The sequence below is a fragment of the Scomber scombrus genome, chromosome 6, assembly GCF_963691925.1.
Source record: "Scomber scombrus chromosome 6, fScoSco1.1, whole genome shotgun sequence".
NCBI lineage: Eukaryota > Metazoa > Chordata > Actinopteri > Scombriformes > Scombridae > Scomber > Scomber scombrus.
The window spans coordinates 22,296,983-22,585,340 of NC_084975.1; the positions used below are offsets into that span (position 1 = coordinate 22,296,983).

General features: G+C 40.2%; 14 protein-coding genes and 1 non-coding gene across 23 annotated transcripts; 10 read left to right on the plus strand and 5 right to left on the minus strand.

The window, feature by feature from the left end:
• The first annotated feature begins 579 nt into the window (after positions 1-579).
• hal (histidine ammonia-lyase) lies at positions 580-6,823 on the plus strand. The gene is made up of 20 exons (XM_062420303.1): positions 580-865; positions 1,064-1,124; positions 1,358-1,385; positions 1,480-1,554; positions 1,663-1,735; positions 1,885-1,951; positions 2,083-2,120; positions 2,247-2,372; positions 2,523-2,662; positions 2,849-2,896; positions 3,149-3,296; positions 3,403-3,498; positions 3,804-3,862; positions 4,077-4,157; positions 4,307-4,372; positions 4,448-4,613; positions 4,700-4,834; positions 5,907-6,015; positions 6,144-6,213; positions 6,352-6,823. The coding sequence occupies exons 1-20, from the start codon at positions 619-621 to the stop codon at positions 6,490-6,492; spliced, it is 1,974 nt and encodes a 657-aa protein (XP_062276287.1). The 5' UTR covers positions 580-618; the 3' UTR covers positions 6,493-6,823.
• A 3,074-nt stretch (positions 6,824-9,897) lies between these two features.
• Positions 9,898-9,985, minus strand: trnay-gua (transfer RNA tyrosine (anticodon GUA)). Its single transcript is given in 2 exon segments — positions 9,898-9,933; positions 9,949-9,985. It is a non-coding gene; the product is annotated as a tRNA-Tyr (tRNA).
• A 6,436-nt stretch (positions 9,986-16,421) lies between these two features.
• On the plus strand, positions 16,422-28,135 carry LOC133982006 (netrin-4-like). Of its 2 annotated transcripts, none has more exons than XM_062420896.1 (10): positions 16,422-16,733; positions 18,019-18,575; positions 22,052-22,324; positions 23,218-23,344; positions 23,557-23,745; positions 24,623-24,830; positions 24,975-25,087; positions 25,221-25,289; positions 26,110-26,283; positions 26,611-28,135. In XM_062420896.1, exons 2-10 carry the CDS (start codon positions 18,084-18,086, stop codon positions 26,751-26,753), a joined length of 1,788 nt encoding a protein of 595 aa, XP_062276880.1. In that variant the 5' UTR covers positions 16,422-16,733; positions 18,019-18,083; the 3' UTR covers positions 26,754-28,135. The 2 variants fall into 2 exon arrangements, with proteins under 2 accessions (XP_062276880.1, XP_062276879.1); XM_062420895.1 differs by lacking the exon at positions 16,422-16,733 and adding an exon at positions 17,458-17,807.
• Positions 28,136-28,448: 313 nt separating this feature from the next.
• LOC133982007 (methionine aminopeptidase 2-like) lies at positions 28,449-36,264 on the minus strand. The gene is made up of 11 exons (XM_062420897.1): positions 36,050-36,264; positions 35,160-35,273; positions 34,895-34,957; positions 34,131-34,233; positions 33,692-33,853; positions 33,287-33,468; positions 32,688-32,782; positions 30,761-30,857; positions 30,565-30,668; positions 29,342-29,457; positions 28,449-29,108 (listed from the first exon to the last, which is right to left on the minus strand). Exons 1-11 carry the CDS (start codon positions 36,222-36,224, stop codon positions 28,856-28,858), a joined length of 1,464 nt encoding a protein of 487 aa, XP_062276881.1. The 5' UTR covers positions 36,225-36,264; the 3' UTR covers positions 28,449-28,855.
• A 10,734-nt stretch (positions 36,265-46,998) lies between these two features.
• On the plus strand, positions 46,999-61,422 carry LOC133982478 (FYVE, RhoGEF and PH domain-containing protein 6-like). Its single transcript, XM_062421531.1, has 21 exons — positions 46,999-47,090; positions 48,191-50,197; positions 52,338-52,501; positions 53,046-53,113; positions 53,593-53,623; positions 56,126-56,277; positions 57,097-57,253; positions 57,397-57,484; positions 57,993-58,043; positions 58,142-58,200; positions 58,295-58,366; positions 59,028-59,096; positions 59,511-59,594; positions 59,687-59,766; positions 59,905-60,007; positions 60,139-60,285; positions 60,392-60,494; positions 60,661-60,755; positions 60,840-60,968; positions 61,059-61,198; positions 61,288-61,422. The coding sequence occupies exons 1-21, from the start codon at positions 47,078-47,080 to the stop codon at positions 61,322-61,324; spliced, it is 3,849 nt and encodes a 1,282-aa protein (XP_062277515.1). The 5' UTR covers positions 46,999-47,077; the 3' UTR covers positions 61,325-61,422.
• Positions 61,423-62,765: 1,343 nt separating this feature from the next.
• On the plus strand, positions 62,766-73,326 carry nr2c1 (nuclear receptor subfamily 2, group C, member 1). 2 transcript variants are annotated; one of them, XM_062421169.1, is made up of 14 exons: positions 62,766-63,864; positions 65,752-65,886; positions 66,811-67,044; positions 67,213-67,291; positions 67,390-67,569; positions 67,662-67,812; positions 68,024-68,120; positions 68,286-68,473; positions 68,836-68,989; positions 69,124-69,245; positions 69,396-69,538; positions 69,770-69,907; positions 72,244-72,349; positions 72,446-73,326. In XM_062421169.1, the coding sequence occupies exons 2-14, from the start codon at positions 65,815-65,817 to the stop codon at positions 72,615-72,617; spliced, it is 1,836 nt and encodes a 611-aa protein (XP_062277153.1). In that variant the 5' UTR covers positions 62,766-63,864; positions 65,752-65,814; the 3' UTR covers positions 72,618-73,326. The 2 variants fall into 2 exon arrangements, with proteins under 2 accessions (XP_062277153.1, XP_062277154.1); XM_062421170.1 differs by lacking the exon at positions 62,766-63,864 and adding an exon at positions 63,873-64,053.
• A 3,606-nt stretch (positions 73,327-76,932) lies between these two features.
• LOC133982273 (transmembrane and coiled-coil domain protein 3-like) lies at positions 76,933-92,475 on the plus strand. Its single transcript, XM_062421245.1, has 4 exons — positions 76,933-77,157; positions 88,374-89,359; positions 89,573-89,708; positions 90,184-92,475. Exons 1-4 carry the CDS (start codon positions 77,092-77,094, stop codon positions 90,487-90,489), a joined length of 1,494 nt encoding a protein of 497 aa, XP_062277229.1. The 5' UTR covers positions 76,933-77,091; the 3' UTR covers positions 90,490-92,475.
• A 6,722-nt stretch (positions 92,476-99,197) lies between these two features.
• Positions 99,198-120,002, plus strand: LOC133981533 (coiled-coil domain-containing protein 136-like). Its single transcript, XM_062420280.1, has 10 exons — positions 99,198-99,252; positions 99,431-99,494; positions 106,871-107,197; positions 109,761-109,835; positions 111,120-111,422; positions 112,282-112,399; positions 113,631-113,907; positions 114,039-114,170; positions 115,779-115,891; positions 117,651-120,002. Exons 2-10 carry the CDS (start codon positions 99,443-99,445, stop codon positions 117,661-117,663), a joined length of 1,410 nt encoding a protein of 469 aa, XP_062276264.1. The 5' UTR covers positions 99,198-99,252; positions 99,431-99,442; the 3' UTR covers positions 117,664-120,002.
• Positions 120,003-122,747: 2,745 nt separating this feature from the next.
• Positions 122,748-145,107, plus strand: LOC133981530 (filamin-C-like). 3 transcript variants are annotated; one of them, XM_062420277.1, is made up of 46 exons: positions 122,748-123,123; positions 125,441-125,689; positions 127,298-127,395; positions 128,534-128,684; positions 128,944-129,062; positions 129,228-129,305; positions 129,436-129,598; positions 129,791-129,991; positions 130,881-131,018; positions 131,174-131,300; positions 131,395-131,531; positions 131,624-131,817; positions 131,930-132,043; positions 132,153-132,296; positions 132,402-132,525; positions 132,785-132,945; positions 133,056-133,146; positions 133,251-133,420; positions 133,530-133,647; positions 133,797-134,059; positions 134,176-134,773; positions 135,182-135,355; positions 136,176-136,338; positions 136,418-136,746; positions 136,841-136,964; positions 137,125-137,281; positions 137,368-137,557; positions 137,666-137,693; positions 137,815-138,052; positions 138,169-138,268; positions 138,395-138,535; positions 138,754-138,882; positions 139,001-139,174; positions 139,267-139,431; positions 139,578-139,781; positions 139,873-140,025; positions 140,109-140,231; positions 140,320-140,568; positions 140,724-140,993; positions 141,089-141,226; positions 141,372-141,487; positions 142,322-142,454; positions 142,555-142,731; positions 142,851-143,069; positions 143,537-143,761; positions 144,438-145,107. In XM_062420277.1, exons 1-46 carry the CDS (start codon positions 122,748-122,750, stop codon positions 144,623-144,625), a joined length of 8,121 nt encoding a protein of 2,706 aa, XP_062276261.1. In that variant the 3' UTR covers positions 144,626-145,107. The 3 variants fall into 3 exon arrangements, with proteins under 3 accessions (XP_062276261.1, XP_062276263.1, XP_062276262.1); XM_062420279.1 differs by lacking the exon at positions 140,320-140,568 and having other exon boundaries at positions 137,666-137,689; positions 137,811-138,052; positions 140,109-140,235; positions 140,731-140,993; XM_062420278.1 differs by lacking the exons at positions 137,666-137,693; positions 140,320-140,568 and having other exon boundaries at positions 137,368-137,574; positions 137,822-138,052; positions 140,109-140,235; positions 140,731-140,993.
• A 26,700-nt stretch (positions 145,108-171,807) lies between these two features.
• Positions 171,808-200,183, plus strand: kcnd2 (potassium voltage-gated channel, Shal-related subfamily, member 2). The gene is made up of 6 exons (XM_062421059.1): positions 171,808-172,919; positions 195,587-195,749; positions 196,217-196,315; positions 197,241-197,339; positions 198,394-198,614; positions 200,006-200,183. The coding sequence occupies exons 1-6, from the start codon at positions 171,808-171,810 to the stop codon at positions 200,181-200,183; spliced, it is 1,872 nt and encodes a 623-aa protein (XP_062277043.1).
• Positions 200,184-202,108: 1,925 nt separating this feature from the next.
• LOC133982479 (dopamine D2-like receptor) lies at positions 202,109-204,093 on the minus strand. The gene is made up of 2 exons (XM_062421533.1): positions 202,561-204,093; positions 202,109-202,264 (listed from the first exon to the last, which is right to left on the minus strand). The coding sequence occupies exons 1-2, from the start codon at positions 204,091-204,093 to the stop codon at positions 202,109-202,111; spliced, it is 1,689 nt and encodes a 562-aa protein (XP_062277517.1).
• A 3,100-nt stretch (positions 204,094-207,193) lies between these two features.
• LOC133982419 (parapinopsin-like) lies at positions 207,194-208,967 on the minus strand. Its single transcript, XM_062421467.1, has 4 exons — positions 208,616-208,967; positions 207,882-208,210; positions 207,501-207,746; positions 207,194-207,349 (listed from the first exon to the last, which is right to left on the minus strand). The coding sequence occupies exons 1-4, from the start codon at positions 208,965-208,967 to the stop codon at positions 207,194-207,196; spliced, it is 1,083 nt and encodes a 360-aa protein (XP_062277451.1).
• A 1,472-nt stretch (positions 208,968-210,439) lies between these two features.
• Positions 210,440-218,365, minus strand: nt5dc3 (5'-nucleotidase domain containing 3). The gene is made up of 14 exons (XM_062420690.1): positions 218,020-218,365; positions 216,895-217,079; positions 216,439-216,513; positions 216,262-216,317; positions 215,956-216,046; positions 215,727-215,864; positions 214,856-214,916; positions 214,536-214,638; positions 213,999-214,100; positions 213,697-213,778; positions 213,491-213,577; positions 211,026-211,166; positions 210,856-210,920; positions 210,440-210,772 (listed from the first exon to the last, which is right to left on the minus strand). The coding sequence occupies exons 1-14, from the start codon at positions 218,303-218,305 to the stop codon at positions 210,508-210,510; spliced, it is 1,737 nt and encodes a 578-aa protein (XP_062276674.1). The 5' UTR covers positions 218,306-218,365; the 3' UTR covers positions 210,440-210,507.
• A 2,108-nt stretch (positions 218,366-220,473) lies between these two features.
• Positions 220,474-238,574, plus strand: LOC133982420 (endoplasmin-like). Of its 4 annotated transcripts, XM_062421468.1 has the most exons (26): positions 220,474-220,625; positions 221,193-221,295; positions 221,627-221,768; positions 221,901-222,017; positions 222,112-222,443; positions 222,557-222,668; positions 222,798-222,926; positions 223,227-223,343; positions 223,449-223,586; positions 223,695-223,772; positions 223,895-223,960; positions 224,110-224,379; positions 224,515-224,760; positions 224,893-225,029; positions 225,154-225,232; positions 225,521-225,682; positions 226,017-226,088; positions 232,562-232,865; positions 234,934-234,986; positions 235,134-235,217; positions 235,465-235,571; positions 235,752-235,905; positions 237,558-237,659; positions 237,750-237,824; positions 238,104-238,239; positions 238,441-238,574. In XM_062421468.1, the coding sequence occupies exons 1-26, from the start codon at positions 220,577-220,579 to the stop codon at positions 238,572-238,574; spliced, it is 3,498 nt and encodes a 1,165-aa protein (XP_062277452.1). In that variant the 5' UTR covers positions 220,474-220,576. The 4 variants fall into 4 exon arrangements, with proteins under 4 accessions (XP_062277452.1, XP_062277453.1, XP_062277454.1 ...); XM_062421469.1 differs by lacking the exons at positions 232,562-232,865; positions 234,934-234,986; positions 235,134-235,217; ... (4 more) ...; positions 238,104-238,239; positions 238,441-238,574 and adding an exon at positions 226,200-226,484 and having other exon boundaries at positions 225,521-225,676; positions 225,984-226,088; XM_062421470.1 differs by lacking the exons at positions 220,474-220,625; positions 221,193-221,295; positions 221,627-221,768; ... (12 more) ...; positions 225,521-225,682; positions 226,017-226,088 and adding exons at positions 233,957-233,992; positions 237,935-238,003 and having other exon boundaries at positions 232,601-232,865.
• Positions 238,575-240,344: 1,770 nt separating this feature from the next.
• Positions 240,345-247,619, plus strand: hbp1 (HMG-box transcription factor 1). 2 transcript variants are annotated; one of them, XM_062420928.1, is made up of 11 exons: positions 240,345-240,374; positions 241,673-241,830; positions 241,928-242,108; positions 242,711-242,831; positions 242,956-243,070; positions 243,736-243,854; positions 244,211-244,367; positions 244,646-244,790; positions 245,080-245,367; positions 246,311-246,452; positions 246,577-247,619. In XM_062420928.1, the coding sequence occupies exons 2-11, from the start codon at positions 241,758-241,760 to the stop codon at positions 246,592-246,594; spliced, it is 1,359 nt and encodes a 452-aa protein (XP_062276912.1). In that variant the 5' UTR covers positions 240,345-240,374; positions 241,673-241,757; the 3' UTR covers positions 246,595-247,619. The 2 variants fall into 2 exon arrangements, with proteins under 2 accessions (XP_062276912.1, XP_062276913.1); XM_062420929.1 differs by lacking the exons at positions 246,311-246,452; positions 246,577-247,619 and adding an exon at positions 245,483-246,296.
• The last annotated feature ends 40,739 nt before the right edge of the window (positions 247,620-288,358 follow it).

Below are 288,358 nucleotides of genomic sequence, written 5' to 3' on the forward strand. Positions count from 1 at the left end.
ACTTTTTTGTTCCTCAGTTGGTCAATTTGTTAAGGTTAGGGTTAGTACAGACTCTCAGTAGGCCAGAGGCGATGTTACATCAGAGATCTGACGTAAAACACCCACAAAGTGTATTTCAGAACTTGTCTAGGTCAGGGAGTTGACTGAGTGTGGCGGAAGTGACACACACACGCTTTTCTTACTAGGTTGCATATTTACTTGCACTTGAAATGTCTGACCGCAGGTGAAAGCATCACTACTAAATGATAAACTTCCTCTCTCCACTCTTGAAAAATATTGACATTTTTATTAAGTCAGGTTGTAACTACAATTCATCATTACCATGGTAACAAGCAGCTACCTGACTGACTTTGTTGCTGTTAAAACAATGATTGGTTTATTACACGATCAGTAAATATAGGCAACCTGCCTGCTTGTGTAAAATAAACTGCAGTCAAAGTACAACAGACTTCACTCATCACGTTTGGATTTAGGGGGTCAGTAGTCCGAGGTGTAACACCGGTGAGGCGTGGCCCCCGAGCGCTGCGCCTGATTGGTGGCGGAACTACCGGCGACTGAAGGTGGTACCTTGGAGAGAGGCGAGCAGCGCTCAGTGCAACACAGTCCTGCATAAGCGCAATGCCTCGTTTTACTGTCCACATCCGAGATGAGTGGTTGGCAGTGCCCTGCCGAGATACCACCAACACTATAAGATGGCTCGGACTAGAGGCGGTCAAACGTTACGTGAAGAACAAACCAGACAACGGCGGCATCACGGCTGTGAAGGACGCTCGTTTTGTTGTGCGCAGGTGCCAGGGTTCGGGTTTGTTGGACGCAGATGACACCATTGATGATGTACTCGAAGACAATGACTTTGTCGAGCTTGGTATGATTGAATACATGCAAATATAAAATATATTTGTATATCAGATTTGGGAGACAGTGGAGATATTGCGCCACTAGCTGTGCGTAATTTGTGCGTATTGGTGCATGAGGAGTCATGTTCCAACCACAGCAGGCATCAAATGAATTTACATTATTAGAGAAAATGTGTTCAATGTGTTTTGTTATATTCTACTTACAGCTATTGAAGGAGATACCATGTCTCCTGACTTCATACCGTGTCAGCCTGGCGTTTCTCATCTGTATCCTTAAACGTGTTATTGGTGCAAAACAGACAGTGACAACTTTTGATGTTATTAAGTCAGACTTCTTTAGTTTGTTCAAATAACTACAATTACTTCTTAAAGGCTAAATAAGAATTTTTGTTGTTTATAAAACCCAACGAGACATTTTTGGGGTTTTATAATCTCAGTAAAACTGGCAACACTGAATGTTTACTAAATATTCTTATCCTTAATTAAATTATGCAAAATAGCACAGCAGCATACAAAGAACCTGGTGAAGTAAGTGTATATTTTAACAATTTTCTGTTTAAATTTGAAGATTGCATGTGTTTTATATTGACTGGTATTATGTAACATGTATTTTGGTGTGCAGTATATTGGACTGGATGGCAACAGCCTGACATCGACAGATCTGGTTAACTTAGGCAGAGGACTCTACAAGATAAAGGTAATGATCAACACACTGTTATTTGTTGTCATGGCTCTCCTGTGGTAATATTTGTCTTAACGGTAATATTTGTCTTAACGTTATCTTTCTGTCTACCAATATTTTCAGCTGACTCCGGAGGCAGAAAGGGGAGTTGTGAAATCCAGAGAGCTTTTGGACACCATAGTCAAAGAGAACAAAGGTTAAGATGATTCAAAAATAGATAACATGATTGTCTACAAAGATATAAAATGCAAAAATCTTAATGTTAACCAGTACTGTGAAACTACAGTAAATTAAAATGAATTACATCATGCATTCAGCTCTCTTTCTCTCTCCTTCTTCCTTTAGTTGTCTATGGAATCACAACAGGTTTTGGAAAGTTTGCCCGAACTGTCATTCCTGTCCACAAACTCAAGTAAAGACAATATTCTACTGTCCATTTTCTTTCTTGTCAGCTTTAGATCTCAAATCTCAAAAATCTCAAAGTTCAGTGTGAACACTTTTTAATGTGCTGATAGACACTTTTTGGCACTTTTTGTTCCACAGGGAGCTACAGGAGAACTTGGTGCGTTCACACTCAGCAGGTAATAAAAGATATTTCAGTCTAGATTTTAAAGTATCACATAGGCTATATTAGGTGTTACTGACAAGGTGTTTTAGGTTTTTCTGTGTTCATGCCTGTATCACTGACATTGTGATGCGATGTGCAGGTGTGGGAAACCCGCTAAGCCCAGAGAGGACCCGCATGCTGCTCGCTCTGAGGATCAATGTTCTGGCCAAAGGACATAGTGGAATTTCTCTGGAGACCCTTCATTCCATGATCCAGGCTTTCAACGGTGAGCCCCAGCTGGACACACTACACCACACCTCACTTTACTTTAGCTGACCTGGGCTATCTGCTGCAGTTCACTATAGTTCAGTTCAGTATTGGGGAAGCAGACTATCAAATGACTAATCTTAATCGCTAACTTACTTTGCCCCTGCAGCTTCCTGTCTGTCCTTTGTGCCAGAGAAGGGAACAGTGGGTGCTAGTGGAGACCTGGCACCCCTCTCTCACCTGGCCCTGGGGCTGATGGGAGAGGGTAAAATGTGGTCTCCCAAGAGCGGATGGGCCGATGCCAAATATGTAAGAGCTTACAGACAGAGCTGTCATGACTTTTCCTGGCTGTACAACAATAACTACTTCCTAAATGCTACAGGAATTGTTCTTTTTGCTTGTGGTGAAAGGTTGCAATGTCTAATAGGAAAACATGTTTGCTTTTTGATGACCCTTGACCTTTTACATGTTTTTTCTCCTTTCATCTCTGGCTAGGTCCTGGAGGCCCATGGACTCAAGCCAGTATCACTAAGGCCTAAAGAGGTAATGTTTAAAACAGACCATGCTCTTTTATATTTGATTTGCTTGCACTAAAAATATCAACCCAGCATTCATCGGGAACCTGTTCCGTCATCGTTCCCAAGTACAGGACAACATATTGGTGGCATTTGCACCATAAACTATCAAATTAACACATCATAGCTGTTTCATGCACTTATTAACTCACTTGGCATTCTCCAATCAGATTCTGAAGCTAGAAAAAACAAGCCAAATCACTATTTTTTCCTCTCACAGGGCCTTGCTTTGATCAATGGGACCCAGATGATCACCTCTTTGGGGGCGGAGGCCGTGGAGCGAGCCCAGGCGATCGCCCAACAGGCAGACATCATTGCAGCTCTCACCCTGGAAGTGCTGAAGGGAACCACCAAGGCTTTTGACAGTGGTGAGCTGAAATGATGAAAAAATCCCAAAACTAGATGGGATAATTTACCTTCAACTCCCAATATTCTCTAAGATGTGTTTCATCCTTCCTTTTTCCTCCTATGTAGACATTCATGCATTGCGGCCCCACCCAGGACAGATAGAGGTGGCTCTACGCTTCCGCTCGCTGCTGGACTCTGATCACCATCCATCCGAGATTGCAGGTCTGAGGGTACACCCATATTCTAAAACAGAGAAGTTATAAAGCATTAAATAATTGTGGAATAACTGTTATACACGTCACATCTTGTGTTCAGTATTATTGTATTTAAACCAATCAGACCATGTGGAGTTTATATGCAAAATCATGTATTAAGAATATTTCTACCATCACTGCCTTCATAGCTGGATCACTTCATTGCCGCTCTGCAGCTCATAAAAAGTAGTGATGGGTCAAATGCAGAGGATATTTCCCCCTGCAGGCATTAATAAAGTATAGCTTTTAGTAATATAATGTGTTTTTTTCCAGAGAGCCACCGGTTCTGTGACAGAGTCCAGGATGCCTACACCATGCGGTGCTGTCCTCAGGTAACCTCAAGTGAAGTCAGGTTTGTTTATATATATCCCAAAATCACTAGTTTGCCTCTCAAGGCTTTAAAGTCTGTGCACCTGTTTACTGCAGACTCCCAAATTTGGAAAAGGTTGATGCTCGTGTGAAGGGTCCCATATGAGCTGGAATTGGAGACTATGTTCAAGTATTGTTCAGCTGTTTGAGTGTTTTTTATTCTCTCTTTGCACACAGGTTCACGGAATCGCTAATGACACCATAAAATTTGTCCAAAGCATCATCAATACAGAAATCAACAGTGCCACTGACAACCCTGTATCCTTCATTAATTTGCAGACTAGAGGATTAGTCTGTCATGTAAATCCAGCTATGCCATTTTCCAACCATGAGTACTAGGTTCTGCCACAAATTGTATTGTTTTTTGTTTAATCTCAGTGATACATTTTTCTTAACGGACATACAAGATGGTGTTTGCAGAAAGGGGCGAGACTATTTCAGGTGGGAATTTCCATGGAGAATACCCAGCTAAGGTATGTACAACACCTTTTTGGTATTTGTTGTAGATTCTGTTCCCCTCTGTTTCATTGTTATGTTCTTCCTCATAGGCTCTGGACTTTTTAGCCATCGCAGTCCATGAGCTGGCCTCTATCAGTGAAAGGAGGATCGAGCGATTGTGTAACCCATCTCTGAGTGAGCTGCCAGCCTTCCTCGTCAATGAGGGAGGACTCAATTCAGGCTTCATGATTGCTCACTGTTCTGCTGCTGCCTTGGGTTGGTATGAATTTATATTTCATTTTTAACATTACATTACATACAGCATAAACATTGACTCTTTCTCGTTTTAAAACTTTGTTTAGTTTCAGAGAACAAAGTTTTGTGTCATCCATCCTCTGTGGACTCCTTGTCCACCAGTGCTGCCACAGAGGACCATGTGTCCATGGGGGGCTGGGCTGCTAGGAAGGCCCTGAGAGTTGTCGAACATGTGGAGCAAGGTAAGGCAATACATGCCATAACTGGATTACTGCTATTATTCATTTAAATGTTTCTATAACACAAATTGTGAGACACAAATGTCGGCATCAAAATGCTAATCACAGGGGTGAAGTGATTGCATTGAAAAAAATACAATTTTATCACCTATGGTTTTCTAATGTAGGTATAGTAATACACCATATAAGTCAAAAGGACAACATTGTTGAAGCATCATATGTAATGCAATGCTTATTAACACTGAAAAACAGTTCAGATAATCATTGATTTTCAAATGCCCTTCAAAAGCAACACTGATGCAACTGCCCCCAGTTCAAAGGGGCTTCCTGGTGCTTCTGCTGCCAAGAAGTGCAAAGGTAGCAGTGTTTAAAGCCATGTCAGCGTACACCAGACAACCATGGATCATACTGAAACAGCAAACATTTACACGGCCACATGAAGATAGATGTTTACTACTAAACTAAAACGTAAAATCAACATCTCTGTGGTAAAATGGATTTTCATGGAAATGTGTACAAGAAAAGACAAATATGTAAAAAAAAAAAAAACTAAATAATTCCTACTTTTGTTTGAATGATGAGAAATAATCTTAGGTAAAGTCTATATCCATATGCATTCATGCAAAATTAATTCAGGAGCAGTTAAATAACCCAATGATGAGGTTGAGCATCTTCACAATATCTACATCCTACTCAAAGAAGTGGAGGAACACACAGTTTGAACTAACCAAAAAAATCAAAAGAGTGCTGACTTTTTTCTGATGCTCTGTTTGTGAGTTAGGGTTTCATATTTGATGTCATGTCTGATATTTTGTCCAGTCCCATATGTATTACGGTCTATTCTATTGTGTCCAATATGCAGCATTGTGACTTTACTGCAAACACAGGGCTGTCATGTAATATAACAGGAGTGACATCAGATGTTTCGTCAATGTTATAATTTGGTTACTCAAGTAATTATCACCAAAAAGAAGATCCACTTAAATAAGATTTTTTTTAAATATCTTTTTGCAAACAAACATTAGTTCATAATATTTTACATGTTCACCATCTGATGTTATTTGTCATTGATCAGTTCTGGCGATAGAGCTGTTGGCAGCCTGTCAGGGTATCGAGTTCCTCCGCCCACTCCGTACCACCACTCCGCTGGAGAAGGTCTATGACCTTGTGCGCAGTGTGGTCAAGTAAGTCAAACAGATGTGGCCATAGTACACAGCTTCCAGTCCAATGAAATGATGTACAGAATAGTTAATATTTAGCCACTGGTCCACTTCTGTCTATCTCAGTCCCTCTCTTATTCTGCCTTTAACAGACCGTGGATTAAAGACAGATTCATGTCTCCAGACATCGAGGCTGCACATCGTCTCCTGCTTGACCAGAAGGCAAGTGCCAACTGTTGTGATGAAGGAAGCTATTTTAATTCTTGTTACTGCAAAATGTGTCCAGTGTACATAGAAGCTGCATTGGGGTGCAAACTGAAGAGAAATGGTGATTTCTGAATGATGTGTGTGTATTTTCAGGTGTGGCATGTGGCCAAACCTTACATAGACAAGTATCAGACAGAGTACATCCCCGAGTCACGCCCCGGCTCTCCTACCGCCTTCTCTCTGGACCCTCCAGCATCACCGAGGAAGCGCCTTCGTCATGAGTCTATGAACTGAGAATTGAAGTGAAAATTAATTAACAACTAAAATGAAAAAACTAAAGCAAAACAACCATCATTTATTTACACCTTAAAGGATTTTAATGACCAACCAAACATCGCTGTGTGAGTTGTATTTATCAACACTTTTGTCGTCGCTTTAAAATGTGTCTAATAAAGGTTTTATTTCTTCATGACTACCTCAGCCACTGCACCAACCTATCTATCAAATCTTTTTAATGACATAACACAAACATTATGATTATATGTAGATTTCTCTTGAGTAATTTATGAACTATTGAATAACTGTCATCTGTACAACTTAAACAATAAAATGTTTTAAAGCTGCATTCTTTAATTGGTGATGTAAGCCTGTGTTTGATTCACTAGCTTCATGTTTCTATTTCTGTCTGTTTAGGACAGTTATGGCTTCACACTGACTTATTTCTGGTACATTTGTTTATTATTATTTGATTAATTTTAGGTACTGGTAGTGTAGTTAATAGTAGTTGTTATAGCAGTAGTGAAATGATTTTAGATAGACAGATAGACAGATAGATAGATCTTTATTGTCATTGTCACCAGTACAACGAAATTTAAAAGTGCTCTTCCAGTATCACTTTAAACATCACCACTAGAGCTGCAACTAACAATTATTTTTTATCAATTAATATGTCAGTTTTTTCTCATACACCCAAAGTGTAAGAAGGAGCGCTTCTGCGGGTCCTTCATTCCCACTGCAGTCAGACTGTACAATGCTGCACTATAATTGCACTTTAAGGTCCTTTTTTAGTTTTTAATTTTATTGTTGTTGTATACATGTTTTTTTTAATTGTTTTTCTCATATCTCTATTTTTTTAGCTGCTGTAGCGGTGAATTTTCCCCACTGTGGGATCAATAAAAGTTTATCTTGTCTTATCAAAAAAGACTAAGAGACCAAAAAAGAAAAAAAGAATCAGATGGGGTCAGATAATCTTTTTTTTCCCCTGAAAAAATGCCTCAAGACAATGAACTGATTATCAAAATGTTGATTGCTTTTTTGGCAAGTGATTGACTAATCATTGCAGCTCTAATCACCACTCTCTTAAGGGTTATCATTAAAACAATAGGAAGGTGAAGGTACAGTACATTATCTGATATTTATTTAAAGTAGGTGAGCTGTTTTATGCCAGCAGGTTTAATCAAAGCAACTGATTTGATATGAACCTCCTGATGGTGTCTGTAACTAAACCATCTAGTGTGTAAATTATGATAAGTTTCAGTATCAGTGTTGTATGTGGAGTGTTTCAGTCCAAAAGCCATTTCTTTGTCAGTCCAATATCTGCAATACAATAACACTCAGTGTAAACAGGGAGGAATGTGCCTTTAAGTCTAAAGTCACATTGCTATTGCTCTGTGGGTGTGAGTCTTGAAACTTCTTACTCAAGTTAAATAGCACCTACCTGTCCAGGTTTGGATGCTGCTCTGCCACCTTGAGGTGCTCTGAATAAACACCTGAGGAAGTGGTATGTCACAGACCTGGAAAGGCAGCTTTAGTCAATGAACTCAAAAGGTTACACAAACAACTCGACAGATAGTAACATGTGGGGCAGAAATCTATTGTTCACATGAATGATTCAACGTCACAAAAAAAAAAAAAAAGATACTGTAGCTTTGTGCTCACCCCGACTGAATCTGTTCGGATCATCAAAACATGTCAATTTGTGTTGCCATTTCAGGCCTTTCTCAAAAACAATCTACTAAACAGCTGCTAAATTTAGGTTTCTGCAGTAGTGTGTGACTTAAACAAACATGTATGAATGAATGAAAGGCAAACGTGATGAAAAGCAAATATAAGTTCCTATACACACCACAAAAATGCACACCAACAGGCTAAAGTTCAGTACTTCCTGATTAAACAGAGAGGAATGTCTGTTACAGGTATAAGCAGTGCTGCAACTCTCGACTGGTACAAGAAACATGTACTTTACTTTGCCCTGAATGTTATTTGTTTTCATTAGCTGATTATTTTATATCCATTCAGTAATCGCGTGTAAGGTCTTTGGTGGCAGAATGGACAAACATTGTAATGATGAAAACTACTTTTTAATGAGTAAATCCAATAAATGATATTATAATCATTCAATGGTCATATACAATCCATGCATATTACAATTTAATATGCAGTTAGCCTACGACAGGTGCTGCGGTGCTGGTTTATGTTAATTTTGAAAGTAACTTTTGCAACATTAGCCTTATGTGTCTTTTATGAGACCTTTTCTAAAATAATATAGTCATAATGCACAACTTAAAGGGATCAACACTTTGTGATATGACACAATGGCAAAACAATAGGCTGTTGCATTTACATTTTGCAGCCTATACCTGCAAAAATAAACATTAAATAATGTAACTGTTTTATAGGCATGCACTGCACTTGACTTAATGAGTACAGGAGAATAAGAAATACACAGTATCCATTTTAAAGTAGTTGTTCTCTTTTTCTTCGGTCTGAGTAAAGTGTAGTTGAGTGGTTTCATTTCTACAATTTTAAGTAAAGGCCCAAATTAAATTCTATGAATACATAAATAAATAAACAACTCTTAATCACATCATCCATAGGTCCCATACATACTTTGATAGATCATAACAATGACAGAATTAACCATTGGGATTAGATGTGCAAACTTTACAAAGTAAACATGACTTGAAATATCAAATAAAATGGAGCAAACTACTCACTCAGCAAAGGACAAACATAACCTCCTCAGCTGAAGTGCAAACAGTGATTAAACTCATGATACTTAATGCACCTGTACCAACTGCACAATCAGCACACCTGTGCTCCTGTGCTTCAACACTAAAATGCACTGAATCAAAGTATGCAGACCTCAAGGGATAAAGGTTTATTGTTGGTATTGTAAGTTGGTGCATCAGCATGTGTTACATACCTATAACTGGGATAATTACATATTCTCTAGAATGATCTGTACACCTGAAAAAACTGGTTACCCCGGTCTGGAATAGTCAGCTAGTTAAAGTTATGTAGCTTAGTTTATTGAACTGGAAAATGCCACAGATGTTATGTTGGCCCTGCAGATTTCACGATTACAAGAGGGGGCGGTGTTTACGTGGATGGCATTCATAAGAGTCAAATTCACCTTCATTTAGACATGACTTTTTAAAATCGTGAACACGACGAAAAATGGCGGTGGTAGTGTGTTGAGTATGGAACAGCTAAAAGAAATCTGAAACGCTATTCAAAACTGGTCCTCGAAATTTGATTGTCTCATCAAATTTGGATCTCGCCATGTGATTGACGTTTAAAAAAATACGCGGCGTGAGTAGTAAGTCTAGTTTTGCTTTTAAAAGACGGGTCACGTTACACGATTGGTTTTCAAACGACAAACTTGTGTGTATCGAAATCAAAAATAAAAAAAGTGTCTCCTTCGAGCCGGATTCGAACCAGCGACCTAAGGATTTCAGCATATTGCCTCTACAGTCCTCCGCTCTACCAACTGAGCTATCGAAGGGACGCTGTGCAAACTCCTGACAATACACTATTTGAAACGTTACATGTCACAATGTTATGATTTATATCTAATAATTAGCGATAAAGCCTTGATAACGTAAGCATGTGTGGCTAAAAGCTTCATGACGAAAGTGCGGCCCCGTGCTACACATCTGATGCCCAACAAAGCGTCAGTAGCCTAAAAGCTACCAGAAGTTAACATTAGGTTACCTGTAAGTTAAACACTCAAACAGCGCCACCGCTTTCGCTACGAAAACTAAGAGAAAGAGGAAGAAAATATAATTTTGCTAAATAGCAGAGTAGCATATAGTCCGCTAACTACGGCACCACGACAGAGTGAAGCACCAACATGACACCTACCTCTGTGCAAACACAAACAGGTGTATTAAGGTCCGTGTTCACCAAAGTGAGCGGCTAAATCGGCTACTTAAAAATGTTTTGTAAAAAAGAATAATGCTCTGAAGTTACTTGTAGATAAAATTATTAAAAGAAAACGGCCACGAGATAGGCTACAAAGTGGTTTGGCCCGTGTCATTGGATGAATTGTCAGGAAATATAGCAATCAGGGGCATTGTTTATAAATACATGTTATCTTCTGTACATGGGTCAGCAAAGTATTGCACAAAATACGCGCATATTCACAGCTAAAAGCCGCCCACAGTATAATAACACTGTGTTGCCAAGCCAGGGATCGAACTTACACTTCTGATCACAGCTTCAAGTTCTTATTAAGTTTAATGGGGCCTTTTTATTGCAGTGAACAAATACTGGCTCTTTGGTAGGTCATTTCTTCCTCTGTGTATATCTGTGCATGATTGCAACTGGATTATAAGTGTGTGTGTGTGTGTGTGTGTGTGTGTGTGTGTGTGTGTGTGTGTGTGTGTGTGTGTGTGTGTGTGTGTGTGTGTGTGTGTGTGTGTGTGTGTGTGTGTGTGTGTGTGCCTTTTGTAACGTGTATTTTTTAAGAACTGAGATGCAATGGACAGAAGCTGCTTAATTTGAAAAAGAAAGACCTCGTCCAGCTACAACAAGAAAAGAGGTAAGTGAACACTCCATGTCTGAGGCCAGTACAAAGTATTACATACAGACCATGCCAGGTCACTCAAGTGTCACTGATTATCATCTTACATCATTATTGTTGCCAGACAGCATCATTTGGGAGTTACTGTAAATGTAATCAACAAAAATAACCGTAATCAATCAGTCCAAGATCCCCTAAAAGCAGCGATTACAGGGGGTTGATTCTGGAGGACGAATGAGCCATTAGGCAACAGTTTAACACCTTGAACACATTTGAACAGTGGTTAAGCAACTGAATATGGGGCAGTTTAGATCTTCTTATCACCACTGCCATCTCTTTCAGTTCCCTAAACAACAGGAAATAGTACTGTTGTTATGTATGCGGAGGGTTTATCTCTGTAGAGCTGAAAATCCTTTGTTGTTGTTCCTGCATTGCTGGTAACTGCTGTGGGTCTAAATGACTGCAATTTAAGAAAACTGCATTTTACTGTAGGATGATTTATTGTGTACAAGCTTTGGTGTTGTACATCAAAAGAATTGCACTGAATGGTAAAATTTCCTCTCAGCCAGGATTACTTTATCTTCATTTTCAATGAGAATGAAGACATCCCACAACAGGCGGTGAAAGATCTCTGCAGGATTGCATATGTGGACATATTGATGTTTTAGATCATGGTTGGTAAGATTTAGCATGTTTATTTTAGACCTGATGCTCCTATTTATAATTAGACAATTCATAATGTGACAAATCTAGGCTGCTCTGGGAGAGGGTTGCTTAACAGTTGGAAATTCACAAGTACAACAAACTATAGGGGACAAGTCCTTGCATCTTTTGACTTTTACTAAAACCTCAACAACTCTTATTCACAAGTAATGCCTTTTCCACAATTTAAATTACCGTCCTTTAACAGAGTCAATTTTAGTCTAAATAAAGTAAATTTGAATGCGCTCACCATATTTTCAAACCTTATCGAGATTTAACCACTAGGTGGCAATACTCCCTCATGTTAAGGCATTTTAAAAGTCAAGCCAACACATCTATGCCAAGACATATAATTTCTTTCTGTAAAAATCCATTTGCCCCCACATTTGTGAGTCTGTTCATTTTCCACTTTCTACACACAACAAAGTGCAGCATACAAAGCTCAAACCTAATTTAAACCAATACTAATTTAGAATTGTCTGTGACAGAGAGAAAATGTTATTCAGATTATTTTTTTAGGTGCTGTATCACAATCCTCTTACATTTTTATCACACTGACATATCAGCTCGCTTGTAACGTGATTGCTGTTGTGATTCTCTGAATGCCCTCTAACAACTAAACACACTGACATGCCAGCGCCAATCACGGGATATGCCATCTGCAGAATTAACCCTTAGCCAGGCTCACTAAACCCACTGTGCTTTCACAAGTAGAGGGAGAGCACAGTCTAACAAGGTGTTGGTTTCATTAACAGAAGAATTTGACTCTCTCCATCTGTTTCTGCTGGAAAGACACAGATGTCTCATGACAGCAGAGCCTCAAGCTGCACAAAACCACAGCTTGACAGAAAATACATTTGCAGAAAGTACAGTACTTAAGTATAAAGTATTTCTACTTTGTGTTACTTACTCTACTTCACTACATTTCAGCATGTTTTTTTGTCACACCGCTACAGAACTTAAGTTACTCATTACATTGGAGATTTAGATTTTACATGCAAAATATATGATCAGCAAATACAATATTATGCTTAGTTATGATGATCTAAAGTAGTACAAATTCTGCAATAGGAGTACTTTTACTTGTGTTTGCATATATTTTCCCAATAAGAGTTCTGTACTTTGCTTGGATTCAATTTTGAATGTATTTTTTTGAGTATTTTTGACAAAGTGGCACTGCTACTCGAATAAAGAATTTGAGTCCACTACAGAGTTGCTGAAATGTTTAAATCAACGAGTCTGTCAAACAGCAAAGTGACGACAATAATTACTTCCAGTCAGTTTTATTAAAGTCTGGTAATGATAACGTACTGTCAGGCAGCTCCCTTTATATCTCCACTCATCCAGAATGAAGATGTATTCATCTTGTCCTGACCTGTCAGACAGCAAAGCAGTGTGTTACATGTGTAGTCAGCCTACGAACAGTATATTACAACAACATGGGATAGACGTGGAGACTAAAGCAGGGTCATGCCGGCAAGGCAGCAGACATTCCTTTCATAACAGAAACTCCAAACCCCAGCTTTTCTCCATCCTTTACCCAGATTATCATCCTGTCTGCCCCTCACCTCAACTGAGTATCAGAGGGGAGCTGCTTAACCCCTCTCCCCTACAGCTACTCACCCGCCTAACGTAAAGGTTTGAAGAGCGAAGCTCCAAGATATGTTGCCATCAATCACATATACTAATAGACAGCTTCTCAACACAAATATAATGGTAATCCTCAATCTGTTTTCTTCATTGAGGTGTGTTTAAAAGCAGTAATGGCACAGAAGGTGCAGTTTTGAAAGTATCCAATGAATGGTGCTATTTTCTTTCAGCAAAGTCAAAGCTTAGAACAGACAAAAGACATTGCCAAGGTCCCTCTGACCGTCACATCCTCACAGGCCATCACATGTAACCTTGGCTTTTTTTGTCTTCCAATAAAGATAGCTTTTTTGAGCTGTCTACACGGATGTTTCATATTTAATGAGCCCCACAAAACTCATAACACTTATTCATCACATGCTGACATTGTGCCAAGCACATCATGTCCCATTTTCGTACTGCACGCCAATGCCAAAGTATACACTTAGTAGTAATCTTTGCAGCACACCCTACTGGAAGTTGGCCTACAATAAATCAATTCACTCTAACATTTAGCTCTGACACAAAATGACACAAGCTGAATGCCAGTGAATGTCAATAGAGCTGTGACTGAGGCGCAGTACAATCAATGACATGTTTGAAAAAAATCACAACAAACAAGTAAAAAAAAAAAGATATTTGTACTGATAAACTGCATGTATCCTTCACAGCAGTGTCATCAATTTTAGGTGATGAAAGGAGCTTTCTTCTCACCTCCAATGGCTTATTATGCAATTTGGTAGTTTTAGGAACACAACATGTAAACTACAACGTTATTATGACTTATGACTTATGACATCTTGGTATAATACAACATCAAGACACAGATCTTAAGAAACAAGAACAAAATGTCAAACAACATAAAACTGATATGTAAACTTGATGATGCAAGAAGGAGCAGGCAAAAAGAAACACAAAAACCTTCATTGAATTAAAGATAAAATGAAAGAGGGACACTGTATTTGTTTTTTTCCCAATACTAAAAAATGTTTTATTATACTCTTCAACATGGATACAGTGAAAATGATCTGAAACAGATTTCATTTCCACCTCTTTGGCTACTGGTCTGCTTTTTCAGCTATCACCTACCAAGATAGACAAAAGAAGAATTCACACCTGTGGTTAGCACAATGTTACAAAGCGTCAATCCCACTGTTAATGACACTGTATGCTTTTCTGCTTTTATTCACACCATGTGGCAGATGACATGACACAGGTACACCTTTAGATGTGAGGCCCTCTGCGAGCCTTCCGTTCCCATCCCATAACACAAAAAAATAAAAATGGGACACATCCGCCTGCCTGGCTTTTATGAAGGTGAAACTCCCACAGTTCCCCTGTTGCTGTGTCCACTCCTGCTGTTAATTCAGGCTTGTGCTCAGTCATCTGTTGAGCTCTTCCTGTGCAGTAAGAGACTGTGTCAAAAGGTGATGCAAAATATAGAGTATAAACTTCCAGAAGTGTCTGGATGGAGGGGGCCCACAAGGGGAATGTCTGCAAGGAGGGGTAGAGGATTTCTTTCGCTGTGTGAAGCAGTATCAAGAGTCTTTCTACTGTCATTGTGTAACATTAATAACTAACAGCATTCATGCCAAATGAATTACATCATGGGAAGAGTTGCATTTTAGGACTAATATTTACATAACACAGAGCCTGTTTATTTTCTTTTGTCATTACAGCTAAAACCATCTGAAGAAATGCGGATGAGGGCAATGTTATGGCTAGGAACAAGCAGACAGATAGCAGTGATAAACATCATAAAAATGGAAGCAGTGAAATCAGTGACAGAGGGCGTATGGAGCATTCTGTTTAATGCCTAGCCTGTGGGCAAGGCACCTACCCTCCTTGCCTGAAGCATGTCTGGCTTTTTGTCTGGCTTTTACAGGAGAGTAGACAGATTACTTGCAAGGGCTGAGACGGTTCAGTGAGCTGAAGGTACTAGGTGACATGGCAGCATGGGGGGGGGGGGCATATCCTTTTACAGTCTGGAAATAAAACAGGCCAGCAGCGGTCCAACGGCCCCGCGTCTATCATCTTATTAGGCCATTAGATGACGAGGCCACAGCAGCACCACTGGCTGTGGAGGTCCATCACTGGAACCATTGCAGGCAAGGAAGTAATTAAATATTAGAGCAGGAGTATTTCATCAAGTAACTCTTCTGACTGTGCTGTAGTGACTGACCTCACATTCATAGCATTGTTCTGCTGTATTCCCACATACATTCATACATGAGTCTTTGCCTGTGGTATGCAGCAACAAAGAAGTTGTTTCATCTTTTGAATGAGTCACATATATTTTGTTTATATTCTACAGGACAAAGTCAGGAAATAGGTGGCACACCACAGTTAAAAAAACAGCAAGGAATCACAATAGCTCCACAGGCTGACAAATCTTTGACAGTAATTTCTCACTTTGCTCTGGAGAATATAGGCACTCCTTTTTTTTTAAAGACAGAGCAGGAAAATGAATTTTAGTGTAGAAGTGCGGCTGTTTTTTTTCTTATATATTACATTTAGTTTAAAACAGATATTGTAGTCTTTTAACTGTACTCAGACAGGAGTAAATGGTGGTGTGATTCTGAGTATTGACAGCAACAGAAAGTGCATGAAGGACACACTCAAAATAAATTACAAGGCAGTGTTTATGTTAACAAAGAAATATGTTGCCCATAGCAACAGTGTGGCTCATTGATGTGCCTTCAATAGTTTTTGGACAATAATGGAACCTCATGGCATAGAGAAATAAGATATATCAGCCTCTGGCTACACAAGCAAAACCTTCATAGGATCTGTTCATTGTTGGTTTGTCTTTTTATGGTTGACATTGGAAAATGTTGTTGAATTGTGTCAGCCTGACCCTTTAAGGACATGGCTCAATAGAATTCAAGTTGCGTAACAGAGAAAAACAACAAACAGCTGAAGTTAAAAGAGAGTAAAGGAATTTGTTTGTGATGTGTGCTGCTTTCATCCTGCTAGGGGAATACACCACAGACTGGCCAAGATTAGACATCCTTCCTGCAGCATTTTTCATGGTGACTCCTGGGATTTGAGGATTGAAAAACATGCAAGTGATGTACAAAGAGAACAGCTCAAGGTGCATCACCCTTGCCCCTGCAAATCATCTGGAGACAACCGAAATAACCCATGCAAATCTGAAAACACACAGATACAAATCCTGTCCCCTGTTAAACAGAAGAGGCCGGCAGTGTGACGAGAGTCGCAGTATTCCAGGAATGTCCTAATCCGTCAGGGCCGGGATGCCTTAGGGAAGAGACTGAGAATGTTCATGACACATGTCTGCTCATTTAACATATACACGCATATGACAACAGAGGGTGACTCATTCGACAGGCCTTACACACCATAAGAACAGACAACTCCTGACCTCATGTGTTCACAGGTATGATGTATGCACTAAAAGACACGGTTCTCTTTTCATCTTCACTCAACAACCTGCCCTGTCTTTTGCTCCCTTCTCCATTTTCCTCACTCTGTCCACATGTTAAAGCTTTTCCACGGTATCAAATGAGTATGATAAATCTTGTTAGCCATTGGCAGAACAGCCTCAGTATCACATAGCCGTTTTCTTTTCTTAAAATGTCTCTTTTGTCTCAATGACGTAAAGTCATTTTTGAGATATAGTTGGAGGGGAAAAAGGCATGCAACTGGATGATTATTGGTGTCAAGGGTTGCGTGACCCCTCAGGTCCAGGGCTGTTGTCTGTCTGATGAGGCAGGTAAAGCATGGTTAATGAGTGACAGTTAACAATAAGTGGTGATATGTGGCAAGAATGCAGGTTTTAGACCATCAACAGTTTCATTTAAATTGTCTGTGCTCAAATTGTCACATCTATTTATTGGTTACCGAAATTGGTCCCATGTTTACTTTCATCATGACAAAATGTAAGAGATTCATCATCATAATTATCTTTTCTGACAACATCTCTTAAGAAATGTATGAGGAAATGTCCAGAAATGGTCTCGATATTATTGCTTCTTAGGAAAAGTCTGACTTTAGGAATCGCAGTGGGAGGGGTCTGAGAAAAGTCCAGAAGAGGGCGGTGCTAACCTCCTCATATTCCCAAATGTCAATGAACTCTCCACTGCAAAATTGAACCCTGGAGTGCGAGTGGATGGAATAATTTAGGGATAATGAGCGCAGTCAGAGCTCTCAGATTACACACATTAAGTCTAACGAGGCATGTCTACACCATTACAGAAAGAAATCAGCCTGAATTCAATACTATCGTGTTTCTTATTTTCTGCGTCGTACCGTTTTTCAGAAGTTTATTTTAAATCGGAAGAGGACATGCTGGATTATTGACAATCATCCTCGGATCAAACTGTTGAAGGCACGTTCCTGCATTTAAATAATTTACGACAGATGACTTAATTTATAAGCAACAAACTCAGGATGAGACTCTGGACTTTACTTGTCATTATCCCGGTGTGCGCATCCTCCCCCCTTTTGACCGGTGAGTTTGAAACTCTGATTGATACTTTTACGCACGCGTTTTGAAGATGTGAATATATATATTTTTTAAGTTTTAAAAAGCTCTTGGGAAATATTTCACGAAAGTTAGGTGGGGAAGCGGGAGTTGAACCCCTTAACACAGTCGCAAATAATTCACACCTGCACGTGTTCTCTCACCTGTATTTTAAATGAACGCACCCTTTTCCTAACAGAAACGTCTAAACCCAAAGGTCCAGCTGTGGATAACCGCTGCTCCGGACGCGCCTGTAACCCTCGTATGGGTAACCTGGCACAGGGCAGAGTGCTCACCACCCAGTCGGTCTGCGGCTCCAATGTCTCCGAGCCCTACTGCTCTCACAGGCAGACTGCTGCCCCCCGCAGTAAGGAGTCCTGCTCGGCACCAAAATGCAGCAAGTGCAACGCTGCCATCCCCAGCCAGGCGCACCCTCCTTCTGCCATGAGCGACTCCTCTTTCCGCAACCCCGAGACTTGGTGGCAGTCTGCGGAGGGGGTGAAGGAGGAGACGCTCCAGCTGGACTTGGAGACTGAGTTTCTCTTCACTCACCTCATCCTGGTGTTTCGCTCCCCTCGGCCCGCTGCCATGGTGTTGGAGCGCTCTCAGGACCATGGGCACACATGGAAGACCCTCAAGTATTTTGCCAGGGACTGTGAGGAGGCGTTTGGCATGGCAGAGGGGTCACCAGCCGAGGAGAGTGGGGCAGCTTGCTCTTCCAAGTATTCCAGAGGTTTTCCTTGTACAAGAGGAGAGGTGAGTGTTTTGTGCAACAACTCTGAGACTGTAAAAACATAATTAACAAGGCTTAACGACCCCTCAGGTAAACTTAACCCTTAATGAGCCTGCAGGATGTTGTCATATCTACTGTGCACCATTCATATTCCATCACCACATAGTCAGCAAAAGTTCTTTTTAAGGCTTTTTCCACTAAAAGAAACACCACAAATTGCCCAATAACGTTCAATAATCATGCTAGAGATAAAGCCTGATTTCAAGCACGATTTTGACCCCTTGCTCTGTAATCCTAACAATTGTGTTTTTTCCACACAACATTTGTGAACTTAACAATGATTGTCATTAACAAGTAAACACCTTTTAACTTTGGAAGATTGCCTGCAAAAAATGTGCAAATTCTACAGACACTGATATGAACCTTTTAAAGGTGCACTCCATGAATTGCAAACTTCAAGTATGGTGTACTCATTACGAAGTCCTACTCAACTTGTGAAAATAGTTGCATCAATATTTTCTTGTATTTCCATCCACATTTTAGAAAATGTGTCTCTCACAAGTGCTACAACTCTATGGAAGTGAAATACAAAATCACTGGTTTATTCTTTTAAATGCATCAGCAAAAAGGAATGAGGATGATGATGTGGTTCAGAGAAAGCTTTGAAAGAGAGGCAGATTTCAATATTGGAGTGTTATTTTATTTCAGAGATCTGAGAGTGACCACATCAAAACATGCTGCCAGACATCCTCCCGGCACTTCACAGCAATAACACACACCGTCTGCTTCACTCTTGTTGTCTATTTATTGGCACCAGGATGCCATTACTAAGCTGATATCACAGAAACCACTGAACAAACAGTTGACCAAGCTTTGTAAACTGATCTCTTCTGATGGGCCTTGGCAGACCTTTTTTGTTAGGCCAGCTTTCTTAAAGCCACTCGCTGCTTTATGGGTAGAATATCAATGTTCACTTTTACCTCTGACAGTCAGCTATGGTTTATTCATGAGCGGGTCATTGGTTCACACATATGGCGAGAGAGAGAAAGAAAGAGACTCTCACTGGCCAGCAAAGGTTTGTTTTCCCCCCCAAAGTGCCTCAGCCTACATTGGGAGGTTCTGGTTGAATGTCTGAATGAATATATGGCTTTGACTGATCTCATAATTGCAGTGTATCTGCAACAAGTATGTGTCTTGAGTGTGTCAGCTCTCTTGTGTAAGCCCCTCACTCTTCATAATTAGTGTCTCTGTTGCTCAACAGTCAAATAAATTGTAGGGGACTTCAGTTATAACGTTACAGACATTATATACTTGTTTAAACCTTCTGCTTGATGTAATGAAATGAAGTTTGCATAATGTCACCACAGCTGAACTTTTTCCTACTGTAAAACAGAATCATTATATGTGTTCATTATACAGTAAATCTTCTTGTTGTTGACATCAGCACAATACTTACTAACGACATGGTGTCACTGTACATGACACATTATTATGAGACAGTAACAATTCTCACAAATATAGATTAAAACAGATGACGTAAGACATACTAAGTGTGGATTGTAGACCATAAAGTTAAAATGTCAGAAACCTTTTTTTGCTTCAGTAAAGGTTAAATACTCTTCTAGCTTTTAAATAAATATAGATTAATGTAGCAGTTCAATTCAAGGTAGAAGATCATAAAAAGGTAGACTGTATTTTAAGTTCTCTTATTTAGCATTAAACATTTAATATATGGTATACAGTATAATATGATATAGTGTAGTTATATTTGTTCATGACTCCATCAATAAAACACTTTAGATTACAGGCTGCAATTTACAGCTTAATTACTTCCATTTTACAGTTTTATTTTTTGTAAAAACAGTGTTCCAAGAACAGTATGTACTGAATTTAGGCCATAAAGGAATTTTCAAAAAAGTCATACTGTAGGTATTTAAGTAATGGGTATGTATTGTAATATGGTACAGTATGAACTACTGAGCTAAAATCTGGTGTTTTTTACTACATGTTTATATAGGTACATACTGCACTGCCCCCCCCCCCCCCCCCCCCCCCCGCCCCCATCTAAAGCTTTACAGGTGAAATAAACACAAGATAATGCTTTGTTACAGGCAGAAACTGCAGGAGCTAATTAAGATATATGTTACCCCTCTTGATGGTATTCTTTGGTGGCAGGACGGTCAGGGCATTTGCATTTTTGGAAACCCTTCTGCATCTTCAGCAGGTATCTCAGGGTCACAAACGTTTAGCCCCTCAGCCTGTGTGCTTCGCCTGAGTGGAGCAGCAAAGACTAAATTAATCTTCATGTGCAAAAGGTTTCCAACTGCGGCCTCCGTCAAACACAACCATCTTGAGCTGGTCTCAGCTGTCGTGGTTATCTTCCCAGTCGCTTTCTTCAGTTGTTTGGGTTTGCAGTGATGTTGCTGGAAAACCGCAACAGCTGATTTCAATGGCGAAAAAAGGCGTGCCATCCTTTGACAACAGCCTCATCGATTTAATCCTTGAACTTTTTCTAGTTTATGAAAGATGGCTACACTGTCCTTCCAAGGTACTGTGAGTTTGGCTGCTAATATGGTTTTTGTCTGGTCAGAGTGAGGTTACTGCTACTTCTCCTGTAAAGACAAGTCTCCACTTCAGGTCCATTTGAATCCCCCAGTGGGATGCTCAATGCAAAATAGAAAGTAGATTCTTGGTAGTTGTTCTTATTTCCTTCCCTCTGGAAATTGACAACTTCGGGTGGTGATGCTATTTGATGATTGTGTTTGTTGACTTTGACCCTCTCCGTCCGTCCATTTGACAATTTCTGTAAGGACCTTGTTGTGCCTCCACTTGTATCGGCCTTCTCTCAGTGCTTTGGGACATTCAGTCAAGATGTGATTCAGGGTGCAAAGTCTTTAAGAAAAAGGCATTTAAGGAAAAAGTGTTAATGGCAGTGAGACACACAGGGCTGCTACAAGATTTTGATCGAAAATAAAAAAAATACAATTGTTTGTAATAATGTTTTATCAAGATTTATGTATTTTGGTATCTAGAATTTATTAACTTCCTGCTTTCAATGATATTTCAGTAAGAATCCTTTCACATGTTTACTGTGTGTCCAACACTCTTTATTTCTGATGTTATGATGAAGTAATGAGCATTTCTTTTTACATCTGTGTACAGTTTCATAGACAGAGAGTGAGAATTTGTCTGAAAGGTCAACACTCAACTAAACTGCGCAGTTGAAGAAAGTGAGCACAGGGACCATTTGTCGACGTTTGCACTTGAGTGGCTCTGATTTTCCTAGAATAGCAGCTTTTTGAGGAGCATGAAAGGTGAAACACATTGATGCCTATTTTTTATTTGGAAGCCCAAGAAAAAAGAGAAACTGACATAATTTGTTTTCATGTTGTCAGTGTCTCTAAGGACCACTTTTTCCATCTATTAAAGAAATTTTGAAATGGAACTGCACAGATTTTGAGAGATTTTCTTAAATGTTTCTTCATCTTTAATCTTACAGGTAATCTATCGAGCCTTGTCACCCTGGAACTCCCTGGATCCCTATGGACCAGATGCTCAGGACCAGCTCATGATCACCAACCTGAGAGTCAGTCTGCTGCAGCACCAGCCATGTCCCTGCCAGGCCAAACATCCAGGTGCTTCTGATGTGCCCACAGACCATTATGCCATCTACGACTTTATTGTTAAAGGCAGTTGCCTTTGCAATGGACATGCTGACCATTGTGTACCAGCCAAGGGCTACAATCCCAGCCAGCCGAGAACCAGTAACATGGTGAGTATTTTGTATTTCGTGGTTTACAGATGCACGATACTCCACCATGGAAAACTGCTTGTAATGAAATGTTGCGTCACACCAAACCTGTCGATGCATTCTGTTTGTCTCTAGTCTTTTCTTGTTCATGTGGTGAGATTTGGAGTCGAGGGTTTGTGGTCGTGTTCCCACCACTCCCTTGTTACTCAGCTGTGTGCTGGTATGTGCTGCTGAAACTGAGGGCTGCAGTGAAGACTGGATATTAGCCTATAGCTTTACCTACCATTACAGGGATTTAAGGATGTGGAAACCTTAATTATGGTATTCAGCATAATGCTTTAACAACATATAGTCTCTGTCATGTTATTCTCCTTACTGTAAATGGAGGATAGAAGTACTGGTTTAATTCCAACATGGCCTGTGGGGGGTTTGGACATGATACACATGCTACAATACTGTAAGCTGCAGAGTGCATAACCACTGTGATTGTGCTGATGCTGATGTGTGCAGATGTCAGTATGATGAAGTATGGTGAACATAGTTATATGGACATCACATGTAGGTGCAAGGCTACTGGAAATCAGCTTTAAAGCACAACATTATTTAAATGGACAGTCGATTTGGTCCGAGTTTTATCTTTGTCCAGTAAAAATGGTTACCATAGTCATTTATACGTTTACCACTAGGTTGATGGGCTCTATGATAACATATTTTGTAACCATCCAATTCAAGAGGTAAATAATACAGCACAATATGTTCAAATATACATTATGTTGCAGTGCTTGCTAATCACTGTCTCACTTTTCTCTAAGCAATTTTCCTGAAAAAACATTCAATTAACCATTTAAAAGATGCTTACAGATACAATAAAATGTAAAATAAAGGCCGTCTCTGCCTGTTTGGTTGCCTGGCAGGTCCATGGCAAGTGCGTTTGCAGACACAACACAGCTGGCGACCACTGTGAGCGCTGTGCACCACTCTACAATGACCAACCCTGGCAGGCTGCCAATGGAATCATAGGGACACCGCATGAATGCCAGAGTGAGTGATGGGGCAGAAGAATCAAATGCAGAGCTGGACACACAGCATGTACACTTATCTGTAAATTTAGTGTCATAAATCACATATAACCTTTTAGATGCTGATATGTGAGCAGTTTTTTGTGTCAGCTACTAAAAGCTATCATGAAGGCTTTGAATATTCAGAGATGAGCTGAATAATAGATTTCAGCATGTCTTTCTTTGTCAAAACAGAGTGCAAGTGCAATGGTCATGGCAAGAGCTGTCACTTCGATCGTGGATTGTGGCTAACATCAGGGCGGCGGAGCGGAGGCGTGTGTGACGACTGCCATCACAACACTGAGGGCCGTCACTGCCAGAACTGTAAGAGAGGCTTCTTCAGAGATCCCAGTCGTCCAAAAACTGCGCCTGACTCCTGCAAACGTAAGGCCTTACATGCGATTTTACTTTAAAACAGAGTGTAGCTTTTTCATTAAACCATAACTGTCTGGATGAGAGCCAGCTTAGAATTCCAATTAATTAAACTAAATTAAATTCAAACTTAATTTACTATGGACCCTCACATGAGGGTCCATAGTATATAAAAAGAGAAAATAAATTAAGAGCAGCAGTCTTTGATATTTAAAGGGTATTAATGTAGGTTTGAATTTGCTTTTGACCTTGCATATTACGTAAATCAGTCTGATCTCTTTGATAAGGGCATTTCCTCTGCACCTCTCTGAGTCACTTTTCTTCCTGCAATGAGATAATTAGATGACTCCTTAGCAGGAATGACGAAGACCTTACTGTGTTGGAATGTGACTGTAATTACAAACAATGGAGGAATTTCCCATGGTCCATGCAAGCACATTTTTCCCATTCTTGCCCTTTCCCCCCATCAGGCACACTGCAGCATTTTTAAGAGCAAACAGGCCGTTTTTGGAAACAGATGAAGCAGATCTGTAACAAAAATCCATCTGCCATCACAAGGGACCATCCGGCAGCGAGTCTGACAGCGTAGAGAGAGAGTGATTTACATTTTGTTTTTGTTTGCAGCTGCTAAAAGCATGTTGAGTACATACTTTCGGTTTGTTACAGGAGGATGATAAAATAGATAGAACTTTCATGCCGCTGTGGCATCTCTCTGTGTTCACTCCAACACCAATGTTTGTTTGTGTGTGTGCAAGTGTGTTTGTCCCTTGCGCCCATGAATGCTTGTAATGTATACTGAGTGCTTGTAGGTCTGTTCCAGAAAAGAAGACATGTTTTTTGACCTACAGAGATGTTAACGCTCTTGTTGTGTCACCCCTCTCCTCTGCAGCCTGTTCCTGCCACCCTGTAGGCTCAGTCTTCTCAGGTGGTAGCGCTCTCTGTAACCCTAGTAGTGGGGAGTGCACTTGTAAGCCTGGTGTCGGAGGCCCCCGCTGTGACAGCTGTATGATGGGTTACTGGGGGCTTGGTGAATACGGCTGCCGTCCATGTGACTGTACAGGGGACTGTGACCCATACACTGGTGATTGCATTTCTGGGTGAGAGCCAAGACTTAATAACATATCCATATGTAACTGTACCAGGATATTTTGATGCATAAATGGTGTAAAAGTAGAGTGCATTCTGGATTATTAACACTGAGTGGAGCCCTGCCTCTGACTGGTTTTACCTCTGCGGCACAGCTCAGATGTGGAGGTCTTTTATACAGCCACTGGCCACATGGGACACAGCAGCAATAATAGTGAGACGGCACTCTTTAGGGTAGAGGAGCTTTTCTCTGCACTGCACCACTCTGGTGAGTCACAGGTCATATCACACTTTAATTCACAACACACTCATCAATCCCACATAGATAAAGTGCAGCTGTTTTGATCTAGAAATGGATACATCTTGATTTTGTGATTTTTATTAATCTTATTACTTTCCAGAGAAATGTGAATGTGTAGAGGGGACCCTTGGCAGCCCTAAACTCTTTTGTGCTGCGGAGTATGACTATGGTAAGTGCTATTTCACATAGAGAATTAAATGGCAGTTAAAAGACACATAAAAAAGGTCAAATCGATGCAGCAGAGAGTGTCTTTCAAAGTCCTCACCTTGAGTCTATTACACAGTCTTTCTGTTAAAAATTTCAAGTCTTGGGCCAAATCAGAGAGAAAGTTTTGAAACACAGCGTTTGTAAGATTGTGGAACAGTGTCAGAAACCCCTTCCTCCCACACTTTCCTACCAGACCACGTGTGACAATTTTTATAACTATAAAAAACTGACAATCTGACAAACACACTCACTTCACACATGATTGGCAGGAGGTAACAAAAATAGGAAGGATTTAAACTTCTTTCCTAAACTCCCTTAGCTTTTCATTCTTAACACAACTGAATCTGTTAGAGACTGCCTGAAAGTGTGCACCATTATTCCCATTTAAACTACACTAGCATCTCGCCCCTCCCTCAGCCTTCAAAAGTGGCCATTTGTCATAGCTATAAAGACTTTTGCCCTTAGATGTGGTTTGAGCATACGAATTAGCTCATTTCAAGCATAACCCAGCCCTAATCCAGATGACATCATTGGGTTTATTTTCTCAAACTAGAAAGCTCCCCTTCATAACCACAGAAGTTATACAACTGTTTCACAGGCTTGGAAGTCAACCCTCATGAGTAAATCCTCAGGTTTTAACTAAAATTAGTTCCCGTTCAACCTTAAAAATGTGTTTTTAAAAAGTGCAAAATATCAAAATTCGGAGAAGGGGAAAGTCAGGACTGTATTTTGTAGCTGAACTTTGCTAATTTCTTTAATCACGGTTTGTTTTGCTCTCTCAGTACTGGTGGTGAGGGTGATGGCAGCTCATGATAAAGGCTCCCATGCAGAAGTGGAGGTCAAGGCCAAGAAGGTCTTGCACCAGAGCCCTCAGATGAAGATCCAGAGAGGAAGTGTCACCCTTTACCCCGAGTCCTGGACCATCAAAGGCTGTACCTGTCCCATCCTCAACCCAGGTCAGCTGCCGCCAGCTCCAATGAGAAACTTTTTTGCTAACAATGCAGAAGTTTATAATTAGTCAACTCTTGAGTGGACGATCTGCCAGCTTTGTGCTGGATAGAAGATCTTTGTCGATTATTTCACATCTCACACTTACAATAATAATTTCAGGCAACATTCATCCAAACCAGTCATAGCAGCACAGTATCAGAGTTATATAATGTGTCTTTTACATAACGTACGTCTCACAGTGACCATTCCCCTGTTCTGTGTATTTTAGTGAGATTCCGTGTAGAGTTTAAATGCAGTGAAACTTATGCTTTGCTCTTTCTTCTCCTCTCCAGGATCTGAATATTTAGTGGCTGGACATGAGGACTGGAAGACTGGCCGACTAATGGTGAACACCAAAAGCCTTGTTAAACCATGGAAGTCAAGTCTGGGACGCAAAATCCTCCACATCCTCAGGAAAGAATGTGACCGCTGGTAGGGCATCGCCAAAAACTGCAGAGGACAAGATGATTTGTTGGATAAACAAGGTTGGACACTGATATAGGCATTGCTTGGACACTAAAGTGAAAGCAAAACCAGTGCCTATTACAGGGACTTCATTTCTTCTCTTTCCAAAGCGGAGTCCTCAGCCCCCAAAAACTACAAGGCTGTTTTTGTTGGTAAGCTGTGGTAGAAATAAGCAGATACTGTAAGCAGATGCCCTGCCCGAGTACAGTCACTTTAGGATCAAAGAGCAAAGCAAGCCACAAAGACTTTCATCCAGGCAAAGACAAAGTTGATGTTTCATTCCTGTGTTATTGACAGATTGTAACTCTTTCCAGGTTATTTATAAGGCAATACTTTATGCAGGTAAATATTCAATTATATTTTATTTCCTAACCAAACTTGCTGTCAGAGTTGATGAGCCAAAACACAGTCATATCCTACTGTTTCTATTTCATTGAGAGCTGTTAACTTTGAAGTCTTACAAAGACACCTGAATCATCCTCTTCGCCTCACAGATATTGGTGATAAATCATGAATGAGTCAACATCAGAATGCGTGTGAATGTGCGTGTATGCATATGCTTGATGTCCTTGGCAGGGACTCTGGGACTCTGTGCAGGTCAGAACAAGTAACTCCTCGATGAGGGGAGAGGATGAAAAAAAAAAAGAACATTAAAGGAGGAGGCTTAATCTGAACAGCTCGGCTCTGCTCCGGCACACTCGCCCGCCTGCTGTCTGACAAGAGCAAAGCTCACTCTGCTCCACCCTCTCTGGTCTGAAGTACACGCAGCTGACTCAAACACTTGAGATTGAGTTTTCTCTTGCAGAAAGTTCAGTAACACGAGGGGATCGTTGTCAGGTTGCTTGATTCTGTGAGGATTTTGTCTCACCTCTGCTCCATATGAGGATGCACTAGATAAGGCTTTTCCGATCCTGCGGGAGCCAGTTTGTGTTTGTGTGTGTGAGAGTGAGTGAAAGCACACACACTCCTAACATATGTTTCTCTTTTTGGCCTGTGACTCCTGCTGCCCTAAAATAAATATGTATTAAAAGCCTGGGTATTCATTGACATCACAGTGTTGTCCACAGGCCATTTTTGAGCCGGGTCCAGTTAAGAATAGGCCTGGTCTGCTGTCTCCAAGGAGAAGGACAAACTCTGTGAGGAGACATGATGCATTCCTCAGCCATGACATCACTGCCCATGTCCTTGTCACAAAGACTTTACCCAAATAAGAGAAAATGGGCTGGATTTTTTTCATAAAGAACAAAGTGTTGATTTAAGGTACATTAATGTTCCCTGCCGTCAATGTGATATTTGTTATGCTTTGCTGTGTCCTGTTTTGCTTTTTTTTTTTTCATCTAAGCTGTATAAACCATGCATCAGTGTGCTTATTCTTAATGCTTCTGAGAAAAGTCTTATTTCACTCCATGGTCAAATTATGCTGAAGTACAAGGCTATGAATAGCATGTTTCACTGTCTTCACTAGTAGAAGTGGATGATGGATGTTTGACCCATGTTTTAGTGTCGCCCTCCTTTGGTTGAAACAGAGAAATACACTTTCACGTTAGGGCACACTGAACTGTTAGATCTGTACAAATATAGACACAGCCATCAATGCGAGATTTATAACAATTTATTTATTATAAAACTGCCTAAAATCAAAATAGAGCAAAGAAATATAGAAATATAAATATTTCATAGCAGTTGTTTTTCCTCACAAGGTCTTAACAAGGCAATGAAGCAAAGCGTTTTTAGGCAAAGTGTTCGCCAAAACATTTTTTGCAGGATCTTTTGCATATATTTCTTTTGCATATTTTCTAAAAGCAGCACATCAAAATATAACTAAAATGACAACACTACATTTCTTAAAGATATGCCCTTTTATCTATTGGCTTTGACCTTTGGAGAAAAAAAAAAACTAGTAAGCTACTGCCATGACACAAGTCTCTTGCTCTTGCTAAAATGATTACCTAAAGGTACTCAAGCAGTGGAAATTTAGGTCAGAAATATTGCATAATTGCTATCGGTCTGAAGAGGTTTGTTGTCTCTGAGCTGTCATGCTCCTGCTGGTTTGCTTTGAGTTTTGACGCATGCTTAGTAGTCGTCTCCCCGGCTCACTACCTCCTTGTAGGTGGGCCTGAGTAGGATGGTGTGCTCGTATTGGGCGGTGTAGCTGCCCTTGATGTCGCAGAGAGGAGGGTAGGGGTCTATGATGCCAAGGTCACACAGATTCTTCAATGCCATTAGGTACTTGCTCTCACCCAGGCGGTCCAACCAGCGGCGGCAGAATGCCAAGGTGCCAAAGTTTTCATTGATCACATTGAGCAGATGTTTAGCCCTTGGAAGTCTGAAGCACAGTGACAACACAGGGTCAAAGGTGAGACAAATTTGACAAACTAGATATGAATCTGTAGATGTAAACTAACATGCAGGTGTGATGCTCTATTCACAGTTGCTTTGGTTAGGATGATGAATTAGAATACAGAGAATAAGGAGCAAATCAACCTATAAATAGTTTTTTTTAGAATCAGTATTATGTTTTTTTTAACAGAGGGATGCGATGAAAACAGCAGGACAGACCTTATTGGCACGTGTCCCACATTGAAGTTTTTCATGTAATGTGAGCACTCCATATCATCGTGGACTGCACCTCTTCCTGTGCTGCCAAATGTCTCAATGGCGTAAGCTTCACCTTCCTGAGAAACAGTGAAAAAAAAGACAGAAAACCCTTCACTTTTTTTGTGTGCTGGGGGGAAAAATGACCCTGAAAGTCTTATAGATTACAAAATGTCTAAATTTATCTCTGTATGCAAATTTTTGGAAACGTGAGAAGGGGCAAAATCACTTCAGGGAGACAGAGAGTAAATTTAACAAAAACCTCAAGATGTCAGCGGCTGACATATTCATGAGTAGTATATTAAGGACAGCGGTGTTGTCTCTGGAGCTGTGCTTCATGCAGGTTGATTGGCTGAATTTCATTGGCATTTCGTGTCTCTATCAGTGCTGGGCTGTTGTTAGAGTCCCTGTGGTATTAGCTGATAACACTGCGACACCCTCTCTCACTGCACCGATAATCAGTCAAAGTGCTAGCAGCCCCGTGGCACGCCCAGCTGCCACTCCACCCACGCACTCCCTGATCACAAAGAGGGTAATGGCCCTGTTACACCAACACACTTCAGCTAAAAATACAACACACAAACCTGCAACATCAGCAGCAGAACCCCAACCCCTCCACGCTCCTTCCTGATGCCATCACGTAAAAAGCTGACGCAGCAACTTGCCAATTAAAATGCTCAGTTCTGTCCAAATACAGTGATGTACTGCAGCTGTGCGGACGTGAGGCAAGCATGGGCCTCACTGTTTGGGGAGATGGGAGATAGTGCAAAGCCGTGTTCCTCCTTGTTGAAGCACAAGCCTATTAATGAATTCTGGATGGCCACAATACATTGCTCTTACAGTGAAATGATGGGCTAGAGTTTTAACACGTGTTGCTACTCGATGCGGCGGGTAATTCCATTAAAGTTGTAATTAAAGTGCTGACGAGGGTGACTAAGAAGCTGTTAGAGCAGTGAATTGGAACACTTCTCCACACCCCATCGTAACCCTAACCAGCCACATGTTCTTCCAATTACACTAAAGAATTAAAAAGGGTTTATTTATATGCAAGGTCAAACAGCTAAGAACGGTTTCATTTCATATACTCCAGTAAAAAAGACTGCAGTGTTGTCCTGTGCTCCAGGCTCATTTGGCTAATTTGAAATACCAGTTTAAATCGGGTAAGCTGTGTAGACTGCTGCACAAACCTCCATCCTCGTGGCCTCTCCACCTTTTACAATAGGGACGGTCTTTCCTGAGTGTATCCTGTATTGTCCAATAGAGTGGCCATTGAGATTCCTGATAGGCTTCACTGTAAAGAGAGCAGCAAATGGAGCTTTAATAAATAAGGAGGCATTACTGAACCTGGGCATGAAGAAAGGGTGATGAATTGCCTCATAGTACCTTGATATGTTTTCCCATCTATCTCCACTTCATAGGACTCCATGACCTCCTGAATGGTCTCGCCAACATCACAAAGGCGCACATCAATTCCTGCAAACTGGGACAGAGACATATTTACATTCCTAACACAGAGACATCCTGGATAGTAAGAAATATTTGGCTCTCCCGTTTGGGGAGCAGTGACGAAACAAGTTGCAGTAAGATGCACAAACTCCAAAGTTGTTACTGAGGAATTAATAAGGTATAAATCAGAAACTAACCGCTGATAAACAGTTCCTGTATAGCAATAAATAAATGCCTATAAAATAAATCATGAATGGTTATTTGACAGGTTGATAAGATAAGATATTTAATGATCTGTTCCTAAATATACATAAATCTGTACACTGAATACTTTAATGAATCATTCCTGAACTCGGAATCAGGTGTTAAGTTTATTGCACAGCTCATATCTCCTCACTTTATTTGTGATTATTTGTTTCTCAGTGCACTTCATAGTTATGATGTATATATGTTATATATAGCACTATATTACTATTATATTTGTTTTTCATGCTCCATATTGTAAACAGTAGATGCTCATAATGTATATTAGTATGTGTAGTCTCGTCAGTACCAGGGGATCAACTGATACTTAAAGCATATAAATGGTCTTTACCATGTCTATTATCTATACTACACATCTGGCTCTGTACTTCCTTTTACTACTGTACTTCAATATAGATAATAATATAAGATGCAGTGTATCTTATCTTAGTCATTGCTTTCTCAACTAATTCCATAAAACCAAATTGAAGGGATAACATGATCAAATTAAAACACTTAGAAGTTACACCCAAGATGTTAAAAAACAGAAATCATTTAAAAACCAAAGCAAGAAATTCCCCATAACATAAAAAATACATTTAAATCTAAAAACACATCACCACACGGCAGTACATAAAACAGCCTAATAAAACCTTCAGTTCCAGTAAAACGTTTTCTCATTCAAGGAAATGACAAAGTGTGTCCAAACGTTCGACTTGTACTGTATGTCAAAACACCTACACAAGTACAACAAGGACAATTTTAATGGCTAAAGTAAAAATGTCATTGCAAATTTCATTATAGGTCTGTGACCCTATTACAGAAAGAAGTCCTAACTTTACTTCTATAAATGTCTTTCGTTTTCTAACAACTGTGATGTGAGATGGATAGCTGCTCCACAACATGGCTGCAGCGTAAAAAAAGGAGTTTCTGGCTACATTTTTTACATGAGGTGCTTTACATGAACACACACTGGCCCTGGTATTATAGTTACACTGAGTATGGACCGTTGCTATATGTAAAAACAAGTATTAAGGAGCATACACATTGATAATATTGTATACAAAATATAATGCATATACATTAGCATATACATATGTTACTATACTAAATAAGTGCATCATGTTAGTAGGAATCATTACTTTATGAATTTGCCTTCATTTTTGTGTCACATCAAGTGAATAATAAAATCATCCTACCTAAGTTACACGTAGTACTAACTTGGCTACCTGGGTAATGCTTCTAATAGTATCACTAATATTAATAATAATATTTATTTGTCTGGCCATCTATCATTAGTTATTGAATGACACAAGCCAGAGAGAACTTTAAACACTTTTTTTTACTCATCTTAATATTATTTTAGAGGTTATAGATATACATACAAATGTGCTCTAATATTCTTGTTTCTCTGTAGCTACTCAGGACTTTGTGTATCTTAATTTAAAGTACTGCCAACATTTAAAGTAATACGGATGGAAAATAGCAACTTGTTAAAACCCGGTGCAATGCATCTCTCCTTGTTTTATACAGGTTTAATGTTTTATTGCGCACTGTCCCTGTCCCTGTTCAAATAAAAATAAAAGATGTAAACACCATACATTGTAGAAGAAAGTGTTACCTTGATGCCAGTGTTAGTTGCATCTCTCACAGCCTCCAGCAGCCTGTCATACTTTGGATTGAAAGTGACGGTGAAGGCACAGTCTATTATCCGACCTGGAAGACCAAACATCTTAGTTATTCGAAACAGGTGTTACACAGGGATGAAGAAATCTGTCTGAGTTTGGCCTCCGTTGTCTTATATATATATATGTATTTTATTCTGCTTGATCGAGGAGAGTGAGGTGGTGCTCCTAATTTGTTTTGGTTATGGTGACACTTTGCGCTGCTTTGTCTTATGGAATTGAGACATCTAATTTTGTGCATTAATGCAACGATGCAAAAGGCTACGAGACCCCTTCAATTTGTACAGCAAATGATTCTGTAGTTTCTAATGTTAATTTTAAAAAAATCCAACCACATCAGATGATAATTTCGCAGCCCTGTTCAGCATGCATTAATTCAGAAAATGAGGAAGTTAATTAACTTACGAGAACAGTTTATTTCAGGCATTAAGTATTATAATCTTATCATCGTTTTACTGTGTCATAATAAATGCCAAGTGTGGAACAGCACAGCACAACTCCAAAAGCACTTAAATAGTTATTAGTGAGCTCTCACCATTGATGTGTGTTCCAAAGTCAATTTTGCAGACATCGTCATAGCGCAGCACCGTGGGGTCTCCTGCGTTGGGGGTGTAGTGGGCAGCACAGTGGTTGATGGAGCAACCAGTGGGGAAGGCCAGGCCTGCCTTTAGCCCGTTTTCTTTGATGAGCCTCCTGGAGCAGTCTTCCAGCTTCTCACTGTCAGAGAGAAGCAGCACAAAGGGACAATGGATGACAGGAACAATGAGACTGTTGTCAGGGAAGACAAAGTAGCCAGAAAACGTTGAAAGCCCAAAGCAATTCTCCTGCTTTCCCTGATTATTACAACAAAGACATGCTGCAACCATATTAATATCAATCTCCAGACTCAGTATGAGAGGGCATGATTAAAGTCTCATCAATCAGTCAGTGGATGCCTCACCAAATGTCAATCATAGTCATCCCTGGTTTGATCCAGCTCCTGACGTAGGAGCGGACCTGCCGGTGTGCCTCAGCTGCCTGCCTGAAATCACTCCACATCTCCTCATTGGCCATGTCCAGTGCCCGCTTCTCCTCACTGGTGGTCCGCCACGCTGCGCTGCGCCTGGTGGGAGGTAGACAGGCATACGACAGGCATTTTTTCATTATACAAATATTTGTAATGAAGGTATGGTATCCAGCAACACTCTTGCAGAAACTCTGCACAGGTGCAAACGATATTGATACTTTAACATGGGTGAAATCTGACACAGTTAATCCATCTACTCCTGAAACATTAATATATAAATAAGTACAAAGCAGAGAGACCTAAATAAAAACTAGACATGTCACACAGTGTAAGACCACTGCTGAGTGTGAGGGACAATATGGAGGTCACACACCCGTCTTTTGATGGGGGATATTCACACTCCTCTCCCTTTGGAAAGTCTCCGTTGGGATAGAGCTCACAAATAGGAACTGAGGGAGGGTCAGTCTGTCCCTTCACTATGGCCCAGATAGAGAGAAGGAGAAACAGAGGAAAGCAGCGGGAGAGAGCAAAGAAATCACAAGTTATCCTCACCTACATTTTATGACATTGATACTTTATCTTATCTTTAGAATAATTGTGCATCCCTAGCTTACAGATCAATTAAGCCACCTTTGAGTAAAAGAAGACACACTGAATTATATCACTATAAAAATGTGAAAGTATGAAAACCAATAGTGGGTTATATTGATGTATATGCAGGGTATTTTTAGGGTCACTTACTTTCTGCTGCTGTAACACTGACATTACTGTGCTGTCATTAATTTTGTCCTGTCTGCTCGACACATTTTGTCCTGCACCTCCTGTGTCAGTTCTGCATTTTGTAAACCTCGACACCAATTAACCAAGTCAAACTGTTATTGTGCACCTGTTGTATTTACCTAATGGTTTCAACTAATCCTGCAGCAATCAATTCAGGATGTAGACAAGGAAGATATTTCACGGTAGCAAGGTTTTCACAGAGTTATCAAATCTATCTACAAAACTGAAACACTGTGATGTGAACTGCAGTTTCCTTTTAAATTCTGAAACAAATAAATGCAAATTTAATTTGACCAGACACTGACAAAACAGCATCTGTACAAAGGCCTTTTGCTGCACTGAGAAAAAACTGCTTACATCCTTTCTTCTTCTTTTTCTTCTTCTTCTTCTTTCCAGTTGAGTTCTCTCCCTCTTCCCCATCTGTTGAAAGCATCATTAGTTTCAATACAGTTTGTAAAGTGAGAAATATTGACAGGGGCTTGGGCAGAACTCCCAGTGTGCTCCTGAAAATCAGATATCACATTGCAGATATGACCAGCTGAATTTCACTGTGTGTACTGAAAGTTCAGCACAATCACCACTGCAGATGATGATGATGATGAGGGTAGTGGCAAGGAGCTACCTTCTTCTCCATCTTCCTCCCTCTCTTTGTCCTCCAGTGTTTGCTGCTCCAACTGTTTTGTCACATCACCAACACCTCCGGCATCTCCATCCCCCTCAGCCTCATTTGTCCCTGCTGCAAAGTCACACACCCTCGTGCATGCATGTGCAAGTGAACACGCACGTGTACACCAGTGGCAAGCATGAACATGCATGGACACACAGAGACACACACATACACACTCAGAGTGAGTAAATTATTTGTGGTTCAGAGTCGTTTCAAGAAAGTGCATCCACTATGTTCTGAACTTGGCAGAGGCTGTGCATAATTTCTTTCTATACCTTGGGAGTCAATATTCTCAAGGGCATATGTACCTTGCAGCATTATGACATTTAGCCCTTCAAAGACAGTGCTGTGTGGACCACACTTGACTTAGGGCAGGTTCAACAACTGGGGCATTTTGGGATTTTATATTTTGACAACACGAGGCAGTAAGACTGCAATAATCAGCATGGTTTTTTGCATGAGAGTGGTTGTCATCTTATTGCACTAACACTGTGGATACTTCTATTGCATAATTTCATGCAGCTTAGAGGGATTTATAGGATAAAACATATTTAATCTGGAGTAAAATTAAAATTTCTTCCACTCATATTTTTCATATGTCAGCTTACTATCGGTTTAGATGTTAGATTCTGATTTTGAGAAAATGTCCCGTTTACAGATGAGCGCCTTCAGATCCAACATCAGCCGCTCAGAGTTGGGACAGCTGGACAGGAATACCCTCTGACAGGTTGAAAAGTCTCCTGTCCTGCATATTTGATGCTCTTGCTCCCTATCTAGCGGCACTAGAGGAGAAAATTTAGCGCTATTTCCTCCGCGATTTCTGATTGCAAAGTGATGCCTCTTACCTGGTGCGGATGCCTTATTCCTCTTCTTCTTTCTTCTCTTTTTCTTTAATGATTCCGAGGTATCTGCATCTTCTCTTTCATCGTTCAAGTCGTCCCCGTTGAGAAGTTGAGGCTCCACTTCATGCTGTAGCTGTAGCTCCGCCATGATCAGCGACTGAGAGATGAAGTGACGCATAAACTGCTGGGAGCCTCCAGCGGTCAAAGCAGAAAAGTGTGCTGGGGGCAGCTGAGCCAATAATGAGCTATTAGACAATCTCTGTGCAACAACTTGACCCGAATAGATCCTCCCCTGTTCCGAGCCTACGAGGAGAAAAAAACAAACTTTAATTTATCATTCGTTTTGCAAATTGGGACAAACTGTAATAGGGCAGCAACACTAGCCTATCCCTGTGTATTCTGTATGGAGGTTAAATGCTTGGTTATGTGACTATCATGTATTGATACATGCTGCATCGCATGCTAAAAATAATCACTTTCTCTGACCATTCAATTCCTGAATCAAATGTTACCTGACTGTGCGCACCTGTGACTGCAGCTCCTTAGTGGCCACTTGTGAGTAAGCGTCACTTCTTCCCCTTTTGTCTGTCCACATTGCCACACACTTAGAAACCTTATCTGTTCTTATTGTGAGTGATGTTTTGTTGTTTGTATTGTGTCACAGATGGGGCTTTGAATTTGATGCCCGGAGTCGATCATTAATGGTGCGTAACGTGAGTATTTGAAGCGGGCGTAGAACAGTCAATGTATCCAAGCAACCAGCCAGCACACTGAGTGGACAGGTGCACGTTGACAGTATAGTGAAAGGTGGATTTTAAGGCACTTCAATTGGGTTATGTTGCTATTGTTTTGCTGCAAGGACGTATAGTATAGCCTGCTGTGTTTTTTCTGACAGTGGGACATCTTCAACACATTCCTGTGGATTTCTTTCTTTCTTTTTCTTTCTTTTTTTCTTTTTTTTTTAGAGAGGGGGGGCAATGACTTCATTTGGTGCGCTGACAGAATGCAGCACTGGTCCTTTGTATTTCTTTGACCAGGTGGGCTAATGATTCATTTTGCTGACTGTGGGTTACAAGGACCTGCAATACATTAACCATTTAATTTACCTTTCCTCAGCCAACAAGACGCAACCGAATTAAAAGGACAAGGAGCAGCATTTTATATTTTAATGTTGCAAATGAGGGAGAACAGTTGGAACAAGCAATAAAAAGGTAATTCACCTGCAACAAATGTTCTTCTACACTTTTGTTTCTGATCAATTTGTCAATTACATTTTGTATTTCCTCCCCTATTTAGTTTAGATCCAGACAATGGCAACAAAGAAGGTAAAAGTGATGAGCCCACACAGAGGCTGACAGGTGAAACATGTGGGGATGGTAAACCTGATACCTCCTCTGCTGTCGGTGGTGCACTAAATATGAAGAACCACGATCCGATGGACACATACAAGCGAGCAGCCCCCCTGTTATTAAATGAGTTGGCTCGCCTACTTTCCCAACACAAGTGGACCGAGGAGGGGTGTCTTCCACATGGGATTGTAAATATTCTGAATTACTCCTGGCAGGATCTGACTGCTGGGGCTGCTCACTTGAAAAGTCCGAGGTGGACTGACAGACGACGAAAGTCTAAAGAGTCCCTGAAGTTTGACAAAGCTTCCCGTCAGGTGTCTGCTGATGACGAGATGGAGATTGGAGAAAGTAACTCATTTGTTGGACATATTTCTCCCCCTGAGAGAAAAACACAACACAGCTCTAATCCACGCATGAAAAAGCGCAAATCAAACTCCAGTAGAGGTAAATGAGTCCTTGGGTCCAAGTTATGGAAGTCAATTTCTGCCAGGAAAACAAAACAACAAAAAAATGGATGAGACATGCTTGAAATTAATTAATTAACAATTGTTCTTGTCTTGTGACAAATGGCCTCACAGCCTGCATCTCAAAACACATACATTATAAAGGGTATACATTGCAACCAATGGCTTCTTTAATGGTTAATAAATAATGTATTAATTCTTTAAACATAAAAAATAAGCCACTGATAAGGGTAGCTTTTGTCGGATTGTGAAAAATCAATTTGGTTGGTGTATGTCCTCCTCTAGTATAATTTGTACTTTAGCTCTTCAATTCACCAGGAGGATCCCATTCAAGGACAGTAGGAGTACTTACCTTGTAGAAAAAGACTGCAGCGTATCAGAATTAAAGCCAATGAATGAACAAGTTCAACAACTACAGACTAGGCCATGAGAAAATGAGGTGAATGTATAACTGCAGATTGGATTCTTAGGCATTAATAAAGGGTCACATGTCACTTTGCAGATAATCAGATCTGCAGGTATAAATGTTTGTAAGTCATTAATTCTCGGTTCTACTCCCACTGCAGTAATCAATCAGGTTGTTTGTTTTAATAAATTGTTGGCTAGATAAAAACACCAGAGGATAAACATCAACCAAAGGGCTTTTTCATAACCTTGCAACCTAAAAGTTGTTTTCACGAATGAATGTCTTATTTTTAATGTATAAAGTATTGATAAAGCATCTGCTAATAACTAATAAATCCAATCTGTATTAGACACACCGTTAATATTGAATATATTATTACAAAAATGCTGCTTCAAGAGTGGAAAATTAGCAGTGAGTATGACTGAATTTTACAGTCCCTCATTTTAACTGAAAATATGTCTCTGTATGACTCAGTCGAGGCAGAAAATGACAATGAAAAGTAATTTCTCCCGACCTTTTAAGACTGAACTTGAGAGCTGCTTGGGGAAGTGAGAGGATTGGTTTACCTGATAGGACAAAGTAGCTGGTAGCTGCATGGGCACAGATGTACTTCTGCCTGTTAATCAGTTACAGAGCTATTGAGTTACATTATTAAGTTCCCTGATGTAACTGGTTGTGACTCAATATAAGATCCAGTTGATTTTAAGACCTCGGGTGATATGTTGACTAAAAGTGCCATATTTCTCTTTGTTTCCTAACAGCTCACACTTCCACAACCATCAGCTTCTCCATCTCATCCAGCAGCTGTAAGGATCCAGGTATGGCATTGGGCTGAAGCATTGTGTTAATGACAGCTACAGACTGCTGTGCCCCCGCTGTTTAAACTGAATTTGATTCATGTCCAGGGTGGATCATTCAGCCAAAGCAGCCCTCCTGTGACGCACGTCAGAGGATGAGCTTATGTCAGTGGGTGGTAGAGCGACTGCAGGCAGCAAGAAATCCAGAGTATGTTTTTGACCTGTGTTGCTGCATTTATTATAAAAGTGTGTCAAATGAGGGTTTATGTTCCAAAATGTAATGTAATCAGACAGTTCGTCCACAGCTTTAGTCCAGACTGAAATATCTTAATAACTAACTGATAGATTGCCATGACATTTGGGACATATATTCGCAATTCCCAGAGGATCCTACAGACTTTGGTGATGCCCTGTCTTTTCCTCTAGTGCCCACAGCAGGTCTCTTAACCAGTCACATACAGTCACAAGTAGATGGACTGACACAACATTTTTGTATTCATGTTGTCAGATGATGAATCCTAACTTGTTGATCCTGACACCACCATGAGGTTGATATTTGTGGTCTTGTGTGAAATGTCTTAAAAACTGTCAGATGAATTGCCTTGAAATTTGGAAAATACATTCATGTCCCCCTCAGGACAAATTATAATACCTTTGTAACCTCCCTCAACCCACCCCTGACTTTTCATCTAGCCTCATCATCACATCAATTTGTCCAAGACTTTCCAATCAAATATCTGCAGGACCCATCCATCTTAACTGTAATTTGTTCTTAGTGCTCATTAGCAAATGTTAGCATGCTAACATGCTGAACTAAGCAAGTAAGTAAAATTTAATTTGTGTAGCCCCTTTCACAGTTAGAAAATCACAAAGTGCTTTAAAACGAACTAAGATGACAAACATGATACCTGATAATGCCTAACTGAAGTTCATCTCTCAGTTTTGGTGAGTGATGGCTCTCAGTTAGCACATGAGAAATCCTTACTTATTTTTACAATTGCAAGTCTCATTTTGCAATATACCTTTCACAAATGATAAATCTTACTCAGTTCTGTGGGAAAGCAGTGATTTAAGCATAAAAATGACTTAATCTTCACACAGAAAACTGCACACAGCTGAACAGGATCTGAACAAACCACTCATACTCCGTCACTATGGTGACGCAAAGGCAAAATTGAAGGACAAGAGAACGAGGAGTAAACCTTCCACTCTAGTTAACGGGATGCCCCAGATACCAGAAGCGAAGCAGCAGGATCCAGCCCGGAAGAAACTACACTACAGAATCAACGACGGTTCCTCATTCATATAGTATCCTTCTCTCATCATGTTTATTCATAATTTTTTCTTGTAGTTTTCCAAGAAATAAATGTTGTGTAGGGCATATGGGAAATGTGTCACTGCACGTCACCCTTTGACCCTTGATCCCGGTCTCTCAGCTACCCATCTGGTTGTATGGCAGTGTGCCAGAGCCACTCAGGTCTGCCCTGCAGAGGCTTATACACCAACGTGTTCAGTGACAGCGAATGTCCCGTTATCCTGGCTACTATCACAGCCTTTGGGTGCGGGTCTGTAACACATCCTCTGAGGTGAGTTCATAGCTGATATATGAGATCTTCTGTATAAATGAAACATCCTGTCTTTAATCGTTTATGTGTGACAGCTTTACAATGTAATCCCTCCTTGTCTGTTCCTGCAGCTCCGCCATTACAGCAGTGTGGGACCAGGATGGTGGATTCATTTGTGACCATTGTGGGAGCATAACTAAGGAGTGGAGCTGGCAGACAGACCGTACACCGAGGGAAAAGATTGTTATACATGTGAGAGAGCAGTCACAGTGCTTTAACATTTGAGAACACTACATTTTTAATATCTATGTCACATAAGCAGCTGGGAATTATGTCCACTGTCTTTGTGTTATAAATAAAGTCAAGGTTTAGAAAGAAAGAAAGAAAGAAAGAAAGAAAGAAAGAAAGAAAGAAAGAAATTCTTTCCTCTTGTGAAGTCAAATCTTCACTTGTTTTCGTGCAACAACTCTGTGTCAGTGTCTAAACTGCTGTGCATCAACTTAAAAATATATTGCATTGAAAACAAGCCAGAGGTAATCTCCAGACAAGAAAGATATTTAGTGACAAGCTTAGTCAGTAGGACTAAAGATCTGAGGCGCACCTGTCATGTGAGATGTATGTAAGATGTACGTGTGGGAAATGTCACATTTAGGCAGGAGATGTCGGGTATGACGCATGACCTACTCAAGAGATTCATCTTTCGTCATGGCTGCTGGCTTTGTTTTAGAGCGCGTTCACTGCATGCAGATTAGATGGCCATGGATGAATTCAGCACAGTTTATGCGCGCTCAGAATACTGAAACTTATTTTTTCAAGATTGTTGCCATTTTAAAGTAACCTGTAAATTTGTCTTTTTGGCTGCTACAGCTGTCAGATCTGATCTCTGTGCTGTTGCTCAGTGGAACTTCTGCTATGCTCAGCTTCAGGTGTGACGATGAAAGTGTTCAACTCCCTCTTTCTGCTCTGTCTAACATGAATCCATCAAAGGAAATGGTGAGAATGAGACTGTCTAATAGATGACAAAAACAAGCTAAAAGATTTTTGATAAACAATGCTGCTTTGCTTTGGCAGACTTGTTTGCAGACAGATGGGAAGTTCACCTCTGATACTGCTCAAGACCTGCAGACAAGGAATGTGAAATCCCCTGTTGTGGTCATAGAAAGCAGGAGGAACCTGACACTAACGCCTGTAAGAGACTTTTTATGATATTAATGTTTGAGTGTTTTAAGGATAAGGACTTTAATGACATCAGGCCAGTTCTAGACTGTTCTTTTGACGATCAGATGTTTTGATGTCAAGAAAGACTAAAATCTGGAGCATCTAACAGTTCTGCAGATGCCTTCATTGAGTCCATTTGCACAGAGAAGCATGCTAAATGTCTTATGTTGTTCTATATCATATAAGCTACCATGCGTATAATGATGTTTGGCAGGTGTCTGTGTGCTCCCAGGATGTCTTCCAGATGGTTAGAGAGGTGGAGGGGCTGGAGGAGCCATCAGCACAGTGGAGAAGAGGAGGGCATGCTGGCAGGGATCTGAAGAGACTTCAACAGAGAGCACGAAAGGCCCTTGATGACTGGCTGGACTATTATCGTGTGGCTATTGGTATGTACCAGCTCTGAGCATGTGAACACAGCCTTTCAAGCTTTATTGAAATATGTGATCAAACTAATACACTTCATGGTGAAATTTGCAGTGAAAATAAAAGTAACTCTGAGCTAATCTGACCTGCTAAGGTTGTTTCAAGTAGTTGAATGAAGCAAAAAGTTACAGTATCACCTCATCCTGCAAACTCAACATTATTGAATAGTTCCATCAGGATCTTGTTCACGGTCACTTGTGTCACTCACTGTCTCTGTGCATTTCTGATTGACCTTTTTCTCTCCTTCAGGTATCAAGTATCCTGACACGAAGCGGATGCCAGATGCCCCACTGAGGACCAGGCTGAGGAAAGAGGTACAGTTAGCTACTCTGCCCTCCCTGAACCCACCTGAATGTGCAGATGCTGAGCCTGTCCAGCAAGAGGAGAGTAGGAGTGAGCTACAGGAGCTGCACAGAGAGACCACTGCAGAGAGACCACCAGCAGAGAGACCAATGGACTCCTCAGTCAAGCTGCCAAGGTGCACACTGTGCTCAGTTACTGTAGGACCAGGATGTTTGAGGAAAGTCCTGTGTCAACATTTAAGGTCTTTAGAGTAAAAAAAAAAATGTTAAAGGAATAGTTTGACATTTTCTGACCAATGATTGTTTTCTTTCTAACACTTTTTAGATGAGAAAAAGTGATAGCACTCTCATATCTGTCTGTCAGATATGAAGCTGGAGCTAGGAGATGGTTAAGTTAGCTTAGCTTAAAGACTGGAAACATATGGGGAAACTGCTAGCATAGCTCTAATTAAAACGTTTTGGCTTTAGGGGACCTTCTGAAAGAAATAGTCCAGCACATAATCATCCATAAAACTACATATTGTCATTTTTATACTTCAGACAAACGAGATGTAATAGTTAATTTGTGAACTTAAGAGGTTCCCCGTTTCCCCCTGCTAAGTGTCCCGTGGCTCCACCTTTGTATTTATCAGACATGAGAGATATGAGAGTGGTATCAATTTTCTAACTTTTGGCAAGAAAGCTAATAAGTACATTTCCCAAAATGTTGACATATTCCTTTAAAGGGGTACCATGCCAGGGATTGGGGACTTTAAACTTTTAACAGAAGCGATATAAACCGTGGGCATGAACGACAAGCGGAAGACAGGCAGAAAATGTGAAACAAAAGAATGGCATTATGGATATTTTAGGATATAAGATAGTAGATAGATATAGGATAGTATTTGTGTATCTATCTATCTTTAAACAGAAACCAATTATTTTGTAATAATGATAAAACAGGCAGTTTAATTACCAGTTTGATGTGCTTGAGTTTTTTATGGGTTTTCTATGGTTGTATGATGCATTATGTAAGACCTAATAGGGGGTCGTTTCACTGTTTGACATTTTTGTTGCCAGGACGTCTAAAAAGCGAGCAAAGGAGGAGTCCTGTGTCACACAAATTGGACCCCTTCAAATTCATGGCAACATCAAACTGGAGTAAGATCCACTTGTATCACTGACAGGCGCCACAACTCATTCAAACATTATTGTTTACTGCAGTCCATAAAAGCCTTATTTACAGTGACAGCTTCACAATCCACCTCACCCTCCCAGGTCAGTGATTATTCCAAACAATCCAGAGTTGTCTGGACTATCCGCTATCACCCGCTGTCCAGCCCAGTCGTCGTTCACCCCGTCCATCCCCCTCACAGTGTGCCCTCCTCTGCTGAGAGCTGCCATGCTGGGGGAGGGGGGGCGGAGGCGGTGTTGCTGCAGCACTACAGTGATGCCAGTGGTAACAGACCTGGAGTACGATGCCTTCGTCATGGGCCAGCCTCCACACAGTCAACAGATTCTGGTGGTGTGTGTGACTCCACAATGCCAACCCATCAATACACACTCAGCACCCCACCAAGATGCGCTGGAGCATCTTTACAAGAGGAGGAACAAGCACAGAACAATGCCCTGCACTCAGGTGTAAATGCTGTCTTTATATAATGCTAAAAGCAGCAATTGTCTGCTATTTTGTTCACGTCACATATCACTGTATGTGATAAACACATTCAACCATATGTATATATGATACCCAGTTTGTCTCAATGTGTGCATTACTTATTCATTATATCAGTTAAAAATAACATCCAGATTAATTATCAAGTGTGCAGGGATTGTCTGGATACTGATGCACATTTTACAAGGACAACAAAGCTTTGCATAGGCTACAAAACAAAGAGTCAGTGAAATGCACCCTATAGTCAGCATGCTATTGTGTGCATTTTTGGTAACTGTTTTTCTTGTTTTTTCAAATCCAGTGCCAGATGGACTCATTTCGCCTGGTGAGATATGAGACGTCAACAGGGAAAAGCAGCTGTGGAGTCGAGAACATCCTGCTGCAGCAACGGCACAATGCTGCTCCTGGGATGATCCTGGTCAGTAAACCCACTGCAGCGTTGGCCAAAGGCTACATCCTCTGCACACTGCATGTTTCCAGGGATCCCACTGGGTGGCAGCAGTGCTCGACTAAAGCACGGAGGCGATAGCAGTTGGGGGATGGGCTGAGGAGGACTATAGTAAGATGCTGTCCTCTCCAACCATCCCAGTCATTTATTATAAAGGTACTGTAGGCTGACAAGCAGTGAGGGATGGCACCTCTTAATTACAAAAGGGAGCTTTAATTTTAAGCGCTGCCCAAAGTCATGACAGCTGCTCCACTGATTTTTGCAGTAAGATGAAAATCCCTCCTTCAGTCCATAAATCAAACTGAAACTACAAGAATAACTGTGACATGGAACTGTGTTTGCACTTAAAGGCCCAGAGGTGTTACTCAGAAATCAGAAAGAGCAGCCATTATGATTGACAGGATACTGAGTTCACACACTGTAGGTTCCTCTGATGTGAAATCAATCAGTATGTGAATCATGTTTCCCAATTTTCCACACATATAATGTAAATTCTCCTTGTTAATGTGGCAGATGTACATCAGAGGGAAGTTGCTGTTTGTTGGCTACATATGCAGTGGTCACAGCTGTTCAGTCAGGGACCTTCAAAAGCAAATCTCCAGAACCAGGGGAGACTACAGATTAGGTCTGAGCCTCCCTTCAGACTACAAGTTCAGGTACTACTGCACCATACCCAGTGCACATCTTATTTACAGTAGTCTACTAACCATGTGAGTTGTGTGAAGTGACACAGAATGAAATGAAAATTATTGTCAAGGGTCATCGTGGAATTTGTAACTACAAATAAAGCACAGGTTAATTCTTTTACTAATAAACATTTTAGAAATGAGGAAAATGATTTAATTAAGTTTAAACCGCAGACTCTGCTTATATTTTCTGTCCTTTACTCGCAGTGATACAGTGAATATCCCTGCAGCCACTGATGCACCCATCTCACAAGATGCAACACTAACCAGAGATGACACAACATTGTCTGCTTTAGTGGAAATGGAAAAGGCCAATGACACGTATGTGACTGACGTAATATTTAAAATTAATAATAAATAAATAAATCTTTCTGTTTTTAGCTTATCTGTTTCTATTTTCTTTATCTGACTAAATTTGTGTGTAACATTTTTTTTCTATGAACAGAAGAAACAATCAAGTTCCTGAAGCATCACACCAACGACAGAGAGATTTTTCTATCAAACCGAAAAAGACTCCTGCATTTCCTCATGTTCCTGTTATCATGCACTAAATATGTTCTCATTGGGTGATTTTATCTGCATCAGTCCACTTGTGTTAATTTCAGAAACAAAGTCTCCAAAACGCATCAACTGTGGGTTAACACTTAAGTTAATTTGCAATAAAACTGCAGAAACCTTTGCTTAGGCTGCAGGTTGGCACCAGGAATTAGTCCTATAACTGAGATGGAAAATGCTTTTTATCTTCTGGCAGTAGGAAGCACTGTGTGCATCAGGGCAAAAGATCCATCATCAAAGATAATCAGTGACTGCTGATGTTTCATTGTTCTCTGAATGATGGACTTTTACATAAATAAGAGATACCCCGGAAATATGTGGTAATATTTTCAGTAAACATGAACAGATTTAATAAAAAAACACTTTCAGTTATGTGGTCTTCTTTTTAATATAATGCGCTCACGGCCTCACCGTGACTGTTGTGATGCATCCGTCTTCCTTCCTGTCAGATGGGGTTAAAACCGCTGACCTGGTGACAAAGTGACAGCATGATGAAAGCGCTGCAGATAAATTATGTATTTTGAGTTTTACTTCCTCAATGGTACCTCAAATATAACTTGCAAAGCATCAGCTGGCTCCCACTCACATTTCTGGTTCTTAGTAATAAGGTGTTAATTTTAGCAATGATGATGATGTATGTGGAAAGATAATGCACTGTGGAAAATCCCTGTGTAAAGATGAATAGTCACGAAGTCTTAATGTAATTTAGGTAGAAATATTGATAATTGGGAGCAGATAGTAGTAGTTTACATAGTGATAACTTAACATCTTGCCAAAGTATTCAGGATTTTACAGACTAAGCCAGACTTAATTAATGTAGCCCTAAAATACAGCTACACTTAGTTTTTCTTACATTGATTCTGCCTGTTTGTGGCTCTTTTTCTTTTTTTTTCTTTTCTGTTTGTGGCTCTTGAGGACCTCTAGTGGATTGTTTGTGGAAACAAAAGAGGAAACTCGGTGGTGTATCGCTGGCAGCCAGTGCAGCTCTAGTGAGAGGATAAAGTGTTTGCGGCAGGATCGCAGAGTTGCTCCAACAAAGCGAAAAAATGTCGATTTTGACAAGTAACTTATGTTGAGTCGACGGCTTTCTGTGTATCCGGATATAAAGGATGGTTTGTTTCCGCTGCACTGATTTATAAAGAGTGGACGAAACGGAGTCAAGGAATGATGAACTCAGGTAAGCGACTGGACTCTCATTGCTCGCAGATTTCTCTTGTTGAAGTTTCTTAACTGGCTTTGTATTCACTACTGAACAAGTACTTTAAATGCGCCAATAAAGCGTGTACTGTTTTAGATGTATTATGTCAATTCAGGTTAATATGTCCTGTCATTTTACCTGTGTCACTCATTTATAGCAGTTGTTCTCAAACCTTTTCACGTCAAGGACTCCTTAAACTGACACAAATTAGATCACGGATCCCCATTTGATAAAAATGTTGTCCCGTGAACCTACCTCTGATAAGATTTTTATGTTTTATTACATAAAGTGTATGAAACCCATGACCAAAATAGCCATAGATACTCTGTCATTGTGTTACTTATGGATAGAAATAAGGTGAAATTCAATCACTCCCCTTTTTGCTGGGGACTCTCAGCAAACCCCCTTAGGGGGTCTCTGGACCCCACTTTAAGAACCACTGATTTAGAGCATAACTCGCTCATATTTTAGTCCTTCAGTTAATGGTTTATTGTGCCCAGAATCTACAAATTAAAGTATTGTTTTTTGTTTTGGAGATGTGTTGTCTGTCAAACTGTGGTCAAACTTGCTGAATAGGGGGGATGTGTGATTCACTAGGGGAAAAATACAACAACAATCCTCAGCAAGCTACTAATTTGTCTGTCACAGAAAAAATTAGGACACCAGTTCAGCCAGATCTACCAGTTTGCACGACTTTTTTCTAGCCCCTGCACCCCCACTCTTCATTTTACCATCCCTCCTCCACTGCCTGTTTATTATTGCCGGATTATTGTGCTGTTGTGTGCAGTGGAAAACAAAAGCCATGTGATACTTCAACCCCCCCTGAGAAGTGGTTTAGTGCTTTATGGCAGTTTTACACTAAGCTGTCACTAGGTTAGGATCAGTGGTGCCAAGCAGATTTTAAGAGTTAAAGAGTGAACTCCCATTAAGGCAACATCTGTCATATGTCTACAAATGCATTGAATATGTCATTCTGCAATTCAGAACATGCTTTCTGTGGTGTCAAATTAGTCTTACAGCTTGCTTTTTTACATCTGATCTGAACTTCTACTGTCTATCTTTTGTTTCTCTCTCCTCAGGCATGCACAAGCCACCCCTGGCCCCTAAACCAAAGTTAGTCCAGCCCCAGAGACCAGGGCTTTCTCCCTCAACCCCCAGAAGAGATGGCCTCTCGCACCCATCGCCTGGCACACCGAGGAGGGTTAAACCAGTACTGGCCCCCAAACCCTGCCTCTCCAAACTCAGTGCTGTGGAGTCCAAACCCCTCGCTTCAAAGAGCCTGCACCAAACACCTGTAACAGAAACCCCACGGACCATTGGTCTCCTTAACTCCCAAAATGGAATACAGCAAGAGAACAAAAAGCCAGATTGGGATTATATTATTCCTATTTGTCTGTGTAGCCAGGAGAACTGCCTGTGCATCAAGAACACAGCACTCACAGACAAAATTGAGAAAGACTTGAAAACCTCACAGAGGGGTAAAACTGCAGAGAACAGAAAGGCTATGCCTACATCTCGAGGCACTTTGGAGAACGGCAGAGAGAAGATGGACAGTGCTAATTGCCAAGTGATGAATACTACTTCATCCAATACCCACCTCACAAACCATAAATCGCTCCAAGAGACACTTGCTTTTGAAAAAAGCCCCAGCACAGACACAGATACCTCTAGCCCTGAGGTGACGGTCAGGCCGTCTCTTCCTCGCAGAACTTGGAGTGATGAGGCAAATGGTAATGTGATACATCTGAGTGCACCTGGGCGAGGACCAGAGGAAGATGCTCCTGGCTCAGAGCAGAAGCCTTGTGTGCTCCAACCCAAACCAGTCCCAGCAGCTTCTAGGAAGCCCATCCCTGTCCCAGTACCACGGAAACCCAGGAAGGCTGTGCTGACCCGTCAGGAAAAGGTGGAGGAGGACAGGGAAGAGATTTCAAGCCAGGAGGGGAGGGAAATGAACGTCAAAGAGTTGAAGTTGTCATTAGAGGGGAAGGGCAGCTCATCCTTGTCTGTCAGCGTACCTGTTAGTGAAAACAGGCAACCACTGTTTTTTATGTCTGCAAGGAAACCTAGCGCCCCACCAGCCCCTCCGCCCAGGAAAAAGCTGTATCTGTCCACACCTGAGAGGCCGCCAACCTCTGCTCCTCAGACACCACCAAAGGATTTGGAGGACGAAGACCTGGGTTGGGACAGCATCAATGAGATGGAGATATCGGTTGACAAGGAGGATGAAGAGGTGGAGAGGGAAGGAAGGGATGATCAGGAGGCAGTTTACAGTGATCTAACACACTGTCCTCCCTCCAGCTATTCGCTCAGTCAGCCAGCGATCAGCCTGCCATCTGTGGTAGCAGAAGATGGGGTGGTCAAAGTAGCTCCGAAGAAGCCCCAGAGACATAGCACCCCAATGGCATGGCTGCAGAAGAAGGAATCATCTGAGGAGAAAGAAGAGAGGAGATTAGCCAATAATGAGAAGAGGAAGGAATTTCCTATGCAGGATTGTGTTTTGGAGGAGAGAGTGAAGAGGGAGCTTCCTTCGCCTCTAGATGAAAAACCAAATAGAAGCCTCTTAAAAGCTGGAACCAGTAAACCTTCTCGTTCCAGCATGGGCAAACAGAGAGCCAAGTCATTCTCTGATGCAGACCTGATTCGTTCTAATGGACAAAAGAGAAACTCTTTCCGAAAACTGCTGGACTTTAAGCTCTCGGTGAAGATTTTGCCTAAGCTGATAGTAAAAGGAGGCCAGACATCAGAGCGCACTGTGAATGAAACAGAGCAGTGTGTGGACAGTGATCAAGATAGACCCCAGAGTGTCCACGGGCATGTCAGGTCTCAACGAAAATTCTCCTGCCCACTGATTGGAGTAGAGCAAAACGTGGATAGAGATGAGTTTTCACCTGGAATCGAACAACCTGTCGACTATGAGAACATCCCTCATTATGAGGAGATCTCAGACTATGTGAATGTGCAAGTGGGGACAGCATCGCCTCAGGCCTCACCGCCTGCAGCCTGGGAGAGTTTTATGTATAATGATGATGGCATTTATGAGGAGCAGGAGCCATATATGTCCCTGCAGAAAGACTCTGGCCACCAACTAGGACATGGAGACGATGACAGGTAGATTATGATAGTTTCATTACTGTGTCTGTGTCTCTCTAATTCTCTTGTCTCTATCATGATCTTACCTTTTAAATATGTTGTCGGTGATTGCCCTTGTTTTCAAAAGAAGATCAGGAAATCACTGGTATCTTTTTAAAACTATTAATCTGTAAAAATCTATTTACAGAGAGTGACTCTGGATCATTTGCCGTGAAGCATGCAACACTGTGTCTTTTGTTGCAGCTTCCTGTTAGAGGAGTTTGACTCGTATGCTGGCACGCGTGCCTTTACAGCCTCTCAGGTGTTGATGGATTGTGGATTAACTTCATAATTTAGATTGCATATTAATTATTTAAATTAGTACTTTAAACTTATTAACAGAGTCAGCTCTGCTTGACAACCTTTGGCCTACAAGGCGAGAGTGTGTGCTTGGGTAATTAATTCAAAATGTCTTTGTCAAGAAATTTGGAGCCTTGTTTTTGTGTAATGACGTGTGTCACCAGGACATCGTAGCTCAGCAGTTTATCTTATCTGAGGCTAAGAGAGCACTGAAACAGCAAGTGTTTCAATTCTTAAAAGGTCAGTTTACCCACATCACAAAAAGACATGTTTTCTCATTTACTTTCAGTGGTATCTAGCAGTAAGTAGATCGTTTAATTTACTCAATGCAGTGTTTAAAGCATTCAGATTTTTGAAATTTAAATTTGAAAAGCAGTGTGTCTATCCAGAAGCAATGTCCAGGTTACTCAGAATATCCCACTCAGCTCACTGTCAGCTGTTTTAATATGAACTACTTTTGATCATAAGAATTAGTCCTTATGAAAACTGTTGCCAGTGAGATCTGTTGATTAAGTGGTGTAAAAGTGTCTACCTTCCCATGGACTGCACATGGACATTAGTGCCTAGTTGGCACAATACAGCTCTTATTTAATGGGTTTTGTATACAGGCCTTGAAAAATAAATATATTAAATTAACCTAAACAGGGTCATTGTTGCTGCATTGATACACTGCTGTTGATTTTTTCTGTGCTCAAAACCTGGGAACAAAAAACCTAAGGAAAAAAGTATGACTAAATACAATTGTCCTAAAGGTAGCTCATTATTTATTTTTTAATTTTTAACATTTTATGTTATTTTTTATTTGGGTGAACAGACCCTTTATACGTTTGGCTAGGGCACCCCATTTGTGCTTAATTAACGTAATTAAAGTAGTTGTGTGTGTGTGTATTCTTGGGAGTAATATTCCTTTAAGCAAACAATCCATATGCTGAGCAGTGAGCAGAAGTCAGCTTGCATTGGTGAAAAATAGGATTACAGTTTGTGTAACTGTACACTCTGCCTCGATGGCTTAGGGTGTCAGCCCTCTTCATTTTACACTGTTCAACAGTCACATGTTAAAAACACGTTAAGCAGCTCACAAACAGAGACCAGTCACAGTTAACTGCAACAGCCCCTGTAAACATGCCACAATGTGTAAGACCTATAGAGTCTAACTTATTCGGTGTGCTGCTTGGCCTATTTCTTGTTTTGCAGCTTGTTCAGGGAGGTGCCGTTGTTTCACATTTAGTACTCCCACAGGGAGTTGTGGCATTTTAGATATGTAGTCTCTCTTTGGTGCTGTTTCAATTTAGCCTTTCATATGTAATGATTTTAGAGCTGCAAGGTAAAATGTGTGATGTGAAATGTGTGATGGTTAGTGGTTTGTGTTGTGGTTTTGGAGTTTGTTAATGTTGGACATGGGTGAATTTGGCCAAAAGCAGGCAGCTGGACCAAGGCTAGTATTATGTGACAGTGCTGATGGTTATCATTAAAAGTTTTTTTCCGGCTGTGTCAGCGCCCCCCTTCCTGTGTGCTCTTGTTCATGACTCACTTTGTCAGATCAGGAAATGTTAGAATGCTGCTGGACTTATTCACACTATATGCTGACACAAGTGTTTTTATTCCAAAACCCAACTCTTTCCCCCATCCTCACTTTCTTGTAAATTTTACACAAATCGTAAGCCATGTGCATGTTTAAAGGTGTGTCATTTTGTGCTGCACTAACAGTGTTTTTATGAAATACCATCAGCTGATTCTGTGTGTGCAAAATATGGTCTGTCCATCCTCTACCATCTATTTCTTATCTCCTCTGATCCTAACATCCTTCCCTTTTTAACAGAAGCTCTGTGGATGAGGAGGTGACGCCCCTGGATGATGGGCCCTCAGATGATGACATTATGGCACATACCTCAGATGAGGACGAGGACGATAGTAGCTCCATCTCAAGTAAAGGGGAACCTGAGCAGCCAGAGGAGAGTGCGGTGAGGAGTAGACACTGTTAGATTTATTCCAACGACATGCTTGGAAACATTTCCTGGATTTATCTCACAGGGTTTGTTCTTTGGGAGGTCTGATGGTTTTGTTATAGTCCATTGGGGAACAGTTTCCGTTCTTCTTTTTGACACGTGTGCCCTCATTTTCACTGATCATGATGAGAGTCTATATGATTATACACTGAAAAGTTGCCCTCCTCATGTTAATTTTAATGAAGTGGACAAAATATCAGTAACACTTTTCCATATAATACACTCTAGTCTACCATCACCACCTACTACGACCTCAGTAACAAACATAAAGTAGAATTATGACATTTCTGACAATGTCAACAAAAAATAAGAATGTATAAGCTTTGTAAAAGTAGAATTTATGGCAGAGCTGTTGTATTGGATTACATTAGATTTGTACAGGTACACCTAATGCAGTGGCTGGTGAGTGTATTATGCACAGCACCTATTTGCTGTGAACACTTTTATCATGAGGTCTGCTTAAGTAGATTGTAAATCTGTGTTTTTGCATCTGTGGTAGACGCTGAGTGGACCGAAGAAGAGCAAGATACACCACATCGCTACAGAGATCATGAGCTCTGAGAGTGTGTAAGAGTCTTTGTTCATTTTCTTAAAGCATTGATTTACACAAATCTCACTTAAATTTAGTGGTATCTAGCCATGCAGTTTTGTTTTGTTTGTTTTGTTTTGTTGGCACTCAGAGCCTTTAAAATTTACAAAAAAAGAAATTCAGCACCTCAGTCTAGAGTCAATGTCCCCATCACTCTGGATAATAGCTTTATAGGGACTATTTATTTGGTACAAAATGAAAAACACACAAAAAGGCCTGTGTGTTATATAAAGGACAATGTTTTTGGAAGACATGTAGCGGTTTAATTTTTTTAAATTAAAATTTTCAGTGTTGTAAGCACAGATGAAATTTCACTTACCCCCATTATACTGGGGTTAAAGTGATCAGCGTGGCTAAAGTAGAGAGAAAATATAGTTTTTGTACTTTGGGTGAAGCAACTCTTTACTTTATTTGTTACTTTACTCATCCATTATTTAACTTTTCTTTGTTTACTTAGGTTTGTTGATGTCCTGAAACTGCTTCACGTCGTAAGTACCCACACACATAACTGCCTTAATGCTACATTTGGTTTACACAAAAAAACAGTTCCATGTTTGCTTTATGAGAGGCAAGTGTTATTCTGTATGTTTTATCTAGTGCTAGTCCACTGTGTGAGCCCACATTTCCATATGTGTTTGATTATGCTAGCCACTGGGGCACACCCCATGCAGGATAAGACTATGTGTACACCCGTCTCACCCGCATGGCTCACATTCCTCTTGGTTTTTCCCCACAATTTCCATAGTAGTGTGATCTAACAGTAACACTACGCTTGTCTGGAAGTTTGTGGATGGATGGTGTTATGTTTCAGGGAATTTAATCTGCAATAGGTCGAAGCCACCAAAATTATTACGATGATCTGGTTTCTCTGTACGTCACACAAAACATGTTTGGGAAACAACATCATTTGTCATAAACCAAAGTATTGGACAACGTTTTGAACTGATGATGGCTCTATAGATAACATGTGGGATCACCAGAGTTTAGTTTTTACAATTAATATCTGTTCAAAATATCATGGCAATTTATTTAATAGTCAGTCTCATGCTGGCACTAGAGGAAGTCAGTTATCCACAAAATCATTAGGAATTATCCTCTGGGAATAATTAATATCTGTAGATTTTTTTGTTGATTCATTTAGTAGATGTCGAGATTTTTCACTGAAAAATGAAAAGTCAGATGAAGACCAAAGTCAAAAAGATTCATCCTGTATGAACCATGACACTAAAAAATCTCATGGAAATTCATCCCATAGTTGTTTAAGTGGTGGACAGACTTACTATCAGACTGACAAAAATGTAATCACAGTTACAAACTCAGCCACAATGGTGGGACAATTAAAACAAAAACAAAATTGACAACAAAACCGAAACTAAAATAAAATGATGATATTAAGCAAACACAAAGAGGTACAGGGGTCACAGACTGAAAGTAACCAACAGGGATGATATGAACATATGAAAGACTAACAATACTGTAATGCAATCTGTCTGTTTACCTCAAAGTTAAAGTACTTTACTGGAAATTTAAACTCCTATGTGATTCACTTTTATATACTCCAACCTTTAGTATTTTTAGTAGTTATCTTTATTTGTTCAAGAGGGACAGTGTACATTAATAAACATTTATATGAAAAACAATGTAAATGCACCCAATTGTAGCCAAAAGGCTAGTTTCCAATGGCAGTCCCCCTGCCAGAAGGAGCAAGGCCATTCACCTAAAAAAAAACTACAGTAAAAATCTAAAAACACAAGCAGGTAGGCCTAAAGTACAATATCCTGATAACCACATAAAGCCTTTCATATCACTGTTTTCATACAAAGATGAGTACAGTCACAAGATCATGAAATTATCATGAGTCATTAGCAATGACTAAGAGCACAGACAGGAAGTACGCTGGTCTCTGTGGACTGTAGAGGCACCAGGTTCAGTAATGAGAAACAGTCATAACATGATTCAAAAGAATGTAGGTGACTTATTATTTGTTCGTCTCCACCAGGAACTCAGCCAGCTTTCCACAAACTGATTAATGATAACACAACAACATGGGTTGTTGTGTTATCATTAATGATTTTAATGAATGTTTTTTTATCAAAGTTATCAGCTGAGCCATATTTTTAGCAATGCTTGTGTTATGTTTTGCATGTTGTGTTGCTGTCAGGTGAAAACCCATTGTCTCCAAAATATCAACTTCCCAAAAACAGATGATAATGAAAAGGCATTGTTTGTCTATCTGATGAGCTTCCAATGGAGGAAAAGAAGAACAGAGTTAAACATTTACATATTTTCTAATACACAAAACATGAAAACCAAACTGAAGCATCACAGCTTCTTGTCAGCCCTGGTGCTAATTGTGGCCACTTTATTATCATCAAAAGAATATTCACTGATTGATGATTCTATCTTTTTCTTATCTCATGAAACATCCATATTTTTTCTAATTCCCTGCCAAATCCTTTCCATGTGGCCCATTCCCTCACTGTCAGCTGTCGTAGCAGGAGGAGATCAAACATGTTAACCACAGGAGCTCTCTACTGGGTACTCCGTCTGTAAGCAGTTTTATTTGCCTCGTGTCTCCATAAACCACCAAAAAAGTTCCACATCATCAGAAAAAGAAGCAGAAACATCATCCTAAGGCTCTGATTCATGGTATACTGGAAATAAGCAAATGTTTCAAGTTACTTATGCGTAGCTCATGTGACAGCATTGTTTCTGTTTTTATCTTCTCTACTTCTGGTTCCTTGAACTTGGCCAATTTGCTGTGCTATTTTTTTTTTTTGGGACCATGTTACACATTTTGCAAGGCAGAACAAAGAGAGTCAAGACGGGGAGACTAATGTGATTTTCAAAAAGATGCAAAGAAAACCAGTTCAACAATAACAGTTAAGAAAATACTATATTTGACAAACACCAGGTTGTTCCTGTCAGTCAGACATGTCTTTCTGTTTTTGACCATCTCAGTCCAATCTGTCTGACTATCTGGACTATAGGACTTCCGTGAGGCAGTGTCCAAAGCATCCCGTCAGAGTGGGAAGCCTGTAATTGAGGAGCGTCTTCTCAACCAGATCCTGTACTACCTCCCCCAGCTCTATGAACTCAACCAAGACCTGCTCCGAGAGCTGCAGCTCAGAGTGGCCAAATGGTACCCGCACAACGAAGTTTTGCATTTTTTGTTTTTTACATTTATATGAGTGTATTGATTACATTTACTGGATCAAACAACAGTGTATGCACCTGCAATACATGGCCAAAAGGATGTGGACACAGGTCTCTTCACATTTTTGTATAGTGTTAGTAAGAGACTTTCTTTATATGATTTATTGACAATGATTTTAGACTATTATGGGCTTCTAACTTTGTGCCAGTTGCTTTAACCTGAGCAGTCCATAAGTCCATAACAAAATAACTTTCTGGGTTTGTTATTAAGAACTTGACCCCTCCCCATCCCCACGCACCAAGCACACACACTCACATCAACCCCTCTCCATGAGAGGACTGCTGCTAAAGAAGCTGAAGCTGGTGAGAAACAACAATTCGTTTCAGCCTGTGTATTTTTTGTAAATACCATGCAAAATGACAATAAAGAATTACCTTACCTTACCGTACCTCAGTACAATTGGGATGAAGCAGACCACCAACTGTCAGGCCTTATTAGTCAACATCAGTGCCCTAAATCACTAATGTACTTGTGGCTGAATGTGTGCAAATCCCTGCAGCCAGGTTCCAAAACGTTGTTCAAGACAAAGTATTTTTATATACTTTATATTTTACATTAGATTTTCAACATTCACCTATGGGTGTAATGTCCTGGTGTCTTCGTACTATTGTCCCCCTCTAACATACTTAAACCACAATCCTGAACACATCAGATTTTCCAGAGGCATTACATGTAGTGTGCACACATCCTCAAGAAGGTGACACAGTTTCTAGTTTATCACATTCTGCTTTCTTTTGTTGACAGGGATGACAATGCCCAGCTGGCAGACATATTCCTGAAGAAAGGCCCCTACCTAAAGATGTACTCTACTTACATCCGAGAGTATGACAAGAATGTGGCTCTACTGGAAGAGCAGAGTAAGAAGAACCCAGCATTCAGCGCAGTGGTACGGGAATTTGAGGTAATGAGGCTTGTCCAACCTGTTTTCTCTGTCTGTAGGGTTGAGTTTCTGGGTCAATGAGTTTCCAATTGTTTATGCATGTGAACAAGATTTATATGTGAGTTTATTTCTAAAAATTGTGAATGTAAATTTATTCTTCTCAGGCTAGTCCACGCTGTGCCAACTTGGCTCTGAAGCATTACCTACTAAAGCCAGTTCAGAGGATACCTCAGTATCAGCTGCTGCTCACAGGTACATCTAAAGAAGAGTTGTATCCACAGCATTACATTTATTCACCATGAAAAATCAAGTTCATATTCAGTGGGCTCCTAAATCCAGTTTGACAAAGCTGTGATGTGTCATTGTAGGCATCATGCTGCCCTCTGCTGTCCATAATAAGAACATTGTTTGGAATTTCTGTCTTGCCTCTTCAATCCTCATATAATAAGATTTTTGAAGTGCAGCCTAAATCAGATTTGGTGACATAACATGAGCTCTAACATGAGTGAGCTTACCGTTCCATGAGTCTAATGGATCAGGGTCGCTCACTCGGTGCCAAAATGTGAAGAATGTTCCTCATGTCACTCTTGTATAATCGTATTATGTAAGCACCTGTAGACCTTTTTATCCAAGGTTTTAATTTCAGATTACATTCCAAGAATTTACTACCCAACACTGAGCACTTGTTACATAGTATATTAGCAGTTTTGACTGGTTTTGTTAGACTGTTGACCCTGACATGTTTGTAATCATGTTTCAGACTATCTAAAAAACTTGTCTGACGACTCAGATGATTACAAGGACACACAAGGTAAACCAAGAGGCATTTTACATCTGTGTAGTGTAATAGAAATGTATATCATACATGTATCATTTATGTGACACCTTTACATATGTTGTTCCGCTTAGCTGCTCTTGGTATAGTGAAAGAAGTGGCCAATCATGCCAATGACATCATGAAACAAGGGGTAAGAGCCAATTAATATTCAACAATCAGGTTAATTATTTGAACATGTTGATATTGCTTCATATAGGTTGCTCATGTCTCCTTTTTTCTATCAGGATAACTTCCAGAAACTGATTCAGGTGCAGTGCAGTCTCAATGGCCACCATGAGATTGTCCAGCCCGGCAGGGTGAGGCCTTTTTAGATGTTGCTTGGAGTTGTATGTGTTATTATATTGTCTTTATATTAAATCCACTATATATATACAACCACAAGACAATGTTCAGATTTTTACACATAATGGTTTTAATTTCACTAAACATTGCAATGATTAGTTGATTAATCAATTAGTCAACCTATTAATGATAACCTATTAATAGTTTAAAATATTTTTTTAAAGAAAATACTACCATTTTCTGGTTCTACATGTGGATAGTAGTAGTTGTAGTCCTCTGTAATAGTAAATTGAATATCTTTGAGATGTGGCCTGTAAAACATAACATTTTAGGTGCCATCTTGGGCTTTGAGAAACATGGATTGACATTTTTCACCATTTTCTGCCATTTTATAGTACAAACCAATTGATAATTAAAGTAATTCCTTGTTACAGCCCTACTTTGAAACACAAAATAATTGAACATAAACATAAATTAGACTTTATTACATAAACATGTCATTTTAGAAATGCAATTTATTTGTTACTACCTTCATCAAGTTATATGGCGCTTTATTTTTATTCATTTTTTTCTTTTAAAATCAGCATACTGCCATCACGCTCATAAAAACAGTCGAATGTGAAAGTGAAATAACAAACTTGATTAAATTGTTCTCATGACATTTTTGTTTCTCAGATCTTCCTGAAAGAGGGCGTCCTGATGAAGCTGTCCAGGAAGGTCATGCAGCCCAGAATGTTCTTCCTGGTACAGTACACGCTTATCGCTTCCTTCTCTTATTTCAACCTGTTTATATCCTGATCATGGCGATATTGTGATCATACTGTGTCATCTGCCTCACCTGCAGTTAGTCCAAAATGTATCTCTTAGGGTTTTTTACTGTAATCAGATGCAGGCCTGAAGAGAGTGTGAATCTGGTTTGCTTTTTTAGTTAATGCTTTGTTTTCTAAGACATTATATGGTCAAATCCCAATGTATATGTTTAAGTACAAAGGTGATTGAGCCTGTAGAAGTATGATGGAGATTAATCAAACCAAAAAAATTATGTATTTTTACCTTAATCTCAGTGAGCTGTTCTCTTTAAGTTTTAGTAATGAGTAATGTCAGACTTAAAAGAAATAAAAGAATGGAAATGATTTATCTTTGTCATTTCTCCTTTAGTTTAACGACACATTGCTCTACACCACTCCTGTTCAATCAGGCCAGTACAAGCTAAACAACATGCTATCTCTGGCTGGGATGAAGGTAAGGAGTTGTCTTCTTTTTTGCCCCATTATTTCACATGGATATTATTACAAAATTGGGTTATATGCTGCTAACAATGAAAATAATTACAGGTTAGCAAACCAAGCCAAGAGGCCTATCAGAATGAGCTGAACATCGAGAGTGTGGAGCGCTCCTTCATTCTCTCTGCAAGGTAAGGGTCAGAGACAAAAGATATCTCTTGGTAATTAAAAAGAAAAAAGGTGTTGTTTCATAATTCATTTCATAATAGTCACACTGTGTTTTGAATACTGTGTAGGAGTTTAGACACACTTTGTTTCTCTTACAGCAGTTCAGCCACAGAGAGAGATGAATGGCTTGAGGCCATTTCTACAGCAATCAATGACTACACCAGGAAGAAAATCAGTTTCATATCTGGCAAGACTCCAGAGGAGGTAAGATTGCAACCTAAAAAATGTTGTAGTTATACATTTCCTGTTTGCAGTATATGAGCCTGTGTTATACAAGTGTATTATATAGTGTATGTATGAGCAATGATATTTAACCCCTGTTTTCTTATATTCAGGTAGAACTGAGGGGTAGTGGTGATGGTGCTCCTTTGGGATCCAAAGCCCCTATATGGATCCCTGACCCACGGACCACAATGTGCATGATCTGCACCTGTGAGTTCACCCTGACGTGGAGGCGACATCACTGCCGAGCATGTGGAAAGGTGAGGTGATAAAAAGTGGTCAGAATTAACTCTCCTTTTAAAACCAAATATAATTACTGAAAAATGAAAGTTGCGAAAAACAACTAACAACTTATCATCCCACCAGGTGGTGTGCCAGTCTTGTTCCTCAAACAAACACTGCCTTGAATACCTTAAGAACCAGTTGGCACGAGTCTGTGACCAGTGTTTCCCTGTTCTGCAGCAGAAAAGTAAGTCTGCTGGAAGTCTTCCTTCCATTGTTCCCAACAATCTGATCCCAACATACCGTCATGTTCAAACACAAACGTCTGTGTGGATTACACACAGACGCACCTTGTGTTATCTGAATTTTGTGTCTGATTAAACTACTACATGTTGCACATTTCTGTTCACCAGCTGAACAAGCCGTGTCCACAGCTATATCCCCTGGCAGCAGAGCTACCTTTGCTTTCTCCAGGAGGCAGAAGAGGATACCTGCGGCCCTCAAAGAGGTGATTGTTGTTTTTGTCCTGATCAGGATGCAGTGTTGTTAACAAACGACCAGATATATAATCAAACACGTTTTACTTCTTCAGGTGACAGCAAACACAGACAACTCCTCTATGAGTGGGTATTTGCAGAGGTCAAAGCGCAATAAAAAGCAGGGGAAGAGGTTGTGGTTTGTGATCAAAGACAAGGTCCTATACACCTACGCTGCGAGTGAGGTAAGGCCTCCAACCTGTACCAATCAATATAAGCCAGGTGTCATGTTATAAAATGATAGAACACCTGTCTTTTATTGTGTCTTCATGCAGGATGTTGCAGCTTTAGAGAGCCAGCCCCTTTTAGGATTCATGTTGAAAGTGGATTCATCACAGAAGTTACAGTTCAAGCTTTACCACAAAAACACATTTTACTACATTTTTAAAGCTGATGATGTCCAAACTGCCCAAAGGTACAGTATAAAGATGCACACCACTCATTATGGCATATGGTGACAGCAATAATAATACAAATAATTAATAATATTTTCTTTTTGAACAGATGGATTGACTCATTCAAAGAAGCTACAGTGCTTTAATATCTGTTGACGGCATGTGAAGTTGTTCAACATGCAATACCTCTTCGTTCTTGTCTTAAAATGTACCTCAGTGCGCTCTGAATTCTGCAAAAATGTCCAGAGACACCATTTTAGATGAAATGAAATGAAATTGAAATATATTTTGTTTTATTGCTTTGTTTTATTGCTTTTTATTAGATTCCCTTTGAAGTGGGAATTGATTTTGTCACAACTTTTTAATTTATTTTTTTTAGTAACTTTAATAACTGGTTTTCTGTAGCAGTTTTCATGATGAAGCCCATTGTCTTTAGAATGTTAATCAATACTGTCATAAAACTTCAATTCACATTAACCTAATATTTTACCAAATTTTTGGAGTTCAATACAAATAATTTTAAAAGATGTTCAATTATTCACTTATTTTTATCACTTTATTTCACATCCAAAAGTTATGGTTTGAAAAGTTGGCTTTAAAACACAGTATGCACTTTCATGTTTCCGTTATGAACTTTCACTTTACATTATTAAGACTTTCTGTAACTTTGTGTCATAAATAGCTCGAGAGTCTAAATGGTGAATCTGGGGAATATTCACTAATATAACTGTGCTGGACCACAACACGTCTTGCCCTTAAGTCACTCAAATGTCTGTAAATAAGAGTAGATGATAACTCTCCATACATCTGTAAATATAGATGACTGTAAATTAAATGTAATTAAAGCTAACTTTCATGATTCACATTTTAAAAATTCTGTATTACTTTAATACTGTTTTAACATGTTTTTTTGTCATGATCAACTGTACAAAAAAGAAAGAAGACAATTGGGCTGTTGCTTTTCCACCATTTGTCATCAGTTTATTCACCAAATGAGGAAATAACTTCTTTTTATGATTGTCACTCTGAACCTTTTATAGTTTTTTTTGGGTAGTTCATATTTTGATATGAAATTGAACAACTGTGGAGCCTTGAGCAGCCAGTGAAGAACCAAAAGCTGATTTGGCTTTTTGTACAGTATGTTTTGAATTTTATACCAAAGACTGGATACATTTAAAATACTATCAGTTGTCAGTAAAATACAGTGGCAGCAGCACTAATTTCTGGATTAACCTGTGATGGAGCCCCAGGATAAAAATGAGCTGTTGGGCTAACAGATTAATTGAGAAATTTCTTTTTTACAGATTAATCAATAATGAACATAAGTTATTTGCAGCCTTAATATCATGTATCATAATACACCAATGTGTGACTCCTTGTTATAGGGCAATTAATGTCCATGTGTGAACTTGAGTTAATGGTAATTTTCAGTTAAGATTTGGGTAAGTTAAGACTTTTAAAGTCCTAAAAGGTTTGTATCTCACAAGAAAAAAGTGAAATTGATTAAAAGTAAGAAAGAATTAACAGTTTTGTGTACTTTTTTCCTTTTCCTTTATTCATGACCCCTCATCTGTATCATGATATACAGTGTTGGGGAATGACTAGTAAGATGTAACAGCGTTATGTAATTTAATTACAAAATAAATGTAACTGTAATCCGGTACAGTTACTGAGAATTTTTTTTTAAATTAAATTAAAATGTTGATTACAAAGAGGGTTACACATCTGAAGGTAGACCTTTAAGATTTTTCTCAGGAGGGATATTTCCTCATTTTTTAATATTTAACATGTTACTGAATACATAAATTGCTGCTTTTAATTCTTTGAAATCAATATGTTTTTATATTTTGTAAATAAATCATGATGTTGGCCTTATTTGGAGCACACATGGTCTTAAATAGTGCTACAGTACCAATTAATCCCACGCCAGATTTTTGATTTATTTCATAAATGATCTTCATTTTATATTCCAAAACCTACATTAACTAATGAATACATTCTCAAATGAGAGATAATCTTGCTTCATAAGAAATTATATGCCTTACACATCATTTCAGTATCCATGAAAAACACCTGAACTTAGATTTTTGGGGGCTTAATGGGTACACTTACCCTAAAAGCTGAAACATTCATTAGAAAATTAGAAAAGTAATCAAATGTATTAAGTTACACAACTTTGATTAAGTAATTGAAATACAGTAGTTACATTACAAATTACATTTTAAGGAAGGTAACTAGTGACCTGGAACCTATTACATTTCCAAAGTAACCTTCCCAACCCTGATTATATTCATTCATATATATATATATAAAATTGATTAAACAGGGCTTCACCTTTTAGCCATCAGGACTTGATGTGACAGCAGCCGCTGCGTTCAGCTAATAATTGAAAATACACACCATTACATACCGCGTGATCTAAATGTGCATGCCACAGAAATATCATTACTTCTGTCCACATAATCTGAATGAAGCTAAATGAGCTTATAATTATATGTTTTTACATTTTCTTTAAACACAAGCCGAAGATGCTGAGCCACCGCTTCCTTACTGCGCATGCGCAAGAGTCGTTTACTGATGGAAAAAAAAGGTCACGAACTCTGACCCTCCCACTAACTGCAACAAACAGCTAAAATATTAATATATTGGAGCCAATTCATTTCTTGACCTAACAGCTTCTTGACAGGTAAGATATATTTATTGAAGTTGACGCATGAGAGCTTGGTGAGAGAGAGGACTGAGCGGCAAAGGCAGGAAGAGAGGGAGTGTTCAGTCTCTCCGGCCGGGAAGCTGCCATTAGCTACCAGATAGCACACCGCTAACCTAGCTCGTTAGCACCGCCATCCGGAACTCAGCGCTTTAAACATCAAACTTGGCGAGTATATAATGATGTTGGTATCACTGGTAGTTCGTTAGCTACATACTCACGTGTTGTTATAAGTAGCAATTCAACCGTCGCTATATTATTAACCCGCATGCTACTTTAGCTACCAAGCTTAGCCAGTTTGACCATACATGTTAACGCTAGCTGATGTTAGCTGCTATGCTAGCGGCTGCTAAATAAGTCCCCATGAAATAAGAAACTACAACTTCGATCCGAGTGTGCGTGTACCAACGAGAGGATGTAGTGTTAGATTACCAGCATGTCTTGCTGAACTGCTAACCTAATCGGAGCTCCAAGTGGAGGAAATAATACAATTTAAGCCCGCCTGTCAAACACCGAAGTCCCGCCGTGGACTCTGCGCTTCTGCATCATTGGGCCCTGAACCCTATAGCATGCTTTAACCCTTCAATGTTGACCTTTCACCCACAGGAAAAGAAATACCTTTATCTTCCGTATCGATTTTAAATAGCTGGCTGTCAAAGAGCTTGTCTGTGTTGTTGCTGCAGCCACGCTGCTCATTTGTTGTCAACATGCGGTGATTTAAAGCTGTATTTTATAACAAGGCCAGCAATAGTGCAGTTTCGAGCTAGCGCCTGCTAACTCAGGCCACATGCGAACATTAGATATTATTATTTCCCCTGGTGATTCAGTACACGTTAATGTTAATGATCATTTCGATTAAAATGTCTGTTAATATTGTTCAGAAACATTGGTAAAGATTTCACCTGAATGATAATTTAGCTATAGGGAGAGTTAAGAGAAAGGAAGAGAGCTATAACGTAGCCTATGTTTAATTCGCTCTTAGTTGTGATACAGTATATTCAATTATTATTAGTATTCAATTGAAGCTAATCACTTTTAAATATTAAAGTCCTGCATCTGCACACATTAGGACATACATTAGGTACAGCTGTGCAATCTAATTCAATTTAAACAGCTCTGCTTTAAATTCTACATTTATGAAGTTACACCTTTGGTAACATTGTCATAAAAGGTGAAGATTTTGCTTTATGTTTATTTATGAGGTCGTACTGAGGTGCATTATATTGACTGGTGTTCCTCATATTTTGACCCTCTAATGTATGTTAATGGAGTGGACAAAATATGAGGAACACCATTCAATATAATGCACCCTAATACATCAGCATCACCCACTATGACCTCAATAATAAACATAAAGCAGAATTATCACCTTTCTGACAATGTTAATAAAAAACTGGAAAAGTATAAACGTAATAAATTCAGAATTTAAAGAAGAGCTGTATTATATTTAATTAGATTGCACAGGTTCACCTAATAAAGAGGCCAATGTAATGTAAAATACGTTTACCGTTTGCACATACAGTTTTAATAGTTTCTCCTGTCCAGACGCATTTAATAACAAGCTGATGCCACTTTATTTTAATCACTAGGAACAAGTACAATGGGCACTGTAGTTTATTTTGAGTGAATGTCCCATCCTTGATTCTGTAAATATTCACTTGGGCAACTAATGTGTTTTAATCTGCAGCTGAAAAAAGTTTTAATAAATGACTGGCCTTTTTTTGTGTTGTTAAAGATTTATACGTCTTTAGTAGGAACATATGTGGATGGGCTGAAAGTTTTGTGATATGGACTTTGATTGGATTTGCTGACCCCATATTTGGTTTAAGAAATTCTAAAGTTAAACATATTCTTTCCTCCTCACAGGTGTGCATACCTCATGGGGCACTGACGTAAAAAGCAGTGGAAGTAGATGTGTGCAGTATCGGTATGGATGGGCAGACTCAAAGGATTCAACTTGTGTCGGCAGACAGCAGTATGGCTTTGGGACACAGAATCCAGGTAATGTCACAACCTGTCATTTTCTTACCACTACATTCACTATTTATGGTTTATTAGTATATAAGGAATTTCCCGTTTATAATAGATAACTACCCCAATCACATGTGCTTTTTTTGTACTTTTGTCTTCTCAGCCATCGGCACGACTCTAGCAATGGCAATTTTTGTTAGCTAGAGAAATATCTCCACAACTATTGATTAGATAGCATGAAATTTGGTGCAGACATGGTCTTAAATAGTGCTACAGTACCAATTAATCCCACGCCAGATTTTTGATTTATTTCATAAATGATCTTCATTTTATATTCCAAAACCTACATTAACTAATGAATACATTCTCAAATGAGAGATAATCTTGCTTCATAAGAAATTATATGCCTTACACATCATTTCAGTATCCATGAAAAACACCTGAACTTAGATTTTAGGGGGCTTAATGGGTACACTTACCCTAAAAGCTGAAACATTCATTAGAAAATTAGAAAAGTAATCAAATGTATTAAGTTACACAACTTTGATTAAGTAATTGAAATAGTTACATTACAAATTACATTTTAAGGAAGGTAACTAGTGACCTGGAACCTATTACATTTCCAAAGTAACCTTCCCAACCCTGATTATATTCATTCATATATATATATATATATATATATATATATATATATATATATATATATATATATATATAAAATTGATTAAACAGGGCTTCACCTTTAGATAGCATGAAATTTGGTGCAGACATTCATGGTGCCCAGACAATGAATCTTAATGACTTTACCTGTTTTATTTTCTTTCTTTTTTTTTTTTCTTTAGTGACACCATGAGGTCCATATATATGGTTTTGAGTAAAATATCTAGTCTATGGACTCTTGGCCTTGTTATTATTACTAGGTAAGTTTATTTTTTAATCTTTTATTTCTTATAGATTGTGACTGATCAGCAGACTGGACAGAAGATCCAGATTGTCACAGCACTTGAGCCATCGTCTCCTGGAAAGCAACAGTTTATTCTAGCAAATGCTGATTATTCTTCCGGTGGGAAGGTGATTTTGGCCAAGCAAGAAGTCTCACCGAACAAGGTCATCCTCACTGCTCCAGACGGCTCTGGGGTTAACCAGCTGTTGTTTGCCTCCCCTGAACTGGCTGGGCAGCAGATTCAGGTATTGCCGGAGGATGTTAATGACTTTTTCCATAAACAACTTATATATGTTGATAAACAACTTACTGAAAGGTCTCATGACTGAAGCATGGGCATGTTTAGTCAATCCTAACTTGATCCAGTGTTTGCCACCTGTTGAATGAGTCTATTGTCTCTGGTTATTTGTCAGTTTGTAACTGAAGGCTCAGACCCGTCTATTGTCAAGCCGGTTGTGGAGTACTGCGTTGTCTGTGGGGACAAGGCCTCAGGTTGGTATTCAGGTTAATTTGCTTTAACATGATTATTTTTCAGTGACACACATGAGCAAGCATTCTCCAATATGACCCTGTTTCCCTTCCTCTCTCAGGGCGTCATTACGGAGCTGTCAGCTGTGAGGGCTGTAAGGGCTTCTTCAAACGCAGCATTAGGAAGAACCTAGTGTACACATGCAGGGGCTCCGGAGAGTGTGCCATCAACAAGCTTCACCGAAACCGCTGCCAGTACTGTCGACTGCAGCGCTGTATAGCTCTCGGCATGAAACAAGATTGTAAGAGAATCAAAAATATAATATAAACAGTTGGGAAAATGTTATTTACTACTGATATTGATAAGGCCTGAACATTTGGTTTTGTCTTTTAGCTGTGCAGTGTGAGAGGAAGCCTGTTGAAGTTACCACCAGAGAGAAATCTGTCAACTGTGCAGCCTCCACTGAAAAAATCTACATCCGCAAGAACCTGTGTAGTCCTCTGGCTGCCACACCCACTTTTGTATCTGACAAAGAAACTGCCAGGTACAGCCACCAAAAAAAACCTAATTAAAAATGATTTATAGATACACATGAATTAGATTGACATTTATAACTAATTAACTGATAAGAGTTTGACTAATAATTTATTACCCCAAATTTAACAAGACTCCCAGTTGTTTTATAGACTAGACATCTAGTGATAGTTAGCCATGTTCCATATTAAATAATACACATGTTAAATCTCTTACTACAGGTCTACAAGTTTGCTCGAGTCAAGCATGTTGCTCAACATTCAACAACCCTTCTCCAAGCTGGAAAATACCATCTTGATCCCAACATCCCCCGACAAGGTAACACTGGTTACTGACCGTTAGATTATAGCACATTTAACAGAAGTCTGACATGTAATTCTTAAATATCAAAGAAACTCCGATAATTGGGGTTTTCATCAGACATCATACATCAGATTGATATCTCGTGATTAACAAAATGCTTGTAAATTGTCCCCTAATCAGGAGGATGACCCATCTCAAAGCGACCTTGGTACGTTGGCGAATGTAGTGACATCCCTCGCCCACCTCAACAAGGCCAGGGAGACAAGTGACAGCGGCAATGATCTGATGGGAGTTGAGACGCTTAGCAACGGCGATAGCTCGATGACGGACATCCAAGGAGAAGAGCAAACACCAAGTGATATCACTCGGTGAGGGAGATGTCATGATGAATCAAGAAGTTTTGAAACTGACCAGTAGCTGCTTGTGAATAAGATGATAAATATACTGGAGATATACAGCTGCACAAGGAAAGAACCGAGGGCTGTTCTGTTTGTCACAAAGCTTTAATAGAGTTATCCATAGGGCCATGTGGTTTCTGACTACGCACTTAAGGGCTTAATTAAATTGGCCCGTGGTCAATCAAAAGTGTACCGTCTTGGACTATGTCTGGGTCAAGGGTGCACTGCTCCACTTGGAGTTGCATCTTATTTCTGTGTGAGCTACACCATAATAAATGTAAAATGTGTGTATATTTTAAAATGTTATGTGTTCATATTTCATGTATTGACAGAGCGTTTGACACCCTGGCCAAAGTCCTGCATTCTGGTGACGGCTCAGCAGGAGACTCCTTGGAGGCCACAATGCAGCTGATGTCAGGGGACCAGTCGGGTCCTGTGGTGGAGTTAGAGGGACCTCTACTCTCTGACAGCCATATTCCCTTCAAGGTAAATGAACAGCCGCTGAACTTGACCCTCAGGATGAAATCCAACCAGAGACTAAAACCCCCCTGCTCATGTTTTACAGAATGAAACACATTTCTGGTTGACACTGTGGTCACGTTTTCTCATGTGTTCTCCAGCTTATGATGCCTTTGCCTGTGCCAGAGTACCTCAATGTCAACTACATCTGTGAGTCAGCTTCACGGCTACTTTTTCTCTCTATGCACTGGGCACGCTCCATACCTGCCTTTCAAGCCTTAGGGTAAGCCTTTGTCAAAAGATTTTTCAGTACTTCATAAATACAGTTTTTCATATTGTGGCATTGGACAGACATTTCAATTAGAAAATGACATGACAGACAGACAGTTTCCACAGTAAATTCAAACTAATTTTATTCTATTTCATTTCACAGTGGTCAAGACAATGACATTAACTTGATGAAAGCCTGCTGGAATGAGCTGTTCGCCCTGGGTCTGGCACAGTGTTCCAACGTTATGAATGTTGGTACCATCTTAAGTGCCATTATCAACCATCTGCAGACCAGCTTACAGGAAGGTAGGAACAGTCTTCTGTTGGCTGCCTGCCCCAAACAGTGTTTTTTTCAGTGATGTGCTTCTCTTCTAAGCTATTAAACATATCAGTCACGCAGACCTAAAGTATATTCTAATAAGTCAAGATTTGTAACTTGCTTACTTTTGTGTCACAATTTTTCTTGAATTTTCTGAAAACTATGCTGTTGTCTGGCCCTTTATATGCTTGTATTCTTGAAATTTGTTTTTCCTACAGACAAGTTATCCCCAGATCGAGTAAAACTCGTAATGGAGCACATCTGGAGGATGCAGGAGTTCTGTAACAGCATGTCCAAGCTGTCCCCGGACGCTTATGAATATGCCTTCCTCAAAGCCATCGTTCTCTTCAGCCCTGGTGAGTGAACAACAGACTGAGAATAACGACATCAAAACAGCATTTTCAAGTTCCTCCCATCATGTTAGTACAGACTCCTTATCGATTTTGAAATCCTGCACAAAATTATAATAATAATAATTAAAACTGCAAGCAGTGCCGAAGGGCCCTCGCACCCCATCGCTTTCCCCCCAACTGTAACGCCGTACGTGCACGTCGGTGCGTGCGTCAGTCGCAGGGCTGTCAAAACTGGCATGTAGCTAGCTGGGCTAGATTTTTAAAATTTTCTAGGGGGGCGCTATTAATCAATTTTTGCGTTGGCCATTTCCGCGATCCTTAAAATAAATTTTTCGCTGGATCGTACATGATTGCAAGTTTTGGTGAGTTTTGGGGCATGTTTAGGCTGTCAAAAAGGCGTAAAAATATAATAATAATAAAAATCATCCAGATTGAACATTTTAGCCTGGATGGCCGACTTCCTGTTGGACTTAGGGTATGGGTCCAAGAGGCTTTTTTGTGCGTCTGGACATAATACATAGGCCTTGTCGATTTCATTTTTCTATGTCAATGTGGAAGGCGGGGCTTAAACTTTGAAATCTTCCAGGGGGCGCTGTGGAGTCATCTTCTCACTTAAAAATCCCAAACTTTGTCAGTAGTCAATATATGTGACTGTTGACGTATGTGTACAATTTGGTGAGTGTAGGAGTCTGTGAAAATGTACAAAATGGATAAAGGCATTAGGGGGCGCTATTGAGCTGTTGTGCCACACCCAGGGGCAGTTATGGTCTCAAATTAAAGAGCTCCTGAGTGTGAACCTAGGTGGGCAATTTGGTGATTCTATGAAGACGGGAAAGTCCTCTAAACGCTGTGGGAAAAACGGAAAATTGACAATAAATGCACAATAACTCACTTCCTGTTAGAGTGAAAATTTTAAAAAATATAATTTGGGGGTTTACCCATGAGTGCTATGAGTTCTGTAAATTTCACTAAGATCAGACAAAGTTTGTGGTCACATGACCTGCTGTTAGGGGGCGCTATGGAGACCCCTTGCCACACCCACCCCGCGTCTGGTCATGATATATATGAATCCTAAATTTCGTTCATGTACGTGCATGTAGAAGGCGGGGCTTCAACTTTTAATGTTCTAGGGGGCGCTGTAGAGTCATGTTGCCACTTAAAAGGTTGCGCTTATACCAAAAAATAATATTCGTGAGTCTTGACGAGTGTGTCCAATTTGGTGAGTTTTAGAGTTTGTCAGTACATCCTAAGTGGGAAAAGGTATTAGGGGGCGCTACTGAGCTGTTGGGGCAAAATGTTGGGCAAATGTGGTATCAGATGAAAGAGCTCATGATTTGAAACCTACGTGGCAGGTTTCATGATTCTGTGATAATCATAAAGTCCTCAAAGCGGTGTTCGAAAAATGAAAATCGGTGCACGCCACGCCGCGTGGACAGCTTCCTGTTTGGTAAAAAAATTCCACAAAATGAATTTCCCAATGATCCGATGAGAGCTGTAACATATTTAAATTTCATGCCGATCCAAGAGGATTTGTGGTCACATGACGTGATGTGTGGGGGCGCTAGCGAGTCCCCTTACCACGCTTGCGTCCAATCACGTTGAATTAATTAAATTTTCACCAGCTGTGACGTGCGTGCAGAATTTCATGAGTTTTCATGTATGTTCAAGCCGCCAAAAATGCGTGAAAAATAGGGAATAATAATAAGAATCCTGGCAAAAGCAATAGGTCCCTCACTGACTGGTCAGTGCTCGGGCCCTAATAATAATACATTTTATTTGTATTGCACTTTACATTTCAGGAATTTCAAAGTGCTACAGAGCAGAAAATTCAAAAAAGGTTAAAAGGAGAACCTATAAAAGACACTTAGCAAAATGCTTTCATAAAAAGATAGTTTTTTAGGTCTCATTTAAAGACATCTGCAGTGTGTGTGGCCCTCAGGTGGTCAGGGAGGGCGTTCCACAGCCTCGGAGCTGCAGAGGAAAAGGCCTGATCACCCATGGTGTGGAGCTTGGTTCTGGGGGCTTGGAGGGTGTTTATGGTTGCAGAACGGAGGGTGCGTGAGGAGGTCTGGGGGGTGAGGAGCTCCTTGAGGTATAGGGGGGCATGTCCGTGAATGCACTGGTGGGTGAGGAGGGTGACCTTGTACTCAATTCTGAGTGGGACAGAGTGCCAGTGAAGAGATTTCAGGATGGGGGTGATGTGATCGTATTTGTGCACCCCCATCAGGATCCTGGCAGCGCTGTTCTGGATGTACTGCAGTCTCTGGATGCTCTTGCCAGAGATTATGAAAATGTGTGTAGACTCATGTCAATCTGTTTTCATGTTGTTTTTGAATCAGATCACCCAGGCATTGATAATACCCCACAAATAGAGCGGTTCCAGGAGAAGGCTTACATGGAGCTGCAGGACTATGTAACTAGGACCTACCCAGAAGACTCCTATCGGTTAGTAGGCTTTTCTAAGTGATGATACCTTTTCATGTACTGTAATTGATACAGATATGATAATTGTGTGTCTCCTTGCCTTTTCATTGCTCCCAGGTTATCCAAGCTGTTGCTGCGTCTTCCTGCTCTCAGGCTGATAAGTGCAGCTGTCACTGAGGAGCTGTTCTTCGCTGGGCTCATTGGCAACGTGCAGATTGACAGCATCATACCGTACATCCTCAAAATGGAATCGACTGATTATAATAGCCAGGCGGTCTCTGGCGTCTGACATAACGTGCCATTTGTTATAAAAAAAAACAAACAAACATGGGACTGTGAAGACTCAACAGCCAATCAGAGCGCTTCTTACACTGGTCACTGAGGGGTCATAACATACTGTATTTATGACACAGCATCCTATGTGAATTCTCCTTTCACTCTTACCTTGCTCCTTCTCGTGACTCCTCAGTCACCAGCCAGTAGAGCCTGGCTCACAAAGAGGACGAGATAAAATCAACTCCAGTGGCAAGTGAGCCTGCCGATATCTGCCCATTCAGGAATTAACCCTTGAAACCTGCATAGTAGATTGTGCTTTTTATTGTACATAGTATTTTATGCTTCATTGCCTCCAAGCCTTTCCTTTTTCTGCAGATCTTGTACTTGAAGGAATCGGGATGGTTTCTTTTTCACTGCTTTCCTACACATGGTTGTGCTTTTTTTATTTTCTAAAAATTATGAGGTAAAACACTTGTCATAATGTGAAACGATTTGTGAAATGCTGTTATCGCTAAAGGTTATAACCTTTATTTTGTATTTGTTTGCCAATCCAAAGGATAGGGCCAGCATCAATTGTCTGAAGTAACTGTGTATATAGGTTTGTATATAAAATGTACCAAGAAGGCTATAATGGGCAGCACTTGCTTGGTAATGAATGGATTCCATCTTTTAAACAAAGATGGAAGATTGAAAATGGTCAAGCCATTTGAAAATAAAAACATCTTTCAATCATGTTTCACTATTATTTACAGAGTTGAGCTTTTATTTTGAATGACGACATCAGAAATAATTTGAAATATTTGCCTCACCGGATTCCTCACTATGCAAGCTTTGTGTGCTTTTTGACAGAAATAATCTTGTTTTTCAGGCTCTGTGTTGTGGACAGCAGCTGTCAACTACAGAGAATGCAACCTAAAATATGTCAGACAAATGCTCAGTCATTTTGGGGAAAAACTGGGAGGTCTGCAGTCTAGCTGTTTTTTAAGTAGGTGGCACTCTAACTGGCATTTTTAATCAAAAAATAGGCTCACCAGTGACAGTTGTGGCCAGAGGCATTGTTTTTGGGTTGTCCGGCTGTCCCGTGTTCTACTGAACACTATATCTCAGGAACATCTTAAGGGGATTTCTTGAAATTTGGCACAAACATACACTTGGACTAGAGGGGTGAACAGATTAGAATTTAGTGTTCAAAGGTCGCTGCAACCTCACAAAACTCGAGTTTGGTCATTACTCAAGAATTCTTACACTAATCATGACAACGTTTCACACAAATGTCTAATAGGATAAAATGATGAAGTGATGACATTTTATAACCCAAAGTTCAACTTCACTTACACATCATAATGTTCTGCAAAAACACTTCTGGCCATTATTCAAACCATAACTCAGGAGCAGAAAGGGAGATTGTGAACATATTTCACATTTGGTCAACTGAATTGGCAACACTAATCATGGGTACCCACCTTGAAACTGGTGTGATCTGTGCTGCCGGGTTGAAGATTTGATACAATTTGTAGCTTCTTTGCAGCAACATCTATATCCGAAGCATCGTCTGTTGTCATGGTTACAACTGTGCACAACCAGAATCAGCTTCATTGTCCAAGCATGTGAACACATACAAGGAAAATACACCCAAATATATTTATTGAATTACTTCAAAGTCTTCGCTATGAATTTGGGCAGGAGTATGGGCAGACATGGATGTAAACTGCAACCTGACTGTTTGGTGGAGGCATAAAACCGTGAGAAGGTATTTCTTGTCTTTCATACGTCACATCATTTAAATGCAAAGCTAAAACATCAGCCATATAATTAATTCTGGGCGAGGTGATGAGTGTCAAAAATTCAGCTGAGACATCAATAGTGTATTCATGGTAGTAAAAAGGATGAACAGTCTTTGGTTGACAAATGCACCAAGTGAATCACCTTCAGCCTTCATTAGTCATAGTGCCTGTTAAGAGACAATGATTAAACTGCATGCACACTCTTTTGATTTTGTCAGTGAGTCAATGCACATGTTTTCCTCACCAAATGCAATTAGACTGTGACTGTGTTTTTTTAGCTCACTTTGTACCTGCTCCAAAAGGCAGGTTAAATGACTTATCTGAATAACTTAACAGAGTAAAACCTGGAAAACAGCTCATTGTTTCCAGACTTGATGAATTTCTGGGTTTTCATCAGTAAACATCATCAATCATGCTTCCTGGAACTTGCTCCTACTTAGATAAACACAGCAGATTGTTTACATGCTCCTGTTAAATTAATCATGCAAAATCTGTATCCTACCCCAGTGACTTATTGTTGTGTTTCGTGTCAAGTGACGTGAAGGAGGAAGATGTTGCAGGGTGCTGTGCAAGGGACTAGACTTTCAGTGTGTGTTATTAGCCAATCAATTTTTCATTAGGGCTCTGTGGAAATGGGTGAACAGAGGATAACGCCTGTAAGCTTTCCTTTGCTGTAGTTACCCAGTGAATGTCCAGCTAATTAAAGGCACTGATATGAGCATTAAAACTTGATGAGCAGATGAACAATATTGTCTGCTGCTGTTTTTAGACTTCCATTGTTCAGTGTATCCAGTGACTTCTTTATGTGACTCTCCACAGTCCTATCATATCACTGCATCACATGACGCACCCTCTTTGAAGCAAAGAGGTTAAAGCATGTCAATGTACAGTGCACTCACTGTATGTACAGTCCAAACAAAAGGGGGTTATCATCACATGTCTGTGTACAAACCCCCCAAACCACTTGCAATTGCAAAGACTGACCGTCTGAAACTGTAAAGGTTGAGCAATTTGTGTGTTTCTTTGTGTTTACGGCTAGGTGGAATAGCTCATTCCAGGCTGAATGAATGTGAATGGACTGTTCCCATGGCCTCTCGGGGATTTGGGTTTTTCTGCTTGAGGGTGGAAGTGTTGCAATACAAGGTGACAGAGCTGGTTTTTGGAGAAAAGTTTAAATCTCTTACATTAAAGAGCTTTAATATTTCTGACGATATCATAAAAACACCATCACAGAATGTTATTTTGTGACTAGTCTTATGATTAACAAAAAATAAGTTGAAGAAATCTAAATTAAACAGGTTTTTTGAGTCTAGAAATAATCACACAAACAAATAAGCAATGGAAAATCAAACATGGCATTCTTATCATACTTTTTTTATAACTTGCAGAATTGCACATTTTCATCACCTCTTGAACTGTAATACTTTTGAAACCTTTCAAGTAATTATTTATTTCTGACTTTATACATGATTTGATTAAAATATACCAAGTACGTGTTCTCAACCTCTTTTCAGAGTCCGTATAGCCTTTAATAAACAGTGGATTCGTTGGTTCTTTTTTATCTACAGGGCTAGAGCTACCATTGACACTGAGGTCATGTTGTCACTATTGTGAAAATTTGAAGATTTAACAGAGTTACCAAGTTTACATTCCACAGTTGCACATAAGTTACACATGACGGTTGTTTCTGATATATTTTTAGACCATAAATCCTTAAATTGGGCTATCCTTATATTAAAAATGTAAAACAAATAGTCCAATATAACTTGGGGGTTTGGAGAAGCCTTTGAAACTGCATTACAGAAAACATACCAAGAAATTTAATAAATACTAATAAAATTAGGGGGGAAAATATATATTATTTATTTATTGATAATCAGGCAGGCTTCTTTGGGTAGCAAGTCAAATTTGGTGGATTCATGACTTCAGTATTTCTAAAATAATGGCCTAGTTACACCACTGATACATGTATGTATACTATTTGTCACACAGTAATATGAGGAGGTTTCAGAGAGTATAAAGTGAATAAGGCCTACATTTTGATTTGACATTACTGTCACTCCCCAAAACACCAGATATTCTTTAAAGGACCACTATGTCGAATTTAGTGGTATCTAGTGGTGAGGGTGCATATTGCCAAAAAACAACGATTTGTATTTTCAGGTGATTTTACACAAATAAATATGTTTATGAATATTATATTTTATTTCTGCCAAGTCCATTTCAATGGACTAAATCATACACAGTGGTGCTTTAAATTTAAATATAAGACACTATAAACTGAGTAAAGGGTACACCACATTGTAAGCAGAGGACTATTTTGATGATTTCTGGTAGCCGTCTTTTAGTATAAACCTTTATCACACTACAACTGCTAATAAAGAAGCAGTTTTATCTATCACTGATAGGCACATGTCCTGAAAGGGTTAACCCGCCCTCTCTCAGCCTCCCTGCAGAGAGAAATAGGCGGAGTTTGGGTTCACGCATAGTTTTTGTAAGTAGAAGAGGGCAGTCAGTGTGTGTGTGTGTGTGTGTGTGTGATAATATGTGTGTGTGTGTGTGTGTGTGTGTGTGTATGTGTGTGTCAGAGTCAGAGAGAGGGAGAGACGGGGCCAGACATGGACACTAGATCAGGCTTGAGTTGTAAAGTGCTCCTGAATTGAAGAAGTGCAGCTTCAAATTGACCACAAACACGGGATTATTATGCCCAGCGCCAACATATCCGTGCGAAGTTTATCTGAAGTGGAGAAATACCTCAGCAGCCGGATGGTGAGTAATCATCTGAGTGTGTTTTGCGGCATTGTGTCATAAGCGGCAGGTCCCGTACTGTACCAGCGCTACATTGTTGTCTGTTGATCTCCACGTCATGTGAAACCAGCAGCAGCTGCGCCGCCTGAAAGCTGCATATTTCTCCTGACAAAGAGCTGAAGCAAGGCTGTGAAACATTTGAGCAAATATCGTCGAAACACTGTTTTCTGAAAGGAGATGTTGCTCTGGTTACACAGGTGTCTTCAGATATCGGCCTATAAACTCTACTGTACTGAGTGCTGCAGAAAAAATCCTGGCCGAGACATTTTTTTTGGACAATTTTCACGATATCCAAACGGGTTTGAGATGAGCATCATGTCACATTTCAACACTGAAAAAAAGCTTTAAATGGTTGAAACGTAGTGTTTGAAAACTGGAAATGTCATAAAAAAAAGATTGAAATAAAGTTTTGAGTGCGTTCATAATATTTTGATAGGCTGAAAACATTTTAATTATGTTTTATTTGGGTCTTCTTCACAGCTGCAGCTCTGTTTTCACAGTTACAGTTTCACCATCCCACTAATGATTACAGTCACTGCTCTCCTGGTGTAGTAGTTTGTTGTTTGAAACCTTGTAATTGGGGAAAAACTGCTGCACAGATGTCGTTGGGGAAAAAGTTTTGTAACTACGTAACTTTAGTTTCAAAAAGGGGAATCTTTATTTTGAAACTTTTGCGGATGTTAATTTTTTCTATGTTCTTTCAGAGCTGAACTAACAACACCCACTTTTCACAGATCTGCCCTCACAGTTGCAAGCTTGCGAGTCATGTGATTCCTGGCAGCGTTGTCTGGCAGCTGTGCTCTGAAACAGAGGGTGGATACCGTGGATGTATAAAGAGAACTGGATACAACATCGGAGTCAGGGCTCCGTTTATTCCTATGAAAGCTGCTCAGTGGTGCATGACGCAAAAATAGCCACTTCCTGCTGTAAAGAAATGGATAAAAACATACTGTACATGCTCTGTGGGCCCAATGTGTCCATAGAGCATGCTCACTAGAGACTTCCACCAGCCGAGACAGTTAACTTCAAGATTAGCGCTTGATCATTCAGTTCATCTAGACTTTCCAAATGTTATCGGACCGAATATGTCAAATACTGACAGTGAAATGAGTCATTCCTTGAGGGTTGTGAGGCTCAAAAAAACGTATTCACTGTTTTACAGCCACTGCTTTTCCCATGATTCTGTGCAGGGAAAATGCTTTTTAGGACAGTGAGCATCATGGGATGGACCTTGAAGTTGTAATTACATGATTTGGTCACCATGTCTAATTGGCTGCAAAGCCCGGCACTCTAATTGGGGGCTTGGTGAATACCTGGCAATCAGTTTGGGTTCGGTCACTTCAGCTGGGCTAGCCTACTTAATGCCAAGTTTGCCTTAGTGAAAATATAGAGTAAAATTTCCTGTTCAGGGATGGGGTTTGTTACAGCATTTATGTTACAACGCATAAATGCGAAACATAGGCTGTAACCATGGTAACAACAATTGTGTGAGGGTATTACGAACTCTGCTCTTTAGCTTAGTACTGCCTACAAGATCCCGACTTTTTAGTTGTTCATTTATTTATTTATTTCCAGATCGTTTGTTTCTTCTTCTGAGTTTTTTCCCCATCCTATCAAAACATCATGCAAGCCTTCAAAATGTAGTTTCAATCTTTCAAAAACCTTTTCTTTTTTTTAATTACATTTCAAACTTTAAAACACTGAGTTTCAACCTTTTGAAACTTTTTGAAATATGACATGATTATAAGATTTTGATTAGAGCTGAAATGATCTGTTCATTAATCAGCTAGTCAAATATTGTTTCAGCTCTAATCAGAATTGGGTGAGCACGTTTTTCTTTTCCTTTGATGGGCCAACTTGCACTTATTTAGTGACACTGTTACACAGGTTCACCAAGACAAATAAAAAGCCTGTAATAGATTATGTAGAGTAACTGTACAGTGTTTTTCATGCTGTAGCTTGTTGTGGTGTTTCGGATTTGCAGGTATTCCTAAAATGTGTCCTCTTTCAACCAAACAAGACAGACAAAGTATTTTACTTTCAATATAATACAGCCCAGTACATAAGTACAAAGTACAGAAGTGAGGTCATGCACAAACAACCAAAGTCGAGTCTAACCTGGAAACTTAAAATCCTGAGCTATAAGGGAACTTAAAGTCTGTGTAAGGTAAGAATAAATATGTGTTCTGAGTTTGACATACCACAGAAAAGTGTGTTGTTAATCACCCTGCCAAATTTCAATATTTAAAAAAATCAGCAAATATATGAAATTAGGCTTCAAAGTTTTGTAAAAATCAGTCTCTGTCTCTGCTCCCAAACGCTGTGGGCGTGCCCGCCGAGTTCGCTGAAACCCTGCCCGCTATCAAGTGTCACCTGTCAATCAAAGTCAACACCTCTACCCGAAACATGGACACTACGTCCGAGAGCTTTCTGCCGCTAGCTCGGCGGCTAACTCAGCTAATTGGCTAACTGTAGACTGTTGTAGTAGTATGCGCTGGATGTATTTATACCTCTACAGCAGCAGGGGCGGGTTTATGCTGCGGCAGTGATTTTCAGACCCGCCCACTAAATCCTGAACACAGAAATTTTGAAACACAGTTTGTGAAGCCTAGCTCCACAATTCAAATCTAAATGGTTGAAATGCTTTTTACACATTTTCAAGAAATACATTTATGACCTTTTTTAATGTGTTTAGAAGAAAATGGCTGCATTCACTTAACACAAACTTTAAGCTATTTACTGCAGGGCTATTGTGTTGCGTTTCATCTTACCAGTATTTCTGTTGTTCTGGTCTCTGGATGACTCAATGCCTGAACTAGTTTTTGAAAATAAAATTAAACGCTTATTTTACTCCACTTTTTCTGAGATGTAGTGGAGGTTACACAGTTTTATTTTAATCATGGACTAAGGAGGATGTACAGTATCATAGCATGCAGTATTACTGCACACAAGGGCTTTTTCTTAAATAAAGATAATTGGGGTTTTTTCTCTTAAAATGTAATTGGTTGTTACTTTGTGGTTGGTTACCTTTTTATAATGATCTTGTATTTCTTTGTCTTATGTGATAGTTTATTGAATGGCTTTGGTTTTTGGAATGTTTGTCATACAAAATGAGACATTTGAAGATGTCGCCTTGGAAATTTTATCAACTAAGTCCAAGCCATTCAAGCAGATAATTGGCACGATTGGCATGACAGCGATAGTGAGAGCATTAGGATCAGGTAAAACAAAAAGGCCTGAATTATTGTTAATCTGTTACATCCATACATAGAAATACAGTAGTGATGTTGTCAAGTTGGTCTGTTTGAATTATAAAACCCAGAAGGACAAGTTGGCCTCAAAGAGCTATAACACCCTATATCCTTTGGAATTTTATTTTCTTTAAATAATATATATATATTTTTTAAATAAAAAGGCATTAGCTTAGCACAGTGTAGTAATTGCCTGAAAAGATGGCACTAACAATTTTGGGGAAAACCATTCAGCCATCTGCTATTATTGTATTATATGTTCAGAAATCCCCGTATGGTTGTGACAGATCAACCTGAGTATGCTTTTAAAGCCAGGTGCTTTCAGTCACAGTGACACTGAAGATGGAATGTGCTCTCCATAGCGTGACACTTGCCCAACCAGAAAGTCAGTTGAGTATCATGCCGCAGGAAGTTTCTGTCATATATGTATGAGCCTTCAGGCCTACTAGTCTGTCAACTTTGAGTCTTTAAAGGTAGAGCTTACAGGAGTGGCTCAAAGTTTTTCAAGTCTGTCTTAAAACAATGGTCAGGTGCCGAAATTAACAATTCAATTCTTCCATAAATGTTATTGCTGATCATACTGGTTACTAGAAGATACCTTCATAATGCATTTACAATGTAAGTGACGGGGGGCAAAATCTACAGGCGTTGTGCAAAAATGTATTTAAAAGTGAATCTGTAGCTAAAATGAAGCTTAAGTCATCCAAATTAATGCTGTGGATTTTGGCCTCCATCACTTACATTAAAAGTATATTTGAAGGGGATGTTTTAACAGTCATTATGAACCGGAGGAATGATTACAGCGATGAAAACCTCTTTCATTGTTAATACAGGCACCTGATTGTTGTTTTAAGACAGACTTGAAAAGTTGTGTACTTAACCTTCTACCACCTACTACATCGTGCATCTTTAAGGGAACACTGGCAGGTCTTATGTGAGTTAAGCTCTTGTTAAAAAGCTCCAGCTGCCCTGTGAACAACAATACTTATAAATGAATGAAATCCAACTTCAGTCAAACTCTCCCCTAGGGTAGAGCTTTAATTTGAGGCAGCTTCTCAAATAAAGAATTAGACGTTTGTGGTAAAACAACCAACACGATATAAAGGAACAACATCTTTCACCATTTTTCCTGGTTTATTATCACTGGGCAGTGTAATTGCGCATTTCCTCCCTTTGTTTGCCAAACATGACAATCCTATTTTGTTCCTCAAATATAGTGGGTTAGAGGACAAAGATGATGCAACTTCAGTTTGAGTGGCTTGTTTTCCACAACCCTCACTGGATGGTAGCACTGTAGAAAATTGCATGCCGTGTTTGTCCTTACATGAACCCATGAACATATTAGCTGTCACATCAGTATAATTGGCAGCCTTTAAATTGGTTATGCTATGAATCATTAAATGGCCGTGTTCTCATTATCTCTTTTTTTTAGGCTTATTATGTTTTTCATGGCTAATGAGCTGCTTGACTCTTCAGCTACCCTGCAATGTCACCTCCACTATTCACTTCCTCGCTTTGAATCAGTATGTTTAATATAGCTGCTTATTTATCTTAATTGAATCCTGCTCAATACTCTCTCAGTCCATAGGGGCAAACAGATGCAGGGAGTGTTAATGGGCTATTGATTTAGTCCTGGACCAGCTTGTCAGTGAGATAATAGTGAATACGTCTTAAGCAATTCATTCCACTGACCTCCCGGGGATTAGTCATTCAGGAAACTTAAGACTTCAAACTCTGTAGCTAGTTTTTTCTTTCCGCTTTTATGCTGATGAGCCGTACTGTTTGGCCTCTAAAGAAAGGCTTTTCAATCAAACTGTGGCCAGCTGTGGGACGCAGTTGAGAGAAGGAGGAGGAGATGTTGGGTCAGCTTTCTGATTCCAATCAAAGATGTGCTCCCTGTCGCTTGCTCTTGCTCTCTCTCTCTCTCTCTGGTTTTCTTCCTGTCTCCCTGTGTGAGCCCTGAGCGGGAGAGTGTCTGTATCCATGAGGATCAGCTGGAGGGAATACCAATAAGCTTCTTCCCCTCTGTGGCTCTGTTCTCTGCTGAAGGGACGGTTTTGTTCCATCTCAATGAGTGTGCCAGCACTGCTGCCCTGTGCGTGTTTATTTGGGGTGCACGATGGCAAAGACACCCCCATCACACACACACACACACACACACACACACACACACACACACACACACACACACACACACACACACACACACACACACACACACCCTCATCGTTTTGATCCAATTTCTTCACATCAGCACAAACACCTGTACTTGTGTTTGCTTGTGTCTCTGCGGCTGTATGCTACCTGACAGTACATCGTGAACTAATGTTAATCAGCAGATTACATCTGCATTTGAGTGCACTTACAAACATTACTTCCTCGCAATGGGGACAATGCTTTCCTGATTGCATAAGTAAATGTCTGGTTTTTGTAACGTCCCCTTAATCGGGTGGGGCAGCAAGTTTTTGTGCTTCCTGCTAATCTGAACTAATATCTATACCATTAATACTGATCAGTATAGCTCACACCCTCTGCAAACTCGCACATTTTAAATAATTTGTGTTCTTCACTCCAGCACAAGACATTCATGCTGAATTGCTGCTTTGCCTGTTTTCTTCTGGTGCTGCAGTGGGCATATAAGTGTATCGTCTGTTTTGGCATGAAAAACAGAATCATTAACTAGATCATTGATCCAAGAGAGAGCACACTGCAGTGAAAGATAAGCAGCATCTGCAGTTTCTGTCGGCTCCCCTAACTTTGCCTCTAAAATGTAGCCACAACTTTGGGCAGATTTCTCAAACATAATAAACACACAGCTCTCCCTTGTTGGGTTAAGATTGAGGCTAATGCCGTTGGATCTTGATATTATGCTGTGTCGTGGGCTCAGACCATAATAAATGGGTCATGGTGTTGGACAGACGCTGTGTGCTATGTAGGGCGGCGTGGGGGACAAGGGGCTCATGCAGGGATGAGGTGTGAGGGAGGTGCCCTGGGGCCACAAAGGCCTCCTGTAGATCCTGTTAGTGGAGATGATGATGTGTGCTTAACTATGTTTGGGAGCAACCTCCCTTTTGCTATCTTCTTATCTTTTTCAGTTTCACTAGCTCACTCAGTTTTTGTCTCCCACTTTCTGTCTGTCTCTCCTCTTCTGCTCTACTGACACACTAACATCGATGGGTGACTCAAACAGCAGTGGGCGTTTGACTGTGTAATGTCCTGGCTTTTTAATTTCCGAGATAACAGTTTGAGTTAAACGTGAGAAGACTCTCAAGAAGGTTTTCCCACATTGATAGATCAGATTTTTATTATATGGTCTGACAGATATGGGCCATCCACAGCCTGACTTTTAAATCCCACAGTATTACAGCGAGAGAACACAGTTAGGACTGTTCAAGGACACCCAGACAGGTCATCTGGCTGCTGATGGAAACACCATCTCATCAAACTCTTGCCTGGTCTGAACCTGTGGCCTCTCAGTTAAGGACAGTCTACTAACCATTAGACTCTCCTGCTGCTATCTGCCGTGCTGTAGCAGCCTTTCCTCTAGTTACTTGATTTTCACTCCCTCTGACATCTCCAGCATCCCCGAAGACCTTCAGTCTTCGCCCTGTTTCTTTTTTTTTTTAATTTACAATTTTTATTCAATGCAAGGTACAGTACACATATGAAACATCCATTACACTTGTTAAAGGAAGTAAATGTAAAGAACAAAGTCTAACAGTGGCGTACTGAGTATTTTCAAAACCACACAGAACAATTTATCACTTTTGAAAGTAGAGGACGATTTTACTGCTCCACATAAACCTCAGCCTTACTGAAGAGCGTGTACAACATATTAGGTACTACGATGAACACACCTGTGTTGCACAGGTATAAACCAGTTGTTTTGGTAGTCACTTTCTAGGCACTTTTTAAAAAAACCCTAAAAAATAAATAAATAATAATAATAATATTTTGTTAAGATATAGCGTAATACCAACAATGAGAAAATTAAAAATAAATAATAAATAAATGAAAATAAAAGACGACCAAAATCTTACAAATATGATTTTTTTTCTCTCTTTGTTTTTCTTTTTTTAAATCAAAAAGACAAAAACAAAACCCAAATAGTTGACATTTGGTAGTCACATGTCTAATACTGTATTATTAACTCTGTAGTGCTTCTTTTTTTTTTTTTTTTTTTTTTTTTTACCCCCAAAACAATAAAATATTTAGTTAAGATATGGCATAATACCAGCAATGAAAAAAAAAAAATATATATATATTTTTAGTTAACTTCAATAGAACAGAAGAAACATAAGAACTGGGATGTATATTAGAAAAACAAAGGTTGATTAGAGAATATCAACACATATGGGAGGTTGAACTAGCAGTAGTAGGCCTATATTCTTTTTGTGTGTTCAGATAAGGAAAGACCCCAATGTTTTGTTGTTTAATAAGGATCATTCTGTCGTGTCCCTTCAGTTAGGTCGTCTTTTTTCAACAAAGGAGATCCACTTTGACCATATTTTATTAAATCTTTCCATCTGTAGATTAAGTGAGTGTGTGACTTTTTCCATTCGATATATGTCGTCAACCGTGTCCATCCATTCACTCACTGTAGGAGGTTCGGGGTGAAGCCAGTGTCTAGTGATATTTTTCTTAGCTACAGTTACCATAATTATAAAAAGATATCTATTAGTGTTTCCAATAATAAAATCTGATTTGCCGAAGATAAAGGTTTCAAATTGGTTGGGTATCTGTATATGAAATATCTCCTCCATTGTTTTATGAACATCTGACCAAAAATTCTGCAACCCTGGGAGTCTTCGCCCTGTTTCACTCTCCTACCTCAGTAACCCCTGGAGAGCGCCCGCATAAGTGTTTGGGAGAAATGAAGTGAAGGGCAGCTACTCAGCTGATTTGGGTGGACATTTTCATCATCATAAGGCTAATTCATTTAACAGAGCCACTCATCCAGAGAGACCCTCACATTATTGCAGCAGTTAGTCAACGTGGGTAGAAAACTTGAGGAGCAGCAGCAGTGGAAATAGGCTTATTAAACTGAAATGGTCCCATTTTTGGGCAAATTTCTTATCTGGGAATAGCTGGATTTCATACCTGTTTTTAGGTCCTAGAGTGTGTAAAACATCTGTGTCGTGTTATAGTGTAACTTGAGCTGCTCTCATGAATCAAGCCCCATCCTTCCAAAAGACGCCTCTTTCCAGCTGCTTATTACAATTTTTGGCTCGACATTCACTACTCCCGGTGCATGAGTGTGAATATGGAATTGCTATGATACTCTTTACAAACATCTCTCACTCCTGTGAAGGTCTGTTTTTGCCACAGGCCTCGACAGTGATCGATTAGTAAAAGCCAAATCACCATTTGATCAATTTTACGCTCATCTGTATTTGTATCTATCATAGCACCTCGAAGCAATAAACTTAAACCCTTGTGCTCCTTGTTTGAACCCTAATGCTTCAGTAGAGAATACTGAACATTTAAAAAGTTTAGGCTGGTGGTGGGAGAGTGCCTGAGGAGCTAGCTTAGCTGCAGTACTGGCTGAACAGGCAGCTCTTTGTGTGTGAAAATTAAAAAAATTAAAAAAAGACTGAGTAATATGAGCCAGCCTGCTCTATGCTTCCTCTTAAACAACGAAGATATTAGTCTCCACTTTCTTTTGTATGACAAACGGGTTTGACAAAGGCGCAGGTTAAGTCTTAGGCTGATTGTTTTGACAAGAGATATTGCCGGCGCTTTGGAAGGAGCAGGGTTGTTACTGGGCACAGGGCTCCTCAGCATATACGTCAGGCCAGTGAATCCATATGCAGCAGCTCAGCCATTAGAGCACAGTCCTGGACAGAGCAGAGGTAGGACATGACAAAGTGTGCTTTTTTCTCTGCAGAGAAAGAGTCCTTGTTCAAGAAGGACAGATGCCAGAGAGGGGGAGAGAGTGGGATGAGGACAGAGGCTGAAATACCCCGGGCATGCTTGTAGAACGAAGCATAGATTTATCTGGTTACATGCTACACATAACTATGTATATATTCTGCATGTAAAGGATAATTATAGTCACATGGGGATTAAACACCACCGTTTTTCCACGCAGTAAAGAACAGTTTCCATGGCGCACATTATGGTGAAACCAGATTGTAGTCATACTTTCAAATGGAGATGTCAGAGATTATTCACTAAGGTCTTGCTCACTGAATCACTATTACAACATTAAGTAAATGGGAAGTATGTGTATCTGGATTACTTAAACTGAAAGAGCAATCTTACAGCTGATTGTGTGCCTATTTGTTTTAGTCTGAGCATCTTCTATATATTGCTTAATGTGTGTGCGTACTTAATGACCAATTGGTAAACCCTCTCTCGTGTTTCACCTGACAGTCATGTGTCACATAACGTCAGTATGAGGCGAGCTTTACATGTATTAGTCAGTTTAAAAGGTACTTAGCTTGCAATATGTAACCATTATGTGGTGTTGTGGGCTTAGGTTAGTAAGTGGTTAGAAATGCTAAGCAGCATTGAGTGCTTAGGTCTGCTTCAGTTAGTTGTAATCAGTTTGTTTGCTTGAAACTAGCAGTGTTACGTTTTTAAGGATTAGTGCAGCTTTGTGCTGCCCTCAGTGCTTGTTGTACAACAGTCTGTATTAGGCTTTATCAGCTCACACCTCCTATTATTACACTGGTGTTGTACTGTGATCAACTTGTAACATTCTGTGTCTTGCTGGGCTGCTGTTACATTGCAGCGTCTTATCACTCGAAGTGACACTTGGTTTCTAAAAATGCTGATCGTAAATTCATTAGATTCTGTCTCTGCTGCTTTTTTCAGCTTCCTCTTTATATAAGGCCTTCATGTTTTGTGATATAGTTAGACTTGGTGACTCAAATTATATTTCTTTAGTTTCACTTCCTCAAATCTATAGCAAAGAAGAAGCTCTGTGCCCGACAGTGACACTCGAACCAAAAAATGACCGTCATGTTGAGCTTCTATGAGAACAATGGTGATTTACTGTAAAACGGGGGACAGCGTCTGGTAAAGGGATTTCCTGAGTCTTGTGTCCTTGTATGACATCATCACTGACCTACATTGCATGTGCACGCTCCATTTAATTCACACACATTAATAGCTGTTATCTGAGTTTTGCCATCTGTGTGCTATACTATAAACAAACAGGATTATATTTTGGCTCCTAAAACCTGACAGATGTGCCAAATGAGAGCTTGCATACACACCCAGATGGTCTCACAGCGGCAATAACCGGAAAGCAGAATAGTGTTGAGGTTAGAACACAATACAAAGAAGTATACGAAAAATGACCATACATTTTTTTTAACAACCTGCATATTAGTTCAATTGTTTAGGTTGTCACCTAACATTTTACTCATCAGCCACATTGTAGATACATGAAGAAGCCACAACACCAGTATACAATGGAGTCCAAGGGGGCCATAGCAACATCAGTGGATCAGGTTTAAAAAATAACAACAAAAACTCCAGTTTAAAATGTTTGAGAATCAAAGCCAATCCTTTGTTGTAAATGTCCATGTCCATGGTTTCACAGTTTCTTGACAGTTTAACTGTTTTTGTGTAAAGATGCATTTTTGCAGTGCAATTGTGGACTGTAATAGAGGGTTAAGGGTTCTCACCTTAATTTTACCTTCAATTAATTGGTTTAGATAAGCATTTCTGTTTCTCTATAGAGAAGCCAGTGAATGCTAGCCAAAAACTAGAAAAATTAGGTGAGAAAAGAAAAAAAATCAATATTCCCTTTGAGCTCATATTTGTAATACATCGATTTGGAATTATAAGCCACATTTTTTCTTTTCTGGGTGATTTTTTCTTTTGCTGATCAGACAATTTCCATAGCAAAAAGATAATCCTTGCAAAAGCTCCATATTGAATGTAGCATCTGATCTGTGTTTCTCTTCCATGTAGGACCGGAGTACCGAGGGCAATTCTCCAAACATCGCTATGTCGATGCGCCGGGGTTCTTCAGAGAACAATCTTGATCTGGACCTGAGTGATGGAGGTCCTGGACCATCTCCGGGCTTCGAAGTCCAGCGTAGCCGTTCTTGCTTGGACAACCTCCAGCAGAAAATATTGAAAGTCACAGAGCAGCTGAAGATTGAGCAAACAGCGCGGGACGAGAATGTAGCAGAGTACCTGAAGCTGGTGAACAGTGCGGACAAGCAGCAGGTGGGTCGCATCAAGCAGGTGTTTGAGAAGAAGAACCAGAAGTCAGCTCAAAACATCGCCCAAATGCAAAAGAAGTTGGAACAGTACCATCGTAAGATGAAAGACAGTGAAATCCATCACAGCCCATCCCCTCACTCATCCCGTAGCAAACACAGCACCTTACCCAGGGAGTCGCCCAGAGAGCTGCTGAGGGACATGACTGGCAGTGGCCGACATCCAACCATGGACAAGATCAAGACTATCGGACCAGGTGTTTCCCTCTCCCCTCCTTTCTTCTTCAGCAAGCCCAGAGAGTTCGCCAACCTCATCAGGAACAAGTTCGGCAGTGCTGACAACATTGCTCACCTCAAGACCACTATGGATGCTTCCTCTCCTCTGCCCACTGACAGTGTAGGAAAGGGGTTGAGTAGCAGTACCTCTATGGTGGGCAAGCCTAAGTATCCCAGTGATGATGAGTGCTCCTCAGGGAGTGCTTCCATTTCAGCAGACAGTAATGGGAACCCAGTTGGGGGTGGAGTGTCAGCGGGGCAGGTGCAGACTCAGGGCCAGGGGCAAGGTCAGCAGACAGGGGGAGACAGCCAGGGCACACTGGCTTTGAGCCTGGAGGAGATGAGAGAGATCAAAGATGCCCAGAACCAGCTGGAGGAGGATATTGAGGAGATAAAGGCTCAGTTCAAGAGAGAGTACGGCATCATCAGCCAAACATTGCAGGAGGAGAGATACAGGTCTGTTTACCGTCTGTTTTATAAAACAGAATCTTGCATTCTCCTCACATAATAAAGCACTGATTACTAACATCAATATGGATTACTATTAATCTGAAATATTAAAACAACCACTTTACTACGTTTCACTACTTTATGAACAGTACTTTCAAATCTGCTTATAAATAACAATGACTAACTAATATTTCTGCATCTTCTTGCATCGCCTGTTAGGTATGAACGTTTGGAAGACCAACTGAATGACGTGACGGAGCTTCACCAACATGAGATGACTAATTTGAAGCAGGAGCTGGCCAGCATCGAGGAGAGGGTGGCCTACCAGGCTCAAGAAAGGGCCAGGGACATACAGGTATGTAGTGAATATGTCATGTAGTGATGCATGGGTTGACTTGTACGGTTTGACTTGTACACTGTTGGCCTTGTTGTATACATTTGCATCATTTTGGTGGGGTCATAAAAATGGTGTAGAGTAAATTTAAATGCATTATTTTAGATTTTAGAACTTTTTAAGTCATTGAAGCTTAGTTTTTGTCTGAAATGCTTTAAAAAACTAATTGAAAAAGGCATTCACATACAGAGGTATTAGTCATGTATCTAAAGAATCACACTGAATAGGAAATAAAGGCCTTGAAATGAAATTCTGTCTGTTCTTGTTTGACAATTATGACCATACAAATTCTTCACTGTCCTTACATCTCTCAACTGCTACATAATTAATCTTTTGAGGGAGTTTTTGTAATTGAGGATTAAAAAGTCAGAACAAATGACCTTTTAGGCACTTGGGAATCATATAGATCAAGAAAATATCTCATCATCTTTTTCAGGAAGCTCTCGAGTCATGTCAGACACGAGTGTCCAAGCTGGAACTCCAGCAACAGCAGCAGCAGCAGACGGTCCAGCTCGAGAGCCACGATGCCCGAGTCCTGCTGGGGAAGAGCATCAACATCATGTTGGCCATCATCACCGTCATCCTGGTGTGTGTCTCCACCGCTGCCAAGTTTGCCGCTCCACTGATGAGGAGCCGGTACCATGTGGTGGCTACCTTATTAGGAGTTTGCTTTTTGACCATATTCTGGAAGAACTGGGACCGGTTACAATATGCCATAGACAGGGTGCTGGACCCTGCCTGAGAGGACAGAGGAGCACACACTGAAAACAACATTAACATGGACGCTGGCAGTTGTCAGGATAGGACTGTCTCAGAGAATTGGTTGTACAATTGTCTGAGGACATGATCGCCATGCATTTACAGAGGTCACTGTGTTTTTAGAGTCAGACTGAAATTAAATTTTTTGGTGATTTTTTTTTTCTTTTGTCTTGAAGTTGAATGTGTGTAGCTAACAATTTCATTTAACCTGAGAGATCATATTTACTTAACAGTATATTTTGTTACTTTTTCCCCAATGATTGCTATGAAATCATCATATTAAATCAATAGCTAACTGACCCTTCTTATAAAGAATTAAGAAGGGTGAAAAGAAGTGTATTTTCACATGGGAGTAAACATGGGAGTCAGTCTTTTCCATAGTTTTGGGACTAGTTTTTGAGGTAAAATTTGGCATTTCTCATTTTGCTTCAGCCTCACTTTAACATCTCTCAAACATGGTATCTTTTGACCACAGCTATGAAGTGCTGATGTTGGCCTCAAAGGAATAGTTTGACATTTTGGGAACTAAACCTATTTATTTGGTTAATTGGTAACAGTTAGATGAAAATATCAATTCTGCTCTTATGTCTTAAGAGTAAATATAAAGCATACTGCCAGCAGCCAAATAGCCTATCTTATCATAAAAACAGGAAACAGATGGCCTGACTCTGTCCAAAGGTAACCTCTGAAGTTCATTAATGTGTAGAAAGTATAAAATAGCACATAACCCCTCTTGTAAAACCACAACTTCAATTTAAAAAAAAGAAGCTTTTTTTTTTTAAAGCTTAGAGCTTTGAACAGAGCCAAGCTAGGGGTTTCCCCCATTTCCATTCTGTAGACTAAGCTAAGATAACAAGCTGCTGACAGAAGCTTAATCTTTACTGTACAGACATGAGTTGTGTCAATTTTCACATGTACAGTAACTCACAGCAAGAAAGTAAATAGTGTATTTCCAAAAATGTCCAATCCTTCCTTTTAATGAAGAATCTACAGACTAGAGCACAGAGGCAATGGACATCCTGTTTTTTCTGTGTTTAGTTTCTTTATTCCTTGTCTGCTCTGTGTGGTCAGTCATCTCTTAAAGTTTCTCTGTTTACTAATCCTGATGTGTAAAGTGCAATATATATGATTTCTAATAGCACTGTTTATAAAACGGTTCTTTTAGGAGAGAGCGTTTTGCGTCAGTGTTTTTGGAGGAGTGACAGGGTGTTGGTGTTGGTGCTGGGGGGCGGGTGAGGAAGTGTCATTAATGCTGGCATGAGAGATCCATAACCACTGAAGCCACTGCTGGGCTCTGATAAGACCAGCTGTCTCCCCTCTCAAGGGCCAAAAATCAATCCGACTGCATTAGCGTGCTGGTAGTCTGGTAATATCAACACAAGCCACTCTTCAGAGCAGGCACACATGCGCACACGCAGAGATAACACAAAAACAGAGTCAGTAACTTGGCTCTCCTTATGTCTTATGGGCTTTGCCCGAATGATATTTGTCTTTTACTAATAATGTGATTGGGAGGCGATGGTTTATACTGTGATACAAGGCCTTTTTCTGAGGAAAAATGCAATTCCTTTTTTTAGTTTTATGAAGCAACAAAAAGCCTTCAGTACTCCTATGAGGAAGGAGCACATTACAGGCTCTAAATGATGAACTATGAGCCTCTTTTTTTGGACTGACTAATGTGTGTTTTATGATTGTCCTGCGAACAATGTCTATGTGGTTCCCACATGAAGATATGCACCACATTTAATGTTTGTCTGCCATAATAACATGTTTGTGTTGATGTTTGTTGTCATCTCTATTGTTCTACTGACTGTATCATTTGTTTTGTTCCTGTTTGACATATTTGAGTAAGTTTTACCTTCAGAACTACAGATCTGGTTTACATTCTCTTTTCACCTCTGGTGCAATATGTGATCAATCAGTTACATTTTCACGCATTATGTGCCTTTGTCTGATTATTTCTGTTAAATTAAACAAATCTTTTTAATCAACTTGTGACTGATGCTTGGAATTGGAGTTGAGCATTTTGTATTTGTTGTTGTTTTTGACACATGATTGGATTTTTCTATAAACATTCAAGTATTGACAAAGTCTAAATAGAGTGGACAACAGTCCAAAAATTTGATTGCTTCACCATCAGTATGAAAGAAACTGAGTAGTCGGAAGACTTGTTAACTCACTGTTCCTGAAGATAACCTACTTATAGTCACAGATCTACCACCACACTCTTCATTTAAAAATCTTTTAGGTATTAATTTCTTTATTTCCCTTTGGGTCCATGGCGCCATAAAAATAGATCCTTTGAAATACCCTAAAAGCATAATGCTGCCAAGAAATTACACTCAAATATAAATACGGGAAACATTTCTCCTTCACCAACACTAGAGGGTGCAGGTGCTACACTCTTGACATGAGAGAGACATAGAAAACATACTGGTATGCTGCAGCATCTTACTCAGCCTTTGTGTTATCTACAAGACATTATGCATGTTTTATATCTAAATGATGCATTCCCACTGTGTCATAATCAATACAACCACTTCATTCAAACATTAAGACTACAACATCACAAAAGACAGAAAGACAAATAATATTCAGTATCACTGTAGAAGAGTAGCGCCCTCTGCTGTTGTGTAGAATGAGGCTTTTCTACACGTTTCCACACGTTTCTTGAATACATGGTCACATTGCAGCATTTTTTGTGCATTTTAGTAAGCACCCAATCTGGGTCATATATTTAATACTGTAAAGATCAATGCTTTCTGAAGAGTGATCCATGTCTGTAACTGTTTGATGTAGTTCCAATCAGGATAGAGATGGAGTCCTATAGGATGCTGACAATCAAATACAAATGCATTCAATTAACTTAACTAGGAACTGCTTGTTGTGTTCAAACAATATCAAACAGCCACAATAATCAATAATGACACATCATACAGCTATAATACATGTAAAGTGTCACCTTCAAATATCACAAAAGATGCCACATTTACTCAACAACACAACAGCATCAACATTAATGCTGCAAGTCATTGCTGGGAGGCAGTAGATGCAGACAAACACACATACACACAAAATGAAGCTCATGCATGGTTAAATTCAGCCGCACTGCAATATGGGTCACCTGGCACAGCGGTGTGCATCGTTTAGCCTGCGTGACTAGTGCCCGCCTGCATGCCAAGCAGGCAGATACAGGGACAAGAATGGGGATGATGGACAGATAGCTTAACTGGGGATCTCTGGAACTCACACTGTGCTCCTGTACTTTATACAAGTTTAAATTTAAGAGTTATGTGCATATTGTGTGTGTGTGTGTGTGTGTGTGTGTGTGTGTGTGTGTGTGCGTGCGTGTGTGTGCGTGTGTGTGTGTGTGTGTAGGAGGAAGACCTGCTTGGTTTCATGCATTTGTGGAGCAACTAAGGCCTCTGGCTGAGAAAAAAAATACTCAGATTGGTGTGAGGCAGAGACTGACTAACGCACACATACACCCAGCCACCCACACACACATAGGCTTAAAAATGGGGATTATGAGCTATATTTGTAGGTGTGAACAGAGAGCAATATTTTCCTTCCCAATCTCTGTCTCTTCTGTATTATGTGATCTAAAAAGTGAACACTTCCCTTTGATGTGAGCTCTGATTCTGTGTTTTCCATTGCACTCTCCCCCGTGGCTCCTGGAGCTCGTTGGCCTATTCATTGGGCTCCATAATGAGCTGCTAATTATCCCAGGACCTCATCAAGTCTCTTTGGGCCCGCAGCTAAGCCTCCTCCTCACACCGGTTGGCATGGTGACTGTAGGGGATGGGACCTGCATAGAGGAGGCCACCAAAAGGACCGCTGCAGCTTCACTCCTGCTCTCTTTTGTTGAGGGGGAGTGAGAAGGACATTTTTTTTTCTCTTTCAGAAACACAAAGGAGAGTGGGAAGTATGTAGATGGAATTAGCATAGCATGGTCTACATTGTGTGAGCTTAATTTATATGTCTGTCTAAATATAAATATAGGTGTGTGTGTGTTTCGGTCACTCAGATTGCATGACCTTATATTATGGGAAAGTTCTGAACTCTCTGGCAACTTCCACATGGATTAAGACTCCTCTGGCAGCACTGGGCCCTTCCCATTTCCTGTGCATAGTGTCATGACAACAGGCCATGTTCCCTTCCTCTGCTACAGCACTATAACCTACAACATCTGTGACCAGAATTAGAACTTCCAGTGACGAAGGCACAGAAATGGCCCGTAGAAAATTTCAGATTTATGGATACATTTATCATCAAGGTCTTCACATAAATCACCTCTTAAAAAGCCCTAATTCAAAGGCACCTCCAATTTCCTTTAGTTGCTAAGCAACCACAGAGCGCCACAGTGATGGTTGGAGTTATAGGCTGGCAGCCCGGTGGTGTAAAGCGGATTGTGGGGTGAATCACTGTCTTTTATAGCTCTGAGGTTCTTTTACATGACCAGCTGACAATGACAATGATACACTGTCACCAGAGAGTAATTATACAGCCTGTTGATCCTTTTGGTGTATCCACAAGAAAATTATATTAACTAGATGGCTGTAGTGGGGCTTTTGCTTTCTGACCAGTACAAATGGACCAATATAATCATTAGGGCAGATTTTTAAGATATCTAACAACCAATAGTACTTTTAGGATGTTGACATTTTTGTTATTGGAGAAACAACAAACATGATGTTTAATAACGTCTTCATTTGGCTCTGCCTATCAATGTCAATAAACTGTACATTCCTTATGTGATGTGTAATGTTGGCTCCCTTGTATGATTATCTGTTGTTTCTATTGTTTCTATTCCCTGTATGTTGTGTATGCTGACACCTCTAATTGACCATAAGTGCTCACTGCAAACAACATCTGAAAGCAATATGTCTCAGATATAACCAGCGCTAGATGCTACAGGTTTGCCCACAATTTATTTTAGGAATATGCAAAATTTACACACATATAAATAAAATTCTTAAAACATTATATTAAAACACAGGTGTTTCTAATAACATTAATGATGGCTCTGTATTAAAGTGTCCCAGTGAGCCAGACTGCACAACACCAGGACCCTGAGACACAAGAAGCTATATGGACTTCAGCCACCATTAATTATATTATTTGAACCTGCGCTTTTCCTATTATAACATGTCAAAATTTCTTCCATGGAAAAGGCCTGTTGTGGTTATGTGATGCATTTTCCAAAATCTGGAGACCAAGTTATTAAATCACTGCATATCAATGAGCCACATGGTAGAACCCTCAGGCCTCTGGGGCCCTGGGACATTTCACCTCACTTTGTTTCGTTTATAATCCAGCCTTCATTATGTCAGCTCTGATGCTGTGTGCCTGTTTTTTGTCTACCTTGTACGTTTCTGTTAATTCTTAACATCAATAATTCATCAACCTGTGGACAACAGTCATCCTGTCTGGGGACTTTTTCCCAAAAACTTGTCTTTTGGCTAAATCTTGTCACTTCATGATAAGCCTGCATTACCTGATTGTTTGGCCACATGTTTGTAGCTGTAAACTGTAAGCTGTTTAATGCAATATTGACATATTGTCACTTTCACCTGAGTTAGCAAACAGTTGGCTATTTACACATCCAGCAGAGACAGAACAACATTAGGATTCTTTTGAAGAAGTGTTTCTGGTCATGAATGTCACTTTTAGATCTAGTTTGGTCTCCACCAACTACTGAGCAAATAATTTAGCTCTGTAGCTGCTAAATGATCAAACAAGTTCATGAGCTAGTTGCTAACTTTGTTTGTTGTTTGGTGCAGGTAGTGTCCAGTAGGTTTATAAGAGGTTTTCTTTGGCTAAAACAACTGCATGCTGCATCTGGATTAGAGCTGTGAGAGTCAACCAAAACAGTAAAAATTTCAGGCCATGAAACCAAAGCCATCAGTTGAAAGACACTGAAACACTCTTTAGAGCTGCGAGAACTGCAGAGTCAACTGATAATTCTCTGTTGGTTACTATGATTACTATGATCCACTGTTAATTAAAAAATATTGATTATGGGAGCTTTAATTCATTTCTTTTCTGCATGCTAAACAAACACATAAGCAGTGTAGTTACATAATAGGATCAATGTAAAACATATGGACAGTATATCAGACATAAATTCCACACATAATGACATGGATGGTTCACATTTTTCTGCAAGTAACACAGTCATTGAAACCATCATTCCACTCAAGATAACTGAATGGAAGATCTAAACTAAAAGATACAGATCGCAAATACTTGAAGTAACTGTTGGTCCTTTGTGCGTTTATGCATGAATGTGACCGTTTGTGTTACATGCCAATTACAAACTCACATTCCTGAGGTCTATACTGTAGCTGTGGGCACCATGCGTATGTGACTTTTTGAATCTGGACAATACAAAGACCGGAGTATGATTCCCTGCATTTGACCTCATGCTCCGTGGGACTGATCTCTGTTACAGAACAAACAGCTCTTCTCTAACACTGCTGCTGGGGGCCAGACCTTGGTCAAATGGGACTCATAGATATTTTATGGGGTCTTATTTTCCTTTTTTAAAATCACTGTTTTAGTTCGCTACAGTATGGGTGGGGTTTTCCACTAAGAAAAATTTGAGTGATTTTCAGAAAGTGTTCCCAGGAGCACGGAATTCAACAACAAACTCAGGGTATTTTGGCAAATAGCTTTACAGCTGCATCTATGTGAGATGTCCCAAGGCAGTCACATCCCGCCCATCTGTTTCAGCAAGCAGTTTTAAATAAGCACTGAGAATGATTTTAGTGATTGACCAAGGTTTGATGGTATCTGCATTCACCCTGTACACCCTGTCTGCAACCAGACTCCTGCCACACTAGAGTGACACGGGTGGATCGAAGCCAGACGTTGTCAGCTCATTATCAACACCTTGTCAGCCAACTCTCTCCACAGCTCTCCCTGCCTGCCTGCGTGTGTCTCTGTGTGGGACTGTTATTGTGTTTGGTGAGGAATTTGTGGGATGACTTCAAATTGAAAGATGCCTCCATGCTCAATCTGCTTGTCTGGGATAACAGCTGCCTGAGGAAGTGAAGGAAGTACTTACAACCAGGCATCAATCTTTTTCAATCTGGTAACTTTTATCCTTTGATACTTGTTGCTTGTCCCTGAGAAGTGACTTGCTTTTTATCTTAGGTACAAACAAGCACATGCTGACACTCAGACAGAGACTTTCTACTTTTTTCTGTTAATGTTAGACATTTCCTCTTTCAGATGTCACCAGGCTCTATATGGGTACATGTGTGACTATATGTTTTGTGTACTTGTACGTCTACAAAGCATTTCCTGCTCTCAGACAGCACTGTGATAGGAATATCCTCTTACAGGGCCAGCGAACATTTAAGCCTGGCCCTCCTTTCCTCTCTCTCTCTACACTGACATACTTTGAGATTGTTTCACGGCACACCTCACATTTCTGGCTTCTTACGTGCTTCAGAGAAGTAACCAGATGTGATAGCGGCTTAAACGGAGGGAGGGAAAGAAAGAGAAAGAAAGAGGTGAGACAGAGAGAGAAAGAGATGTGTGTACATGTATAGAGTAGTTATGAAAATAGAGATGAGATAGAGGGGGGGGGGGGGGGGGGGGGGGGGGGCTTGTTTCAGATGCTGTTCATAGCACAAGAGTCACCGTTCATTAGCAGTAAACAGAGAGAGAAAGCGTCAGTGTGGGGAGGGGAGGAAATGAACAATGGAAGGGAAATGATCAGTAATCTGCAGTGCTAGCTGTCAGCCTCCACTGCAACAGCCTGTCTGGATATCATTATAGGTAAATTCATTTGGCTTAGGGGCTGAATGTTCACAAGTGTGTGAGGAAGCATGTGTGTGTGTACAGGAAAGCACAGATGAATTGTGGGCACTGCAAGAAGCCAAAATGTAATATGTTTTGGTCATGTGATCTTCTTAACTTGTTTTAGAAGTCTGTTATCTGATATTTTGTGCTTGTGTACAGGTTTAGATTCTCAATTGCCAAAAAAGTTTAATTAGGTGCTACTTGTCAAGGCAGTTGGAATTCACATGATAAATATATGCAGATTTGGCACTACTGGCAGCCAAATGCATAGATCTTCTGTTTTGCCAACAGTTCCACATTGGTGGATTTAGCTCTTAAATTATGCTTTCTTATTATAATATCAAAGGGAAAGCCTGAGATCTTTTCCAGATTTGGAATTTCTAAATTAATTTGGATTTTTTGAATCATTTAGAAATTACTCTTCTTTGGTTTATGTGTATACTGTAGTATGTTGTTTTCGGGTCTATTTGACAGACCCTGTACATTTCAGTACATTTTATATGTGCTTTTATTTGGATTTCTCACTGTAGATGTAATTCCTTTAGAGTTGAATGATGAATAGATATTGAGTATTGTACTGTTTGCAGACAAAAAGTGAGGAAATAGGAAAGAGGAAGTGGATGCACTGAAAAGAGGGAAGAAGTCAAAAGAAGAGTGCAAAAATAGTAAAGAGAGTAAACTAAGCAAGGAGGGAGAAAGAGAGAGAGACAGTGTGTGTGTGTGTGTGTGTGTGTGTGTGTGTGTGTGTGTGTGTGTGTGTGTGTGAGGGAGAGAGAGAGGGAGAGAGGGAGGTCTGTGCAGGGAGACGGAGCCTGCCGTCTGGAAAACAGCATCTTTCCCTCGACTCTGCTCCTCCCCTCTTCCCTCTCGGCATCTCTCCCACGCTCCAGAGCTCAGCCTTCAGCTCCCCGGATCCTCCCCAAATTCTCTTGAGGTACAGCCTGTTTGTGTGTGTGCATGCACTAAAGCCTGTGTGTATGCGAGTACTTGACGTTGTGCTCAGTACTTTCCGTGTGTTTGTCTCTCTCTCTCCCTGCAGCTGAGGTGGGCGTGTGGAGCCTCTGACCCTCTCTCGCCCACTCCCTTTCTCTGTCTCTCCCTCTTTGCTGCAGCTACAGGGGGCTATGGATGGACTGCGTTTACCTCCACTCATCGAGGAGGCTTTGGACTCTACAGGTCTGTGCAGCTGTTTTGTCAGTGTGTGTTTATCTGCGATGCTGCTTCTGTGCAGTTGGATGCCGTGTGGCTATTTTTAGCCCACACTACAGATCAGATACGATCAGCTGAAAAGGTAGAGGGTCGATGTTTATCTCTATTAAAAAAGAGTATTTACTCCTAAAGTGAGGGATGGGGTGGCGACCTGAGGAGCCGGAGGAGGAGAGAGGTGGTCAGGTGGTAAGAGGTGGGGAGATTATTGTGGAAGTTTGTCTTTATTAGGAGCTGTAGTATAGCTGACAGACTGACTGACGAGTGGGCATTACTGTCAGCTATGGCATCTGTGGACATTTGATGGAGACTACATACTGCCAGGTAATGGATGGCTGGCAGCCAGAGGCAGGAAATAATGTAGTCATTAGTGCAGACTGTGTTAGATATTTGATGTGTTGCATATGTTATTCTGAGACTGATTGAAAATTGATGCAGTGTGGAGTCATGCAGTGTTGGATGTTATTTTAGTCGAGCTATGATTTTTTTATACTTCATGCTCAGGTTGTTTTCAGCTCACAAATGAATTCTTGTGGAATATTCACTTTGCATATCATGGTTTTGTTGAACTGTTGAGCTGTTGCAGCAAAAGATGAAGTTACCAAACAAGTTTAACAGCTGGTTCAGTAACTTCATACCACTAAATGTTCAGTTATGACGTTTGGCACGATGCATCTTCATTTTTCCCTCATACAGAATCAGTACTGTTTAACTTTCTGCAACAGTTCAGTCAAGAATGCGTGGCATGTTTTTGTGTGTCTTTGTGACGGAACGAGGAAGAAGCTGTAACTGTGTGTTTTCTGTGTGTTTTGAATGGGTGTGCAGACAGAGATTTTCTCTGTGAGACACTGTCAGGAGGATGTTTATTGGTGTGGAGGGGCTCAGAGAAAATCACAGGTCAACAGCCTTTTGACCAGCAGCCAGATTGCCAGGATCTGACTTCCTTTTCCTGTGTGGTACTGTCCTAAAATTAAACTTGCAATAACATTACTTTGGTGGATTATCTCTCAAGGCCCCTTGCTGTGCAAAGTTAGCTGTAGAATTACTAAACTAATTTCTTCTAAATGTCCAGTGACTAATTTCCTTTATTACATTTACTAGCCCAAAACCTCAGCGCTGACCATCATAACATGGATGCTGTCTCAGGAGAAATTCCTTCTCCCTAACCCGTATTCCTGTTATCTTAACTCTGGAGACCTCTTTTCTTTCATCACAGCCTGAGGCATGCTTTTAAAGCAAGGGAAATTCAGCATCTAGTGATGGCAAGTGTCTTGCTTAATGTAGCGTGAATCCTGACTGATTGACTATAATAAGGATAGACATACAGCCAAGCAAAAGTGGATTGAATGACGGCTAGTATTAACTCTCATTTTTTAAATTACACTCATACTGGATTAAATTGCATTGCAGGTCAATTCTGGCTAGAGTTGATCCTTATAAAAAGGGGACTTTATTCAGAACAATGGTTATTTTCTAGACCTTCATGTTAAATACGTTCCCAGTCTGTCTGGGGGAGAATTGTATGCTGCACTTGAAGGACTAAAATCACTTGCCACATCTACCAACAGGGAATACAGATTCACTTACATAAACACACCTTCCCACTGATCAATACAACACCATCAAAGGCTGATTTGGCATTTGAAAGCTGTTTGTGTATCTTAACAACCTTCGGCCACCATATTGTTCCTCCTACATGCACGAGTCGACCATCTCTCTCCATCCTTCTCTCTGCTTTCCCACTCAGTTTCTCTTCCCCCTCTTCCAGTCGCAATCCTCTGCTCTCTTCAGCACCCACACACACTCCAACACACACACACACACACACACACACACACACACACACACACACACACACACACACACACACACACACACACACACACACACACACACACACACACACACACACACACACACACACACACACACAAATGCACAGACACGCAAACCTTTGCACCTGCCTGTGCCTCAGCCCACACAGAATTTCTCTCCTGTCCTCTCCTCCTTTCCCTACACTCCTCTCCAGTGTTGTGCCCTCATACTGTGAAATTCACATCAGCAGCAATACTCCCCAAGGGTGCACAAACAGGATTTCTCTCAGCTCACTGGAACAAATAAACAGCAAAGTTGCCGCCTAAGACAAACTTTGTAGATTTGGGAGCTGCAGAGATCTCTGAGAAAAACAACAATGTGAGATTCTCATACCAGTGTTTAACATGACCAGTCATGGGGCTAAGTGAAAACAAATCCTGCATGCTTTTCCACCCATGGGCGTTTCAGCTCCTTCTCTTTTAGTCCTGAAGCTCTAGAGTGTGACATGTTTCCCTGCACAACCCTATCCCCATTTGTGTCCCAAAAGACTTCAGTGCTTCATTTTAAAACAGGCTTTCAAGTCACTCTGTGGGTCTCTGACAAAACTGAGTGTGCCATATGTTTTTTTCCTCTTGGTTGGGTAATGGAAAAATTCTTAAAACTTTATATGAGTAGAGAAAGTTCACTAACTCATGGGGCTCCTTCTCGCAGTTTATTCTATGGATTTTTCTTGACTTCTTGTAGAACTGTTCTGCATTGTCAACCTATCATTAGCACATCCTCTCTCTCCCTCTGTGTCCTTATACTTTGTGGATTTGGCAGCAACATGGTAAGCTGTGGTATCCCCTCTTTCCTCTGTGATTTAAGTGATGTAAATGTTCCTGAGAGATTTGCTTTCAGGTGGGAGGCACTGATTTGTGATCAAATGGGTTGTTACTGCATCACTTGTTTTCATGCTTTGCTCTCGGTTGCTCTTCATATCTCTTAATGGAATAGCTACACAACAGACACATGTGTACAGACACACTGCACACATGTCCCTATAAAAAATAAAAACCTATTACCTGAATCAATCAAACGTGCACACTGACACAGTTTGTGTGCATGCTCATCTAATGAGGCCAAATTATTGCACATTCTGCATCTCTATTTCATTGACCCACTTTCCCTTATTTCCCTTTGAAAGTGTAAACATGGATTTTCCATTTAAATAACAGAGCGGATAATTAATTCAGTCCAAGTCTATGGTACTTGTGGTTCCTGTTTCTTTTCTTGTCTTCTCCTGCTGTTGTTTCTCATGCTCCCTGGAGTTGTCAAAGTGCAGAGTGAGGAGGAGATAAATTCACATGACCTCATCAGACCTCCCTGTAGCTCGCTGCCCATCACAAGCTGTTGGGTCTCAAATGATAGTGATGTCATTATGTGGGCTTCATGAAGGGACACCCGATAAGATCGCTTGGGTTTCTTTGTGAGGAAAAGCAAATGACAGACAGAAAGGTTTCCATAAGCAAAACCGTGGACAACAACAAAACCTTATTAGCAAGGTGACTTTCCATATGGTGAACACCTGGGTTGCAGAGGTCACCATGGAGATGAACTAGTGTATGGCTTCAAGTGACTCCTCCTTAGTGTTCAGGAGGAAGGGATCAGTAGAAGCAGCTCGAGCGCCCTCAGGCCATATCATAACTTCTCCTTTCTTGTATCTCTCTTATTGTCTTTCCTCCTTTCCTCTTTTGCTTTCAAACAGTCTCTCCATCTTTTTTCAACTCTCCCCCTTCCCTGTGCTGTATGATGTGTTGCTGAGGAAGTGTGCCAGTGCAGGGAAAAAGCTACAACATCAGTACTGGGCTGGCTTCAAAGCTGGGGTAGGAGGGGGTGGTGTGCATTATGCACGGCCTCCTACACACCTGCAGAGATCCATTGCATACATATATACACACTGAACAGAAGCAGTTTAAAGCATACGATGTGTGTGATCATATATATGTATATAGGCTCACTAAGAGTGGGGATCAGGGATACTTAAGCCTGCATGCTCACATACATATATACACATATACATGTAAAAATAGTACAGACAGTTATTCACACACACACAATATACACATATGCACATGTTGATACACATTATATAATTAGGACAAACAAAAACGCAAACACATGTTACACACAAACCACTATCACTACCACTGTCAGCCAATGTCATCACCTGTCTGCTCAATTTCGTTTTCATGCACTGTTCAGCAGGAGGCATACATCACGCTACACCTGCAGACAGCCTCTTGTTTCAGTCAGCTGTCACTTCCTTTCACAGCTGATTTGACTCCAGATGTTCCTCTCAAAACAGTAAAATTAGATATTTTCAACAGCAGTCACAGAGAAACAATAGAAAAGCTCACCTGCAAAATGCTTTGTGTCACATTTTTAATCATACCAATATGAGAAATGTTGACCATTCCTTATTCAGTAATGACTCGCGGAGTACCCTGCTATTTACTGTATTACACTGTAAGATTGAGTTTCAGTTTTTGCTGCATTTTTAATATATAGAACTACACCTCTAACTGCAGAATCACACTGGTTATTTGATGGAGAAAAGCTTTCCTGTGGTGCCAGGCTGAAGCAACACTGTGCCCTACATCCATGCCTCTCCCAGCACGCTATTGTTTGCTAAAAATCCTCACTCTGCTCCTCAATTTTGCAAAGTGCAAATATCATTACTCCTCACCCCATCACCAAACACCAAAACCCCAAATGGACACCAAATCCAAAGCAAAACAAAGGGTTAGTGTTGTAACATTAGTGTTTAAAATTTAAATTTAATCTCAGACAAGGGTTCTGAGATGCTGACAAAGAACACTCGGACTGCTTGTCGTCTCTTTTCTAGAGTAGCACAATATTTGCATTGACATACTCAATGTGTTCTGCTGCAATGTGATTACGAAGGAATGTGCTGTGGTTAGATAAAGCCATCCTCTCCTTGGAGCTGTAACACTGCTCCTGAGATGACACGGATGCCCATCCCTACTCTTGTATGCAAGCAGCGTCCATGTCTAATGCAATCCCAGCATGACTAAAAACCAGCCCCGTGGCAGGTATGCAGTACAGTGATCACAGGTGTCACTGCAGCTGATTCTGCTGCACAGTGTGTTTGACATTCACTCACAAGGTGAGATGATAACGCTTATTTAAGAAGGGAAATAATTAACAAGCTGTTGTTTAAAGCAAAGGATACTTATGGGAACACTGCAGCAGGGGTTGCTCTGTAAGGGGGGCTTGTATAGTTCATGCAGCCAAAGGGAGTTTACGAGTATTTTCCCCAATACATCTGTCTAGTATTAATGGATTTCCCAAACAATTTCTCTTGGGCATGGAGCAAATGTCCAGCAGCAGTACATCAAGCATGATAAAAAGCTTTGTACAATACTTAATTCGTGCTGTGTTTTCATTGTAATCTGACTGTTACTGATCAGTTGCAGTTTGTGTCCAGCCCAGGAGCCAGGACAGTCTACATTGCGCATTTGTAAAAACAAAGAACTGAAACACAGCACAAATAACTTCAGCCAAAGCTTTCCAAGTTATCTCACCCTGAGCTACTCATCCTGAAGAATTTGGATGTGAGTGATATTCAGTGGGAAGCCTTTTGTCTCTCGATGGCCTTTAGCTGCCGCTGGCTATACAAGCAGCTCAAGCTCTCCCCCTGCCACACAGCTCCGGCTCTCTTCTTTATGACTAACTCATTACTCCAGCATCAAAGTTTAATGACAAAATAGCCCAGTGCTCATGAAACCTCTTACACGCCTCTCAGGGGATGCATTATTTAAATTAACATTATTATGTGACAGGAAGGAATAAAGATGCAGGCTGCTGCTATTGTCACACAGATAATAACAATAATAAACTTTGCTTATGCGCCAACTTTCTTACAAGAAATGCAGCTCAGGGTGCTTTACAATAAAGAAATTGTATACATTGAGTGCTCCACATAAAATGGGTAAAATTAACATAAAAACAGGGACAGAATACCATAATTAATGTGACATAATATAGGATGAAAATATGTTGCATGTGCTTAAACGTAATGGAAACAGTTACATTCAGCAAAGGGGGAACAACAAGGAAGAAAAACAATTACCACAAGAAATGGGAACATCCCCAGAGTCCAGATTACCCCAGTGAGCATCACTCTTAATTAGATAGATCTTTAGTTAATGCCTTACTCCGTCCCCTGCCGCACCTTTTTTTCTCTTGTCACATCTCTCTGTTCTCATCTCTCAACAAACACAATTCCTCTCTACCAACCTCACTCTCCTTGTTGACTACAAATAGCAATTTTGAGCCATTTGGAGACCACTTTAACATGAGCGTCTGATGCTACATATCAATTTATTTCTGAGATGGACTTGACCCTGGGGGGCATGTTATTGAGAAATAGTGTGAAGTGACATTAGGCCAGCGTGTGTGATGTAAGCAGCATTTCTCGGGATGAGACAGTAACTGAAGCACAAGTGATCTTCTAACTTTTTACTGCTCCTGACAACAGCCCGACACTTTCTCCAACACTCATCTGAGCTCAATCAAATTTATATACTGCCATTTTGTTGTGCTCTAGATGATGCCTACCCCTCTAGTTTTGGCTTTGGCCGTTAATCTTGACAGTTTCAGCAAAGCAACAGCTGTAGCTAATGTCAAGTAAAGTTTATTTGTATAGCCCATAATCGTATGCGATGTCTCATTAGGCTTTACAGGCCTGCATTTACAGCAACTCCCAACTCAGTCCAAGCTGTCCACAAAGAAGGAACAAGAAAACCTCAAAAAAAAAAAGGCTAAGAAAACTGTATAATGTGAGACAATCTGATATGAGAGAGGTGCATGTTTGTCACATCTTTCTTACTATGAATGGTCGCTTGTGTTGTTATGGACTTTGAGGTGCATTGCTGAGTGGTGAGTCATAGTGATTGCTTCAGCATTCAGGCTCACCTCCCCCTTCTTTCTCCGCATTGTGTCAGCTAACTTGCTCCACCTACTGGTTAGAAATTTAAATCCACAGCACAGATAGATGAATGTAAAACAAGGTCATGTATGTCTAAAAAATGTTGATGAGATGGCTTTAATGCGTGAAATATATTAATGCTGTCTCATCTACATAACATCTACATACCTTCTAAACATTTTGACAAATTTTTGGCAAATAATCAGATGCCTTTTTCCCCAAGTGAATAGTTTTCTTATGTCTTTTCTATTAAAATCATAGCTGCAATCTTTCAAAAGCATATCAATTGTTTTGTATATTTAAAGTGAGTAGTCTGTTAAATTATGGTAGATAAGTGAAATAGAGGCTGGACTCAATGCCACTTTAATCACAAGATGGTGCTGTTGATTCAAAATTAAAAGCAATCTGTGGCTAGTTGAAAGCATGACTAAACTGAGGTGATGACAGAGTGCTTTGTCACCTGTAAATCTCTCTTTCTGTCTCCCTCTCTTTCTCAATGAGGCATCCCTTTCTGATTTCGCTGTCATTTTTCCATCAGATGACCCTTGCGATCTGAAAGCAGACAGCAGCCCCATCATGGACAACGAGATGACAACAAAGGAGAGAGGCGTCCTGGAAGAGAACAACGAGAAGGAGGAGATGGACCAGGAGAGAGCTCAAGAGGAAGAGGAGGAGGAGGGGGAAGAGAAGAAGCTGAAGGAAGAAGGCGGTGAGGGGGAGGAGAAGAGGAAGAAGGAGCAGGAGCCGCTGACAGAGGAGCAGGAGCTGGAGGAGCTGAGGGCCCAGGTGCTGCAGCTGCTGCTGGAGCTGGATGATGCCAGAGAGACCTCCAACAAACACCAGGAGAGTTTCCACGAGCTGCAAGGTGAGACCGCCAACACTGGATATGACAATTTATTGTGCTATTCTTATATTTTCTGATGCCTTGAATCATTTATCTTCCTTCACCACAATCTTTTATTCAATATTTACAAACAGACATCTGACCTGAAATCAAGATCTAATCACATGCAGCCTGAGGCAAACATCTACCACCATCCAACCACTTGCTACAAACATCCTGGGCAAACATTCTAGTTTCTAAATGGATTTTCTGATATTTGACAACCTTATTCACACATCCATGTCCATTAAGACTATTAGTCATGATAATATTTTACTCACCACCTCCACTATAGAGATATGTGTGAAACAGATTCTGGCAAGAACTACATTGATTAGGGTAAGGAAATGGCACATATAATTTGAAACACTTACTTTGGAGACTGAAAATCTGTGTAGCTGTTAAGCAATTAGCCATAATTGGAGTCTTTAAGTCTATTGTGGCGGTCAATAAAATGTCAATGCAATCTGCAAAGCTTGTAGCATGTTGTGTGCGTGCATACACCAGCCATTGAAAGTGAGCCACAAACTGGTGTGTGTGCATTAATACAGCAGGTAAGTTAGCAGTGCACTGATCAAAGAAACATCACCAAACAGGCATGCGTCAATACACAATAGACACAATAGAATTTCCTCTTACCTTAATTTAGACACATTTCGTCAATCAAAACAAACACTATTCAGTTGTGACAAATGTGAGCTAACAAGAGGCCAGGAGAGTTTATGTATTAAGCATGAGGCTGCCACCATTACATTCTGTGTGTAATCATTGCACACAAATTGCTTTTGTGAAACAGGCCCCAGTTCACTTCAACTGTTGGACTTTTCCTAAATGTCTACAATGGAGATGGTGAGTAAAATGGTATCTAGACTAGCAAACAAAATAAAAATATGAGAATAATACTTGATTGGCAAATAATGGACTTTCCTTTAAGCTCAAGTGAATTATCAATAAACAAAATAAGTTTTAAAAGCATTACAACCCAGATGTCATGGTTATGGACTCCTGTTTGGACACTACTAACAAATCATCAGCCACCATTAAACAAGTCAAATAAATATTTCCAGCTTGCATCTAAGTGACTGTACCTGTTCAGCTTCACATTCAACCTGAGACACATCCTGTTTATCACAATCCACTCGATCACGTAAGAAGCACAAGTGTTCATATACGGTTACTGACACCATCAGTTCCTCACAGCCTCCAAATGGAGCACCACATCATACCTTAGAAATTGTGCTAAGTGTTCAGAGACATTAGCAGTGAATGAGGCCTTGGGTATGGGGCTGCAGTGAGCTCAGTGTGTGTGTGTGCATTTATGAGGGTGTGTGTATGTGACTGTGTGTCATACTAAAAGCCATGTCGTGGTGAGCTCAGTTGTTTGTCTGGCAGCGATGGAGGCATTCCTCAAGCAACTGTGTACAGGCTGAGGGAAACTTCCAGACTAGGTGTCCTAGACCACATTGAGGAGTCACTATTAGTCCACTCCCACTGGACACATGCAGCTGTTCAGTCAGTTGGCAGCTGTTGAGGGTTGGAGTGAAGGGGAGGGGAGGGCAGGGTGGGTGGGACATCCTCGGAGTGCATGGTCAGAGGCTGAGTTAGGGTGAATGCAGGTAAAGATCAAGGGTATCTCTACAACTATATTATTATTATTAGATTATTATTACAAGCTGCCAATCAAGCCAGACTCACCAGTTATACACTACAGGTAATTTGATACAAGTAGGACAGAGGATGGCATACATGTGACTAGAAGGTCTGAACCAGCGAGAATAGTCTGGAAGAATCTGAAGGAAGAAAATGAGAAATAGTTGGAATGACATTATGGTCCATAAAAGAAGAATCTGAAGGTGAAGAAACATTTCAGTTTTATTTGATCAGGGCTTGAGATATCCATCTTTGATATTTCTGCCTGTCAGTGTCTCCTTCACTCTAGATAATTCAGTTTTCACTTGGACAACTTCCCACTGAAGAAGCAGTCTGTCTGAAAACTGCTGACAGTGTTATTTGTATTATGGAAAATTGATTACAGATGTTGATGTAGAATTTTTAAATGTATTTTTTATGCTGAGTGCCACAAGAAAATGTTTATTCAATTCAATTTTATTGGGATGGAGGCCGATATTTTAGAGATGGATATAAAACCAATCCTATCAGCATGGCAAAACACCACTCGTAAGTGACAAAATACATTTTTTCCATTTGTATTTTCAAACGCTATGAAAAAAGTAGCCAGAACTGTCCATTTTGTTGGTTGGTTCTGCTGTGCTTTAGATTTATAAGAAAAGAAGACTGTCTATTACAATGGGCATATAGGAATTATGGTAATGAAATATACAGATAAATCTAATTCTAATACTGAAGGTCTTGCTCACAATGTATTTAACAGACAAACACAGACAGACACACAAAAACGCTTGTGTCATTCAGTCATGCTTCAAGGTTGAACAGCTTATCAGGTTGTCATCTTTCTATCAGCCTGACATTTTCCTCTTATCTCTCGACCCACTCCCCATCTCTCCTCTGCTAACCTCTTCACCAGGTCTGTTGGAGGATGAGCGTCTGGCCAGTGCCCATCAGGCCGAAGCTTTCACACGCCAGATCCAGAATATACAAGGTATCGACGTAATAAAACCCTCAGCAGTGTCGCTCCGTTCTCTGGCAAAACCAGACAACAATAATGAGCATTTCTACTGCTCAAAAAGCGATGGCAACAGGCTGAAATATCAGGATCAATCAAACCTATTTACCCATTATATTTTCTTCTGCTTTCAGCTAATAGGGTCCCTGCTGATTTTTCCCTGTAAGCTGCAGTGAGGAACAATTTATTAGCACTAATGAGCAGGTCCTTGTCTTACAAGCTCTCTAGTGAATAGTCTCAGAGAGAAAAAGCTGCACATATTGAGATGTAATTGACTAGAACATGTTAAATACTTGAAATCGATTAGCTTGTTGATTTGGGAGCATTGTCTTTTTTGTGACCATTTTATGGATATTTAATTTTGGTAGATACATAAACCATTTGGGAAATCATACTCATTGAGAAATACAAAAAGAATAGTCCAATTAGATATTTGCTCAATTGTAAGGGTGTGAATAAAACACACCTCAGTACAAATACAAATCCTCCATAAAACACAGATGATGGTTCTGAGCAAGGAAGGAGAAAAAAATAATAGTGAAGAGCAAAAAAAGAGAAAAGAAAAAAAATTAGCTAAGAATGATGAAGAAAAACAAGAAAATTAAAAAGCTTACACAGACATATAAAAAAATAGAGGAATTACTGAACATGTAGTAATTTCCTACCCCTCCTGAAAACAAAAGAAAAAAGGAGTAGGCACACTGTAATTTAAAGCTGCATGGTGTTTTTCATCAGAGAACGCCAAAATGATTTCATGACATCTACACTTAGACAAGAATTATGTTTAAACTGTTCAAATAGAAAGTAATGGTATCAATGTCATTGTTAGAAGAGGAAAAGCTTTTCTTTTCCTCAAAATTCTAAACTAATGATCTGAACCTGGCCCAGAAGAAAAAAAAACATGTCTATTACCGTCAGTTACATCAGCTCCTCTTTCAGCCTGTACCCACACATACAACCTGTGCACACACATACAGAGACACACACACAGACACAGACACACACACACATACACACACACAGGCACATGCAAGACTACACTGCCCACACACATAAACACATGCAGGCCCATAGGTGAGATCACACACACACACACACACACACACACACACACACACACACACACACACACACACACACACACACACACACACACACACACACACACACACACACACACACACACATACTGCAGTCTCACCCACACATCCAATATAAAGAAAAACTAACATCCTCCTCCTCCTCCCCCTCTCCCCACAGCCCAGCTGCGCTCTGTGCAGGAGGAGATGGACAGCCTGGAGGAGGAGAAGGAGAGCGAGCTGGCCGAGGCCCAAGAGGAGCTGCGTGCCGCTCAGGAGGAGGTGATCCTGCTCCAACAGGCGGCTGAGGAGGCAGCAGCAGAGAGGGAGAATGACATTGCCTCCCTGCAGGAGGAGCTGTGTCGCCGGCGGGCTGAGCTGCAGCGCCTCAGCGAGGAGACGCAGGAGTACGAGCTGGAGATCACCACGCTGAGGGCTGAGATCAGCATGAAGAGCCAGCGCAGGGAGGCCGAGAGGAGAGAGGGTGAGGGGCATGGAGTGCAGAGATCAGTGTAGAAACAGTAAAGATAATATGACAAAATACGTCACAGAAGACCCTAACAAAAGGGGAAGGGTGAGAGCCAGAGGAAGGGTGTCAGTGAACTGCAAACATACCTCCTCCTCCTTTGTTTTACTTATACATTAAAGTCAAAACACAGTAAGTGTTGGTTTTACACTTCACACCTTGTGTAAACAGCAACAGCAACATAAACACAAAGGCCTCCTGTGTCAATTTGTATTTTGTTTACCCCAATAGCAGAATTAGTCCACGATCAGTCTTTGTGGCTGATATTATAAACACAGCATGATGTTTTGGATGTTCTTACTTCACAGTCACATCATTTTAGCATCCCGAAGTCAAGCACATAAATCATCTGTGGCTTCTAATAAGTACTACAGATTACAAATGAGGTTGCTGAGTGTGGCAGGGGGAGTGGTGTGTGTGTGTGTGTGTGTGTGTGTGTGTGTGTGTGTGTGTGTGTGTGTGTGTGTGTGTGTGTGTGTGTGTTTTAGGATACCAGAGACATGAAGTCATGAGTGGGAGGGACACACAATTCCGACCTATGATATCACCGCTAGGCTCTGAAGCTGAGTCTGGGGTGGGACTGAGGAAGGGGAGAGCACAGATAGTTCATATACTGTAATTCATTGTGGTTCTATTTCGTGAAAACACCCAAAATGTGTTTTATATTCAAGTGTTATTTGGCTCGCAGTTGAGCACTCATTTTAATGTCCTCTATTAGTGCTCTTATGGTTCTCAAGCCTCAAGCAGTCAGATGATGAGCTACACTTGACCTGCATCGTCTTAATATCTTCATCCTTGACTTCCCTCCTTCTGTAAGGTGACGTTGACCTGCTGAAGGAGGAGTGCCGTATGCTGAAGGAGGAGTGTCAGACCCTGAAGGAGGACAACAGACGTCTCTCTGAGAGGCTGCAGCTGCTTCAGAGACAGAGGACATGGTGAGAGGTCACTGGCTGCTCACTCATCAGCTGCGCTTTACTGGATCAGCTGGAGGGATACCCTCTGGAATACTAACCCTCGTCACAGTCACTCACATCATGTCGCATTTAGAAAACACTGGCCACCTGTTTAATCACTGCAATAAAACCCTAATATCATATGAGGGATTACACTTGAGTGCTGAAACCATTATATGATTGATTGATGAGTAGATTGCCAGCAAATGTGATTGAAGGTTAATTCCAGACCTTGGCAAAAGTAGTTGAGAAAATAATCTCATCACAAGGTCCATTTAGGAGGCTGAGTTTTTCAACACATCACAGTCTTCCTCAGCAGGATGGAGAGATGAGCAAACATCACCTGCTGAGGAAGACTGTGTTTAATAGAGCTCTTTTCAAAAACAGAAGTTACAATGTGCTTCACAGGAGTAAGAAAGGTGATAGAAGAGACAAAAAAGATAATACAACCCATGAAGTAAAAGTTATCAAATCGAGAAAAAGCCAAAGAAGATAAATTGGCTTTAAGCTGCTTCTTAAAAGATTTGCTTTGATTTGGTTTCTCTGAGACACCGCCGCAGGCTGTTCCACAGTCGAGAAACACCATCATTAGCATGATCACTAGGACAGCTACTAAATGGATCTTGTGGTTAGATTGTTGTTTCAGTTTTCATCATTGATTAATTGTTTTGTATATTTATCAAGCCACCATGGCAAACATTCTCCAGCTTTTTAAATATGAGGATTTGCTGCTTTTCTCTCTTACTGATTTTTATGTGTTTGGATTTTGAATTTTTGGAAGGATAAAACAAACCATCACATTGGACTCTCTGAAATTCTGACAAACATTTTCCTTTGTTTTTTGACATTTTATAGAATTAATTAAAGATTGAAAAAAACAATTGTTTGATTAATATAAAATTTAAAAAATCCTCAGTTGCAGCCCTAACAGTGTCCCGATCAGTTATCACACTTTGTGTACACTGTATGTAACAACACAGTGCAAATAATGTTACCAGCTCACTGGTTATAAAATAAAATGGCCTTTATAAAAAGTATTAATGTTATTAAATGTCAACCGGTTTCATTTGAAAAAAAAAAGAGCCTGTTTGGCCTTTGATCATAGACATTATTGGCACATTTTGAGCCCATTTCTGAGCTTTGAGATATTTCAGATGAAACGACCCACATTTTATTGTATTCTTCACCAGTACTCCTTTCACCCACCTCACAGCTCCAGCGTCTACCTGTCACTGAAAGAAGAAGATGTGGGGGAAGGCACAGAGGGGAAGGACATGGAGACTGGCCCAGATGAGGTCATGACAGAGAGCTACATGACCATGGCCAAGTCTGAGAATTGTCGCCTAGTGGATGCCTCCATCCAGAAGAATATTTCATTTGATGGGAAACCTATGACACCAACCGGCTGGAATGGAGGCGTTGGGGAGATCTTTTCCCTCAGGGATCAGCTCAAACAGGCGGAGGAGAAGGCCTCACAGGTTCAGAGAGAGGTAAAATATTGTTTTATTAGAATATTTAATTCATTCATTCAATCAAATACAATGAATCTTGTCATCATTCACTGCAAGAAGTCAAATACTGTAAGGGAAAGAACTGAGTGTTTGACCTCTGTGTCCTCCAGTGTGATGGTCTGAAGATGGAGCTGCAGGAGTTGCAGGTACTGTATGACAGCAGTCAGAGGGAGAGAGCAGAGCTGGAGGAGGAGCTGCAGCGCTGCAAGGCAGAGCTGGAGAAGCTGGCTGGGGGGGCTCAGGTGAGGGACTACAGGCCCAGAAGTAGGATGAAGTCATTTTAAATATATATATATGTAGGCCACCTTTGAGATAATTTACAACAATGTTTAGGACCCTTAGATTGTATTGTTATTGTAAAATTTTGGACTGGAGATTCTTAACGCATTTGTGTCTCAATTTCTTTATTTTAAAATTCATGTGAACTTTATCAATATAGTTTGGAAAATTTCAAGCTCTGATTTATACTTGATAAAAAATGCTTTTTCTTTGCACCCACAACTGTCAACTAACACATAACACACCTTGCATCACACCTATTGTACCCTCTGTCTGTTAAGCTCACTTTTTGTGTGTTTCATACTGTAGCAATTATGTTTCGATATGAACTGACTTGGCCTGTCAGCCCATATCAGTATTTATTTTGTGCTTTGGGCTGGGGAACTTCTCCCCCCACTGTGTCTGTGTCCTAATCTCTCTGTGACAGCAATGCTTTAATACTGTTGTTGGACAAAAACACACAATCTGCATAAAGGCATTCAGACATCAAGGCAAGGATGTCTGAAGCCTTTGTAGGCTTCACATATTGTTCAATAGAAACAATATAATTGAAATACCTTTGCAGTTTACCATCGTGTTTTAGAATTTTTAGAGCTTTATTCTTCTCTTCAGGCTGGTTTCTGTTTATTTAACTCTGCTTTGAAAGTCAACTTAATAGTGGAATTAAAATTTGTCTGAAATACATAACATCATGCTTGCTTTGCATAACAATAAGTTGAACACATATATTTTTTTGGAAGAACTTCGAGTTGACTATTGAATAGCAATGCTCATACTGCACAAAGCTTCACATTCACTGCCCTTTTCGTGACATCTATATTTCCTTATTGTGTTTAGGGTTTTACTTTCTGATAACAAAGTTTATGAAAGTGGACCATTCAAGTACATAAGATTGATTGCCTACAGTATCTCAAGTGAGCATCAAAACTCAGTAAAAATTGATTTTCATAGATCTGAAATGTATGGAAACCAATATCTGCCTGTAAGGGAGGAAAATAAGCATTCAAACAATGGTATGTTTTGGAAAATGGTTTGCAGCAAAGTTGCACACACGTGTTTTGTCTACAACAGCCGTGATGAGATGTCTCTGTCAAACTGTCTACCCGTGCCTGTCTCTGATGCTGTCCTTGTTCTCTGAATGTCCATGACCTCTCAGCCTTTATAATGACAAATTTTGCAAACATAATTACAAATGTTCTATAAAACGAGGATAGAGAGACAAAAACACCACAACATTCATGCTGCATGTCTTTCTTTTTGGTGTCACCATAACATCACACGCATCCAGTAAATGCCTTACAGGACCGCTGACACATACTCACATTGAGTTGATGTGCATGTCACAATAAAGTTATGCCTTTTATGAACAGAAAATCACTCCATCACAACCCCTCCCCTTTTTTCACAGCCATAGACCATCTTTTTAAGTTAGCTATGTGTAGTGTTGGTTGCCCATTTGTGTTGTTGTCACACCTACATTTATCTGTGTGTTTATTATTTGGATCAATCCATCCGTTCATTCATTCCCTTCATCCCCATGGTCCTTGTGTTTGTTTTTATTCCCTTCTTAGAGATTCATCCATCCGTCTGAGCACCCTGTTCTCTCCATCCCCTTCATAGGAATGATTGTAATAGTGGCTGTGGTCTGGTGCTGGTTGTCGGAGCTGGCGTCCCAGAGAGTAAGGTATGGGGGGAGCTTATCTCCGTTTGATCCGTAATGCTACACAAAGATAAATGGTTTAGTTCACCCAAGAAGACAAAACAAATATTCTTCACTTACTTATAGTGGTACAAGGCCATGCAGATACTGCAGTTTGGGTTTTATCTGCCAAAGTTTTGAGATATTCATCTGCGGGAATTCTGCTCACAACCTAACACAACAGAAGCGAAAAGACATTTGTTCCACAGATACTGTCAACACGCTGTCAATGGTTTCATAGGAACAGTTTATTCACTGAAAAGTTATTCAGTCAGAGAAATTGACCATTTATAGCAAATGGTTACAGTTCAGTTGGCAGAAAAGCATCGCAGCAGCAATGCCTCTGCAAGAACTAATCCCCTTTTAATAAACACAAATGGAAATCTTAGTTAAATGAAAAGTGTCAAAAGGAGGAGGTGGAGGGAGCTGCAGCAGCAAACAGCACTGGCAGTAACTAATCAGTGGATCAATAGCGAGAGGTTGTAATGGCTTTGCTGTACATCTGCATGAATATGATTGGGCTTTACTATTCAGCTTGCAGCCAAGCAGTTGATGTATGAGACCGTGATGATGAAGCATGGACAAAATAGCTGATAGCAATCAGAAAATGTAAGCATGACTTCAGTGCTCTGTTTGAAGTAACAGTTGACAGTGTATTCTGCGGATTATCCAGAGTAATGAGGTAACTGTTACTGGAGGGACATGTCATTTTTCAAAGAAGCACAAAAAAAACTACCTTCACTTCCATTGTATTGAGTTGGAAGCAGAAAGAGAAAGAGTTATTTTTTTTAGATGAATAAATAAAACAGAAACTGTCTGTATGGCCGGATATCACTTGGGGTAAGTTAGAAAATGTGTGTTATTTGGATGAAATGACACTTTAATGTAAATTGTTGCTCAGGACTCATTGAGAGTGCTGGTTGTAGTGGGAGGGCCTAAAATGAAGAAATTATGGTAGGTGGACGTGGGACGGGTGGGCAGTTTGGCAAATCATAATAAAATCATTTGAATATGAATGGCAATAATTAAGTAATTTAAAGGAATCGATTGACATTTTGGGAAATGTGCTCATTCACTTCCTCACCAAGAGTTACTCTGGATAAGAGGATTGATACCTCACTCTCATATCTGTGCGTCAAGTCGGCTATGGAGCTAGAGCCAGGAGGGGATTAGCTTAGTTTGGCCTCGCATTATAGACTGGAGGCAGGACAGCTAGCAAAGGTCAGAAGTGTCCGAGTTCAAAAATACACTTACTTGTTCCTTTAAAGCACAGTCACTAACATGTTGTATCTAATTTTTAATTTTAGGGGGAGTTATATTCTGTTTCTTTTTCTGTTGTTGACACTGTAAGGATGCCAGTCAACCAGACAGTTTACTGAACCAAAATGCTGGGCGGACAGATTAAGACCACATACTGTAACTCCCCTAAAACCACAAATTGTTGCTATGACATTTCTATTTGTGTATGGACGTAATAAACAAGATACAATGTGTTGATTATAGTGAGCTAGCTGCTTCGCTCTGCTTCAGTTTTGATGCTAAGCTCGGTTAAAATTAATTTACATAGAGATATGTAGGTGGTAATGATCTTCTTATGTCACTCTCTGATAGAAAGCAAAGAAACATATTTCATGAAATGTCAAACCATATTCCTTTAAAGGTCCAAAATGGTTTGTCTATTGATAATGAAAGAGTGGTAGCCTATGCTGACACTTACCACAACTCTTTTCCTCTCTTCCCTCAGAGGAGTGAGATAGGTTGGAACTCCATTTTGACTGTCACTGCAGCCACAGCAGTGCTACTAATGATGACTAGCTTGTTGAGAGCTCTCGTCCGATGCTGATTGGATGGGCAACAACTGCCCAGGGACAGACGTCTGCTTCAGACCAGCCCTTGTTCTCTCTCCTGCCATGTCCATAGACTGAACTGGAATTCTCTAAATGTGATAAAGCTGACAGCTGTGTTGTAGAAGATGTATGGAGAAAAAGAAAAAGTCTCTTTTGAGAAGGTACTACATGCACACAGACTGAGAATGATGCATTCAGTCTCATTTTAGACTGAAGAGCTGCAGAGCCCCCCACGAGGACTGATCTCACTCCACTAAATGTATTCTAGTGCTGTCATTCCTCCTCTGTGTCTGTATTATTTCTCTCTCTCTTTCAGCTAACAATGTGATAAAATGAAGGTTTTAGTTATTAATGTGCACAAAATGTTTTCAATTTATTTAACCATTATTTATTTATTTGTTTGTTTGTTTAAATATTCTTCAGATTTGTCTCTAATAATGACAAAGACAGAGTCTGCATTTAATGCACTGAAATCCCTGAAATGTAGATAATTATGCCCGTATTACACTTGCAGAAAGAGCAGTTTGTGTTTTTTGTTCACAAGTTGTTAATTGTTACTCGCCCTCCAAATATTAACACTGTTAATCTGCTCTTCTCGATTGTAGAATATCAGTTCTTTCTATCTCAAACACCGCCTAAAAGGAGCACAGGTATGGCTAATTAAGCACCCGTCCGTCCAAGTTCAGTGTCTAAGGATAAAGTTAAACACAGCATCTCCCACAGTGTCTCTACAGTTATATGCTTTACTCCAGGCTCTGTCACTTCCGCCTGCCTCTCCCCATTGTCTTGTCTGACTCTGAAATCAGACAACTCCCAGTTTCCCCCTTTAATCATCAGTTAACGAACATGCCAGAAAGTCGATGTTGTATTTCTGATTCATCTCGCCTGCCCACAGTTCACTTTGAAACCTTACACCCACAGCTGCATTGTTACAGTATGGTAGTTATGTTATGTGCTAGTAAAGATATCTCAGCAACTTTGGGAGCAAATTCTGGGATGAATTGAGCTTTGTAATTGTGTGGCACCAAAAATTTAACAGCTACTCTTACTTTCTACTCTGATATTTCTGTTCAGCCTTATTTAAATGGCTGTGTATAATCATTAAAAATTATGGTGATTACAGGTTGATCCAGGTACATAATGTGAGAATGTTGACTGTCAGCATTCATTTGTTTACTGGCAGCACACTAGACGTAAAAAACAATAAAGGCTGCTTATGGCGTCACTAGTTTAAACCTTTAATGCAGCTGAAGTTAGTAATCAGAGTTAGTTGTCTGATGAGGGCATTTTAGACATTGATAATGTTACAAAACATGTAAATAGGAGGGTGTCGCAAATTAATTTGTCTAAGCATCAGTTACAAAACATAGATATGTATATGTGGAAGGACTCTGATTATTGTTTACATTTGTGAAATGATTTTTTTGTGAAAATATTTTAGAACTGAAAAAGCATGCTAAAAACATATAGAAGCACAATATATAATTTATGTTATGTTATACTGATTCTGTTACTTTGTATTTCATGTAAATAGATGTGACATATAGTACTATGGGAGAGATATTTCTTAAATCCATTTGTACTAGCTTTGTAGAAAGTTTATTCTATTTTGAGAGAGCATCGTATATTTGATAGCCAAATTATATGCTATATGTAAATGTTTATTTATGGTGACGTTATTCAGAAGAACTGCGAGCATTGCTAATCACTTTCAGTACCTCTATGTTCAAAGGTGGTGTAGTCATTGCATGTGTTTAGATTGCATTTGACCTTAATTGCCAGAACGAGCAATATGACTTTGGGTTTTGACATTCACATAAATTTCAGAACTGTAATGACATCTTTTCTGATTATCAACATTTGCCATTAAACAGAACCTTGATAAGCAATGTCTGACCAATGTTATTTCTACATATGAACATAACTTACTAAGGAAACAATGTGCCGTTGGACTACAAATTTTGTCACTGTCTACTTAAAATGATCAGTTTGCTATACCAATTTAATTCCCGTTGACTGCAACAGCACATATGAATGTTGTCTAATTCAGGAATTTATTTATCATTATTTCTGAGCTTATTTCAAGAATAGTAACTTGATTGTAATCTCATAAGCTTCTATATTGCACTGTGTTCTCAGCCTGCTGCTTTACATATTGATATCATTGTTGTTTTCAGCATAGTTGTGGCTATTTTGTTACCTGGAGGTCTATTTTGTACTGTAAATGAATTGAGAAAATAAATATACCCACCCCACATGATGTCTGAGCGCTTTCTTTTCTTGGGAGTTGGCCTCACCAGCTATCATGGTGGTTTAAGGTATCACCCCATCCCATTCATGAAATCACCAGCAGACAACCTGAGCAAGAACTATCTCTGTGCTGGCGTCACATTACATGGGTTGTATGAGTATTAATAACCTTCACTCCAGAGATGTGACATATGCTCACAGACACGGCTCTTTACAGATGGCAGGAACTGGTGTGTCAACGTTGTAAATGACAGTGTCTCAAATACACTCATTAGTCCATTGCCAAGACTCATTTAGTACAGTTCTTAGGGTAGCTAATTATCTAAAAGTAGCCTGAATGTGCAGCTCTAAGAGGCACCAGTCATGGGGTATAGTTAGCATAAACCTCTATCTAGAGTTGAAGTTAAATTAATTTCCTGAACCTTCACATATTCCCTTTGGACTCTGAATCAGGTTTCTGTCTCATTCAGTTTCAGAGTCATGGCTAAAGAAATGAGAAGCATCTAAATGGCAGAAATGTCAAATTCAGATCACCTGCGAAACCTAATCAACTGGCCTTTGGCCCTGGGCCTATCTGTCCAGCAAATTCCCCCCAAATCCCTTCTTAAATATTTAATATATTCGGCTGACAGGCTAACGGGGAAAAGCTAATTAAAAAAGGTGTGAAGCTGACTGTGAGAGCAGACAAGGGCGTTCTCTGGGGATATATTGTCGAGTGAACCGTGTCCAGGTCGACAGATGTACGTCTGAGATTTGTTTTTTGCTTTAGTTATGCACACATACTTTATCTTTCCTATCAAGGGTAGGTAACATATCATTATATATATCAACTATATATAAAAAATCACATATTAAAATGTTGAAAGTCATTCACCTCATTGTCAAATGTTTGGTTCTTCATTTTTATGTGGATATTAAGCTGTGACAGATTTTAATTCACCCTAACCAACCGGGATGTGTAAATATGAGTCTTGTGATGATATAAAATAATTTTATATAGAGAGACAATAAATATAATATTTAATTATTGCCTTCCATAATATTTAATTATTACCTTCTATTCCTGCTGACTGTTTGACTGACTGAGAGTTATTAAAGTTTTAGTCCCTTTATAAATTACTATTATTATATGAGAATAATCAGGAAAGTCAAACTTTCCAGATTGTTCAATTGGGAGATGGCTAAAAAAACAGATACAAAAAAAACAGATAAAGTCCTTTGAGTATCTTATTTCATGGTGTGAGATCAACATAGTGTGACCCCTGGCTGTCTCCAGACTGAGAGTATCCTGAGAATGCTTTCTGCATGTGTCACAGTTATTCTTACCTCCCACTATTCATCGAAGAGGCTGCTGGCTGCACTGCCATGTCACTGACTGCTGAGTCACAACACCTCGATAGTCCCCGAACCTGCAGCAAACACAATATTTACTGCCACTGACTCATTTTTGTTTATAGATTATCGATTTTTCTATGAGCGCAACCTGACAACAGGCTCAGTGTATTTCTATGGTTAATAGACTCATCTTCAATCAATTTAAGTATCACTTTCCAAAGTTGTGGATGACACTCAAGAAATCAATTTCTGTCCTTTCTCATTCTGGGAAAAAAGATTTTCTTATGTGGCCTGGAAAGACATTTAAAAAAAGAGACTGATTTTAGATTGAAATTGATTAACTGATCTGTGAGTGACAACATTGAAGACATTGTGCTTAATAAGCCATTACTTGATGGTTCAGAAAAAATACTTGCTGTACATCAAAATCTAAGCACTCTGCTTCCATTTAATATCAAGCATCAATCAATAAAACGTCCTGAGCTTGTATTGACCTTTGCTTGTCTACATGGAAATATATTTCACCCATGGGTGGCAGATAACAGTGAAACACACGTAATGCAGTTGCTTCATCTTTACCAGGATGACCTCATCCTTTAAAATATTTTCAATCCAAGGCCTTAGTGAGAAAATCTCATGTCTGACAATAATAATATTACACCTTTTTTTTTGGACAATTATCCTCTGTAAAATGACAATTTAGTCAAGAGTGAGGGAGTCCATCCTCTTCTCACTTTCTTTTCTTAGCTCAGTTGTTCAGCCACTTGGACCCTGAGCATGACATACATCCACAACAATCGGTAAGCACCAGCCCCCAGCCACCCAAATAGGAGCGCCTAAAAATAAGGATCATGGCGCAACTGTTGCGCTGCCTGGGGTCCGACCAATCACTGCCCCATCCTCCCGTAAACCGACCCCGACTCCCGTTATCCTTATGGATTACTAAATAGACTATGATCACAGAGGCTGTGACGTGGCCCGGGGTCCTTTATATACCCATCTCTTTCCTCTCTCAGCATTCAAGTCAAACACGCTTAAAGACAACTCCAACAGTGCTGCTCCAGCTCACCTGCCACGAAACTCCAGTTTTAAAACAGCGACATCCTTCAAGGGGTCATACTAGAGAGGAACGACTTGGCAAGAGGGTGCCAATTAAAAAAAGCGGACCATCAGCTGCCTTGCACGTTGTAAGTCGGATAATTTAATCCATCACTGTCCTGACATAAGTGGTTTCTTCGCAAGTACTTCCGAAAAAATCTCCAGGCTGCTTTTCAAACTCCTCCAAGTTTGAACTTTCCTCCGCGAGAGCGCGCTTGCCATCGACCTGCTAAAGTTTTCAGCGCTGCCGAGCGCACAATTCAACACATCAGTGTCACCGAGGTATAAAAGTGGACACGGAAAAAGCCACCATGATGAGCAATAACTACAACGAGGACCAGCTGCCTCCACAGTACTACCAGGCCACTGACTTTGGGGAAGAGGAGGACGACGAGATGCCAGCCACGGAAAAGGACCTGGCCGAGGACGCGCCATGGAAGAAGATCCAGCAGAACACCTTCACCAGGTGGTGCAACGAGCACCTCAAGTGCGTCAACAAGACCGTCACCGATCTGCAGAGGGACTTTAGTGATGGGCTGAAGCTCATTTCACTCCTGGAGGTTTTGAGCCAGAAGAAAATGTACAGAAAATACCACATCAGACCCAACTTCCGTCAGATGAAACTGGAAAATGTTTCTGTGGCACTAGAGTTCCTGGACAGAGAACATATCAAGCTAGTCTCAATCGGTAAGTTGCAACAGTTCAGTTGTAAGATGGCACGTTAAATAAGTAATAAGAGAATTAATTTACAATAGTTGACAGTGTGCTGATCCATATGTGATGATTAACAGGTGCTTTGATATTTGGGCTATGACAGTCACATCATTTCATACCTTTTATGGATTTTTTTTAGACTGTCATATCTTCACAAACACATACACATTTTGTATCTACCCTGTTGGTATGTTATCAGCCCAGTTGTCAGCCAGCAGTGAGACATGGCTTTCACAGGTCTCTGGAAATTTACATTCAGCCAGGGTCATTGGAAAGTTGCTACAGAGGTGCTACTGAGGTCATTAATTTGTGTCAGGGCCAATAAGGTCTAATGTCTCTATAGTGTGCTTTAGCTTACTTCAACTTTAACTGTTCTGTAAGCTATGGGCTGGAAATTCACTAGGTCTGTGCTAATGAGAACAACATAGTTTATACATGTGGACAGGGGTCACACACACATCTGTATACACCTACACAAGCAGGCACACACACTTTGTCAGGTCAGGGGTCAGCGTGACTCGCTGCGGCTCTGTTGACAGCCAAGTTGCTGTCTGGGGACTGGTCTACTTACAATAGCTGAGCTCAGAATCACAAGAAAGGGGTCACCATCTCTAAATAACCCCCCACGGCACCTCCACCCTCCTCCACTCCACCAGAGTGAACAGAAGGCCTTCTTTTTAATAACTGAGGAGAAACTAGTAGACTAATATGAAAAGCAGAGAAGTGGTAAGATGAAGAATTATGGCCTAATTATACACCTGTAGACAACCCCATAATTCATACAGGAGAATAGTTATTAAATGTTTGACAGAGTATTTTTTTGTTTTGGTGACTAATGATCCTTCCACACACTTGAGCGAAATTCCTGGCATGGCTGAGGCTTTGGCCAATGGACTGTGAAGACCATAGTGTGTCTTAGTGGACATGAGTATTTGTGTTCGAATGTGTGTATGTGTGTGACACTGAGGGAAACTCTCAATGGCAAGTTCAATCATCAGGGGTCCTTCTGATCACAGGAGGGCAAAGGTCCCAATCACAGATCTCACCTCACAGTGACTGTGTGTCCTTTGAATAGTGTGTCTTAATATGTAAATGTGCGTCTGGCACAGTTGTCCCAGCCGCACAGAGACACATAAGTCAGACTGCTTTGACAGAAACAGGGCGTGATAACAGAAGTCCTGGTGTTTTTTAAGTTCTAGGACCATCTCCTTCCATGCAGCAATATAGCCCTCTTAAGATCCTATCTCAGTCTCATTACAGTGACCCAGTGACAATAAAAAAGTCACCAGAGGCTTAGTTGCACATGTGTCACACTGTGTAAATGGAGACCATTTGATGGATGGCTATTCAACTACCCATTTGCCTTTAAAGCTGGACACAGTGGAATCAAAACCACACTGTGCCATTTTGCGCCAGCTGCCTGTGTCAGTCAAATGGTGACATGTCAGATGTTACCCTCTGATCTATGAAAACATAAATAGTCTCAATAAAATAGTAGTGTGATAAACAACTGACATCAAAGTCCCTCTCCTATTAAAGTCTTACTGAATTAACTGGAGTGTAACACACAAGATTAGCTGATGAAACATTAAAGTCTAGCACTCCTCAGAGGTTATCTGGCTTAAATGGCTGAATTTCTAAATGAGAGCGGGTTTAAATGGCTTTTTTGACAAACTTTTCCTCTGAGAACTTCAGGAAATGAGCTGCATGCTCGCTGTCAATGAATCTAATCTCCATCTATTTGATTTATCACACTGTGGTGCTACAAGTTTTGGAGGTAATTGAAATCCAACTGATATTTATGCAGAGAGGGATCCACTTCCACATATCCTCAGCTGTCACTATCTCAGAGTACCATTGTGACTGCATGACAGATTGTCAGGGGTCCTCAGCCAGACAGCTGTCTGGGAGAAAGGGGCTTGGGGGAAGCAGTGAGGAGCATTAGATTCCTGTCTCCTCAGCAGTCAATCATCATTGTTTATATTTCTACTCAAAATAGCCTGGTCATCTGCAGTGCAGCAAAGAAGGAGTATTTTGATATGATACACTTTTGCATCATTTCTTATTTCTTAGCTTTGGGGTGTCTTGATCAGGCACAATAATATACATTGTTTAAATTATTTCAATAGTAGATTGCACAAATCACAGAAGGGTCTATAAACAGTTACCTATGAAAATACACCTGGAAAATGCAGATTACTTTCAAACACTGTATGACATGGTGCATTATGTGAACTTCTGTAAACTATAAATCCTCATGAACTTTGTTGTCTCTACTGTCCAACTACAGATAGCAAAGCCATTGTGGATGGAAATCTAAAGCTGATTCTGGGTCTTATCTGGACTCTCATCCTCCACTACTCTATCTCCATGCCCATGTGGGATGATGAGGATGACGAGGAGACTAAGAAGCTGACGCCCAAACAGCGCCTGCTTGGCTGGATACAGAACAAGGTGCCCCAGCTGCCCATCAACAACTTCAACCGGGACTGGAGGGATGGCAAAGCCCTGGGAGCTCTGGTGGACAATTGTGCCCCAGGTAAGAAACTTGTAGTGGCATCAGCTGAGTCTACAGGCTGGGCGGTGCAAGTGCTGAGTCAGAATACGTGCAATGCCTGTTTAAAGGCTTGCTGTATATGGCAGTTTTCCTTGGTTGCTATTGGAGTAGAGGCCAAGCATGTGTCAGTCATTGTATTTGAAATAGTATCAACTTCTCAAGAGAATTTGTCTCCTTTGCTCCTCATCTCCTCAATCTCCTCTCACACATTCTGTGAATTCTCACACACACACACACACACACACACACACACACACACACACACACACACACACACACACACACACACACACACACACACACACACACACACACACACACACACACAAGCCCACATCCAGATTCAGAATCAGACGTCAACCAGTTTAATCTGTCTCTGGAGACCAGGTAGTGTCAGTGGGTTGTAAAGGGGCTGTTGATGGCTGAAAGGACGTCCCTGCAGCTGTCCCACAGTGACTGAATCTTTCATTCTCACTGTTTCAGGCCCTGAGGCCCAAGTCCGGCTTTAGTGTTTATAGCCTTGCTGCTACACAACACCCCCCAAATTTGGGCACCATTCCTCCTCTTCTGTCAAGGGGGATGCTTGGCTACACATCAAAATACAGAATGATCTGTCACAGGGAGGTGCCTAAGCCATAGATCCAGGGACCACAAGGCCACAGTTTGAGTTACAGCCAGTTTAAGCTTTTCTTTCCAGTACTGAACATCAGAAAGTCCTCTCTTAGCTGTGCGTCACTGAGTGAAAGGTGGAGGAGTAGCCAGAGGAGTGTAGAACACCATGTTTAACTGTGTTTATAAGAGCCATGGATCTGAGGAGACGCATCTTTCAAACACTGTGCTGCAACACTGACCATACAAGGTTCTGTTGTTTCATCAGCTAGCTCTGTTCTGAAACCCAGAATCTCTACTTGTAATTTAGACACATGTGCAAGAAAAGCTAAATCGACCAGATTTTGGAGAAACCAATGTTCCAAATAACAGGCACATAGCTGATACAATCTCTGTTAGTACATCCAGTATGTTCTTATACAACTATGTATGTATGTATGTATGTACTATATCTACTAGTTACAGTTTTACTCCAAAGCTGACATCACTTTGAAAAGCAGTGATTTCCCAAAGTAACATGCCTGAAGGCCCACCCGAAAAAAAAGTCTTTATTTCTGTACTGTCACTGTACACACCTTTCCTTGCCAATGCAAGTAAACTCAATGCTCTGTGTCTATATTAATTAGATAACAGTATTCTGTGATGTGTGTGCATGAGCCTTTGAGTGAATGGCTCACTCTATCGCCAACACTAATCCAATTTAGGCATTAGCAGCACAGAGGAAGCTAGCTTTAGCCCCATGGAGAGTGCCAGAGCGTCTATCGAGGTTGTTTCCTTAAAGGAGTCAAGAGAGTCCTTTATTGTCACACACTGAATTCACAGGAGCAAAGCAGTGTGGGTAAGGTCAAGCAATGTTGTAGCTGGAGGTGCTATATAGATAGTAGTGACAGCCCAAGTGGACTTAATATAGCAACCACAGTGTGACTGAGCCTGTGCTAGTCTGTGAAGAATTGTCTAATCTTCCTGCTTGCATTCTGTTAGGTTTGTGTCCTGACTGGGCGGACTGGGACCCAAACAAGCCTGTGCAGAATGCCAGAGAAGCCATGCAACAAGCTGACGACTGGTTGGGTGTGCCTCAGGTAAGATGGGTTAGGGTTAGGGTAGCATGATAAATGTCAATTGCAAAGTGCCTTCTTTGGTTGGAGGAGCTGGTCTTTTAGGACAATACAACAAGAAGAGCAAGTGTCTTGCCTGTGTTTTCTGATTGGCAACATAGTTTACACTCAGTGAATGGACATTCAGTTTGCACCAATCGTCTCCAAGCAGTTTAAAGCAAATACCAAGACACATTTTTAAACACAAGCATGCCCCACTACATGCACATACACCTGTGAGGCAACACTGAACTGAAAAAAGGAAAGACTGCGTATGGAGTCCAGTGTTTTTCCAGGGAGATCATGCTGGAGGGTGTCATGAAATATTAATTACCCAGCTCACTTCTAATATTTCCATTTACTTTAATGTAGCTCTCAGTAAGTGACTGTGTAGGAGTTTTATTTGGTAGATTCATGAATTTGCGGAGGTGTGAATTTCTTAACACCTTCCGAGCCTGCCACTGAAACAGAGGTGTAAATATGCCTGTGCTCAACAGCATAACAATGTGAACAGAGCAAGAGTGCAATATTTCCAGTCCCATTTGTAAGGCCTTGAGTCTCTGTATTTTAATGTGCACACTGGAGGTTGTTTACTTGTTTGTCTAAGACACAGTACTAGCTATTCTCCATGAGGCTTAGCATTGGTGAGATAGCCGGGGGGTGTATGTCATGGCTCTGCAGGCCTGGGGGCTGGATTCCAGTGTGGTGGTGTTAAGGAGATGTGAGAGAGGTCTGGCTCAGGATAAATCCCACTGGCTGGCTTATTGAGGGCAACAATCCTTAACCCCGCTGTCCTGGGGTTAAATATAACTAGCATGGAGCATGGCTTTGTGCCACTGTATGATAGACAGGCAAACAAGTACTGGATGGGAGAGAGGAGTCAGAGGTGGAGAGAATAAATAATCCTTGTTAAATCCTATTGCTCTATGCTTAATAAGGGGAAGTTGTATGAAGACTTAACTATACTTTAAAAAAAAAATGAAATTAAAACATTAGTCTGTGGGTTTTTTATTGTTATGATTGTTGCAGAAAGTTGCACAAAACTAACCATTAATGTTCATTCAGACAACTTCATCCATGCTGGATGATTAATACATATGCTGGTTGTCTGTCTCTACTTTAGGTGATTGCACCTGAGGAGATCGTGGACCCAGATGTGGATGAACACTCAGTGATGACCTACCTGTCTCAATTCCCGAAGGCAAAGCTGAAACCTGGAGCTCCTCTCAGGGCCAAACAGCTTTTCCCAGACAAGGCCAAAGCCTATGGACCTGGTGGGTAGCCCAACAGTGGCAATGCACTTGCACGGTTCACAACAGTTCATATGACCTGCATGAATGCATAATATATTTTGTTCTTTGGATTTAATGTTATAGCAGTGACACACATAACTCTTTGGGGAGCTTTGTGCCTTGTAGATGTCTCACTGCTTAATTTACATACTTGTCTGTGTGTCACGTTGTGGCCTGATAAGTTAGCCTAAACATTGCTGAATGAATCATCTCAACCCATATCTCTGTATTTACATTACAGGTATTGAGCCCCATGGCAACAAAGTGCTGCAACCAGCTGTGTTCACTGTGGAGACTCTGGAAGCCGGCAGTGGTGAGGTCCTGGTCTACGTGGAGGATCCTGAAGGACACAAAGAGGAGGCAAGTTATACCTGATGCACAAGAAGTTTAGTTTATGTGAGTTGGCTATCACATATTTATGTGAGTTGGCTATCACATAAACCCTAGAGCTAAATTTAGAAATGTATTAGTTTATCATCTTATCATGGATATAACCCTCTCTAACTTTACCTTCTTATTCTCCAGGCTAAAGTTAAACCCAACAATGACCCAAAAAGAAGCTACACTGTCACCTACGTTCCTAAAGTTGAGGGTGTCCACAAGGTAAGACCAAACAACTTTTACTGCATTATTGCTAATGTATTGATATATGCATTATGTCTTTACATGAACACAGGCAAACTGTCTTTTTAAAGGTGCCTTGAAATTCTCTCTCTCTTTCCTTTACCAACAGGTCAAAGTGCTATTTGCTGGTCAGGACATTGACAAAAGCCCCTATACAGTGAATGTGGCAAAGGATATGGGTGACCCCAGCAAAGTCCATGCCAGAGGACCAGGTCTGGATCCTACTGGGAATGTGGCCAACAAACCCACCTACTTTGACATCTACACAGCTGGTAAGGCTGAAATTCAACACTATACATACTGAAATGTAGACATTCGAAGGAATGCGATCTGATAAAAGTCTTGAAGTTTAGTTTTTTAAAACTAAGTCAAAAGAATCACCATCATTTCCTTAGAGAACCTAAAGTTACAACTGCAGCTACTTCTTCCCTGTGATAACTGATGATGTTTTGTGTCAAACTCAGGTGCTGGTAATGGCGACGTCAGTGTGGTCATCGTCGATCCTCAGGGCAAAAAGGACACAGTGGAGCTCATCCTGGAGAATAAGGGTGACAGTGTTTTCCGTTGCACCTATCGTCCTGTGCTGGAGGGGCCTCACACCATCCATGTGCTGTTTGCTGGCCAGGAGATCCCCAAGAGCCCTTTCACTGTCAACATTGCAGAGGGTGAGCCATCTGTCTGTGTTGTAAATTACTGTCAGACAAATCAGATTTCTTAACGTGCTGTCAGGGTGACCTATCCATCACAATCTACAGTCATCTTATTTTCCCTGGGATCAACCGCCAGGTACAGACCATAACCCTTCCCATTTGTCATTTCTAGCTCCACATGTTGCTCCTCCCAAGGGAGCCCCACTGCAGATAGTCCCTCAATCAGTGCGCGCTCCTCCTGCAGTGAAGGGTGGAAAGGGGGCACCCCCCCCAAAACCTGGCCGCCCAAGTTAGTATGGTCTGCTGGGAGGAGCCTGTGCCTTTTGCGCAAACAGATCCCTATAAGCCCATCTCTGTGCTGCGCCATGTCGATGCCTTTCTGTGCTTTCTCTAAGATTGGAGTGCCCGGGCTACATGCCATGCTTAGTCGCCTGCGCAATATTCTTGCGGTCTGCAGCTTGATGGTTCAATTTCAGAGAGATGAGATGCAATGTTGTCCAAATAGTCCCAGTGTGCATCTCCTGTCTACTTTGTTCCACTTTGTTAAATATGTTTGCTTGTGTTGTTGACATGTTTTTATTGCATCTAAATTTGCATTAGCCAGCATTCAGTTAAAGCCTGCAGTCAACATTTCTGAGTGATTGACTGAAATGTTGTCAGATACACCCTCATTGCTCTCAAATGTGTCGATATCCTATTCAGTATATTCTGTACTTTGTGTTATATGTGCTGCAAATAGCCCCATTCTCATTTACAGGTTCTGTCTGTCAACCTTTAAGAAATCCCATTTGAATTGGATATTTTAATGTCTGCTACTAACATTGCTATCAACTGCTGGCTTTTCTCAGTTGCCTTTTGCTTTGCTAAATATTCTCCCACTCACACTTGTTTGTATTCCTTTCAGCCATGAACCCAAATGCCTGTAGAGCTACAGGCAGAGGCCTTCAGCCTAAAGGCGTGAGAGTAAAGGAGGTTGCAGACTTCAAAGTTTTCACCAAGGGAGCTGGCAGCGGAGCACTGAACGTCTCAGTCAAAGGACCAAGTGAGTCAAACATTTCTCTCTTCTCTGCAGCACTTTGGAATTATGGATTGCAAGTGTTGCATTCACATAGGCATATGATAAAGCATCAAATCATATGCATAAAATATCTATTCGACTTCATAAGAATCCATATTGACCTTGTTTTTAATCCTCAGCTGGAGTAGAGGAGCAAGTGAAAGTGCGAGATGCAGGAAACGGTGTGTATGAATGTGAATATTACCCCCTTAAGCCTGGCAAATACACAGTCAGCATCACCTGGGGAGGTCAGCCCATCCCACGCAGGTAAGGTCCTATTGCTGTCTTTACATAGTCATTAACAATGCTAATTCACTTTTATGATGAGTAATATTGTGTGTTATGTACTTGTTTGCTGCAGTCCCTTTGAAGTTGAGGTGAGCGACGAGGTAGGTTTTCAGAAGGTGAGGGCCTGGGGTCCTGGTCTGAAGACTGGAATGGTTGGAAAATCTGCTGACTTTGTGGTAGAGGCCATTGGCACCGACGTTGGAGTTCTGGGTAAGTCATGGACCAGTTATATTCACTCAGGAAATGAAATTTTATTTACTTCAAATCTGAAATCTGAGTGTATCAATACTCCCTTTTTTCAGGCTTCTCCATCGAAGGCCCATCTCAGGCTAAAATTGAATGCGTTGATAAGGGTGATGGCTCATGTGATGTATGCTATTGGCCCACTGAGCCTGGCGACTATGCTATCCATGTCATTTGTGATGATGAAGACATCAAGGACAGCCCCTTCATGGCCCACATCCTCCCCGCAGCCAATGACGTCTTCCCTGAGAAGGTAATTCTAACCCAAAACAGAATTACAGATCATACATATAACAATAAAGCACTGTGATGTTTTGACTACATTCTTAACAAAATACATTCAATGTATTTTTTTGCGGTTGCAGGTGAAAGCCTATGGTCCAGGTCTGGAGCCAACCGGTGTCACTGTGAACAAACCAACCGAATTCACCATTGATGCTCGCATGGCTGGGAAGGGTCAACTCAAGATCTATGCACAGGTATATAGAGCACCAGTTTGTGAAACCTTCATTTTTTATTCATAAGAACACTTCATTTATATTGCATGTGAGTACAGACCAGAGCTGACATGCGTTTGTATCCACTAAGGACGCTGAAGGATGCACCATTGACATCAAGATCACTGACAAGGGAGATGGCACATTTGTGTGTGTGTACACACCTGTCAAGCCCATTAAACACACCATTATCATCACCTGGGGTGAGGTCAACGTGCCCAATAGCCCCTTTAGGGTAAGACACCTTCATATTTACACATACATTTAATCTCTTTCAGAATTAAATCTAATGATACTTAAACAAATTGCCTCTGCCTCAAATACACTGTGAATTAATTAGGTGCTGGTCGGAGAGGGTTCTCACCCAGACAAAGTCAAGGTCTATGGGCCTGGAGTGGAGAAGACAGGACTCAAGGCTAACGAGCCAACATACTTCACTGTGGACTGCAGTGAGGCTGGCCAGGGTGAGTATGTATGAGGAAATGATGTGGGTGGTTACAAAAACACTTGAGAGTTCAGTTAGTGCTACATCATGTGAATATTGAAAAATATAAAGCACAGAAAGTAAGTAAATCTGTGCACTTGGGCTGCCAAAGCGGAGGTAAATTATTTGAAATGTATAAAATGTGCTTAAAATAGAGCTCACGGGAGCGCTTCTATTTATTCTGATCATCTGCTTTTCAATGACCTCCGTGAACTATGCTCATTACTATGCACCATTAGGGGACATCAGTATTGGAATCAAGTGCGCCCCAGGGGTGGTTGGACCTGCTGAGGCAGACATCGACTTTGACATCATCAAGAATGACAATGACACCTTCACTGTCAAGTACACTCCTCCTGGTGCAGGTCGCTATACCATCATGGTGCTGTTTGCTGACCAGGTAGGAATTCAGTTTAGTGCAAGTGCTGATACATTATGTTACATCACTTCTGGAATGATTTCACTTTTGTTTTTAGCATTTATTATTTTTTTTATGAATGGCTTTGTCAGGAAATTCCCATCAGTCCATTCAAAGTCAAAGTGGATCCTTCCCATGATGCCGGTAAGGTGAGAGCAGAGGGGCCCGGACTCAACAAGACAGGTGAGATTCTCACTAAATTTATAACAAACACCTACATCAATACATGATGTCATAAAAATGATTTCACTAGGATTGATAGCACTGACAAAAGACGTGTGTTTCAGGAGTGGAGGTGGGCACTCCAACCCACTTCACCATCTACACAAAGGGAGCAGGCAAGGCCATGCCTGAGGTGCATTTTGCAGCATCAGGCCAGGGAGAGGCGGTTCGTGACTTTGAGATCATCGATAACCATGATTACTCCTACACTGTCAAGTACACTGCTCTTCAGCAGGTACAGTAGACCTCGGTTTGAAGCCCATTAACATTAGAAGAAGATGCAGCAATTATTCACTAAGACACCCCCAAATCAATTCGTATTCATTCCTCTTGTATATTTTCAGGGTAACATGGCGATTTCAGTGACTCATGGAGGAGATCCCATTCCCAAGAGTCCTTTCCACATCACAGTGGCTCCACCTTTGGATCTTGCAAAGGTTAAAGTGGAGGGATTAGACACCAGTAAGTTAAAAACATTGTACTAAACTCTTACATTTACCATGTAAAGTTGTTTGGAAAATGCTGTAGTAATGATTGTAACTGTGATCATGCATGAAATGAAAACTGAAAAATGCAATAGTTTAAATATTTCATGTGAATGTTTCTTCCAGAAGTTGAGGTTGGAAAGGACCAGGAGTTCACAGTTAACACAAAGGGTGCTGGTGGCCAGGGTGATGTAGGTGTGAAAATGACCTCACCCTCTGGTCGACCCATCCCATGCAAGCTGGAATCAGACAAAGGCAAAGGCATTCACAGTGTGAAGTATATTCCCCCAGAGGAGGGGCAGTACAAGGTTGATGTCAGCTATGATGGCAACCCGGTGATGGGAAGCCCCTTTGGGGTGGAAGCAGTGATGCCTGCTGACCCTTCAAAGGTAAAGGTTCATGAAAGCTACATGTAGTACTCCATTTTCCACATATCAATTTGGTTATTATTAAGTCACTAAAATCCTATGTGTATCATCAAACTGACCTGGCTGTTGTATTACAGGTCAAAGCCTTTGGCCCAGGACTGAAGGGAGGCATTGTGGGTAAACCAGCTCCATTCACTATTGACACAAAGGGAGCTGGTGCAGGTGGGCTTGGCCTGACTGTAGAGGGTCCCTGTGAGGCAAAGATTGAGTGTCAGGACAATGGTGATGGCACATGCTCAGTGTCCTACCTGCCCACCGAGCCTGGAGAGTATGCCATTAACATCCTGTTTGCAGAACAGCACATCCCTGGCTCTCCCTTCAAGGCTGCAGTGCGCCCAGCCTTCGACCCCAGCAAGGTGACCGCTAGCGGCCCTGGTTTAGAGCGGGCCAAAGCAGGCGAACCAGCAACCTTCACTGTGGACTGCACCCAAGCAGGTGACTCTGAGCTCACCATCGAGATTGTGTCTGAGACCGGGGTTAAGGCTGAAGTGCACATCCAGAAAACTCCTGAGGGAACCTTCTCTGTTACGTACATCCCACCTTTTCACGGCACACACACCATTACCATCAAGTATGGTGGCCATATGATTCCCCAGTTTCCAAAAGTCCTGCAGGTTGATCCGTCTTTGGACACTAGTGGAGTACATGTCTATGGACCAGGAGTGGAGCCCAGAGGTAACAAGACAAAGAAACTATGATTAAGATTAGTTAGCACATTATATTCATTTTTTAATGAATCTACAGAATGTACTAGTGCTAGGATTAGTCAGGGAAGCATTTTTTGTTTTTTAACATTGTAATATAAATATATTTGGGTTTGAACTATATTTTCAGACTAAACAATCTATTTTAAGACATCACCTTTTGCTCTGGAGAATTATAATGGACATGGTGGTCACCATTTTCATTGATCAATTTCTAAAAAAATATTTGACAGATGATTGGATGTTGGAAATCACTAGTTGTAGCACTGTTTTGTATTATTTAAAGTCGTTCATGAATAGCTCACGATCAGTTTTACAGATCAAGACAAAATGTTTCTTTTTGGCAAACAAATCATCTTCACGCCTTTTCTGTTTCCAGGGGTCCTTAGAGAAGTCACAACTCACTTCATTGTTGATGCCCGCTCCCTCAACAAAGTTGGAGGAAATCATGTAAAGATTGTTATTATCAACCCCTCTGGCACCAACACAGAGAGCTACATCACTGACAAGGGAGATGGCACCTACAGAGTGGAGTACACAGCATTCGAGGATGGTATGAGCACAGAGAAAAGGATGACATTACTTCATTAAACACTGTTAATTTGTGCACTTGGAGGATCGTAGGTTGGAGAGACATTAAGTGATGAAACGAAAGTGATGAGATCTATATCAAAACACTGTAACATTTAACAGCCTAACCTGCTGCAGATAAATAGAAAATAGTTTTTTACAGAGACAGGCTGTCTGAAAGAGCACACACAGGCAGACGGAGAAATCACTAATATGTAGTCATGTTGGGCGCCATTTGGGAATAGAGGGGAGAGTGGGAAAAGTCAGAGAGAGAGAGAAAGAGAGAGAGAGGTATAAATACAGAATGATGCAGTGGAGAAATGATGTGAGGGGCAGAGAGCAGAGAGGCAGACAGGCTCTGATTTATAAATAGTGTGTTCTGGAACAGAAGCTCTTAACCAGGCAGGTATGTGTGCTGAAGGCTGCCTGCGCTCAGTAATACAGTGAGGGAATGACAGGGGGTATTAATAGAGACCACAAAGCAAAGAGATCACAGAGCATTTCTCTTCCACCAGACATGCTCTAATATCATAGCAGTGGAGCTGGGAATCTGGCATATAGTCCTACTGAGAAGGCTCTGTCAGAAAAATGTTGTAACAGAATAATGAATAGGGAACAGATGTAAGGCCTTGTTCGTTCACCAGAGCGTCTGCACTCTAGATGGCGTCTTTTATAAATAAACAGATGTTTATCTCCCTAAAAGGGAGTTTGTGTGGCCCATAATTAAAAACAAGTGCAATGACAGAAAATACTTCCTTGCTTTGAGACAGCTCTTTGAAACTGATGTATCTGTTTGTGTGCAGGAATGCATCTGATTGAGGTGATGTATGATGATGTACCTGTACCCAAGAGCCCCTTCAGAGTGTCAGTGGTGGAGGGATGTGATCCAACCCGGGTCCGTGCCTATGGACCAGGTCTGGAGGGAGGAATAACCAACAAATCTAACTGCTTTACTGTAGAGACCAGGTACGGTTGGATCAAACAATTATACAGTATTTGCAGGTTAAAGTTGGCAAGCTATATAATATTTTGGCTTGTTTCTCAGGGGGGCTGGCACAGGAGGCCTGGGCCTGACCATCGAAGGAGCCTCAGAGGCAAAAATATCCTGCAAAGACAATAAAGATGGTAGCTGCAGTGTGGAGTACGTCCCATTCACTCCTGGAGACTACGACGTCAACATTAACTATGGAGGTCAGCCTATCCCTGGAAGTCCATTCCGTGTGCCAGTGAAGGACCCAGTGGACCCCAGCAAGGTGAAGTGCTCTGGTCCTGGCCTGGGCACCGGAGTGAGGGCACATGTGCCTCAAACCTTCACAGTGGACAGCACACAAGCTGGACAGGCCCCACTAGATGTCAAACTCTACGGCCCTACAGGTAACGACACAAGCACAACTGTGCAAAGCTTACTCTAAACAGTCAATCAGATAGTTGGTGGTGTGTCATTTATCCCATAATGTTTTATTTCCAGGGTCTGTGGAGCCAGTTGGTGTCAAGAAAAATGGTGATGGAACCCACACAGTCCACTACACCCCAGCCCAGGATGGACCTTACACTGTAGCTGTCAAATATGCAGATCAGGAAGTCCCACACAGGTAGACTTTGTATATGGAAACCCACCATGCCTGACTGTATGTGCAGTTATGTCTCGACTAAAGTTCTGCTCTGTAGTTCAGCAATATTCCCGTTCCAGTTCCTGTCTTTAATAGGATTGGGTTTAGTAATTACTCTTGATATTCTCTCCTTCATCCACAGTCCATTCAAGGTAATGTCTCAGCCTGGGCATGATGCCAGTAAGGTGCGCGCCAGTGGGCCTGGTCTTGACACCAAAGGTGTGTCTGCAAGCCTGCCTGTTGAGTTCACTATTGATGCCCGTGATGCTGGAGAGGGACTGCTCACTGTGCAGATTCTGGTCAGTTAAGCTACAGTTATTCATAGATTTCCAGCATTTAAAACAATGGTTGCTTTCTGAGATAACATGATATCCTCTACTGACAGGACCCAGAGGGCAAGCCAAAGAATGCAACCATCCAGGACAACAGGGACGGCACCTACACCGTTTCCTATGTACCTGACTCAACAGGTCCCTACACCATCACCATTAAATACGGAGGAGATGAGATTCCTTATTCTCCATACAGCATCCAGTCCCTGCCAACAGGAGATGCCAGCAAATGTCGAGTCACAGGTAGGGAAACCAAAATGGTTCTAATAAATATAAATATTATTACAGATTGTAGTTGTATCATTTTATTTATATACTGTATATTCACTGTCATGCTCTTTTACTTGCCAGTATCTATTGGAGGACATGGCATGTGTAAGTAACCAAGCCAACCATTTCTATTTCTGTGTTATATTCCTAGAAAATTTTCCAAGAATCCATGCATTTATGTAGCACTTATTACTCTTTGCCCTTCTTCCTCCTTTGTGCTTAACAGCAAGCCTACAGAAGCTGCAGACCTCTGAGGATACAGTTATCACTGTGGATGCCAAGGCTGCTGGGAAAGGCAAGGTGACCTGCAAGGTGCTTACTCCACAGGGGATGGAGGTGGACATGGATGTGGTGGAGAATCACGATGGGACCTTTGACATTTACTACACAGCCCCTGAACCTGGGAAATATGTTATTACCATTCGCTTTGGGGGGCAGAACATCCCTAAGAGCCCCTTCCATGTGATGGTGAGTAGATGAGTGTAGAAATAACTGTTACAGTTGAAAGTGTGTACTTAACTATGTGTGTTATATTTGTTGTGACAACTACTTCTATAAAACAAAATATTTTTCTGCTTTGACAGGCCACAAATGAGCCAGTTGCTCCTCCGGATACTGTGGATCCTCTCTTCCGTCCCGTTAACTTCCTCGTCCCCTTCATGCCACAGCAAGGAGAAATCACAGGTGCGACGAACACCACTCATAGGAAAACTAAATCATGTGCTTACATACACACACACCTCTCAACAAAACCTCAAAAACCTCTTTTTTTGGGTCACTTACATTTAACCACACTGTTGTCATTTCTAGGTGAGGTGCGGATGCCTTCAGGCAAGACTGCTCGCCCACACATCACTGACAACAAGGATGGTACCATCACAATCAAATACCAGCCCACAGAGAGAGGCCTGCATGAGATGGACATCAAATATGAAGGCAACCACATTCCAGGTCAGCAACACACCACTTTATACAGATGGGGAAGTGTTAAAAAACATGCCTTTATCTGATATATTCCTAGATGTTAGTGATGCAATCTGAAGAATGTCTACCCTTTTCTGTTGATTTTACCCACTGTTCTTTAAAAATGACCCTACATGACTGAATCAAACTACATATTCATGTAGCTTTGAATCTCATTTCTGTTTGTAAATGATTATCTCCTACAGGAAGTCCACTGCAGTTCTTTGTGGATGCTGTGAACAGTGGAGTGGTGACTGCTTATGGTCCAGGCTTGAGTTACGGCATGGTGAACAAGGCTGCCACTTTCACCGTGGTTACCAAAAACGCAGGAGAAGGTACAATAGCCTATTTTTTCCTGGGATATTTGCAACTGCACAGTGGATTTGTTTTAATACAGGTAACCTTTATAAACTGCAGAAGAGTAAGAAGCTTGGCCTTTTTTCTCCTTCAAAGGTGGTCTATCACTGGCAGTGGAGGGTCCCTCTAAGGCTGAGATCACCTGTAAAGACAACAAAGATGGTACCTGCACTGTGTCCTATCTGCCCACGGCACCTGGAGACTACAACATTATTGTCAAGTTTGACAACAAGCACATTTCTGGCAGTCCCTTTACTGCTAAGATCACTGGTGAGGAAAACAATCACTTCTCCCATAGACTGACACCCTGAATCAGGTTTTAAGGGTCGACATACATCTAAACCGCCTTTTTTTGTGTTCAGGGGATGACTCCATAACCAGGACATCTCAGCTGAATGTTGGTACAGCGGCTGACGTGTCTCTGAAGATTGCAGAGACTGATCTGAGCTCCCTGACTGCCAGTATCAGAGCTCCTTCAGGCAATGAGGAGCCCTGCCTGCTAAAGAAACTGCCCAACAGACATCTCGGTGAGATTTCACCTGCCACATACACAAAATCACAGAAATTCAATAATAATGATAAGACCTTGGATTCATCTAATGCATTTTAATGTTATTTTCTGTGCTTGTTTTTTAAAAAAAAGTATTTTCCCCTCTTATTTTTTTTTCCTCAGGTATCTCTTTCACCCCTAAGGAAGTCGGTGAGCATGAAGTGAGCGTGAGGAAGAATGGCGTGCACGTGGCAAACAGCCCTTTCAAAATTATGGTTGGCCAGTCGGAGATTGGTGAGGCCAGCAGAGTCAAGGCATTTGGTAAAGGCCTGGTTGAGGCACGCACTTTTGAAATGGCTGAATTCTTCGTGGATACAAGGAATGCAGGTAAGCTTCAGAAACAGGTTTCATGGCTTGATTTGTTGAAAAAAGCAACAAATACTTTTCCAACTTCTATCTGCTTCTCTCTTCCCTTTAGGCTATGGAGGTCTTGCATTGTCAATTGAGGGTCCAAGCAAAGTGGATATCAACTGTGAAGATATGGAGGATGGAACATGCAGGGTAACCTACTGTCCAACAGAACCTGGAAGTTACACTGTTAACATCAAGTTTGCTGAAAAGCACATCCCAGGTTAGAATCTTTAGCTTGGAAAATGTTTGAAGTCTTAAAATAAATTACTTGATGTTTACTGTATATGCATTTTTGCCCTGCAGGAAGTCCTTTCACAGTGAAGGTCACTGGAGAAGGAAGGATCAAAGAGAGCATTACCAGGAAGAGGCAGGCATCTTCGATCGCTTCAGTGGGCAGCACATGTGGCCTTAATCTTAAGATCCCAGGTCAGTACAGAAGCCAGTCAGAAGTAGTTACAGAATGGTCAAACAAATGTTCCTGTAATCTCACTGGTATTGTCCTTCTTGGCTACAGGAAACTGGTTTCAGATGGTTTCTGCTCAGGAGAGGCTGACCAGGACATTCACCCGCAGCAGCCACACATACACCCGCACTGAGCGCACAGAGATCAGCAAAACCCGTGGTGGAGAGACTAAGAGGGAGGTACGAGTGGAGGAGAGCACCCAGGTCGGCGGAGGCGGAAGCCCCTTCAGAGATGTTTTTGGAGACTTTCTGGGTAGAGAGAGCCTCAGCAACTTTGCTGGCATCACTGCCAGACCTGAGGGTGAGAGTCCAACTTTGAACAACCCTTTTGAATTGTAAAAACCTGTACAGATAAAACCTAATGTCATTGCAGTAGTTCATTATTGTAATCAACAATATATGTTACTTGTCTTGAAAAAATGTCTTAATTGTATATAATTTGCTCTGTCTCACCAGTTGAGAGTGGCTCTCAGGCCATGACGGCTCAGGTTACCAGCCCCGGTGGGAAAACAGTGGATGCTGACCTAGTGGATGGAGGAAGCAGCACCTACAGTGTACGCTTCATCCCCCATGAAATTGGACCACACACTGTCAACGTCAAGTACAGAGGCCAACATGTTCCCGGAAGTCCCTTCCAGTTTACTGTGGGACCCATGGGGGAGGGAGGAGCACACAAGGTCCGCGCAGGAGGTCCAGGCCTGGAGAGAGGCGTTGCTGGAGCACCAAGTAAGTTCATAAAAGTTAATAAAATGTTTTGTGAATTGTTGATTCTCAAGATGAACCCTCTATAACCAATCTAATGTTTGTTTGAACTCCTCTAGGTGAATTTAGTATCTGGACCAGAGAGGCAGGTGCTGGTGGCCTGTCCATCGCTGTAGAGGGGCCAAGCAAGGCTGAAATCTCCTTTGAGGACAGGAAGGATGGTTCCTGTGGGGTCTCCTACATAGTGAAAGAACCAGGTAAAACCTCTTCCTAATTTGTATATTATAGCAGAGTGTGTCCTTGCAGTCTATTTGTCTCTTATCTGTTCAATAATTCAGTGACTTTTCAACACTTCTTCAGTTCATTTGATGGTGAAAGGAAATAACATGTCTGTTTACCCAGGTGACTATGAGGTGTCAATCAAGTTCAACAACGAGCACATCCCTGACAGCCCATTCATCGTTCCGATTGCTACACTGTCAGACGAGGCCCGCAGGCTCACTGTCACAAGCGTTCAGGTAAGATAAGACACACACACACACATAGAGTTGACAAAAGCCACATTCATTTGTTGCACGAAATTACCTAAGAAATAACAAATTCACTGTCACAAAATATCAGGGTTGAATAATACACTACATATAATATACTGCATAGTGTATGAGTGGTTGTAGATGTTTCCCTCTAAAATCACTTTGCCCTTGAAGCGTAATTGAATACCAGTGTTGGAGCACTACCCAGAACTATAATACTGTGATGCTGGCCAGTGATGAAGGGCTGGATTAACTGTCCCATGCTAATGTGGGGCAACACAAGCTGTGCTATGTGTGGGCTGTGTCAGTTCATCTATGTGATTGTATTTTTGTCTGAGTGGAAGAAAGAAAGAATAGAGTGAGTGGAAGATAAAGACCCTTTAAAAGATACCTGTGACATCTCATAATCTCACAATATTGGCATCCCCACTTTACAGAGACTTGTTTTATTTGCTTTCACAGTTTCTATTGCAACTGCCAACAATACTAAAAACATGTATTTTTAGTTAAGTGAGATGCCACTTCAGGGTCATTTTCTACCACTAGAAGCAAGGTGTAGTGCAATATCAAACCAACATCTAAAATGTCACACTATCTCTTATGTCTGGTAGGACTGCTTGTCCGCCTATAGGGCAAAAACACTAAATGCCTCGCAATAAACTCTGACCTTTTCGGCCTCTCACACGCAACCGCTCAATCTATTCTCGTTCAGGCATGATGAGTCACACACATTGTGTCCCCCGAGGCTCCGTCACTCACACACACACACACACACAATGCACATACACACATATTCATATGTTTCCCTATCTTTTGTAGGAGAAGGATTTGAAGGTAAACCAAGAGGCCTCCTTCATGGTGCAGCGAAATGGGGCTCGAGGTGTGGTAGATGCCAAAGTCCACACCCCATCCGGCTCTTCTGAGGAATGCTATGTGACTGAGCTGGACAGCGGTATGCACCAACCTCACCTTTGTGGCACAAAGTGGAATTCAGAGGACAGTTTAATATTCAGGAAGTTCAAAGAAAGTAACATGTCTATTTATGTTTTCAGACAAGACTGCAATTCGCTTCATTCCACGGGAGAATGGAGTTCACTCAATAGATGTTAAGTTCAATGGATGCCACATTCCTGGAAGCCCCTTTAATGTGAGAGTGGGAGACCCAGGGTTGATTGGGGACCCAGGCATGGTGACTGCACATGGCCCTGGACTGCAGGGAGGAATCACAGGTAGATATCACCCCATTGAATATTACTATTACTATGTTTAATTTCTGTTTTTAAACTTGAATTCAAAAGATGTCCTTTCATCATCTCTATCCATTTTTTCATTGTCCCTTTTTCAATAGGTGTACCCTCAGACTTTGTGGTCAACACCTGTAATGCAGGCTCTGGGACCTTATCAGTCAACATTGACGGGCCATCCAAAGTCAAGATGGATTGTTGCGAGTGTCCCGAAGGCTACAAAATCATCTACACACCCATGGCACCTGGCAACTATCTCATCACCATTAAATACGGCGGGCCAGCGCACATCGTGGGCAGCCCTTTCAAAGCTAAAGTGACAGGTCTGTTTGACAGTCATTTTTCATCTAGTGTCTTGATTATAAAACAAATGTTCCTCAGAAAGTGTGGAGGTCAAGAAAATGTTATGTCATCCTCACTCGTGCTGCTCAGTGTACATCTTACATAAAACTCTATCTCTGGCAGTACAGCAGTATATTCCCATCTTAACTTGCTGCCTACAAATGCCTTCTTTATATTAATGTAATATAGAAATACTTTCAAGATTTGAAATAACTCTCAGGAGTCCTGGAAGTTCACTTTATTTGAAAGTGGCATGAAATATTTTCAAATTTGAGCTCAGGCACTAGTGCACTTCCTTGCACTTTTCTGAGGAGGGAAACTCTCCCCCTGAGCAGCAGCATCTTTGCCTCTCTCATATCTTTGTCAATACTTAGTGTGTTATGTAATGTCTGGACTGAGCCATGATTACATAAGATAACCTTACTTTCTATCTATCTCTCTGCTGCAGGCACCCGGCTGTCAGGGGGACACAGCCTCCATGAGACATCTTCAGTCTTGGTTGAAACAGTTACCAAAACCTCCAAGTTGGGCGGTGCCTACAGCTCGTCCTCTTCTTCCACCACCTCGACCAAACTGACATCTGATGCCAGCAAGGTGGTATGTCGTGGAACGGGGCTGTCCAAGGCTTTGGTGGGACAGAAAAACAATTTTACAGTTGACTGCAGCAAAGCAGGTGAGATCATCACCCACATAACAAAACACACAGGCAGATGTTATATTCATAGAGTAAAACCATAAATCACACAAACATAATTTCTTCAAACACTGTAGTTAAAGCACTATGAAATTGATATTTTTTATTGTTTTTGCTTGGGGGCAGTGGACCAAGCTGTAAATGCAACGTTGACATGTTACCACCTTATGAAAATTTTGTGACTGTTTGTGAACAGGTACCAGTTTACCTATCCAACAGCCAATAAGAAAATGTAGAATTAACTTGACATGTTTCTAGCCATCTGGCAGATGTAAATCTAATATTCACTCACCTTTTATCTCTATTTGGACTCTACAAACTACTAAGGGAAATATCTGGCAATTTATGCGCTAATTGCTCCATCGGTTCACCAGCTAATCACTAATGGCAAACATTAAGTAACCATTAACGTTACTTACATAACCAAAGCAATGAGCCAAAAGATGCAAAAGATTTTGCACTGCTGAGAACTAGAGGTGAAAATTCTTTGTGTGTTTGTCATTACAAGCGACCCCTTTCACATCACATATTGTCATTTAATGCTTTGTTAATGTGAACATTTTGATTATTGCATCTCTAAGCCTACACAACCACACACCTATACAACCTTTGTACACCATGATCATACAATTCCCCTCTCACTGTCCTCATCCAGGTACCAACATGCTGATGGTGGGAGTGCATGGACCACATACTCCCTGTGAGGAGGTGTACGTCAAGCACATGGGTAACAAGCTCTATAACGTCACCTACACCGTCAAGGACAAGGGCAGCTACACCGTCATCGTTAAATGGGGTGATGACAATGTCCCTGGGAGCCCCTACAAAGTGGCTGTACCCTAAAATAAACTGCACCAATGCCCAGTTCTTCTCCAATGACCTACCACCTTTTTCTCACCACGTACACGCATCAACCAAACTCCCCTGTCCTTCCTTTTTGCTGCTGCTCCTCGCTCTTCAACATGCACTAAAACCTGCAAAGACATTTGCTTTCAGTTTTCTTCATGACTGGTGTCTTGATGACAGAGTATCGATTGTGCCAAAGTTTTGTATTAACTACCAAAATTACATCTACAAGATTGGATTCACTTGTAGATTATGAGTCTTTGAGTGACATTGGTTAAATGTTTCGCTCAGTAAAATTTCCCTTCTCCTTTCTGTTGTGTAGTAATCGAATAGTGTAATATGTGAATGTTAAGAGATGTCAGAGTAATCAACAGTATTAAACAGTATTAAAGTGTGATACAACATGGTTTTGTATGGAATGAGAAATTTACTTTTTTTGTTATATTAACCTATTTTTGGTAAGTCTTTGCAGACCTAATAAAGATTTTATTGCTAACTTTCCAGATGAAAGTGATTGAATTTATTGGATTTCTCACAGCGCTGGTAGACACTAGTCACATGTTCAGCAGGAGGCATTTCCTACTTTGTAGATTTTCATAGTTTCATCATGCAGCTATTTATCGACCACTGCTTGTTCTTCCATTTGAGCAACTGTCTGGATCACAGATTGCCTCAGCTGAGATCAGTATCCAATAGCTAGTTGGAATTAAGGGCTTTCAATAGTTTGGTTTACAGGTTCAGATATTGAATCAACTATTGTCCTATATTGAAATATATAAGACATTTACCACTGACATCAATTTAACATTACTGCATTGATAAAATAGTCCAGGATACTCTCTCTGTGTGCTCATTTACATCCTGTACTTGTCTAGATGCAATCACAAGATGGCAGCATAGTCAAGCTCTCTATATCCACGTCTCAAGCATATACACCATAACAAAATCTCCATTGTTCCCAGTGAAGATTAACTACACCATCCTCAACACAGGGGAGCCTGTGGAGCGTAGAAACCAGAGGCATCAACTTCCATTGTATGTGTAATTAATCCTGTTGAATCAGAGATGGAACACAAGTGGTTTCTGTTGTGGCATCCACATGGGGGGGTGGGCAGACCCTGCTGAGGCACAAATCAACCAGAAAGAGGGGAGGTTTGGCTTTTTGCTTATATGTGTTCTCATGCACACATAAATGGTCCCATGGTGAGTCAACCAGCCTCCACAAGCTGACACACACTACCAGCACCACTACCATTCTTCACAGAGAGGAGCCTATAATTAGGTGCTAATTTTCTCTGGTTCCACTGTGACATGATGCTGGGGGCCATGGCGAGGCAAGACAGAGGGAGCGGGTGCATTTGATGAACAGTGGCGAGAACTCGACTTCGGACCATCTGGCCAAGTGGCTGGTGTTGCTCGCTGCTGCCCATGCTGACGTTGGGACCAGGGCAAGGGCCCACCCACGTCAGTCTGTCCTCCCCTTCCTGCTCCTCCAGACCGGGACCCAGGCGTCTGTCCACCACAACATGTTTATCTCGAGTGGCTGCCAAGTGAATCACAACTGTGTTCAGGATACAGCTCCTCTCAATGCAGACAGCAGTGATCAAGCAAGCAGAGAGAAAGCGAGAGAGGGAGGATAAAGAAGGGAGCGGGGGCAAAGAGAGGAGAAGAGAGTGTAGGAGGAAAAGAGGGAGAAAGATGGATTAGAGGAAGAGAATGGGATTAAAAGAATCCAGATGGAAGAATGGGAGACAGACAGGCACACAAACAAACACAAAAACCCAGACAGACAAGCAAAAGTACATTTGAGACAACCTTAAAAACACACACTGCATATGAATTAATGGCTGCTCTAAATTCATTTAAAACAGGCTAATACAGTGTATATCTCGCCTTTCAAAGCAATCATAAATGTTGGACTTGTAATGGGCGATGAGTTATTAATTCTCCTCTAAAGGGGATCAATGGGGGGGTGGGGGGTTGCCACGGTGATGCCTCTGTCTCTCTTACATCTCTCTCATCCCCATCCTCACTCACTGCCTCGTTTTCTCTCTCTTACACACACACACACACACACACACACACACACACAAACACACACACACACACACACACACACACACACACACACACACACACACACACACACACACACACACACACACAGAGAAATCTGGATTATGTTAAGAGTAAAATTGTGTAGAGGCATGCCCCCAAAAGCTTTTGAAGTTGGTGCTCGCAGGGCAAAAATCTCATTCTCTGGCGTGCCCCATATCATGCTGACTCCTGCTCTGTTCTCTCTCTCAGTCTCCATCTATTCTGTTCCAGCCTCCCCCCACCTCCCTCCCTTACCCCAATTTAATTTTTCCTCCCTCCCTCTAAATTCCAATCAATCTAAGCCTCTGCAGATCCAGTGGTTTATTTCTCTTCTCACTTCTTCTGTCACCACGATCCTTGTCCCTGGTGACTGTTTCTACCTTTGACCTTTATTTATCAATGCAGCCAGTCTCTTCAACTCACACGGAAATCCCAGCAGATTTGGGTCACAAGACACTGACATCTCTTAAAAGAGCCATAAAAAAACAAAACAAAAAATTCCATGGCTGAGTGAACAGACAAACAAACAGCTAAATGAATATTTGCACAAACAAATGGCCACCCGGCTGGATTAATGAATGGACATGTAGAAAGAGTGGAGGGAGGGATTTTATAGAAATTCATCCATTCGCTTTCCATCCAAGCCTCTAGGCCCTGGTATGTAATTGCTTCATGCATAGTTGATACACTGCATAATCAACCAAATACACTAGATTTTCCTTGTGTTTATGCAAAAGAATGCACTTGCATTTGCCGGCCATTGGTGAAGTTTAGATTGTATAGGAGGTGTCTGATAATGGAAATGCCTATTCATATCGGAGTGCTCATCTCTCTCCTTCAGAATGACAGATACAGGTATGCTGTTCTGTGGTTGAATCAGGACTATGTTGTGTTTTATTCATATAGAATAAAGATGAAATATTCATACCAGTGTGTTGTTGCTATGTTTTCTTCTGTGTCTTTTACCTCTCATGTACACAATTCCTGATTAGAAATCAGACTGGTTCCCCTTGTGCAGGAGCGTAAAAACAATGCAAATGAATGAAAGGAGTTCCCACCGGACAACAGCAAAATGTGTTCATGCAGCATGCAAATGCATGAAGCATGAAGCTGGTCCAGCCTATCTCAACCCAGTACAGGCAAGCTGAGCATGCTGCACTATAGAGATGGATAGATTTCTGTTGATGGAAGCCTCGAACGAGAGATGCATGCCAAAGACCACCCCAAGATAGTATTTTCACACAGATGCCAAAAAAGCAAGCAAACACACACAGGATCACACACATATTCTCCCATAGATATATACACACATAAGCTGGACCAGCCATTCATGCGCATTACAGGCACACACCGAGGCAGCACCACACACATGAAAAGAAACAGCATGATGAAAATGGTTTGGCTTCATGAGGTGAATGAACAGCAACAGCCCGAGGCAAGCGAAATGACAGGGAAGGAAAGCCTGTTATTGTCCCTTTTAAATAACCTCCTATATGCTATAAAAAAAATGTATGGCAGATAATTTCATGGAGCTAAATACAGAATAAACAGATATCCTTATCTATGCCCCTCCTTGTCTTGCTCCTAAAATAAGGGCTGGTCTTGGGTCTCTTACCTTGTTGGTTAAACCCTCCATAACAAATCTGGGTGTCATTATTGGCCAGGCTGTGCTGGTTGATCTTCAAGTGAAGCTTAAAACTAAAGAGACTGTGTCTTTAAGGTTGTGGTTCCTAAGCTTTGGAATTTCCTCCCTTTGGATTTAAGATCTGTGGACCTACTTCTGCCAACATGCCTTTGTGTAATCTTTCTATCTTTATTGTGTTTTATGTCTATGTATGTATGCTTTATTTCTTCTGTGAAGCACTTTTTTGACTTCTCTGCTCTCGAAAGGTGCTTTATAAATAAAGTGACTTAATTACGTATCTTTCCTTTTGTATGTTTTAGTGATAGTTTTATTTATTGTTATAATTATAATTATAATTATTATTATTATTATTATTATTATTATTATTTATTTAGTTAGTTTTATTTCTGTGTCATGCCAAACATTTGGCCCATCCCACTGGGGATTACTTGGATATTACAACTAAATCCCCAATTAACTGTTCACATAAAGAACTGTTACATATCAACAGATAATCTCGATAAAGAGGTTTTTTCCACTTCTTCTGTCTGGAAAGTGTCTTAAACCTGCACTATTTCTAATGGCCAACAGGGGGCGACTCCACTAAAAAGAAGTCTGATGGTATAGAAGTCAATGAGAATATAACCCTACTTCTTACTTGATTTATTACCTCAGTAAACATTTTCCTAATGAGTTTTTGGTCTCAATCGCTAGTTTTAAGTCATCTTCAATACAGCAACAATGTTCATTTTGTAAGTTATGGTTCCATTTAGAGTAAAATAGAGGATAAAGCAGGTTATGAGTTGGGGCGTGGCTACCTTGAGAATGACAAGTCTACCACGTAACGTAAACATGGCGTAACCACAGATTGCCATAGGCAAAGCTGCTACAATGTCACAGTGTGCTTTCAGTTCGTGAAAGTTAATTGTAATGTTTTGGACGCCTAAAAACCTCCAAGGAGTCGGATTTTCAGTTTTCCCAGTAAGTACATTTTGTTTAAATGTTTTTAAGACTGTTAGACTGTTTAAGACCCCTTTGCGAGAATGAGCAGTAGGATTAGCATTAGTAACATTACAATTAATCAACACATTGTGAATGCACCATGGTCAAACAAGTTACATTGATGCCTCTGTACTCTTTGCTATGGTTAACAAACTAGCAGATTGCAGTTAACCTTAGGGTCAGCTACTTCCTGTCTTCAAAATTTGGTCATTTCCGGCCCCAAAAAGCTAAGCTGTCAATGTTCAAATTGCTAAACTTGAGTCTTCAAAACCCCTTTGGTTTAGCCCATATATTGTCAGCCCACTACATTTTGTCCTGGGAAAACAGATTCTCTAAACAAACCAATGTTCCTCATTTAAAAGAAGCCTAATCAAACCTACATAATTCAGCAAATATGATTCAATTTTAAACTGATAAGTACTGCGGGTAAATTACTTTTTACTAATAAACAGTCTACATTTTTTACACCATCCATTAGTGTATGAGAGCATCTGCTGCATGTCTTTGGATGGCGATAGTACAGCTATGTTGTCTGCATACAGAAGAATATTTATCATTTACCTTCCAGACATTAGCCTACAGTTTAAATATTTAATTTATTTAGCCAAATCATTTATATAATTTGCAAACAATGTTGGGGGGGAGGGGGGCAAAGCATCACCTTGTTTCAACCCTGATGAGGTTGGGAACCAATTTGCATGATACTCATTTAATCTTACACAAGCTATGGGCTGACTGTAGAGAGGTTTTGTAAAATGTTCCATTCACTAGTCAGTAGTCAGTAAGCTAAAAGATGCCCATTGATCTTATCAAAAGCCTTCTGAAAGTTAATAGCATTTGCATATTGACTTGTTTTCACTTATTTTATTTGTTATAATTACAGACAATACTAAAATATGATCAAGACATGATGACCTTGACTAACAAAACTCATTTGAATAATTTTTCTCTTGATACAACATGAGCCTCGCATTAAGTATAGAGGAATACAGCTTGTAAACTGTACTCATTAGGCTGATCATTTGGATCCTCACTTTGGGACTTATTTATTTAAGCCACATTTTTTGTGTTGCCAGATTCAAAATGTTTTTTCAATAATTCACACAAAATATCAAACAATTTGGGTTATTTCTCATTTGGTACATTTTCAACTCCAGTTGCTTCTCCCAATTTTTCATTATTGATAGCCATTTGAACTTTAATTTGAGTAAGTCACTTATTAAGATTGTCATTTACACAATATTCCTCTCTTAATAATTGGCTCTATATTATTATTTTTTCCTCAACCATACTATATATCTTTATAATACTTACCATCAAAATCTAAAGTCTAACTGGAGAAGAGACCTTTAAAGTGTCTCTCCCACCTATTAATTACTTCAGACAAACCAACCACATTATTGCCAACTCATCAAGTTTAACACCTGTACTCTTTTTGAAATCTGCATCTTATAAATGATTATATTATCATAAAATATGAATAATGATCTTAAATATGTATCTTATATAAAACGTGCACTGACCGTTCTTGAAGGCTTCTAAGAATTTCTTCCTTTCCATATGCTGACTTGAACTCAGAAACATATTTTCAGCTTTATGCAATGACCGCATTAATTCTTATTTCAACAATGTTTCTTATTAACTAACTCCATTTTAGGATAATGGTTATCTCCAGCCTTATTATCAACTTCCATTTCTTCTTTAATACATTTGCCAAAGCTACTATACCAGTTATCTAGATTTTCTTGCTCTCAGAAATAGAATTGTTAATCATTCTTCATTTTCAAAAAAGTTGATTGTCGTAAACCAGAAGATAAGAAATTAGCTGGAGAAGTCCTGCTGACTGCCTTTTTTTGTTGGAGAAATTATGAGACTGTCCTGAAGAGCTGCATAATGGTGAACTTCAGTCTTTATTTAACAAGAGTAAAAATTGGTCTGGAACTCTACATCTTTCCCCAATTAGATCTATACAGTTTGCAAATGTAATATAGGGCTAATACTTCAAAGGAGTCACCAGTTTATAAGCAGTCATATGGTACAAGTACTGTATGTGGTCAACCTCAGCTTTACACTTTCCAGATGTATTATTATCATTCAGAGGGCATAGCCTTCCATTAACAATTCATAACTTTGATTCTTTTAAAAATTCAATCATTGATTATCTGTGCTTGTTTACAGAATCATCCAAGGAGGCTCTAGTGGGCCATCTCATCCACTTCTTTTAAGTAGTCATCAAAAGCACCTATCCTGCTGTTGAAATGTCCCTAGGCAAAAATCGCCTCAACTCCTAAACATAAATAAATTTCACTCAGGGGTGATTAAAGAAAAATGAGGCATCCTTTCACTATACTGACGTTTCAAGTGACAGGTAGCAGGTAAATCAACCAGCGTATATCCTGATTTTAAATGCAGAAATCTCAAACCCAGAATACCGTCCATCTTTTTTTCTACATCAATTCTGTATATCTCCTACAGATCATTCTTAACACAAGCCAACCTCCCTAAACCTTTGGGGGCATTATGTTTTCACATGTTTTACTCATCATACTTATCATAACTAAACTATTTATAACCTTCCAGGTTGATTACTTTGTCATCAAGCAGATGCATCTCATTCAGCAAAGTTATGTCCAGTTTTAAAGTATCAATTGTTGTACCAATCATCATCCTTTAGTTTCTGCTTTCTTTTCAATAATGCAACTTTATCTTGGACTGAGGCCAGCTGGATCTTGACCAGGCCTGGTCCATGACCTCTTGACCTCAGCCTCTCCACTTCATCCAGGCTGAGCATGGGGTCGCTCCAGAGCCCCCGAGAACAGTCTGGACACAGTCTTCTCCACCTGCTCCTCTTTCTTAAAAGACAGGCCAAAAACCATTATGCTGGTTTCAGGACTGAAGTCTGTTGTAGCTGTTTTCCTTATGTTTTGTTCCATCTGCTCAATGTGAGCCTGATTCTCTTTTGACTCTGCGTTTTTGTTAGGGTTACTTTGCAATCTTCTCATTCATTGTTGCTTTGTAACTGCAGATTCTTCATCAAATGAATCATGCAGAGTAAAATTGTCCTTCTGAGAACTAATTTAATTGTATGAGAAAGGTGTGTTCACACTCCTTTTGCAGAGCAGCAGGGACATGTCAGGGGCAAAGTCCCCATGTCTCCATCTCTAATTGGAGCATATCCCTCTGCCCTGTCCCTATCACACTATGGGAGAGGTAGGATGCTGTGCTAATGGATAGACCCCCTATGGAGTGATTGTCCTTGATGTGCTGGGCTGACTGTGGCCCATGCTGAGGGTAGACTACAGATTAGAAGATGTGTTTGTCCTCTCCAAGCAGGGCGGGACATTCAAGGAGAGAGACTAGCCATGTCTATGATGGAGTGGGTTGGACCGGTGCGACAGATGTGTGTTAGTGTGACTGATGTGTTCTGGGTGAGCAGGCTGCGCTGGGTCACCGACACCTGGAGAACGAACATAAGCCCGTCCAAGAAATGCCTTGGCATACTAATGCTGTGTTTGTTTCACTCAGAGTCCACATGGCAAAACGCTGAGCCAAAGGTAGCTTTTTGTGATAACACCTCTGGTGAAGATTTAGGAGAAGATAACGATGTTGTAATTACCTGTGCTAAATTGGAACTGTGGATGCTCAATGAGCTATAAACAAGGTTACGCTGGTCCCCTTGGGGTAATTGTTTCAAAAGCCTGCAACAGTCTGGTCCAGTGATGGCGAAATTGGAAGGGGTGGTATCCTGTAATTTCTCAGACCACTGAAGCATGTCCTGTGTGTGGGCTGAAACTCAGGCTGATTTGAAATGGAAGCATAACTTTTTGTTCCCTCTTACTGTAAGAGTCAAAGTCACTGGTCTCAATCAGCTTTTAACCTAAATATGATAGGGGCCTGTGGGTCATTGGGCATCACTGGCACTGCTTTTTACATTTCAGTGAATAGGCTGATTCCTATTACAGCATATTTCAACAGTCATGACCACAACGCCTCTATGAAAATCATGTTGTATTAGGATTTGTGCACAGGTGGTTAAATCTACGTTCCACCTGGTAGAAATAGCTCGGTTGAACAGAAATACATCCTATTTGATGCTCCTTGCAGATGGACCGCCTGTTAATATTAGTATAATGGCATTCAGAGCACACCCACAGAAATTCACTAATTCATTCCAGCATCGGGCCAAGCTAAATAATACTGCAGCCCTTGAGCTTTGAAAGGGCAACATATTTCCAAATATTAGAGCAGATTGACTATTTACAACCAAAACAAGTGCTGGACTTAATTGTTGAATCTTAATACAAGCAGGCACAGCACTGTATGGTGACATGTTATGTCCATCATGCAGGCTCGACCATAGGAAAGCCGTGGATTGATTGGTTAACCCTCTGATCTTGCTAGCTTACTCCTCAGCCCACACCACACCATGTAACTGAAATTCACAGCCATGGCCTTGCTTCTGTGATCTCTCTCCCTGATTAATCCTTCTCTGCATTTTGTCCTTTGTATCTAGCGGGGTAGCAGGGCTCACTGTAATGCATGCATCTCTGGAAGAGCCACAGCTAGTTTTATCAAAGTTTGATTATAATACAGTCTCCCTCTTTTGAATGTACCCACTGAACACTGGGCTGTCTTTAAGACTGAAAGATGAGAGGAATCATAATATACATGCTGCAGCAAATTGAGGCAGGGAATGTGATTTTTGACTGCTGTATGAGAAAATGGGATGGTATGTATCATTGCTGTGTGAGCAAAGTCACAAGATACACATAGATTAAAACACCCACACAGATGGACACACACAAATACACATAGTTTTTTTCCCCCCACCAGGATTGCTTTAAAATGCATGCATTGTAGGCACTCTGTCTTCTCTGCCTTCTTGCAGCCATGATTAATAATGTGTTGCTTACATTATTTAGAATCTTTAAACTACACGCCTCTTTATTAACATGCATATTGCATTATCATATAGGTTCAGGCCACATTAGTGTCATGTAGGCCCATCACGGCTCCGATGAATTTAATTAAGCATGTTGTCTTTTGTGTGTGGGAGATTGCTTCAGGCTGCTCATCAGGACATTGTGTCCAAGAATGTCATTAACGTTTTTTATGCATTGGACATCCTGCATCACTATCAAATATACAGTAGAGCTGTCATCACTCAAGGGTGGAAAGATAAAGATGAAGGGATGGAAAGATTGACTTATTGGAAAGTTCGGAAGACAGCCCGGCTGGCAGCAATGATCACTACGGTGATTATTCCAAGATATCAATCCATGAACATTTAATGAAAGTCAGCTCTATTCCATATCCATGGTACTATAGTAACTGTATCAAATATCACATAGTGACATTTACATAGAGGATATAAGATGATAGTGTGCTTATCGAAAACTTTAAATGCAATTTCTATGACCATATGAGTTAAAGGGATAACTAACTAAAGGCATAAAGAATTCCTGATTGTGACTAAATTGTGAATCATCATTTTGTTTTTTGTTAACTGATCATAATTGAATGCCTTGGTAAATAAACCTTGACCTTTTAGATTATCTTGAAATCATTGTATCCTGGAAATTGAGTTTTTGCTAACCTCCAGTGGTTTAACTTCCCATATTGCTGCAGTGCAGTGCACTTATACTCCAGGACCTAGTGACATTAATGTTGGGTGTGGTTTGAGGTGCAACAGACAGATCAGTGATGCCTGGTATGGTCAGAGGAGAAAGATTGGTCAGTAAAACACTGCTGTTCAGCCTGGTGCAGGGCCTCCGTTGTTACCTTGTCTTAAACTCTGCTCATGGATCCAATGTCCAGCTAACATTGGTCATTGTGACCTTTGACGCCATTGTACCAATAAAAGCAGTGAATAGCTGATAGCGACATTGCTGATCATAGAAGAACAAAGGAACTAAGATTTCATACCTTCACCAGTCAGCCACAGTGTAGAATAAGATTTAACATGAGCTTTTTTCAGTACTCAGGTAATTACTAGTTTACAACCGGTTCATTTTTACTGCAATCCACTCAGTTTTGTATTTATCATTTGTTCACCACCCCCTCCCCACCCCCGAACACACACTCACACTCACACACACACACACTGATGTATATAGCCACACCATTTTTTTGAGTTTTTACCTGAATATTGTTGAGGTCAGCCTCTGCGGTACAAAGTACTCCAAATTGCTCCAAATTGCCTTCACTGTGTTTATTTCAGCTGCAACAAGGTTATACTTGGATTTAGGCACTAATCATTTAACTACATTTACCTTTTATTTTGATCATTTAATTATTTATTAGGATACCAAACTTTTGGATGAATAATTTATTAGACTGGGTCAGTAAACTGGTTATCATTTCTCTGTTTTTTAGGGTGGTGCCCTCGAGGTGGCTTCAGTCTGAATTCAATTCTATTGTTCACATTAATTATGAATTCTTTCTGATCCCTACACTAGTGTGAAGTTGCACTTAAACCTAATCCATGAAAAAAAACATTGATTGTTTTGATTCAGCTGTCAGCCTGTGTTTAAAAGGTTTGTTGATCAATGAAAGAGTCAGAGCAGTTTTACCAATCTGTGTTTTAAATTTCAGTGATGGACCAATCCTGTTTGTTTTCTGGATACTTTCAGATAGTGGATTGTATCTTTAAGGCTGCAAATTAAAAGTAAAATCTTAATTTACAGATCTGTATTTTAACTAATTATTTTCCTAGGAATGTTTTTGCTATTTTGACACCAATTATAGAAAAAATAGACAAAGTTATGTTCAGTTGTCTGTGTTGAGCTTATGAGCAGTTCTTGATTTTATTTAAATACTATTAAATACTGTTTCTACCCAAATATTTATCCATCATTCATTAATTATAGGGAACATTAGTATCCACTTGCCCATTAGCAAACTTTTGACCAACACTTTTGCAAGTTTAGCCCACCAGCTGTACAATCACTAAAATGACTAAATGTTATTCTCGATATTAATTAACTGAAAGTGTAACACTTGAACAGTTTCTCCATTTCAACTATAAATAATGACAAATTACAAAGTTCTTTCAAAGGACCTCCCAATGAATTCACAGTTACAGACCAGTTCTTTCTATGAGACCCTGTAAAATGAAATGCTACCAAATTAACAATGGTTTCATTTGAAAGGTGTCACAGACAGTTTTTCTGAGCTTCACATAAGGTTTTAAAGCCTTTAAGCTCATTCTTTTGGTTTTACAGCACAATACGTTATTACTACTACTTGCTACAGGCCTAGCACGGTACAGCAAACAGGCCAAGCTCACAAAACAGATGAACATAGTGGAGCATCTAGAAGCTCAAAAGACAAAAAACTCCAATTAGAGTTAAATGAAGTATTAGAATTACATTTGCCAGGTTGTCTTTAATGTGTCTTCAAATGGTTGTTTATGTTTCTGTGTCTGCTGAATGTGTAAATAGGCAACAGTTTGCCATACATGATAATATATCAGTAATTTGTTCATAGCTCGTCCCATTGCTTCCAAACGGCCAAAACAACAATAAATATTGCCTCAAGTATCAATTATAATTCAGTTCCAAAATGGAGATAAGATGTTTTGTCCTAGCAATGCCACTTACTCTTGTTTATCCTGTCATGGTAGCCGACTTTATAAGCCATAATAACATGGATTAATTTGGTAATGTGATGTGGATCAACCTTGAAATTCACTTACAGCATCAGAAGCCTCATTATCATATATTGGCCCTCTCCCTATAACCAGTATTTATATTTATATATATTTTTTTTTACTTGATAGAGGAGGGGTTGGGAAGAGCTTACAATTATGCTATTATTCCCATTGTGTCCTGTTAGGCTAAATACTTCAAATCCAGCAGAAAAGACATGAATTAATCTGGTTCATTTGAATGGGATAATAAACCCTGTGTAATAAGCATTATATGGAAGTGAGTGGCAGCTTGTCTCTTGGCCTCTAGGTGTGTGTTAGAGAGAGAGAAAGGGAGAGAAGGGGAACATATGTGCTTTTGTATTGATGTGTATGCCCATGTGTGCGTGTGTTATGTTTATGCGTTTATGGATTTGTAACTCCAACGGGGGGGGGCAATTTTGTCTGTTGTGATCCAGTCCCAGCTGTGTCTCATTAACTGCTGTCATTTTAATCCTCTTAGTCAAATCCCATAATTTTGTCCATCAACAAAAACATAAGCAACAGGGCAATGATTAAGCTACCCAGTTTCAGCCATTCACAATGGAGGGAGTCTAGATGGAGTCAGCACTAGTTCAGTAACGTCCACCCTGGTGTTATGTAAAAAAAATCGGGAGGCCTTTCCTTTAAATTTTCATCGACTACTTGGTGCAAAGCTACTGTTAATCTGGTTTGGACTCTGCAGAATTCTGGGAGCTGAAAGGATTTGTTTTTTATAGCTTTACTGTGTTCATCTGCGGATTCTCTGGGGAGGATGAGCAGTTCGGTTACATTACGTACACTCTGAATTCCTGCAGTCAAATTCTAGTTTACCCATGTGAATTTATTTGAAAATGTATGACTGATTCAGTCTCAGCCTCCCTGTGGCCCAACAGTCCTCTCCCCTCTGTGATGAAAGCTATTTTCTTCTCTTTCCCCACACTGACAGCTGGTGTGTGCTCTTCACCAGCAACACTTCAGCTCTGACCAGCTCTAAGTATAGATCGCCGTCATCGAAAAAACCTATTTCTGTGGCTCTTGCTGCTATGTATATATATGTGCGACATTCTGCCGTGCTTTTTTTTCCCCCCAATGCAATTGCCTCTTTCTCTCCAAATGAGTCCGATAATGCTGCAATGCGCAAGCTCTTCAGGGTACATAAAATCCAACTTCTTTCGTGATGAGAAACTCGACATGATTGTCCAAATGTCAAGCTGCCCCCCGAGAGGCATTGTAATGTACACAGAGCTTGTGGTTGGTTTTAATTGTGACATTTATGAGATGTGGGAGAGTAACATTTGTGCTCCCTTTCTCTTGTGCCAAAGCTGCCCAGAGGATCCTTTTTTTCCATGAGATTGAATCGACCATTAATTGTGGGTACAACTGGTGAATCCATCTGTCAGGTAGTATTTTCCCAAGCTGCAAATTAGCTTCCCTGGAAGCTGTTAGACTAGCTACGAGAGAGTTGCAGTATGTCTCTGCCCAGTGTATGGTAATACCACATTGTGTTGCCATAGTTTCCCATGATGCCTATAAAGTTCAAATCAACACATTGCAATTACCATCTATTCCTCGGTGTACGGCCGCCTGTAGTGGCTGCTTCCATCAGGAGAGTTAGGACAAGCTTCACTGCTTTATTCTCCCGTATGTCATCCCGCGCTGAAAAAGAATATTAAATTGGTTCTGCTCAACTATTTGCTGTCAGCTAAAAGTAGATGGTTCAGCCTCAGAGAAAAAGGTATCTTGCAAATCTGCGACCAAACACTCACTCAAAACAGAAAATGCTGGTGTCAAAAAACGTTCAATGGCAGATTCAGAAATGCATTTAAAAAAAGCAGTCATGGTGAGATGCTTGCAGTTACTCATACACCAACATGAAATCACACACACACACACATTAAACAAGCACAGGGTAAAACGCACAGACCACACAGTCAAACATTAGTGGCTTGTCAGAAGTCTGTCATTTCTTGTTTAGAAGATGTGAGGGCGTAGGCCGGATTTGTGACCTTTGTTGTGTCTGTGAGGCGTGTTTCTCCCTCTTTGGAGAGGATGATTAATTTCTGTTATTTACATTACTGCCCTGAAGGCTCCTCAATAGGCCTCACACATTTGTCATTTCCACTGCACTGTTTTTCAAATGGAAATGAAATAGAATGTACAGCCTCCTGGGTCCGCCTTGCCAAGACTCTTTTAAGCAGAGAAGGTTCAGGAAAAAACTGTATTTGCTAATAATAAAACAGCCGTGTCAACATGGCGCTGCAGCAGTCACACAGTGCAAAGTCTTGTGGCTCGAGTAAACAACAATATAGTCTTGAGGTCTATGAGGTGCCATGCTCTCAGTATTCTCACATGGCTTGCTTAATTAGAGCTCTGATTGGATGGGTACAGTCCATAAACCAGCCATAAAACTGGTTTAATCCAGCTACAGATCTGCACTGCTTTTTTAACATTTGTTTTATAGACTGCGGGAGCCACGACATACGCAGATGTCTGTCTGTGTATAACCACACACATGCAGCAAGCACACATAGATCTTAGTGAAACACCTCGTGAATTTATGTTCACCCTGTTCTCACTTCCTCTTCTTCGTCTCTTCCAACAGTTCAGGGCTTATTTCTTTCACCTCCTGGGAGTGTGGTGATGGAGTAAAAGAAAAGTGAGAGGAAGAAACGGCAAGTTAAAGGGAAGGTGAGAAAGACTTGAAGGTGTCCTGAGAGCATTGTTGCTTTATGGAAAACGCTGCTGCTAATCCTCCGAGTGTCACTGCACTCTGCATCCTAAATAAGAACCTTCTTTGTACGGTAAGTACAGACACTTCCCAAGATGTGACAATCTCTGTCCCTCCCTCCCTCTGCTCACGCAGACTTGGAAGAACAACAAAAAGAATCAACTAAGAATCAGCTGCATGAGCCTTGCTTCATCATGACCACCATTAGCGTTCACCAGCTCAATTAGATGTTTCCATTACAAGGAAAAACAGAAGCACAAAATCACCGTTTTCATCATTAGTGCTGCTGAATTTCATTGAAATGGTCTGATTGCAAAACAGCAGCCTCTGATGAACCATAACTGATGCATGGTCATTTATGCTAATCAAACTACACACTACACACACCTTGTTCTGTGTTAAACAAACACTTTATTTTCCCAATGAGAAGGGCTGGCATTTGTTCCCGGGGGTTGTATTACTACAGCTGGCCTACAGCTATGATCATAACTTAACGTCTCCATAATGTGCTTGGCCCTCTGAGCAAGCTGACCCGTTAGGCTTGGGACTGCTTGACGGCCGTAATTACACATTTGAGCCATTTAAATGAGCATGATTAGCCAGTAACAAGCTGAAAGAGTGAAAGGAGGTGATTAGACAACTGCGTGCTGATTCATCTGCCAGTGGGACAAACCAAACCACCACAGGTGATATTTGTGTTACTTTTCGCAGTAATTGTTTCTCTAATGATGTTTATACTTGTGGTGATATGCCTTACCATAATGACAATCTGAAATTCTAATAAACAGTAGTTTTACTACTCTAATTTGGAGGGAAGGCACAACAAGGCACGGTGAAATGGAAGTACTTTCATGTTGCTCTGCTTGTTCAGGCGATCCAGAAAGTCGAAATCTATTTAATACCAGTGGTTCAGTTTGGGTCTGTCACCTTGAGTTTATTTCAGTCTCTTGTTTAATTTAACCACACGCTTGTGTTGTCAACGTAGCCCCTGAGCTACGCTCAAAGTCCTAGCACTGCCCTCTGGCATTTTTCTCCCTTTGCAGATAAAGAAACACATGGCTTAGCATTTCAAAATATTTCACTTTAATGTGGCAGGTTTATTTATAGAACGGAGGATTTATAATTATTTTAGCATCAAAAGACGCAGTGGATTGTGTCATTCTAAAGCTCGTATGTGCTGCTTGCCAACATAATATCTGACAAGCAGCTCCAGGTGCTTCACTGTATACTGTGAGCAAGAGTGCAGTTCTGGCTGTGTTAGTGATGCTCTCTGTCCATACTTTTTTTTCACTTACTTATTCTTGAGTGTAAACAAACAAACATACCTTTTGCAATCACTTTTACAGCCGCCACAGTTTCCCCTGCGGGTGCACAAATCTTTAATTACTCATGAAGCATACATTAAAACTTTTATGGATTAACTTTTAACAAGCATTCCTCTGATCATTAATGAATATAAATGAATATTATATACCAACAGAGGCCAAGGAAAAAGAGGTGCAGGAAAAACAGCCACATGACATCCATCTTGACTGCTTTGGGTTACTGTTCCGCACTCAACGCGACGTGCACCACAGGATGCGACTGCTCCGTTCTCTTGCAGGCAACCGAATATGATCAAATGTTACATTAAGTAGAACATGACATCAAATTAGACTCAGTGATTAGTGGCCTTAGTATAGGTCAGTAATAAAGCAGGACACATCTTCAGTAAATGCTCACAAATGCACATAGCCATGCCCAAACACACGTTCGATAATGATCCTTCACTCAACTTGAAAAACTTGTACAGCAGCAGGCCAGTTCCAGCAGCCATTGCCATTAATAACATATTAATGATGTATGTCTGCTTTGAAATTATAATATTTTTGCAGGGGCTCAATTTGAAATCCATCACGAGTGTGGGGGGCTCATTACTAGTAGCCTATGCATCCGAGGAATTATCGGAACAAGGCCCTTCGCTCCCTGTCTGCCATTACAACACTGTCAAATGCGCTTTGGCTAGGGGGACTGTTAAAGGGAGCACGGGGACTTATCTGCTCAGCTGTAAAATGATTTTCTGTCTCTTCAAGAGATACCGGGAGTGTGTGTGGGGGGGGGGGTATCAGTGATCTGAGAGTAATTAAGATATGCGCTCACATCACACAAGGGCTTTGCACGTGAGAGACGAGCAGATAAAATTGAACGTGAAATAGTTGAGTTTAAAGGGGGACTTTGATTAATTACAAAACTCTCAAAGGACAGTCCACCCCCTCTTAAATTGAACTGCCATCCAACAGCAGCTGCTCTAGAGCTGATGACCTCAACACCTCCCCTTTATCTTTAATAGGCAGGTTATCTCGTTATTTATATATATCTCTATATTGCTCTTTCTGCAAGACTGAAATACATCATTATCTTTGTATCAAGCTGTTCCATGTAAAGATTTTCTTAAAAGGGTAAGACAATTGGATGCTCAGTGGAATTTTAATTGAGTTTATGAAACATATCCTATCTATACCTGTCTTTTCACTTTCAGGGTGTACAGTTTACTTTCACAGCTAAAGGTGCTGATTACAAGGTTTTTCTTGTTAATATATTAATTTGAAAATAGCTGCTGATGTCATTCGAATACCTCAATATGGTAGTTTGATATTTTCATAAAATATGCTGGCGGGTAGTTTGATGAGAAGATCGATACCACTTTCATGTTGTTAAATATCAAACTATAGCCAGCAGCTGGTTGACTTAGCTTGGAACAAACACTGGAAACAGGAAACAGCTAGCCTTCATGTGTCCAACAGTAACAAAATCAGCCTTTCTAAAGAACACTCATATCTGGTTTGTTTAATCCATACAAAAACTGAATTGTAAAAATGACAATTCATTCTTTGATAGGGTTACGTTGGACTGTTATTTGGCTCTGAACAGTTGCAACCAGTAGAGACTTCAGGGAGTTACTGCTCCCAGCCAAAACATAGTCCTGGATGCAAATTGTTGTTTTTGCACATTTTGTAAAGATTTAAAAAATGAGATATAATAAGCTCATTAGTGAGCTTTAGAGGTATTATCTTATCTTAGAAAAAGCCAGGCTACCTGTTTCCCCATTTCTAGTCTTTCTGCTAAGATAAGCTAAGCAGCTGAGCTAACAGACAAATTGAACAGTGTTGTCAATCTAATCATCTAGCTCATCTCATCTAACTCTCTGTAAGAGTACATTTATTTCTCTGAATGTCAAACTATTCCTTAAACTGTCGCACACTTGACCCCTAAGTGATGCAGTGTGCATTCATTGGTCTTGTTCAGAATTGCTTGGGTTCAATTTCCTGTGGAAAATAATTGTTCATTTATTTTGTGGTGAGTTACACAGCAAAAGCAGTGGGAGGTGAATGTGGAAATAATGAAATATGCTAAAAGAAGCAGCTTGCAGATTGAGCACCATGTCCATTGCCTGCCATTGCCTCTCTGTCCTTATAATTTTCTGTGACTGTGTTGTGTGGTTTCTAGTAAGGCAGAAATGATCTTACAAAAGCAGCTCAAAGGAGCTTTAGATTAAAGTGCTGATGCTTATCTCTGTCTACTGATATAATGTATTTAGAGAAAGCCCTCCTTCATTTAGACTTCCTCCAAGCTGCGATGCTTATGATTGATAAAAGTTTCAAAGGGAGAAAATTGATTTGCCTCTCTCTAGCAGGGTTAAGACGCCACACTTATATACACCCCACAAAGTGTTCAGTTTTCTTTTCAACCCTTGTCTCCCTGGCTTTCTGGACTACATCACAAGATATGTGGTTAAATGACAAATCTCAGCTCACTGGTTGTTCCACTGAATACTATTCACACTTGACTGACGATTCCTTCAAATGGGACGAAAGCGTGGATACAACCAAAAAAAGGAGGGAACATGTGACAGTGAGCAAAAGGGAAACAAATTTTGCAGCCCAGATAAAGAGGAGGTGGAAGAGCTGTGTGCTGTGCCTTCTTGATGATATTTCACCCTGAACAAACAAGCTGAGCTGCACAGAGAGGGGAAAGGATCGATCTACCTGGCTCCAATCATAATACATCCACTTTTCCCCAAGTTTACTTTCTGGCATTCTATCAGGACTTTATAAATTATTTTGGGTGACAAATCGATCTGTTGCTTTGCCCCTCTGTCTCTGCTGAGTTGATTGTGAGCAGTGTGTGTGTGTGTGTGTGTGTGTGTGTGTGTGTGTGTGTGTGTGTGTGTGTGTGTGTGTGTGTGTGTGTGTGTGTGTGTGTGTGTGTGTGTGTGTGTGTGTGTGTGTGTGTGTGTGTGTGTGTGTGTGTGTGTGTGTGTGTGTGTGTGTGTGCGTGCGTGCGTGCGTGCGTGCGTGCGTGCGTGCGTGCGTGCGTGCGTGCGTGCGTGCGTGCGTGCGTGCGTGCGTGCGTGCGTGCGTGCGTGCGTGCGTGCGTGCGTGCGTGCGTGCGTGCGTGCGTGCGTGCGTGCGTGCGTGCGTGCGTGCGTGCGTGCGTGCGTGCTTGCGTGCTTATGTAAATGTCTGCTTATCTGTGCGTGCATCTGTGTGTGGATGCACTCGCATGAGTGTTTGTGTGTCGTCTGCTTTGGAGGCATCATCTGCCATCTGGCCTCAAAGTACAGGGGCCACATGGTGGGAAAGCAAATGTCACTGGTCAGGCTAGCCAATGCCAAGTCCCGATAAATGACGTAAGGAGAAACCCACACTGTCACTGCCCAAACAAACAACCCTGCCACCAAGTCCGATTCGCTCCTGACCTCTTGCCTCGCTGTCAGTTGCTGGTAATGATGGCGGTGGCGATCTAGGAATTAAAGCTTATCCCAGTGTAGCACTCAGTGACAGTCCTTCTGGAGATGAGCTGCATGACTAAAAACAAGTATAATATATCTTTAGGGATTAGACAGAATTTTAGGTACTGTGAAGAAAACACTGATGACCTAAACTTAAGAGTATTTAGTGACCCTGGTAGGGTTCATATACAAAGAAACAACAAATAGCAGATCCCAAAATAAAGATTAAATATCTACATCTGTGCCAACTGAGAGATTTAAGTATCAATCAGCTGAAGTGCCAATAAAATTCTGACCACAATCCAGTGAAACATTACCTCACGCCTGCCAAACAAATATGATTTCAATGTTGAAGCAGATTAGATCATATTTTTTCTCTCTTGGATGCAATTCCATGTGCCCCTACATAACCTTCATACAGATGTCTGCGTAGAAATGATGGACAATGAACTCTGAATGTGCTGGTTAATATCAGATCTGATCTTGAGCTGAATACTATGGCTAATTTCAGTGTTTTCTTGGCCATCACTTCAGTGCACAGAAGCAGCTGGAACATAAAGGTTTCAACACTTGCCACAGCTGAAAATAAAAGCTTAATTTCAATTTGGGGCTGTGTCTGCACAGGCAGTGTGAACCTGTTAAATGTTCACACAGCGTCTGCTCAGCACCTCTGCAATGGGTATTGTGTTCAACAGATGAGGTGGGTAAACAATGCAATGCCCTTGGAAAAGAATTACTATTTCAGTGAGGGTTTGTTAGTCGGGCGCCATGCTGTCTTTGGTTTTTAATTACACACCGTGAGACAAACTCACATCTGTATTTTTCTGCACTGCTTCAAGGCCAAAAGAAATACTACAAGTTTGAACTGACAGGGCAAGGTGAGGGATGGTGTAGCTCAGTTTCAGTTTCATGGCCGCGTTTTACATTTTCCAGCTGATGTGCCCCTCTGCAGTGGTAGTTAGGGGACTTGTGGCTGATCGTGCAGTGATGTACTGTACTCGAGGAGTTCTCAAAGCCCCAGATACAAGCTGCAGTGTATGTGCTTTAGCTATAGGCACAAGCACTCACAGTGACAGACGCCTCCCTTTCTTTTCTAATCCCTTCTACACCTCTTCACCAGATGACAAGAGCTACTTTCCCTATAGACACAGTGAGAAGAAGCTAAGCGAAAAACAATTTAAAATGTGCTAGTGGGTGGAGCCCTTATCTCCCCATCTTATTATTTCCCATCGAGAACTTTCTGCATATAAATAATAGAATAATTTAACGAGTAAGGCCATATTTTAACAGCAATTTTGTGTTTTTGCCAGCTTGCAATGGCAGTAGTTACATAGGCTTTGTCTTTTGTGGCAGCAGAGAATGAAGTAACAAAAATAATTAAAGCCGCAAGCGGCAATGGCGGGCCCTCGCTCACCCATGCCACCGCGGGGCCTGAGGCATGGCAGGGCTGTGGCGTGAAGCAGAAAGTGAGAAAAAACCTGGAAGGAGGCCAAAAATGCAATGTTTCGTTCATCCAGTAGGGGGCAGTCAGAGGTAGTTACACATATGGTCTGGTGTGGTCTGGTGTGTTCAGGGCGGCCACTCATCAGTCATGTGAAGTTTAGAGTGAATTGGACAAAGCATGAAGGAGTTATGAGAGGTTGATGGTTCATCCACCAGGGGGCAGTAGAGTGTAACAAAACACAAGCGGTTGCGTTCAGGGTGGGACAGTGATTACACATGTGAAGTTTTGTGGAAATCGCACAATGATGATGTAAAATATGGCACTTCCTGTTTCCACTAGGGGGCGACATGAGTGAGATCGCCTATGAGCGAATGGAGACGTTGAGGTCGGCACCCTGGACCTCTGTACCAATTTTCATGATGATACGAGTTCAATAAAGCCATCAAAAAGCCAAACGTATTTTCATGGCGAGGAATTGATGGTAGCCACGCCCCCACAGGGACGCCATTACTCGTAGCTTCACACTCTTCATAATGTAGCTTCACCAACTGGTTCTGCATGTTTTAGAAGTGGAATGAAGTTGATGGGGTCAACTATGTATTTTTCATGAATTTAAGTTCACTTCCTGTTACCACCGGGGGGCGCTTTGAGTTAAGTGGGAAGTTAATATATCGGGACGTTCAGGGCGGAGCCATCATCATGCCCAGCAAGTTTGAAGCTGATTGGATGAAGTATGTGGGCGTGAGAGCCACTCGTATGTACATGGCGAGCACGCCAAAGTTAGTTGAGCCCTGGCAGACACGCCCTTTGACCTACGGTTGCGCAGAGCACAACTTAAGCTTAGCTAGGTCTGGAGATGTTGCGTACCTAATTTGAACTTGATCGGGCGAACGCTGTGGGAGGAGTTAATTTTAGGCGGGAAAAATCAAAACCAAAATGGCCGACTTTCTGTTGGGTTGAGGTCATGAGGTCAAGAGGCTTTTTTGCATATGTGGGTATAATACATATGTGTACCGAATTTTGTGAGCATAGGACAAAGTTAGCAAAATTTCCTGCACAAATTCCCTATTCCGCCATTCTGCGTCGACCATGTGCGACCACCCAAAAATATCGAATTTCGGATGAGGCTGGACGTCCGTGCAAAAGTATAAGCATTTTCGCATTTGGGAAAGGGGCGAAATTGGGGCACGAAATTTCGGAAGAATAATAATAATAGTAATAATAATAATAATAATAACAATAATAATAATAATAATAATAAACATTACAATTTCAATAGGGCTTTCGCCAGGCGACTTGCAGTCGCCGCTCGGGCCCTAAATATGCTTTTAATGCTAAAACAACAGGTAGCATTATGACTGCTGTGAACCACACATACCCATATGGCCTATTTGTAGCTTTCCGACAACCAGCAGTTGTTAAATTACAGATTATCCCAGAAATCCTGACAGGGATAAAACTAGTCATACTGTCCTCAAGCACAAACATTAGCCTCCCACTCCCAGCAACTCCCCTCCCTGCAGTACATAGCACAAAAACATGAACACACATATAAATAGCTTCACACATGAGTGCATGCTTGTGTACGCATTCACACACGGACACAGAGACGCAGACACAAACACACCAGCTGCCATATGCAATAAAGAACCAAGAAGACCTACTCTATTTTACACATCCGCAGGGGGTCAATAACTCATTAGAGCTGAGGAAAGGCAGAGGCAGCTGAGGGAGATGACGTGGTGGGAGATGGGCTGTGTGGCTGTGGGCTGCTCACCTGAGGATATCAGCATGTCATTGTGCCCAGAGGTCATGAGGACGATTCATGACTTCATTAGCAGCATGTCATAAAACATGCCAGGGTGTTTCCAGGCCTGAAATAGGGTACTATGTGTAATTTGCCTCTTTTATTCATTCTCTAACCTTTTTCTCCCTTTCTGAGATTTTTACTGCTCATCCTATTGGCTTTTTATTTATTACCCTTTTATCGTCTGTCATGAACTTTGCATCTCGTTGAAATGCTCCATAAAAATAAAGTTTATTATGAGGTTAAAATAGACCACTGTCCCTCTACTAACCCAGCGGCGTTGTATGCATTGAAGCAAATATTTGTACTGTAGATGATTCATTCTGTTCTCTCGTTATTTCTGGCTTAAACTTACGAAATTGCTTCAGTAGTTTCAAATATTTTAAATCTCTCTATTGATGACCCGAATCAAATGGCGGCTGCCCCTTCACTTCTTCCTTAACAAGCCCTGGCATGTCTCCAGTGAAGGGGACTCATCTGTTTAATCATCTCAATCATTGAGCTAGACCTGACTAAATATAGAATACAGAAAGAACTGGCTGCACCAGTTTAATACACTGGACAGACATAGTGCCAATGGATCAAATGCAAAAAACATTGTTTACATGTGTGTGTGTGCCTTAATAAATGTGTTAAGTTTTATCAGTCAGTGAGTGTGTTTGTTTTGGATGGCTGCCTTTGCATTACAACAGTGAGCACACGTAAGGACCTGTTTACAAAATTTATCCTGTTACACAACCTAATCCCAAAGGCTTCAGCGTCACTTCAGTAGTATAAGTTAAAAATGTCAGCAAGCAGTATCTGCCCTGTCTGGGCAGGACAAGCTCCTGATTATGTATTATCATTACTGGGAGCCATAATTATTTAGATTTACTGTAGAACAAAATCAGTGGGTTCCATATTAAAGTGATGTCCATGCAAAATACCACAAAAAATACCACAATGAGTTGTTCAACCTTGTTAAGGACACATGCTAATTACTTGATCCAAAGAGTAAACCCATAAACACGCAGACAATGTAATTAAATCATGTGCACAGCACTGTGTCAACAGTAATCATCTGAAATGACCTTGGAACTTCTTGGAATAGAGCGGGTTCATACAAGTATGGTGGCATCTTGGATGATGTCATTCTGACCATCCTACAACGCCACAGACCAACACCAAAATCTGACAGAATTCATAGCTTTGTAGCCCTAATATTACTGCACATGCCACATAATTGCAACATCCCTGGTTCAATTCCAGCCAGGGAGCTTTGTTGCATGTTATGCCCATCGCTTTGTTTCCTACCTGCCGCGCCGCTGCCCACTTTCAAATAAAGGCAGAAATGTAAATATATATATATATATATATATCTCTTACAAAATTAAAAAAGACCCATACAAAATGCCCAGTTGTCTATAGTCTGTCAGTATAATCGAAAGAAAAACATTGGAGAGAACTCTGGCTTCACTTGCTGATAGATTGTACAACGATTTAGAAGGCAGATCAACCAAAGGTTAATGGATATATGAGGAATGGAAGTCTAAAAACTGCCAAATATTTTTCACTTCCTCACATACCCATTCTCATTTTATAAAGAGTTTTTTTTAAGAAATATCAGAAGTGCAGAACACTTTGGACAAATTGCTTAACCTTGCTTAAAGTAGCGGATATGTAAATGCTAAAGAACCACTTTGACTCTTTTAAATTAAAACACTGTGGCTATCTATGCTCTGACAAGCTTGCAGCTAGTCTGGCTTCCAGCTCCACTGGGATGCCTGTGTTTGGTGCCATTTGGCAACCACTGGAATATGTAAATGCCCTGATGAATACATAGCCCCTGGGCCTGACTGCTCAAACTGAACACTGAGTGTGCTCTGACATGCTCAGCATACACTAATAGGACTTCTGACAGTCCTGTGCATTCATCCTACAAAAACTCGGCATTGTGCCAGAGGGGGGCAGAGGCTGAGTGTGAATGTAATGCACTGGCTGAAGATCTGGAAAGCAAAAGGCCACAGGTCTGACTGGTGCAACATCTAATGTGTCCATCAGCACCCACTTATATTCAGACTATCCTTGAGCAAGACACTGAGCCCCTTCCTACTCACTTGTTGCAAATTACAGTACTTTGAATAAGAGCAAGAGCAACAGCTGCAGCGCATTTACTAAAGAGAATGACTCTGCACCCCCTTTTCGGGTTGGGACCAGGAGTCTGGGTTAATGGTCAGAGACACCATCCATTTTCTAGAAGCTCAGCAGCTGTGTGTACTTAAGCATGACTCTGAACCCCTGTGTGCTCAGCTGAAGCTGGACAGCTAAGTGACTACAGTGTAAAAGATGCCAGGAAGCTGTAACCTGCAGGCACCCAGAGACACGAGAAGCTGACGTCTGCAAAGACGCTGGAAGCTCGGGTGCTGTCCATGGTGCTGAAAAACAAAAATGCTTAAAATGCGGATTGAATCATGGTAAGCACGGTGGGAATACTCTCTTTAGCGTCACTTCATGTCCTGATGCGTGGATCTGAAACTAAATATGGTCCACACTGCAACACATGCTTCACATTGGACGCAGCTGTCTCGAATCCCCTCAGAGACGCCAGTGTTGTGTTATGGAGCAGAAGAGACATTTCATTGATTATGGTTATTTTGGAAAATGTCAGTAGAGCAGAGTAGCCCAATGATGTTGACCTTTTGAGATGTGTAACTCTGTTGAACAGCTTCAAAAAACGACGCAATTCAGGAAACAATAGCCTATTGATCACGATTTGCTGCAGATTAGAAATTCGTATATTCATTTCCGACAAAAACTATCCTAGCCTAAAAATATCAAAACATATCGACAGGAAAGTATGCACATGGTAGCCTGTAGTAAACGTGTTAAACATAACGGAAACAACGATTCGCTCTAAACTCCCGCGAAATGAACGTTATCAGCCTATGTACTCTATATTAAGGATACAAAAGGGGGGTGAGTAAAAGAAAGAAAAAAAGACTTCCAAGCTCTTCGCGCCTTAATGTAGTTAAAACCCCAAATTAATTACAACCACCTCCACTGAAAACAAGCCACCGTATTAAACATATTCTATAATATACATTTTTGGTAATATAGTTGAGGTTTCGTGGTGTGCAACGCGAGGAAATACATCAACATCAGCGTTAACTTGAGGTTTTGGAGATGCCGCCTACTTGGACTACCATTACGCATTGATTAGCCCCCCCCCCCCCCCCCCCCCCCCCCCCCACAGAGAAGCAGCAGAGGAATTTCTGGGTGCAGATAGGACCACTCCTCTCTCTGCATATGATTTACTCTCCTCTCCACAGTCGGAGCTTGGTGGTGAGGAGGGGGGAGGGTGGTCTTGCAGTCGACGTGAGGAACAGGAGTTTATTGAGGAGTAGCTGCAACGGGGAGGAAAAAAACGCACGCTACTGAGCACCGTTGCCTTGCGGATGGTAGGAAGGAAGGAAGGAAGGAGAGGAACAGAGAATAACGCGCTCGGACGCATTACCACTTTGTGCTGAGAAACTGCCGCTTGAATTGTTTAACTTGTTGATGCGACGTTACTGTTTTTCCTCTATCGTCTGGCTGCAGTAACAGATAGATGGGTGGCGGAATTGCAAGTATTCTCTTCCGAGGATAGGTTTTTTTTTAAAATTAAACTCTCCGTGGATGCAGTTTTAAGAGCAGCCTTCTCTAAGGTGGGTGGTTTTCTTTTACTAAGATTTTCATTGAAAAAAAAAAGCCCACACATTCTTGCTGATTGGTGGCGTTTTCAAAATCCTATTCATATTCTGCCGCAAAGTAGGCTACCATAACTGAACAGTTACATTGTGGATAAGGCTTGAGAGTGATACTCAACAGTGCTATGCGCAGTATCAGTACAAGTAAATAGGTTTGTGTGTTTTCTTATCGCATTCTCTGAAGCCTGTGTGCTTCGGGAGCCTCTAACCATCAGTGTCTCTATCTGCTGTTCTTCCTGCAGATGCAATTCATCTCTGAGCCGTAGCACTGTGATAACCGGAGCAGGGTCGTATTAAACATTATAGGTCAGCATGGCAGCAGGTGTAGCGGCATGGCTCCCCTTCGCCCGAGCTGCGGCCATAGGATGGATGCCCGTAGCGAGCACCCCGATGCCCATCCCTCCCCAAGACAAGAGGAAAGCCCAGGAAGGACTCATCATCCTCAACGTGAGTGGGACCAAGTTTCAGACGTGGCGAACCACTTTGGAGAGGTACCCGGACACTTTGCTTGGGAGCACGGAGAGAGACTTCTTTTTCCACGAGGAGACAAATGAGTACTTTTTCGACCGTGACCCTGACATCTTTAGACATATCCTCAATTTTTACCGCACGGGGAAACTACACTATCCGCGTCAAGAATGCATATCCGCGTACGATGAGGAGCTTGCTTTCTTTGGTATAATCCCCGAGATCATCGGGGACTGCTGCTATGAGGAGTACAAGGACCGGAGGCGCGAAAATGCAGAGAGGCTTCAAGACGACGAGGAGATGGACATGAGCAATGACGTCACACCGGTGAACCTGACGCCCCGGGAGTACCTGTGGCGGGCCTTTGAAAACCCTCACACCAGCACCTTAGCGCTGGTCTTCTACTATGTCACAGGCTTCTTCATCGCCATATCAGTGATGGCCAACGTGGTGGAGACAGTTCCGTGTGGGACTTTGCCCAACAGGTCAAAGGAGATGTCCTGTGGAGACCGTTACGCACTGGCTTTCTTTTGTTTAGACACTGCGTGCGTCATGATATTCACTGTTGAGTATCTCCTCCGTTTAATCGCAGCTCCCAGCCGCTACAAGTTCATGAAAAGTGTGATGAGCGTCATTGACGTGGTCGCCATCATGCCTTACTACATCGGCTTGGTCATGACCGACAATGACCAGGTGAGCGGTGCTTTTGTCACGCTGAGAGTCTTCCGTGTCTTTCGGATTTTCAAGTTCTCCCGGCACTCCGCGGGGCTGCGCATCCTGGGCTACACCTTGAAGAGCTGCGCCTCCGAGCTGGGCTTCCTACTATTCTCCCTCACTATGGCCATCATTATCTTTGCAACGGTCATGTTTTATGCAGAGAAAGGCTCCACAGCCAGCAAGTTCACCAGTATCCCCGCAGCGTTTTGGTACACCATTGTCACCATGACAACACTGGGGTAGGTGGCTGCACATAAGTCTATAAAGCCTCGAAGCTTTACTACCACACCATTTATCACCGTCTTAACTCATTTGCATAATCTGTGAAACGTGCAAACGTAGTAAAATCTCCTCAATTTTCTTGGTCACGGTAATGCCGTCTGCTAATCAATTCGCCTTTTTCTGAAGGAATAGTTAAATTAGTCTTAGTTGTCGAGAGACACAGGGCCTAATAAGCACAGATTTCCAGCCAGTGATTGAACTAATTGTCGTGCGGCCACAGGTGTGCATTTATTTTGCTTATTAACGGCCCCGAGCGGGGTAGAGGGCTGCGGCGAGCTGTTTTATGGAGGCATCAGTGCGCCGTTTACAGCCTATCAATGAGCCCAGCACTTCACAAGCAGCCCCTTATCCGAAGGTTAGGCCTCGCTCGTGTGCTGTTTTGGAAAAGGTGAACGCACGCAATCTGGCCAAATAACAGGCATTCATTTTATATTCAACCTTACAACAAGTGAGCTCTTAGGATAAAAACAGGGTGCAGGAAAAATCCAGATACTGCATGTCGCATAAACAGGCCAAACTGAGGCACTAGTGCAGCGATTAAGTTAAAGACAAAGTGGTTAACAGAATTACACACACACACACACACACACACACACACACACACACACACACACACACACACACACACACACACACTGACTCACTCACTCACTCACTCACTCACTCTCTCTCTCTCTCTCTGTCCCTCATTCACTCTCTCAGCCCCCCACCCGCCCTCTCTCCCTTTCAACCAGGTACAGTAAATATTTGAATGCTAATTTCATGCTCATGAACCACCTCAGCTGTACTATACGTGCTGATGCAGCACAGAATAATTAAACGCGGTTAAGACGATTACATCAAATTAATTTGTATTGATGAGTGCACTCAGCCGCTCAGCTGCTCGACGTGGGTTACTATTATTATTGTTATTATTACCATTAGCTCAGCAGTTTGCGGCGGTGCTGCGCTTTCCACGGTGCTGAAAAGTTGTCAGTGAGGCGGCTGGTTGTCGTTTGGTTTCTAACTGTTTAAATTGATGCACTGGATGTGGTGTTTGGCTGCCTGAAGCGTGGCTGCGAGTTGTGCAGCAGTAAAAAAAAAAAAAAAAAAAAAAAAATTGAAAAAAAAGTAATAATAATCAGACCGTTCTTAATATGTGTGTAAAAATCCTGGTGGCCTTTTGACTCACTGCTGCAAGTATGTGGTTTAAATAAGCCATGTTAGTCCTCCTCTACTCTGATGACACAGAATTTAGGTCCTATTGAAATTATGTTGTCTTTTAATTTCAAAGTCACCAGATCAAACATTACTCAATACATTGCTGCTGGCCCTCGCTTGCTCTCTCTCTCTCTCTCTCTCGCGCTCTGTTTGTGTGTGTGTACATGTGTAGAGTGTGTGTTTGAGAGAGGCATCAGATATAATTCTGTATACATACACTTTAAACTTGTCTGCATTATTGTTGGTTTAATCGATACAGGGATGTTCATGCTTTATAAAAACAAGATTAATTGTTTGACTTTTCATGTGTTTGGTATTGATGCCATTTGTCTTTATCTCCCCTTTTACCTGCATTGATGCAGCCACTCGGCATATGGATACTCTTTCGGTCTGAAGTCAACATTTATTGCAATAAATACTGTGATTAGAAATATAAACAGCCTCTATGCTAACCTCTCTCTATCTGCTCTCATGCAGTGATGACACTGAGTTAGTGGATTTCCTGCTTTCTTAACGTCAAACAAAGCTTCCCCTGCGCTCACTCAATACCAGTCGAACCAACCCCCCCTCCCCCCTCCCAGCCTCAAAATGACCAATGAGAGCATATTTAGTGACATGCACGATCCGGTGATTGAAGCTGCCAACTCAGACATAATGCTGCATCGACCATGCTTTCCATTCAGATTCAAAGTGCAAGTGAGTTGTGTAAGAAGGTGCATTATTTATCTTTGGGGAGCAACAAAGATATTGCTGCATTCATCTCGGAATCCCTTTTGTGTTGCTTGAGATGGATTTGAAAAAGATGTTCTGTCGTGCAAGAACAAAACTGAAATGTCCTCGGTAATGGGGACGTTTCTGTCACTCCATTGTGAACCATGACAGCCGGCTGACAGATTTGCAACCTGAACTGAAGCCTAGCAATGGTGCAGAATGCTGCATAGTGGACCACCGGTGGAGAGGCTAAGTACACCTTACTGAAAGACAAAGTCGGCTCCTTCTCATGATCCATCATTGTCTCCTGGTGTGCCTTTAAAAAGCATATCTCACACAGCCCTGAAGGAGAGTTGAATCGTGGTTGTCATTGTCTGCTGAATACATTGAAATGAGGAAAATATCTGTTGTTGTATTCTCCTCCAATAACCTTCAATTCCTTATCTGATCAGGGGAAATGAGACATTCTGGTGGTTTGTTTCAGAGCCCAGCATGCAGAAAAATTGATCAACTATTAACAAATAGTTATTTAAGTCAGATATGAATAGGGTATTGTAGTCTTTTTATTTGGTGGCAAATAAGCTCTTTAAAGACTAGCAGGGGTGCTACTAGCTGGAACCTCCATTTGGTGCTTTTGAAAGCATTTGATTTCCTTCTGATAGCCGATGATTCTTTATGCCTGCATGCTATCATGATGCCTTTCCACTACATATATTTTCAATTTCCCTGACTCACAGCCTCTGCAAGTAAAGACAGTGGCGTGTGTTCTCTCCCCTGCTGATGGCCCATTGATTGTGCTTAAGCAGACGTGCAGACATTGGGTGAGCAGGGGCTCCTGTTCAGAGCCACTTGGCAGGCAGCCTGAATGAAAAGGAAGGGTGCCTGGAGACCAACGGAGAATCAATAGCACTGTGCAGCTGTGTGTCACGCCTCTGTGTGTCTACTGCTCTGTGCCACCAAACACAGGACAAGACCCACTTATCCCTCCTTATTTATTGAGCATAATCTCTGTGGCTGCTCTCGGATACCCAACAAAGGGGAATCTGCCTCTGTCGTAGTGCTCTTGTCAAGATCTTCAAGAATTGGTTGACTGGGTGTAAAATATGAGATTTTTATCTGTGGTATTATGTTTTGCAATATCTTGGAAAACTGCACTAAAGTCTGAGAATATAATTTTGTGGCTAGATTTAATATAGTCCATTTAAGCAAGCAATAGATTCCAATATAAAGATAGCGTTGCACTTTATTAGACTGGAATCAGATGGTGCAGTGTTTGCTTGCTCGTGTTTTCTCAAGATGATCCACACAGTCAGGGTGAATTAGCTGCAGAGGGAGTTTTTGGTGCTTCAGATCTTTTAAGTGATTTAAGGTGTAATGGAGTGCACTGCCGAGAGCAGCTGTGAAAACGCTGGAAGTCAAGCGCAACCCACAAGGGAAGAGAGGGGAGGACAGGGTTTAGTCTGGCATAGAGGTACACGCGTTCCTCTGGACACAAACAGACATCACCTTCGATAGATATAAGAGGTTTCCGACACAGGCACACTACTTTTAAACACACACACACACACTTTTTTCCCGATCCTCATATTGATATCCTTCCTCCAGCCGCTGCCTGCAGAAAATGCTGAGAGGAACGATCATCCTAATTACTGATTAGTTGTGGCATTTACCATGCGCATTGTCCTACAGTGCAACAAACGCAGTTGAACATTGTAGTCACTCAACAGATGCAGAATTTATCAGCATGTCTTTTGTCTGTGCTACAGCTCCACCCACCAAATACGATTGGAAAGGCTTGACAAGTGAGCCCTATAAACCTTTCAGTGCAGGATTTATAAGACAGAAGAGGCAAGGTTAACAGACACGAGGGTCACTGTAGGGCCCATAAACCACCAGAAGTATAACCAATATCATGCTTGCCAGTTTGACACGTTGGCCCCATGGCAATCACAACCTACATGCAGAGTGTTAACTTCATGGTTCAATGTGGTGCAGAGCAAAGCTTTTTGAAGTCCAAACTCTTCACTGCATGTCAAACGTAATTGAAATATACAGGAACAATCTGGAGGGCCTTTCTCTGTATCTGCACCCAAGAGATAACGAATGCATTCATGATAATGTAGTACTCATGTGGCGGGATAAGTTACCCTGCCCCTGGCAGGCAATGCAGAGGATTTTCACTCTTTTTTCTCTCTTTTTCAACTGAACACGACAGTCAGCGAGAGCATTTGGTGTATTTGATTATGTACTGCGATGGGTGTAATTTTTGTGTTCAGTAGAATACATTACACGACTGTATGTTATGCACATTATGAAAATGAGCAATCCATTATGAGCTTTGTGATGTATTACTGCGTAAAGCAGAAGTGGCTGATGTGAGATGTGTAGGCTGTCATTAGCCTGTAGGCTCACAGTGCCCCTCCAGGTGCTTTATTGGGGAGGAGGGGTGATGCTAGTATGCGGCTGGTATAATGGTCCTGAAGTGACAGGTGACTTAATGAGAGGAACCTGGCACTGAAATGTGTTCTGTGCGAGCTCCTTTCTGCCCATGCAAATGACTGTGAAATGGAGGAGTGAGAGTGAGGGGCGGGAACAGGCTGCCTTCTTTAGGGGAGATTAAGATCATTGTGAAAGACAGAATCTGTGGAGAGGGGAAAAAAACAAACAAAAGAACAAGATGCTCTTTTTTCTGCTAAATTGAGAATACACAAGCCTCTGCTTTTTCTTTATTCTCTTTGTTTTCATCACTGAACCGGTTTTACTCTGCCAGTTTAAGAGGGTGTTATGGAGGTGTGAGCTGAATGATTGATTAACATTTTATAGGCATTCATATATTCCAGATTTATTACATTGTATTTATATACTTTTATAGGTAGATATGTATTTTCATTTGCACCTTAAATTACATTTTAATAGAATGTTATATGTATTTATTTTTTTACTAGATAATTCAATGTCAAAACCAAATGTATTTATGGTCACTGAACCCTGAACTGAAAAACAGATTATGGCCAGCTGGTTGGTTGATGTGAGGATATGGTGTGTGTGAACTGACTCTAAAAGCAGGCATGCGTCACTGCGGACGGTCAGATTGATAAATAATCTATATGGCAAGGACAAAATGGATGTCCTTCCATTTGATTCGATTTCTTTGACATCCCGTCTTCGAGGCAGCTCCAATAACACGCATTCCACGCAGGGGGTTTTCATTAATTCACTTTGAATGTGCTGCATTAAACAGAGAAATTGACTAGCATGTTTTACACTTGGGCCCGGGTAACGAAGTGTGAGGACGTAAAATATGGCACCAGTGTTTTTTTCCACTACTCAGCGTTTTCGCAGTCTTCTTTTGTATTGAAAGCAACGTCAAAGATTAATGGAATTTTCCAGTACAAGATTAAAGTTACTCTGAATGAATGCAGCATCACTGCATTAGGAAATAAGGAGATATGTGAGAAAAAACACATCACCTCGATTTCATTGTTGTTACAATAGAAAGCATTTGCTCTGCCTGGCTCCACTTCCTTCCAATCTAACAGGCCAGAAAACCCCCCGACCCTGCTTGAGTAAATGAATAAAATAAGGAAATATTGCCTATTATGCGACGGTATCCTATATTGAAAGTTGATATGTTGTAAAATATACTAGATGTAAAGTGTATGCCAAAAGATCAGTGGATCAAATAGTGTGCAAATGATAAACCCAAGCCCAACAGCTATCTCCTCCTCTTGTGCTGCATGGCTTATTTACATACTCAGCATTTACATACAGATGAAAATGGCTTGTCTGGTCATGGAGATTGGTATGCAGACACACATAATGCCTCCTCATCACTTTGTTGAAACGTACAACAGTGTTCTAAGTGGATTCTGTTTAGTTTAGTGTTTTGGTTCACATTTTGCTGAGTATTAGATTCATTAGATCCGGCTATCCTGCCCGGATCGTGATAAACATGTTCTACAAAAAATAATACAAGACTTTGAGATTGTCAGGGTCTATGAAGAGCTCATTCTTCCAAACACTGAACCTGTAAAGCAATTGACAAAGGCAGCTGTTTCAGTCGTTTAGAGAAGCTATCCTACTGTGGCCAAGAGTGCTCAAGTCATTAGGGACGGCCCACAAATTTTCATTTCGGTCTGATACCAAGTAATACCCGGGCCACAATCACCAATATCAATACGGATACCTCTTATTAACTGACCCATTGTAATGTCACGTAGGGGAGAAAAATGTGTACTTCTGAAGAAACTTTCATGACCACCAAGTGATTTACCAGACATCAAGAATTTCTCTTTACTATTCTGGTGAAGAGAAATGTCAGTCAGTTACTGAATCACATACAAAAAGAAGAAGATAGTTTTCATGTGTAAATAGTATAAATGTAAATTCTGAAAACCAATAAAGTGATTGTTGTGAATCCAGACACTAAGAAATGAGACAGACAGATTTTTTTTTGTATTGATCATATCGATATAAGTATTAATATCCAAAACAAGACATCCATCCACCCCTACACAAAGTCAAAGTTTCAAAACATCTGTAAAAATGCTGCACTCAAGTCAAAAGCCAGGGCTTCAGTCTCCTCTTAATGCGCCATCTGCAAACTTACCTCTACTTCCTCATGAAAATGACATCAGATTGCTCACATATGTAAAATTTGCTCAAGTTGAAAGCCCTTTATTGGTGTTGGGGAAATTAACTCACAATATTTATTGTAGTTTAAATACTTAAGATTATAATTTTATAATATATATTATTTTATCTTTAAACATTTTCGTATAATTATCAATAATGAGTTTTTAGTTGGCTCAGTTTGTTTGTTTGTTGTTTTGTGTACAACCTGCAGTGTTCTGTATTTGCTTTTGTTTTTTTGTGTGAAATTGGTGAATGAGTTTTTTAAATTTGATTTTGATTTATTTTTTGCTGTGTTTTACCCCTTAATGCCATTACATTGACAAACATTTCACTCACACATTCAGTTTCAACATTGTAGTAACTTGCCAAATAGTTCATTGACAAAATTTGTCTCATTTTTATGAGACAAAACATAAATAAGCCAGCATTACATTGTTAGCAAAACATACTGTGTGTGCTTTTTTTCTATTTCTAGTATATAAACGTAATTAGTAGGAGACAGGGTTGCGTCATCATCACGTTAAGCTGAGAAGTAGTTCAACACGTAGCCAAAACCATGTTTCTACACTTCAGTTTTTAGATTATAGATTATACCACTAATTTAAGAACAGTCAATAAATAACCTTGGTGAGAAATTGTCCCTTGTTTAAATTTTCATGGTCAGGGTTTCACTGTAAGGTCAGCAAACTAATTATCAACTCAGTGAGAGAGGATCTAATGTTGATATAAATTAAATGAATGTATTCTACTGTTATTTTATTCCCACACGGTCACATTAGCCTTATGAAAAAAAAAGTCATTGTAATAAACTGTAGCGTTGAACATAAAGTATGCAAATCACTGGCCTTGCACTTGTTACTTTTGTGTAATTCTTGAGCTAATCAGCATACAAAGCACAAGCTGTGGTTTGTTTTCATGCAGAGTTGTTACATTTTTTTAATGTCTGCTATGCCGGTCTGAACATTACATTACACCCCGCATTGGCATGTAATGAGCGCTGGTTGTGGGAGAAACAGTTGTTCTTTTATTTTTAGATGCCACTGTCACTATGGCAAACATTGAACTAGCACTCATTATACTGCATTTCCAAAACCCAAACCAGCGTTTTTGTCCCCCTCCTGACCTCAAAATCCAGCTTTGCAGCATAGATGTAGGAGCAAAGAGTTGTGAGCAAGGTGATGATAGTTCCCTATGTCACTGTGAAGGGTTTGAGGGGGAGGTGTGTTGCTCTTTGCACCGATTATTTCTCTCAGACACATGGGGACAGCATAACAAACACAATCTCTTGAAATGGTGCCAGCTTTCATAATGCCAGAGTGTGAGTATCCCTCCCACTGACATTTGTCTCTTCATCAAAAACACCCCTCAGCCAACAAACCAACATCTGTGATCAGTAGAGATTCAGAGATTATAGCTAACAGCAATCATCAGGCTGCTGTATGAACGAAATAGAAAATTCAAAGAGTGATGTAACTCTGCCCGTCTGACACCTCATTTCAGGAGTGATTGGATATCATTGTAGATAAGGTTTAAAAAAGAAGGTTGTGTTGTTTTTTTTAAAGCCTCTCAGCAAAACATTAAGTCCAGTGGAATGAGAGAAATCCATTACTTTGACAGTTACCCTCGTTTTTAAAGTACCTACACTTAAATGCTGTGTAGCACACATTTATTTCATGGTGATACACTTGCATTGTATTATAGTGTGTAATGTTACCACCTTGTATCTTGTGAGCTGGTTGAAATCAAGACTTTCATTTAACACACTAACACAAGGCGTACTTTCTCATCAGTTTCAGAGAGCTGTAAAACTTTGATGCTAACACATTAATTGAAACTTGGTTTTACAACCCATTCATAATAACCAATCGTGAGCAGCTTCATAGCGAAGACATGAATATTGATTCAGCCCTTTTGTCAGCTTAAAGCTCTGTTTCACTGTTCATGAACCGTCTCATTTTCTGTCAGAGCTGAGGAATCTCGTGCCAGTTTACGGCGCCAGGATACCACAATAAAAAGTCCTTATGATCAATACTGATCCTACTGGAATGAAATCCACAGTGTTCACAGTAAAGGCAGAATACAGATCTCTTTAAAGTGCACAAGTATGGCTTTGAATCAGGCTGCCCATTCTAGCCACTGTTAACCCAGTTTCATTGTTGAGTCTTTGCCACAGGCTCCATAGATTATTAGTTTCTGTATGAAGTAGGAATGACAAGAGGCTCTGTCCCATTTCAGTTTAGGTATAAAGAGCTTCCTCCTGTCTGCCTGGCAGGGAGGTCCTGCTGAGATGAGGGATGTCAGCCTGTCACCCTGACGCATGGCAGCTGTTTCCTGCCTGCCCCAGCTTCTATAAATAGCTAAATATATCACCTAATGTAGGCCATTTGGTCAAACAGAAACTAAACAGGGCATGTGCACTGACGCAATATTTTTCCTCTTTCACCTCAAACTAATTTCTCACGTATAGGTGTATCAGTGTCGCCAACACAGTCTTAATATTTTCCTCTACTCTGACTGTCTCCATGCGTCCCCTGATGGATTGATGACATAGTAAGTGGCGATCATGTAGCGCCATTATTTCATGTCACCTTCAGACCTCCAGACACCTTCAGCTGATCTTTTCAGCTGCTCTAATGCACATGCAATTGATTTTATAGATGAAAATGATAAATATCTTGTCATTATTCTGCTATCTGTCATGTAAAAATGTAAAGATAACCACTTATTATAGGCTACTCTATATGTGGTGGACACAATAATACAACCATTCCATTAGAATAGCCCTGCAATAACTAGCTTGTGAAAATGGCACTGTTTTTTGTGTGAGAAAGGGGTCAGTTCCTGTAGACTCGGTGGTCAAAATATCAATCATACATAAACAACATGATGTAATTGAATCGGCACAAACTACAATCTTAAAAAATGACCACCGTTCTAAATCAGCACGTCACTGCCGCAGTGCTTCAACAAGGTTTGAGCATTAAATCTTCACAAAGGGGAAATGGTGATGATGCTTTCATTGTGCCCAAACCCCTGTAAATTCAGGGCAGTCACCCGACAGGTGGAAGGCAGCACATATCAGTTTCTGTATTTCAGGATAATTTACAGTCCACTGCTGTAAATCAGAAGTAGTATTTTTTCACAAGTCGCTGCATAAACACCAAGTACGGGTGAATGGGAAAGGTCCTTTTTCCCCCGTTTGTGCAGTGAGGCTTGTGTGCGGCCAACAAATTCTTGACGTTTACAGAGATTTTACATTACTGGTTCCTCTGTAGTTTTACTGGTTATCATTTTAATAATTTAAATCCTCTTGTCGTTCTGCTAAGCTTTATTCTGCATTCCTAGGGTTAATGCCCATGTGTTACCTCTGACAAGATGCTGCAGGGGGAAGAATGGGGTCAGGACAGTTTGTTGTAACTCTGCTGTGGCTTCAAATTAGCTCATTTACTTATCTGTCATGTAGCCAGATCCCATGGTGCAAAGTGACTTTGTATATTTGTTGAAGAATTGTACCTGAGTACAGTTTTGAGCTACTTTATGCCTCAACTTCACAACATTTCAGAGGGGATTTCACAGCTATGTTAACAAGCATAACCCCCCACTAGCAAAGTTAAAATATATGCATATATTATTGGACCTTAATTATTGATTTGTTCACATGAATGCATCAATAATTCAAATCTAATAATAAATGCATACATTAATATAAAACTATTAAATGGCCTTTTCTGGCTTAGAAATGCTTGGACTTTTGACACTAAGTACATTTTTTGGCTAGTACTTCTGCACATTTACTTAAGTCAAATCTTGAATGCAGGACTTATACTCACTTTTAATATTTTTCATTAAAATATTGCTGTTTTTACTTAAGAAAACCATCTGAGTGCTTCTTCCACCACTGGCCAGAGCCTGAAAATATGAAAATACAAAGTCAGCATAACAAAACTTTATTTGTGATGTACTCAGTTTATTAAGCCTATACATGCATGTCATGAATACACATTCTTGGGGGAAATGTAGGCGACCAACAAGGTCAAACCAGGTAAGCATATTAAAGTAAAGTAAGTTTTAAATAAAAGCTAAATAACAAATCCTAATCCTATCCCATCAGTTCTCTCTGATGCTGTACAGGTTGGATATCATTGACTTAAAAATGGCAGCAATTTAAAAGTCTTTATTTAGAACAGGATAGATGATAGCTAGTGAAGATTGATACATTTGTCTAGGTGTTATTGAAGTGCAGGTTCAGCTCCCAGCTAGAGGATTTACTGCCTGTGTCTATCTCCACAGGAGTATCTCAACTGCTTAAGGATTGCGTTCATATGGGGATTTTTGCTGCTTTTTCAAGGTATTAGTGGAAAACCGTAAACAGTTGATTATTATTTGTATTTTTCCCCTTAGCCAATTGTCCGTAATCCCTGTGGAGGAGCTTAGGAGTTTGATTTCTGGCACGCATGGCCTTATCTTTACATAACGGCCCCAGATAAATGGAGTGTGTCTGGTTTTGACTAAGCCAAATTTGGGCCGAAAGGCAAAGTCAAGCAAGTTCAGTAGAGAAGAAAGCGGTAAGACAGTAAGCATTTATAAAGCCAGACACTGCAATCAATTTCAGATGTACTTGCACAGACACACTCTCACCTACATGGAAACACACACAACACAACAAGACACACAAGCATTTACATTCCTGATGTATCTGCTGGTAGCACATGTGGTGATGTTGGATCTTCTGGTCGTCAGCTGCCCCCCGGAGGTCACAGGGGAATCATGGCTGAGCATCCTGGGGGACAAGATCCTGTATCAGCTTCTGTAATGTGACATTCAATTACCTCCAAAGGTGGAGTGGTCTCGTTCGGATCCAAAAATCAATTTTTGCATGGACTTTGCTACATTTCACTCCTCTGGGCTCTCCCCCACAATTTTGTGTACACATGTTGGTGACAGAAAACAAGCTGTGCCTCTGTCGTTTCAACTCCCATCGTCTTTTCTATGAAATGGCATCTATCAAAGTTAATGGGCTGTAATCATCACCACAAATACACTGTCACACGTCCCACTGCTTGCTCCTGAGTATTCAACTCCCAGTCAATGGGATGTAAAGACTGACAAGCGTGAGGAACACAATTTCCCATGTCATTAACAACTCCGAGTGAGAATTGGAAGAGAATTCCTAAACTTCATCCACAAAAACAAAAAGACGTTTTTAAGAGTTTGACAATCTCATTTATTCAAGCAACATCTTTGAGAACTGCAGAGGAGAAACATTTATTTCATATGCATGTGACAGAGAGTCAATACTAGTGACACTGTGTCTCAGGCACCCATCAACATAGTCATCTTGTGAAATAACTCTTATTAAAGTATGTCACTTGCTAGCGACAGATCTGCTAGATAAATTTTCCAGGTAGCCCATCCTGCCAGCTTCATATCAGAGTTCAGCGGATACTGTGTATCTACTTATCTCAAAGCTGTATGCTGCTGGACTTCTGATTATACAGGCACACATGCACACACGCACTCACACACGCACACTACACTGGTATGGCAGCACTCCAAGAAAGCTGTCCCTGATGTATTCGTGTGTTTGATAGGATGTTTTAGCCATAGCATTCCCAGAAGACAATTTGTAGACCTCAACAGATGGAGAAGTCCAATTAGAAAGCGGGCGAATGAATGGGAGAAATGGGAGACGAATGTTCCAACTGTTTCTTTCTCCCCCAGGACAGACAGCTAATCTTAGAGTACAGGTGCAAAACTAACATCGCTGCTGTTTTCGAGGGGAAACATTACTTTAAAAAAAAAAAAAAAAGATAAATAAAAGATAAAAAAAAACAAGGCGGGAAAAAAAAAGCCTGTGATTTGATTTCTTAACACTACACATTCAAAGAAGAAGGCGTTGAATTTGATACAGCTCGTTCTCACTCCACATCTACAGTAAGTATAAATATCTCCTTCTGTTGTCTGATTCTTCAAGGGCAGACGTCCCACAAAGCAATTGCCTTGCCATCAGCCAAGACCAAAAAAAGGAGAAGAAATGAAAAAGTGCTTAAATATAGCAACCCCCTGGGATAGTGGGAGGGAGGGTGTGCTGTAGTGTGATTAAAATGAATAACCTTCATTCAGTCACGATTGTTAACGGTACATTCGAATGTGCCGTCTGTGGTGAAGCTGTGCTTTTACTCTGCTTGTCTTCTGACTGTTAACGTCATTATTCATCGGGCTTGTCCTCTGCAGTGACGAAGATGTTGAAGTTATAAATAATGGGAATTGTGTCATTAAGTACTCATACTTTAGGCCCAGGGTCAGTTTAATCCAGGCATCAGCCACCCCTGCTGTGAGAGCAGACGTAGCAATAAAGCCGTTGATGACTGATAGATTGTGTGGATGCAAGAGCAATTTTCATCAGCAAAATGACCTTTCAGTTGTGTTGTTGTTCTGCCCATGGCCTCGAGTTATTATTTTTCATGTCATTTTTTGATTTGACAGGAGAAGTCTCGTGGAGTGAAATGGAAAAAGTAATGATGTCCCCATGCGCTTGAAGTAACACAGTGCAGGTTCGGGAGATGGGGGATATGGCTGCAGCTAGCAGCACTACTCTGCCCCAGGGGCCAGTCAGCAGCTGTTACAGGAGATGAAGCTCTTCCCAATACTTCCCCACAGGTTCTTGCTGGTTCCTGGTACTTGCTGTTATCTGGGCCTGCTGCTGTCGCCAGCCTGGCTGCTGTCCACATGCTCCGAGAGAGCGCTCAGTACATTTTTACGCTTCACCACTCTTTCTGTCTCATCCCAACCTCCGCTATTCCCCTCAGTTTCGCTGATTTTGAAGTGTTCCTTTGAACTTGGAGCTGTTTTTTTTTTTTTTTTAAACGGCTGGATTTTCTACCTTGATGTTTGTTATAAAGACACTCTCTGAGGAATTTTAAATACATCTTTTACTAGCATGACAAACAGTCTGATGCAATCTCTATATTAAGTTCTATATCTACACATCATACCCCATATGAGCATATGCGTAGTTTGGCATGTAAAAGAAGTAAACTTGAAAATGAGGGGCTGCAGCTGTTTGCTGTAAAAAAAAAAAAAAAAAAAAGCTGATACAGACAGTTTAAAGTTGCAGCTCAAACAGAATATGAAACTTTTGTGGTGTTTGGGATGAGGAAAATCAATCTTTTTCCCCTAACATGTATTATCCCGAGACTCTTTTTCTCCAAATTCTAGAAATACATTTTGCCTGCTAGCCATTAATATATGTGCTTACCTTTTATCTGCCTGTACATATTTTGAAGGTCTGTTGTAACATCAGCCTGCCCAGAGACTGCAGAGCAGTACCTAAACAGTTTATCATTCCTAAAAGTTCTTTCTTGGCTGTAGAAATGGTCATTTCACAAAACAATCTCAATACAAGGTCCACTTTTCACTATTTTTCCAGCGCTTTCAACTGTATCACATGGTTTTCCTTTGCAGTTTTAATGTCTCTCTCTGTCAAAATCAACTTTTGACTTTGCTCAGGTGTCATGGAGATGTTGGCATGCAAGCAGAGTGGCTTTATTTAATCCATACCAAGTTTAGGGCTTTTCGTCCTCTAAAAAAAGTAAAGAATGAATGTTAATTCTTGACCTTGTAAATAGTGGTTTGGCCAAATTGAACAAAATTAGCACATTTTTCACTCAGTTGATTGGCAGAAAAATGAATCAACCGCAATTTTTAAAAAACTAAAAAAATTAAGTTATTTTTTCAAGCAAAAATGCAAAAAATTCACTGCTTTAAGAATCTTAAATGAAGATAAATTGTTGCTTTTCTCTGTCTTGTACAACTGAAAATGGGTCATGGGTTTTGAAAAACCTCCACTTTGATTACTTCACCTTCAGCTTTGGCAAACTGTGATGGGAATTCTTATGTAATAGATTAATGAATCAATCAAAAGAAAGTCATCAAAAGGTAAATTGAGTAGTTGCAGGCCTGTAACAGACGAACAATAAAATAAACCATATAAATCTCCCTTTATGGTGGACATAATATACCAACAACAAAAGTACACACAGCTCCAAATCTGGTGACGATGTTGCTCGCCGTTAAAAAAGCAGATTTTTAGATACTGCAGCTTGTGCATGCACACACTGCAAACTCACAGTTAAGGGGCCATTTGGTGAAGGGAGCTGATATCCAGCGGCTGCTCAGAGCGGAATCGCACATCAAAGTTAATCTTGTACCGTCTGCTCTGGCACCGCAGAGCACTAATCTGCTGTCAGTGTGATGAGGCTCCTGGACCAGTTCCTCTTTCCAACACACAGCCACTAATCCGCAAGACCTTTCACGTTTTTCACTCTTCTCCATCACCTGACCGCACAAGAAAGGTCACCGGGGTCACTTTCAAATCCCGCCTAGACAGTTGAGCATAGATCTTTATGTACAGTATGTTTCAGTTCGGTCTTTTCTGTGCTTGTGAGCAGCATCCTGATTGTGCTTCGTCACGTGAGAATACGCTGAAACACTGCTATTACTAATGCTACGGGTGCTACATTACACTATTTTTCCTGTTAATTGGTCATCTCTAAATTTCTGTATTTTCACCTCTAACCCCACTTTAGGCCTTCATATGCCAGAGGTGAGGTAATTCGCTCCCTGCTCGATCAAAGCCTTCTGTGTTCAAGAAAAAGGCCACCACTCTCTTGCCTGCATGCCGATTAACCTATGATGAATACGGAATGAGTTCATTAGCATAATCGCTTGAGTGTCTGATGATTTCATTTTATTATCACGTTCTCTCATAATCCATAGCTCTGTCGCCCCTTCGTGCTTCGTACCCCTCTTTCATGTTCCTTTGCCCTCCCTATTCAGCCACGAAGCGGTGTAATTGCATTATCTAAGTATTATACTGACGACGTGGGAATATATTTTTAGCCTCTGGCTTTCCAAAGAAATGTAGGGAGGATGTGCGGAAATCTAAACATGGAGTGACAAATTGGACTTTGAGACATGGTTGAGTCAGTTTACCAAGGTTTCATCATGCCAAGACTGATCGAGGACTTACATCATTAGACCTCCCTCTGTCACATACAAATTATTATTGTCACATTTGCATTTTTGCAGGACGGCGTGATATTTTATGGGTCCATGTGGATACTTAACCCTCGTAAAACTTCTATTAATACAGAACGGCCATTCATCTAGTAATTAAAAGAAATTGCCACAAGGACTCGGTTGTAATCATGAGAATGAAGAGCTGAAGTAGAGGTGACTTGGCATATAATAGTGGTGGAATAGCGTCTCTTTTTTTGCATAGGACAGCAGTTGTTTCTCAAGTGTCAGCAGGTGTAGACTGAGAGACTGGAGAAGAGCAGAAGAAAAGAAAAAATGTCAAGCATGGCTGTGCTAGCGCTGCATGATAATAGAAAAGGAGGAGAAAAAGAAAGGGAATGAAGCGTTTCATCTCCAACTCATAGTTAGAGGCAGGCAGGTCCAGGCAGAGGAAGGGTGAGTCAAAGTCAGGAACGGAAGAGCGGTAGAGAGGAAAGCTTTTTATCATCCCTGACTCTTAAGAAGATCTCCCAAATGAGAGAGGGCGTGCATGCTAATGTCAAAGCCGTAGTGATAACTAGCCGCCTGGTTTCGTGGGGTGAGGGTTAAGCTGGGATTTGGAGGGCTGAGGGAATACATGTTTGATATGTGAGCGAGAGAGAGCTGAGGTGCCTTTGCCAGAGCCATATATGTGGGGGATTATTCTATATGGTTTATCTATGTCGGCATAGCTAAAAGAGAAAATTTACTGGCCTTTATTGGCATCTGTGTAGTTACTGAGACTCCAGGGTGAATGTTCAGCTGGAAGATCAAAACCGCATTGACATTGCTGCATCACAACATCTTCATTTACAATGCATTTACACCAACTGGCAGTTAGCCATGTATAGTGTGGCTGTTCCATTGAATTTCACATGCTAACCTTAAACTCTGCTCACAAATCTGCAGGGATTAGATCTCAACTGCTTTATGGAGAGCATTAAAAAAAAAGATCTCTCACGTTTGCTTCACATTCAATTTTACTGCATTTCGACGTCCTGTCAGAACAATGTTGTCTTTGCATTTTTGCAAAGTTTGAGATAGGTGATGCTCACCTATCTCAAACTTGTCCTTCCCTGTAGCTATTGTTCGCGGTTACTCATACTGGAGCGCTCCGTTTTTCCTACCACACGCATTACACCAGGCAGTGCGGTCCTCTGGCTCCCTCCTATCTCTGCTTTCCCATCTCCCCATTATGTTGTGTAGTTCTGCCAGCCTCTCCTTCTCTCCCTTATCACCTGCAGTGAAAATCTAGCGGGCTAATCCCAGCGCCTGTGGGATTCCCCCCTCTATAATGATGTATATCTGAGGGATAGCATCAGAGCACAGTCCTATCAGCCCACACACTCTTAATCCCATCAGTCTTTGGTGTCCAAACCCAAGAGAGGCAGCGTTTTGGATGTTGTGCTCCCGGGCTGTAGCCAGAGATGCAGTGCAGGGCACCAGGAATGATATGTGGTGTTTAGGGATCAAGTTAGAGATCATGTTCATTTATTGTGCTTCTGATTTGTGAAACCTAGTGTTGTATCTCCCTGAGGATTGCAGTGCAGCACCACATACTGAAGATACACCACTGCAATGATAAAATTCTTGCAGGGTGTTTGCCACTGGTTATGCTTCCAGTCTCTGGCATCACAAAAATGCAAAAACAGTCTGTTTGTATTGGTAATAGATAAATACGGACTGCGATTAATATTTAAAATGCTGACTAAAACACAAAACAGATTTACGTTTGGTTAATCAATTATATAAATATTTAGCACACATTATTCGACTAGCTTCACCTGCACTTGTTTATCTGTAAATCTCTGTTGGCTGCATTCATCTTTTCTTACACAGTGGTTAGTTTCACATGCCTATTGGCACAGAAAAGAACGATCATATAGCTTTTCCTTTCTTGTTTTTACAAACTGAATTTTTTATGAGGGCTCTTAATATGACATAACCACCCTCAAGACCTCTCCTGCAGTACTCCATAAATCTTGTGGCCTCACAAGCTACACACCAGAAAATGTGTATCTCCTGTCACCCATGTTAGTATGACATGCAGGCAGTCTAATCTATTTTCTTGAGATTCTGAATTCATACTTGTATGAGCACGATAGAGTTCAGGAGGAAAATTACATTTTTTTGGTACATCTATTATTTAACTGTCAGCAAGAATGAATATTGTGCTCTTTCAGCCTTGTGGAGATGGTATAGAGAATCGCATTGTCGTGGAGCATTGCTCCATTTGCTCCTTGTCATGACTTGTAAAAAATGTAGCCTTTCTCGGTTGGTCAGTGCAAGGCTTCATCACTTCTATGTCAAGTCCTCAGATAAGATTTTAATGTTGTGTCCGCTCTTGACACTCCTTGATCCTCTGTGGTAGCTTTACATTTCACATCACGCCCTCAGGAGATGTAGCCACTTTAAGGGTATGTGATACTTTCTGACCTTGCCGCTATCCCGTTGTCCCAGCTCTGCCTCTCTCCGTCATTATCAACTTTTGATTGGTACAGTCAGTGACAGTATCGGAATTTCAGGATAATTGACGGGTTTTAGTCTCACAGGTTCGGAGGGCTCGTCTGTGCTGCAGTGGCCATTGAACTGTGAAACTGAGCGAGCGAATTACCCCAGGAAGCACTGATAGGGAGCTCAGTGTGTGATGGGATGTTTGGTGAAGGTCAAAAAGAAAATCATGCATTCAGAGAATTATTAAAGACATGCTGAGAAGACTCTTTGCTGAAAGCATCTTTGGACTTTACCAAACTTATCTTTTTGAAATGATAAAAAAAAGAAGCTAATATCGTGTCAGACTGAAAGTGGTTGACCTTGACATGTTTTTTTCTCAATAAAGCTCTTCTTCAAATGAACACTTTGTTGTAGCATCTCAAAGAGCATCTCATAGTGAGTTCACTGTGACTGAACACGCACAGCTGAAGCCAATGTCTCTGGACGATTTTTCTCCTGCTTCCAGATAATAAGAGACAATCACTGAGTGGAATACAAAGTTAAACCAATCTAATGGAGAAAGGTGAGATTGAAATGAATTTAATTCATATTATCAAGACTGCAGCCCCCCCCCCCCCCCAGTAATTATTGGCATGAAACAACTTGGAAAGATGGTGCACGAGATTGGACAGTGTGCTTAATTCATCTTGATTCTAATCAGCTGATGAATCAAAATGCTTAATGAATTAATCAAATTAGTTTCATTCAATTGCTTTTCACTGTAATATCAAAGTGGAGTAGATCAAAGTGCAGTTTGATGAAATAGAGATTTAGTGTCTTTGCCATGACAGATTTAATAGGATGCCACCTTACAGTCCAGAACCTTTAGTATCTTCATCACAGGATTTTTCTGCATTTTCAACACCTTGACCTTGATCGCTCACATCAGTGGAACTGAATATCATCAGGCTGTTTAAGTGTCATTCATTCCCTTTGCTTTTATGAATTCACTAAGGGCGCTTTTAAAGGTGGCGAGTTAGTTTCACGGTAAAACTCAGGGAACGGAAGCTAGACGTACCATGACAGAGGTGCAAGTGGATGATTGGATTTTAACGCTGTTGACAAAAGCCCCCCCCCCACCCCACCCCCACCCCCACCCCCACCCCCACCCCGCCAGTTGAAAGATCTGCCACAATCCTTCTTGGATCCTAATTGTCAGGACCGCTAAGCTGTTTGAGATGATCTCAACTGGTGTGTGAGCTGAAAGTAGGGCTTACTTTAGACCTCTATGATTACATTAGAAATTTGAGACTGTGCCCACTTAAGAGGGTACATGTGCATAAGTGTTGCCTTTCTTCTGCCAACCCCCCCAAACATCTTCCATAAAGAGGTTGGCATATTTATGTGCAGCAGACACAGCAGATCAAATGACCAGAAAAGATCAGATTTTTACAATCGGGGCTTCTTATTTCACATTACAAGATTCCTTTTCATTTTGTTTGATTTTAGAAACAAAACAAAACAAAAAAAGCCCTGTCTCTGAGAGGAGAAATAAACAGATGACGTATCTGTGGAGTCATCCAGATATCTCGTAGTTTTTTTTTTTTTCTTCTCACTTCCCACTTGCCAGATGGCAGTCAGATTTCAGACACAGGGTTCTGGAAGACAATCAAGGAACAAGATTGCTTTTTTAGGAAGGAGGATTGGTTTAACTAGATGTCAAATTAAAGGCCTTTTCACACACATACGCACATGCAGGCATGCGCACACACACACACACACACACACACACACACACACACACACACACACACACACACACACACATAAACAAGTACGTGTTCTCACGATTTAATGTGTGTGTGTGTGTGTGTGTGTGTGTGTGTGTGTGTGTGTGTGTGTGTGTGTGTGTGTGTGTGTGTGTGTGTGTGTGTGTGTGTGTGTGTGTGTGTGTGTGTGTGTGTGTGTGTGTGTGAGTTCCTGTGTGTCCAGGCGTGTCCATGTCTTGGGTGTCGACACTCGCTGTAAGGCAGTGAGGTCATGTACTGAAATCTGTCTCAGAGCCCCCTGATGGAATACCGTACCGGTTTTAAGGTCAATGGCACAAACTCTGCCACGCAGGTTGATACAGGGACTCATGAATGTTTGATTGGTCTATTATCCAAGCCGGGTGGGGACATTCATACCCCGGTTTTGGAATTCAAATATTCCTTTTAGTCTGACAAAGCTCCTACACCGTCTGAGGCGAACCCCCTGGCTTCACTCTCTCTCACTGTGCCAGGCTTCATCTGCAATGCTGTCAGCTCACTGAGGACAATTGTACAGAATACGCTGTTTTTAACACCAGCGCGAGTACAAGCGCAGTATGGTTTCAGGTGGTTGGAACTGGGGAATTGATACTCAGTCATTCCGACACTCTTCTTCCTCCTCTGCAGGGTGGATAAGGATCTGGCCATCCATCTTCGTGTCTCACCCATGTCAGCTCAGGGTAGCAAACGTGGGTACCTGGTAGTCAGAGACAACAAGAACAAAGCAGGAACATTACTTTAATCTCTCACTGCTGTTAATTCCTACCTCTACCATCATCCAGGAGGCAGAGCTTTGTGTATCTCAGCTTCCCCCTTATGAACAATCCATCACTGTTAGTGTTTTCCTCCAGAGTGCGCTTGCTCCTTTCATTTTTTTTTTCACCTGCTCACTACTATGCTTTGCTTTCAAAAGACTGTTCTCCCTGAAAGGACCGCAATACATTGTATTCCACAGTTGATTGTTGAGACTTGTTTTTCCAGCAGCATCGTGCCATTCCTCCCACTGGCATGAAACTTGTGCGAGCTGTCACATTTATGTACAGGAATGCTATGCTGCATTTTTTATGCGGATCTCTTAATAGGCTTTCAACAGTACATCCGGAATCCATAATTGACACCTGCTGTCAAGCTTTGTCAGTGATTACATAGGAGAATGACTTGACCTGTAATGAACTGTAAAACTAATGACATCTGTGTGAGATTAGTCAACTTGAAAGCAAACTGTTGTACATGAAGTCCCATCAAGCGTGATATTAAAATGTCCACTTTTACATCTTTCCAGCCAAGCTCTGTAAAAGCCCAGGCTGCTGGGCCCAATGTGATGGAAACCTGAGGCTAATGACTGTAGCAGACGGCCGTGGGCATTAGACAACTTCATTTATGAAATAGTCAACCTCCCGTGTAGCGATACATTCACATTACCCTGCCTCACTTGAGAGACGCACGGCTGTCACAGCCACTGAGCAATGCTGATGTCCTTTCCTACCTGCATTCATCTTACTCTCAGGAGGTAATGGTCTTCTCAGGTCATTTGCGCATTAGGGTCTCGATCATTCATCTCACCTACCTGCAATCCTGAGGATTGCTGGTGCTCTGCAGCACGTAGATGAAGGTTTAGAGCACATGGGACACACATGCTCAGGCAAAACACACGCTCTGAATCATTCATTTGCACTTTTATTTCTAAACCTCAGAGTTGCCTGTGGCCTAACGTGTCTGCAGAGGGTTAGTCATGACCATGCAGGTTATGTTCAAATTATTTGTGTTTATTATTTTCAGGTTTATGCGTCACGCTATGAATTACCTCAGAGAAATCAGGGTTTGTTCCTAATTGTTTAATGTTGCTGAATAATAATCACCTCTGTGTGGCAACAGAATGTAACTGTGTTTGCTGCTAAATGCTTAGTTTGTTAAGTCTTGGTTGTTTTGGCTGGTAAATGGAACTGAGGCTATTGGCTTAATGTAAAGAAAATGAGATCATGAAGACAGTTTGATTTTAGCTTTACCTTGAGCACAGGCAGGTCTGCCTGCCTGATAAAAGACAGGCACATTCATCTCTTTAATGAGGATGATTCGGTCCCATCTGACATATGTACAACCATTAATCTGCTCATGCTGAATGTAGTCTGTAACATTTGTATAATGCTGAAAAATGACATGCTTATGCTTAACTGCAGTATCGGACCAGTGTTGCGCATGATAACGATTTCCAAAGAGCTGCTTTTTTCTCTCTCTCAAATATGACTTGTTTTAATGTTGTTTTACTACAGAACAAAACACACAAGTGGCCGTTGCAGAGGCACACACACTTAAGAAATCTCTCCAGGGTATGTCATCACACTGTTCCCTTCCACTTTTGCTTTTACTCAATGTGATACTACTCCCTGTATCTTTCACAAGCTGTTTGGCTAACCGAGGTCACAGGGGATATGTAGCACGTTTGGTCACGATGTGAAAGCATTAGCTGGTACCAGCAGGTGTGTAATTATATATGAAACAGATTTTTTAAAGAGGAACATCATGATGGCATGTCGAAAGTAGGCCGGAAGAAGAGACTTCAGAAAAGTCCTATTTATTCCTCACCCACTTCAAATGTGTGACTCTCTTTTTGAAGTCATGAAATAATCCAAGGTCACTGTTACTATTTCAAGATGATTTAAAAATAACACAAAGCAGCTGCACCTGATAAAACAAACCAGTGTCAATGCTTTTAAATTGATATTTATTTTCTTATTTTTCCACTCATCTTACTCACTGTTGTCTGTTTTTCTGTGCTCCAGGTACGGTGACATGGTGCCAAAAACCATCGTGGGGAAGGTGTTTGGATCCATATGCTCTCTGAGTGGGGTGCTGGTCATCGCCTTGCCTGTCCCTGTCATAGTGTCAAACTTCAGCCGTATCTACCACCAAAGCCAGCGGGCAGAGAAACGACGAGCCCAGAGGGTACTGACTCTCCCCCTCCTTGTGTCTTTCTCATTATCTCTCCCCCTTTCTCTCTATCTCTCTTTATTTTGCTTCTATCTGCCTTTTTCCTCTGTCCCCGTCTTATCCGCACATAACAGAATGACAGGCCAAACATTATCTTCCAGAATATTAATCTTTTATTGTGTTTCTGTGTATGTGTGTATTGGGTGTCTAAACTTGCTTCACTATATTTCAATGGGGGAGAGAAATAAGAGAGAGAATGACAATGACTGAACAAATGATCTTCAGAATACACTGTCAGCAGTTTTTCAATAGCAATATGTGCATTTCTCCTTAAAAGTGTTTGCTAAGGCAGAATTTCCTAATCGTAGATTTGAGCATAACCTCTTCCTACTAAATACTGTGGCTGCCAGAGGAAGACAGAGCCAATTAGTGTGACAGACAAACTGTCAGAGGCTAAAACAGAGGTCTGTTTGTTCAAACAGAAAACTCGGCTTGCTAGAATCCGTGCTGTGAAGATTCGAGGCACTAATGCTTATATGCGCTACAAACAAAACGGGCTCCTGATCGACTCACTGGAGGAGGTAACGGGGCCAAGCAGCGGCTTGGGGGCTGACTGACCGGGGCCTCACTGATGCTTGCATGCCGCTCTGCTCGGGGGCCATGCTACCAGACACAGGGAGGGGGGCGGGCTTCTCATGCTGTAACAGGGGCTGCTGTCATTTCAGTGTGATCGTCCACTCTCTCCACATCACACCTCTCAGCTACAGCATTGACATGCTTCGTCAACACTCTCTCTCCGTCCATACAGCAGGAGGGCCAGGCAGGCACACTTGCTTTCTGGTGGAGCACAGCCATTACAGTCACACTGACTCATGAACAAGCTCTGCATGTTTGTCCAACAGGGTTTGGAGGGGAAGGAGGGGAAGGAGGGAACCAAGGGCTTACTGGACAGTAGCTCGCCTATGGAGGCTGACTGCTCAGCCTGCATCTCCTCTAAACTCTGTTTTTGATCTGCTGTGTGTTCTATGTGTTATTTCTAGAGCATCCAGGTTGTAGTGAGGACTAACACAACATACCTTCCATCCCAGAGCCGTGCAGAGCTTCATCAAAGTGTAGTGTTGTTGTGGTTCAGAATCTGTGTTGTGTTTGGTGCAATCTGTTCGATCTGTGTCTAGGTGTGCCACTGCTGTTGCACTGAAATGAATTCAGCTCTGATTTGACCTTTCTGGTCCTTCTCACCAAATGAGCGTAAGAATGGCAAAATCAATTCTATCAGTGAAACATGTTGTAATCAGCCACTGTCTCTATGCATCTCTAAAACATCCCTATCTCACTAGGTTCTCAGTAGATTGGCTGCCGTGCTACAGATCGGCATTTTCAACCCTCTATGCTTTGCGTACTTTCCACTACATTACCGAGCTAGCTTTTGCCTGAGACTCTTTTTCTATCCAAAGTCTGAACATGTTCAACTACACTGTTTTCTTTTTTTACTTTCTGTGTTCAAAGGCTTCCAAGGAGGCAGGAAAAGCCCTGGTGGGTAAGGTCGCTACCCCTCGTTTTGAGACCCAACATCATCACCTGCTGCACTGCCTGGAGAAGACCACGGTAAAATCCCATTTTTCTTTCTAAACAATAAAAAAGCACTGCCCACTGGAAAACAGTCTATCACACTGGCATCTTTTGTTTGAACTATTCTGGTAACAGATTTTACACAGTTGAAAACTGTTCTCTGTGAAGACGTCGCCTTTTATGAAAAGTTACATCACTTCCACAGTCCGCGCTGCATCATCATAGCGCCAGCATGTTACAGAGTGTTACAAATAGAAACAAAGTGAGTTTTTTCATCCATGCACAAACTGTGGAATCTATTTCATATGCAGCATGAGTTAAAAATAGCTGTAAATGGGGCTGGGAAATGTGGAGTCCCCTCACCAACAACATGCTAAAGATAACATGACTCTGCCAGCCAGTAACATTATTCCCTCCAAACAAACCAGCATACTTGATTTTACACTATCTATAATTTAGAGATGTAAGAGCCTCTTTAATGCTTGGCTGTGACATTAGTTTCATACTTACAGCTTCAAACTTTATACAGAGACATAGACAGGCAGTAAATCAGTGTTCTTCTTAATAGATGATCCTTCCACCCCCACCCCCCATAAAAGGCTTGCCGATCATCTGGGAAAAGCTCCATAAAGGCTTCATGCCATTCAGATGCCAGTGAACATGTTTATATCAAGCCTCTCATTCTGTGCATTATACATGGCAGAATATAGAGCAGGAGTGACAGAAGGAAGAAAGGAGGTATGATTCAGGCCATGGCATCAGATCGTGCATGTTGTCATTGTGCCACCTGCTGGCAGAACCTGAAATGTACTTTGAGCCTGACCTTCAAGTCATGCTCATTTGTCACAGGGATAACAGTTGTGAATGTTTTCGCAGATGGCACTTAATGTGGACATCTGGGCCAATATATTTCTATTCCCTTGATGATTCATTTTCCAATAATTAAACAATTTTGCCGTGGATTCTGTTCAGTCTGTTTAGTCTTTACTGTGAAACATCTTTACTCATTATTTAGAACAGCCAATCATTGATGTAATAGAGTGATTCATGAGCAACATTGAATCCAAATTTCCACTATGTTCCTCTCCAGAATCACGAGTTTGTGGATGAGCAGACATTTCAGGCCAACTGCATGGAGATCTCCATCATGAACAAGTCAGGCTCCCGTACTTCCTCGCTGTCCTCCTCGCCACACGGCCTCAGCTCGTGCTGCTCTCGACGCCACCGGAAGAAGAGTAGCTTCAGCCTGCCCAGCACAAACAACCAGGAGCTCAGCACCATACAGATAAGAGAGAGGCCAGTGGCCAACAGGTAGTGAGTCTTTCTTGCTCTTTTGTCTCTCACTTCCTCTCTGTCTCTCCCAACACACACACAAAAAAAAGCAAAATCCTGTATTATATGATAATAAAGCACAAACTGCTGTATTTACAGTACCAGTGAAATGTTTGGAGACACTTTAGTTAAAATCCACACTCTCTAGCTGTTAGTTGAAAACAATGCAGATCCAGAAATATAATTCTCTTGTATCTCTAAAAAATCCCTCTAAAATCTCATTGCAAAGCTGTGTTTCTTTTTTGGTGAAAAGATGACATTTGGGAAAAGGCTTTTTTTTTTTTTTTTACACCTCACATGGTGTGGTTCATCCAAAAAACAAAAACAAAAAACATATGTTCCCATTAAACTCTGGTGATATGCAGATAGTTTCACTTTTGTTCAGGTTTGGAAGTATTGTCACAGTCCCTTTGATAATGGCATTTTGTTTGCAGTGCTCAAAGCATTGAACATGTGCAAAACAACAATATGTCCTTTTCAGAAACAGTGTTGTTGCTTATTTAGATGAATAAAAGATCTCTGTGTGAAAATCTTTAAGTTGAACCACTTTTTACTGAAGAAATAGCTGCTGCTCCCTGTGAAACCTGTTGACAGCTTGTTCTGTGAATTGCTCCGGGTAACAGGGACATTGTTTCTGGAAGACACTTTTAAAATGTAGTTTTTCTGTGCTGTAAGCACCACAAATGAGATTTCATTCAACTCCATTACACTGGGGAACAGCAGAATACTCTCAAAGATAGATAAGATATCTCATGGGCAAGTAAAACCAAAACTGTCTGCATATCCAGATAGCACAAGGGGTAAGTGAGAAAACGAGTTATTTCATAAATTGGGTGAACTGATTAATTTTGGCGTGAAAATATTCATTTACACAGTAGGTGAGCATCTCAAATTCTTTTCCTTGAGTGTGTCTGCATGTGGTAATGTTAATTTCATGTGAGAAACTTAATTTCACATGCAATAAGATAGTCAATACTGTGCACACAGATTTAACAAACACACGTAATGCTGTATGACGGTTGTATAATTTTGTATAGGATGGACTTCATATTAAAAAGAGTTGTATACAGGACATGCAATAGTTCCTCTTGACCCTTGGCTTTACGTACACTGTTTTCTTATACATTATATTCTTCATGTTCTCTGACAAGGGTTAAAGATGTTCACACTGAAAATCGAGATATACCTTTCTGAATACCTTAAACCAATTATACTCTACATATCTACTGCACAAGGAATGTGATTATGCCTTAAAATATTTTTTTATAGTTTGAGAATGTACAAAAGGACACTGTGTAATACAGGCTTTGTGTAATACATCCACAAGGTCAGGCCTCTCATCCTCTCTCATCCTGTGTTTTCTCTCGCAGCCGCTCCAGCCTGAATGCCAAACTCGATGAGACTGTGCCCTTGAAATGTAACGAACCTTACATCACTCCCTCCATGGTCAGCCTATCTGCCCCAGTGGTGACCTCCTCAGACAGGGATGGCTCCACTACCACCACCACATACTCTCAGAGCAACATTGTGCGAGTATCTGCCTTGTAGATGTCATGCCTATCTGATCAGCTAACTGGTCTCAAGAAGCACCAGCTGCTGAGGAGAGGGACCACCGAGCATCAACCTGCCATAATCTAGAGGGATTATAAGATTAGCAGAGGTCGGGGTTTTTTTCAAGTAGTGATCTCATCTGATGTCAAACTCTGCATGGTATTACAGTGATGTGGACGGCTGCCTTGGAAGAAGAGCGACCAGCAGATCTTGCTCCATTAAGCACAGCAGAGCAAGGAAGTGTTGGGATTGCGTTATTGTTGTTGCCTAAAAATACTGAGAAAAACTTTATTTTTGAATATGTAATGTAATCGTATTTGTTGTCTTCTGATTCAAAGGACGAAAGGCAGATCTTTTAAGGTCATTCTTGATGGCCTCTGATGACAAAGCACACATATTCATTAAGTTGGGACCATCTCTGTGAATATTACATCCGTCTATTTACACATTAGAACCATTCACTTCACCCACCACCCACCCAGTTGAATAGATTGTTTTGAAACCCCTCAATTAACTGGTCTCTAATAGTCCCCCTCACTGTTGTAAATTCAGAAAAACATGCATCCACTGGAATGGATAACTGTTGTGAATATTCATTAACTGATTCATTAACTGGTTGGTGTCATCGCTTGATGAGTAAAATATACTACGCATCATGACATGTTTGTGAAATGTGCAAGTGAAAGTCAAAAAGACAAAGTATGTGTTAGCTTACATTTGACATTCTGATATGGATCTATGTGAAAGCCACGTTCATTAAATAACAATTGACATTGAGAAATATACAGGGTACATATTAGTTAGGTCACAAAGTAGAAATGTAAGTGAATGTTCTCAGCAACACTTAACTAATAACAACCTTAATTTGGACACATAGTATTGACCTGAACTATGAAAGAGTGTTAAGCATCCATTCCATTGAGTTCCTCTTAAATTATAATATTCGAAAGCGAGACTTTGTAGATTTCACTGTGTTCAAGGGCCATTTTGTACATTTTTCATATTGTAAATATCTCGTTTAGAACTTTATCAACCGCATTTGAAGTCCTCTTATTTCTAGATTTAGTTGACAGTCGTTGACATACTATTTCTGTCTGTTAGCTGGTTGAATTAAGGATTTGCATGCTGTCATTGCAGAATTATGTTTTATTAAAGTATGTCTCTGCTTCCTGTTGGAGATTTGTCAGTAAAAATGGAATTGATGAAAGGAAACACAACAAGGCTGGTGTATGTTATAATGTAAATTCTGCAACACTACTTTTAATGAAATACAAATCTTGTCATGGACTACATATATAAAGGGAAAGGACGAGGGACAAATAATCACACATTGTGCATTTGATGCAGTGGATAAAATAAATACAGTAGCTCTACTAAACATCCATTAAACGACCCATGTCTTTTTTTTTCCTAAGATGAAGAGATAATTAGTTGGATTGCATAGTTTTGCCTGATTACACAGAGTATCCCTAATAACAGTATGGAAATATAATAATTAGGTGCTGCTGGAGGACAAGTGAGGACCTGACTGGCCCAGTGGTGGGTCCTGGCTGCAGGGTCTCTGGAGACAGACTCAGAGCTCAAGAGTGTCCCCCTGCTAGGCTGATTATGTTGGTCCAGGCTGTTTCTCACAGCATGCATCACTCTGATCTGCAGTGTTTAGAAACCACTGAGAAGTCAATCTGCATAAAATCTAACATAGCACAGCGGCATGTGGAATTATAAGTCTTCTATACGCAAAATGAAAATTCACACTTGAACATGTGGGGTTTAATTTAGTTAATATTTGAACATTGACTAAATAAATGTTAAACATTTTAATGTAAAAGTAATATTGAATAATATTAAATGAATCATAGTGAATATTGAATGTGGTCATTTGGTCTAGTGTCACTCAGTGGTAGACAAAAATGGAAACCTTATCATTTCTTGTTGAATATGGATTTAATCCTGTTCTTGAGCCTGTAAAACTCATTCCGAAACTGAGGGTTGACTGCGGCGTATATTATTGGGTCACTCAGTGATGTGATGCAGGCAACAGACACTGACAGGATCTCCACGTCCCGCACGGTTGTCATCTGAAAATAAATACATTTAAAAAAGAATGTTGAATGTTAAACACACTTTGTGTCGGGGCCTCACACTCAGGAAATTTCTAATGCTAATGCTAATATATACAGTACATATTTGTTTGATACATTTTAACATAACAAATGTGGAGCTCCCTCTGCTCTTAACAATAAAACATAAAAACATGTCAAACCCAAATCTGTATCTTGACAATTGTATATTTGCTGGGTTCATTAAACAAGCCTAAAAATAAGCAGCCACAATTCAGACAAGATTCAGCATCCTTATCTCCACAAACACTTACCTGTATATTTTTGTTTTTGCGAACTACAAAATTCAACAGGACAGTCGTGATTAAAGGTAGCCAGAATAAGATGAAGGTTATAATAATGTAGCCAGCACGCTTGGCCATTTTGCTTTCCTTCTTTTTGCTTGCTCTTTCTTTACTGGCTTTTGAAGGCATCATGCAAACAGCACCTTGCGCTTCCACATTTTGTTTCGCAGCTTCTTCTTCAGGGACATTATTTGACACTGGAGGTAATGAAGACACTTGTTCCACTGTTGCAACAGCCAGTGCTTCTCCATTACTGTTCTTCGTCTTTTTTGGTTCAATCAGCAAAACAGAAGTGGATTCAGGATTGTCTAACTGTGCAGAGGGAACTTGAGGACTTGTTTCTTTCATTTCAGAGAGTGCTTTGTCAATTTTCACTCTCTCTTTGGATTGCTTTTTTGTGTCGAAATTGCCTGGCACCTTCTCCAGCTTTGCAGTTGAGCTTGTAACGCTAGCATTTGATGATTTTGCTCCAACTTTCATGGCACACAGGTTAGATTGCTCTGTTTTTAAAGGTCTCTTATCAGTCTGCACTGTAGGATGATGATGTTCTGTTCCCAACTCAGTTATCTCCACTCTAATTGTTAGTACTTTCTTATTCTCTGAATCGATGGAGAGATTTTGTGGCGCTATTGTTGAAGTCAGTAGAGCATCTGTTGAATCTTTCTTGAATGAATTTGGTTCAGCTTTTGTCACCAGCTTCTCTTGAGCAGCACTGTTCTCCAAAGTCTGGGTTTGCTCTGACTTTCCTTGTCCATTTTCCACAGCCACAGATTCTCCTGTCTTCTGTTTATCCTCTGTTTTTTCTTTTTCAGAAAGAGGAAAACTACCTTTGTCAAATATTTTGCGATTGTGTGATTTCACAAGGGTGAATATGCGAGCATAGAATCCAATGATGACAGTAATGCAAGCCGCCCACAGTGGGAACAACATGTAAAGTCCAAAGGTGTCATAGGAGGATAATGTTTTTCCTTGTGATCCTCTGCATCTAATATGCACGGGTGAGTCCTTCACAAATATCAGACAAAAACCAGCCACTAGAATAGCTAAGGTCCATATGAGAGGAATCAATACCATAATCCGTCTTCTCCTTTCAGTAGTTTTGAAAGGTTGTGCAATGGCCTGGTATCTCTCCGCACTTATACAAGCCAGGGTTAAAAACTGAATGCAACAGCTGAAAGAGAAAGAAGCCATTTGTGTATCACAGATCAATTCGTCCACATGTCCTCTTAGATACACAATCAGAACGATGGTCAGAAGAATGGGGCAGTCGATTACACACCGAAGGATGTCAATAACTGCAAGATTCACCACTAGTGCATTATTCCATGTTTGCAGTGATTTTTGGTTATAGACTGCCAGTATGACAAAAATATTTGCTGCAATACCTACAAGAGAAGTGATCAACAGAATCAAGCCATTTGCCACAATAAAAGAGATGTCAATGTATTTCTCCCAAATGGTGTTGTTCCCAGAGTCCCATGTAGTTAAAGGCTCGCCTCTCATCTCCAGGCTCAAAGAATCAGCATGTTTAGTTCTGTATCTTCGATCTTTCTACGCTGACCACAGTTACATTAAGGTTGCTTCTCTTGTCGGCATGTGATTTTCAAATGAATGATATTCAATATTGAACCTGTAGCTTGGACAAGTTAAACCAAAACATCCGCCCTTTTCATTATCACTCCACAGCACCAGCAAGTCACCTGGGAGTCCTCACTATTCACATTCATTAACAACTGTGCTGTGTATTCACAGAAGAGACAACTGGGGAAAAAGGATAGCTGTTAATTGAAAGCTAGTTACGTCACTATAGTCTCAATCCTTACTTCCAACCATAAATGACATGGCACTGTTATGCAAAATACTTGCATATGTGTGTGAAGTGAGCAGCTGTCCATTTTATTTAAACCAGTATCTCACAAAGGTTAAAAGCTTTGCATTAACTGTGCCAGATGGGTGACTTGGGAGTTCTTGAATTGGCTCAGGAAATAAAAGGAAGCCATGCTGCTGGATTATAGCATGACATTGTGTAATCCTGTTTGGAGATAAAGTGTGAAATGCTCTTTGCTTCAAATGTGCAAGCTTATGGACTATGCCAAATCTGGGATTAGATCAACACAATGTATTTCCCTCCTGACCATCATGTAATGATACAGCTGCATAATGGAAGAGAAAACACCACCAAACTACACCAAAGCTTTCATAACTGCTGCTAACATATAAATTCAACACAAACTGAGGCAAAGCGTAAACCCCCTTGTTTAAATAGAAATGATGAGGCAAAAGAATAGTTACAAATCAGAAACACTTTATTTCGAATCACATTTCCATTCACAATATTTACATTAAGGGTGCCAAACAAGTAAGAAAAAACAGGACAAAACTGGTGGTACCAAAATAAAAAAACTAAGTTCACCCTCACTATTCTCACACACAAAACCAAACCAATAAAAAGTCCTAACATATCTACAAATAGATTATTCCAAATCAGTGCAATAGGGGTACCCTTCACTAACCTGGTGTATACAAATCACTTCTGTGTGCACAGTATAATGAGCAGACTAATCGTAATTGCAGATCTGTTAAACCACATGATTGTTCTACAGAGCACAGAATAGACAAGTAAACTCAAAGGGTGAATTAATGCTCCATTCATGTTAATAGTCTTTATATTGGGCCTCCATGCTGGGGATTGGACTGTTAGATTTCAATCTGACCAATGAGAGATCAATCTGTTGTTCAGTGGTGTGATAGATCTGCTTATCATACTTGGAGGGTTAGAGTAAGCAAGAAACAGACACATAATGTACAACAGAAAAAAATTGTTCCACTTTACTTGCATATAAGATACAGTCCTGTTTTAGTACATTTTTGGAAAGCTAAAGATAGGTCCATTGATATTGTATAGGTTTATTTAATTTTCATTAAAGGTAATTAACTTAATCTGAGTAGTTTAATAGGTCTAGTCACACCATTGGCAAAAGCAAACGTATCAACAAACTCAAAAACATGTCAATGAATAAAATAAAATAAACTACACCAATAGAAGAATCCCTCTTGAATCAAGTGAAGCATATTAAACAGCAACTCAGCATTTCTCCGAAATATGTCCTCTTACTTCATCTTTGTTCAGTAATACATATTAATCTTCATGCTGGGGACTCATGGGGCTGGGGCCGGTGCCATGTGAGACACGACATGATGCATTTGCATGACCCAGACCCCAGAGACTTTCATTATGTCATCCTTTCTCTGAACTGTACAAAGATTAAAAAACCACATAACATTTTTTTTGTTTGAAAAATGTGACAACCTGGCAGACCACAGAGCGTGTTAGCCAAGAAGACTGAACATCTTTCACTGCATCACTGACTCCCCTCATTCAGCGTTATAATATGCTCTAGGTGAGGCAGGATTGCTTTACGAGTGCATCCAAATTTTTCATGCAATGCTGTGAGTATTGCAGCACTGATTTGGAAATATATGCATTATGTTACTCTGATGTATTGGGTCAGCTGCACAGTCTGAGGGAGAGCATTTTATGTTGCTTTGCTGTTTTCCTGCAACTAATAAATATTTCTCCTGAGTAAACTGTGTTTGGACGTCTGAGAAATGTGAGAGTTGGCAAAAAGCAAGACTTGAATACAGAATAATCCACAATAAATAGAATTATTTGGCCTGGCTGTCAGTGTTGATTAGATGATGTAGCTCGGTAATGATATTAAGTTGAAGAGTTGCAGTGCAGTAGGTGTTTAACTTGCATAAAATCGGAGTATTTGTTCCCAGGAAAATGCCTTGTAATTTAAGAAGTGTTGCACAGTCTACTTAGTATGAATCAATATACACACAAAATGCATTCCCCAATATCGTGAAAATGTTAAGCTTGTAACTGACTTTTAGAGCGGAATAATTTTTTTTCTTACATCAAATGAAAACAGGTCCAGTGCATTTTATTTATGAACAAAAATCAAGAGGTGAAAAGGTCTCACTTCCTCAAAGGCTCTCTGTGAAAAATGAATACAAATGGTAAATTACAAATAGTAACTACATTTCTCACAAAACATTCATTTCAGTCAGTGTTTTCTGTCCTTTTAAGATCGCCTTTCTTTCTTTCTTTCTTGTTTTTTTTCTTTTCTTGGCTAGTTGTCCACATGCACACACACCTGTACGCATCAATATGAAAAAGGTAATAGTTTATTGATCTAAACACAGAGAAATAAAGCCATCTTACTGAATGCACTCATTGTTCTAGGGAAAAAATGTGATGGACAAATACAACATGAACACCCTGCAATATGATGCAATTCAATAAAATGCCAAAAGGAAGGAAAAGAGATTAATCATCTCTACTTGGACACAGTCTTAACAAAAAAAACAACAATATAAGCACTCTTTTGGGTGGTATTGTATTGGTTTGCATTAGGATTCCTATTTTGTCCACCTTCTGTTTATCAGCTGTCAGTCCCTGAGCCGATTCTGTTCTCGCTGGGCTACAGTGAAGAGCTCTCTGAAAGACATGGGCCTGTACATGTGCAGGTCTGTGTCCTTGATGAGGCACCGATAAGCACTGACAACCATGGCAGCTTCTTGTGTTTGCTGGAGAAAGTCACAGGGGCAACACCTTGCTGTGTGTGTTGACGTTCCTGCTTAGGGAAGTCAACAGGCTCCTCTTGTTCAAGGAGCGCATGTTGATGCTGACACCGGTGGGCCCGTGGGGAATGTAGCGGCCACACGACATCACCTCCAGGGCAGCATCACGAAACTGTTGGACAAGTAAATACATAAACACACTGTCAGGAAACATAACAAATAACATTGCCATTCAAATATGTTTTTCCTCGTGCTTCTTATATTTGTTCACACTCAGACTTTGCATCTCAATTTTAGAGCAGCCGTACAAATAAGCTGCTTACCTGTTTGTTGGAAAGGAAGTAGATGATGGGGTTATACACAGGGCTAGTCTTGGCAAAGTACATGGGCAAGGTGGCAATCAGTGGAGGGATGTAGAGCTCTGGATCCAAAACTACCACCATCGACAGGACCGTGTAGGGCAGCCAGCAAACAAAAAAAGCTATGAGCATAGCCAGGACCATACTAATGGCGTGATCATTCTCTTTCTGGCTGGAACGCCCACCCTGAAGCTCCACACTCCTGTTCAGCTATGAGTAGAAAGCAAATGTAGTCTAATGACTTGTTTTAGTCTGTAGGTGGTAGATTGCAAACAGAGGGGGATTTTAATTTTGCTCTAATGGTGTACACATAGGATAAATATGTAGAAAGCATTATTAACCTACCGTATTCATGGATTTCAGCACTTTAGTGTAGCAGTAGATGATGACTACAACAGGGATAATAAAGCAGAGGAGTGTGTAGAGGATGAGATAGCTGTAGTTGCTCCATGACCGCTCCTCCCAAGCCAGCGAGCAGGAGGTCTGGACTCCCTCGGGACCATAAGAGCTCCAGCCAAGTAAGGGTGCCACAGCCCAAAACAAACAGAAGCCCCAGACAATTACTAGCCCGATGATGCTTCTCCGCATGCTCAGCATTAAACCAGCTTTAGGCTTACACACAACGTTGTATCGCTCATAGGCAAGTAGAGTCAGGGTGCAGAGAGACACCAGACCTACGAGAGAGAAACAAATGAACAAACTTGACAAAAAACGTATCATTCTTTTTTATCCCCAAAGCTTTCATCTCAAATAAGACGCTCAGATGTCATGGAGAACATCTCCCATAGATATCCATGATCCATGACAACAGATAAAACTCCATTCACTGAGATGTGGCTGAAAGCTCTGGAAAAAGCTAATGAGTAGACCTTACAATATATAAAGATACATTTAATAAGACATAAAAGGCCTTTAAAATGAACATTTTTGCAAATTAGAAGTCACTCCGACATGAAATGAAGAAACCATTTGTGTTTATATTTACCTTAATTATTTTGTTTATGCTGTTTCACAGTGACAGACCTCCAGCCACTGGGCTTTAAATGCTGTAAAACATGCTGTCTCACAGTTCAACTTACCGAAATAATTGACAGCAAATCCTTGAAACACACAGGCTGCGTGACCAATAAAGAAAGAGCCATGGTAGTTGGTGATGGTGACGACCAGGGAACCACACAGGCCTATCATGAGGTCAGACACGGCGAGGCTGAGGATGAGCACGTTCATGGGGTGGAGTAAAGATGGATTTCTCAGCATCACGGTTATTACCAGACCATTGTTAAAAATTGATAAAACTGTGTTGATGAACATGAAGAAGGAAATGATGCTGTAGCCCAGTCGTGGGAAGATGGTGGGCACCACAGTCACTAACTCGTTGTGAAGTGATGGAGGATGCGAGTCGGAGCTCCACGGCGTGCTGTTGATGTCCATGGTGCCTAAACGAAGTCCAGCTTTGGTGAAACTGTGAGACTGAGCCCACGAAGACTCTTGCTCAGCTCCGAACCCAGGACTCATCGATCTTATCATTTCTGATCCCTGTCTAACATCTCGGCTTTTCTTATTTTCCGAGATCTCAGATTGTGCATCTGTCTGATAGGGAAAGCCCCAAATGCAATATGGGATATTGGTCGGTAACACGATTTGGAGGGATTAAACCCATAATGGTAATTGGAAAGTTGAGGGTCAGACAGCCTTTACGTTTATTTTTCAAATTTAGAAGTATGTCCTTTTGTTGTTTATACAGCTAATAACAAAGGTAAATGAGCGCATGATACACAAGTAGACACCTGCTAATTAAATCTAATTACAGTACAATTATCCCAACTCAAACAAGTTACTTTAAATAAATGACAAACACTCGGCTAGGATCATAACACCATTTACATTTTAATAAATAGTGAAATAAAAAGAAGTTAACAGGAACTGAAAGCTACAGAAACACAAATAAAACATGAGGTCTGGGTTGTGGCCACTGTTTGAGAATTCCCTTTTTCCAAATGATTAAAAACTCCAGCTTTTTCATCAAATATATCAATCTCAATCCATCAATCCTGCACATGTTAAAACATTTCACACATTTTATGCAGAAGTGTTGAACTCATAATGACAGAACTCAGTGCTGCCTTCATACAGACACTTGTGCTAAACATAGCAAAGGTATTTTTTCTTCCACTGACATTTTCTATCTGCTAAAAAGAGACATACAGGCTGTGTTGTGTTAAAACAATTAAAACAATTCAACATCCCAGGTCATCAATGTGCAATTCATAACAACATTGACTAAAATGTTGTCTGGCAACATTTGAAAAGGTTGATTATCATAAATTACTATTAGGCCATTACAAAAATATACATTGCAGTAATGAGAATAAGATAATAACGTTAAGGCAACTGAGTTTATAATGTAAATGTAACATCTGAATATTTTCCATTCAACCAGCAGTTTCTTACAGTTTTATAGATGCAAATGAATAAAAGGAAAAGGCGATCTTTAAAACAGGATGTACAATCAATACTACAGTACAGATACGCCATAATAGATTTAATGTGTGACTGCCCCTTACTGCTTAGACTGTGTAAATGCATCATATTTGTATCATTTCTCACTATCCCTCTCTCTCTCATACATACAAAAACACACACATACGCAAACCTAAACAATCAGTACAATTCAGTTTTCCAAAATCTGTGCCAATATTAACAGTTTAAAATACAATCCTCAATATCCAGGTTTTAAATTAAAAAGTAACTCTGTTGTATGTGTCATTTGGCTTGACCATAGTTATTTTAACGGATATACATTACTAATTAGTTTAAAGCTTAATAAATAAAGCGAACATCAACATTTTACATGATTGTTACCGGTTGTACAGAAGTTAAAATATTGCGCGCATCTTCTAAAATGCTGTACCACAAAACCCCCCACTTATGTTTAAAGCAACAACAGAGATCATTCAATTCTTCCATCTCTCTAATCAGACTTTACTTTGGTCTTGTGGAGCTGTGAGGAGACGCTAAGGCCGTCAAGACTGTTCTCAGGCCAGAAAGGGGACTCATGCTGCAGAGGAGTGCGGCGAGGGAAGAAGGTGTGCTGGAAGTCGTAGTTGAGCAGGCAGCTAATGGAGGCCATGTAGATATCAGCAAAGCGCGAGAGTCGGCGGGAGAAGTAGGTGGGGTTGTGATACGTCCGGAAGAGACTCCCGAACTGAGCGTTGAAGATGTCCTTTGTCTGTGGCCTGCAGAAAAAAAACCCACATCAAAATGTGTTTTACAAGGATAATTCATCAAAAGCAACTTCCTAAGTAATAACCTCCTTTACCTCATGGCGTCTCTTTCTCTGATCCACTCTTCAACGACAGCTTCAGATGCTGGATCCCTGTGTACCTATTTGGGAGCAGTGCACAGTAGTTAAGCACATAATTCTGACAAGAGAGAAAGAAAAAGGAAAAATCAGCACATGGAAAAACACACAAACGACGGTCTTCTTACCTGCATCTGCTCAATGAGTCCAGTCAGTGCCTGTAACCAGGTCATCATGTGAACATATTGTTCCGTGTTCATGATCTTGATCTCCTTTCTCAGCTCAGGGATGATGGCCCCTGTCCTCCAGCCATGCCTCAGCGTCAAATCCTGAAAAGTAAATGACCTGTTTGATAACTGCAACACTGTATACAGGATGGGGCAATTAGGGATTCACTTGTATGGGCTTAAGAGTCATATTTCCACATGCAGGAAATAATCAAGCAATAATAAACACAAGGGAGTGCTATAAATAGATTGTTAGGGGCTTGAGGTACATATTATACTGTTACATGACATCGATATTTTTTGATTGACAATTGAAACAATTATGACAATTATGTCTATCATGGTCATGTGGTGAAAATAGCATGCCAGAAGCACAACACAGTGTCACAGTGCATTCACTTCCTTATATTGTGTACTTATAAGCATTTTGATAACACTCATGATTCAGTAACGAATCAATGCAGTTATACATGTGAGATAAAAGACAATAGACTTGATGCATAAGTCAAGAGTGTTCATTCATTGTTACATGGCCGTACATGCGATGGAAGAGTAAGAATTCCAGCTTAAATGGATCCAGGGTTTTCTGTTATTTGGAATTTTTTAACAAAACTGCAAAAAGGAGAAATAAAATATTTCTCCATCCATCTCTCCCTCTTCTGTATCTCCCTGGTAGCTCAGTGATGCTTTTGCTGTGTGTCTACTTGCAGTCATGATCTCCTCCTACTGTTAGAGACTGTAAGCTGTGATTGGTGTAAACCACACAGGCCATCTTCCATCTTTGCAAATAAGCAAGACGACATGTTTGACAGCTGGCTGCCAGCCACCAGAAGCCATTATGCCAAAGAAGTAAACGTTCATTAACACCACTTCAAGTTGATGTGACAAACATTCACATCTTCGTGTCGTTATAATTCACTGACACAGCAGAAAACTAATGCTGGTAAGTTTGTCAGTTGAGAGGCAGCTGTTGGTCAGCTGTCACAGGTTTCAGGTATAAAAACATAAATAAAGTGCAATGATTCTCACTACTGTAGATGTTGCAGGAGTTATATATCAAGAGACAGTCTCTCATTAAAATGACTGTCACCTAAACCCAATGCAGAGCTACTGTTACTGTGCACAATTATATTCTCCACCAAGTTATCCTAGTGGCACTGTTCTCTTTTACACATCCAGGCAGTATCTCACTATGTGCATCCTCTCACACACACTCACTGATTACAACTCAGCCATTCAAGTCCAGTAAAATTACAGTTAAGTCTAAGGGCATTTTAACACCTGCCTTGCTTAGTTAAACTGAATTGTACTCTAGTGTGTTTTCCCCCTTGGTGCAGTTCGTTTGGGCACGTGTGAAAGCAGTAATCGCGTGCAGACCAACCAAAACAACTAGACTGAGACCTTGTAGAAGGGGTGGTGTCTGTCTGGTTATAAATTAACTCTGGTACGGTTCGTTTGTCGTATGAATGTGATCTGACCTCAATTCGACCAAACTGCAGGAAACACTGCACAATTTGTTAGATGAAAAAAGGCACTCAGCAAAATCTCCCTCCCCCAATCTCTGCCCTAAAAACACTGGTTACAAAAGACTTTATATATAAGTAGTAGAGGTCCAGGTATGTCAGCAGGGTTAATTTGGTTTGTGTCACATCTTGTATTTTTAATAAAAGAGGGAATCAGATTTTGTTGGATGTAACAACCAACACAACAAAATATGAGTCCCCCTCAGGCTGCCCACTGTTGCCACTAATGACAAACAGGATCCAGATATGTCTGCAAAGAGATTTATTTTGTGAATTGTTCAAAATAGCCTAAACGAGGACTTGAATTTTGTTCAGTGAAACTAGTGAAATGAAACAAAGTAAAATGAAATCTCCCATAAAACCCATCTCCCTCTTGATTTACTGTTCTTTCATAATTAATTTTCCTGCAGTAAGCCGAAGATAATAAGACTGCTTTCAGTTAACATATTTAAACAGAAGCAGAGACTACAAGTAGCTTGTAGTGTGAAGTGTGTGCGCGTTCATGTGGAGGGGTGTCAGATTCTGTGGGGGAGTGGGGAGTGGGGAACACCAGTCCATTTTGGAAAGCTATGCCGGAAGATAAACAAACTCAGCTTCATCCGCCTGCCAGATTTCTGACCAATGAACGGAGTGACAGCTCCCTCGTGGTTTTTTCTGATACATTTTGGTTTGCTTGAAATTTTGCCTGTGTGAAACCAAACTGACCCAAAGGCAAACTGCAACAAAGAAGTGACTCATCCACTGATTCAGAACAAAGCAAACAAACTACAACAAACTAAAACAAGATCTTAGACGGAGAGTGATCAATGCAATGTTACCCTCTATCATACTCTTTCATGCTTATAATATGTGTGCATTATTATGGGGAGTCTTTTGTTGTAAATATGTGTTGCTTCTGCTTACTGCCAAGTCACTGTAGATGTGATCGCCAAAGTAGAGCACTTTGGATCCTCTCCAGCCGGTGAGTCTCAGGAACTCATAAAGGTTTCCCTTCAATGATCAAACACAGACACATAAAAAAATAAATAGTATATTCTTTAAAGTGTAACCAGGAGTAATTAGTCAGAAATCTTTAACTGGTATATTTTGGTAATTCTCCAGCACAACACCTGTTTGTAGATTTGCCCTTTTTCCAATTTGTGAATCCTGTCCCACAGCAACGCACCTTTGTCTGTGACTCGCCTGAAAGGTCTGGAGCAAAAATACACAAAGACAGATTTTATTCACTTATAATACTGGCAACTCCTGGACAAACATGCATCAATCCACATTTTGTGTCCAAGGTCTCCTGGCGAGTAAGCCTGTTGGCAGTGTCTCTGTACTGTATGTGCTCATGAGACCTCTGCTGGCATAAACGAGGCATGACATGGACACAGTATGATCAACAGCGCAGACACACAAACACACTTACTTCCTCCTGTCGTTGAAGAAACCAGGCTTGTCTGCCTGAACAATAACAACATCAAAGAGGTCCCTCCAGTCCTTCCCCACAATGTAGTTCATTCCCCGGTCCCTTTAGAAGGACAGAGATTCAAGACGTTACCTTTAATACGTTTTTCTGCAACATTTTAGAGCTCATCAAGAAGATACTATAACAAGCATCAGAGCTCAGGGTATGGCACAGAGAGATAGTGATGCAAACATCCGCAACCCTACTGTTTGTCCATTCTGCGCTATTTTCCCAAGTACAAGGAGTGACTTTCTGCTTATAATCCTACACAAAACAAAGAAAATATTAAAACAAGGACATAAGTTTAATGTTTTTGTGCTCTGAGAAGCCCTTTAAGATGGGATATGGGTAGGTGGTCATTTTGGACAATCAACCCTGACTCAAATCATTTACAATTTAAGTACTTGTGTGCAGAAAGCCCTTAGTACGCTAGCTCATATCTGACCATTTTAATTAGCTGTCTCAACAAAGAATTGCACCTTGTTTGCGCATACTTACACAAAGTCAAAGGGGCTATTAGTAATGAGGAACATCTTCTTTCCTTGCTCTGACAGCTTCTTCAGCACAGCGTGGCTTTGCTCACCATAGCAAATGTATTTCCCTGGAAAATAGGAAAACAGAGAGCGAGAGACAGAGAGAAATAGAAGGTTATAGGGAGGGCTTGGCCATGGGGTGTTCTGATGTCATTTGTGCAAACAAAACAGTTTTTTCCATATCACAGTCTCTTTGATTCTGAATTATTTTTTTATGTCTTGGCAGATGCGTATAATTGATTTTGTATTAGCTCAAACAAAGTCATATGAATCATAGAACATTACCAATATCTGCCTCGACAGCTCGGTACATAATGCCTTTGACGTGAACATCTCTAATGGCTTCCTGCAAAGAAGAGAAAGTAAACAGCTCTCAGCCAGGAAGTCCTGACTTCAGTGACACAATGTTAACATTCAGCTCCAATAGCAACACTTTGCTCTGTGTATAAAGGGCTGACTTGAAAGCACACAGAAAGCGCATCTCTGAATACAAATTAAATATGAAGAAAGCCAGCTATAGAGTTTGAGAGAAAGTTTCCAACATGTTTTCAATAGTGAAACGTGCCTTTGAATTGGTGATTGAGTGAAAAGGCTCTCCCTTGCAAGATTGCACATTTAAGGGCAAACTTAAAGGAAGTTTATCATATGCAAAGATTATTTGATGTGAACACAAGTCAAAGGTAAATAAGGTTGAAAAATGACTCGGTGCCCTTGAAAAGATATGAGAGGTGCTCGTGGAACAGAGAGTGTGTGTGAGGGCTTCTAATGACAGCGATCTGTCAAAAACACTGCAGCGTCACACAGAGTAGACACAACCAGCACGACAGCTGCCCTCAAAGGGAGAACACAACGCTGATTTCTCGCCCCTATCCCTCTTAAGTGGCAGAGCCACCGGAGAACAGGCGCAGATGGCTGGAGGCAGGCTTGCTCGACTAAAATTAGACACCGGGTTTTCAGAGCTAAAATTAAGATGGCATAGACTGGCTGGAGTATCACAGCACAATTATGTAGTACATGTGGCTGGATTTGATGTCTTTGCTCACACTGGCTCCTGAGAGCTATGATCAGGGTGCTGAAACATCTGATCAGATTATTGCAATCATTTTATGCACTTTCGAAAAAATACTGATCAAAGAATGTGCACAAGATAGTTCACCTTTACGTCTTTGTAAAGATGGACTGGCTCATAGTCGATGTTGTGCCTCATGAAGAAGTCATTGACGCAGGACAGGAGGTTCATCTCTGGCAGGGAGAATATGTCCATGAACTGTTTCATGGTGTGGCCATGAGAACTCTGCAAGACAGTGGTTAACATTGTTATATTCTGTTTGTTCTTAGCTTTGCAGAACCTGTGGTAATACAGACAGATGTGGAAGTGATCTTACCTTGCCATAGAAATCGCTCATGATCTCTAGAGGTATGTGACTTCCTTCATACATGGCGATGACTTCCTCATCTGTAACTGGATGAAGACCCCTGTGGAAGAAACACAAAATATCACAAAGATAAGATACTGATAATAATAGAAGTCATGGTAATTCATGTGCAGCATGGACAAAAAAAAGAAAAGAAACACCAATACTATTGTTTACTCTAAGCTTTTATTAACCAGAAGAAAGAAACTTCTTCTTTCATCGGTGTATTATTCATTACCCACTACCATGATGTGAGAAGTATAATGCTACAGATACCTGTATACAGTTCCCAGCTGGATGTAATGAAAAGCATCAATCTTCATCAGCAGTGCCTATCAAAATTCAATGAATATTTGACAAAAATATGAATATGTACTTCCAGTCTTTACGCAGTGTTTTTTTTTTTTTTAAACAAAGCTGCCAGTGTCATTAGATTGACGAATCTCTTCCTACCTTCTGAACATCATAGTGAAGTCCTCTTACAGCAAAGTTAGGAATATACTCATACTTTCGCAGATCCTCTGGATACTAGTCCGCAAAAAGAATCAGTTGATAACAAGACAGATGATAAGAGTAAACCACAATATTAATCAACAATCCACCTACAGTATGCAGGTAAAACAATGCCTGGTGCTGTAAGACATTTATAAGCTGTTTAAAAACCTTACATGTCATGTAAATATAAAGTTTCTACCACTGATCTCTTCGAATGACACCTGATCAGATTTTCATTGACATCACTTTAAAGACATGGATTGTTGTATATTGTCCTACACTTGATCCGTTACAAAGCTGATAAACCAGTTTCAGCCAAGATGAATTATTCTGTCAGTATCTGGAGCTGAGGTCCTGTATGTTAAATGTGCTAGGTTTTAGAGAAGACACATACACATACACACACATACACACCCTGTGTTGAGTGATAAGGATGTCCCGTGCTATGTTGAAGATGAGGGTGTGAAGGTGGTGTGAGTAAAAGGCCAGGGTGTAATCATAGTCGAAGCCATAGATCTCTATGTCTCGGAGGCTCATCTCGTTGTTGGCAAAGATGGTGTCAGGGTTGACTGAGTTTGTGGACATGACCGGGATCATTTCTGAGAGGAAAGAAACAACCGTTATGTTGTTAGAAGAAATACTACTGCAAAACTTTTGCAGGAGCCTTCCATTTGAGAGTCTGTTATGCTGTATGCTGCGATAACAAGGTATAACAACGTTTCTTGAGGATTGTGGATGTGTTGCTTTTGATTTGGTGTTCAGAGTCACGCTTAAATTAGGCCACTGATATTACTATGCATTACTCACTACCCCCACTTTCTATTAAGTGGTTGTACGCATGGTCTAATTATTGTAAGTGTCAGGGAAAATGAGCCTGTTTCCTGTTCAAACATGAAGTGAGAGGAGGCGGCTGAGTGAGGTCCAACACGTCCTTATTGAGATGGAAAACTTCGACCTCCAAAATATTCTGCTGATGAATGCTTTGCAAAACCACCACAATCTACAACTTGTCATAAAAAAATCTCCAAAGATGAATCAACCCCCTCGGATACATTCTCAGCTGAAGTGAGACATTTTAAGCTTAGCAAAGTATTACTGCAAAGTTTGGTTAAGCAAATCTGCAAATCTGGAGATCATGGTTTTGTGTTGACCCTGTTAAGATTTGGAGATGACCAACTTTCATGAGTGAAGATGTAAAGTTCGAGATTTGATGATGAGGGGATGAGCAACATCACCACCTACGCATCTAAAATTAAACACTTTACTGCACTTGAATACGTTACATTTGGCTGGTGCTCATATCATTTTGTCCAAAACCATGTATTTGTACAACGAATTAACAAATATCACAGTTTATAGCTACCATATATATCAAGTCTACACTAGCAGCATGGGTTTAATGCTTGAAAAGCTGCTAAAGTGAGCCTCTGATGGAAATAGTAGTTGCATTAGCTGCTGGAGACATTGATTACTAATAATGTGGAAGATTGTATGAAGATGAATGAATGTATGAATGCTCTCTATGCTGTAAGTTCATACCTTCAGTCTGCCTTTTGGTCTCATTGTAAACAGACCACAGCCTCTCTGTGATATCCTGGCCGTCTGCAGAGCTGCTACACAGAGATGCTGCGTAGTTTTTGGCTCTTGGCTGGTTTGACAGTAGTTGACCGACTCCATGGGAAACCGCACCGAAATTCCGTTTCCACAAACGAGACCTGAATGTCCGGTGCTGTAAACCCTGTAGGACATTATAGAAAATATTGACCTTCTGCAGACAGTCCTTGTGCTTCAGAAGAGACGACAGGGGGAGTGACATAGGCGCCATGGCTGTGATCTATGCGTGACAACCCGTGTTGTAGGTCGAGGTGGGCTACCGGAGGACTGCATGCGGCGGTCTTTTCTGTAAATACCGAAAGTGTCCCTGGATGGTAGCTCTACACGTCACTTCCGGGTTTTGGAAGGTCCCCAGCGGTCCCAGCCAACCAGCGGGCTAGTGCGCCTCCCACTAACCATGGCACCAGCTGCGATATGTCATCATCCATGTATGTCACCAGAGACATTAAATATGCATAATCCACAAAATTATTCAGAGATAATGTCATGAACAAGCCAGCATGACTTTTTCCTTCTCAAGCTGCATATGGACTGTAGATCAAACATATTAGACACACAACTTTAGTATGAGAGCCAAAAATAGACAAAATGTCAAGAATGAAAAGTCATAAAGTCAGACTTATTGGATACTAAATCACGATTTAGACTTTTTCGAATAAAACTTATTTTATGTATTTATTTAACCTTTATTTAACCAGGAAGTCACACTGAGATTAAAACCCCTTTTGCAAGCGAGACCTGGCCAAGACAGCATCACATACAACAGGACAACAATAACAGCAACAACAACAACAACAACAACAACAACAACAACAGAATAACACAAATTTAAAGTGTGAACCAAAATGTAAAGTGAGAAATACAAATCATAACAAAGGCAGCACTAGAACTAGGCAACTAGAAGTGAGAGCGTCTCGTATCCTACGTTTAAAATCATATATATCAAATAATCAATCAGTTATGAGACACATATTGAACTCAGTACATTTATGAACTCATTCTTGTGACTAATTACATCTCATGATTTTGATTTACCATATGTATTTTTATTTTCTGTCCTGTCCTGTTGGAAATGGAGTTCAATAATTCAAGGACAGGTTCACAAATGTTCACGTCTATCTTAAATAAAAAGTCAGGTGCCCAAATGAACAATGAAATAGTTTTTTCTTTCTATAATGCTGTTATCTAGGTGATGGGAGCCAAAATCCACAAGCCTCCTTTGGTGCAAAATTAGTTAAAAGTTTATGTGAAACTAATATGAAGCCTCAGACGTCCAAATGAGTCAAATCAAGGAGATATCTTTCAAAATTACAATCTTTTCACTGCCAAAGTCCCTCTTTTAATTACTATCTTCCACCACAGCTCAACAAGGAAACACTGTCAAAGGAAACACAAAGCCTCATATAAGTTTCACATCAACTTTTATTATTCAAATTGACCCACAATGTCATTGGCCCCTATCACTTACATTGAAAGTGCCTTTGAAACCAGTGTGAACAAGTGGAAGCAAGGGAGAACCTCCTTCTGTGATCATATGGGCACCAATAAGGACACTTCCAGTCAGCATAATCTCCTCTCAAACTTACAAACTTAATATTATATGCACCTCTCCCCTCCACACCCATAACTGCTATTTGACACCTGTAGCCTGATGAAATACCATAGACTGTATGTGAAATACCCACACATCCAGGTGTTCACCCAGCAGTAGCATAATGAGCACATTTGTGTAATAATTGTATGTAATCATAATTTTATTTTGGTGGTTACAGCAAAAAAACATTTAATTTTTCCTAAAATGGTGCTTTTGTAAATATGTTTTCTATAGCACATCAATAATTTAAATTAACTAGAGATTAATAGTGCCATCTTGTGGACCCATTAATTATTATCCACTCATTCAATGTTTTATGTCTGCAGCAGGATATCTGATTACAATGAAGTCACATCATTTTAGAAACGGCAATGCAGATAGGCTTTAAACAACACCATACACCTAGATACATATTTAGACTCTCCTTAGTCTTACACCACACAAAACAAAATGCTCCAATGGCAGTAGCGCAACAAACTAAAACGTGTACGCGTCAGTGTGTCACTTGACCGTCAAATCAAAGTTTAACTAACGTGTTGACAGAGATATTTTTTTCCTTTCCCTCTAAGCTTGAGATGTACATTTTTAGGAAGTGATGTGCTGATTATTCATTCTTGGCCAATGGTTACCAGCCACGATTTGCGGGTATTGACTTATGTAGAAGAAGCTGATTGGACGTCATGTGCCGTAGACTGCGCTGTGATTGGTCCGAGGTTGTGCGTGGTGCGCTGCCATTGGTCGGTTGTCACGGGTTTAATAGAGTGGGCTCTTTCGGTGGCAGAGGTGTCTTGTCAGTCTCTCTTGTAAAAAGCAGTGCTGCATGCACTGATCCCCGGCTTTTGTCTCAGGAGCTCCGGACTCACATCGTCAATCAAGCAGTATCTCAAAATGAAACGTGTTTGGGTGATAGGTCTCCTCTTCGCACTTGTAGCCTTTGGTGAGTAGCTGAAAGATTTACTCTCTCATAACACTCTTTTTTTGTTTTAAATCATTGGTTAATGTTTTAGCTAACATTAGCCAGTAAGCTAGCGTTAACTTGATTTTGTGCTTTGCTGCTCATTCATGACTAAGAGACCTGATACTTTGCATTTTTATTTACTTCATTTTGGTATTTTTGTGAGCGATAAACAGCATTGTTGGTATGGCTTTAACACGTTTCTCAGAGGAAGGCTAGTAGTGTTATCGGTTATTCCCAACTAACTTCCCTTTCCAGAAGTTTCTCTTAGAAAATGGCATGTTACAGCTACCTGAAGACAGCTAACATCACCCAGGAGAAATCTTACTGCTGCATGCATAGATCCATGTCCATATCCTGGCTTTGACATAGCTGGTCGAACAGCTAACCTGAAAACATTACTATGAAAGCATTTGGAGATTTTCATTGTGCCATTGCAGAGCCCCATTCTTGATTATATAATCTCTAATGCTTAATATTTCTGCAGATAAACACCCAGTAAGCCATTTGATTTTTTTTTTAATCTAACAACTTTTCCTTCATTTGCAGCTTCTGTAAAGGCAGAGGATGAACTTGACGTGGATGGGACGGTAGAAGAAGATCTGGGTAAAAGCAGGGATGGCTCCAAAACGGATGATGAGGTGATTCAGAGGTAGGTGACGCTTTGAATATCTTTGTCAGTTTCAGTCTGTTGAGTGAACTTAGTTGTCCTGATCTAGAAAGGTCGAGAGTAGTTTAGTTTAGTTAAGAGCACAAGGTCAACATGACCAAGCTTGTGCACACAAACGCATTGCACTGTTGGCAAAGCCTCACTGTGTTTTCATTTACTGCACATCCCTCATTAAGACATGTGTCTTTGGCTTCAATCTGGATACTGATCTCTAGAGAGGAGAACAGCTCTGCATGTTTTTTTGTTTGACAGCTACAATTTGTTGTTGTGCAATTCCCTGATCTCACGTGTGTGTGTGTGTGTGTGTCCTCAGAGAGGAGGAGGCCATCCAGCTGGATGGGTTAAATGCAGCTCAGATTAAGGAAATCAGAGACAAGTCAGAGAAACATGTTTTCCAGGCTGAAGTCAATCGTATGATGAAGCTGATTATCAACTCTCTCTACAAGAACAAGGAGGTGAGCAGGATTAAATATCACATTTTTTATATTTTTCTATTCTCATTATTTTTATGCATTTACTTGCACAGTATGTCTTGCAGAAGTCATCATGGAGGGCTGAGGTAATGAACTGTTTTTGTTCTGTGTCAGATCTTCCTTAGGGAGCTGATTTCCAATGCCTCAGATGCCCTGGACAAGATCCGCTTGATGTCACTCACCCATGAAGATGCAATGGCCGCCAACGAAGAGTTGACCATCAAAATCAAAGTATGCACAAGAGAAATGCACGTTTCAGTCTTAACTGGTAATGTTAATAGTTGTTATCCTGTTTGTAATATATCTGTTTTGTTCCTCTCTACAGTCTGATAAGGAGAAGAACATGCTCCACATCACTGACACTGGTATTGGAATGACCAAAGAGGACCTGGTGAAGAACTTGGGCACCATTGCCAAGTCTGGCACCAGTGAGTTCCTCAACAAGATGACAGATATGCAGACTGAGGATCAGTCTACCTCAGAGTTGATCGGCCAGTTCGGTGTGGGTTTCTACTCTGCTTTCCTCGTCGCCGACAAGGTCATTGTGACAACCAAGCACAACAACGGCACCCAGCACATCTGGGAGTCTGACTCTAACCAGTTCTCTGTCATTGAGGACCCTCGTGGCGACACACTGGGCAGAGGAACCACCATCACGTAAGTTTTACATTTTATTCAGATAAAAGTTACACATAGAAAATAGTATTATGTATACTAAATAATATTGTCAGAGAAATACAATTAAATCTTCTCCCTCCTCTTTTTTTCAGACTGGTCATGAAGGAGGAGGCCTCAGACTATCTGGAGCTGGAGACCATCAAGAACCTCGTCAAGAAGTACTCTCAATTCATCAACTTCCCCATTTACGTTTGGGCCAGCAAGGTGATTACTCAAGACTCTTCCTTCCACACTGGGACTCAGACTTAATCCCAGCATAGTTATGTTGTGAAACTGACACGCATTGTAGTTAACACATGGACATTGCATCATTTCTTCCCATTGACACAACAGACTGAGACCGTTGAGGAGCCCATCGAGGAAGATGCTGAGGCAGCAGAAGAACCAGAGAAAGAGGCTGCCGAGGAAGAGGCTGAGGTGGAGGAAGAGGAGGAGGACAAAGACAAGCCCAAGACAAAGAAGGTAGGATGTCATTGCAGGATTGGTCGACATAGACAAGATAAATATTTTAATGATTATCTCAACAGTATTTTAATTCCTGGAAGCGTTGGAGAAATACATGTTTTTAAGATCTGTAAAGTTTCCTCTTTTATATATGCATGAGTTTTTAACCATTAGAGTATTGAGAAAAAGTTGATATGCAGAGGTGATGAGTAATATTGGTATTACTCAGACCTTTAGTTCTAAACCACTTGGCTTATTTTCTCTTACATAAGGAATATTTTTTGGCCATTTTTGATAATGTGTGATTGTGTTTTATAGGTTGAGAAGACTGTGTGGGACTGGGAACTGATGAATGATATCAAGCCCATCTGGCAGAGACCAGCAAAGGAAGTTGAGGAGGATGAATATACGGCTTTCTACAAGACCTTCTCTAAGGTAGGCACTTCAGCAGTAACATTACATCAAACTGCAGTGCTGAATGTGATTTAAGCGCAATCTGTAAACCCAGCCAGTAAAAGTTTTTGTAACTGTTTTTAACAGGACAGCGACGACCCTCTGGCTCACATCCACTTCACAGCTGAGGGTGAGGTTACCTTCAAGTCAATCCTGTTTGTGCCCAAAGCAGCTCCCCGTGGCCTGTTTGACGAGTATGGCTCCAAGAAGAATGACTTCATCAAGGTATGTTAAGCAGTATTTAGTTACCATTTGAGGTGTATTTTCTTCTAGGGTGGTATTCAGGAAATCCTGCTGCTCAGTTTCTAAATCGATTGTCTCTTTTTGTCACAGCTGTTTGTCAGGAGAGTTTTCATCACAGATGACTTCAACGATATGATGCCCAAGTACCTGAACTTCGTCAAAGGAGTGGTGAGGTTTTTTTTCTAACTCTAGTTGAGATGCAGCCATATGATAAAAATACACTATAGAAACTAGCTGGTTTCTTCTTTAATAGCACCTGCATTGTGATTAATGGACATTTATTTTGTTAGGTTGACTCTGATGACCTTCCCCTCAATGTGTCCAGAGAGACTCTGCAGCAACACAAACTGCTCAAGGTGAGCTTTGCATCTAAAACAGGCACAGCAATGATTTCTGCATTCTGCAGTTTCACATTTGAATGAAATGCAGCAAAATTATCAATGAGGGAAAAGTAAAAGCTTATCAAAAGGGAAAATGACAAGTCACTATTTTTTATGTCCTTCAGGTTATCCGTAAGAAGCTGGTGCGTAAGACTTTGGACATGATCAAAAAGATTGCAGAGGAACAGTACAACGAGAAGTTCTGGAAGGAGTTTGGAACCAACATCAAGCTGGGCGTCATTGAGGACCACTCTAACAGGACCCGCCTGGCTAAGCTGCTCCGCTTCCAGACCTCCAACAGCGACAAAGATGTTGCCAGCCTGGAGCAGTATGTGGAGCGCATGAAGGAGAAGCAGGACAAGATCTACTTCATGGCTGGTACCAGCAGGAAGGAGGTGAGAGGGAAAAAAAAAAATCTGTATAAAGCTTTAATTAAATGGCATTTACTTATTTATACAAAACAAAGATTTCTTATTTAACACCCAGAGAGAATCATGGCATTGATCATCTGCCTTAATTTCCCTCTGCAGGCCGAAGTTTCTCCCTTTGTTGAAACGCTGCTGAAGAAGGGTTATGAGGTGATCTACCTGACAGAGCCTGTGGATGAGTACTGCATCCAGGCACTACCCGAGTTTGATGGAAAGCGCTTCCAGAACGTGGCAAAGGAGGGTGTCAAATTTGACGAGAGTGAGAAGGCCAAGGAGAAGAGGGAGGCAATGGAGAAGGACTACGAACCACTCACCACGTGGCTGAAGGACAAGGCCCTGAAGGACAAGGTAGACCACGGATAATTTTGTAATAATCAGTGCCTCTGTGGCTGTTATTTCTGCCATGTGTTGAAGTTTTGTTGCAGCTGTCATGTCTATTCCATCATTCACATTATTTCATACTTTGATGTTTTCCCACAGATTGAGAAGGCCGTCCTCTCTCAGAGGCTAACCAACTCACCCTGTGCTTTGGTTGCCAGTCAGTACGGTTGGTCAGGAAACATGGAGAGGATCATGAAGGCACAAGCTTACCAGACAGGAAAAGACATTTCCACAAAGTGAGCAGTGGTGATACTATGTTTTCTAAGAATGTTGTCCCTCATTATTACAGAGAAAAATGCTAACGTTGAACATGATGTAACATGTCTGACTTTTAATCATTGCATTTTTCCTCTCTTTCAGTTATTATGCCAGCCAGAAGAAAACATTAGAAATCAACCCCAAACATCCTCTCATTAAGCAAATGCTTAAGAAAATCAATGTAAGTTTTAACATTATTATTGTCAAACTGTTTGTCTACATATGTGTGCTATTTAAATTGTGCTACATTATGTACTTAAAATGCATTATTGCTTTTTATAAGAAGACGGTAGATTTTTTTTTTTTTTTATTGTTTTCATTTATATCACACAGCAGTTAATAGTTTAACAGCTGACTGCAAAGAAACACCAAGTAGCTGTATTCATTATCATTTATAATGTAAACTGTAGGACAGTCAGATGCATTAATTAAGCAGAGAACTGAAGTCTCTGTTCATCATGTCTTTCAGGATGACGCTGAGAACCAGTACGCGTCAGATATGGCTGTGATTCTGTTTGAGACGGCCACGCTGCGCTCAGGCTACCAGCTGGCCGACACAAAGGAGTATGGAGACAGGATAGAGCGCATGCTCCGACTCAGCATGGACGTACCTCTGGACGAACAGGCAAGTGTTTGTCAGCTGTCATGTATTCCTGTGGGAACATTTGAATGGCAAATGTTTTCAGTTTCATTGTGCATGTGTCGAGTCATATCTGCTCTGCCACAGCCGGTCGACTCTTAATCTTATTTTTGTGAATAGATTAAACTGTTCATTTTGCATTTTAAATACAGTGGTTCCACTCCCCTAATATTTACAGTATTTTATGACTTCAAGTGTTTTTTAAACATCTTTAGATTGCCCAGTTTGGTGACTCTGCTAGCACTGTGATGTGTGGGTGTGTTATGTTAAGAATTATGTGACTGTCCTGCAGATTGAAGAAGAGCCAGAGGAAGAACCAGAGGAGCCTGCTGAGGAAGACTCTGAAGATAAAGAGGAAATTGTAGATGAGGAAGATGAGGAAGATGATGAAGAATCGGTAAGAACAGATGCTGCGCTATCTTCAGAACGTAATCTGAAAATATTCAAATGGTCAGTATGTACTCTTCTGGCTTTTTTAATTCATACCTTGAATTTTGTTTCCTTGCAGATAACATCAAACAGAATTGAACTGTGAAACACTGAAAAGAAGAACATTTAACAATGAAGCTGGAAACCAGATTTGAGTCTTGTTCCAGCACCACCGTGGTTGATGTTATCCTGGGTGGGGTCCCTGGGTTGGGGTTTTTTAAGGCGAGCATTTTGTTTTTTTTGTTTTTTTTTATTACATTCCTCATGACTGTAAATTTGTTAATATTTAACTGACCTGTTTATGGAAAGATGCGATCCTGTCTCTTGATCAAATAAATGTTTCCTGGAAAAAAGGGACAATTAATTTTTTGTGTGGTGTTTAAAGGCGGGGGATCAACTACGTATTGTGGGTTTCATAAAGTCACAGCAGATTGTGGGTGTGTGAATAACAATGACAAAAGGATTTTAGTTAAGTCAGAACTGCTCAAAGGCAAGGCATGTCAGGTTGACTGCCAGTCAGACACTCACCATCTACAGAGTGCTGTTTCTGACAGTGCTTTCAGTTTTAAAAGCAACCTGATGTAACCAGTCTCTAGAGGCTGAATCATCTATGCTCAGATTGCAGATCCACTGGTCAAAAAAATACAGCAAAATGATTTAAAATGCTGAAGGGAAATGGCTAAATGCTGTCAAACAGAAAGGAAGCAGTTTGTGCCTTTTCTGTTAGTCTTTCCCACAAGTTCTGGCAACATTTTTACTTCAACTACTCTCTAACTACCACTGAAAAATGGTTTGAGAAATAAAATTTCTTGCTCAATGTCATGTTTTTCACATAAAAAAACAAAAAAAACAAAATTCCTACAGGTTTTTCCAGAGTTTAATGGAAACATTAAAATGGAAATATTCTTGAAAGCTTCTTCAAACTACAAAACACAAATGCTCAATAGTTAAAATCATCTAGCAATGTTGCAGCCATGGTGAGAGACCCCTTCGCCACTTTAGTCGACTACTCCCCACATCCTCTAACAGCACATTCAGCCTCAATGTCTCACATGTGGTTCATTATTTCCCCATGATGCCTTGTTACTACTGGTTTACCGGCCTGCCTTCTGGATCACTGCTGCATTATTGCTCTCTGTGCTTGCTGCTAACATGGGCCAGAGGAATAAAAGAGCTGTAGGTGTGTAAACTATTTCTTAATATTATTGTGAGGATTACTAATCGATAACAATGATAAATGAATTCATACTGCTACGATTTCAGGAATCAGAGATAAAACGTTTAAAAACAAAAGTTTTGGCAGTATCGATCACCATCCCATTTTTTGTTTTGCTGTGAATGTTTTCGTTCTGACTTTTCTGTTTCACAGCATTGAAGATCCAGGTTAGAGTACATCACATCTTTGAAGACTGTGAAATCCCCCACATTTGTAGGCAACTGAACAATGCTGAGTAAGCGCCTGTGGTTTCTTTACAGCACCTTTAAAGAAAGTCATCCTACTGGTCTGTTTTTACTGAACTTGAAGAGTCACTCGACTATTAGGAGAATCTAACCAGCCCCTAACTTTGAGAACAAGCACTTATTACAGACCAGAGGTGAAGAAAAGGGTGTGGCCTCAGATATTCTAAAAATCAGCCTTTATAGTATAAACACATCAGTTTATCAGTTGTTTTGGTGCTGCATCAACAGAAAGGTATTATGTATATCTAAAAAATATTTCCCAATCAATAACTGCATTAAAATTAGGCAAATGAGTGAAGTTTCTCTTAACTCACAGTCTTAAGCTGCCATCAGGTAAATGTCAAGACTTCAATGGAAACTGCAGGGTTGACTCTTCTTATCAGCAATGTCTGTGTGTATTTTAGTAACAACACTTAAATCTGATATGAGCAAATTGAATGGGCTTATCTCAACATCTAACAGTAACTGCTGTGGAAACTTAAAAAGGCCTAAACAAACCTCAGCGGAGCCTGGGTTTATAGTTGCTTAAAAAGTTTCTGTGAACCTGGAGGCATCTTAAAATATATAAATCTCTGTGTTAAAAAAACAAAACAAACCATCTGTTGTAACTACAGTTATACTTTCCATATTTATTATCCTCTATGATAGCATAACACTAAAAAGAAAAAGAGAACTACAAAACTACACATCTAAAAAAGAGCTAAATGTGTGTGAATATTTGCAGTTTCCAGTACATTTTTTTTAATGTAATATGACATATACTATGTGTCAAAAATGTCCATGCCCTCTATTTTGTGAAGACTGGTGATATTGTCCCTTTTTCTCCTGCATTGATCTAATGAATATCTTTTTTCACACCATGACCCAATCTCACTTTCCTTATGTGCTCAAATGCCTCTCTTTGTACAACATGTTATGTCCCTTCCATCACACTGTCATTAGGCTGCTGCAAATTAATCATGAAGATATTTTTTAAAGGAGGATCTGACTAAACACCAGAATGATTCATCAGACTTTAAATATGCAAAGAGATAATATACTGTATTTTTTTTAAACAATGCATTACTATGTCAAACCATGCCCAGCAGGGGGCACAGTCACCCACCTCTTGAATGACACTTTTTTCCCCAAAAAAGGAGACTCTCTCAAACTGTATTAGTACAATATTTTTTGCACTCATTGGTAGATATTTCAATTTATGTATGAGCTCACAAAACACCTACATCTTCTCAAAGGCTAATACAAGGCTGACAAAGTGATGATATTTAGCTATTTAGCTTTTCATCTGTATTTTACACATAAACACACACACACACACACACACACACACACACACACACACACACACACACACACACACACACACACACACACACACACACACACACACACACACACACACACACACACACACACACACACAGACACAGACACAGACACACACAGACACAGACACAGACACAGACACACAGACACACACACACACACACACACGCACATATGGAAGAATCTGTATTATCAGTTTAGTCATGAGAAAACTCTTAGCATAATTAAGAACTTTTAAACATAGAGATTGCATAATACATACATTACACCTGCTCTTATGACAGAGCTAAGAAATGATCTTGCCTTAATCAGACCTCACGTACAACACTTTCCGGTCCTAACATTAAAAAGCTGTAAGGAAAGATAATAGCAGATATGAGTGTTTAAGGCTTTAATGAGCATTATGCTCATTATGCATGCCGGCTCCAATTCATTCTTCTGCTTCTTCTTTATCATATAATTTATGTCATTATAAAATTGCTGGTTACATTGCTGCCATAATGAGAGAAATTCATTTCACAGTAAAGCTAATTATGTAAAGGTCAGTCTGACTGCTACAGTAGGATTTTACCATAAACAATCTAAAAAAAACCCACTTTAAATCATTAAAGAGCCCCTGACGACTAGACCTACGTGAGGTGGAAGCATTCACCTCTTCACTGTCTTTGCCATCATAAACCACAGTTACAAAACCTACATATTTTGGTTTTATAACAGATATTAACTGTTGATATAGGAGTAACTATAACTGTATAGCTATAAATCTAGTGAAGTAAAAGTACTATATTTCCCTATGAAATGTAGTGGGGAGCCAGTATAAAGTGGCATAAAATGGACTTGTAGTAAGTAACATACAAGTACCTCAAAAAGTACAGTTCTTTAGTAACGTATATGTTCATGTGTTTTATATGATATTGACCCTGAATAGAATCTTAATCTTAGTCTTGTCTATTTTGCAAATTTTGAATACACTATTACACTTCAATAGTTTTGGTGGCAATATGGTAGAGCCATTAACGCAGAGTACAATCTCACACTATTTGTTTTTAAGTGCAGATGGCAGCATGAAGTTTTTAATGTTTAGCCCTGTTTGAGCCTGTTTTAGAGAGATGTTGAGTCGACTTTATGTTCATTATAAGGCTGAAGTGTGGTGCTGTTGATCTGTATTGTGTTATACTGAGAGGAGTTTCTGGTGTTTGTTTACCCTGTTGCTGTCAGTGAGGTTGGGCAAAATATTAATAAAAAAAGAACCTGAACAATATAACCTTTGTGAAGGTAGGATTTATTGCAGGGCTGTTGTATAATATAACAATAGTTTTAGCTAGATGGAGCTAATAAACGGTCTTATCTGTCATCCGCATCTCTCAGCTAATCTTCAAATACAGAAGATTAACAGCCTCCTGTTTGTTCTGCTTAAATAATGAGTCTTATTCCAAATGTCAGCAGAGCTTTCTTGCTTGTATGTAAACCACCTTGCAATTCTTTTCTTAATTAAAGTTTTTTCACTTCTACTCACAATTCAAAAACACTTTACATTTGGAATTGTAGTAATTCAACAGCTGTGAGCTCTGTTGGTCTGCTGGGGAGCATTAAGCAGAAACAATCTTCAGGATCTACGGTTCAGAGAGCAGGGTGGATGCACACAGTTTGTTGTCTACCAACAACTGCCTCTGATGTCTTCTTACAGCAGGACAGGGTTGCAGTGCACACATCCAAATAAAATCCTTCACCCGGCTCACAGTTGAAAGCTGAAAGTCTCCAATGATGAGTTGAAGAGCTCAGCTGAGCAGCAACAGTGCAGCATTACAGGCCACTCTATAGACTTGCTCCCATATGTTTGCGTGAGTATGAAAATGTTGTGGCTTCTTAATAAAGGGTGACAGATATAGGCCACAGCAGGGGGAGGGGTCTCATAGTGGAGCCAGAGAGGACTGATAACTGTGGCATATAGTAGCTGTGCTCTTTTGGTAGAGATTTATATTTCCTTCTGCTGATAATCTGGATCATTGTTTATTCATTGCACTTTGCCCTCTGCTCCCCAAATACCAACACAACATGATAATCCAAGTTGCACACACAGACACGTGGCAGTCTCATTTTCCCCCCCATATAATAGCATTTACTCCACCAAGTCTACCAATCAAAACACTATAACCTAAGATCCTCTGACCACAGCCACCTGACTGTCCCTAAATCATGGTCTAAATACCATACTGACATGTCTGTCTGTTGCTCCAAATCTATGAAACCTCCTTCTTCCTGTAGCAGGCGTCTTCTACTCATCAACGCTTTCAAGATTTACACTTCTGCTTATTGGCTTTTAAAACCATCCTGCTGTATTTATTCTAAAGCTGTATATCGTTTGCTTCTCTCTGTAGGAGTTTAATGTCTTGCGCTCGTTGTCATAAGCAAAAGGTTTTTTTATTTTATCTTCCTTGTCCTCCAATTGTTCCCTCTATTCCTGCCTGTGTTGTGAAGCAGTTTGGATGCTATTTCCATTAAATAACACTTGAGTTCAGTTGAGCTGAGTAACCTGAGAACTAAAAATTTAAGAGCAGAGACCGAGGCAGTTTCTGGTTTTACAGGTTTATGGGCACATTTGGATTAGTTTTCTTCTATTGTGAGAAAATGGAAAGGAAAGGAAAGTATAGCCGATGTTCACTAATCAGTATTTTTAAAACCCAGATGACTGCATCACTTGTCGTAGCTTCTCAATGTGAAGGCTCACTGTAGATCTCTAGACCACCAATATTTCTGTCACAGTAGTTGTTATAAATACTTTGTCTATAGTTCACAGAATGAGAAACTATCTGCCTGTCAGTCACAAAGCTCTGAAAGGTCCCGTGGCATTAAAATAAGCATCAGATTTATTAATTTATCTCCCTCTGGTACAAAGAATTGAGTCCAAATTCTGCTGCTATTAAAGGAATAATGAGCCTTTGTCTTAAGGCTATTAATTAGTTCATTCTACATTACTATTTCAAGTTTTAGCAGTTTGATCCCAATGTAAATCAGTAATTATCAAACCACTCCCCATTTATTAATCCATGACATCATGTTTTCTATAATCTTTTGTTTGCTATTATTGCTTGATCTTTTTTATTAGGCTATTACTACTAGATTTTATATTAGGGTTTTTTAAATTTTATTTTATTTCAAATGGCCATTAAAAAATCATTGGCTTATAAGATATTTACCGTCTGTGTGATTTCAGAAAAGTCATTAAAAAAAAACATGTCCATAAAAAACTAAACATGGACTAAAGACATAATGTGGACCTCCGATCTGCTATCTCATCTCTCTATCGATATCTGACAGAGACAATCTTCCTGTTTCTCTCTCCCATCATTTGTATTTTGCGACTGACTGCAGTTCCTGCGCTGCTGCTGCTGCTGCTGCTCATACGCAATCCCTGGATAGGTGGTTGCCATGGATTCCTGGGTCACATGCGTGGGTTTCCTGTAGCCAGAAGCAGCAGAAGATGCTTGGATCAAAAATCCAGAGCCATTTTCACTCAAGAAAAGGAGCGGATCCGCTGTGGATGGATTGCTGACTGGGTGACCTGACTACACCCGTCTGCTAATTTGGCTTTAAAAAACAACAACAACAACAACAAATCTCAGCTGTGTGCTTTTGATTACTTCAAATTCGCAGCAAACCGGTTTTGTCCACATCCATAGACTGATAATAGGAATGAGTATAGAAATTCCTGAAGGACTGACGGAGCTGTTACAGAGCTTTACCGTGGAAGTGTTGAGGAATCAGCCCAGGGATCTGCTCGAGTTTGCATTACAGTACTTCACCCAGCTGAAGGACAGTGAGACCAAAGAGGCCTCATTTGGCAATGACCAAAATTCGGCCCCAAGACCTGGAAAAGCGGTCAATTTCATTGACGAAGCCATGCAGATCGATTCTGAAAACGGAGAGGAGGAGGATGACGATGACGAGGAATTCGTAGGTAGGTTAACAGATGTCAGGCAGATATGTGAATGTGGATAACCTTTGTTTATTTTGAATGATGAGCATGTAGCCAGTCTGTTCTGGCCGAGGGGGAAATAAGAAACACACTGAGTGCAGTGATGCTCCAGCGCCAGCCACCTTGCATCCACCATGGCTCTGTCATTTGCCATATATGGTCATGGAGGTTGAATGATAGTTTAATGAACGTGCCCTGCTCTTCATCTGTGCAGACACGTTTTTGTGATGAGGACATCTGTAAGCTGCAGAAAAAAGGGGATTGTGTGAGTGTGTGTTTTTAGAGGGACCCTGCACCTCTAGGTCATTTGAATATTTTCAGTTTTAGGTGCAGGCCTGATGGGCCTACCCTGATTATGTGTCAAATATATGACAAATCAGATCATGTAGAAAACTGAATGATGATGCAAAGCGATACAAAATAGCAAATACTGCCCTAGATTAATTTTTGCTGCAGAAACCGGGGCTCATATTTAACACAATGGCCGGTTCAGGATTGCCATAAGGTGCAGCAAGTAGCATAGCAACCCAGAGCTCTGACACAGCATCCCAATGAGTGGTGGGGTCTGCAAGGCTGGCTGCAATGGTTACATAAGGACAAATACACTATATTCAATCATTAAACTAACTGTTGTGGTGTTTTGGGGTCATGGCTAATAAATGACACCACTGGTATCGTGTTTCACTGATATTCCAATGAGCTCGCTGGGACAACGCTGGCTGCCAGGCTATTAATGGATGAGACCTCCTATCTAATGTATATTTCATACCAAGCCATTGTGTCTGAGCTTGGCACTTTTTTTTTTACTCTGTTTTACATTTGAATTTTTTTCTCATTTAAATTTGATTCAAAGAGGCAAATGCACTTCAAAGCAGCTGTCCTTATTCAGCTTTTAACCAAATGAATATGGATCCCTAATGAGCACAGGGCTTGGTATTCTCTAATACACATGTAGTGCTGTGGATGTTGCACAACAGTGCATTCATCCAACCCTTTCCATTGATAATTCAGTTACTGTAAGATTACTTTATCATGAAATCTAACACGTTAATGTATATTTTATGCTTTTGCAGCCCCGGTTATAAACAGATTCATCAGAAGAGCATCAGGTGAGTTGTCATTTGCTGCCTGTTTTATCTTGCTGTTAAAAGCCTGCTCTGTCAAGAGGAGCACTCTGGACAGTGTCGGTGCTGGAAATATATAAAAGTTCTTTGACACATAAGTCTGCATCAGATTTGCTCCAGTACAAACGATATGGAAGGATTTTTCCATCTGTCTTTTCTCACTGTCTTCAGCATATTGTAAAGTGTTGATTTATTAGAGTTTCGTCTCGAGTCTGGTTAACAATGTCAATGGATGACGTGGGTGGGGAGTTCAGGACAGGTGCTGCTACTAATAATATTCCTTGCTTATGATAATAGTGGGGTTGTAGCTTCACAAGAGTAACTTTGCTGTTTGACAGTCTGAATGGCCACAAGTATGAGTAAGTGATTGTACTCTATCTCACTTCCTGAAGCATATTTCTTACCATTTATTGCTTAAAACAGGAACTAAACATCCTCAACATACATTAAGATGCTACATTAGAAGCAGACTAAAAATAAAACAAATGTATTGTGAAAATAAAATTGGATTAAATATCGATTCAGGGTTTTAAGAATGATTTTTTTTTTTCAGAATCAAATTAAAATGTCCTGCATTTGTGAACTGAAACATTGAGCATTTTTCAACTTGTGTCCTGTAGGATGCTAGCTTCATTCAAGTAAAAGATTTGAAAACTGTATCTTACTGTTAAAATACAGGAAGGAAATATGAAATGCTGCCACCATCACTGCATTCACCCCAAAGTGTCACTTTAGATGAGAAAAGTAGTGTTAACTGAAAGATTTATTGCATGAAGTGGTGCTGAATCATCCCAGTGGTCTGGCTTTTGTTGTTAAATTGGAGTGAGGACTGTGTGCACTTTAGTGTTTGGGCTAAAATGTTGTTATGAAGTTTTAGTTGAATTTGCAGTGTTTAGTTCATTAATTTGTTGGTCTCTGTCATGCAGTGTGTGCTGAAGCGTTCAATCCTGATGAAGATGATGAGGATAAAGAGCCATGGGTAAACTGTCTTATTTTGTTTGTCTGCTTTGATTTTACCTGAACAGTATATATTGTAGCTTTGAGTCTAAATAAAACAGTCTTCAGTATGTAGTCTAATGTGTAGGCTGCTAGGAGGCCAATTAAACAGGGTTGATTTAATTCACAGGTCACCCACCCAAAAACAGATGAACAGAGACAGAGACTACAGGAAGCATGTAGGGACATTCTTCTCTTCAAGAATTTGGATGCGGTGAGTAGATTACTCCATAAGCCTTCAGTGCTCCTCTGGCTTGTGCTCTGCCATCTCTTAGATTACACAAGGGACATGCAGAACCTGAAGGTTTTTTGCCACAACTCAGTGCACCATGCATGCATTTTTAAAGATAGTCATATTAAAGCTGAAATAGCACGCTAGGTAGATTCTGGGTGATTGTTTCCACACATAAAATTGAAATACTTGGCTGTCGTTTTTGTTCAACATTGCTACATCATCCCAGGAGGAGATGTCTCAGGTGCTGGATGCCATGTTTGAGAAGTTCTGCACAGAAGGGGAGCACATCATTGATCAAGATGATGATGGGGACAACTTCTATGTTATTGAAAGGTGATCTTTCAAGTCATACTTAGTCTGTAGTTACTTCTGAATCAGATTACGATTGTCAAATCTGTTAGGAAAATTATCAGTAAAATCAATGTTATCTGCTGTTAAAGATTTCAAGAAAAACCAATATGACTGCTGTGTCTTCATATTTTCTCTGCTTGTCTGTTTCCTTCTTTTTTTCAGTGGGACGTATAACATTTTTGTAATGGTTGATGGTGCGGAGAAGCTGGTAGGCAGCTATGACAACCGAGGCAGCTTCGGAGAATTGGCGTTGATGTACAACACCCCCAGAGCAGCCACAATAATCGCCACCTCACCTGGAGCCCTTTGGTGCCTGGTGAGTAAACCATGTAATCCTAGTGTAAAAGCACAGTCCGCTCTGTAGTTATAACGCTGTCAGTCCTCATTATTTACGGTAAATATCCATGTGTGGCACTGATTGTCCTGGTACTACAGGTGAGATCATGCCTTCTCATTGAGATAACATACGAAATCCAGTAAGTGCAACTAAGAATGGGAAAGCCTTAATCTTGCCCCTGGCATTAATTTGCATGTTCATTAATGCAAATACTAAAATTAATGAATGTGCAAACTGGATATGAAACATGATACTCATGAATGATAATACAGGCCCATTCAAAGAGCTCAACTATCAGATCAGTTCAGACAATCAAGGCTAAACTTGTCTGCACCTCAGATGAACTCAAGTAGCTAAATACTTGAGATGTTATAAATTATCAAAATCTGAAAACCAGGGCAGCCAAATCCATCATGAAGTACAAATAAGTAGTATTCTCTGAATCGCTTCATTTGAATGGTATTTTAGTTAAACAACATCCAACTATTTTCTATATTGCAGCCAGAACAGCTGTTTTGAATATTCCGTTGCTACTCAACTCCTGTTTCTGTGATGCAGTTTGTATATTAATGACTCAGTGGGAGTTGTGTCCTTAAACTGTGGGTAACAGCTTCGTTATGTCATCTGTATGCAGACCAAGCAGGTTGCAGCTGTATCCCCTGTTGACCTGGGTACTTGTAGTGTGTGTTTGAGTCTGTGAACAAGCAGCCAAGTGGAACAGTGTGCGGCATTTTGTGTCAGCCAAGTCCACCCATCAAGCCCCTGAGGTTGAGCAGGGACATTGCTGCTAAGGGGCTTCTGAGCAAACTGGAGACAGTAGTAGCAACTCATATCAGAGTCTGACTCAGGACTGACTTTACTGACCAGCTGCCGACATTGCTTACAGTACAGTGTAACCGCCTAACCACCATTGTCATGTAACATGTTGCTGGCCATCATTTCTTCACCCGTGGGCTGTCAGGCTGATACATCTTCAGTTTCAAGTGCAATATTCAGTGTATCAAGTGTAATACTTTATTAATTTAAGTTTTTTTTTTTTTTTACACTATTTTATTAAACTATTTATTCCCCCATTGTTATATTGTTTATGTTGTCTGTCTTATTAGTTCATCTTTATTGTTTGTTTTTATTGACTACCCAGCACTTGTTTCAGATGTAGCACTGCTTATCTCATTGTATATTCTTGTTCAATGACAATAAAGGCTTTCTATTTCTATTTATTCTATCTTTCTAAACTGTATGTCATCCTGCTGAAATTACAAATGAAATGTAAGGGTTTACAATCAAAAGCAGCAGAATGACTTGAGCGCATGGGTGCTGCAGTTTATCCTGGGTGCTGTTATGGTTTGCAAGGGATCTGAATACTTAAAATGTGGTTTGCAGCGACCCCTACTGTGAAATGTTGTTCCATATATGAGATATTGTTTTGTGAACCAGCGCCAGAAATATGTAGAACTGTAAGGAAAAAGCCAATGAGTACTCAGCTGTCCTCAATTCCAGAGAGTTCAGGGACAAGTGCATAATTAAAAATATATGTTACATGCTCCTAGACTTACTGTGCACCATGGATTATTTCTCAAGTGGTTTGTTAACATGAACCTGAATGTTTTTCCTCTGAATCTCTCTTTCAGGATCGTCTAACGTTCAGGAGGATCATAGTGAAAAACAATGCCAAGAAGAGAAGGCTGTATGAGGCATTCATTGAAACGCTACCGCTGCTTACGTCATTAGAGGTTAAGATTAGTTTTGTCCTCTAGCATTAAGTAGCTGCAGTGTGCATTTACAGTAAAGCCATGGTCAACTAAGTTTCCTTTCATCCACAGCTCTCAGAGAGGATGAAAGTAGTAGATGTGATATCCACCAGGGTGTACACTGATTCACAGCAGATTATTGCTCAGGTGAGTAATCTCTTGGTATTATCTGTACTTGGATTGGACTGTTCAGCATTTATAAACACACTGTCTTTTTTGGTGCTCATTTACAATTCCATTAATGCTTTGTATTACAGGGGGATCTGGCTGATTGCTTCTACATCGTTGAGTCTGGCCAAGTTAGAATCAACATGAAAAGAAGCAGGGTATGTTTGACAGCAGTCTACTTCTTATTATAGTCATACAGTTTATACATTAGTATTTTTTGTTTGGTATCTTATGGTATGCGTGTTTCATTCTTTTCAGACGAAAAAAGACCAGGAGGAAGAGGAGATGGAAATCGCAACATGCTCCAGGGGCCAGTATTTTGGAGAATTGGCACTTGTCACAAACAAGCCTAGAGCTGCATCAGCCTATGCTGTGGGAAGCGTCAAATGCTTGGGTACATTTTGTACAATTTTATGACAATACATACATTGTTTCTAGCCATTAATTTCCCCAATATGCCACCAATTACTTTATGTTAGTTTAGATGTATCTTTTTTAATATTGAACATAAATATGATTTAAGGCAGATCTTCTTTTGTTGCATTACTCTCCTTAAACTGCACCTGTCTGACTCTTCTCTTCTTTTATTTGCCAGTCATGGATGTTCAAGCCTTTGAGAGATTGCTGGGCCCATGCATGGACATCATGAAGAGAAACATTGCTAACTATGAGGAGCAACTAGTCGCCCTGTTTGAAAGTAGCACTGAGATTGAGCAACAAAGTGCATGAGACGGCTCCAATGGACCATGAATTGGTTGATGGAAAAAAGGCTTATACGGATGTTTTTCCCCCATAACCACTTAAACAGCTTTTCTTACAAGAAATGTGAATATACACTACAACCTTTGTGTGTCAGATAGATAAAACAGACTACGTCAGTTTCCCATGTGAGACATTTTAACAGTTTGCCACAGAGTGTTATGAGAAAAATAATGTAAGCTTAAAGCTTGTTTAAATTAGATTTCTCACGACTCTTTAAAAACGTCAGTGTACATTTTACCTGCCGGTGTCAGATTTGTTTATATATATTGAACACTTTTGTTAAGGCTCACCTTTTTTTCACAGTGTTATAGTTACACCTACAGCATTAATATCCTTTGTAAATTTCTAAACATTGTTTGTTAAAATCAGATGCCAAAGCTAATTTCTTACTGGATAATTGTGAGCGGTTATGTCACACTCTCTTGTCATTTTTGGCAAGAGCACTAACACTTGCAACATGAGGCGCACCTGTACAAGAGTGCCCCAACATGAGAAAGGGTAAACAACATTTGTACAGGAATTGATTTGATTCTGTGTTTGAATAACATCTTTCACACTTTTGATCAATACAGAATGTAGATTTGGCAGTACTTAAACATTTTTACAGAATACATTTCTGTTCATCATAAGATTTAATCCCTTGAATACATGTTCATAAACTGTATATCATTGTTGGTAAGTGTTTGTGGCTGTTAGCCTAATACTATGCTTTTGCAACAAAAAAAACTTCAGAGAGATAGCTGATAGTTTTGTATGAATATACAAACACATTGCTGTACAATTTGAAACTGAGTATTTACTGCTATTATATAGGCCCACCTTTAATTGAATAAGTTGCCCCACTAGACTGTAGTCATTATAAGCAATGTGTCGAGACAATTCACTTTCTTGTGTTTTAATGTAAAGTCACAATGTTTTCGTGTCAGTGAAACATACATTATGATTATGACATCCATTATTGCTGTCTACCTCTGCCAACAACTAATGCTGTTTGGAAACATATACTCTAATGTTCCCTCTCAACAGGAAACTACAGTGGGTCCCCTCCCCCCTCTCTCTTTTTAAAATGAATAATTGAAGTCTTCTGTATTTTGTCTGTGGTTTACTGCAGCTTAAATTGTTTAAAGCTGGTTTAACATTTAAACATTATACTTTTATTTTCTCCCTTGTGCAGGTAGTTCTGGTAATTTTTTGAAGGCAAACCCATTATACTGGCTGGAAGTACTGTATGTTTCACTTTTCATGTCAATAAAGAACATTTTTATATTAGTGTGTGACCTTATTATTTGTCACAATGAAGGGATAGCACATTTTCAAACCTATTCAATCAGCAATTATTCACCATTCATTCATTCCTGTATTCATGGTCATTCATGCATTCATTCATTCATTCATTGGTTCATGCAGTCAATAGTTGAAGCAATGATGGTTTTACAAGAGACATAAAATTAATAATAGACAAAGCAATGTGAGCTTTTACTTATTGCTGTAGTTGCAACACTGCAGATAAAAAACATAACCATGTATTGTTCCTGTTATTGCCAATCAGCTGTTACTGGGTAGTAACAGACGTGTACTTTCATCCAATCAAGCGATGATAAACAAACTGGGCCACGCCTTTTGTATTTTTCCCAACTGCATGAGCCAATAGAATCTCTATATTTTTATGATTGACGGTCTTCTCCACCAATAGGAGGCCTTCTCTGGACACATTCATTCCCACCCGTCGACTGAATGCCAGAGAGTTTTTTGATGGCGACAGAACTGGTAAGTGGGGAAGTTGTCTACTTTTTTTCGATGAATTAAAAGGTTTAAACTATTTTTCAACGCGAACAACGTGTGATCCGCGTCTTTGCAATTCTAACATGATGTTTTAGCGAGGTTGTCAAGCGTTTATTTAATGTCAAAATGACAGGTTGTGTGTGCTTGACTAATTTCCCCCCCCCTCCGTTGTGACGCTTGTTGTTTTGGCCATTACAAAAAAAAAAAAATCCGACAGCAGTTTATTACTAGTTTCACAACAAGTCATTTAATCGATAACAATCTATGTTTAGGAGTGTGAAAACGTTGTCGAAAGGTCTCTGTAGGTTTTCGTGTCATTCATTTTGATCGGGGCAGAGAGGTTGCGTCATGCCTCAACTTGTTGACATTCTTTTGTTTACAATGTTAGACCCGACAGCCTCCGTGTTTGAGCTGAGGACACTGCTGCTGCTTTTAAGAGCAGAGAAACAGCAGGACAGGCCTTTTAAGAGCTTTTTTGGAAAGATGACAATAATATAGGATCGTTTTATTAGCTGACATTAATTGACTATTGTTGTCAGTGACGTTACATCCGCGTTCACGAAGTTGGTTCTTCATTGTAAAGCTGATCTATTTGAGCCTCTTTTATATTTTAAACTAATTTTCTGTCCCTGTCGCCTTAAGCCAAATAATTAAAAAATAACCTCTGCATAGAATACTTTTAGAATTCAATCGATGACTTCTTTCTTGACACATACTTTATCAAACGCAGCGTTTTCGAGTATCTATTACGCCACTTTTTAAAAGACGAAATGCAGCTTTTTATCACTTTTGCTACGCAGTTATGAATGAATGAGCTCTGCTGCGCATGCGTCAAATCCCCCCTTTAAGTTTATAAACAAGGCCTCCACGCAGCGGGTCACATGACCAGTCAGTCACTGAGGTTTACTGTGTCGATTCAGAGACAAAGGACTCCCTAAAGGCAGCCTACCTTTTCCATTATATTGACGCAATACATGACATGCCTTGTAATGATTAGATGCTGTTTTATCATTATTATTGAATCTTTGGTAGTTTAAGTTTTTTTATGTTTGTTTTGTTTTTGTTTTTTAAAATCTGTGGATGTTTTCCATTAATGAAACCATAACATTGCCACCACAAATCCACATAACAACTTTCAGAATTATTTGTGGAATTACAGATAGACAGATTTTGTTTTTTCCTACTATTGTGAATGGTTGTTGCTAAATGAAATAGCACAGTGCAGCTGTTTCCCTTTGTTAGTGAAACCTCTAAATTTGACTTTTGGTTTTGCCTGAAACCAGCTGACGTGGCACAATATGATGATGGAAGCTGAGTAAATTGACCTGCAGCCTGTTAACAAAGAGGAAGCAGCAGATCATTGTGAGAATGGATGAATCCTTTGATCCACTTAAGTGTAACGAGGACCTGCCCTCCTCACCTGGGTGCCACATGGATTATGGTAAAATGCTAAAATAGCTATACATCACATTCCACATTTAAGCAAAATGAACTCCTGCACATATTAATTATGGGTATTATTGGTGGCCTCTCTTAAGATGACATGCCAGAGCTGCAAGAGGTGGAGGAGGACCAGAGGTCTCCAGGATTGTTTCAGGTTGGAGCAGGAGTGTCTCACCAAGAGCTCAGCTGCTCCCCCAGCACCAACTGGCTTGCTGAGCTGGCTAATATTGCCACCAGTCCTCAGAGCCCACTGCTGAAGGACGCCCCACATAAGAGGTTTGTAAAATTGTTTACCAGCATTTATTATGATTTTATCAGGCATTTAATTGCACTTTATTTTATTTAGCACTGGTCTTTTAAACTGCTGCTGCTTTATTGTTGTTTCTTAAGTATGATTATTTATTTGTTCTGTTTTTTTCTCTTGCACTTTAGTCTGGAGAAAAGCAATTTTGTTCCGCTGTATGTATTTAATAGATATGGTTGGAATATCAAATGAATGAGCTTGAAAATCAGTTAAGTCCAATGAATGCATATGTGACAAAAACACAACTAGAAGTTAGCAACACATGTTGTAACATACATACACACTAGTACACCTGGGGGTACTCCTCAAAGCAGGATTAACAAGTTTGCCACATAGCTGTCATGAAATGTCTTCTGAGATTTTGAAGATTTTTAGCAACCATTGACCTAAATTGCTTATTATATTAACATCACAATAACCAGGATATTGCAAAAAATAATTTTCATAATAAACCTGGCTAACTAATTTTGTGTTGTTAAATACAATTATTGATTTCATTCGTTAGATATCACTTAAAAAATATTTTCACTTATGTTATTATTATTATTGTTGTTGTTGTTATTATTTTTTTCAGATCTTCTCCTGTCCACATCTTTGGCAACAGTAATAGTTTACATTCCTACGCCCGGCCCCCATTAGCCAGTAGCGCACCCAACCCCTCCAGAGTTCACCTCAGGGAGCGTAGGCGTGTCAGGGTAACTTTTCACGTCTAAAACGCATCCATGTAAATTCTGTATCAGTGTATAACATTGTTTATTAAATACATTGTGTATTAAATATATTGCACTCTTAAATGTTTTTCAATATTATACACAACAGGCCAGCAGTGAATCAGAGTCTGGTGTTTTCTCGATGTCCTCATCTTTTTCTGATGATGAAGACATGGCCTGGTCTCACACCTGGCCTTCCACTGCCTGGCATTGTTTCCTTAAAGGTACGCACATGCCCTACCCACTCATGTTCAGTCTTACCATGATCTTTTCCAAGAATTACTAGAAATTGTTAGAAAAGCCTTGAAAATTAGGCCTCATGACTAAAAGTATTATAAAAGGTAACAGTCACATGCTAACATAAGGGTGGCCCAGTCACAAAAATGTACCCGGGTGCAACATGCTATTAAATGAATCGACAGGTCTTCTAATAACCCTATAAAACGACAAAATCATTCATTACATTTTTTTAAAGCTGTTAAAAAGTTTCTACATCACTCTTTGTAAAATGTACCTATATTGTAATGTATAATAGACCCATATTTTCTATTATGATCAGTTTAGAAACAATTTTATTTCCATCAATAAGTCAAACATTTCAATATTATATGTCAATATGTCTGCAATCGATGTGGTTAAACATTACTAATTGTCATCAACACACTCTACGAGCAGTGCAGTTAAAGGCCCAGACAGTAATCTGTTTGCTGAGAGGATAATTCATTAACAATAATTTCCAACCAAGAAAAACATTAAGTAAAATATTTACAGAGAAAGTCTGCCCTCTGGTGTCGAAACAGCAACATTGCATCCGTTTTCCAGCATTCTTTTATCAGCCCCAACAACATACATCTGCTTATTCGTTTTACATTGTTGTGTTGATATCCAGGAACTCGCCTGCGTTTTCATCGGGGTCCTAATGTGGAGTGGCAAGAAGCGGATGAACTTGGGGATTCTGATGACGACTCAGATGATGAGACTATGATGCCATCCTCCTCCTCTCTCAAGGTAGGCAACAAATAGTGATATTGGTGTCTCTTTAAAATGATCCAAAATATTCTGCTGTACTCGAATATACTTTATGGCTGTGTTAATCTGAAATCTTGTATTGTTGCCGTTCTTGCTAGAGGACTTGCATTTTTATTTTCAGTGTGTTTTCTGCAGACTTTACTAATTCTTTGAATGGCCACAAGGTGGCGGATTGAATCAGGATAACTGATTGAGTGCATGAAAGTCCTCAAACTCATTCAGATAATTGGGCACCAAGTGATTTTTACACCAATTCTTATTTGGCTTTGATTTCAATTAGTCTGTGTTGCTGATGAGTAAATATTCCTCTGATTGGCCTTATGTTTCATTCACAGAGATTTGGTGCAGAGGGGCTTAAATTGATGAGTCACGAAGAGACAGTATCTTATGGCCAGGCAGTTCTTAAACTGACCTTTGACCCAGGCTCACCTGATGACGGCTTTTTGACAGCTGAATGCCGATTGGATCACCCATTTTTTGTCAGAAATAAAGGTAAAATAAAATACCTTTTAAAACATTTTCCAAATTATTTCTTGTTTTCTGTGTTTAGCCCATGAGATGCATGCCAGCTTTGTTGGCAAGAGGAGAGCAAAATTACATCAAAAACTGATTTTTAAAGCAATAAGAGTAATGAGTCTTTGCCAACATGAGCTTTGCCTTGAATGACCAAGTGTTGTTTGCAAATGAACATTTTTTTAAATTAAATTTATTGACTGAATAAACAGCTTTGGGATAAAAGTAATCAGTAATTTACCATCTGTGTTTTTCAGGGTGGGCCTCCTTTTATCCAAGTCTTACTGTGGTGCACCATGGGATCCCTTGCTATGAGATGCAACTGGGCGACGTGTGCCTGCCACCAAACCACCCAGATGCCATTAACTGTGATGACTCTGTCGTCTTTGATACTTTCAGAAGGTACACGGCTACTACTACCGTGGTCTTTATTTTTATGAGAATCATTTGTGTCTACAGTACCTTCTACTGTTGAAGAAAGTCTAATGCACATATTACATTGAATGTGTGTCTACAATAGATCAAAATTATTTGTAGATTCAAGAAAAATTACATTTAAAAAAAAGGGCTTTTAAAACATTTTTTTTTAACATGTTTTGTACAGACACAAAAAACTAAACTACAGATACATTGTGACTGATTAGAGAAATATACTAATTTCAGTATCTCTTTTCCCTCCTGTCTGTCACAGTTATGACTTCACCCCACTAGATTCCTCAGCAGTGTATGTTCTCAGCAGCATGGCTCGTCAGCGCAGAACTTCCCTGTCCAGCAGTGGTGCTGTCAGTCCAGACTGTGATAAACTTGAGCGCTCCAGCTCCCCACAATCCTCCAGTAGCAAATCAAACAGGGGCCACGCCTCAGGGACAGCCAGTAGTGCCACACCTACAAAATGCAAGCGGCCAATGAATGCCTTCATGCTCTTTGCCAAGAAGTACAGAGTGGAGTACACACAGATGTATCCTGGGAAGGACAACAGGTGAGATAAATAGATTTAGTGCACTTATTCACACTATCATACGTGGCTTTGTTTGTACAGGAGAAAGACGTAATTGAGGTTAATGAATGTCCCCGTCACTGTGTCCTATCTTTAGGTTTGGTCATGTTAGGCCTTCCAACCAGCACAATTTCCTCCACGCTGATGACATGGTCCAGTGTTAGAAATAAATAAATAGAACAGAGCAAACCGTAAACAACCTATGAGTGCATTGTTACAGTTTGTAGTCTGGTAGTGTGATAGTTAAAGGCTAATGCTATGCCTCATGAACCCTGAAGACCCTTAAGCTACTAGTGTGCTTCAAAACAGCAATAAACACTTTTGTCTTAGCAAAATCTTGAGTAAAAAAATCATGTGCCAGGGAGTATCTCGATCATTCAAGACAAGTGACCATTACACTGCCAGTTTAAATACTTGGACCAGCCGTGAAGCTGCGACAGCAAAACTGAATAAATAACACTCTCTCCTCCTTCAAGTATTACCACTAAAGAGCTCATGAGAAATGCACTTATCTCACAACCAGAGTTTGCCTGATAATTTATTTAGCTAATCATTTCCCAGCCAGTGTGGGTTCCATTGGCATGATAGAAGACCTCCAGCACTACATCAAGTGAATATGTTATTCCTATATTTTTCATTTCAGCTGGCTTAGCAAATTAATTCATTAAATCAGGAACTCTGTTAAACCACACCTTGTATACTGTTAATTCACCATTTAATACCTGGGGCCTAAAATTAAATAACTATTCATTTTAAAGAGCTGTCGTTTCAGATCTTGTAAAAATGCACAAAGGCTTTGGTAATTTTCTCTGGACATAAAATTACAAAGAGACAAAGAAAAAGAAAGTTTCACAGATCATTTCAAGACAATAATACTTTGAAAAAGGTGAGCCCTTGATCATCTGACTCTAACCTTTTATTCCAGAGCCATTAGTGTCATCCTGGGTGACAAGTGGAAGAAGATGAAGAGTGAGGAGAGGAGGATGTACACCATGGAGGCCAAGGCTCTGGCTGAGGAGCAGAAAAGGCTCAATCCAGACTGCTGGAAACGCAAAAGAACCAACTCAGTAAGGAGCAATTTCACTGAACTGTACCACTCAGTAGCTTGTTAAATTATATTTACCCAGTCTTTGGTTTTTAATCATGTGTCTGCTACATGCCTACCACTTACAGTGTTTTATCTTTAAACAGGGCTCCCAGCAGACCTAGATAATCTTCCAGAACCCACAGCTGCAGGTGTTTGGCATGGAGAGGTGCTGGACAGAGTCTGATAGACCGCTTGATGCCTCTTTGCTCTCCTGTATTCTTGAGACTCAACTGTGATGCTGAATTCACTTGCTTTTTTTTTTTTATAACCGTGAAATATTATAGAGACAAACCAGTAAGAAGAAAACAAGAATTATGAACTATAAACAAAGCATGTAATCTAGTCACTAACAGTGCATATATTTTCTTATATCTTTAATGTCAAAGATGTCTTATTCCCCTGAGATAAGAATGAATTTTCTCATTTATTTCAGGTTATTTCATACTCAAGGTTGAAAAAAACAATAAGAGCCTGTGGTGCTATGATTCAGTGTAGAAGAAGCAGTAAACAAGTGTCTATTTATAATTGTAAAAAAACAACAACTTTCTCACAACTGTTGATACTGATTATATTTGTAGGATTCGATATATTGCACAGATTGGTTACCCTTTATACATTTTGTAATACAGTATATATTCTGCCACTGAACTCTGGCCAACAGTTTGTGATACTGCCCTGCCAAGTCTTTAGATTGTTCTTTCCCAACCACCTGGCCATATGATGAGACGGCCTCAGCATGTGGTGGTTTACACTCAGTCATGAAGGACCTCAGGCCTTCACTGAAAGTGTTTATTTCTATTGCACTTTATATAAATATGTAATCTAATCCTATACAGCCATTGTATACTAGTGGAAACCATTTGTATAATACAGCTATTATCTTGACAGTTAGCCGTTTGACACAATCATGGCCTAATTAGCCATGTTCAGCTTTCAGGTTGCCATTGAATTTCAAGTGCTTTGTTCATAATGTACAGGTTTCACAACCCCATCAACCTCACAAAATATCCTTGTATCATATTATAAATAATTTTTTTTAAACTTGCATCTTATTCAAGTGTTTGGCTCTTTTTCATAAACTGTAATTTTGTAATCACGGCCTGCTGGGATGCTTGGCTTTGTTTTTTGAATACATGTTAACCAGTTGTATCTGTCTTTTGAATAATCAGCTTCCTCTTTTGAACAAGTGTGTCCTCGAATGACGTGCTGAATCAGGCAAATTATCTCAAGCTTTAAGAGCTCTCAATATCCGTGTATGTAAATGCCCAACAAGTAAAGCCTGATGTGTGTTTTATTCTCTTTTTCACAGCTGGTCTGCCATATCAAAACCACCACGCATAGACGCTAACAAAGCCTCCAAAGTAGCAATTTTACTGCAGCAGGATTATTCACTCTTGGACTGAATGAGGACAATAGTTAAAGGTTTTAATTGAATCTTATACTTACAGGAACCATGGCCTCCTCCCCTGGAGATGAAAAAGAATCGGAAAGGAAATGAAAATGAAAGAACACATTATCATACGCTTTTAACTGGAGACAATGTTCTGCAGGAAGACGCAGCTTTTTTACAGGACTTAATAAAAAACATCCTGTGATGATGTTAGATGTGCAAGATAAGCTTAATTGGCCTTGCTGAGGGATGGTTGTGCAGGCATAAAGACATTATAGAAAGAATTGGTAATAATATAAATACAATATTATTTCCAGTTTTAAGATAACATTTGCATTCTTAGAGCCAGAGGGCGCCAACTCTCCATTTTTGTTCATGCTGCACTTCCCTGTGTACAAGTCTCTTCCATCTCAATTCCTCTATCATTTGTTAAAGATAATGTGTTTACAAGATCAAGATAGAGATTATGTATGGTTTAGGAAACTATAACAAGTTGCAGTTGTCTTGTGAGTACCATAAAAAATAGCAGAGAAATAATTTACTTTTGACCTTACTCAAAGTTTTAAAAAAAAGACCCCTCAAATGATGTATGGACAATGGGAAGTCGTTATTTTCATATTTCTAAATATCTCGAGGGCCCTGCTTGTCTGCAAGTAGAGAATAGATTCATAGCGCTGCATGCCTCATGAAATAACAATGATCAACACCCCGCAAGCCTTTCAAGCATAAGAATCTAATTATAGCATACCCATAACAGAGCACTCCAAAATGATCCGGGTTGAATACTTTATGGAGTATTTGAAGAAATGGAAAATTGCGTCTAATGTGCTTTTGGCTCAATACTATTAAGTACAAAAAGTTGGACTAAAAAATATAGTAGTTATTGCAATCATAAATTAAACTCATTTTTTCACATTTTAGTAGATTAAAACATTGTGTCAGTGTCATGAGAGGAAGCAAATATGTCTGTTTTTGAACATTACTGTGTGGCGAGTGGGAACATGGCACTTCGCTATAAAACCACACATCATTTTCTGATTGTTAGCATCTAATTTTTCATATCAAATGATGGCTTTAGGACTTGTCATTGTAACTTGTGCAGAAGTGTCGGCTGGCTTTAGCTATAATTCAGAAGAAATCTGCACTCTTTAATAAATACTGTGTTTATATAGCTTTTCTAGGAAAACAGTGTCTTCTGCAGTGTTGTAAACAGAGCTTGGTAAAAAAGGTCTTTAAATGTTTTGCTTCCCTCAGTTGGAATAAACTGCAGCATGATTGGAAGCCTCATTGTTGTTGGCTGATTCAAAATCTTCCATCATTATCAAGACTTGTTTCTGCAAAGCTTACATCTGAGTAGACTGTTGCGGTTGACTACGGTTGTCTTTAAATTATTTATTGCTGGTTTGATGTATTTCTTATCCTTAAATTTTATTTTCAGTTTTGTAAGTCTAAATGTATGTTTTTGCTTTGCTTTAATTGTCCTGTGTGCACAGGGCGCCCATGCAAAAGAGACTGAACTGCTTTCATCGGACCATCCTTTATGAATAAAGGTTGAATGAGTGAATTAATTGCTGCTGTACTGAGGTTTGATTGATGATGACACGTATAAAGTCTTACTTAGAAGATACCGCAGCCAGTATCACAAGGGACAAAAGAAGATAGCGGTATCAAAACCATATAAAGAAATGGTTGATCTAAGCTGTAACAAGACATATGTAAAGTAGCACGACTTGATTTAATCAAGAAGGACATGTTCCTGGATCAGCATCCCACATTGCGTTCCTAGACCAATCACAGTGTTCAGACAGCATCACTGTTCTGCTCCTGTGCTTCTTTCAAAATTCCTTTGTGCTTCTTCAGAGGAAAGCTATTTCCAAACTGAAGTTAATACAATTGAACGAAATCCTTAACTGCATGTCTTTAAGTCATTAATATTTAAAATATTTAGACCACACTAATTAAAATTCTCCAGGACTCAGAGGATGAAAATGTCCTAAAGTCTGGAAGCAAAAGCAGAAGGCACACTCAGGCACAAAGACATCATCTGGATCATATGCCAGGGCTGACGGGTCAGGACTGCTGAAAGAAGAGCCCTCCTGCAGAGAAAGATCAGAGCAAGGGAAGAGGAGCTGCGTCAGTCCAGAGCAGTAGGCCTGGGCTACCAGGGCACGTGGACAAGATGGCGGACTGAAAGTCACACCCTCACATGGACTGATATCTGGAGGTATCAACTACTGCAGCTTCAGTTCCTCCTCTGATCCATCTATCATACCCTCCCATCTCCAATAAACCTCCACAGATGATGTAGAAAGAGAGGTACTCTGGAACATGTATTGACATCTTGCAAAGTAGCCTTCACCCAAGGGAGAGATACTTGGAGGCATGATCAGGTCCTCAGATATCTTGCCAACCAACCAATCCAACCAATCAGAAGACTATGTCCATGGTGTTTGTGAGGGAGGGAGGCACAAACCAGGGAAGCAGCTGGAAGTGAATAAACATGGGTCATGTGACAGACTGGATACCAACGGCACAGAGACCTAACATCATCCTGTGGTCATCCAAGACCAAGAACATCATCATGACAGAACTTACCGTGCCTTGGGAAGAGGGGTATGACAAAGCCCATAAGAGGAAAAGAGCCAAGTATGACATCTTGATGGCCGACTGCCGACAACAAGGTTGGCTAAGATGGCTATTCCCAGACGATGTGATGTGACTTTCTGGCACAGTCTGCATGGTAGATGTTTACCGCTTTAGGTGGGACAGGGCAAAAGATCGAGCCACAATGGTATTAAAGGATAAGTCTGGTGTTTTTATACTGTTTATATATTTTGTTATCGTCAGCATGGCCTATGAAAAGAGCAAAAAATAGTTTCTCTTATGAATATGTATGTTTTAACTTGCCACCACCAAAGTGAGTTCACATCATTGGTTGTTTCCACAAAAACTACAATGCTTCTGTTCATTTTAATGAATTATGCTAACCAAAGTACAAATGGGGCTATATTAGGTCTACTTACTTCAATTTGGAAAACATAGGTTAACTCTGAAGAAGCACAAAGGAATTTTGAGAGAGGCACAGGAGCAATGCAAAGTGGGGTGTTGATCTAGGAGCTTGTCCTACTTGGCTAAATCCCACAGTGCATTAAAAGTAATTGAAGCTATTTTTTAACGAGTTGTATATTGTGAACTAAAGTACATGAAAAATAAAGTTAACCTTTTATTAAATTGAGTTCACAGAGTTGCAATCATTCAGTAAGTCATTCAAGAAAAGCCTTTTTTGCACAAATGTAATGCATTTATGCATAAGGTCCTATGGCAGGATCAATTTAAATAGAAATTAATACTAAAACGGACAATTAAAATGGGAAAAAAACTGAGACAGAGATCATCACTGTTGGCTTCCTCTTAAATCAGAAGCTGCACCTTAATCAATGCTTTATAATTAAGGGCAATTAGCTATAGTGATTCACAGTGGCATGGCAGACTCTCTGTGTCTGTTGGAGCAAAGTGTTTGTGTCTGGCAGAGCATTTTGTTATGGATACATGATTTAGTTTTTACATAGTTTTGAACACTGAGCATAAATCTTACACAATCTGTTAAAACAAAACTAGAGCATGATTTATGCAGTAACTGTCTCCATTTCTTTTATTAGTAGATTATCAATCACTTCAATAAATGTAGCATGAAGTACTTTAAGGATGCATGTTCATGCTCATTTGTCACTTGTCTGGAATCAATGTGCAAGATAGAGTGTCCATTTAAAACAAGGAGTGAACAATAAGATGACGACTGCAGGTGAAAAGATGTGTGCGTCTCTTTTCTCTGCTTCGGCTCGTTGGTGCCCTGACATTTCAAGAGAGCTCAACATTTCTGCAAGTTCAATGAATTGCCAAAACTGACAGAGGTGAAGTATGTGGCAAAAGAATGTGCAACAAAAGGACTTCTTATGCCTTTCATATCCTGACAGCCTTGAACTGTTCCCAAAGTTTTTGATGATTCAGTTCTTTGCTGGCTCCCTATTCTTCACTTCACAAATCTGTTGGAATATATACTTTTGTATGTGTATGATCAATAATTTTTGCATCAGTGCTCTGCCACTTTTCTGCCACAACCTAAAAATAAGTCATAAACCCACTGAGATTTCTCATCTCTATAACAGCATATTTCAAAACTTAAAAATATTTCACTTTTGTTGAACCTGTTGAGAGGCCAACAACACTTTCCATCACAAAACCCACTGCAGGAGCAAAAGGGGCAGTGGTCCTGCCCATCAAAGCTGCAGGGGGGCGATGCTGAGCAACATTCAAACATAAATCTCAGCTCAGCGACTGTCTGATGGTGATGTGTAGATCACTCAGATAAAGCTGCAGCAAATATTCTGATGCAGTAAGGACACTTATCCTATTTGGACCAAATTCATGCTACATGTTTACATGTCGAGCCTGACACATCACATATCTTTACATTACCACTGAACATTGTCCAAAACATGCAGTAGACATTCACTTTATTAGGCACACATTTCTTTGTACTGCTTTTGCAGCCAGAAAAAACAAAATAATTTGTGGTCTGGATCCAACAAGGTGCCGGACACATTCCATTCCTTTGTTGACATACTGGCGTTACACCATATTGAAAAGGCGCTCTATTCGATTAAGATCTGGTGACTGTGGACTGGTCTCTAAAGACTCTGGAGGACAGTGGAGTACAGTGACATTTTTGTCATGTTTGTGGTACCCACTTGAGATGATGTGTGCTTTGTGGCATGGTGCGTTATCATGGTGGAAGTAGCCATTAAAGGATGGGTAGAATGTAGCCATGAAGGGAGTCACACAGCCAGCAATAATACTTTGTAGGCCTTGGCATTTAAACAATGCTCAGTTGGGAATAATGTGTGCAGAGAAAATATTCCCCACACTATTACACCACCACTTTTGACACAAGGCAGGGTGGATTGATGGATTCATAATGTTTAAACCAAATTTTGACCCTACCACCTGCATGTCACAGCAGAAATCAAGACCATCATCAGACCAGGTCACATTTTCAGAAACAACTGTTCCTGCTCTTAGCTGACAGAAGTTGAACCTGGTGTAGTCTTCTGCTGCTGTGACCAATTGACCAGAGATGCTCTTCTACACACTGCTGTCGTAACGAGTGGTCATTTGTGTTAATATCAACTTTTTGTCAGTTTGAACCAGTCTGGTCATTTTCGTCCAACCTCTCTTTTCGTTCACAGAACTGCAGCTTAGCGGACGTTTTCTGTTTTTTGCAGTATTCCCTGAAAACTCTGGAGACTTATGTGAGCAAATCTTCTGTTCTGTGATAATCAAACCACCTTGTCCAGAACCAAAAATCATTCCACAGTCAGTCACTTTGATCACACTTAATCCCCATTCTGATGTTTAGTCTGAACAACAACTGAACCTCCCAACCATGTCTGAATGGTTTATGCATCGAGCTGCTGCCACATGATTGATTGATTAGATATTTTCTGAGTGTATAATGAAAATGACTGCTGGAAGAGTGCTTTCCCTTCCTTCCAAACAGTTTTAATCCATGTCATAGATAGAAACTTGAGCTGTAATACATATATTACAGTACACATTTCTCATTTAATTTGCCTAATGTGTGACTGAGTGAAAACAGTGATCAAGGGCAATGCATAAATTCAGGTAAACAATGCATATACTGTATAAAGGCCAATATGATGATATTTTAAGGTATCATAATGCCATCCTCTTATGTCTCTCTTTCTCCTACTCTACTCTATAACCAGTCACACTATCGCTCTTTTTTTGTGCTGTTATCCTGCTCACATCTCTGCCTGCCTATTGCTCCCTCCCTTGTGTTTCGGTGCCCTAATTGGATGGTGTGTGAACACTGTGAAAGGGGGAAAATCATTCCATTTTCTTGGTCCACGGGTTTCTGGCAACGGCGAACTGAATTGGATAAACCCCTGCTGATAGAATTTGCACTTTGGTCTGACAGCCGAACAACAGAACAGCCAAGAGGACAGAAATCACATCAGAATGAAAGAAAGCTCAAGAGAAGCCGGGGACACAACCAGTGCGTAGCATACTAATCCAAACTAATGCTCATAACTGCAGCCTCGGATTACATAGCCGTTAATGTAGACAGAAACAAGCATGGCCACGTCAGGGTCGAGTCTCTTTCCAGGTGAATGGTTTTGTAACAACAAGTATGATGTGTCACAACTGCGTGATATAACTTTTTAATACCATATAAAGTAGTGCTGACAGTAGTAATTAGTTATCCACACAACATTAACAAACTTAAAACATGTCAAACATTTGCTTTTTTATTGTTTCCCAAACTAAGATGACATCCTCAAATGTCCTCTTTTGTGCCGACCTATAGTCCTCAACTCAAAGATATTCGGTTTACCATAAAACTAGAAAATATTCATATTTATAATATATATATAATATAATAATCAAAAATAGTTGCCGATTAATTTAATAGTTGGCAACTAATTGATTAATCAAGTAATTATTGCAGCTCTACTCCATTTTTCGTCAATCTCATTATTTAATTCTTTAGTTTTGTCAAGCTGAATGTGATATCTGCCCTTAAGTCAATATATGGTAAAAACTCAGGCAGCGAGGGGCAGCTGTGGCTCAACGGGTCATCCTCAAAGTGTCCTTGGGCAAAGTACTGAACCCCTAATTGCTCCTGTTGTTCCATCAGTGTGTGTGTGTGCTTACATCCTCTTGATGAGCAGGTTGGCACATTGCAAGGCAGCCTCTGCCATCAATGTATGAATGTGTGTGTGAATGGGTGAATGTGTCATGTACTATAAAGCGCATTGAGTGGTCAGAAGACTACAAAACTGCTATATGAATGCAGTCTATTTACCATTTACTTGAACAGAAGTTGATGCATTATAATGATGCAATTTCATAAACTGCCTAGAACAATATGATGAAAACATTTCACAACCCTGAAAAGTATGATAGTGCATGAGGACTAATATTGGATAGCTACATGGCAGATACCTAGAATTTGGGTAGCAGAAAATGTGATGAGCTTACACTGAACAATTGATCAAAAAATGTATTGCCAGATTACTTAATAATGTTAATAATTATTATAATTGTTAGTTGCAGCCCTAATATAATAAAAAGGAAATTACAGAAGCAAAACTATTTCTTATGTGAAAAGCATGGCCATAAAATGAGACACAACAAGCTTTTATTACTTCCCGCACAGTAATCGATTAATATTTTCAGAGGAATTATACTCAGGGTTCAGACAGAGGCTCAAGCCAGCACGTGACTGAAAACAGTAAACATAATCAGCCTCAGATCCTCATTTCCTGTGTTCACTATATCGAAAGATACGACTCAAACTTTGATAACATAATTAACGTTTCCCAGAGATCAATAACCCTAGACCATGCAGCTAATGAGACATCAAGACATGACAGAGAGAGAAGGAGAGACAGACAGAGACAGACACCTGATTCTGCTCATATTATGGTCCAGTGATCTGCTGAAGGCTTAATAAAAATATTCCTTCTATAGGGTCTCATAAAATGCTTGTTAGTGAGATCCCAAAAGGGGATTGATTGTTGACACATTTTAGGGCGAATTAAAAAACAATTAGATCATCATTCATCATTACATACTAATCTAATATTATTGCTTCCTTATTTGCTCAGGAGCTTCTGAAAAGTCGGAGTTGTTTGCCTAAAGTGAGCTGCAGTTGTATCAGGAGACAGCAAAGACATCTGAAATCATGCAGCCGACTAATTCATCCAAACACTGAAGCCACCAGATCTTATATGACATGCACTGCAGCAGAACAGCTGTTGGGAGGCTATGAGATGATGTTATGATCATTACATGGAGTTAGGAGTGGGCATACTTGTATTTCAGAGATGTTTTAGATAATAATGCTGTCATGGACTGCTTAACAAGCTACTGACAGACGGTCGGAATATTTCTCTATGGAGATCTGCAGCACAGTGTTTGTAATTTAGAAATAATTTTAGGAAAGTAGGGCGAGTGTGAGTATGACTAAAACAAAGTCACAAAGACTCAAAGATTATTGTTAGTCTTTTTTAATGTGCTGCTAACAGTGATTCTTGAAGCACCTTCCCTAAAACCAATAACACATTAGCCAAAGCATTTACTTAGTGTGCCAAAGTTGTAAATATTGGACTCTACATTGCTGCACTATTTTGCCAATTGTCTTTCCTCATTGACACTTTTAGTGAATGAATTCACTTAAAAATCAGAGCTTGAGCACTATAAATGGGCCACAGGTACAACAATGGAGGCCAATATTGGACACAGAAAAAAAATTAATAATACTATAATAATTTTCTCTTATTTGTATTGACAGTATTTTCACAATACACATTCATACTTAAACATTTGGATACCTGCCTGTATGTGTGTTTACTACATTTGTGACAAAACTTTATTGCAAACGGCTATGTCGTGCACACATTTTTTATATATATACTATCAGTGCATATTTAGTGCTTCATGTGCTTATTCAAATGTTGGCTTGTATGTATGTATTGTATTGATATAAAAATACATGTTTTAGAAGTGTTAGACACATTTTCAAAGAATTGTTTGTTTTGCAAGAGATGTATTATGTTTTGCTGGTTTGGTGTACTGTTTTGCAAAAATAGCCTATAGCTTCAAACCTAGTGCTTAGATAGAATTGTGACAATGATGTAAATGGTAACAAACTCACCAAGGTTCCTTAAATACACAATTTATGATCTTTTCTTTGATTAATTCTTCAATTCAATCTGCTATTTAATTATTATACATTTTGACTTAATCAGGTTATAGTATTTTAAATATGAATAAAAAGAGTGGTTATGTCAGCTGGTACATGACTGTGTGCATTTATGGAGATGAAATGAATGTTTTATGAAAATGTTCAAAGTAGGAATATTGTGATATAGTACTGGTTCTGAAAAACTGTTAAAGGCTAAATCTGTCATAATAAAAGACTGACGTGCCAATATGTACACGGAAATGGGTCTTGGTCGCTGTCACAGTTGCTGCTCTCCACATTGACAGTGAAGTTATTCTCTTGGAACAGGACTACCCTTTGTGGAACGGGAAACAAAGTCCACAAGGGTTCTTAGGGTTCTAAAATGGACAAAAATACAACGTTTGCAGGGCTCTGGAGAAGTGAGAAAAAAAACACAGTTGCACCATCTCCAGTTGAGCTGACAACAGTTGAAAAGGGGTCACTTGTAAGTGAAAATAGATTGATTGAATTGATTGATTGATAGTTAATGGCTGATTCTGGCAACAAATCTACACATGACAACTAATAATGTTTCCTTTCGCAGCAGCTTGGCAAGGAGCTTTCTGGAGAAACAAAAGAGGGAAGTACGTTTTAAACAGGCAGCAATTAGGGAAGATACCAATTCAATTTAGCTAACTCAGACTGCTGAAGCATCATATTAGCGTCAGCTGAACTTTGGAACACATTTTTTCACAGAGTGAGGGCTGTGGATTTTGTCCAACATTTCTTACAATGTAGTCACGTTCCAGGAGAACAGCTTCAAGGCCAGTGAGAAGTCTAGGAATTATTACAGCGACCAAGACCCATTTCCACATACACACTGGCACATCAGTACTGTATGAAGACAGACTTGAGAAAACCCCAACCTATCCTTTAAGGGGACAGATATCACAGCATAAATAATATAGCAAAATCTCTGACTGTTGACAAACTATCAGACACACACACACACACACACACACACACACACACACACACACACACACACACACACACACACACACACACACACACACACACACACACACACACACACACACACACACACACACACACACACACACACACACACACACACACACACACACACACACACACACACACACACACACACACACACACACACACACACACACACACACACACACACACACACACACACACACACACACACGTAAAAGTCTAAGGTGAATACTGTAACCTGGCAGACAACTTGTGCTTCACACCATAAATATGCAACTGTGAGTGAGAATTAGTCTGTGCCAAGGACACAGAAGAAGGGAAGCAAGCTGTATCTTTTATTGAATCTTTGGAGACATCAATGAAAATCTAATAGCCTGCTTCTCTAAACCTGCCTGTGGTATGGACAAATCCTTGATATCCAGTCTGCCCATCACATTTGTATTTTACATCTAACATTGTTCCCCTGAAGCACTGGCTACAGTCTGTTCCCAATTAAGGTTTTTTTTTTTTTGCCATTTGGAATTTCAGACAGTAAAATAAAAAAGATAAACTAGCTCTACTGAAGACTACAGAATTTAGAGTCGGCCTTAACACAGATACATTCATGGCTTCATAAGCTTATAATATTCACAATGGTATATGGTCCTGTAGATTTATGTCCTATAAAGCCACCATATGCCTGTGCTGTGCTGGACCTGCGTATGATTTCTCAGCATTTTAGCACAACAGGACTACATCATCAAATCCTGGCTAATCAACTACTTAAAGATGGAATATAGAAGAAGATATTTGATATTGTAAGCTGCTGAAGATCCCTATCAATAACAAATGATTGAGTCTTGCAGGCAATCATCGAAATGACCCCAAAAGAGGCAGAAGCATGATTGATTTACAGTATCATGTTAATGCTGGCATGTCTGGTCTACATCCCCTCTGCTCTCCATCTCCAGTGCAATAACAGACAGGGAGAAGAGCTTTCGCAGACCCTAGATTATCATCACTCAAATGTCATCTCCCTCTTAAACGAACGCTCACTCTTTGATGATATCGCACTTCTACTTTCAAACATTAATATTTGCTATCCTGGTTATTAAATATTTTACCATGGGCAGCCATTTCATTTTATTACTCCATTTGTCAAGAAGTGGTGGCTGTGGACATGAGAGCAGAATCATCATTTTGAATGTGACAAATTGTACTTATTCAATTAATATTAAAAGCAACACTTGTATAATGTTATGCAATCTAAACATTTAAAAAAATAATTAAATATTACAAAAAAAAGGTATAGTGCTGGTAACTTCTCTGTCTGTACATTATAGCTGTACTTAACTGCATCTTATTACTCTCCCTACACAAACTAATGATGTTAAATATACTTTATAATGCAATACAACAAAACAAACTATGGTCTCAAATATGGCCAGGGTTGAATCACAATCTGTTATAAAGTCTCAACAAAAAATAACACAAAACAAATGGTTTTAATGCAGGGCTGCTCAAGTGTCACTTTTATAGTGTTTACTACATGCTAACAGAATAATGTTTTGTTAGTGGTTAGCTTGGTTACTTGACTGATAATGAGTCTACAGTCACACTAGCAGCTCTGTGATATTAAGGCACAGCTGTGTTTTGAGCTGAATGTGAATGTCAGCATGCTAACACGCTCACAATGACAATATGTTGACGTTCAGCAGGTATGATGTTTACCATGGTCACCATCTTAGTTCAGTATGTTAGCAGGCTAACAATTGCTAACAAGCACCAAACACAAAGTACAGTAATGGTGGATTGAGTCAGTTTTGCAGGTATTTGGTCAAAAAGTGAATTATTTGACAAATTAAAATTTAGACCTAATGTTGGCTTTAGATGAAAAGTCAGGGAATCACCGAAGTTATGACAATTCATCCTGAGGGAGACATGAATCAATTAGTAAACTATTTTCCAGTGAATTTTCCAAGCAAAAATGCTAAACGTTATTTGGTTCCAGCATCTCCAATGTGACAGTTTTCGGTTTTTCTTTGTCATAAACTGAATGTCTTTGAATTTTTAACTGTTAGTCCTAAACTAAAAACTGTTAAATAATTTAATATTAAGGCTGCAACTAATAGCTTTTGTTGTTAGTGATTAAACTGCTGCTGATGGTTTAGTCTATAAAATGTCAAAATACTAAAAATTGTTTAGCACAGTTTCTCAGAGATATTCCAAACTCAAAGACATTCAATTTATGATGATATAAAACAAAGACAAGCTGCAAATGCTAACATAGTGGAGAATCCAGAACCAGAGATTGATAGAGAGACATTTTTAAAACGTCTTAAACCTTTAATCTATTTAAAAAATGTGATGATTAATTCTGTCAATCAACTGAGTTATTCAGTAATTGTTTCAGCTTTATTGAATATATAAAGACATGCCTGTAAAAGTATCCTTATTCAATGTGATTAGACTAATTGGACTATGAAAGCAGATAAAAGCAACTGCAGCCAAAACTCACACAAATTTCCTGAGTGACAGGACTGTAAATAATCTGCCACAGACCTGGATGTTAATGTCAATCTAGCAAAAAATGGGATTTTATTTGCAGAGATGGAGCACAAACAGACCAGTCGTTTTATGTGCAACAATGCCCTCTGACTGCAGCAGACTGAAGTGAACAGGACTTGTCACACTGATACTCTGTAAAAAGATGACAGCTGAGACACTGTGCTGCAGCTGCTGTTACCTGCAGGCCACAGCCCAGTAGGCAGAGTCCATGACCTGATCTGACCATGATGGATGGCGCTGAACCCACACACACACACACACACACACACATGCATGCAAGCACAGACACTTTCACCATGTATGTAGGGTAAAAGTATCCCTACTTTACTTTATAGAAACTTTAAATAAGGACAAGAGGAAGCAATAATGCACATCTGAGGGGACAATGAAACAGAGAGAAACACTGAAAGTAGGTGATGGAGAAATGGAGAAAAAAAAGGTGAGAAGAAAGAGACACACAGAGAGCTGTCATGGCAACATTCTAAATATGGCACCGCAACAGTTAATTACCACTTCCACCCACAGGTAGGATGCATACATAATAGGGAAGGTGAGAGGACACCTGCTACAAACCTCAGTTAGTTATCACCTGCAGATATTTCTGGAGCGCCGCATGCCAGGAGGCAAGCCCAGTTTCTTAGAGACACATAAGGAAAATGTGAAAGTGTGAAGGAAATACCCAGAGATCCACTGCACTAACTGTCAAAGACTCACTTTAACATGTGGTCTCTGCAGGGTTGGCCAGAGAGAACATTTAGAGGCTGCTGGTTGTACTATCATCACTTTCTGGGTGATTACATTCTACATGTAGGATATTTCAGTATACCCCTAAAGACCTTTGCAACCTGATGACGTGGAAAAGATGACATCCCAGCTGTTTTAATGATATCAATGGACTGTAGTACTGTTTCCCACTGCATGTATATTATTATCATTCTGTTGCTAGGTAGCAACTATGTTGTTTCAAACCATATGTGCTGTGATCCACTTGCTGAAACGCTTGGCTATTTAAATTGGTCTATTTCTCAGTATTATTTATCAGTTTCATGTCAAGTCAGTCACTATACAGCAAAACTGTATCAAAGATGCTTGATAGGTCTAGTTTAATTGAGAGCACCTGTAAGTGCTGTTGCATAAATACTCTATGTTCATGATGCCTAGTTGAAAATTCATTCAACTAGGCAACCATAATTGAATGCAATAAAAAAAATAAAATTAAAGTTTGATGTAAAATAAACATTTCTGATGTGTTTAAATTCATTTTTCTCATGCAGTACAGGAATATACTACTGATGTGTAATAGATAGAAAATGTGCATAGATGACTGAAAGGGTTGTAATCACAAGTTCATTAGATCATTGTATTTTCACATTTCTGATCAGAACTGATGTTTTCCATTATAGTACGGCTACAACAAATTTCATTGTCACACTGTATACAATCGAAGATGAATTGTAGTCTCACATGAAGTTCCAGTATGTTGAAGTTAAATTTATAATTATCTGAAGCCAAGGCAGAGTCAAAACGACTCTCAGGACTCAAGAATCTCTTTTCATGACAAGTGGCCAACACGGTACTTTGCTTTATTTGTAAATGCTTTATTTCATTTTCGTGCGAATCATTGTCTTGTATTTAATTTGTTTCATGCTATATACTGTACGTTTTGTTGATGCTTTGAACAAAATTATATTCAATTAAGGCTGGGATGCATCAGAAAAGCGAGACTTGCTCGTAAAAGAATGGACCTGTGTCTGTGGTGTCATGAAGAGAGCTACACCACCAGAAAAGAAAAGGGAATTGACTTGACTCCCAGAATTGACCTGAAGCTAGCAAAGTGCATACAGAGCAATCCATGCCATCTGGCAGTCAGTCTCTGTCCGCCAAGTACTGATGCCATATGCTTAAGATGTCCTGAACATGAGTAAATACAACTCTTTTTAGACAATTTTGGGAGATTAGGAATGAAAACACAGGGTCAAGGCAGACCGATGCAACGGATCATACTCACTATAATACAACATGCATGTGGTTTGGGGTATGGGCATGGGTATGGTTTGGTATCTTAATGTTAAAAACAAACAAACAAAAACCTGGTAATTCAGACTTAAGAGGAAGGTCTCATGCACACTTATCCCATTCATGTAAGAGGTCTCAAAGCTCTGGAGGTCAGGGATGCAGCATTTCTGAAAAAAAACGATTTTGTAATTCATATTTTTATAACTCTGGGGTGAAGTTGTCTCCTACATAGCTACTCCATCATTTGTCCAGACCAGTGCAAGAAATTTGTTGCTGTACATTATTTATATGACAAAATGTTGCCCTTTCAGTGATGCCATGTTGCTAAAAATGAGAAAACTCACCCATCAGTGCTGGATTACAACACCTACTTTATCATATTCTGGCTCGGGGGTTGAGTCTGACCACTGGCTATGAGCAGCATTTTACATGAAGAGGGATTTCCCCACGTCTCCCAGCAGATGAGTGGAGCGCGTCTTCAATCAAGGAAACTTCAGCGGGTAGAGAGGACAGAAACACGCTGCAGGCCACACTGTCTGGGATTATAATGAAGAAACAGTACTGTCAAATCATTTACAGCCTTTACTTGTGTAAATGAATCATTGTAGTCTTGTCCTTCCTCTTCTCTGGTGCATTTTTACATATTATGTAAATAAGTTAGAGTGTTATGCCACAATCTGTTGGACTGTTCTGTCCTCCTTCAACCGTCCACACAAAGGATGATATTTGGAAGACCTCCATGCAAAAAAGGTGACTGCTAAGCACCTACTATTGTATATTTACTTGTTCATTTTGATTAATAATAAGCAATTGACAGAAAGACTACTGCTTGTAGCTTCAGTACCAAAGCAGCTATGCTTTAAATAAGGTGCAATTCTTCAGATACTCCATATGTCTTTTATTTATATATCATTGTCCTACTACAAAAAACATTTGTGTCAATCCATTTGTATTCACTATGAATGAATGCTTTGCTGCTTTTTCACATTCCAGGACACAGAAAATAACAAGGTGAATAATGAAATACAAAGCTACTGTTCATAATCGCCCAAAGAGAAAACTTTATACAAATGTGCCCATTTAATATGCTGGTAGAGGTCAAAATTATAGATCTCTCCCTTATCACCATTTCTCTTTAAGGTTGTCCAGTTCAGAGCTGCACAGAAGGATGAAAGCTGAAACACCAGTAAAGCCTGTATTTGGGGAAAGAAGATCTTCTGAGCCAAGAAACTGAGCTTTGACCACGGACGATGGCTACACTCTGGGGACGAGAGAGACGGCAAAAGTTAGAGGGATCAGACACAGACAAGGAGACTGTATTGGCGCCTTGCTTGTTATCTGATTCTTTCCACTGCTATTATCACTGTCAAACAAACAGGACTGCTGTTATTTCTGGAGAAACTGGGTTTGGTCTGCTGAAAGTGAATTTCAAGTGTTCGGGGGGGTGAGGACATTGTTGTTGTTTTTAAAAAGGGACATGCAGTACTCTAGTCTGTCCTCACCACACATAAATCCTCTGAGCTTAATGGTTCATCTTTTAACACATGGCTTTTTGGAGAGCTTAAGCAGCGATTAGAACACCAACACAAGCTAATAATCACTGTTCCCTCTCAACAGATGGAGCGACATCTTTGGACTTTCACACTTACAATAGGTGATGATCTAACTAACAGCCATAAGGGGGAACTTCAGAAACTCACTAGTTGTAGATTGTTAAGTGCTGTCATGCATTGTAAGGGCACAGTGAAAAGCTAACAGCTCTCATCAGAATCACAAAGGAGGTCTTCCCAGGTGTCTGTACTTCAGAAGTTAATCTTCATAGACAAGTGATGACATTGTCCTCATGCAGTTTAAAATTTAAGCTAGAGGTAAAAAGGAGGGCAGGTAAAATATAGTGTCATCTGCACTTCCTCCGTTTAAATCCACTCTGTAAATCGTCTGAGCAAGAAAACGCACAAATTCGTCACTCCCTGTCCTCAGGAGCTTTACTGTCTTGCTGCAAATTCCTCATGAGAGACTAAAGATCCTCTCAAGTCAAGTACAACTCCATCCAAAAGGCCACAAAAACAGGCCATATAGGACGTTTTCTGAATACCATTAGAATTAGCTGGAAAGAAGTGATATACTTCTGTTTCTGTTCTTGCTGTCTGTACTGTTCTGTAACAGTTGATAAAACTGTTAATATATTGAGGCATTTTTACTATAAATGCCACTCAGCAGGTTTCAGCTACCTTACAATTACCTCACAGGTAAAGGACATAAATGAACTGTTCTCTAAACTATTCCAGTGTTGATTTAATCATAGCTAACAACTATAACTAGTCACACAGGGTCTGTCAAGATTTGATTTTCCTAAATGCCAAAAAGAGTGGAGTTTATTTTGGCCTTTCCAAAACCAAACGATGGGAGTAAAATAATGAGAAATGTATTTACCAGCATGTTTCTCTCCTCAAATATAAGATACAGTCTGATTTTACATTTTTCCTTATACTGTAATACTTATAATACTCTTAGGACTACTAGCAACTAGCAACAATGCTGCTCCTTTATTTCCAGTCTTCTGCATGAAATAGATTTTGCCTGGGACACACAGCTCTATTCTCAGTCCTTCAGTATGATATTAAGTATGTCAACCATCAAGTAAATATTAAAGACCTATTTTCATAAATTTGTTTCAAAACAACTGGAAACATTAAAAGTCAGTTCAACCAATTTATCGAGCTAATGTTAACTTGCTTAGCTCACAAATTCCTGATAAAATGCCATCAAAAGCTGTCCCTTCAGCCAGTGAAAATGACATAAAAGCTTGACAGGATTAAAGCAACAGAATCTAAAATATGTGTTGGTGGTCAAGTACAAAGTTTGACAGTCTTTTGAAACTATTCTATGAGAATGTCATTTGATATACTGTTGAGTTTAATATCAAAGTTAAGTGATAAATACTGCCCATGTCACTAATTTGTATTAATGAGGAAGCCTCTGTGTGAACCACCGAGTGACTGCGTGATGATGCCACCAAGGAGTCCTGGCAGTGCCACTCAACACACTGTTCATTCTGGAAGATGTGGTGTGCTAAATTGTCTTTCTGTGGAGATTCCCAGTCACCCTGACAGCAAGTGGCACAAATAAACAAACTCAGTTTCATTCATAATAACTGTCAGGGCTTTACTGTATTTGAGAAAATACAAAATGAGCTAACACAGGTAAGCTTTCCAAGGCGTCGAGGGAGCGATAAAGACAATGGAAAAAGAAATGGGAAAACCAAACAATGGAGAGGTTACCGTCTAAAACAACTGGAATGTGAAGGAAAGTTTAATTATCTGTTTTATAACATACAGCTGTGCAATCTTTACCACATTTCTGTTATCTTCACGGTGTAAAACATAGATCCTTATGCTCTTTCTCTGAGCTTAGCCTAATAAACTTTTTACTTCAAACTTCTTTTGAAAACGTCACTGATCACAGACATATTTTCTCCATCACACCATTTTTCATTATTTCTTAGCAATCACTTTGTCAGTGGTGTGTGTAAGAGTAATGGGTTATGACATGGAGTGCAGTAAGCCTATGTAGTCACTGCAAATTTACAGAATTGAAAAATGCGTGCCAGTGCACCAAAAATCAAAAGGGAAATGAGGACAGTCAGGTCTGGTCTGAAAAAACAAAAAGTGCCAAACCCAACAGATCCAAATAAAGAGAGAACACCAACACTGGCAGCAGCATGATGTGCCACAAACAAGCAAGCAGCTGTAGTCAACAAGGGTAGGTATACGTGTTATTTTTCCTGAACCTGACTCTCAGTCTTGTGGCTCTGTCTCCAACGATGATTAAGACACACCAAGAGTTCAGAGCTAATAGTCCATTGTGTGTCAATATGTCTACTCAAGTTGGGAAACGACCCATGAATCATGGCAGTACAGGGCCTTATCTGTATCTGATTAGACTAATTTACTCTGGATGTAATGGACTAAATACAATTTGACCCAACCCAACGCAGTTCTAAGATGGGTCTTGGTAATAAGTAATGGAGTGGACTTGTAAAGACTTCTACTATAGCATATTGTAGTAATGTATGCAGGAAGATTGGAAGATGCAGGAAGATCATTTTCAACACTGGTGCAGTCAGTGCTCACAATTGGAAATTATATTATCTCAACACAAAGCCTTATGTACTCACATTTCTTTGATGGTAAATGAAAGCTTTTTGTAACACTAAGACAAATTCACACCTAAAAATTGGAAAGCAACCAGGAAAACAACTGTGTGTTCCCTCTGAAAAAGAGTGACACTTGACCTGGATGCTATCTTTATGTACTCTACAGACTTTCAGCTTTTCTTGCACTGGTGTATCTCCTACAAGATAATTGTAAAGCCATACCTCAGAACATCTTCATAAAAAAAATGCAGTCGTCAAATACTTGCAAACCATTTCCCATCAGCATCAATGGAAATAGCTATTGTAAGATGGATGATGTTTTAGCTGAACTATTGGATTATTGCAGTGATTAGCCCATGCAGGAGGTCTGTTGCTCCCTTTTATGTTGTGTCATCAATTGCCACTGCTTCCCTGTGTCTATTTGGAGCAAGAACTCTGTGGGTTCATTGTCAGTTGTGTCCCACTTCTCGCCTCTCTCTTCCCCCACCAAGCTATATGCAGCGGCAGTTATTAATGAGGGGTGCAGAGCAATGCATCAACACAGAGTGAAGATGGAGGTGTGGATTTGTAATGGGTCATAGCAACACTGCGCTGAGACCAGAATTAATGACGACAACAGCCTCAAACCTGGGGTACAGCAGGAGGACCATAATACACTGTTGGCCCCATGAAAAATAAGGCATGCAGCTGCCTCGGAGTGGATCTGGGTCCTACAGGACTAGCTCACTGTGGATCCTAGAGAAATGAAATCTCATTGGGAAGATTGGGGACTGTTATGTATTTACATTACATTAGATGGCAGTTTTATAGCCTTGAGCCCAAAGACATATAGATATCATTAAGCATCCTGTAGCCCTGATTAGGTGAACAGAGTTCAGGCAGCGTTCAAAGAGATGCAGAACTGCCTAAGGTTCATCACATATCCAGGAAGTGCAGTGTCACACCCTGAAGTGGGGACACCACTAATTGTCAACAGAGGAAAAAGTACACTATTGAGCTCAGCATAAACAGCTCAGCAGAACAAACCATGGACTACTTATATCCATACTTATGGCTGCACTTTACAGGATCTGTGCATACATTCTCACGTGTAAAGACGGATGGCGCACCATCAGCATCAATTTATGTAGTATATCTATCGAGATCATTAATCATTTGCAACATAGAATCATTTTACACTTTGACATGAGAGAAAATCATTTAGCTTCCAAGATGGAGGAGCAGCGAATGATAACCCAAGTATGGCTTTGGTTGTGGCCAAAGACAACCATGGATTCTTGCAGTAGAAACAGTGCAATTTCCTGTTCTGAGCAAAATCTACAAAAGTGCTAATTTGGTCTTTTATAATTCCACATCTTTCCTCTCAACTGACACCAGTGGGTAACATGTAAATGCACAGTAACAGACCAGAAGATGATAAAATAATTCATACTCACATCAGTAGCTGCTGTACTCGGTTGCTGCTGGCAAGTGAGCTTTAAATTTACTCTCAACTCATTTGCAAATTTGGGAGAACTTTGCAAGATAACTAACTGGTTTGTAAGAAATGCCGAATCACATTTACTCTTTAGCACAAAATGATACATCAAAACATACAAACACGACATCACAAAACTGTGTGCATACTGAAAGTATTGTAAACATAAATCTGGTTGTTTCTTTCATGTTTGCTTGTTGCATTTACTGTGAAGTACTTTGTAACTTTTGCTTTGATAAATACATCTTTACTCACTTTTCAATCAATCAATATCTGTATCAGCCTCAAAATTCAAGTATCTGTAAAGGTCTAGTCAGTCTGCATATTAATAGCTGTTTATTATGATGGTATAAAATGACTCTAAAAATCTCAGTTGGATTGAGATCATTGCCCTTTTGATTAATGTACACCTTTTTAAAGATTAATCATCACTACAGCTTTTGCACAGGCTTAATTACAATAAATATTCAAAATTCAGGCCAAAAGACTCTGCAGTCAATTCAGTTCAGCAAAATACATTTGGATAAACAAAGGGACACAGGTGGGCAGATTAATAGTCCTGTGCCTGATGGTGAAGGGAAGGACGCTACTGGACCATCACCATAAGCCATCTAGGAAAGAAATCAAATGGAATTTATATCTAAGGAGGCAACAGGTGCAAAATGTTACAGTATAGTTGGAGGACTTGACTTCTTCATCACAGATAACGTTATCCTTTTGTGTTAAATTAAACACAAAAGGATCAAATTCCTGTATCAAACACAAACCCCACTTTGGGGTCCATGTGCTGGGACTCATGGCAAGAGCCAATAATAGGTCCCACACTGAGGGAATCTCATTCACTAATGGCCGACCCCCGTGACATTTCCACCTGCTTGTATTTTTAACTCCACTGACACTCCTCTCAAAGACATCCTTACATTGACCATCTTGACTTACTTCATGCTACATAGAAGGGATGCCCAGAGGAGAGGCATGTTTTTTCTACAATCATAATACATGTGAAAAATGATCTATGACAAAAGTAAAACATATAAAGACACATCCAAACAAATGAAATTCTAGGGAGCAGAATAAAAGACAGTAAAGACAATGGATATTGTGATTAAAAAGGGTTTCATTTTTGTAAAGACGTGGTAAAATATTCTTTAAGTCAGAGCAGGAAAACAGAAAAAGGAATCTTTCTGGAGTCTGTGGTGCATAACTCCACAGTGCTGTTTATAGACACTGTCATCCATTTCCACAGAGCACTGAAGCAGAGGGCAACAAAAAAAACTCGGTCTGCGTGCAAAACAGGCCGATACAAAGACTGCTCAGACAGGCAGTACAGCGTATGAATAGGCACAAGCTGAAGCCCTTCTTAAGGTTTTTTCATGAAAAATAACACTTTTGAAGAAAGTCCACAGTCCATCACAGATACATTTTACTTTGTCTATAGCAAATTATACATGTTTTCAGCATATACTGTAACTGTATGTCCATATCTGTATTGTATATCATATTTTAATTTCTACCTAAATGTCCAAATATTGCTATAAAACAAATTTAAATAACTAGGGTGCTGCAAAATCTTCAGATATGGTAATTTATTGTAACCTATGAAAATGACCCAGTTTAACATATTGTAATGTCTAGAACAAGCTGACACATAAATTCCTCAATACAGACACAAACCATTCACAGTATTATGCAGATATAAAATATGCTAGATGAATATGGATGATGGTATCAAAGGTAGAAGATGTAAACAGATGAATGTTGGTTGATAACTGAATGTAACTACAAATACAGCCCTGCAGTTTTATGCCTCCACCAACCAGTCAAACTGCAATTTACATCCATGTCTGTCCAGACTCATATAATATTTGTAATGAAGACTTTGAAGGAACGTAATATAAAAGGTATTAAGTGTATTTTCCTTCTATGTATTCACATGTTTGGCCAATAAATCTGATTCTGATTGAACACAAAGTTGTAGCCATGGCAATAGATGATGCTTTAGATAAGAATGTTGCTGCAAATAAGCTACAAAGTCTAAAATGTGGATGCTTCCCACACATCTTCAACCTTACTACACAGGAAATCTATACAATCACTACAGTTTCAAGGTGGGTACCCAAGATAAGTGTCGCCAATTCAGTATCTGAGAAAATTTGACATAGTTCACAATCTCCCCTTCTGCTCCTGAGTTATGGGCTATGTCTGAAATCCCTCATTCACTACTCGCTGTATAATAAAGCACAAATATGACCGTAAAGATTTGCAGCTGAGTGTATTTGCCGTTGTTTTGTATCTTATTGCAATTATCCATGTAGTAAAGTTTAAATGTTGTGCTTAGAACACAGCAGGCAGGAAAATAGCAGAGAGAAAAAGACAAATGAAAGTTTCAAACCATAAGATACAAGTGAAGACCAACGAGGTGCAGAGACATTCCTCAAAACTTCATGCAAGAAATTTAAACGTGACAGAGAGAAACTGTATTTGGGATTTAATTTGTTTATCTTTTTCCCTTAGTTTTTCTTTCACTCCTTAGTGTTTCATTCATTTTTTCTCATGTAGTTTAAAAAATGTCACCTAGCCTAAATTCTTTTTTTTTTTTTTTTTGGCTTGTGTGAGAGGATACAGCTGTCAATGGCTCTGACAACATTTATAAATGCGAATCAGTTACCACCAACTCTCTGACGACACTAATAATTTCACTCTAACTGCATGTGGCTGTTAGGGCTAGTCTTTGTAAATTGGACTGTTTTTGCAACAAGATCCATTTGCATAGAAAGAGGACCTTTTCATGCATATTACCTTATTTAGATATGTGCAAATAGCAAAAGACTTGGCAGTTAGGGGTGTGTTTCACCTTTTGCAGGTGCTTTGTGAATTACGTGGTTTCTTTTTGTCTTATTTGTGCAGGTTTAGCAGCTGCAAAAGCCTCTGAGGGCAGTTGATGCTAATATTACTGTTGTATTTTTATTTGATTAATTTTTAACAGTTCTTGAGGTTTAGAATTTTTGTGACGGATGAAAATTAGAAAGTTCAAATCTGTGAATTTCTGTATGATGTAAAAAGGAAAGATCTATAGCAATGATGGTGGAGTTTCTGTGGGTTGTTGTGTCTGTTGTTTGTTGTTTGTCTTAATCAGTGAATATGTGAAATGAACTGCTTCGAATGCACCTGCTCCGTTTTCATTTTTTCTTATTAATGACCAAGCGCAATCCCGCAAGGGGAGAGTTGGACCCGTTAGTATTTTTTGGACATGAACTACAGTGTACATAGTCCACGGTATTACAAAGTAGACATTTAGTTATTTAATGAAGAAAAAGTACATAGTATTCACACAAAGTAATGCACTAAATGCAGAACTTTTTGCCATAATTATGATACCACAATCACAATGAAAATTACAGGCTCTCCAAAATTACCACAACAAAATATAAATAAGATGAACTTCTTGACAAATGTTGTTCATCATACATTCATTAAAAGGAATGTTTTTTCTTTGCAAAATAAAATCATTATTATGACTGAATAATGAAATTATATTACTATTGATAACTACTCGACTGACTTTTGAAGGCCATACCAATGTCAATATTTGAGAGTGAAAACACATTTGATAACTAAATATCGTCTGATCATTTATCTTCTAATAAACACATGACATAATCATTTTATGATTCCCTTTAATTTGGTTATTAAAGAATTGTGTCAAGGATGTATGGAGAAGTACATTTTACAGTTGAAAAATTAGCTTATCTAAATGACTTGAAGACAGTTTCTAAATTACCTCAAACATATATTTTGAGTTTATGTGCTGCAAAATTTTGTTAATTATAGCCATACATAATATCAACATTAATATATCTAATTGGTGAGGGCTCTATTTGTTAAACTGAAATTGGTCTGAAGAGATATTAATTGTTATGAAACTAATTAACACAAGGTGTAAAATATATAATACCTATATAATATTGATCAATTATGATTTTGTGAATGATAGTCATTGTAAAGTTTCCCATAGTACAACAAGTAAGCCAGAGACAATCAGCAACATCTGTCCTAGACACAGTGGAAAAGTTATTACTGCCAGGTTCAGTTCAATATGTGACAAGAGCAGCAACCCAAACAAGCTGTGTGTTTAAATGTTTCCATAGCCTGGTGGAGGAGAAACAGGGGAGGACAACAACGACTGGAGGACAAGTGCGGAATCGATTGGTACATTGGAAGCTGTAATCTCAGCTGTAAAGATCAAGAGGGCATGCTAAAACAGCTCCACCGCTACGATTACACAAAACAATCTGTCCCTTTGACACAAATGTGTTACCACTGGGACATGCTCACACTGAGAGCTTCATTGCTACATAGATCAGATTGTTTTTTAATGACTTGTTTTTTTTAAGATAACAAAAGCACACATTGCAGCATTGAGCCACGATAACTACATTTTGTACCTGCTTTCCTGGCTAGCATTTTATTAGTGAATATAATGTCACACTTATTGATGACTGTTTCAAATCACAATTAAAAGGATAAAATTGGCTCAAGAGTAGTGAATGCCGACTAGGGATGGGAATTGAGAACCACACTTCCAAATTGTCCGATCCATCTGAATTGTATGTCTCCGAGCTTATCAATTCCTCTTATCAATCTCCAGGAACGGAAAAGGTGGAACTCATCTGTGAGGGCAGTGCTGCCTCCGGACTGCCTACAGCGTAACACACGCCAAAGTTATCTTCAGTTATCTTGTAGTTCATCTTCAATAATGGCAGCAGTTGCAAGCATGTTTTGATTTAATGACTAAATGACTAAATAATTACATATATACTTATACTGTGAGTGCTGATGACTCCATTTGTTATCTTTCAAATCACAAACAAAACTCAGTTTTACTAGGACGCTGTCAAAGTACGAATTTGCTTCTGGTGTCATTTATTAAACAAGTTTGATTTATTTAGAGATGCTGACTCACACCAACACAACAGATTTCCATTTTCCATTCCAACTTTTTTGAAGAAACTCTTTAATTATTTTTACATACCGCCTGTCGCAGATCTTTTGGGTTCTTTTCTTTTTCAATTCTCCTACACATGTGTGGTGGTTATCAACAGCCCACACTCATATTTGAGAGATGAGATGCCGCTTGGAAGTGAGGAAAACACACTCAACTCACAATACACAATAGTTCAAAAAATGTTGTTGTATGTAATTTAGACGAAAAAAGATTCTCAAAAGTGAGAATAAAGTTTTATATAAATTTAGTTTGCTGATAATAATTTCAAATGTGGGTACATCCTAAATTTAAGTAGTTTAAGTGGACTAATTGCCCCTGAATCCAAGGCTGCTCACAGGTTTGTGCTGCTCACATTCAGATTTGTATCTCATATAGTGGTAAAATAATGTAAATCTGGACACATTCATTTATAGTATACACATATAATTGGTGCTGAACAAAAGTTGTTATGGAGTTCGCTGTTAGGGTAGCTGTATTTGCTCATATTTTAAATTATAATGCAGCACAGTACCAGAAATGTCAAAAGTTGCACCGTAAGGCCAGCAGCTCTTCTATGTGCTGGAGCTCTGCCTCCCAGCAGCCCTACAGTGCCTGCTGTCACTCCTCTAAATAACACCCTAAAGGGTTTTAAGCAGCACAGCACAGCATAAAGGATTTAAATATGTAATGAGTTTTGAAGTCGGCACAAAATCAGGCGCTTGTACAACTTGCCACTTGAAGCCGATAGTGTTTAATTCCCCCTGTACCTTAAAAAACTGAACATTATAGATGTAAGTGAAAAATGAGAGAGCCTCATGTAATCACTGACAGCTTCAGAACAACAGCTATCGAGCAACATATGAGACCAGATAAACATGCATACAATAAAAAACTATATTAACTGCATATTAAGAAGATCAACAAGAATATGCAGTGGGCCCAAAACAGCTGGTTGGTGTGCATCCAGACTGAAGTGTCTGTGAAGTGTCTATTCAGTAATCTGAAAGGCAGCGGAGCATCTGTACAGGGGCAGAGCAGACTCCTCCAGGAGCACAGGCAGAATGCTAATGCCGTTAGGCTCACCTCTGTCCGCTCTCCTCGCTGAAACATACAAGGGCGATGCTGCATTAATCACCAATTCACATCCCTCCTCCTTCACTCTCACCTCCCTCAAAACACACAAACACACAACCACCGTCTCTGCTTCCTGTTTCCATCACAATCACGATCACCCTCCCTTCCATTATGTGCAACATCATTAAAGAGTCTGTTTAACAGACTGTAAAAATGTAAATGTCACTTAAGCTGACAAGCATGAGATTTTCAAATCAACGTAATTAGACTGTCCACTGCTAATAAATAAACTCAATGTCCTGAAACACGAGAGAAAATACTGGACAATTCATACGCACATGAACTCACATATCTCTTAACAACACCCACTACACACACACACACACACACACACACACACACACACACACACACACACACACACACACACACACACACACACACACACACACACACACACACACACACACACACACACACACACACACACACACACACACACACACACACACACACACACACACACACACACACACACACACACACACACACACACACACACACACACACACACACACACACACACACACACACACACACACACACACACACACACACACACACACACACACACACACACACACACACACACACACACACACACACACACACACACACACACACACACACACACACACACACACACACACACACACACACACACACACACACACACACACACACACACACACACACACACACACACACACACACACACACACACACACACACACACACACACACACACACACACACACACACACACACACACACACACACACACACACACACACACACACACACACAATACAGTGCACTCCCATTTTCTGCTCCACTGCTTTGAGCAAAATGAGTGGGAAAGAGATACAATAGCACACAGTTGTATCTGTGAATTCCATTTTCAAAAACCACTCCAGGAGAAAAATTATCAAATGCACATAACGGTCAAAACCCTGTGCAGGAAAATACGTGTTGTGTTTCAGATATTCAAAGCATTTTTTTTCATTGCGGGGTGCAGGTCCTGCATATCATGTTCACATAACGTAACAAAAAGGTGCCAGCAGCCCAAAGGACAGAATAAAGGTGCAATATGAGCAATGACACTATGAAATCTCATTTTATTCATGATTAACAGATGTTACAGGGGGAGACCAATAGCCCTGTGCCAGAAAAAAGAGCGGGCAATTGGCTGTGTTAACCCTGACATGAAGTGACACCATGAGGACATGGGGTACAACACTGGAGAAAAAACTCAGAATATTAATGAACCTGAATAATACTCTCATGCTAAAAAACCCTTTCTATTAATACTATCTCGCTGCTCATACACAAAGCATTCTCATATTCATGACTTCGGCAGTTACATGCACAAAATTACTCTGGTATTCATTATTTCAAATTATCTCATGTGCAACAATTAAATAGGGTTGTTTTGGGAATTCGATTGATCTCATTTTAATGCTTGTCCTATCCTCAGAGGTCAAAGATCAGGATCAGGTGCATAACAGCATTACTGTGGCCTTCTGAGTTTGGTCGGAGGATGAACTCCCTTCAAATACAATGTTAATATGTTCATTCGTGGTCATATTTTTTTATAGTTAGCATTGTGGTGCACTAGTAGCAGATGTTAAGGTATTATTGAAGCAACACGTCATCTCAGACACTATCGGGCAACAACAGGCTACACATACACAAACAAAATAGGCAGCTGTCAGATGAGCAGTGTGATCAATAGCCCGTTTTTGCTTTACGGGGCTGAGAGCGAGAGTCCATGTTTAGGCACTAATGCACTGCACACCCTAATCAATACAAAGAGCGCCTGATTTGGATAAAGGGCTGAGACAACAGATTTGATACTTTTATTTTAGGTCTTTTGCAGCAGTGCGACCTAGCTGAAGCATCTGTGCAGTTTTTACTGTGCGCACATAACGCTAATAATGATAAGACAACTATAATATGAACATGATTGAGAACATTATTTGTGATATTGAAAATGTTGCTGCTGTCCTTCAGTCTGGTGAGAGAAAAAAAGAAAGGCTTTTTAAAAAGGGCATGTATAGATGGACTTGGAGAATAAAAGTAGTCTCCAGAAAGAGAGCTCTGTGAGGGAATGATAATGGAAAGTGGAAAATGGACCTTAGGAGAGGGATATTGGAAAGAAGATTGAAGCTGGGTAAGAGGCTAGGCAAAATGCAGGGTGTAGAGAACTGTGTGGTGTGAAGGAGTGAGAGGCTTTAAGAGAAATGAAAGAAGGACGACTGGTGGTGCAAGAGCAAAGGGACTGTGATTGCACTAATGTAGTTTCACTATGTAAAATGTACCCACATACACACAAAATCCAAACTGACACTCTTAATTTGAATTTTATTTTGGTCTATGTCAATTAGAAATTAAAAGAAGTCTTTCATGTTATTTATTTTGTACTTAATTATACACAACTTATAATGCAAAGGCCAGAAATGTGCTTACAAAATCCTTAATACTGTGTTGTGTCACTTGGAATCAAAATATTGTGCAAAAGTCAGTGTACATTTTGTGTGATGATGATTTTTTCTTTTTCAAATTTTGTTTTGTTCACAAATAGTCAGCCAGATGAGATGCATTGAACAGCATGACACAGCATGCTGGATGTGGAGCAGTGGGATCAAAAACAGAGACAAAGGATGACACTTACGGACCGAGGACAAAGCTTCCTGCTGCTCGCTGTGACAAAAATGACAAAAACAACAGCATAGCAGAGTCCAGTGACCTGCCCTGTTTAACCTCCACAAACAGGTACACTACCTGTGGAGACTCAATTAGAAAGCCATTAGCCGCTGACAGACTGAGGGCTAATTGCTGCCTCAGGGGAATTCAGAAATGGGATGATTCAATGTACAAGGACAAGAACACACGGCAAAATCCATCAACCAACAACATACATACTTTACAAGGACAGGAAGTGGTGTTATATTTCACTGAACATCTTTTTCTGGCTAAGTGGAAGACATGGAGCAAACCATGCACATGTGACCAGTGTATTTCTTATCTAATCAGCTAATAAGTAGGGATGGAAAATACTAAAAATTGCATTCAAGAGGCTTTCACACACAACAGCAATGTGTGAGATTCATCAGTGAAAGTGTCGACTGAATACGATCACCAAATGAATGAAATGCGATGAATTTCTCTCTATGCTCCATGCCAGAGGCCAGGCAGCTCTGCAATTAAACAGTATGGCTACTTAAAGAACAGATGAGCACATTCAAGCAGGATAATTAGTTGCCCCAGGAATTCACAATCTAGAGATGAGAAGGATTGACACAAATTATGATCATCGTTGCATTATCTGCAATTAAGAAAAAAACAAAACTCAACAGAAAAACTGGGATATTTGCCAATCACAATATTCTGCATAAAAAATGAAGCAAAACAAATTCAAAACCACTTTTTCAGTAGCTTAAACCTAAATCTTAACACTCACACTTCCCTCTATTTTCAGCACTGAGGACTCACTCTCCCTGTGGTATTTTCTCCAGCCTTTAAATCCCACCAACAAGCTCTGTGACTTATTTTCAAAAGCTAGCAAATCCAGTCAATTTGAGACCACAATAATCACAACAAAACCCTGTAAGATCCTCAAGAGACTGAATACTGGTAGTCTGTGTTCTTATCAAACAGTCCATAAAATGGAGGCTACTACATTAGCTGTGTAAACAACTGTAACCTCCACATGGCCAGTGAGCATTAATTAAAATCAAGTTTATTTCATTATGTTGTCACTAGATCAGTTAACAATTACCTGTGTATCACAGTGAAGGACACTGTAACCCTCTGGTTGTAACTTTATGTCAATACTGGAAGAATACATGTTATGAGCAAAAATCACTGAACCTTTAACATTTGTCAAATATATTTGGACCCTAGCATTTTGAAATCATTAGCAAAGTTCAAAGTCCAGTAAACACAGAAACTTTATATAACATGCTGCTGAGGTTGAACAAGGTTTTAGACTTCAAACAGCTTCTTAGCACATTTCTGCATTCAGCATGGGCCTCCTAAAAATTTCAGCAAACATCTTCCCTTCATCCTGAAGTTGTCAGGCCTCCAGCGTTTTAGACAGTGACATCAGCAAAACGCAAGTAATCCTCCTAAAACTGGGTCATATTCAAATCTTTCTGTGCAACTGGCAACAATTGCTAGATTTAAAGTAATAATTGTTGGAGCTTTTGATGCAGTGGTCAATGTGTTTCAGCTGAATAAGAGATTCAGACTGCATGCATTTGGGCACTATAAATAATTTCCATTCATGCTGGTAGTTCAAAAGAAAACAAACTGCATAAATCATCTTAAAAGCAGCAGCTCCCCTTTACCAACAAAAGTGAATTAAAACTACAATAATGTGTTACCGATCATTATCCATCCTCTTGTATGTTCTCTGTGTTTAGATCAGAAACTGAATCTTCTGATTTTTCTGAATTTTGAAAAAAGTATTTCCATATCATTATTCAAATTAAATTGCAAACTCTAATAGAAACAGCTCCCCAATGACTGTCAAATTTCAATAAAACTACTGGCTACGACCTCAAAATCAATTCATTCATTAATGTTTCTGCAACAAGGAGTCCTTAGGAAATACCAGTTGATTGCAGATACAATCAAATTGTTTTTTTCAGCAAGTAAGAAATTCAGCAAGTAAGAAAAAGTAATATGGTCTCAAAAAGGGTAGAATGTTAAAGAAAAGTTAAAACAGAAATACAGCTCTGCCATCTTGTTTCTAGCTTTTCACTTTACTATAAACTGCAGTGGGGTTACAATAGGGAGTCAGTCTATCTGTTGTTGACTTGCCAACATTTCAGTCAACGCCACCCAGGACGTTGCATGATGCCACATCTGAGTGAGTGGGTTGTCTGCTGTGAGGATTTTAGATCATTTTATAATATTTATAAGCATTTATTTTTGTGTACATAATCATTGTGGTTGCAGGTGTCTCCTGAAGCTGCATATTTTAGTTTTCTGTGAAAATCCCACTTCGCAATTTTGGTAGACAAAACAACACTCAAATTCAATACACAAAAATAAAACTCTGTATAAACTCTGTATAAAATGGCTAATTTCCTGCCTGCTTAGATTAGTACACAATAAAGTATTATTAGTTTAAGGTGTGGTTGCTTTTAATGCTAGTCCTGTTCCCCCACGGCCCTGACAATCTGTCTCTCTCGAACACTCACACTTCCCCTTCCCCTACAATTCCCCTCTGACTATGAGGAACCAAAACTTAATTTTTTATGCATTAAGCCTCTCTCCTCATATCCCCCTGCCTCCTTTCTCCTCTTACACAGGGATGTAATATAAGCAAAGGGAGTGCCTGTACAGCCTGACAAGGCTAAAAGAAGCTTCTCTGCTTTGACAGTAATACTCAGATCTTTAAAAAATATTTGTAAAAAACTTTGTTCACAAATAAATATTTATAAACAGGAGTCACCTTGACAAAAAGGAGAAAAGGTCAGCTCATTTCTATGATGTTTATGAAACAAAATGTTGTTTTTTTTTAATGGTTAACACTAGAATTGCTAAGGGCTCATTTTTACCCCCCTGGCATTTTCAAATACATGTAAACTCTACATCTCTCAGCTAGAGAATAGTGGGGGTTTGGGATAAAAAGAAAAAAAAACTTATGATCATTTATACATTTTATATGAACCGCTGAGGGGTAAATTTTACCCCTAATAGAAACCACTGTATAATGCTATGCTCAACATTTGCACCACATCCTGTTGCTTAGCATTGCCCATTATTTACTTGAATCAAATGCTAAACGACCACTTCATCTGCTTACTGAGCAACATATTCAAACACTTGAATGATCTAAATTTAGAATTAAAGGGCAAAAACAAAACTGTCTTTGATCTGCTGGGAAAAAAAGCACACATTCCAGGTCAAACTGAGTCTTTTCACAACTGACTTGAGCACAGGCAGGTTGCTGTATTTTTCTGAACCAAATGTATCGCATCACCAGCACAAATCACTGATGTGATGACAGATTTCACTGTGAGTTTGAAATAGAACTTTGCTGATTGATTGGATGGATTTGGTCTGCCAACAGAGGTGATGGGCTTTACCAGAGACCCATTCACTGTTGTGACAGATGGGGACTTTTCCTCCAAAGCAAATGAAGTGCTCCCTTCTATCGATGAGGGGAAACTCCTACTGGACCTTGTCAACACGCAGCCATCCGTAACCTTTAGACAGGAGCTTCGCACTAAAGGGCCTGCAAAGTTTCCCCTGACGTTAAGAAGGTAGCGATCATTGCTTGGATCAATGTAGACATGTTAATCAAGCTTTTCGCACATGGACTCAAAAGTCACTGCTCTCATTCAGAACAAAAATGTCACTTCGCCCACTAAGAAGTGTCAGCAGTATAACTGTAACCTACATATCAACGTGATGTGGGATGTGAAAACAAGGGTGTGTCTAATCACACACATGTCCTGGTGATTTAAAAGGGACCCATTTATGATCCGTCAGTCTTCAGTGTGCAATAGGAGGTGTTGTGTTATGCGTGTGTGTTTGTGTGTGTGTGGGGGAGAGAGAGAGTAAGAGGAAGAGAGATACTGGTAGAGACAGATAGGGTGTTATTGATTATTGTTATTGCCACTTGTTATGGTTTTGTGCATTTAGAGCTCTTTTTAAAAAATTCTGTTTCAGATATGTCACCAAAAATGTTATTTCAAAAGTGAAACAACAAACATTACTAATTTTCCTACATTCATTTGCCCATCCATGTCTGATCCATCTACATTTCCTGGTTTTAAAATCTGGCTCAATTGAATTTGTAATTTAATAGCTTTCTCCGACATGCAGTAGGTGGACAGCGCACTTCTACAGTCTACAGCATGTGTGCCTACTGTGAGTAGTACTCTATGCATGTGTGTGTACAGGCATGTGCGTGCATTGTATCTTTCTTGTTGAAAGGATTGGCAAGGCACAATTCTTTGACTTGGTAAGAAAGTGCCTGCAAGTCTGTTTTGCAGTTATCCAGTACATTTTCCGGATACATTTCCTCGTCATCTCACAGTTTTCATGCATGATTTCAGTGATGTTTTTAGTAGTTACTGTAGGAACTTTGACTTACGTAATGTTGTTCAGATTTGCTGTTTGTTGTTGTTGCGATAACAAATGTGAATGGAAATTGAAAACCATGTTCAGTTAATGTTTATTTTGTTGTATCTCCCAACCCCACTTATCAGTAGTTATGCACAAAGATAATTTAACACTACAACATGCATATGATCCATCGTGAGCAGATGAACAGTGATGCCAAAGCACTGTGTGTGTGTGCTTGCTTTATTCCCAGTATAAAACACATTATTCAAAATCCGTTTTCTTCTTCTACAATAATTACATTATTTAAATGTGCTGATTATTTTGTTATTTGTTTGGGTGTGTTTTTTTCCAATCTGTAACAAAGTAGCCTGAAGCAATTGTAAAAAAAAAAATTAAACCCTTTAAGCTGTATTTTAAATAGATATTTTATGAATTCTTACTATTAAGAAAACAGATGAAAATGAACAACTGCTTCAAGAAATGACATCTTTGTGATTGCTGCTGCTGTTACATTAGGGGGTAAAAATGATCCTTTGGAATGATATTATTCTACTGTTAGTATTTATTAGTAATTTCATATGTTGAAATTGCCATATTGTTAATCACTAAGCAGCTTGCAAATGTGCATACGCATTTGACATTGAATTTATTTGAGACTATTAGTCATGTGTCTTAATTAATCTTAATTACTATGAACACTCACAAAAGACAGATCACAAGATTAAGTGTCAGACCCATCTCCTTGTTATGCATCCCATTCCCCTCACTTGAAATCACCTTTGTATTTTGCACCAGAGAGAATCAGTTTGATGGCAATGGAGAACAAAGACAGTCAAAATAACAGTATTGTCTGATGGTGTGTAACAGAAAGGAGGCAGCTGATATATTCTTGTTGTGCCAGTCTGTTTGAGGGTAATACAATTTTGCTGCAGTGCGATTAAGCAACTTCCAAATAAAGAGCTGCTGAGCCACTGATACAAATTCAATATGTTGGCCTTAGACCCTTTAGCCATGGTTGGCTTCTTGCCAAGGTTAATAAATAAGATATGTTTCTGCAGTATCTATGATCTCCTTTCTACACTATAACTCATTCCAAGAATTAATACTTTATTTTAGCAAGTGCTGAGTGACTCAGTTTCCTTTCTGGAGGAGCAAATGGCACTTAATGGCTTTGGCCTACAATTTGTAAATTCTGAGGGCAATAGGAAGATTTTCGAAGAATAAAGGAGACCTTTAATTAGATTAATTAGAGATGGGGGGACTTCACCCTCAAGCTTTTTTAATTTCAAAGTCTCACAATGAATTTCAAAAAAGAGGAGTCATCTCAGATGAGCACAGCTAACTTAATGAAAGTCATTGGTTGCTATGATGTTACTGCATTATTGTTGGACATTTTATGTGAGATGTCTCCTGACTTTTAATTGTATGTGCAGTGCCCATCTTGATCAACTCTGGAGTCTCTCTCTCACTTTCTGTCCATCTGTCCCTTTCTCAATCTACATATCCATCTCTTTCTCTCTTTTCATTGTGCTTGCAAGATGGGTTGATAGAGACATGCATTATTCATCGATGTGTCCTTTCTGTCATTGCAGAGCTGAGCTCTCTGAGCAAAGGGGTGCAAAGCAGAACTACAATCAATCAAACGGACTCTGACACTTACCACAATGGGAAATGCTGATTGGATGTCACAGGATGTCCATGCAAATAGAAAAGTGTTGTGGTCCATTCTGTACACACTGATATTTGTCGGGACGATTTTCATATCAGCCACAGTTAAGTTCATTGGTATTCTGCTCCTCAGCTGACAAAATACTGAAACCACCTGTTTCAGGAAAAAACCGTCTGCAGTCCACAATGAATACGGTCAAAACATTTTCAGTATGTGGGGCACTGTAAGAATCTGTAGCAGTCTCTGCACTATATTTAAAGAATGAGCACAGTATTTAACAGACAGTAATAATCATGTTGATCTGAATATAAATTAATAGCAGTGAAAGGGCATCATGCAAGAACATTCTCTTATTATCCTAAAACTCGCTATCAGACGTTCGTTATCAGAGCTGTGCTTTTTGGTCCAGTTGAATCACACTTGTTTCAACTGGACTGAACACAATAATGGTGATCGAGTGCGGACTAAAACAATTATACTGGGGCAGTTCATTTGTGGTGGGAACATCGTCCTTTGTCTGACCGCATTACAAGGCAAGTTTGAGCTCAACAGCAACCAAACCCAGGTGTGCTTTGCATACTGGGATGCAGATGAGCAAAAATGAACAGTTGCTACTAACTAGTCGGAGAATGAATTGAGGTCCAACTGTGTTTTATTTTCTTGCTCCCACTTTAGACACATCTGACCAATGAGCTGAGTGGATATTCTTTCCTGAATGGTAGTGATGCATTTTGGTTCGCTTGGATTTTTCTCTGTAAGAAAAAAACCCAATCAATGGGAAAATGCACCTATTTACCAACTCATCCAATGATTCTGACCAAAGCAAATCATCTATAAATTTGAAAAGAAGGAAGAATTTCACATTGTGGTGTTTTAAGTACTTTTGTCACAAATCAGTAGTTAAAAACACAACTAATTTAACAATGTCATTAGTTGAATGAACGGGCCAGAAACAATTAAAAAATATTAATATGGGTGCCAACAGAAATAGAGCATCGCTGTACTGTGACAGCAATTAAGAGGGAATGATTTGATGTGAAGTCAGATAGTAAAAAACATCTTTCTTAAACAATGTGGTCAATGACTAAGATGGGAGGCACTCAAAGGATGAGACAGTCAGAGAAATGGATGAGAGAATATTCTACAACAGGAGATGTTCGACTGTCGGGTGCAACAGAGGCTTTTCTCCTGGCCAGCAGGCTGTACAAAGAGCCTGAGGCAATAAAACATTGTTGAACCTCAGTAAATTGGCAAGACATAATGTTGTTGAGCAGAATATTCATTTTGCATGAGGTTTATTTTAATTTATCTTTATTACGTTTTTGCCCCCCATGGATGATAGCACGTGTTGGGACCACTCAGAGAGAATTTTATGTACGAGAAAATCAGTGAAAGCGACAAGTTCTCATATATCACTTGTACATGCCATTTAATGACAAATCTGTTCATACAAGAGGTTCTCGCATGAGGCCCATTGTTCTGTCTTGTCTTTTTGAGTTATTCATGTGTTTAGAAGCTCAACAGAAAGCCTCTTGCTAAAACTTATCAGCAGGAAGAAAAATCATGTTCATCGGTTGCATGACTTCTGGGCGGTGTCAATTCTTCTGGGTGTTGCTCGGTTGCTTACTTGCTGCCTTTCATACTTGCCATTTGTGTGTTTTATTGTGTTGTTTGTGTGAAAGTTGTTTTTACTTTGTACTTCGCTTGCACTGAGGCAACAATTATGGGTTTCGCCTTATGGTGTGTGATTGGACTGTTTGGTGACACTTTTTTTAACAGAGGATGCAATCACGGCTATGGTGTGGAGGCATAGCCTGTGAAACCCAATACAGCAGACCATTCTTACTTTTGCAACACAATCATATATCTCTTTCAGTTTGTCATTTTCAGTGAGGTGGAGCCTTCAGGCTTCTTGGCGTTCAAGACTGATCAAGATGCCAAGAGCTCTGGAAAGGCTTGCGGGGGCAACTCATCAGGGATGAGTGGTGTCAGGCAGTTTTGGTGAGAGAGCAGCAGTGTACTCCTGACATCAAACTGCTGTGTGCCTCTCTCTTCGACCTTTCCATCTGCCCAGAGAGTTTTCTCAAATATTCCTCATTGTGGTATTTATGCAGCCAAAGGTATATTTTAACAAGGAATTACAGATCATTTTAACCTCTCACAGAAAGTTGAGTAACTTTGACCTGATGCATCCAAGTCTATTATTGAGGATTTTAATAAATTCTCAGTTAAAAGTAATTGTAAATGTTGACTGCCCCACCAGGAAAAATAAAACCATAGGCATGTGTTATAAAACTGTCAAAGATGTCTACGCTGCATCTCTGCTCCCATCACTAGGGGTATCCGACCACAGTGTGGTCTATCGCCATCCTGCCTTACAGAGGCTACTCGAGACCGAAAAGCCTCAAAAAAGGTGGAACAACGACAGCATATTGGCTCTGCAGGGATGTTTCAACTGCACATTATGGGAGGTCATCAATAGCCCTGACATTAGTGATCAGGTTATCGCAGTGTCTGATTACATCCATGTCTGTATAGACTCTGTGATGCCTACTTAGACCTTTAAAGTGTATTCTAATGATAAGTATTGGATGTCTAATAAATGTAAGTTTCTAATATTCTAGAAGAAACAAGCTTACAAACAGGATGAAACAGCTAGAAGGGACACACATAGATAAATAATCAGACAAATGCAGCTGGACAAGTACAGCTACAAACAAGAGATAGAGGCTCTTCTAGCATCCAGCAATCCCAAGGAGGCATGGCATGGGATTAAAACCATGACCAATGTTCCACACAAGGACAGGGGAGAATTTACCCTTGTCTTGCATGGTAGCGAGGGACTGGAGATGGCAAACCAGCTCAACACCTGCTTTCTGTTGCTTTGATTGTCAACAGTGCTGAGGCTGCTACTGTGATGTTGATGATCCACAACAAAATGTTCCAAACAGTTAACTGTGCTTTTTATTGAAAGCGTTTTAACCTTCTTCATCATCTGCTCATTTAGCAGTGCTACTAAGGAACAGAAAAAGACTGTCAGGAAAACTAATAACAGCCAGTAAAGTGTTAGGGATTACAGTTCTAAGTATGGATATGGATTGCATCTACAGAGATAGAACATTGTGGGTGATCAGATGCACTCTCCTGCCTCCTAATTTTAATTGCAGCCATCTGGGCGACGATATTGCCCCCCCCCCCATTCACTAAAAATAGATCCAAGTTTATTCAATAAGCCATTAAGTTTTTAAACAGGTAATACACTAGCACCTTATCCCCTATGCACTTTGATCACTCCTTCCTGGTCATAAAGGATGTCCAGCTGGTCTGGCCCATCCTCCTCCTCTTCCTGGTATGTGTATGTGTGTGTGTGTGTGTACGAGTATGTCTATTGGTGACTTTTGTGATGTTGTGATGAAATGCCTTGTGATTGTGCTGCAAACAAATGTCTCCACAGGGACAAATAAACTATTTATCGAAGTATCTATCTATCTTCAAGCAGTAATTAAAGGCAGACAGAAGACATTTGTTCTATGAGGTCCTAAAGTTTTCATTCACAGCTGTTGATTAAAATGCTATTTCAGGAGGCAGTTAAGTTTATGTTTGCTGATTGAGTCATTTGCTGAAACACTGCATTGAATGTAAGCATTCCGGTTTGGACGCTTTCTAAATCAGCGACAATGGAGCGGAGTTCATGCTTTTAGCCAGAAAATGGGTCCAATTAATATTCTGCAGCATATTTAAAAGATAAAGCTCAGCGGGAAACATGATGAAAAACTTGTGTGCACATGTGCAATTCTGCTAGTAAAAAAAAAAAATACTCAAATGTAATAATGAATTTCAAACAAAAGAGTTGAAATGCGAAAATGCTCCCTTAAACTCTCGATTTATCAGAAAAGTCAATTTCATGGCTAATAGGTTCATTACTGTGGTCATGCTTAAAGGGCCTTCTCTGATAAAACTCACTCAGGAGTTGCGAGCTAAGCCGCTGAAGCACAGGTCTTAATAGGGTTCTCTCTCTGTCTCTCTGCTTCTCTTTCTCATGGCAATATTATAGGAAGGTTAAACTTTGACCCTTCGACTGGTGTATTTTAGACTGTTTGTGAGTCTCGTGTGTGGAGCAGATCCAACAACAGAGGAGAAATCTTGCGCACAGAGCACAGATTTACATCAGCTGCTCTATTCAGTACAGACAATTTATCTACTGTTCTGGGGGAGAGAGTTTCTGCAAGGGTCCAGCTAGACAAGACGGGTCTGTGCTGCATACTAATGACAGCCGACTGTTTCCACCACACAGTCTTGTCATCCTGTATTCCAGCCATGTTCTCATGCTGTCACGCTGCGGAGGAGATGGAGCGCTTCATGAGGGGATGCAGCACGCTCTGCTCTGCTACGGCACGTGCTGAGCTCCGTTTAGAATCAAATTCTTTATTGTCATGCAAATAGGCTCAGAGCTCACCGGCTGTCTTTTTTTTTCCCAACAAGTTCGACACACCACAGTACAATATCCTGATTCAACAGAAACAGTGACCTGACATAGGCGGATGATTGTGAAAGCCTCCTGGCCCAAAAGCACTGCCAGCACTTACACCTGCTTAATCCCACATGCATGTGCAAGGCGCATTAATTCCGGATCCTTTCCAAAATAATCAAATTTAACCCTCTGCTTTCTTCCTTATGCGTATCCAAATTTAAATTGCAGCGTTCAAACAAAGTGCAATTAAATTGTTAGTATGTTTATGCACAACTTAGCTGCGCAAGTCTCCCTTTCATCTGTTCTAATCTAACTCTCTCATGTAATATTCACCAGAAGGCTCTGGGCTTATCCTAATGAACCATGAGGGCTAAATAATCCACTCTTTTGTTCCCCATCTGATTATTTCCTTCTTTTTCCCTCTCTCCGCTCTTTTTCTCACTCACACTTTCAACCATCAAGGGCACTGTGAACGATTTAACAGTACATGCTAAAGCACTGCAGGTACATCCAGACACACACGCACTCATGCACATAAATAACTAATGGAGCCTGTAATGTTGTGGCCAGGATGGACAAATGAACAGTAGTTCATGTGATTGCAGGTTATATTATTTGAGCAGGATCAGTGCTCCTGTCTAATCCACTATAACTGACGGGCCTCACCGGTCCTTATTGATTTTCATCTTAAGTAGAAGATACATCCTCGGACAAGAGATAGAGTTAATATCTCTGGCTGCCGGCGAGAAAGAATTAAACATATTTAAACATCGGCTCTAAACTGTTTGAGAGACTTCAGCTTGAGATGACAGAGTTTGAATCAATACCTCACACATTGATCTCGATTCACCTCAAGGGTGAAACTCCAGCATTTGACCAGTGTTTGAGCCAGAGGTCAAGTGCTTTATAAGGAGCTCTACAAAAACAGAACCCTCTCTTGGGTTTGACACTTGGAACAAGAAAAGGGAAAAAATGAAGCTGTAAGAGTTTGAGCTCCTTGGCAAAATAGCAATCAGCTCTATAAATAGCTCCCACAGACGGTCCTGGCCAATTATTTATGAATAATAATGGAATGACTTGCATGCAAACATATCACAGTTCAAAACAACATCATCCATCTCTACTTCCATCTCAGCTTATATTGCCCAAGGGGAGGTGGTAGGAGTGCGGGGGTGGGGGGTAAG

Coding starts and splice junctions, on each gene's coding strand:
- hal (XM_062420303.1), top strand. CDS start 619: ATGCCTCGTTTTACTGTCCACATCCGAGATGAGTGGTTGGCAGTGCCC. Junction 1,952..2,082: donor ATTCCTGTCCACAAACTCAA/GTAAAGACAATA, acceptor TTTGTTCCACAG/GGAGCTACAGGAGAACTTGG. Junction 3,499..3,803: donor CCATCCATCCGAGATTGCAG/GTCTGAGGGTAC, acceptor GTTTTTTTCCAG/AGAGCCACCGGTTCTGTGAC.
- LOC133982006 (XM_062420895.1), top strand. CDS start 17,747: ATGAGACTCTGGACTTTACTTGTCATTATCCCGGTGTGCGCATCCTCC. Junction 23,345..23,556: donor GACACCGCATGAATGCCAGA/GTGAGTGATGGG, acceptor TTGTCAAAACAG/AGTGCAAGTGCAATGGTCAT. Junction 23,746..24,622: donor TGCGCCTGACTCCTGCAAAC/GTAAGGCCTTAC, acceptor TCTCCTCTGCAG/CCTGTTCCTGCCACCCTGTA.
- LOC133982007 (XM_062420897.1), bottom strand. CDS start 36,224: ATGCGTCACTTCATCTCTCAGTCGCTGATCATGGCGGAGCTACAGCTA. Junction 33,854..34,130: donor TATCCCCCATCAAAAGACGG/GTGTGTGACCTC, acceptor ACCTCCCACCAG/GCGCAGCGCAGCGTGGCGGA. Junction 32,783..33,286: donor CTTTGGAACACACATCAATG/GTGAGAGCTCAC, acceptor TTGGTCTTCCAG/GTCGGATAATAGACTGTGCC.
- LOC133982478 (XM_062421531.1), top strand. Junction 60,495..60,660: donor CCCTGTTCTGCAGCAGAAAA/GTAAGTCTGCTG, acceptor TCTGTTCACCAG/CTGAACAAGCCGTGTCCACA. Junction 60,969..61,058: donor ACACCTACGCTGCGAGTGAG/GTAAGGCCTCCA, acceptor GTCTTCATGCAG/GATGTTGCAGCTTTAGAGAG.
- nr2c1 (XM_062421169.1), top strand. CDS start 65,815: ATGGATGGGCAGACTCAAAGGATTCAACTTGTGTCGGCAGACAGCAGT. Junction 65,887..66,810: donor CTTTGGGACACAGAATCCAG/GTAATGTCACAA, acceptor TATTTCTTATAG/ATTGTGACTGATCAGCAGAC. Junction 69,246..69,395: donor CCTGCCTTTCAAGCCTTAGG/GTAAGCCTTTGT, acceptor TTCATTTCACAG/TGGTCAAGACAATGACATTA.
- LOC133982273 (XM_062421245.1), top strand. CDS start 77,092: ATGCCCAGCGCCAACATATCCGTGCGAAGTTTATCTGAAGTGGAGAAA. Junction 77,158..88,373: donor AATACCTCAGCAGCCGGATG/GTGAGTAATCAT, acceptor TCTTCCATGTAG/GACCGGAGTACCGAGGGCAA. Junction 89,360..89,572: donor TTGCAGGAGGAGAGATACAG/GTCTGTTTACCG, acceptor ATCGCCTGTTAG/GTATGAACGTTTGGAAGACC.
- LOC133981533 (XM_062420280.1), top strand. CDS start 99,443: ATGGATGGACTGCGTTTACCTCCACTCATCGAGGAGGCTTTGGACTCT. Junction 111,423..112,281: donor GGAGGCCGAGAGGAGAGAGG/GTGAGGGGCATG, acceptor TCCTTCTGTAAG/GTGACGTTGACCTGCTGAAG. Junction 113,908..114,038: donor CCTCACAGGTTCAGAGAGAG/GTAAAATATTGT, acceptor TGTGTCCTCCAG/TGTGATGGTCTGAAGATGGA.
- LOC133981530 (XM_062420277.1), top strand. CDS start 122,748: ATGATGAGCAATAACTACAACGAGGACCAGCTGCCTCCACAGTACTAC. Junction 132,526..132,784: donor CTGCAGTGAGGCTGGCCAGG/GTGAGTATGTAT, acceptor ATGCACCATTAG/GGGACATCAGTATTGGAATC. Junction 138,053..138,168: donor AGAGCCCCTTCCATGTGATG/GTGAGTAGATGA, acceptor CTGCTTTGACAG/GCCACAAATGAGCCAGTTGC.
- kcnd2 (XM_062421059.1), top strand. CDS start 171,808: ATGGCAGCAGGTGTAGCGGCATGGCTCCCCTTCGCCCGAGCTGCGGCC. Junction 172,920..195,586: donor GTCACCATGACAACACTGGG/GTAGGTGGCTGC, acceptor TCTGTGCTCCAG/GTACGGTGACATGGTGCCAA. Junction 197,340..198,393: donor ACTGCCTGGAGAAGACCACG/GTAAAATCCCAT, acceptor GTTCCTCTCCAG/AATCACGAGTTTGTGGATGA.
- LOC133982479 (XM_062421533.1), bottom strand. CDS start 204,093: ATGAGAGGCGAGCCTTTAACTACATGGGACTCTGGGAACAACACCATT. Junction 202,265..202,560: donor GCAAAAACAAAAATATACAG/GTAAGTGTTTGT, acceptor ATTTATTTTCAG/ATGACAACCGTGCGGGACGT.
- LOC133982419 (XM_062421467.1), bottom strand. CDS start 208,967: ATGGACATCAACAGCACGCCGTGGAGCTCCGACTCGCATCCTCCATCA. Junction 207,747..207,881: donor TGCTGAAATCCATGAATACG/GTAGGTTAATAA, acceptor TTCTACTCATAG/CTGAACAGGAGTGTGGAGCT. Junction 207,350..207,500: donor ACTTCCTTTCCAACAAACAG/GTAAGCAGCTTA, acceptor CTTGTCCAACAG/TTTCGTGATGCTGCCCTGGA.
- nt5dc3 (XM_062420690.1), bottom strand. CDS start 218,305: ATGGCGCCTATGTCACTCCCCCTGTCGTCTCTTCTGAAGCACAAGGAC. Junction 216,047..216,261: donor CAGCTGGGAACTGTATACAG/GTATCTGTAGCA, acceptor TTTCTTCCACAG/GGGTCTTCATCCAGTTACAG. Junction 214,101..214,535: donor AATAGCCCCTTTGACTTTGT/GTAAGTATGCGC, acceptor GTCCTTCTAAAG/GGACCGGGGAATGAACTACA.
- LOC133982420 (XM_062421468.1), top strand. CDS start 220,577: ATGAAACGTGTTTGGGTGATAGGTCTCCTCTTCGCACTTGTAGCCTTT. Junction 220,626..221,192: donor CTTCGCACTTGTAGCCTTTG/GTGAGTAGCTGA, acceptor CTTCATTTGCAG/CTTCTGTAAAGGCAGAGGAT. Junction 223,961..224,109: donor AGCAACACAAACTGCTCAAG/GTGAGCTTTGCA, acceptor TATGTCCTTCAG/GTTATCCGTAAGAAGCTGGT.
- hbp1 (XM_062420928.1), top strand. CDS start 241,758: ATGGATGAATCCTTTGATCCACTTAAGTGTAACGAGGACCTGCCCTCC. Junction 242,832..242,955: donor GGGAGCGTAGGCGTGTCAGG/GTAACTTTTCAC, acceptor TATACACAACAG/GCCAGCAGTGAATCAGAGTC. Junction 244,368..244,645: donor ATTTTTTGTCAGAAATAAAG/GTAAAATAAAAT, acceptor TGTGTTTTTCAG/GGTGGGCCTCCTTTTATCCA.